Raw genomic sequence first — 288358 nt, 5'->3', positions numbered from 1 at the left:
CAAAAATACATGAATTGGGCTTCGAATTGCTTCCCCACCCACCGTATTCTCCAGATATGGCCCCCAGCGACTTTTTCTTGTTCTCAGACCTCAAAAGGATGCTCGCAGGGGAAAAAAATTGGCTGCAATAAAGAGGTGATCGCCGAAACTGAGGCCTATTTTGAGGCAAAACCGAAGGAGTACTACCAATATGGTATCAAAAAATTGGAAGGTCGTTATAATCGTTGTATCGCTCTTGAAGGGAATTATGTTGAATAATAAAAACGAATTTTGACAAAAAAATGTGTTTTTCTTTGTTAGACCGGGGACTTATCAGCCAACCTGTTATAAGTTAGTGCATATGTTTGTAACACCCAGAAGGAGACGAGATAGACACATGGTGTCTTTGGCAATAATGCTCAGGGTGGGTCCCTGAGTCGATATAACCATGTCCGTCTGTCCGTCTGCCTGTGAACACATTTTTGTGATCAAAATCTAGGTCGCAATTTAAGTCCAATCGCCTTCAAATTTGGCACATGTTCATAATTTGGGTCAGATAGAACCCTATTGATTTTGGAAGAAATCGGTTCAGATTTAGATATAGCTCCCATATATATCTTTCGCCCGATATGCACTAATATGGACCCAGCAGCCAGAGTTTTATACCGATTAGCTTGAAATTTTGTACAAACATAACACTTAGTCGTATGGTCAAGTGTGCAATATTTGATTGAAATCGGTTCAGATTTTGGTTGAAATTTTGCACTAGGAGTACAATTAGTAGTATAGTCAAGTGTGCAAAATTTGATTGAAATCGGTTCAGATTTAGATATAGCTCCCATATATATCTTTCGCCCGATATGGACTAATATGGTCCTAAAAGCCAGAGTTTTGGCCCAATTTGGTTGAAATTTTGCACAGGGAGTAGATTTAGCATCGTAACTATGCGTGCCAAATTTGGTTGAAATCGATTCAGATTTAGATATAGCTCCCATATATTTATCTTTCGCCCGATATGCACTTATATGGACCCAGAAGCCAGAGTTTTATCCCGATTAGCTTGAAATTTTGCGCAAGGAGTACAATTAGTAATATAGTCATGCGTGTCAAATTTGATTGAAATCGTTTCAGATTTAGATATAGCTTCCATATATATGTTTTTCTGATTTCGACAAAAATGGTCAAAATGCCAAAATTTTCCTTGTTAAATCGCCACTGTTTAGTCGAAAAATTGTAAAAATGACTCTAATTTTCCTAAACTTCTAATACATATATATCGAGCGATAAATCATAAATAAACTTTTGCGAAGTTTCCTTAAAATGGCTTCAGATTTAAATGTTTCCCATATTAAATGTTTCCCATAAAATTGTGTTCCACCCTAGTGCATTAGCCAACTTAAATTTTGAGTCTATAGATTTTGTAAAAGTCTATCAAATTCTGTCCAGATCGACTGATATTTAAATGTATGTATTTGGGACAAACCTTTATATATAGCCCTCAACACATTTGACGGATGTGATATGGTATCGAAAATTTAGATCTACAAAGTGGTACAGGGTATAATATAGTCGGCCTCGCCCGACTTTAGACTTTCCTTACTTGTTTTTTAATGAATTTTAGCTGATATACTTTTCACGTTGACTACTTGACTTATAGCAATTTTACAAATTTTCCAGCAACTCAACATTAAAAATAGGTAGATCTAGATATAAAAAGTAACACCAATTCAATTGGAGAGTAAACAAAACCACAGCGATAAGCGGCAGGCGAAACATTTTTCCGCGACGAACAAATACAATAACATAGTCGACCAAATTGTTGTCCCACAAATTGGACAGCCAAAATAACCCATGGTTCACCGGAACAACCTATTATTAAAACTTCATGTGATATTTTTTTAATGAAACATTTTCATTTTATTTACTTTTAATTTTGAGGGTTTCGGTTTGTTCGTTATTGTTTATTTTGTTGTGTTTTTTTTTTGGGGGTTTAAAGGAGGGGAATTATTTCGAAATATACATAATAAATTCCATTAAATAATGAATGTGTGCATGAAATTCATTTTGCAAATATTTTTCTTTTTTTTTTTAGTTTTGTATATGATTTAGGTTTTTGAAATTTTTTATTTCATCCTTTTCAATTGTAACATATTCATTTGATTTTATTTCTTTTTCTATATGTGGGGTTTATATCCAATATAATATTGTAATCAATTAAATATTATTTAAGTTTTATTTAAGGATTTTTCTTTATATTATATCTTGGTTGAATGGTTTCTAGGCTTTTCGAAGTTTAATATTTTTAGTTTTGAAAAAGAAAATTTTCAAAAAAGATTTTTTGTTTAAATATTCGTTAATAATTTTCGAAAAACAACTAAAAAAATGTTTAACAATTTCGTTTTATTAGTTTTGTTTTATTGGTTAATTAATTTCATACGATTTTTGGGATTTTAAAGTAATTGTTTTGTTTTTTAAGTGTTTTTTTCTCATCTCTGGTTTCTGATTTTAAATGCAATATTTAACAACACATTATTATTTAAATTACTCATTAGTTCAATTGTAAATATTTTATTTTTTTTTTTAATATTTATTTAAATACATTTCATTCATTATTTTTACCTTTGTTTATTTTTGTTGTGTTTTTTTTTTATTAGGGATTTGATAACAATTCTTTTAGTTTTTCATGTTATGTGTTTATAAATTAAGCTAAAGCTGAAAAAGTTTTGTTTGTTTTTAATATAAATATTTTTTTAAATAATTACATTTGTTAGGGTTTCATGAGTTGTAGTTTTTAAAGAAAATGTTTTATAAAAATGTCAGACTAAATATACAATTAGCTTTAGTTATTAATATGTATTATGTATTTTGAAATTTATTAAGTTTCAAGAGGCATCCAAGGTTTGGTTTTTTTTTCAATAGTTTTTGTTAGATGACAAGAATGCAAAAAATTTAAATAATTTTTAGTTAGAATTTTTATATGAAAATTTGAAAGAAATTTAAACTAAATGTAAAGTATACATTGAGATTTTTGTATCCCTTAAGTAAACCATTTCGGGTATTCTAAACAATGAGTTGAAAAAAAATGAAAAACTTCTTTTGCTCATATCTTCTAAACTTATCGTCGTAGACATGGTAGCCACTCGTGGCAAAATTAATCTATTAAAATTTAATGAAAATTTTACCAAAAATCTACCAAATTTAAAAAATCTTTTTCAATTTGTCAAAATTTTATTTCTATAGAAAATTTTATCAAAATATTATTTCTATAGAAAATTTTTTCAAAGTTTAAAAAAAAAAATCAAATTTAAAAAATCTTTTGCAATTTGTCAAAATTTTATTTCTATAGAAAATTTTATCAAAATATTATTTCTGTAGAAATTTTTTTCAAAGTTTTTATTTCCAAGTTTTTATTATTTTATCAAAATTTTGTTTCTTTAGAAAATTTGTCAAAATTCAATTTCTATAGAAAATTTGGACAAAAATTTATATCTATAGAATTTTGTCAAAATTTTATTTCCATTGAAAATGTTGTGAAATTTTTATTTCTAAAAAAAAATTGCTAAAATTTTATTTATACAGAATATTTTCTGTAAATTTTATTTCTATAGAAAATTTTTTAGAACAATTTATTTCTATAGAATATTTTGTGAAAATTTTATTTCTATAGAACATTTTCTGAAAATTTTGTCAACATTTTATTTCTATACAAAATTTTGTCAAAATTTTATTTCTATAGAAAATATTGTGAAAATTTTATTTCTATAGAATGTTTTGTCAAACTGTTATTTCTATAGAAAATTTGTCCAATTTTTTTTCTATAGAAAATTTTATTTCTATAGAAAATTTTGTCAAAATTTTAATTTCCATAAAAAATTTTGTCAAAATTTTATTTTTATAGAAAATGTTGTCAAAATTGTATTACTTTAGGAAATTTTGTTAAAATTTTAGTTTATAGGAAATTTTTTCGAATTTCATTTCTATAGAAAATTTTCTCAAAATATTATTTCTTTAGAAAATTTTGTGAAAATGTTTATTTCCATAGAAAATTTTATCAAAATTTTATTTCTATAGAAAATTTGTCAAAATTTAATTTCTATAGAAAATTTTGACAAAAATTTTATTTCTATGGAAAATTTTATAAAAATTTTATTTCTATAGCAAATTTTCTGAAAATTGTATTTCTATAACATAGCAAATTTTCCGCAAATTTTATTTATATAGCAAATTTTCTGAAAATTGTATTTCTATAGAATATTTTCTGAAAATTTTATTTCTATAGAAAATTTTCTAAAAATTTTATTTCTATAGAAAATTTTCTGAAACTTTTGTGAAAATTTTTTTTCTATAGAAAATCTTTTCAACATTTTATTTCTATAGAAAATTTTGTCAAAATTTTTATTTCTATAGAAAATTCTATTTCTATATTCTATATTTCTATATTCTATTTCTATAGCAAATTTTCTGAAAATTTTGTCAAAATTTTATTTCTATAGAAAATTTTGTCAAAATTGTATTTATATAGAAAATCTTTTCAAAATTTTATTTCTATAGGAAATTTTGTCAAAATTTTTATTTCTATATAAAATTCTATTTCTATAGAAAATTTTGTCAAAATTTTATTTCTATAGAAAATTTTGTCAAAATTTTATTTCTATAGAAAATTTTGTCAAAATTTTATTTCTATAGAAAATTTTGTCAAAATTTTATTTCTATAGAAAATTTTGTAAAAATTTTATTTCTATAGAAAACTTTGTCAAAATTTTATTTCTATAGAAAATTTGGTCAAAATTTTATTTCTATAGAAAATTTTGTCAAAATTTTATTTCTTTAGAAAATTTGTCAAAATTTAATTTCTATAGAAAATTTGGACAAAATTTTATATCTATAGAAAATTTTGTCAAAATTGTATTTCTATAGAAAATTTTGACAAAATTTTTATTTCTATAGAAAATTTTATCAAAATTTTATTTCTATAGCAAATTTTCTGAAAATTTTATTTCTATAGCAAATTTTCTGAAAAATTTATTTCTATAGCAAATTTTCTGAAAATTTTATTTCTATAGCAAATTTTCTGAAAATTTTGTCAAAATTTTATTTCTATAGAAAATTTTGTCAAAATTGTATTTCTATAGAAACTTTTGTGAAAATTTTATATCTATAGAAAATCTTTTCAACATTTTATTTCTATACAAAAATTTTGTCAAAATTTTATTTCTATAGAAAATTTTGTGAAAATTTTATTTCTATAGAATGTTTTGTCAAACTTTTATTTCTATAGAAAAATTTTGTCCAATTTTTTTTTCTATAGAAAATTTTGTCAAAATTTTATTTCTATAGAAAATTTTGTCAAAATTTTAATTTCCATAAAAAAATTTTTGTCAAAATTTTATTTTTATAGAAAATGTCAAAATTTTATTACTTTAGGAAATTTTGTTAAAATTTTAGTTTATAGGAAATTTTTTCGAATTTCATTTCTATAGAAAATTTTGTCAAAATTTTATTTCTATAGAAAATTTTGTCAAAATTTTATTTCTATAGAAAATTTTGTCAAAATTTTATTTCTATAGAAAATTTTGTCAAAATTTTATTTCCATAGAAAATGTGGTCAAAATTTTATTTCTATAGAAAAGTTTGTCAAAATTGGATTTCTATAAAAAATTTTGTCAAAATTATAGAAAATTTTGTCAAAATTGGATTTCTATAGAAAATTTTGTTAAAATTGGATTTCTATAGAAAATTTTGTCAAAATTGGATTACTATAGAAAATTTTGTCAAAATCTTAATTTCTGTAGAATATTTTTTGAAAATGTTATTTCTATAGAAAATTTTGTCAACATTTTATTTCTATAGAAAATTTTGTCAAAATTGTATTTCTATAGAAAATTTTGTCAAAATTTTATTTCTAGAGAAAAGGAAGTTAGTTCGTGATCACCAAAAAATCGGAAATTCCTTCGAAATCAGGAAAAAATGAAGTAATGAAGATTTTCTTTTGATCATATCTCCTAAACCAAGCAACGTATTGCGAAAAGGAGGTGAAAAAATCGAAATTTTTATAAGAACACCTTTTTGTCCTCATAACTTCTAAACTAGGCGGTGAAAAGAGATACATTCTTGAACACCCAAAAAAAAAAAATGAAAATTCTACCCACATCATGAAAAAATTTGTATATGAAAATCTGATGTTGCTCGTATCTCATAAAAGCTTCGTAGAATAAAAAGGATGTCAATTCTCGAAAAAATTTTAATTTTTCTATGAAAAATTTATTTTGCTTATATCTCCCAAACAAAGCATAGATTATTAAAATGCAACAATGGATAAGCTCGAAGAAACCCTAGTAGTAAGTGTAAAAAATTGAATCAATGGCAACACTGGTTAGAAATGACCCTAGCAGTTTTGGAGTTGTGTCGCGAATTTTGAGCTTATCGACAATCGCTATGACTTACCGGACATTTCGAACAACTGTTGAAAAAAAATTTGTCAAAAATTTCTATTGAAAATTTTTTAAAAATTTTATTTCTATAGAAAATTTTGTCAATATTTTTTATTTCTTTAGGAAATTTTGTCCATATTTTTATTTCTTTAGGAAAATTTGTCAAAATTTTATTTCTTTAAGAAATTTTGTCAAATTTTTATTACATTAGGGAATTTTGTCAAATTTCGTTTCTATAGACAAGTTAGCCAATTTTTTGTTTCTATAGAAAATGTTGTCAATATTTTATATCTATAGAAAATTTTCCGAAAATGTTATTGCTATAGAAAATTTTGTCAAAAATTTATTGTTATTGAAAATTTTGAAAAAAATTTATATCTATAGAAAATTTAGTCAAAATTTTGTTTTTATTGAAAAATTTTGTCAAAATTTTTTTGCTATAGAAAATTGGCCAAACTTTTGTTTCTATAGAAAATTTTGTCAAACTTTTATTTTTTTTTCCAAAATGTATATAAATTTTGTTTCCAAAATGTTATTTCTATAGAAAATTTTTTCCAAAATGTTATTTCTATCAAAAATTTTGTCAAAATTTTATTTCTATCGAAAATTTTGTCAAAATTTTATTTCTATAGAAAATTTTGTCAAAATTTTTATTTCTATAAAAAATTCTATTTCTATAGAAAATTTTGTCAAAATTTTATTTCTATAGGAAATTTTGTCAAAATTTTATTTCTATAGAAAATTTTGTCAAAATTTTTATTTCCATAGAAAATTTTATCAAAATTTTATTTCTATAGAAAATTTGTCAAAATTTAATTTCTGTAGAAAATTTGGATAAAATTTTATTTCTATAGAAAATTTTGTCAAAATTTTATTTCCATATAAAATATTGTCAAAATTTTATTTCTAAAGAAAATGTTGTCCAAAATTTTATTTATATAGAATATTTCTATAGAAAATTTCCTGAAAATTTTATTTCTATAGACTATTTTGTAAAAATTTTATTTCTATAGAAAATTTTCTGAAAATTTTGTCAAACTTTTATTTCTATAGAAAATTTTATTTCTATTGAATATTTTGTGAAAATTTTATTTCTATAGAAAATTTTCTGATTTTTTTTATAGAATGTTTTGTCAAACTTTTATTTCTATAGAAAGTTTTATTTCTATAGAAAATTTTATCAAAATTTTATTTCTATAAAAAATTTTGTCAAAATTTTTAAGCTGAAATAAAAAAACAACAAAATTTTATTTCTATAGAAAATTTTGTCAAAATTTTATTTCTATAGAAAATTTTGTGAAAATTTTGTTTTTATAGAATGTTTTGTCAAACTTTTATTTCTATAGAAAATTTTGTCAAAATTTTATTTCTATAGAAAATTTTGTCAAAGTTTTATTTCTATAGAAAATTTTGTCGAAATTTTATTTCTGTAGAAAATTTTGTCAACATTTTATTTTTATAGAAAATGTTGTGAACATTTTATTACTTTAGGAAATTTTTGTTAAAATTTTAGTTTGTAAGAAATTTTTTCGAATTTCATTTCTATAGAAAATTTTCTCAAAATTTAATGCCATAAAAATTTTTTTCAAAATTTCATTGCTATAGAAAATTTTGTCAAAATTTTATTTCTATAGAATATTTTGTTAAAATTTTATTTCTATTGAAAATTTTATAAAAAATTTATTTCTATAGACATTTTTATCAATATTTTATATCTGTAGAAAATTTGTCAAACTTTTGTTTCTATAGAAAGTTATCACAAAATTTTATTTCTATTAAAATGTTTACAAAACTTTTTTCCTATACACAATTTTTGCATAATTTTGTATCTATACAAATTTTTTTCTTTAATCTTTATTTCTATAGAAAATTTTGACAAACGTTTATTGCTTTAGTGAAATTTGTTATTTGAAATTAACGAATTGACGAAAATGAACCAAACTCAATAAAATTCCATTTTTAATAATTTTTTGGACCAATTTTGGTCCAATTCCAATTTGGTCCAATATGGTATTAATTCCCCGAAATGGTCAGTCGTTCTCTGTTTATATTTTGAAAATTAGTTCAATAATTCATATTTCAATTTTAATAATTATAACCTTTTCAATTTTTTATAACACAAATGGATAACAAAAAATTTGTTTGTTTTTTTTATTAATTTAGCTATAATTTAAATAGAAACTTAATTAAGAGAAAAACATAAATATAAATAATTTTTAAATTTTTTTATTTATATACTCATTCAATTCTAGTAAACATTTAAAACATAGTTATTTATTATCAATAATTTGTATTAACGAATACAAATATTCTAATAGGCTAGTCTTTAATTTTGTTTTTTTTTTTACCTAAAAAAGATAATTGCAGGATAATTTTCTTCTTTACTATATATTTTATATAAATTTAAGTTCATTACATGATTCTTCTAAGTTAGTGATTTTCTATATTTTTTAGGGGAGTTCATTGAATGTCTGCTGCATTTAGGTGACTGTTTAATTAGCTATAGAGGCGCTTATGAGCATTTTTGAGAGTTGAGATATTTTTATAAATTTTTGAAATGAATTTGAATATAAAAAATTAGAAAAAGGATATTAAGGTAAGGATATTACAGGGATTTAATTATGGGTGACTTTTTAAAACACTTACAAAAAACTTGTTTACTTCAAAATACACCTATTATAGAATTACTTTATATATATTTTTTTGAATAATCGGATTTTTTGTTATTTTTTTATATGGATAAAAAGTGTAATTGTTGTTGTTTTTTGTATATATGTTTATGGTTATGTATGATTTTTGTATATGTATGTTTCATAAATATATGTATATTGTTTTGTTTTTTTTTTTAATATTGCTATAGTTTGCATATTATTATATCATGTGTTGTTGTTGCTGGATTTTATTGTTAATTTCTTTTGGTTTCTTATTGAAGTTTTATTACATAGTATGTATAATATGTATGTATATATGCAGGCGTTTGTGTTTTATGTTTTGTTATTTATGTATGTTTGCATTTTGTATAAATCAATGTACCATTATGATGGCAGTTTAGTTTTTAGTTTTTGTTTCTGTTTGAGGGGAGATATAATTTGTAAGTTTTATTTCATTTTGAATTTTTATATATTGGTTTTAACAAACGATCAAATAATTTTAGGTAAAAGTTTTTTAAAAGTAAAAAAGAAATACTGAAAAAATCCCTGATTCTATATAAACTCGTCTAATTTGTTTTTAAAGTTCTACCGGAAATAGCAATTGACAGGATATCGTACAGAAAACTGCTATTGTGATATGCGAAGAAATGCCACCATAGACCAAGAAAGGTCTCAAGTCTAATTCACAATAATAATGCTGGTGTGCAGTGAGCATGCAATTACACACAATTGCGCCTACGATTCATCCCAATTTATCTTTGAGAAGAGAATGGCCGTACTAACCAGTCGATTTGTATGTACCAGGAACGGAAATACTATTTTTAAGAAAGTACAAAAAATGCATTTTTTCAGCGAAGAAGTACATTTCAACACAAATTCCATTGGAAGATCATTGTCGAGAGCTCATTTAGAAAAATTTGACAAAATCTTCTATAGAAATAAAATTTTAACAAAATTTTCTATAGAAATAAAATTTTGAGAAAATTTTCTATAGAAATAAAATTTTGAGAAATTTGTCTATAGAAATAAAATTTGGAGAAATAAAATTTTGAGAAAATTTTCTATAGAAATAAAATATTGAGAAAATGTTCTATAGAAATAAAATTTTGTGAAAATTTTCAATAGAAATATAATATTGAGAAAAATTTCTATAGAAATAAAATTTTGAAAAAATTTACTATAGAAATCAAATTTTGAACAGAAAGAATTTTATATAGAAATAAAATTTTGTGAAAATTTTCTATAGAAATAAAATTTTGACAACATTTTCTATAGAAATAAAATTTTGAGAAAATTTTCTCTAGATATAAAATTTTGACAAAAATTTCTATAGAAATAAAATTTTAACAAAATTTTCTATTGATATAAATTTATGACAAAATTCTCAATAGAACAAAAATTTTGAGAACATTTTCTACAGAAATAAAATTTTCTGTAGATATAAAATCTTGAAAAAATTTTCTATAGAAATAAAATTTTGAGAAAATTTTATATAGAAATAAAATTTTGACAAAATTTTCTATAGAAATAAAATTTTGACAAAATTTTCTATAGAAATAACATTTTGACCAAATCTTCTGTAGAATTAAAATATTGAGAAAATGTTTTATAGAAATAGGATTTTGACAACATTTCTACAGAAATAAAATTTTGGCAAAAATTTCTTTAGAAATAAAATTTTGAAAAAAATTTTTGAGAAAATTTTCTATAGAAATAAAATCTTGAAAAAATTTTCTATAGAAATGAAATTTTGAGAAAATTTTCTTTAGAAATAAAATTTTGACAAAATTTTCTATAGAAATACAATTTTGAGAAAATTTTCTATAGAAATAAAATTTTGAGAAAATTTTCTAAAGAATTAAAATTTTGACAAAATTTTCTATTGAAATAAATTTATGACAAAATTCTCAATAGAACAAAAATTTTGAGAACATTTTCTACAGAAATAAAATTTTCTGTAGATATAAAATTTTGATAAAATTTTCTATAGAAATAAAATTTTGAGAAAATTTTCTATAGAAATAACATTTTGAGAAAATTTTCTATAGAAATAAAATTTTGAGAAAATTTTCTATAGAAATAAAATTTTGAAAAAAATTTTCTATAGAAATAAAGTTTTGAGAAAATTTTCTATAGGAATAAAATTTTGAGAACATTTTCTATAGAAATAAAATTTTGATAAAATTTGCTATAGAAATAAAATTTTGAGAAAATTTTCTATAGAAATAAAATTTTGAGAAAATTTTCTATAGACATAAAATTTTGAAAAATTGTCTATGTAATAAACTTTTTGAGAAAAGTTTCTATAGAAATAAAATTTTGAGAAAATTTTGTATAGGAATAAAATTTTGAGAAAATTTTCTATAGAATAAAATTTTGAGAACATTTTCTATAGAAATAAAATTTTGATAAAATTTGCTATAGAAATAAAATTTTGAGAAAATTTTCTATAGAAATAAAATTTTGAGAAAATTTTCTATAGACATGAAATTTTGAAAAATTGTCTATGTAATAAACTTTTTGAGAAAAGTTTCTATAGAAATAAAATGTTGAGAAAAGTTTGTATAGGAATAACATTTTGAGAAAATTTTCTATAGAAATAAAATTTTGACAAAATTTTCTATAGAAATAAAATTTTGACAAAATCTTCTGTGGAAATAAAATTTTGAGAAAATGTTTTGACAACATTTTCTACAGAAATAAAATTTTGACAAAATTTTCTTTAGAAATACAATTTTGAGAAAATTTTCTTAAGAAATAAAATTTTGAGAAAATTTTCTATAGAAATAAAATTTTGAGAAAATTGTCTATAGAAATAAAATTTTGAAAACATTTTCAATAAAAAAAAATTGTTTGAGAAAATTTACTATAGAAATAAAATTTTGAAAAAATTTTCTATGGAAATAAAGTTTTGAGAAAATTTTCTATAGGAATACATTTTTGAGAAAATTTTCTATAGAAATGAAACTTTGAGAAAATTTTCACTACAGAAATAAAATTTTTAGAAAATTTTCTATAGAAATAAAATTTTGACAAAATAGAAATAAAATTTTGACAACATTTTCTATAGAAATAAAATTTTGACAGAATTTTCTATAGAAATAAAATTTTGACAAAATCTTCTGTAGAAATAAAATTTTGAGAAAATGTTTTGACAACATTTTCTACAGAAATAAAATTTTGACAACATTTTCTTTAGAAATAAAATTTTGAGAAATTTTTCTATAGAAATAAAATTTTGAGAAAATTGTCTATAGAAATAAAATTTTGAAAACATTTTCAATAAAAAAAATTGTTTGAGAAAATTTTCTATAGAAATAAAATTTGGAAAAAAAATTCTATGGAAATAAAGTTTTGAGAATTTTTTCTATAGGAATACATTTTTGAGAAAATTTTCTATAGAAATGAAACTTTGAGAAAATTTTCACTACAGAAATAAAATTTTTAGAAAATTTCTATAGAAATAAAATTTTGACAAAATGGAAATAAAATTTTGAGAAACTTTTCTATAGAAATAAAATTTTGACAAAACAGAAATAAAATTTTGAGAAAATTTTCTATAGAAATAAAATTTTGAGAAAATTTTCTATAGAAATAAAATTTTGAAAAAAATTTTCTATAGAAATAAAATTTTGAGAAAATTTTCACTATAGAAATAAAATTTTCTATAGAAATAAAATTTGAAAAAATTTACTATAGAAATAAAATTTTGAGAAAATTTTCTATAGAAATAAAATTTTGAGAAAATTTTCGATAGAAATAAAATTTTGAGAAAATTTTCACAATAGAAATAAAATTTTCTATAGAAATAAAATTTTGAAAAAATTTACTATAGAAATAAAATTTTGAGAAAACTTTCTATAGAAATAAAATATTGGGAAAATTTTAAGAAAATTTTCTATAGAAATAAAATTTTGAGAGAATTTTCTATAGAAATAAAATTTTGAAAACATTTTCAATAGAAAAAAATGTTTGAGAAAATTTTCTATAGAAATAAAATTTTGAAAAAATTTTCTATAGAAATAAAATTTTGAAAATTTTCTATAGAAATAAAATATTGAGAAAAATTTAAGAAAATTTTCTATAGAAATAAAATTTTGAGAACATTTTCTATAGAAAAAAAATTTTGAAAACATCCTCTATAGAAATACAATTTTGAGAAAATTCTCTATAGAAATAAAATTTTGAGAAAATTTTCTATAGAAATAAAATTTTTACAAAAGTTTCTATAGAAATAAAATTTTGACAAAATTGTCTATGGAATAAAAATTTTGAGAACATTTTCTATAGAAATAAAATATTGAGAAAATTTTGTATAGAAATAAAATTTTGAAAAAATTTTCTATAGAAATAAAATTTTGAAAAAAAATTCTATAGAAATAAAATTTTGAGAAAATTTTCTATAGAAATAAGATTTTGAGAAAACTTTCTATAGAAATAAAATTTTGAGAAAATTTTCTATAGAAATACAATTTTGAGAAAACTTTCTATAGAAATAAAATTTTGAGAAAATTTTCTATAGGAATAATTGTTTGACAAAATCTATATTTCGTCAAAACTTTTGTAGCTTAAATTTAATATTGGCTCAAAACTGTATACACCAAAAGGTACTAAATCATTCGCGGGGGTACTACGGTACTAACCGGTTACCCTGTTACTTCTGCTTGAATAAAAGTTGTTGTTGTCGTTGTCGTCTACTCTTATGCTATGGTCACACTGGTAAAATATTTGACATAATTCGAAAAAGAATCTGTCGCCACATCTAAACCAGCAAACATTTTGAACTCATATTTGATATATAATATCATTGTAGGGTTATTTTCAAAAAACCGTATCAAGATAGTTGGAAAATGGTTCTGGATAAATGTTTGACCCTCATTGTGGTCAAATATTTACCTAGTGTGACCATAGCTTTAGTATTCTAACATCCATGAACTTTTTGACAAAAAAATCTAAGAGTTTAGCCTCTGCTACGTTTTCACTCGTTGCTACATTTGTGAAAAATTTTCTGTAAAGGCAGTATGAAGTTGGCATTATCGCTCTAAATTTGCCATTTTATTCACGGTTACTTTTCTTTAATAATTCATTTCACCGAAAATAAACATTTTCAATTTTTGCACTGGATCATTACCCATAAAGTTATAACAAAAATATATAGATATAATTTTATTCTATTTTTGCAGATTTAGTTTTGATTTAATCTTAAGGTATTTTATTTTCTTGTTATATCTATTGTTTTATTGCTCTTGTTATATCTGCCTAAAAATATGCACTATTTCAATGTAGAATTGCCCCAATCCTAATAAATAGAGACGGACCTTACAAATATTTTTTTAATAATTAGAATCCGTACTTTGTCCAATAAAGAGAACCGGGGAGCATGAAAAACTCTGGACTATAGTTTTTTATAACACCAAAAGAAATAGCTTTTGTAGATTAATGAATAGGTACATTTTTCGGATATAGGAAGATTCGTATGTTGTATAACTTATAATCTTAGACGCAATAAAATTATTTGAATTTATGAATTTTATATGTCCAATTTTATTAAGTACCTATCAAAATATTCCATCCACTCAATATTTTAAATGTCGAAAGGTATGAAAGTTTTTAGTTGTGGCATTTCTAAGATCCTAATCAATTGCATATTTCTTTAAAAAAATATCTATGAAAAACTTTAAAACTTAACATTTCCTAAAATTAATGTAAACTTGTTAAATGACAAAATATATACACAAAATTTTCTGTTTAAATGTACTACAAATATTTTCCTTTTTTTCTAATAAAAACAAAAGACCGAAAAGACTTTTTCTTTGTAATTGCATACATTTAAATTCTCATAATAACAACATGGATTTATCTATATCACGGCACTTAGCTACATAGTTGCCAGACTTTTTCTTTCAATTCATACGTAATATACTGGTAACTCTAGTCTTATAGTGAAGAAGAAGATAATTCTTTTTGTTTGCATCACTACTACTTAAGATAATATTCACATTTGCCCAAAAGTATGCAACAATATCTAGAAAATTTTATAAAAACGAAAATCCAAAAAAAAAAAAAATAATTAATACCAGACACTACGTAGATATGTACGTAGTTTCGTTTTGTTTTTAAATATGATTTTCACTAAAAACTAAAAAAAAAACATTTGTTTTCTTTTTTTTTGTAAAGAATTGGAACATTTTTCACTTAGCTTAGCTGTTGATCTTTTTGTTTGTTATAAGTATTATCGTAGATGGGGGGTAGGGGGGAGGATTGCACCACTTATATCTATTTATCGGGAAATCTCTTATGTTTAGTATTGTGAGCTGGGACATCACGACGGGGAAATTCATCCATCTGAAAAATGTTTTTAAGCATTTTTTTTTTTTCATTAAATAAACTAAACAAAAATATGTATTGATTTAATTACCCTAGAAGAACTACTTTTGGAACGACTAGAACTACGTGTAGGTAAATCCATTTCATCATCAGTGTAACAGCTAAATTCCCGTGAAGAGTCACTGCAAATAGAGAATTATTATTGAAAAAAAAAATAGGCAACACAAGGTTCCTTCATTTCTAAAGTATTGAAATCACTAGAGGGTGAGAGTTTAAAAAAATCTACAAAATCTGCACACAAGAAATATTTTTTTCTTCAATCACGAAATTAATTGAACCAATTAATTTTTAATTGAAAAAAACTTCAATCATAGAAATGGTAGTATCAATCACCCGTGTCAATTAAAAAATTAATTGACCCAATTGAAAAATTAATTGATACAAACATTTTTGTGTGATTGATTTTTGTTTCAATTAAAAAAATTGTTAAATCAACTAATTGACCCAACTGAAAAATTAATTGATACAAAAATTGTTGTGTGATTGATTTTTGTTTCAATCAAAAAAAATTGTTGAATCAATTAATTTTTTAATTGAATATTTTTTTAAAGCACAATTAGAAATTTAATTGTAAAAATTTTCGTTATCTTTTTTACTGTATGGGTATTTGCATACACAGAAAAAATTTTCATGAAAATTTTTTCCAATTAAAGTCTTAATTGAGTTTTAAAAAAATATTCAATTATAAATTTAATTGATTCAAAAGTTTTTTTAATTGAAACAAAAATCAATCACAAAAAATAATTGACTTTCAGTTTTTTAATTGACTTTCAGTTAATTTTTTAATTGATACTATCATTTCTGTGATTGAAGACATTTCAATTAAAAAATAATGGGATCAATTAATTTCGTGATTGAATCAGAAATTTTTTTGTGTGTATATTTAGGTGTACAAAAGGCAAGCTTTAGAAAATAAATAGATGTTGTTTTTAACAGTTTTTTTTTTTTTTTAATTTTAAATATAACAGGTTGGCTGATAAGTCCCCGGTCTGACACATAGATGGCGTCGCTAGTAGTAAATGCATATTGTTTTTATATAGTACCAACCTTCAAATGATTCGTGTCAAAATTTGACGTCTGTAAGTCAATTAGTTTGTGAGATAGAGCGTCTTTTGTGAAGCAACTTTTGTTATTGTGAAAAAAATGAAAAAAAACGGAATTTCGTGTTTTGATAAAATACTGTTTTCTGAAGGGAAAAAATACGGTGGAAGCAAAAACTTGGCTTGATAATGAGTTTCCGGACTCTGTCCTAGGGAAATCAAATATAATTGATTGGTATGCATGAGCAAGCGTGGTGAAATGAGCACGGAGGACGGTGAACGCAGTGGACGCCCGAAAGAGGTGGTTACCGACGAAAACATCAAAAAAATCCACAAAATGATTTTGAATGACCGTAAAATGAAATTGATCGAGATAGCAGAGGCCTTAAAGATATCAAAGGAACGTGTTGGTCATATCATTCATCAATATTTGGATATGCGGAAGCTCTGTGCAAAATGGGTGCGGCACGAGCTCACATTTGACCAAAAACAACAACGTGTTGATGATTCTGAGGGTGTTTGCAGCTGTTAACTCGTAATACACTCGTAATACATCCGTCGATATGTGACAATGGATGAAACATGGCTCCATCACTACACTCCTGAGTCCAATCGACAGTCGGCTGAGTGGACAGCGACCGGTGAACCGTCTCCGAAGCGTGGAAAGACTCAAAAGTCCGCTGGCAAAGTAATGCCAGCCTCTGTTTTTTGGGATGCGCATGGAATAATTTTTATCGATTATCTTGAGAAGGGAAAAACCATCAACAGTGACTATTATATCGAGTTATTGGAGCGTTTGAAGGTCGAAATCGCGGCAAAACGGCCTCATATGAAGAAGAAAAAAGTGTTGTTCCACCAAGACAACGCACCGTGCCACAAGTCATTGAGAACGATGGCAAAAATTCATGAATTGGGCTTCGAATTGCTTCCCCACCCACCGTATTCTCCAGATCTGGCCCCCAGCGACTTTTTCTTGTTTTCAGACCTCAAAAGGATGTTCGCAGGGGGAAAAAATTTGGCTGTAATGAAGAGGTGATCGCCGAAACTGAGGCCTATTTTGAGGCAAAACCGAAGGAGTACTATCAAAAAATTGGAAGGTCGTCATAATCGTTGTATCGCTCTTGAAGGGAACTATGTTGAATAATAAAAACGAATTTTGACAAAAAAAATGTGTTTTGCTTTGTTAGACCGGGGACTTATCAGCCAACCTGTTATGGACGACATGAAGTAGTCTAAATTTACTTTCGTAGATGACATTAATTTAATTAATGTAATTTATAATCTTATTTTTTCACCTTATACCTAATAACTGGAATTCGTCTTAGGTTAATGTGAAGAAATATTGTTTTTTTTATATAAGACTATGATATGAAAAATTTTAGTGATGACTAATAAATTAATATGCAATCTAAGCAAAGCAAAAATAACAAAGCTTTTAAACATGGCAATAGAATTAAAATAGAAAAACAAATGGCTACAGACAACAAAATTTTTTCCGATTCAATCACGAAATTAATTGATCCAATTAATTTTTTAATTGTACTGTCTTCAATGACAGAAATGGTAGTACCAATTAAAAAATTCATTGAAAGTTAATTAATTTTTTAATTGAGCCAATTCAAAAATTAATTGATACTATTAATTTTTGTGATGGATTTTTGTTTCAATTAAAAACATCGTTGAAACAAATAAATTTTTAATTGAATATTTTTAATTGAATATTTTATTTTAAAACTCAATTAAAATTTTAATTGGAAAAATTTTCGTGAAATTGTTTTCTGTGTATATTTTAAATAACGGGAAAGGAAGAAAAATTCTATAATAATCAGACAATTTTCGTGAGTTTGTTTTTTTTTAATTTCTATCAAATTATTTTTATCATATCAATAAAATATGGTTTAATAACATTTTTCTACTTTTTTCATATTTAAAAAATTTTTATTAACAAAGTGTTTATTTTTTTTAGTTGGTTGATTTAGGTAAAATATTTTATATTGTTTTTATAGAAGTGATTAAAAAGTTATGCAATTTGAAATTCTAAAATAATTCAAATAAATATTTAGAAACAGTTTTGCTTTGAAAAACAAAAGTGAAAACTTAGGCAATATTTAAATACCTTTGTAGTATGCAAAATGCAATTCAAAGCAATATTCAATAATTGCTTGTGGCATTTGTTTTCTTAAATATTTACGGCATTATAACGAAATTTCGATATTCTATGAAAGAAAATTATTTATGTTAGTTTTTTTTGTATATTACTACAAATTATGTTAGTTATTCAATTTATTGCAAATATTTTAATTTAAATGAAAGTGCAGAAATTAAATATAAATATATTTATTAATAGGTAATTAAATTAAAAATATTTTATATCAATTTTATTATATTAACTTTTATAATATTCTATTGATAAAACTTATTTATAATAAAACCAATTAGGAAAGTCTAAAGTCGGGCGGGGCCGACTATATTATACCCTGCACCATTTTGTAGATCCACATTTTCGATAGCATATCAAATCCGTCAAATGTGTTGGATGCTATGGATGATATGGGTGCTATATCTATATCTGAACCGATTTTAACCAAATTTGGCATGCATGGTTACAATCTTACTTCTACTCTCTGTGCCATTACATCTTTGGCTTCTGTAGTCATCTGAGTGAAAATCGGGGGAAGGATATATATGGGAGCTATATCTAAATCTGAACCGATTTCAACCAAATTTAGCATGCATATCCAGAACGTTAATTCTACTTCCTGCACAAAATTTAAAGTAAATCTGGGCAAAACTCTGGCTTCTGGGCCATATAAGTCCATGTCGTGTGAAAGATATATATGGGAGATATATCTAAATCTGCACCGATTTCAATAAAAATCGGCACAATTTACGACACTATCAATTGCACTCTTTATGCAAAATTCAAAGCAAATCTGGCTCAAATTCTGCCTTCTGGGGTCATATTAGCAGATATCAGGCGAAAGCTATACATATATGGGAGCTATTTCTAAAACTGAACATGATTTCTTCCAATATTCTGAACATTTCCCAAAATACTTTCCCGGGTCAAATTTAAAGTCGATTGAACTAAAATTGCAACCTAGACTTTGATTACAAAAATGTGTTCACAGACAGACGGACATGGCTAGATCGACCCAGGGGCCGGCCCTGAGCAATGTTGCCAAGGACACCTAGTGTCTATATCGCCTCCTTCTGGGTGTTGCAAACATATGCACTAACATATACTACCCTGTTACACAAAGCTGTTCAGGGTATAATAACAAAAGCCCTCCAAGATAGATTGGACTGCAGATGGTGAACTTCCCTCCTAGCACTCAGTATTAAACGATCCTATGGTAAGGGACCTCAATTTTCTAAGTTAGGTCAGCTACAGTGGCCCATGCCTTCGTCCTACAAGTCAAGTCAGGACATCCGCTGATAGACTACGTCATTTATTGCGAATGGAGAAATTTATAGATGGCCACAACACCGAGCTGAAAATTGCGACAGGTTGTCAATCGATCACCCAAAGAATGCCACCATTAGGAAAGAATCTTTCGAATGATCTCCCCTTAAGTTAGGTTATATAGAGTGGTGGTCCGCTTTTTTAAATTCACTTGAACTATTCAGTACATTGTGATTCCACAAGTGTTGAACTTCTGTCTTATCAATGTGTACTGCAAGATTCCATATTTAACTCAATGACAAGGGACCTCTTTTTTAGAGCCGAGTCGGAATAGCGTTTCACATTACGGTGAAGCCACTCGGAGAAGCTTTGAAACACTAAGAAGTGTCCCAGCATTACTGAGAGGAGATAATCCACCGTTGAAAAACTTGTTAGTGTGTGATCGAAGGCGGGCATGCTAACCATTGGACCTTCCTGGCTCCCTCCTTCCCTCCTCACACTGAGTATTAAACGATTCTATGCTATGCTAAATGATAAGGGGCCTTAATTTAATAAACTGGGTTACGTATAGTGGTCTTTGCTTCGACAAGTCAAGTCAGGACTCCCGCTAATAGACTATCGTCCTTCGTTTTCATTGGAGACGCGTACAGGTGTCCAGAAACCTGGCAGAAAATTGCGATAGGTTTGTCACTCGAAAGCACATGAAGATTACATGCATATTGCAGCTTACTGACACGCCGCCATTTTATTAAGTACGGATGGGTAGACCACCTAAACAATAGAACTCTCCATTAGGAGAGAACGTTCCGAATGATCCTCGCTTGGGTTAGATTAGTTGTAGTAGTAGCCCGTTATATTAGGTTCATTTAGACTATTCAGTGATCTTCTCTCTTATCAATGAGTACTGCTAGATTCCATATTTAACTCAATGACAAGGGACCTCATTTTTAGAGCCGAGTCGGAAAGCGTTTCACATTACGGTGAAGCCACTCAGAGAAGCTTCGAAACACTCAGAAGTGTCACCAGCATTACTGAGAGGGCATAATCCACCGTTGAAAATCTTATGGATGTGTGATTGAAACTGGAATTGAATCCACGAACATTACTATTCAAGGCGGGCATGCTAACCATTGCACCATAGTGCCTCCCATGATCCACCTTTTTTACTTTCAATTATAGGAAAGAACTAGGAAAGAACTTAAGCTCGGACAAGTGTCAGTGAAACTAGTTCACTCGAAAGATCTTTGATATCTCAATTCCGGTATGGTATCTCTAGCTATGTTTCTCTTCTGAACCCAACGACCACCCACCTCAGTTCACGAAGCATTCATTTTTATGCCCTGCCTATCCAAAACCAGGATCCCTATGGGCACATCCAATCAATGCGGCCTTCAACAGAAAGTAAGTTCTCTCAATCCGATGGCCAAGGAAACCCATTTAAAATTTTTCTTAGGTATCGGTTTGAGATAATTCACATTCGTTTGAAGGACGCAAACTGAGTCGTTTGGATATGTCTATAGGGATTCAGATGACAATTCTCTTGGATAGGTGGGGCATACAAACAGGTGCCATACCAAGAGGGCATACAATCCCATACCTTAGAAAAAAATTTAAGAAAGGGATCGCTGGAGGAAACAACTGCTCATTTGAACGGCAACAACAGCGTTGTGAAGTATTAAGTGGTACTGATACTGGTTCACATAAAAGCTAGCGAAGACGTGGGCAAGTTCCCTAGAGATATAAGCTTAGTAGTAGCTCTGATCGGAATATGTATTTCTCGCTTCTGAACCCACCAATATAGGTTAGTTTGGGTTAGGTGTCTGCCCGATGTATCAGGCTCACTTAGACTATTCAGTCCATTGTGATACCACATTGGTGAACTTCTCTCTTATCACTGAGTGCTGCCCGATTTCATGTTAAGCTCAATGACAAGGGACCTCTTTTTTATAGCCGAGTCCGAACGGCGTTCCACATTGCAGTGAAACCACTTAGAGAAGCTTTGAAACACTCAGAATTGTCACCACCATTACTGAGGTGGGATAATCCAGCGTTGAAAAACTTTGTGGTGTTCGGTCGAAGCAGGAATCGAACCCACGCCATTGAATACGCAAGACGGACATGCTAACTATTGCACCACGGTGGCTCCCGTGGTCATATGAATGGCAACGATGGATCAGGATAACATGGAAAATCGGTGATATCCCAATTCCGGTATGGGATATGCCACCATTAGGATAGAGCCTTCCGAATAATCCTAACTTATCAGCTTCAATTTTAGGAAGAGACTAAGTTTAACTGGTCATATTAATGACAATGGTGGATCAGGATAACATGGAAGATCGGTGATATTCCAATTCCGCTATGGTATCTCCCTTCCGAACCCGGCAATAATGGTTGAATGTCCACAATGGGACAGCACGCCTCACTTCACGAGATACCTCTTTGTATACCCTGCCAATACAAGGGAACTAACATCAGAATCCCTATAGACACATCCAGTCGAGTCAGTTTGAATGCCAAAGAAAAATTTTAAATGATTTTCATTTCGATGGCTAAGAGGTTGAAGGAAAAACATTGCCACCATTTAAAGGTTTGATCTTAGGAAGGAACTATATTCAACTATCCATTTGAATCGTCAGCGATAAGAAGTATCCGGCGGCACAGACACTGGTTCATACGAAAATTAGATGACCTCCTTCGATTAGCGAAGACGTGGGCAGATTTCATAGAGAGATAAGTTAGGAATGATCCTTGCAGCGACGAGTATCTATAGATACCTGAGCAGCTATCTCTCGCTTCTGAGTGTAGTAATACAGAATGAGGTTCCTCTTTGTATGCCCAGCCTATCCAACGTAACTGACCTCTGAATCGCTATGGGCGCATTCAGTCGAAGCAGCGAAGAAAGAAAGTATTTATTCGCGATGACAACCGACACACCTATCGCGTCGGTCAAAATGGGCTACCAATCAGATTTGAACAAAAAGTTAGTGTCAAAATGGAGAAACCATTGAATCCAATAAGAGATATATAAGCTATGACTAATTTGATTTACTTTCACTGTACTCCACTAATTCATTATGTGAAAAATTCTATTGAAAACTTCTCGACTAAAATGTTTTGGATTATTTGGCAACTATAATGCTCTATAAATAATTCAATTGACACATATAAATAAACATTCTCTCTTTTTGCCAACTACACACACAGACATACAAACTAGCATACAACATTTACTAGAAAAGTTCTCTTAATTTCAGAACTTACCTTGGTTCAATGCCATCATGAGAATCTTGACTTAAAAGTGGTAGCATATCATCACCCTGTTGCAAAAGATCTACACCCTGTTGTGCTTTAGCGTTGTTGCTTGTTGAACCTCCGGTAGCAGTGCCTGTGCAATGTTTTTCCCCTCCACCACCAGAGATATGATCTTCTTTCGTCTTCGATTCATGACATTCACATTGGCAGTCTTCTGGTTTCACATAGTCATAATGCGGTGTTTCAGCGCCATCGGTTTGATCCGACTGATTGGTTGATACGGTCGATGTAGTTCCAGTTGCTGTGACATCCGGTGGTTGGGGTTTCTGTTGTGCTTCAAATGCTTGGTGTGTCTTAAAGGCATTCCCACTGCTGCCGCATCCCGGCAAGGTTTTCCCATGGGCTGTGGAACGTGATGAGGAAGCTTTTACACTGGTGCTATCTCGTGGCAAGGTGGTTATTTTCTTGGGAGGCTTTCGTTTTTCTGGAATATTTTCAAAGTCAATCCAATGACCAGAGAGTTTTCTTTGTGTCGGAGTTCTAGGTTTGGTGGTTGGTGTTTTAGGTTTTGTTACCTCTTGTTTGGGTTTTGGTGACTCACGCACCGCCGAAGCGTTAGGCTTCTGATGTTGTTGCTGCTGCTGCTGTTGAAGAAGTTGTTTATTGGAATCCTTACGCTCCAGATGGGCTGCCGTTGCTCTTAGACCCTCTTCGGCAAATTCGAACCATGACTTCCCACTAGCATTGGATATACGTCTGGGTGATTTACTGCTTTGTATATCCTTTTTGGAGTCCTTGCGTGGCAAACTTATTCGTAGTTTCTCACCCCTTACGGGCACTACACCAGGAAAGTCGTGTGCAACATCGGGGGTATTAACAATGCCGCAATACTCCTCCAAATGCGATGGATTAAGTGGAGTTGTGGATCGTGGTCTCTCTACTGGACATGTCTTGAGTTCCATATTGGCCCTTTCTTTCATGGGTATGAGGGGGACCACTTGACCCTTCTCCTCGGGCAAATTTGTCGGTATATAGGGAAGCTCATCGTCGAAAGATTCTTGCGAAACCAGACCAGTACTTTCATGGTCTTCAATACACCCAACATTCAAAGCCAAATGACGGCGTTTTGACTCTGCCGCTGCCAAGTCGGAGTCACGTTCCGATTCCGATGATTCCATAGGTTCATCGGTAGAGTGCACTGATTGTCTGTCGATGTGTGCATAGGGCTTCTTCATGGGTGTGCCCGTTGTCGTCGTCGCTGCCGAGGATGTGGGCATTGACGATGAAGATGTTTTCGTTGGAGAAGCCCCTTGTGATCGTCTTGTTGGGGTCGAAGTTCTAGGAGGTTTCGGTGGCGTTTGTCTTGCCTTATCTACGGGCGATTGAGACTGTGAACGTGGTTGTGGGGTAGCGCTAGTAGGTGTAGTTTCCGTCTCCCTGCGGGATGGTGAGGGTAATGGGGTTGGGTCTGTTGAGGGTGGCGGAGGTTGAGGCAGCTGTGGTTGTGGTTTACGTTGATATTGCTCTTTGTTTAGCTCCTGGGAGTTTTGTATAGCGTCAGGTGGGTTAGCATCCTGAGTACCACTTTGTCTTCTGGGTTTGCGTGGCACAGGAGGTCCTTGCACATTCTCGTGATATTTCTTGCGCACATCGAAATTCTCTAGATACCGGGAATGGCGATGATTGGTCAAGGCCACTTCGTTGTCATCCTCTGAGGTGGAACGCGACTGATGTGTTTTGGCATAATCTTCTCCAGCAGATGGTTTGCGCCGCATTACCACAGGTGGCCCACCACCGGATGAAGAAGGTCTCTTCTTCATTTCGTCCTCCGAGGTGGATATGGACTTCTTGCGACCCATAGCCATTTGACGTTCATAGGAATCTTGTTTGCGCAACGACTCTCGAGTCTCCGATTTTTGCAGAATCTCCCTTTGCTCTTCAATTTGTGCTATGGCCTGGGGAGATTTTTTGAAAGATTCCTTGCGCTCAATTTTGAATGAATCTTTTCGTTCAATTTCTGCTCTGGGTTCTGAGCGGTCCATCTTAAAGGAATCCTTGCGGGCCAGTTTGAAAGAATCTTTGCGCTCCATCTTAAAAGAATCCTTTCTACTCATGGGGTGTTGATCACCTGGAGACTCTTCAGGTGATTTTTTAATGACTGTATTCTGTCGGCGCAAGTTATCATTGTTTGACTCGGCAGATAATGTATCCTGGGTATGCTCTGACATATGGCTGGATACACTATCTGTCTTCGATATACTGAACTGCGTAGCAAAGATCTGATCTTGGCTACCCGATCCTAAGCGAGTGGTAAACAGGATTTTTCTTCTTTCCTTAGTACAAGCATCTCCCTCGAGCATAGCTGCCGTATTGATAGTGGCTTTAGTCTCTACAACTCTGACTTCGGCAGCACTGGTTGTGCTTTCCACGGAAGGTAGGCGATGGATTTCCGCTTCCACGCCATTTTCTTGGACCACGTGCTCCTTTACCTCGGCCAATTGGGGTTTTTGGGTGGAAACTCGTATGGCACTGGCATAACTCTCCCCAGATCCCACGGTCTCTTGTGAGTCCTGGGAACTATGCCGATTCACTTCTAAACTCCAGGTTCTCTCTTTGCCATCATCATCCTGGGGTAATGTGTGTATGGCATCTAAATTTTCTATGTGCTTAAGGGGAGCTGGGACGCGCTGTGTGATTGCTTTTGTCGCCACTTCTGTTGTAGTCGCTGGCGTATGTTGGGCCGGGGGCACATGTGCCCCCGATATCGAGTTTTTTCGGGCCCCTACTGGTTTAAGATTTTTAACAGCAGCCTGCAAATCGCTCATCGTAATGGCTGTTGCCTGGGGGAGTTTTACTACCTCTGGCATAGTTGAAGGCGGAGGTGCCGGCGTTGGCGTGGGCGAGGGGGCCGGCTCCGGCGGTGGTGCTATAATTGAAGCAGAAGTATTGAGGCTTTGAATATTCTGGAATATCTTGCGCGCCTCTTTTTCTTCCGGTGGAGTGTGAAGCGGTATGTGAATATAACCATCAACGGGATCATCATAATATCTCAGACGGCTATTGGGTCTTGATCCACTGGCCGAGACTACTGGAGTCTGGGATTTGCTTCTGGGCTGCAACTGTTGCATTTCGTGTGAATCTATGGGCGATGATGATTTGGAGGCCCTCGCACTCTCTGCTCCAGCTGAGCTACCACGTTTACCGGGCTTAAATATGGCCAATACCGATTTCTGTTTATTGGGCGTAGGATTCTGTGACTGGGGAGTTTGACCACGTTCTTTACTTTTGCTGCGGGGTCGCGCTCTATCTCTTGGGGAATCCGGAGAATCTTTGCCCCCTCCACCAAAACGGAATAACGAACTGAATGAGGATTTCCTAGAAACCGAGACAGTAGCAGGAGAAGGCGAACGACTACCATGGTCCTTGGATTTACGTGAAGGCTTGGGACTCACTGTGGGTGTTAAAAGATTATCTCCTTTAGATTTTTGTGTTAGACACAGAGAGGCAGGTTTTGTTTGCGAACGAGCTGATACAGGGACTAAAGTATCGGGAGCTTCAACTACTTTTTCATGGGGAGCAATACCCTGATCATCGTACATATGATCTGGCTTAAGATTAATACGTATATATTCGGTACCACTGGGGGTCTTACCCACTATCATCTGACCAGGACTCTTGGTGGAGGCACGTTGAGCTCCCATGACAGAGATTTCGTTGATATCTCTTGTTTCGGGTTTGTTTTGTGCTTTAATTTTCGCCGTCAACTTGGCATCGCCATTCGTCAGTGAGGTGGGTGGTCTTCGTTTCGGTGACGATTCCAATTGTATACCTTCGGCTAATATAGCCTGGGTAGTGTCCTGATTGCGAGCCAACAAGACTTGTTCGAGTAGAGCTGTAGCCGGATGATCGGCCACCGAGCCCACACTTACACCGATAATAGTTTCCACTGGTTTGGGACCACAAAATGAAGTCTCCAAAAGCATACGGTGGGGCGATGGTGACCGCGATACACCCGAAACAGCAGAGAGACGACTCACAGCTGAACCCTGGCTGCCCACACTAGAGATACGGCTGGTACGGCCAGAGATGCAAAGTAATGCGGCTACTTCAGAGCTGGCAGAGTCTTTGCGTTGGTGTTGTTGTAAATAGCTTTGATGATCTTCAATTTTGAACATATGAGGCGATGAACGTTTGGCCTGAAATGGAAGAGAAATTGACGGAGAGAGAAAAGAGAGAGAGAGAAACAAATGGAAGAAGAAAGAAAAAATAGAAAATTAGCTAAGGTTTTAAAACTGCAAACATATTAGCTTTTAAAATGACTTCTACTGGGAAATACTTATTTGAAGGTTTTTAAATCCTAAAGGATTTTAATAATACTCTACAGGAGGTGGTTTTATAAACTGCTGGCATTTATACGATATTATTAAATCATACTATCCTTAATGATTACCAGAAGCTTTCTAGTATTGAAATTTTGTGCTACACACCTCTAAATATTCCTTTAACTGGAAGTTTAAAAATTGTATATTAATAAGTTATTTACATTTAAGGAAAACAATGCATATTTACATATATAGTAAAAGAAAAAAAATTATGAACATATACGCAACCAGTTTATCATCTATAGAAGGTCCAAGTATCCAACAACAAACAGTTGAATATCAGGATTGATCGATTAAATATCGGATTCTTATATTATTCTGTGTGTAGGATTAATTACAGGTATAATTATAATACCCAGTTCCACAGTGTGACGAAGGGTATACAAATTTATTGGTATAGCAAAAGGTATCACTTTTGAATTTTTGAACCAAAAATTCATTTTCTATAGAAATAAAATTTTGACAAAATTTTCCATAGAAATAAAATGTTGAGAAAATTTTCTATAGAAATAAAATTTTGCGAAAATTTACTATAGAAATAAAATTTTGAAAAAATTTACTATAGAAATAAAATTTTGACAAAATTTTCCATAGAAATAAAATTTTGACAAAATTTTCTATAGAAATAAAATTTTGAGAAAATTTTCTATAGAAATAAAATTTTGAAAAAATTTTCTATAGAAATAAAATGTTGACAAAATTTTATATAAAATTTTGACAAAATTTTCCATAGAAATAAAATTTTGAGAAAATTTTAGCAGTCAATGCTACTTTTCTCTTTCATCATACATTTACTGTATGATTAAAATAAACAATAAATAAATAATTTTCTCTACCAAAAAATGTTGAAAAATTTTTCTATAGAAATAAAATTTTGTCAAAAAATTTCTATAGAAATTAAATTTTGTCAAAAATTTTCTATAGAAATTAAATTTTGTCAAAAATTTTCTATAGAAATAAAATTTTGTCAAAAATTTTCGATAGAAATAAAATTTTGTTAAAATTTTTTTACAGAAATTAAATTGTATTTGTTATTTTGATCTCAGCTTTAAAACCATTGTGTTGACTAAACTATAAGAGTAGCTTAACCAACAGAGGAAAAAATTTTAAAGCTGAGATCAAAACAACAAATATGATTGAAGTAGAAATCACCAATAAATAATACCCTGTTCCACAGTGTGGAGCAGGGTATAAAAACAAAACACGAATGAAGTAAGAGGAAGCACGCTCAAAATAAACCCAGCCAACTGCACTCAAATCGATGATTTGATGGTGGCGAAGGAAAAGAGAGATGTTTGTATGAATTTATTTCGCCATAAGCCGGCTATCATAAATCTTTTTTCGGAGGGTTCAAGTGTGGTTCACTTTGGGTTTAGTGAACTGCCTGAATTTATTTTGATAATTGTTTGATAGTTTTGCTGCAATAAAGGGCTTTGCCCAAATAAATTTGACAAGCATACTTTTCCTCTGTTGGTTAAGCTACACTTGTAGTTTAGTAAATGCATGGTTTTAAGCTGAAATCAAAACAGCAAACATGATTGAAGTACAAACCAACAATAAAAAACAAAACACGAATGAAATTTTGACAAAAATTTTCTATAGAAATAAAATTTTGAAAAAAATTTCTATAGAAATAAAATTTTGACAAAATTTTCTATAGAAATAAAATTTTGAAAAAAATTTCTATAGAAATAAAATTTTGAAAAAAAATTCTATAGAAATAAAATTTTGACAAAATTTTCTAAAGAAAAAAATGTTGATAAAATTGTCTATAGAAATAACATTTTTACCAAATTTTCTATAGAAATAAAATTTTGACAAAATTTTCTAAAGAAAAAAATTTACAAAATTTTCTATAGAAATAAAATTATGCCAAAAATGTTCCATAGAAATAAAATGTTGACAAAATTTTCTATGAAATAAATACAATTTTGACGAAATTTTCTATAGAAATAAAATTTTGACAAAATTTTCTACAGAAATAAAATTTTGAAAAAATTTTCTATAGAAATAAAATTTTGACAAAATTTTCTATAGAAATAAAGTTTTGAAAAAATTTTCTATAGAAATACAATTTTGACAAAATTTTCTATATAAATAAAATTTTGACAAAATTTTCTATAGAAATAAAATTTTGACAAAATTTTCTATAGAAATAAAATTTTGACAAAATTTACTATAGTAATAAAATTTTAACAAAATTTTTTAAAGAAAAAAAATGTTGACAAAATTTTCTATATAAAAAAAATTTGACAAAATTTTCTATAGAAATAAAATTATGGCAAAAATGTTCCATAGAAATAAAATGTTGACACAATTTTCTATGGAATAAATACAATTTTGACGAAATTTTCTATAGAAATAAAATTTGGACAAGCATTTTCTATAAAAATAAAATTTTGAAAAAATTTTCTATAGAAATAAAATTTTGAAAAAATTTTCTATAGAAATAAAATTTTGACAAAATTTTCTATAGAAATAAAATTTTGACAAAATTTTCTATAGAAATAAAATTTTGACAAAATTTTCTGAAGAAATAAAATTTTGTATAAAAAAAAATTGACAAAATTTTCTACGGAAATAAAATTTTGTCAAAATTGAAACTAAAATTTTGACAAAATTTTCTTGGAATAAATACAATTTTGACGAAATTTTCTATAGAAATAAAATTTGGACAAAAATTTTGTGTAGAAATAAAAATTTGACAAAATTTTCTATAGAAATAAAATTTTGAAAAAGTTTCTATAGAAATAAAATTTTGAAAAAATTTTCTATAGAAATAAAATTTTGAAAAAATTTTCTATAGAAATAAAATTTTGACAAAATTTTCTGAAGAAATAAAATTTTCTGAAGAAATAAAATTTTGTATAAAAAAAAATTTGACAAAATTTTCTACGGAAATAAAATTTTGTCAAAAATTTCTATAGAAACTAAAATTTTGACAAAATTTTCTTGGAATAAATACAATTTTGACGAAATTTTCTATAGAAATAAAATTTGGACAAAAATTTTCTGTAGAAATAAAAATTTGACAAAATTTTCTATAGAAATAAAATTTTGAAAAAATTTTCTATAGAAATCAAATTTTGAAAAAATTTTCTATAGAAATAAAATTTTGAAAAAATTTTCTATAGAAATAAAATTTTGAAAAAATTTTCTATAGAAATAAAATTTTGAAAAATTTTTATATAGAAATAAAATTTTGACAAAATTTTCTATAGAAATAAAATTTTGACAAAATTTTCTGAAGAAATAAAATTTTGTATAAAAAAAAATTGACAAAATTTTCTACGGAAATAAAATTTTGTCAAAATTGAAACTAAAATTTTGATAAAATTTTCTTGGAATAAATACAATTTTGACGAAATTTTCTATACAAATAAAATTTGGACAAAAATTTTCTGTAAAAATAAAAATTTGACAAAATTTTCTATAGAAATAAAATTTTGAAATAATTTTCTATAGAAATAAAATTTTGAAAAAATTTTCTATAGAAATAAAATTTTGAAATAATTTTCTATAGAAATAAAATTTTGACAAAATTTTCTATAGAAATAAAATTTTTTGTCATAATTTTATTTCTATAGAAAATGTTATCAAAAATTTAATTCTATAGAAATTTTTGTCCAAATTTTATTTCTATAGAAAATTTCGTCAAAATTGTATTTATTCCATAGAAAATTTTGTCAACATTTTATTTCTATGGAACATTTTTGGCATAATTTTATTTCTATAGAAATACAATTTTGACATAATTTACTATATAAAGAAAATTTTGTCAAAAATGTTCTATACAAATAAAATTTTGTCAAAAATTTTCCATAGAAATAATATATTAACAAAATTTTCTATAGAAATAAAATATTCACAAAATTTCCTATAAAAATACAATTTTTTCCAAATTTTCTAAAGAAATAAATGTTGACAAATTTTTTTATAGAAATAAAATTTTGACAAAATTTAGAGGTTTATGTCTTACAAGAATCTTCCAGCTTAAGAGATTTTACTGTATATCTCCACATATTGATGTAGATTTTTGAAATTGGTGTTTTCGCTAAGGACTCTTTTTAAAAGTACTATAGTTGATTAGCGATAACCATTATTTTTGTATAAAATCGTGGTTTTAATTTTGTATCATACCCTTTCCCCATTTCGCTCTTTAAGAGAAAGCTCAGAGCTTTGAAAGTCTCTCGTTTTTTTGTTTATTTGTGGCATTTGAATGCAGTCATTTGCATATACATGTTAAACCATCATGTTAAACACAGACAACATGAGTCGTTATATGTGTTACACACATTTTCCTCAATAGATTGTGAATAGTTTTCTCTAACGAGTTTTCTTTAGAAATCATTTTAGGTTGCTAGCATCAAAGAAGCCGGGAATTTTCATTAATGGAATGGCTATTGTTGATGGAGCTTCTAGGGACTACGAATATCTGTGGGTATGTGTGTGTGTGCGTAGACTTTTTCTGAGAAATTTAATACTCTTAGTTTTCATTCCGCGGAGAGCAAATAGAATATAGAAGGTCTTTATAAGAAGAAATTCTCCTGAAACGGAAAATCGTGAATGAATAGAAAGTTAATGAAATTTACCACTTCCACCCGATGAATTATAAATAAGAAATCGTACAAGTACCTCCAAAATTATTCTGATTTAAGTATAGCTTACCTTACCCACACATTTTCACGAACATTTTTATACCCTCCATCATAGGATGGGGGTATATTAACTTTTTCTAATTAAATTCTTAATGGATTTTTAAAAAATATTCAATTAAAAATTTTTTAATTGAAACAAAAATCAATCACAAAAATTAATAGTAACAATTAATTTTTTTAATTGGATCAATTAAAAAATTCATTAACGTTCAATTAATTTTTTAATTGCTAAAAAAAATAATTGGACCAATTAATTTTGTGATTGAATGAGTAATTTTTTTTTGTGCAGGAAAAAGAAATTGGAAGTTGTTCTAAAGGTACAACATTAAAAGCATTTCAAAAAATGTCCTTTACTTTAACTACACAGGAAGTTCTTTTAATTCAATTTTTTAACTAACTCTCTTTTTTGATTTTTACGGGTAATTTTTACTTTGTTTTTGGATGAAATATATTAAAAACAGAGTAAGAAATTCAAATTATTTAAATGTTGTCGAAAAAGAATGCTAAATCCAGTCTAGAAATATTGCGAATTTTTTTTAAAAATGTTTGAGGTCAAACGTTTCAGACAAGCGTTTGAATGCACTAAAAATCATAAAAAGTACAAAATTAATTAAGTTGGCAAAATATCACAAAATCTTTTAATTCACATCTACAACACCTAATAATGGATCACACCTTAAGAAGTGATACAAATTCAGTGCAATGGCTGATGAAATTGATTGACATCCATTCAATGACAAGACTATGTTAAATTCAACATTTTATTTCTATAGAAAATTTTGTCAAAATTTTATTTTTATGGAAAATTTTGTGAAATTTTATTTCTATAGAAAAATTTGTGAAAATTTTATTCCTATAGAAAATTTTGTCCAAATTTTATTTCTATAAAAAATGTCCAAATTTTATTTCTATACAAAATTTTGTCAAAATTTTATTTCTATAGAAAATTTTGTCCAAATTTTATTATTAAAGAAAATTTTGTCAAAATTTTATTTCTATAGAAAATTTTGTCAAAACTTTATTTTTATGGAAAATTTTGTGAAACTTTATTTCAATAGAAAATTTTGTCAAAACTTTATTTCTATAAAAAATTTTGTCAACATTTTATTTCTATAGAAAATTTTGTCAAAATTTTATTTCTATAAAAAATTTTGTCAAAATTTTATTTCTATAGAAAATTTTGTCAAAATTTTATTTCTATACGAAATTTCATCAAAATTTTATTCCTATAGAAAATTTTGTCAAAATTTTATTTCTATAGAAAATTTTGTCAAAATTTTATTTCTATAAAAAATTTTGTACAAATTTTATTTCTATAGAAAATTTTATCAAAATGTTGTTTCTATAGAAAATTATGCCAAAATTTTATTTCTATAGAATATTTTGTCAAAATTTTATTTCTATAAAATATTTTGTACAAATTTTATTTCTATAGCAAATTTTGTCAAAATTTTATTTCTATACGAAATTTAATCAAAATTTTATTTCTATAGAAAATTTTGTCAAAATTTTATTTCTATACGAAATTTCATCAAAATTTTATTTCTATAGAACATTTTGTCAAAATTTTATTTCTATGGAAATTTTTGTCAAAATTTTATTTCTATAGAAAATTTTGTCAAAATTTTATTTATATAGAAAATTTTGTAAAAATTTTATTTCTATAGAAAATTTTGTCAAAATTTTATTTTTATGGAAAATTTTGTGAAATTTTATTTCTATAGAAAAATTTGTGAAAATTTTATTCCTATAGAAAATTTTGTCCAAATTTTATTTCTATAAAAAATTTTGTCAAAATTTTATTTCTATAGAAAATTTTGTCCAAATTTTATTATTAAAGAAAATTTTGTCAAAATTTTATTATTAAAGAAAATTTTGTCAAAATTTTATTATTAAAGAAAATTTTGTCAAAATTTTATTTCTATAGAAAATTTTGTCAAAACTTTATTTTTATGGAAAATTTTGTGAAACTTTATTTCAATAGAAAATTTTGTCAAAACTTTATTTCTATAAAAAATTTTGTCAACATTTTATTTCTATAGAAAATTTTGTCAAAATTTTATTTCTATAAAAAATTTTGTCAAAATTTTATTTCTATAGAAAATTTTGTCAAAATTTTATTTCTATACGAAATTTCATCAAAATTTTATTTCTATAGAAAATTTTGTCAAAATTTTATTTCTATAGAAAATTTTGTCAAAATTTTATTTCTATAAAAAATTTTGTACAAATTTTATTTCTATAGAAATTTTTGTCAAAATTTTATTTCTATACGAAATTTCATCAAAATTTTATTTCTATAGAAAATTTTGTCAAAATTTTATTTCTATAGAAAATTTTGTCAAAATTTTATTTCTATAGAAAATTTTGTCAAAATTTTATTTCTATAAAAAATTTTGTACAAATTTTATTTCTATACGAAATTTCATCAAAATTTTATTTCTATAGAAAATTTTGTCAAAATTTTATTTCTATAGAAAATTTTGTCAAAATTTTATTTCTATAGAAAATTTTATAAAAATTGTATCTCTATAGACAATTTTGTCAAAATTTTTTTTCTATAGAAAATTTTGTCAAATTTTTTTTCTATAGAAAATTTTGTCAAAATTTTATTTTGATAGAAAATTTTGTCAAAATTTTATTTTTATAAAAAATTTTGTCAAAATTTTATTTTTATAGAAAATTTTGTCAAAATTTTATTTCTATTAAATTTTGTTTGAATGTGACGAAAAATATTGTAGGGGAAATTGTAGGGATTTATTTATTTATTTATTTTTTTTTTGGAATGTAGGAAACTTTTTTTGTCCTTGTAGGGTAAACCGAAAATTTTCCCTGGCAACTCTGTTTTCACTACTTTTTGGCGACGCTGAAATGGTTAACTGGGGGACTTTACCATATTTTGTTGAAGATGTTTATGGTCATAGAAAATTAAATTAAATAAAAAAAGTTCTTCTCAATAATTCAAATTACAGAAACACAATGTTCATGAAACCTTCTTCCTACACTGAATTCATATTTAATAAATCGGATTACCTCATCATAAGTCAATGGCCGTTGAACAATGACGTGATAAAAATTGTTCTAAAATAGTTTATTTTTTGTATAATAGCAAACCATTTTTCATCCATTCATAACTAATTTTTCTCTATAAAAATAGGAGTATGATTTTATGCATTATTTATTTGATACAATTCGTTTATTCTTAAATATATTTTTCAATTCTTTGTTTTTTTTTAACAAAATGTGACTATGTAACTGACCCATTTATAAAAATATCAGTATATATGGCTACCACTACTGTATTAGTAAATATGAAAAAGCCAAAGATATATATAAAAACCCTGTGCTGCTACCATAACAACCTAAAAGTGACCCCCTTTTAAGAACAGAGATAACTTTTTTTGAAATTTGAGACAAATGGTTTTAGTTATCTACCTTCATACACATAAAACTAATGCTTCTTCTATTTTTAGTTAATTCGCACAGTCCACACAGACTCAGTGGCCCATAGATAGACATTTGCTCTAACAAACAGTGGTTGTCTCAATGGGGAATTAAAAAGCTGATGAACAGAGAGGGTATTGTAGTATTTAAAATCCTCCTCATCTTCATACCGTCATTTCCCTAGAATATACCTTGGCATGATAAACCATTCGAAACAAAAAAATGTTTACCTACTTGTTGCATAATTATCCACATGCAAGTTGGATCAACTTTATGGCATACAAAAAAAACCTTTTTGGCAAAGATAAATTGCTGACATTATTATTCTTCGTTATGCCTAAGAATCTTATGCTGCTTATGCTACTACCAATGCCAAATGAGATTAATGGCTAAATGAATGAATATACTTCTTGGCAGAGTTATAGCATTTGATGGTAAATCATAAATTTTTATATAATCTATTTAAGACACGAAATTGTTGGTGTTTGACTGTGATTCTACTTAAAACTGGAGATTAAACTCAATTTGCAATATGTTTTAGTATATGAGTGCTAATAATGTAATGATAATAAATTCAGCTTGACTATAATTCCATCGTACACCGATGTATTTATAATGAGATCGTTCAACTTCCTTCCAGAAAGATAATTAAGTAAATCCATTTGAATTTGTCCCACAAAGCAGTCTACAAGTTCATAAACCGTTAGTGCGTATGAATAACATTAATTAATTAATATCAATTATATGACACATGGGCTCGTTATAAACAAATGCTAATTTTACTAAGTAAGGCTTAGTTTTATTGCTAAAATATGTATTATTTCCCTATTTCTCATTTAAAATAATTTAAAAATATAAAGAAAGACAGATTTATTTTTGTTAAATCTTCCAGAAAGATAATTCAGTAAATACATTTGAATTTGTCTTACAAAACGGTCTACAAGTTCATCAACCATTAGTGCGTATGAATAACATTAATTAATTAATATCAATTATATGTCACATGGGCTCTTTATGACAACCGCTTATTTAAGTAAGGCTCAGTTGTATTGCTGAAATCTATTTAATTCCCCTATTTCTCATTTAAAATAATTTAAAGATATGGAGAAAGTCAGATATATTTTGATCCTAAAAAATTCACCCACCAAATGGCTTGAATGGCGAATTCTTAAATTAAGTACTCAAAAATATGTAACAACGAAACTTATCAGATTTTGATTTTAAATCGGATTACGAATTCTTAAATTAATTACTCAAAATATGTAACAACGAAACTTATAGGATTTTTATTATAAATCGGATTATTTGATTTTACATATAAATTTTTAACGAACTGGTACTGATTAAGAGGTTAGCTTTAGGTAATCTTTTAAGACAAATGTGGATAGTAATTGTGAGAGGTATATGCACCTTAAGAAGCATAATTTTGTCCGAGTTCGGGATTGAATCAATTAACCTCTACACACCAAAAAATTTTTTTCGTATTCAATCAATTTCGATCCAATTATTTTTTTATTTGAAACGTCTTCAATCACAGAAATTATAGTATCAATTAAAAAAATTAATTGATTCTATTAATTTATGTGATTGATTTTGGTTTCAATTAAAAAATTTGTTGACTCAATTAAATTTTTAATTGAATATTTTTTAAAACTCTATTAAGATTTTAATTGGACAAATTTTCGTGAAATTTTTTTCTGTGTACTTAGAAAACGGACATTTCTAGGCGATCATGGGATACGTCTAAATCAACATCGAGTCATAACCACGGTTGCCACAGTTGGTAGAATTCTACCGAAAATGGTATATTTTTTACTGTTAGGTAAATTGGTAGAATTCTTGATATAGATTAGTAGATTTTGCCAACTATTCCTCTCCACCTAAGAGGTGAAAAAAATTTATAATTTTAAAATAATTTTCTATCGAAATACAATTTTAACAAAATTTTCCAACGAACTAAAATTTTGACAACATTTTCTATCGAAATAAATGTTGGCAAAATTTTCTATAGAAATAAAAAGTTTCTCCAGGAATAAAATTTGAACAAAATTTTTTCTAGGAATAAAATTTTAACAAAATTTTTTATAGAAATAAAATCTTGGCAAATTTTTCTCTAGGAATAAAACGTTGACAAAATTTTCTGTAGAAATAAAATTTTGACGGAATTTTCTATAGAAATAAAATTTTAACAAAATTTTCTATAAAAATAAAACGTTGACAAAATTTTCTGTAGAAATAAAAGTTTGACAAAAATTTCTTATAGAAATAATATTTTGACAAAAGTTTCCTATAGAAATAAAATTTTGACAAAATTTTCCTATAGAAATAACATTTTGACAAACATTTCCTATAGAAATAAAATTTTGACAAAATTTTCCATAGAAATAAAATTTGGACAAAATTTTCCATAGAAATAAAATTTAGACGAAATTTACTATAGAAATAAAATTTTAACAAAATTTTTTCTAGGAATAAAACGTTGACAAAATTTTCTGTAGAAATAAAATTTTGACGAAATTTTCTATAGAAATAAAATTTTAACAAAATTTTCTATAGAAATAAAATTTTGACAAAATTTTTTATAGAAATAAAATTTTGACAAAATTTTCTATACAAATAAAATTTTGACAAAATTTTCTATATAAATAATATCTTGTTTTAAGAAATAAAAAAATGCAAAATAATTTTTTTTATTTAGTAGTTTTTTGGTAAATTTTTCTTCAAATTTTGGTAGATTATTTTTCGAATCGAGTGGTAGCCTTGGTCATAACGTATTCTATAGAAATAAAATTTTGACAAAATTTTCCATAGAAATAAAATTTTGACAAAATTTTCTATAAAAATAAAATTTTGACAAAATTTTCCATAGAAATAAAATTTTGACGAAATTTTGTATACAAATGAAATTTTGACAAAAATTTTTTACAGAAATAAAATTTAGACAACATTTTCTAAGAAATAAAAAATTGCAAAATAATTTTTTTTTAATATGGTAAAATTTTCTTCAAATTTTGGTAGATTATTTTTCGAATCGAGTGGTGGTATACTTAGTCATAACGTCTTCATCAAATATTTAAAATAGTCGACGGTTGGAAAATTTAATTGTCTATTTTTATAAAAATTTTTAAATGCCGATTTTTAAAGAAAGGCGGGTATTGTTATTAAAATTACTTCTTTAATTTTCCAAGGGAGTCTTAAATTTCTGCGTTCAATAAAGTATATACGACCAAAAGTTCGACCAGACCGAATCTGACACCCACAATTTTTTTCTAGTATTTTTTTAATTGAAATGTCTTCAATCACAGAAATGATAGTATCAATAAAAAAATAATTGAAAGTCAATTAAAAAATTAATTGATACTATTGTTTTTTGTAATTGATTTTTGTTTTTTAATTGGATGTTTTTTAAAGCTCAATTAAGACTTTAATTGGAAAATTTTTGGTGAAATTTTTTTCTGTGCATGTACTCTCCACCATCATAAACATTTTACTAAAGTCTGCAATCCACCATTGAATTACTTGGATGGTGGAAACAATCTTAAAACTTCTTAAGATTCTCTTATAAATCGTAAGTTGGTCCATATGGAGTCTATGTTAGTTAAAGGGTGATACGGTCAAAATTTGGTCAATATAAACTTGACGTATTTCTTTCAATTTTGCATTTAAAAAACCTGAACACCCCTCATTTTGAAGGTGTGTGTGTGTAGAATGTTGCTCCTATTTTGATTTTGGAATTCACCCTTCAGTTGTCAAAATGCCGTCCAAGCAAGAAGGGCAGCGTATCAAAATTTTGCTCGCGCATCGCGAAAATCCGAGATACTCGCACGCAAAGCTGGCAAAATCGCTAAAAGTTGCCAAATCAACCGTTACAAATGTAATTAAAGTGTTTGGGGAATGTTTGTCGACAGCCAGGAAGTCTGGATCGGGGGGAAATCGAAAACCGGAAGCCGCTGAGACGACGAAGAGAGTTGCCGGTAGTTTCAAGCGAAACCCTAACCTCTCTCTCCGATATGCCGCAAATAAGCTGGGTTTATCGCCTACAACCGTGCATCGAGCCAAAAAACGAGCCGGACTATCGACTTACAAGAAGGTAGTGACTCCAAATCGCAATGATAAACAAAATACGACGGCCAAAGCGCGATCCCGGAGGCTGTACACAACGATGCTGACGAAGTTTGACTGTGTGGTAATGGACGACGAAACCTACGTCAAAGCCGACTACAAGCAGCTTCCGGGACAGGAGTTTTATACGGCAATAGGAAGGGGAAAGGTAGCAGATATTTTCAAGCACTTAAAACTGTCAAAGTTCGCAAAGAAATATCTCATTTGGCAAGCCATCTGTACCTGTGGCTTGAAAAGCAGCATTTTCATAGCTTCCGGGACTGTCAACCAAGAAATTTACGTGAAAGAGTATTTGAATAAACGTCTGCTGCCTTTCCTGAAGAAACACGGTTGTTCCGTACTGTTTTGGCAGGATTTGGCATCTTGCCATTACGGTAAAAAGGCCATGGAGTGGTACGCCGCCAACAACGTACAGGTGGTACCCAAGGACAAGAACCCTCCCAACACGCCAGAGCTCCGCCCTATTGAGAAATACCGGGCTATTGTCAAGCGGAACCTAAAGAAGACCAAAAAAACTGCTAAGGACGAGCAGCAGTTCAAGGCAAACTGGCTTTCTGCGGCGAAGAAGGTGGACAAGGTGGCTGTACAAAATCTGATAGCAGGTGTCAAGCGTGAGGTCCGGCAATTCGGATTTGGAAAAGCGAAAGCCTAACTGAATATTTTTCCTGAATTTTATACTAATTGAACTTGAAAAATAAATTTAATTTGATTTTTTAAATAAACCATTTCGCCGATTAACACGCGTTTTCCCTTGACCAAATTTTGACCGTATCACCCTTTAAATATCCACTTTAGTTCCTAATCGAATTATTTAAAGCCTATAAATAATTATTAACCGATATGAATTTTTGCATGATAACTAGAAAATCAAACGGCACAACGGCACCTTGTGTATGCAAGGTGGGCATACACAAGGTCGTGGAGGTTATAGATAAAAGTTCCGATATGACCCATTTGTAATACTATCTGACATAGCTACTTATGCCTAGTGGGCTATCGACTAGGCATAAGTAGCTATGATCCAGAATAGCAGAAAAAGTGAAAATTGTTATTCTTTTTTTGTACATGGGTGCGTGTGGATATTTTAAGCAAAATTCTCGTAAATCATACGTACCCCAGATCCGAATAAATAACACACATATATGTACCTACTCATGCTTATTTATATTTCCATCTACGATGAATTTTACCTTTTTCCATATTCTCTTATTAAATATAATATGAATATAGTTACCGGTCTTTAAAGTGTATAACAAAAATGTTTTCGATATTTAAAAGCATGCAAAGCATGTATTGATTTTACAATTATTGAATTCAATTTCATTTGACCTTGTTTGCCTATTCAAAATAAGCAATCAATTAAACTTACAATAACGATTTCATTTAAAATTCTTATTAATTATCCTTATGTATAATTTTCTTATAGGTATGTGAATGGAATGGAAAATATACACATATTTACGAAGCCTTGTAAGTATTTAAATTATTTTTATTTTATTTATTTATTTTTCTTTTTTGTTTTTTTGCAAACACTTAACGACATTGCGCCAATGATGATATTTCCAGTTCGCTATCAAAACCATCAACTGTCAACACTTGCAACAGTTTCATATGTCGTTGCCTATTGAGTTGCACGATAGTGGTGGATGATTTCTTTGCCATATCACAATTGCAACTCATGGGCCGCACCGCACACGCATACAATTCACAACATGATTATTGTCATTCACAAATACACCCACACCCACACACACACATTCGGACACATAGTTGTGACAGCAGTTTGCCATTGAAACTGGTTCAGTCAGTCAGTCAGTCATTTAAACGACTACTCATTGTTTGAAAGATCCTTTTTCAATTCAATTCGATTCGCATTCACAGGGATATCATAGTGACATTTTGCATTTAAATACTTAATATGGCATACTCATCAACATCAACATGCAGGGCCTGACATTCAGACAATAGCAACAGCTTTTACTGTTATTTAGTTAGTTCATTTATATGTATTCATAGTCGCAAACGAGAGAGAGCGAGAGATTGAGGATTGCTGTTAAACGATTTGGTTGGAAATGGAAATGATGCAGTATTTCAAATTGGAAATGGAAATGAAGCGGTATTTAAATCTTTGGAAACAGGGAAAAGCTGAAATGCTTTCGAAATATTGTATAATAATTTAAGATCCTAGATGGTTCGAAAGAATCTTTGTGGAAAACCCAACTTGTCATTAGGCATCTCACAACCGTTTAGAGAATTTTGGAAATATCCAGAAATATCACCAGCATTACTGAGAGGGGATAATGTACCTTTGAAAAACTTTTTGGTGTTTGGTCGAAACGGGGAACCCATGGCCTTTGTATTTTTTCTACATTTTCTTGAGTTCATTAGAGGCCCAGAATGTACGCTCAACTTGTCGATGAGTTTTGAGTTTTTAACCCTGGTGACCTTGGTGACCTTGCTACAGTGTTACCGTTGTAATAAATTTGGTCCATTTTTTAAGTGTTGGTACTTATTTTTTAAGTGTTGGTACTTATTTTTATTAATAAATAAAGAAACTAAAATTATACAAGAAAATATTCGCCTCAGCGCCTCCAGGGCTTTAGTGAAACTTTTTTTAGTTGTGCATCTAAATGCCATATTTTATATATACATTTTTGTGCCACATTGTCTAATAGTTTTCGTAAATTTTGATCCAGTATCCCTTTAAAATTATGAATAAGATCGATGCCTAAACATAAAATCAAGCTATTGCGTACACATTAATACTTTTGAGCACTTTTCTCCTTCTCAAACCATAGTGTTGTCAAGCGTACCCTTCGGATGCCTGAAAATATGTAAACGAATTCGTGTAGTAGTTAACCAGGCTCTCCCATAAACTGTGGATTTTCGATGAAATGTAGATAAAATGTTTGATGGGTTCATTTAGATTTAATTACAAATCAGGCATGGAAACCCCTTATGTTTTTTATACCCTATAATAACTTTGATCTGCCAAAAAATGTGCCTACCAGAAATGTTCATGGGGTCTCAACCCCATAAAATATATACCGATCGACTCTGAATCACCTCCTGAGTCGATCTAGCCCTTGGTGTCCGTCTGTCCGTCCATGTATATGGTGTTCGGAGAATACCAGTCATATTTATTAACCGATTTCGATTAAATTTGGTACAGAGTGTTTTTTGACACAAGGACGAAGGCTATTGAATTTGGATCAAATTTAGATATAGCACCCATATATGAATATATATCGCCCGATTTCGATAAATGGGGTCAAATTACGTTGAATTACTAACGGATCGGCGTCAAACTTGCAACAAAGTAATCTGATTTATTACCCTTTAAGTGTGCCAAATTTCATTGAAATCGATACAGACTTAGCTATAGCTCCATTATATAACAGGTTGGCTGATAAGTCCCCGGTCTAACAAAGAAAAACACATTTTTTTTGTCAAAATTCGTTTTTATTATTCAACATAGTTCCCTTCAAGAGCGATACAACGATTATAACGACCTTCCAATTTTTTGATACCATTTTGGTAGTACTCCTTCGGTTTTGCCTCAAAATAGGCCTCAGTTTCGGCGATCACCTCTTCATTGCAGCCAAATTTTTTCCCTGCGAGCATCCTTTTGAGGTCTGAGAACAAGAAAAAGTCGCTGGGGCCAGATCTGGAGAATACGGTGGGTGGGGAAGCAGTTCGAAGCCCAATTCATGAATTGTTGCCATCGTTCTCAATGACTTGTGGCACGGTGCGTTATCTTGGTGGAACAACACTTCTTCATATAGGGCCGTTTTGTCGCGATTTTGACCTTCAAACGCTCCAATAACGCCATATAATAGTCACTGTTGATGGTTTTTCCCTTCTCAAGATAATCGATAAAAATTATTCCATGCGCATCCCAAAAAACAGAGGCCATTACTTTGCCAGCGTACTTTTGAGTCTTTCCACGCTTCGGAGACGGTTCACCGGTCGCTGTCCACTCAGCCGACTGTCGATTGGACTCAGGAGTGTAGTGATGGAGCCATGTTTCATCTATTGTCACATATCGACGGAAAAACTCGGGTGTATTACGAGTTAACAGCTGCAAACACCGCTCAGAATCATCAACAAGTTGTTGTTTTTGGTCAAATGTGAGCTCGCGAGGCACCCATTTTGCACAGAGCTTCCGAATATCCAAATATTGATTAATGATATGAACAACACGTTCCTTTGATATCTTTAAGGCCTCTGCTATCTCGTTCAACTTCATTTTACGGTCATTCAAAATCATTTTGTGGATTTTTTTGATGTTTTCGTCGGTAACCACCTCTTTCGGGCGTCCACTGCGTTCACCGTCCTCCGTGCTCATTTCATCACGCTTGAATTTTGCATACCAATAAATTATTATTGATTTCCCTGGGGAAGAGTCCGGAAACTCATTATCAAGCCAAGTTTTTGCTTCCACCATATTTTTTCCCTTCAGAAAACAGTATTTTATCAAAACACGAAATTCCTTTTTTCCATTTTTTTTTACAATAACAAAAGTTGCTTCACAAAAGTCTTCTCATCACAATCTCACAAACTAATTGACTTACAGACGTCGAGTCATTTGAAGGTTGGTACTATATAAAAATAATATGCATTTAATACTAGCGACGCCATCTATGTGTCAGACCGGGGATTGATCAGCCAACCTGTTATGTATCACCCGTTTTTCAAAAATCTACACCTGATAACTTTATTTCTGACCATAATTGCCTTTTTTTAGTAACCGATCTTACTCATATTTATCACAACTTAACCTTCTGTGGTATCAACTAAACCTGGAAAATATTATCCAAATCGGTTCGGATTTAGATATAGCTCCCATATAAATGCATCGCTCGATTTTCCAAAATATGGCCATAAGACTTTTATTTATTAATTAATGTTACTCAAATTTCTAATATTGAAGTATAAGCCGACCATAGTTAGACTTACATGCAGGTCTTATATAAATATATATCCCAAGTTTCACAAATTTTGATTTATTACCCACACTAATATAGCGATTTTCTCTTTTTTAATAATGGACTCATATTAGTGACATGGAAATGCTGTTTATCCCTCAAACCTGAAACACACAACAATGTTTACTAATTAAGTAGGGGTGGTTTAGGGTATGATATAGTCGGTCCCGCCCGACTTTCTACTTTACTCACTTGTTTTTTTTTATAAAAAAGTGTAGCACTTCTTGAGCCACATTATATAGAAAGTGACACTTTTTGTGCCACTCTTTAAAAATTCTAATAATGCGAAAAATTTTCCATTTTTGTCAGTGTTTACCGATGTGACTAAATTGTCATACGGCAATGGCGATGGGAGAATCTGAATTTTTCATGCTGTTCATATATTTGGTCTTACTTTGCGTAGGTACACTCAAAAAAAAGTGAACTCTCTATTTCACTAAAGCCAATTTAACTTTATTTTAGTTCATGGAATTATTATGTTTGGAGAAAGTTTCCTTCACTCTAATAATCTTTTGCGTACGATAGTTAAATCAACTAAAAAGCAGGAAAAAATTATACACGAATTAAGCATACATATTTACTAAATTCGTATTTATCACAAAATAGTTCTTTATTTCTTTAAAATTGCAAATTTTAATACAAATGCGTCCATCATAAACTTCGTATGTCACTAAAGACATTCTTGCAATTTTGAACTCTAATTTTTTCCTTCACACTACAAAATTTTCTTTAACTTGTGAAAAAAATTAATTATGTCTAATAAATTTTCTTGAATTTGTCGAAAAATATTTACTTATTTGTATGATATCGGCGTGATGCCAGCGTTTGTTATATTGTTTAGTTAAAATTTTCTACAAATATCCAAGATTTTCTTAAATTAACCAAAAGTTTTCTTCATGGTGGGTTCACTGTTTTTTCAGTGTAGGTTTTTTCCTATCTTTTAAATAAGACAATATTTCATTTTAAGAGAAATATATGTAGGTCACCTTGAGATCTGTCACAATTCGGAAGGTCTCATATAAATATAAGTGCATTATTTTTTCTGGAAAGTATTTAATACTCTAAAATAATATTTCACATTATCCTCATATTTAATATTCACACAGAACTACACACAATCATATACAACAATACGTGGCATAGTTATTCAATTGAAAATTTCATTTCAAAAATCCCATATATGACGTAGTATTCTCGCCCTACAATAACAGTTGATCTACACACACACTCTCTCTCTCACACACTCTTTTCTCTACTGGCAACTTATGCTTGGCTTAAAATATTCATAAATTGCCATGAAAAAAAGTGAGGTTATGTATAGGTGAATTATGTATTGCCTACCACTCGTCAAGGTATAGTAGTGTGGGTATACAAGTGTGAGAGTGCTATGTTACACAATAACAGCATCCTTCCTGTCAATTCATTAACGGTAGTTTCGTTATTTTTTTATTATCAATATTGCTATCTTAATGCTCATTGCACATCACTTCACAAGTAGCACCTACCCTTTTGTTTAGACTCTCTTTCTCTCACTCTACCTTGCTTGGCATAACTTTTACATTTCCTCTCTTCAAAAACCTTTGAGTGTTTGTTATTGTACTTCAGAGAGGCCTCTTATAATATGATTATCTCTGTTCTTTATATGCAATGAATGCAACACAGCCACCCGTTCACTGTCACTGTTATTGTTTTTGTTTTTGTCATTGTGGGTGCCGTAAAAAAGAAATTCAATTAAGTTTGGTTACACTATTCTTGGTTTATTATACCCCAAGGTCTTGCCTCTTGTCTATGATTTGATTAAAAGCGAATCTAAAAGGATGCATGGCCAAGGTTTTTGTGACCCACTTATGTTTGTATTTCCATGTTCAAATGTCAAAATGCTAAGCAGTACATAACATTAGGGAAATTATCCAAAGGGTTTAGAGAATCAGGTCATTCGTTGAAGTTAAGAATTCATTTTCCAATATATAAGGGAAAAAGAAATATATTTCCCTGTAATATTTCCACAGAGATGATACCCATTTTCCAAAGTCATTTGTTGGCTTTATCAAAAAATTTTATTGACTAATTTTATCGTTTTATAATTGCATGCCATTTATCCCACTTACTCACCTGCTGTAACAATTGTTGTAATTTGGCTTCTTCTTCCTTTTTATGCGCTGGATCCATAAAATACAATTCCTCAGTTGAGCTACGCAATTCCAAAGCACCTTCCTCTCGAAAACCCATATCCAATGATTCCTGTAGGGTGCCAGTGCCCACCTTGTTATGATTAGTTTACGATTTTTTTTTTGGGGGGTTTGTTTGTTTTGTTTTTGTGTTCAATAGGGGGTTTTTTTAATAACAATTTAGGGTTTCAATTTTACATTAAAAAATTAACAACATCAATTAAAGTTTGGGTGGGGTTTGGGGGGTTGTGAGGGATATAAGCAAATCGGGGGGTAGTTTGTGAACCAAATAGGTAAAAAATAAGCAAAATTGGAGACCATATATTTTATTTTAAATAAACCACAAATAATATCGATTTTACATGGATCAAATTTCAACAATCATTAACAAAAATATAAGAAAAAAATAAAACACAAAGAAGAGAGATAAGAAAGCAAAGAATATTAAAAAACACCATTAATATATAAATAAATTTTAGCAATCATTTGTATTAATTGTTCATAATGAATGTGTGTAATTGAAATGTTTTAAATTATAATAAAATAAACTAAAATAAAAGAACTAAAAACATCGATAACTATAAACCACATATACTACAATCACAACATAAAAATACAAACCCTGGCTATTTGGTGAAGGGTAGGGAAAGAGAAATTCCATTCAGTGTAAACATATAAAAACATTTTCATTCTTCAGTCTTGTCAAATATAAAACCAAAGTCGAGAAGATGGAAAAGAACAATCGTAAAAATAAAATTTAAAAAAAAATTCTATAGAAATAAAGTTTTGACAAAAAAAAAAATTATAGGAATAAAATTTTGACAAAATATTTCTATAGAAATAAAATTTTGACAAAAAATGTCTATAGAAAAAAAATTTTACAAAAAATTTCTATAGAAATAAAATTTTGATAAAATTTTCTTTAGAAATAAAATTTTGAAAAGAAATTCTCTATAGAAATAAAATTTGGAGAAAATTTTCTATAGAAATAAATATTTTGAAAAAATTTTCTATAGATATAAAATGTTGACAAAATTTTCTATAGAAATAAAATTCTGACAAAATTTTCTATAGAAATAAAAATGTTGACAAAATTATCTATAGAAATAAAATTTTGACAAAAAAATTTCTATAGATATAAAATTTTGAGAAATCTTCTGTAGAAATAAAATTTTGAGAAATTTTCTATAGAAATAAAATTTTGACAAAATTTTCCATAGAAATAAAATTCTGACAAAATTTTCTATAGAAATAAAATATTGACAAAATTTTCCATAGAAATAAAATTTTGACAAAAAATTTCTATAATAGTAAAATTTTGAAAAAAATTTCTATAGAAATAAAATTGTCTATAGAAATAAAATTTTGACAAAATTTTCTATAGAAATAAAATTTTGACAAAATTTTCTATAGAAACAAAATTTTGACAAAATTTTCTATGGGAATAAAATTTGGAGAAATTTTTCCATAGAAATAAAATTTTTCCATAGAATAAAAGTTTTGACAAAAAAAATTATACGAATACAATTTTTATAAAATATTTCTACAGAAATAAAATTTTGACAAAAAATTTCTATAGAAATAAAATGTTGACAAAATTTCTATTGATATAAAATTTGGATAAAATTTTCCATAGAAATAAAATTTTCTATAGAAATTAAATTTTGAGAAAATTTTCTATAGAAATAAAATTTTGAGAACATTTTCTATAGATATAAAATTTTGACAAAATTATCTATAGAAATAAAATTCTGACAAAATTTTCTATAGAAATAAAATTTTGACAAAAAATTTCTATTATAATAAAATTTTGAAAAAAAATTCTATAGAAATAAAATTTTGAGAAATTTTCTGTAGAAATAAAATTTTGAGAAAACTTTTTATAGAAATAAAATTTTGACAAAATTTTCTATAGATACAAAATTTTGACAAAATTTACCATAGAAATAAAATTTTGACAAAAAATTTCTATAGTAGTAAAATTGTAAAAAAACAATTCTATAGAAATAAAATTTTGAGAAAATTTCTATAGAAATAAAATTTTGAGTAAACTTTCTATAGATATAAAATTTTGACAAAATTTTCTATAGAAATAAAATTTGGAGAAATTTTTCCATAGAAATAAAATTTTGAAAAAAAATCTATAGAAATAAAATTTAGAGAAAAATTTCCATAGAAATAAAGTTTTGACAAAATTTTTTATAGAAATAAAATTTTAACAAAATTTTCCATAAAAATAAAATTTTGACAAAAATTTCCATAGAAATAAAATTTTGACAAAAAAGTTCTATAGAAATAAAATTAACCCGTATTCTCCCGAGTTATAAAATAATCATCCGATTATAATAATGCTTGATTCACAGCATGTAGAGGCTACCTTTAGTATATATATGAAAAAAAAAATTGTCATATCGGGTTCAGGTTTCCGGAAAATGGGTGTCGCAATTAACAAAGAATAGCCTTGTTGTTTTTTTTTTATTTTTTGTCTGTGCAGCGATAACGGTACACTGGTGCATTGAACATGCCAATGTTTCTGTCGTCATATGACGACGCTATGAGAATATGGGTTAACAAAAAATTTCTAAGAAATAAAATTTTTGACAAAATTTTCTGTAGAAATAAAATTTTGAAAAAAAAATTCTATAGAAATACAATTTTGACAAATTTTCTATAGAAATAAAATTTTGACAAAAAATTTCAATAGAAATAAAATTTTGACAAAAAATTGCTATAGAAATAAAATTTACAAAAAAAAATTCTATAGAAATAAAATGTTGACAAAATTTTTCTATAGATATAAAAAAAAATCTATAGAAATAAAATTTTGACAAAAAATTTCTATAGAAATAAAATTGACAAAAAATATCTATAGAAATAAAATTTTGACAAAATTTTCTTCAGAAATAAAATTTTAACAAAAAATTTCTATAGAAATAAAATTTTGACAACATTTTGCTATAGATATAAAATTTTGACAAAATTTTCTTTAGAAATAAATTTTTAAGAAAAAATTTCTATAGAAATAATCATTTGTTTCCTTTTGGTAAGCTTTAAAATCGTACACTGACTCTAAAATTATAAGCTGTAATTCAAACTGTATGTTGGATGTTAAAAAAAATAACGACTTTTAAACTGTAGAAAAAATACTCAAGAAGATTTTATTGATTGTTATGGATAAAATAAAAAAAGCAAACATATTTTACTCAGATTCACATGCTCCTAGGCATTCGAGACAAACACTCAAGGAATTACTATAAATTATTAGTATTAGTTTCGTTAGTTTAAGCAGATACTCAAACTGTATATAGAATATAGAAAAAATAGGTGGCTTTGAGACTGTAGATAAATAATCAAGCTGTAATTTGAAAACAGTTGATTTTAAAACTATATGCTGAATGCCTAGCAACAGGATTAATTTCATATGTTTTCAATACCAAAGAAGTGAGATTACCTCTTATGAATAGTTATGTTATATGCCTTAAATAAATTATTTATCATACCTCATTTCCTTACCAATATTTTTAGAATATAGAAAATCCGATTTATCCCTATAACAACATTAGGTTAGGTTAAAGTGGCAGCCCGATTAAGTTTCAGGCTCACTTAGACTATTCAGTCCATTGTGATACCACATTAACTAAAAGTACCTATTGCATATCCCTTTAATATTACCGGCTACTTTATAATTCCAAGAAATAATTTCCATTTGTCTTTAGGCTAAAACTGAATTAATTAGCCCCTTTCATCTAATATCATTCTTCATTTCAAAGTTATGTGAAAATCGTATTGTGTTAGCCTCTTCACTCTTTGTTGTTTTTCTTTATCTTAAAGTGTCAAAGTAGCATTAATAGAACATTTTTTAAAGAATACGAACAGACGTTTGAGGGGTATTGAAGCTAAACACTTAAATACTGAAATTATTGTTTTTTCATCATTAACTAGGTTAAAAAGTGTTGGAAGTGACAAATTAAGTGGGTAGCAGGCCTCTACAGTAAAAATGATTGGCCAAAGAAAAGAAAGAAATAGGGCCAATATAAAGAAATACGCAATGAAAAGTGAAAGTTGAGAAGAATTGATTTTAGCCACATTTATACAATTAGATATAACAAATTGTATTATATAAAAAAGTGTGTTAACAACAGCCAACAGCAGACAGACAAATCGTGCTAGAGTTTATTATAAGTTGTGGATATTAGGGTGGAACTAAATAACATCGATAAAGTGGCTGACAAACCTTAATGTATTCAATAAGTTATGAATTGACAAGTCTAAGGATTACTCCGATTATATACATTAGAAAGGCTTTAAAACTTTACATTGATTTTCAAACTGTGTTTGTAAAAAACGATCTTAAGTTCATGTACACAAAAAAAATAATAATAAACGATATTTTTTTAAAGGAAACTTACTCCGATTTATACATTAGAAATGCTTTAAAACTTTACATTGATTTTCAAACTGTGTTTGTAAAAAACGATCTTAAGTTCATGTACATAAAAAAAGTATAATAAACGATATTTTTAAATGAAACTTGTGTGGATTTGAACCCATATGTAATATTTACAAATTTGAGTTTGAACTTCAAAGAAATTATACTAAGTCTTCTTACCCAGAATCCAATTCGAAATTAATTGCTTATTTCTTTCTTACCTGAAATCCGTTAAATGGAAAATAATGAAAGAACAAAGCCTATTCAACTCAACTCCAATCTTGTATTGAATTTCCAGTTACTTCTAATAGGTTTCACTTATTGTAGTCGATTTATATACAAAATAACTCTGCAACACTTCAAAAGGTTTGCAATATTACATTGACTTTAAAACTGTTTGCAAAAGGGATATCATAGCACAGGAAAAAAATTAAAATCAATAATTCAAGGACTAATAGAAACAAAGAGTGAAGTTACTAACTCATTCAAAATCCTAAAATCAAAATAAAGTTGACCCTGCATACTCTTTGTAAGCTTTGAAAAATTCCATTGATTTTAAAACTGTGTTTGCAAAATGAAATTCTCACTCTATTTTACTATAATGGGCTAATGAGAATGTCGTATTATTTTACTTTTACTTCTGAAATATCAAACCACATACGTCAGAAGTAATCTTCTATCACAAATATATCACAGAGGCTTTAAGTCTTGATTTACTTCTTAATGGTGTACCACATGTCATGACCTTATGTATGCAAATCGGACATGCTAACCGTTGCACCACGGTGATGGTGATAAGAAAACTACAATTTTCGGTTTTAACTAGCAAAGTATCGAATATTAATTCAAGCTTGCTGCCTCTCATAAAGGGTGATACGTTCAAAATTTGGTCAATATAAACTTGACGTATTTCTTTCAATTTTGCATTTAGAAAACCTGAACACCCCTCATTTTGAAGGTGTGTGTGTGTAGAATGTTGCTCCTATTTTGATTTTGGAATTCACTCTTCAGTTGTCAAAATGCCGTCCAAGCAAGAAGAGCAGCGTATCAAAATTTTGCTCGTGCATCGCGAAAATCCGAGCTACTCGCACGCAAAGCTGGCAAAATCGCTAAAAGTTGCCAAATCAACCGTTACAAATGTAATTAAAGTGTGTGGGGAACGTTTGTCGAAAGCCAGGAAGTCTGGATCGGGGGGAAATCGAAAACCGGAAGCCGCTGAGACGACAAAGAGAGTTGCCGGTAGTTTCAAGCGAAACCCTAACCTCTCTCTCCGAGATGCCGCAAATAAGCTGGGTGTATCGTCTACAACCGTGCATCGAGCCAAAAAACGAGCCGGACTATCGACTTACAAGTAGATAGTGACTCCAAATCGCGATGATTAACAAAATACGACGGCCAAAGCGCGATCCCGGAGGCTGTACACGACGATGCTGACGAAGTTTGACTGCGTGGTAATGGACGACGAAACCTACGTCAAAGCCGACTACAAGCAGCTTCCGGGACAGGAGTTTTATACGGCAAAAGGAAGGGGAAAGGTAGCAGATATTTTCAAGCACATAAAACTGTCAAAGTTCGCAAAGAAATATCTGGTTTGGCAAGCCATCTGTACCTGTGGCTTGAAAAGCAGCATTTTCATAGCTTCCGGGACTGTCAACCAAGAAATTTACGTGAAAGAGTGTTTGAATAAACGTCTGCTGCCTTCCCTGAAGAAACACGGTTGTTCCGTACTGTTTTGGCCGGATTTGGCATCTTGCCATTACGGTAAAAAGGCCATGGAGTGGTACGCCGCCAACAACGTGCAGGTGGTTCCCAAGGACAAGAACCCTCCCAACACGCCAGAGCTCCGCCCAATTGAGAAATACCGGGCTATTGTCAATCGGAACCTAAAGAAGACCAAAAAAACTGCTAAGGACGAGCAGCAGTTCAAGGCAAACTGGCTTTCTGCGGCGAAGAAGGTGGCTGTACAAAATCTGATGGCAGGTGTCAAGCGTGAGGCCCGGCAATTCGGATTTGGAAAAGCGAAAGCCTAATTGAATATTTTTCCTGAATTTTATACTAATTGAACTTGAAAAAGAAATTTAATTTGATTTTTTAAATAAACGATTTCACCGATTTACACGCATTTTCCCTTGACCGTATCACCCTTTATGACTTTAAAACTGTGTAAAGTCTTTTAAACTGTGTTTTCGTTGGATTAAGCATGATTTTCATTACATTTTAATGGTCTACTATGTTAGTCTTTCAAATTATATACTCTCATGTTCCAGTAATCCCAAAGCTAAAAAATTGGTGTTTGGTTGAAACTGGGATTGAATCCTTGACCCTATGTATGCAAAGCGGGCATGCTAAGCATTGCACCACGGTGATGATTATAACAAAACTACAATTTTACAATTTTCGATTTTGACTAGCAAAGTATCGAATATTAATCCAAGCTTGCGCCCTCTCATATGATTTTAAAACTATGCAAAGACTTTTAAACTGTGTTTTCGTTGGATTAAGCATGATTTTCATTACATTTTAATAGTCTAACATGTTAGTATTTTCAAATTATATACCCTCATGTTCCAGTAATCCCAAAGTGAATCCGTGACCCTATGTATGCAAAACAGACATGCTAACCATTGCACCACGGTGATGATTATAACAAAACTACAATTTTACAATTTTCGATTATGACTAGCAAAGTATCGAGTATTAATCCAAGTTTGCGCCCACTCTAATGACTTTAAAACTGTACAAAGTTTTTTAAACTGTGTTTTCGTTAGATTGGGCATGATTTTCATAAATGTGATAATCATGACTAGCAAAGTATCGAGAATTAACCCAAGCTTGCGCCCACTCTAATGACTTTAAAACTGTACAAAGTCTTTTAAACTGTGTTTGCGTTAGATTGCGCATGATTTTCATAAATGTGACCCTGTGTATGCAAAACGGACATGCTAAGCATTGCACCACGGTGATGAAATATAACAAAACTACAATTTTATAATTTTCGATTATGACTAGCAAAGTATCGAGTATTAATCCAAGTTTGCGCCCATTCTAATGACTTTAAAACTGTACAAAGTTTTTTAAACTGTGTTTTCGTTAGATTGCGCATGATTTTCATAAATGTGATCATCATGACTAGCAAAGTATCGAGAATTAATCCAAGCTTGCACCCACTCTAATGACTTTAAAGCTGTACAAAGTCTTTTAAACTGTGTTTTCGTTAGATTACGTACGATTTTCATAAATGTGACGCATCTTATCGTACTTCTTTATACAAATTCAACTAAAGACTTTTCCAACAGCATTGGAAGCAATATTTCTTTTAGAAATAGTTTTATATAAATCAATTTAATTATTTGATATCATATCCTATCAAAAATACAACATAACAAAATTATTTATTGAATAAATTACCAATCATTTGGTGCAATTAATTTTTAATGATTCATTAGTAAATTAATATTTTGAAATTAAGCAATTTTTTTTATTTAACGAAAACTGGTTTACCTATTCAGAGATATGTTTTAAAACTCACCTAACTCTTATACAAATCTCATTTCTTTTGCAAATAATTCCTTTCACAAATAATGTTGATAGGTCAAGAAAAGAAATACTTTTAGTTTCTAATGCCATTATTCCTTTCCTACCCCATTATATTAACAATCGTTCATTTATCCATATATAAAGGAGGCTTTGCCCGCATATCATCATAGTCATCATCATCACCACCACTACCACTATAATGGTGGCAAATGAAAAAAAGAAAAGAAATCAGTTTATTTCAAAAAAAAAAAAAAAAAAAAAACAAATGTCAGACACAAAAGAAAATTCAAAGAATAACAGATACCCAGAAAAGGGTATCTCTCTTATAAAAAGTATTGAAAATGAGACCAACATCCATGCCATAAGCAATACTGTGACGTCAACGTCTTCAAATGGGGTCATTATGGGGTCGGTAAATCTTTTAAACTGTCATAAAAAAGTTTTTACACTTTTTTAGTGGGAAATTTAAGACCACATTTTTTAAACATATATTACATTTAAACATTGTTGACTGTTGTTAGAAATAACTATATATTAAATAATGGACCAATCGTGTATGAAAATAATATCACTAAAATATTAAAAAAAACTAATTGAAAGGGCCGGAAGAAATAAAATAATTTTTTAAGCAAATATATTTTGTATTTCCAATTGAATTGAAAATCTCAATTATAAAATTAATTTGATCAATTAATTCCTTGATTGAATCAGAATTTTTTCTGTGTAATACTAGATATTGGCTGAGAGTCATAATAAAATGTATTCACTAAGTGTAGTATAACCCATTTTACTACTTGTAATACCTGATCGAATAATTATAATTATTACAATTTTTTTTTCTCTGACTCGTTCGTAATACAAAGAAGAATCAGAATGCATGTACTACTAGCGCCATCTACATCCTCTTGGGTACAATGTCAAAAGAATCTCTCATTTCTGATTTTTTCTCTGTGAGTATCACCAGCCAGGGTTGCCACAGCAATAGTCTTAGTGACTTAACCTTCTACAATTGTGGCATTTTTTTTTTTTTTTTCTGCAAAAAATAGTAACGGTAATAATGACTCTACATCTACACACATACATATCCACACAATAACAATTATACACATAATACAAAAAAAAATAAAATAAATAATAGATAGAAAAAAACCCAAAAACAATGCATGGCGTTTGTCTTATTTTTTCAACTGCTGAGTTTTTTTTTTTTTTTTTTTGTGTAACAAACATAAATCACCTGTTCAAAGACATTTTCGGGACTACTATCTCGACTGTCCTCTTCATGATGTGACGATGATGAAGCTCTACTCAATTCAATTCGTGGCGTAGAAGGGGTACATAGAGTAGAAGCTCCACGCATTTGAGTTCCACCACTATTGTTGAGTGTATTCGCTACTGCATTATTACCAGCCTTTGCTGTGGTCGTCGTGGTGGCCGATCTTGTGGGTGGAGCTGGTGGTATTTTCCCCGTATTGTGTTGCCTATTGTTGTTATCCTGTCTCATTTTTGAACTACCCATGGCGTTGGCCGCCACACTGCTCGTCGTCGTGGTCATCGTAGGGGGGTCAACTGGTGTAGCTGCTGTTGTTGTCATTTTAATGGATGTTGCCGTTGCCATTGCTGTCTTCGTTGTTATGGACTTTTTACATGTTGTGTCCCTATCATTTATATCCATCTGCAAAGTAATTAAATCAAAACATTATTTGTTAGCCTTTATGTTCAATGGTGAATAATATAACATCAGACATAAGGGAGGAAGAGATAGACAGAGATAGAGAGAGGGAGAGGGAAAAAGCTTTTTATTGATGTCCACGTTCCATAAATGAGATTTTAAAATGGCTTATCCAATAAAGTTGTTGCTTGTTCTGTTTGTTTAATGTCCTCGCTTTATTTTTGCATCTCACCACCTCCTGTGCTCCGAGTCCAACAAAGGTAGAAGAATTTTATTAAACTTTTAATTCATTTAATATAAAGAACAGTGTCACGGACAATAGGATATGAGATACAAATAGAGCAATGTCATTAAAACGTAAAGGTAAAACAATGGTTGTCACCTAGAATAATATTGAAGTTTTTTTTTTTTATAGATCTATCATGGCCTCAGGGCCGGTGCTATGTTAACATATTTTGCAAAATTTCATTTCTATAGAAAATTTTCTGAAAATTTTGTTTCTATAAAAAATTTTCTGAAAATTCTATTTCTATAGAGAATTTTGTCAAAATTTATTTCTATAGAAATTTTTGTCAAAATTTTATTTTTATAGAAAATTTTGTCCCAAGTTTATTTTTATAGAAAATCTTGCCAAAATTTTATTTGTATAGAAAATTTTGTCAAAATTGTATTTCTTTAGAAAAATTTTATCACAATTTTATTTCTATAGAAAATTTTATTTCTGTAGAAAATTTTGTCAAAATTTTATTTCTCTGTATAAATTTGGCAAAATTTTATTTTTATAGAAAATTTTGTCAAAATATTTTTTCTATAGAAAATTTTCTGAAAATTTTATTTCTATAAAGAATTTTGTCAAAATTTTATTTTATAGAAGATTTTGTCAAAATTTTATTTCTCTGTATAAATTTGCCAAAATTTTATTTTTATAGAAAATTTTGTCAAAATTTTATTTTTATAGAAAATTTTGTCAAAATTTTATTTGTATAGAAAATTTTATCAAAATTTTATTTTTATAGAAAGTTTTGTCAAAATTTTAGTTTTATTGAAAATGTTGTCAAAACTTTATTTCCATAGAAAATTTTGTCAACATTTTATTTCTCTAGAAAATTTTGTCAAAATGTTATTTCCATAGAAAATTTTGTCAAAATTTTAGTTTTACAGACAATTTTGTCAAATCTTTATTTCCATAGAAAATTTTGTCAACATTTGGTTTCCAGAGAAAATTTTGTTAAATTTTTATTTCTCTAGAAAATTTTGTCAAAATTTTATTTCCATAGAAAATTTTGTCAAAATTTTATTTCTCTAGAAAATTTTGTCAAAATTTTATTTCTCTAGAAAATGTTGTTAAAAATTTTATTTCTATAAAAAAAATTGCCAAAATTTTATTTTGATAGAAAATTTTGTCCAAAGTTTTTTTTTTGTATTCGTTTTGTTTGTTATTGTTGGCTTCTCTTCAATCGTTATTGTTGTTTTTGATCTCAGCTTAAAACCTTTATTTTTATAGAAAATTTTTCATAGTTCCATAGAAAATTTTGTCAAAATTGTATTCCCATAGAAAATTTTTTGAATATTTTATTTCTAAAAAAAAATTGTCAAAATTTTATTTCTCTAGAAAAATTTGTCAAAATTTTATTTTTATAGAAAATTTTCTGAAAATTTTATTTCTCTAGAAAATTTTGTCAAAATTTTATTTATATAGATTTTTTTTTTATTTCATTACTAAAGAAAAATTTTGTCAAAATTTTATTTCTATAGAAAATTTTCTGAAAATTTTATTTCTATAGAAAATTTTCTGAAAATTTTATTTCTATAGAAAATTTTCTGAAAATTTTGTTTCTATAAAAAATTTTCTGAAAATTCTATAGAGAATTTTGTCAAAATTTATTTCTATAGAAATTTTTGTCAAAATTTTATTTTTATAGAAAATTTTGTCCAAAGTTTATTTTTATAGAAAATCTTGCCAAAATTTTATTTGTATAGAAAATTTTGTCAAAATTTTATTTTTTTAGAAAAATTTTGTCACAATTTTATTTTTATAGAAAATTTTATTTCTGTAGAAAATTTTGTCAAAATTTTATTTCTATAGAAAATTTTGTCAAAATTTTATTTCTCTGTATAAATTTGTCAAAATTTTATTTTTATAGAAAATTTTGTCCAAAGTTTATTTTTATAAAAAAATTTTGCCAAAATTTTATTTGTATCGAAAATTTTGTCAACATTTTATTTCTAAAAAAAAAATTTGTCAAATCTTTATTTCCATAGAAAATATTGTCAACATTCGGTTTCCATAGAAAATTTTGTTAAAATTTTATTTCTCTAGAAAATTTTGTCAAAATTTTATTTCTCTAGAAAATGTTGTCAAAAATTTTATTTCTATAAAAAAAATTGCCAAAATTTCATTTTGATAGAAAAAAAGTTTATTTTTATAGAAAATTTTTCATATTTTTATAGAAAATTTTGTTTTTATAGAATTTTTTGTTTTGCATCTCACCACCTAATGTGCTCCGAGTCCAACAAAGGTAGAAGAATTTTATTAAACTTTTAATTCATTTAATATAAAGAACAGTGTCACGGACAATAGGATATGAGATACAAATAGAGCAATGTCATTAAAACGTAAAGGTAAAACAATGGTTGTCACCTAGAATAATATTGAAAAGTTTGTTTTTTTTTTATAGATCTATCATGGCCTCAGGGCCGGTGCTATGTTAACATATTTTGCAAAATTTTATTTCTATAGAAAATTTTCTGAAAATTTTGTTTCTATAAAAAATTTTCTGAAAATTCTATTTCTATAGAGAATTTTGTCAGAATTTATTTCTATAGAAATTTTTGTCAAAATTTTATTTTTATAGAAAATTTTGTCCAAAGTTTATTTTTATAGAAAATCTTGCCAAAATTTTATTTGTATAGAAAATTTTGTCAAAATTGTATTTCTTTAGAAAAATTTTGTCACAATTTTATTTCTATAGAAAATTTTATTTCTGTAGAAAATTTTGTCAAAATTTTATTTCTCTGTATAAATTTGACAAAATTTTATTTTTATAGAAAATTTTGTCAAAATATTTTTTCTATAGAAAATTTTCTGAAAATTTTATTTCTATAGAAAATTTTCTGAAAATTTTATTTCTATAAAGAATTTTGTCAAAATTTTATTTCTCTGTATAAATTTGTCAAAATTTTATTTTTATAGAAAATTTTGTCAAAATTTTATTTGTATAGAAAATTTTGTCAAAATTTTATTTTTATAGAAAGTTTTGTCAAAATTTTAGTTTTATTGAAAATGTTGTCAAAACTTTATTTCCATAGAAAATTTTGTCAACATTTTATTTCTCTAGAAAATTTTGTCAAAATGTTATTTCCATAGAAAATTTTGTCAAAATTTTAGTTTTATAGACAATTTTGTCAAATCTTTATTTCCATAGAAAATTTTGTCAACATTTGGTTTCCAGAGAAAATTTTGTTAAATTTTTATTTCTCTAGAAAATTTTGTCAAAATTTTATTTCCATAGAAAATTTTGTCAAAATTTTATTTCTCTAGAAAATTTTGTCAAAATTTTATTTCTCTAGAAAATGTTGTTAAAAAATTTATTTCTATAAAAAAAACTTATAGAAAAAAATTTATAAAAAAATTGTTAAAAAATTTATTTCTATAAAAAAACTTTCTATAGAAAATTTTCTGAAAATTTTATTTCTATAGAAAATTTTCTGAAAATTTTGTTTCTATAAAAAATTTTCTGAAAATTCTATAGAGAATTTTGTCAAAATTTATTTCTATAGAAATTTTTGTCAAAATTTTATTTTTATAGAAAATTTTGTCCAAAGTTTATTTTTATAGAAAATCTTGCCAAAATTTTATTTGTATAGAAAATTTTGTCAAAATTTTATTTTTTTAGAAAAATTTTGTCACAATTTTATTTTTATAGAAAATTTTATTTCTGTAGAAAATTTTGTCAAAATTTTATTTCTATAGAAAATTTTGTCAAAATTTTATTTCTCTGTATAAATTTGTCAAAATTTTATTTTTATAGAAAATTTTGTCCAAAGTTTATTTTTATAAAAAATTTTGCCAAAATTTTATTTGTATCGAAAATTTTGTCAACATTTTATTTCTAAAAAAAAATTTGTCAAATCTTTATTTCCATAGAAAATATTGTCAACATTCGGTTTCCATAGAAAATTTTGTTAAAATTTTATTTCTCTAGAAAATTTTGTCAAAATTTTATTTCTCTAGAAAATGTTGTCAAAAATTTTATTTCTATAAAAAAAAATTGCCAAAATTTCATTTTGATAGAAAAAAAGTTTATTTTTATAGAAAATTTTTCATATTTTTATAGACAATTTTGTCAAAATTTTATTTCCATAGAAAATTTTCTGAGTATTTTATTTCTCAAGAAAAATTTGTCAAAATTTTATTTTTATAGAAAATTTTCTGAAAATTTTTTTTCTCTAGAAAATTTTGTCAAAATTTTATTTATATAGATTTTTTTTAAATTTATTTCTAAAGAAAAATTTGGCAAAATTTTATTTCTATAGAAAATTTTCTGAAAATTTTATTCCTATAGAAAATTTTATTTCTATAGAAAATTTTCTGAAAATTTTATTTTTCATTTAAAAAAAAAAAATTCTGAAAATTTCTAAAGAAAATTTTGTCAAATCTTTATTTCCATAGAAAATTTTGTTAAAATTTTATTTCCATAGAAAATTTTGTCAAATCTTTATTTCCATAGAAAATTTTGTTAAAATTTTATTTCTATAGAAAATTTTGTCAAAATTTCATTTCTATAGAAAAGTTTCTCAAAATTTTATTTCTATAAAAAATTTTGTTAAATGTTTCTGGTGGATCACAATTGTGCCTATAAAACTGGACCTTATTTTAAATTTCAGGCAAATCAGAATAGAATAGCGATTTTGTACCAAAATCATTCCGCTTGGCTTTATATCCTTTTTAAACATAAAATTAAATGTCGTAAACATAACCCTTAACATTAGAAAGCTCTTAATTTTTGTTAATTGTAACACTTTTCAACAACAATAGCTTCTCGTGTCTCAAGTACAATGACCTTATGTCAAACAAAAAATTTTATTCATGTTATCTACTAATTGCCATGCAATGAAAGAACAAAACGAGCAAAAATAATAATCCAGTAATGACCCCCCAAACTACATATAAATAATTCCCCCTTAAACCATGTCACATACAAAGCCCCACAGATATTTTGAAAACATGAAGCCTGTCCATCAACCTCAACCATGAGACCAAAATAACAAAAAATCGAGAAAAAAAATAAAAAAAGAAACAGAGCCTAAAATACTTGTATATTGCCTCAGACGTCAAAAGGCTTTCTCTCTTGTCCATTTGGCATTTATTTCGACAAGAGTTTGACATGATGATATTAAATACATGAAACTCATTTGTCGTCTACTGACAACATTTTCAATACTCCCTTGAAAGGGATTGGTTACAAAGAATTGGAAATTAGGCCTTTGAGAAAATATAAAAGTATACACACACAACCCTATGTGGACATTTATACTAATACAAATAGGAAATTGAATTTAGTTTTTGTGACAATTTAATGAAACTGCTATTTATAAATATGTTTTCCAATATCAAATATGATATGAGCTTCAGGCAATTTTCCTTTTTCATACATTTCTCATTCGCCAAAATAAAGCTTCGTTCGGGTTCACGGTTGCCACTCGGGCCCAAAATAATCTATCAACCAAGAAATTTTATTTTGCAAAATTTTATTTCAATAGAAAATATTTTCAAAATTGTATTTCTTTGTCAAAATTTTTTTCTATAGAATATTTGGTATATAGAAAATAATTTTTCTATAGCAGATTTTCTGAAAATTTTATACCTCTAGAAAATTTAATTTTTATAGAAAATTTTGTCAAAGTTGTATTTCTATAAAAAATTTTCTGAAAATTTTATTTCTATAGAAAATTTTATTTTTATAGAAAATTTTGTCAAAATTTTATTTCTATAGAAAATTTTGCCAAAATTTTATTTCTATAGAAAATTTTGTCAAAATTTTATTTCTATAGAAAATTTTGTCAAAATTTTGTTTCTATAGAAAATTTTGTCAACGCTTTTTTTCTATCGAAATGTCTGTCAAAATGTTATTACTATAAAAAATTTTCTGAAAATTTTGTCAAAATTTTATTTCTATAGAAAATTTTGTCAAAATTTTATTTCTTTAGAAAATTTTGTCAAAATTTTTCTATAGAAAATTTTGTCAAAATTTTCTATAGAAAATTTTGTCAACGCTTTTTTTCTATAGAAATGTCTGTCAAAATGTTATTACTATAAAAAATTTTCTGAAAATTTTGTCAAAATTTTATTTCTATAGAAAATTTTGTCAAAATTTTATTTCTTTAGAAAATTTTGTCAAAATTTTATTTCTATAGACAATTTTGTCAAAATTTTATTTCTATAGAAAATTTTGTCAAAATTTTATTTCTATAAAAAATTTTGCTATACGAAATTTCATCAAAATTTTATTTCTATAGAAAATTTTTTCAAAATTTTATTTCTATGGAAAATTTTGTAAAAATTTTATTTCTATAGACAATTTTCTGAAAATTTTATTTCTATAGAAAATTTTGTAAAATTTTATTTCTATAGAAACTTTTGTAAAATTTTATTTCTATAGAAAATTTTGTAAAATTTTATTTCTATAGAACATTCTGTCAAACTTTTATTTTTATAGAAAATTTTGCCAAACTTTTATTTTTATACACAAAATTTTGTCAAAATGTTATTTCTATAGAAAAGTTTTTCAACGTTTTTTTCTATAGAAATGTCTGTCAAAATGTTATTTCTATAAAAAATTTTCTGAAAATTTTGTCAACATTTTATTTCTATACAAAATTTTGTCAAAATTTTATTTCTATGGAAAATTTTGTCAACGTTTTATTTCTATAGAAATGTTTGTCAAAATGTTATTTCTATAAAAAATTTTCTGAAAATTTTATTTCTATAGAAAATTTTGTAAATATTTTATTTCTATAAAAAAATTTCTGAAAATTTTATTTCTATAGAAAATTTAGCCCAAATTTTATTTCTATAGAAAATTTTGTCAAAATTTTATTTCAATAGAAAATTTTGTCAACATTTTATTTCTATAGGAAATTTTGTCAAAATTTTATTTTTATAGGAAATTTTGTCAAAATTTTATTTCTATAGAAAAGTTTGTCAAAATTTTATTTCTATAGAAAATTTTGTCAAAATTATATTTCTATAGAAAATTTTGTCAAAATTATATTTCTATAGAAAATTTTGTCAAAATTTTATTTCTTTAGAAAATTTTGTCAAAATTTTATTTCTATAGAAAATTTTCAGAAAATTTTGTCAACATCTTAATTCTATAGAAAATTATGCCAAAATTTCATTTCTATAGAAAATTTTTTCAAAATTTTATTTTTATAAAAAATTTTGTCAAAACTATTTCTATAGAAAATGTTCTCCACATTTTATTCCTATAGGAAATTTTGTAAAGATTTTATTTCTATAGAAAATTTTGTAAAGATTTTAGTTCTATAGAAAATTTTCTGAAAATTTTATTTCTATAGAAAAGTTTGTCAAAATTTTATTTCTATAGAAAAATTTCAGAAAATTTTGTCAACATTTTAATTCTATAGAAAATTATGCCAAAATTTTATTTCTATAAAAAAATTTTGTCAAAATTTTATTTCTATAAAAAATTTTGTCAAAATATTATTTCCATTGCAAATTTTGTCAAAATTTTATTTCTATAGAAAATTTTGTCAAAATTTTATTTCTATAGAAAATTTTGTCAAAATTTTATTTCTGTAGGAAATTTTGTCAAAATTTTATTTCTATAGGAAATTTTGTCAAAATTTTATTTCTATAGAAAATTTTGTAAAAATTTTATTTCTATAGAAAATTTTGTAAAAATTTTATTTCTATAGAAAATTTTCTGAATATTTCATTTCTACAGAAAATTTTCTGAAAATTTTAGTTCTATAGAAAATGTCGTCAAAATTTTATTTCTATAGAAAATTTTGTCAAAATTTTATTTCTTTAGAAAATTTTGTCAAAATTTTATTTCTATAGAAAATTTTGTCAAAATGTTATTTGAACTAAATGAATTTTATGTATAGTTTTATAGAAAGATTTTCCTTTAGATCTTAAAAATCACTCTTTAGATTTACGTCCTTTAAATCCAAGATGAAGGCTATATGAGTTTAGGTTCGCCAGAACTTATCTTATTTTATTTTATTTATTTTGTTCCTTCGCCTTCAACATTTGTTTAAAATTCCTTATTCTGTTTTAACTTTCGTTATAGCTTTAATTAAGATCTAATAAATTTTCTCCCATACCTTTAGTTGTTTAAAATTACTACCATATAAAACAGGAAATTAAATAATTTAACCTTGTGTAAGTTTCTCTTTTTTAAATGAATACTCCTACTCAAAGTTATTCCTGCATCTCGTGTAGGTCCTAGCTCTGACTTCCAGCATTCCGCTCAACCCTCATATTTTCCCTCTCATGTTTTTAATGAGGGTCGAAAACTTCATTAAGGTCATGACAAAAGCCAGCATTTATTTGCCTTTTCTTGCAATTTGTAATCAAGAATTCACCCAGTTGGATAGATTAAAGGAGACTTTAATGAATCCATTAAAGAAGCCACAGGTATTGATTAATATAATTAGGTGTACTACCAGGTAAATATGCTTTGGTATAGCAGAGTAGCATTTGCTAACCGATCTGGAAATAAATATCTAACCATACATGCATACAAAACCGCACACATACGCCCTCAGAAAAATAAAAGCAATGAAATAAACTGAAGCAAGCAATATGAAGTGAAATTATTATGGTTCATATCTTCGATGTACTCAGATGGAATTTGAATTTCTACCACAGAATCCATAGGAGAAATGGAATTAGTTTCAATTAATGTTTATGACTGTAAATATATGGTATATACATACACACATACATTAACATATGTGATTATGTATGTGTGTATGTCTCGTATATAAATGGTCTTCGCAAATTAATATTTCAAAAGAGAAAATGGATGACTTTGCAAAAAAAAACAGCAGAAAAAAAATCCAAAGATAAGGAACAACAGAACACAGAAGCAATAGCCACGTAAACATTGAACTGTGAGAATTTCATTTGTATACAGCAAATCGTATCAAATCCTAAGTGGTCTGTACTCACTCACAATATGAACACATATGTGAGTGAGTACGTACTATGTGTTTGTGTGATTCTACTTAAACGCACATGTATTTTATAAACATCCTGTTGTCTCTTACATGCCAATGTTGTTATAATATGCTCTTGTACAGAGAAGTTCTGTTACATATATAAATTACACTTAAATCATGAGCATATTTATATTAAAATATATACGCTTTCAATATACATACAAAACAAAACATACCACTGGGGTCAAATATATAGCATTTATTTAATGAAGATTTAATAAATCCAAAAATAGAGAGAGAGAGGTAGAGCAATGTAAGCTTCAGTTTTAACTTACAAGAAATGATTTGAAGAGAGTAATTAATTTATTGAAAATCAAAGGTTACGATATCATCAAGGGGACGATTTTAAGTCTCTAACACCAAAAATTTGGTCAGGCCGAATCTTAAATAGATAACTAAAGGGTGATTTTTTAAGAGAGGGAGAGCAATGTAAACTTCAGTTTTAAATTACAAGACATAATTTGAAGAGAGTAATTCAATTATTGAAAATCATCGTTTATGATTATGATATCATCAAGGAGACGATTTAAAGTTTCTAATGCCAAAAATTAGGTCCGGACGAATCTTAAATAAAGGGTGATTCTTTTGAGGTTAGGATTTTCATGCATTAGTATTTGACAGATCACGTGGGATTTCAGACATGGTGTCAAAGAGAAAGATGCTCAGTATGCTTTGACATTTCATCATGAATAGACTTACTAACGAGCAACGCTTGCAAATCATTGAATTTTATTACCAAAATCAGTGTTCGGTTCGAAATGTGTTTCGCGCTTTACGTCCGATTTATGGTCTACATAATCGACCAAGTGAGCAAACAATTAATGCGATTGTGACCAAGTTTCGCACTCAGTTTACTTTATTGGACATTAAACCAACCACACGAATGCGTACAGTGCGTACAGAAGAGAATATTGCGTCTGTTTCTGAGAGTGTTGCTGAAGACCGTGAAATGTCGATTCGTCGCCGTTCGCAGCAATTGGGTTTGTGTTATTCGACCACATGGAAGATTTTACGCAAAGATCTTGGTGTAAAACCGTATAAAATACAGCTCGTGCAAGAACTGAAGCCGAACGATCTGCCACAACGTCGAATTTTCAGTGAATGGGCCCTAGAAAAGTTGGCAGTCCGCTTTTTTATCGACAAATTTTGTTCAGCGATGAGGCTCATTTCTGGTTGAATGGCTACGTAAATAAGCAAAATTGCCGCATTTGGAGTGAAGAGCAACCAGAAGCCGTTCAAGAACTGCCCATGCATCCCGAAAAATGTACTGTTTGGTGTGGTTTGTACGCTGGTGGAATCATTGGATCGTATTTTTTCAAAGATGCTGTTGGACGCAACGTTACGGTGAATGGCGATCGCTATCGTTCGATGCTAACAAACTTTTTGTTGCCAAAAATGGAAGAACTGAACTTGGTTGACATGTGGTTTCAACAAGATGGCGCTACATGCCACACAGCTCGCGATTCTATGGCCATTTTGAGGGAAAACTTCGGAGAACAATTCATCTCAAGAAATGGACCGGTAAGTTGGCCACCAAGATCATGCGATTTGACGCCTTTAGACTATTTTTTGTGGGGCTACGTCAAGTCTAAAGTCTACAGAAATAAGCCAGCAACTATTCCAGCTTTGGAAGACAACATTTCCGAAGAAATTCGGGCTATTCCGGCCGAAATGCTCGAAAAAGTTGCCCAAAATTGGACTTTCCGAATGGACCACCTAAGACGCAGCCGCGGTCAACATTTAAATGAAATTATCTTCAAAAAGTAAATGTCATGGACCAATCTAACGTTTCAAATAAAGAACCGATGAGACTTTGCAAATTTTATGCGTTTTTTTAAAAAAAAAAAGTTATCAAGCTCTTAACAAATCACCCTTTAGATAACTAAAGGGTGATTTTTTAAGAGAGAGCGAGAGCAATGTAAGCTTCAGTTTTAAATTACAAGAATAATTTGAAGAGAGTAATCCAATTATTGAAAATCATCGTTTATGATTATGATATCATCTAATCTAATGCCAAAAATTAGGTCCGGACGAATCTTAAATAGATAACTAAAGGGTGAGTTTTTAAGAGCTGTAGGAAAAATTTTCCAAAAAACACATAAAATTCAGAAAATCGCATGAAATCTTTACTTGAAGCGCCACATAATTTAATATTTGAAGATTATGTCATACAAATGTTGACCGCCTCTGCACCTAGTCCTATATATTAACAGGTTGGCTGATAAGTCCCCGGTCTGACACATAGATGGCGTCGCTAGTATTAAATGCATATTATTTTTATATAGTACCAACCTTCAAATGATTCGTGTCAAAATTTGACGTCTGTAAGTCAATTAGTTTGTGAGATAGAGCGTCTTTTATGAAGCAACTTTTGTTATTGTGAAAAAATGGAAAGAAAAGGAATTGTTTTGATAAAATACTGTTTTCTGAAAGGAAAAAATACGGTTGAAGCAAAAACTTGGCTTGATAATGAGTTTCCGGACTCTGCCCCAGGGAAATCAATAATAATTGATTGGTATGCAAAATTCAAGCATGGTGAAATGAGCACGGAGGACGGTAAACGCAGTGGACCCCCGAAAGGGGTGGTTACCGCACTGAAAAAAATATTGTCGTGAGGTCCAAGATTTCATGTCTTTAAAATACGAATACAAATTTTGCTTAGCATAGAAGACGCATTTCTCTAAAAAAAGTTATTTTCCTTGTCCAAAAGTCGATAAACTTTTCAATGAAGTCGTATTGTCTTTATAATTAAGTGATTTCACTTAAAATTGGGTATCTTAACTTGATACCCAATTTTGACTTTAATAATTCAGAAAAATTCTTTAAATTTAATGAAATTGTCTTTAAATTTGTTGTCTTTTTGCAACTTGACTACAAAGCAAAAAATCGTTCAAAAATATTACATGTTTTCCAACACTTTATTTTAAAGAAGTTTTTTACTTCAAACATAGCATAATTTCTACTGGAAGTCGAGTCCTAATTTGGAAAACAAAGTTGCCGTTAACTCGTTTTTAAAGGACTTTGATAGCATATGAAGAAAAAAAGCTGAGAAAGCGAAAAATTAAAATTTGCTTCCTAGAAGCAAGTACACAAAACCTAAATTTAAAAGAGAATTGTGTCTTAAAAGTATCCTTACTTGTATTCTCCGCTTCTTTGGCTCGGAATCAATACCAAATTTTTTAAAGTAAAGACAAAATCTTTGGAACCGAGTATGCTTTTTTTTCAGTGCGACGAAAACATCAAAAAAATCCACAAAATGATTTTGAATGACCGTAAAATGAAGTTGATCGAGATAGCAGAGGCCTTAAAGATATCAAAGGAACGTGTTGGTCATATCATTCATCAATATTTGCATATGCGGAAGCTCTGTGCAAAATGGATGCCGCGCGAGCTCACATTTGACCAAAAACAACATCGTGTTGATGATTCTGAGCGGTGTTTGCAGCTGTTAACTCGTAATACACCCGAGTTTTTCCGTCGATATGTGACAATGGATGAAACATGGCTCCATCACTACACTCCTGAGTCCAATCGACAGTCGGCTGAGTGGACAGCGACCGGTGAACCATCTCCAAAGCGTGGAAAGACTCATAAGTCCGCTGGCAAAGTAATGGCCTCTGTTTTTTGGGATGCGCATGGAATAATTTTTATCGATTATCTTGAGAAGGGAAAAACCATCAACAGTGACTATTATATGGCGTTATTGGAGCGTTTGAAGGTCGAAATCGCGACAAAACGGCCCCATATGAAGAAGAAAAAAGTGTTGTTCCACCAATACAACGCACCGTGCCACAAGTCATTGAGAACGATGGCAAAAATTCATGAATTGGGCTTCGAATTGCTTCCCCACCCACCGTATTCTCCAGATCTGACCCCCAGCGACTTTTTCGTGTTCTCAGATCTCAAAAGGATGCTCGCAGGGAAAAAATTGGTTGCAATGAAGAGGTGATCGGCGAAACTGAGGCCTGTTTTGAGGCAAAACCGAAGGAGTACTACCAAAATGGTATCAAAAATTGGAAGGTCGTTATAATCGTTGTATCGCTTTTGAAGGGAACTATGTTGAATAATAAAAACGAATTTTGACAAAAAAAATGTGTTTTTATTTGTTAGACCGGGGACTTATCAGCCAACCTGTTACTGGAATAAATCTCTCTGAAATGTTTAGAAATATATTACAGGGAGACATACTTCTGAGAAAGTGCATTAGTTGAATATCTACACTAAATGATCTATACTTGATCACCATAGCGTTGCCAACTATTGCCAAGCTGAAATATTAACAGTAATTAGCAATTGGGTGGGACATATTATTCTAACATTTGCCTATTCTCATGAATATACACTACATGTTACAGCCCAAATACCAGTTGGCCGCCATAACACAGTCGACCTCATATGTTTGTTTTTTTTTTCATTTATACTAATAGCAGTTTGTAAGAAACAAATACTAGTGATAAAAAAACAAATACTCCTGACACGTTATGAATGATAGATGCCGTAAGAGACTTTAATACTCCACCATACATAAGTGTGAGAGAGACTTTTTTGGGTGATAGAGAGTGAGTGAGAGCTAGCAAGAGTGTATTAACAGTCCAAGCAACATACATACTCATTTCATGGTATGAGGTTAATATCCTTCTCTTGTTCATATTGTTGTTGTATTTTTTTGTTTTGTTTGTTTATTACTTCTACTTCAGCAACAAAAAAAAACAAAAACAACAGCATTAGAAGAAGCAAGAAAAAAAACAAAAATACAATAAAAACATGACCCATAAGTATTGTAAAACTTTGACTGTTCTGAGCTGTGTGTGTTCTTGAATGGCAAAGGAAAACAAACCTTGAAGTTGAAGGAGTATACCAAAAACAACGAGTACTTCAATAGCGACTGCAAACGAAATAACTTTGTTGAGTGCTTGAATTCTTAACTTTAATATGCTCGGAGGCACCATCAAAAACAACATAGCTCTTATGCAAAAACAATGGCAACATTTGCAAACAAAATCACCAGCAAGACTAAAAATGTCTTCTAAACTTTTTTTTTTTGTATAAATTCCATGTAAATATGTAGAAATGTTTTTTTGGTCTGTATATGTGGTGTACTTATGTATGTACCCACTACAATGTCAATATTTTCACGCTGCGATGAAAAATTGTAAAAACATTTTGTTTTAGCTTTATTATAAGTCGCAGCATATTTTCATACATTACCATATACTATGTATGTGGTATTTACAAATAATGGAGTTGTTACAAAAGCCAAATACACAGTCAGATGTGCTCCTGAGATATTTTACAAAAACTCAAATTTCAACCAAAGTTCTCTTTGACCTTAATTAAGTTTTATTGAGAGCAAATGAAACTCATATACTCGGAAAAAGTGAACTCACCATAGAGGAAAACGTAGGTTTATTTTAGAAAATGCTAACTAAAATACTATAGTAGGTGCAACATAATAAAGGGTGATTCTTTTGAGGTTAGGATTTTCATGCATTAGTATTTGACAGATCACGTGGGATTTCAGACATGGTGTCAAAGAGAAAGATGCTCAGTATGCTTTGACATTTCATCATGAATAGACTTACTAACGAGCAACGCTTGCAAATCATTGAATTTTATTACCAAAATCAGTGGCAGAAAATCGGCTTTTTTATCGACAAATTTTGTTCAGCGATGAGGCTCATTTCTGGTTGAATGGCTACGTAAATAAGCAAAATTGCCGCATTTGGAGTGAAGAGCAACCAGAAGCCGTTCAAGAACTGCCCATGCATCCCGAAAAATGCACTGTTTGGTGTGGTTTGTACGCTGGTGGAATCATTGGACCGTATTTTTTCAAAGATGCTGTTGGACGCAACGTTACGGTGAATGGCGATCGCTATCGTTCGATGCTAACAAACTTTTTGTTGCCAAAAATGGAAGAACTGAACTTGGTTGACATGTGGTTTCAACAAGATGGCGCTACATGCCACACAGCTCGCGATTCTATGGCCATTTTGAGGGAAAACTTCGGAGAACAATTCATCTCAAGAAATGGACCGGTAAGTTGGCCACCAAGATCATGCGATTTGACGCCTTTAGACTATTTTTTGTGGGGCTACGTCAAGTCTAAAGTCTACAGAAATAAGCCAGCAACTATTCCAGCTTTGGAAGACAACATTTCCGAAGAAATTCGGGCTATTCCGGCCGAAATGCTCGAAAAAGTTGCCCAAAATTGGACTTTCCGAATGGACCACCTAAGACGCAGCCGCGGTCAACATTTAAATGAAATTATCTTCAAAAAGTAAATGTCATGGACCAATCTAACGTTTCAAATAAAGAACCGATGAGATTTTGCAAATTTTATGCGTTTTTTTTTAAAAAAAAGTTATCAAGCTCTTAACAAATCACCCTTTACAAAGTTACAAAGTTTTTGTCAGAATAAAGAGAATTATTAAAAATAATACATTTTTTTCATAGAAAAGTTTCAGAAAAAATTAATATTTTGATTTTAGTTAAAAATTTTTGAAATGTCTTTAGCGCTATATGAAGTTCAACACAGACACAATTTGGAATAAAAAACAAGTAAGGAAACACAGAGAAAAAAATTAACCTTATATAAGGTTAATTTAACCATAAATAAATATGATTTGGCGTCTACGTTATATAAGGTTAATTTAAACATTGTCTAGTTGACGCGAATTTAACAATAAAAATGGTTAATTTAACTATACCATGGTTGATTTTTTTAACAATGAAAATTGTTAATTTACCTATACCATGGTTGATTTTTTAACCATTAAAATTGTTAATTTAACTACGCCTTGGTTAATTTTTTTAACTCTGAAAATTTTAAAAAATAAAATTGGTTGGTAGGTGCAACATAATACAAAGTTACAAAGTTTTTGTCAGAATAAAGAGAACTATTAAAAATAATACATTTTTTTTATAGAAAAGTTTCAGAAAAAATTAATATTTTGATTTTAGTTAAAAATTGTTGAAATGTCTTTAGCGCTATATGAAGTTCACAGACACAATTTGAAATAAAAAACAAGTAAGGAAAGTCTAAAGTCGGGCTGGGCCGACTATATTATACCCTGCACCACTTTGTAGATCTAAATTTTCGATACCATATCACATCCGTCAAATGTGTTGGGGGGTATATTTTAAGGTTTGTCCCAAATACATACATTGTAATATCACTCGATTTGGACAGAATTTGATAGAATTTTACAAAATCTATAGACTCAAAATTTAAGTTGGCTAATGCACTAGGGTGAAACACAATTTTAGTAAAAAAATATGGGAAACATTTAAATCTGAAGCAATTTTAAGGAAACTTCTCAAAAGTTTATTTATGATTTATCGCTCGATATATATGTGTTAGAAGTTTAGGAAAATTAGAGTCATTTTTACAACTTTTCGACTAAGCAGATGCGATTTAACACGGAAAATGTTGGTATTTTGACCAATTTTATTGAAATCAGAAAAACATATATATGGGAGCTATATCTAAATCTGAACCGATGTCAACCAAATTTGGCACGCATAGCTACAATGCTAATTCTACTCCCTGTGCAAAATTTCAACTAAATCGGAGTTAAAAATCGGCCTCTGTGGTCATTAGAGTGTACCTCGGGCGAAAGCTATATATGGGAGATATATCCAAATCTGAACCGATTTCAACCAAATTTGGCACGCATTGTTACAATGCTAATTCTACTCCCTATACAAAATTTCAACTAAATCGGAGCAAAAAATTGGCCTCTGTGGGCAAATGAATGTAAATCGGGCGAAAGCTATATATGGGAGCTATATCTAAATCTGAACCGTAGCGACAATGCTAATTCTACTCCCTGTGCAAAATTTCAACTAAATCGGAGCAAAAAATTGGCCTCTGTGGTCATTTGAGTGTAAATCGGGCGAAAGCTATATATGGGAGCTATATCTACATCTGAACCGATTTCAACCAAATTTGACATGCATAGCTATAATGCTAATTCTACTCCCTGTGCAAAATTTCAACTAAATCGGAGCGAAAAATTGGCCTCTGTGGGCAAATGAGTGTAAATCAGGCGAAAGCTATATATGGGAGCTATATCTAAATCTGAACCGATTTGGCTGATATTTTGCAAGTTTTTCGAGACTCATTAAATATTCGGATGTACGGAATTTGAGGAAGATCGGTTGATATACACGCCAATTATGACCAGATCGGTGAAAAATATATATGGCAGCTATATCTAAATCTGAACCGATTTTTTCCAAAATCAATAGGGATCGTCTTTGAGCCGAAACAGGACCCTATACCAAATTTTAGAACAATCGGACTAAAACTGCGAGCTGTACTTTGCACACAAAAATACACCAACAGACAGACAGACGGACAGACAGACAGACAGACGGACAGACAGACAGACGGCCATCGCTAAATCGACTCAGAATTTAATTCTAAGACGATCGGTATACTAAACGATGGGTCTCAGACTTTTCCTTCTTGGCGTTACATACAAATGCACAAACTTATTATACCCTGTACCACAGTAGTGGTGAAGGGTATAAAAATTTTACGTGATATTGAAGATTATGCAACCTAAATTTTAGGATGCGCAATTTACAAAATATTAAGTAAAAATTTCTTTAAAATAATGACATTTTAATTAAAACAAAGTGTATAATCTTTACTTCAAAATTTTTTTTCAGCCGCATGCCTTTGAACTAAGGAAAACAAACACATTTTTGATTTAAAGAAATCGTCCTTAAATTAACTCAAATATTGAATCTTTAGATCTTTAATAAAAAAAAGTTTCAAATATAAACTAAGACTTATTTTGAGAATTTAGCATCTTTGGTTTAAAGTTTTCTTGGAAATAAGAAAACATTTTTTCTTTGAGGTATTGGCTATAATTTGGATTTTAAACTGGCATTTGTTTGTATGTGAATAGCTTTATTAACATACCGCGAAAAAAAAAATGAAAATTCGATAAATGAGATGTGCATCGTAATTTTAATTTTATTGACCTAGATTGAAGGCCAGATAGGTCACTAGAAAACATCCTTATTTAAAGAAGCCGCATCTTTGGCCTGCACGTAGAGAAGGAATATGATCACCTCAAACCTGTTTCAAGAGCAAAATGTTATTTTTGTATGTAACATGTTTGTCACTAAAATGTTATTTTATCGTCAAATATAACCTGCTTGCCGAAATCAGATACATGATTTCCGAGAAAATAATATGGTTGCGAAAACCATGCTACTTGGTCACCACCCAAAAATAACATTTTGCTCTTAAAACATCATATTCCTTCTCTGGGTGTGGAATCAATACCAAAATCCTTAAGAGAAGGTCAAAATCTTAGGATCCAAGTAAACTTTTTTTGATTGCATAAAACGACCTTCCGGTTTTAATTCTTAATAAGCGATCTTAAGAAATTTAATAAAACTGTGACTCTTATTACTACCGAAAATTGGCATATTATACACTGAATAAATATTGACCCAATATGAAAGATTATGCAAGGACAAATTTGTTTAAAATAAATAAATTTTAAATATTTTTTCTTTAAATTTAGGACACGATCGCATGTCTTTGAAGTAAAGCAAATTTCCTTAAAGTAAAGAAAAACATTTTTATACCCTGCGCCACACTGTGGAACAGGGTATTATAAGTTAGTGGATGTGTTTGCAACACCCAGAAGGAGACAAGATAGACACAGGGTGTCTTTGGCAATAATGTTCAGGGTGGGTCCCTGAGTCGATCTAGCCATGTCCGTCCATTTTTGTGATCAAAGTCTAGGTCGCATTTTAAGTCCAATCGCCTTCAAATTTGGTAGAAGTTTCTGTTTTGGGTCAGAATAGAACCCTATTGATTTTGGAAGAAATCGGTTCAGATTTAGATATAGCTCCCATATATATCTTTCGCCCGATATGGACTTATATGGCCCCAGAAGCCAGAGTTTTACCCTGATTTGCTTGAAATTTTGCACAAACATAAAACTTGGTCGTATAGTCAAGTATGCAAAATTTGATTGAAATCGATTCAGATTTAGATATAACCCCCATATATATCTTTCGCCCGATATGGACTTATATGGCCCCAGAAGCCAGAGTTTTACCGTAAATTGCTTGAAATTTTGCACCAGGAGAACAATAAGTACTATAGTCAGGTGTGCCAAATTTGATTGAAATCGGTTCAGATTTAGATATAGCCCCCATATATATCTTTCGCCCGATATGGACTTATACGGCCCTAGAAACCAGAGTTTTAGACCAATTTGGTTGAAATTTTGCACTAGGAGTACAATGAGTAGTGTAGTTAAGTGGGCTAAATTTTATTGAAATCGGTTCAGATTTAGATGTAGCTCCCATATATATCTTTCGCCCTATTTTCCGTCATATGACCACAGAGGTCAAAGTTATGGTCCGATTTACGTGAAATTTTGCACAGGGAGTATACTTAAAATACTAAGTATGCATGTCAAATTTGGTTGAAATCGGTTCAGATTTCTATATAGTTTCCATATATATGTTTTTCCGATTTGGGCAAAAATGGCCAAAATACCCACATTTTCCCTTAAAAATCGCCACTGCTAAGTCGAGGTCAAACTTGTAGTCCGATTTACGTGAAATTTTGCACAGGGAGTATAATTAAAATACTAAGTATGCATGTCACATTTGGTTGAAATCGGTCCAGATTTCGATATAGCTTCCATATATATGTTTTTCCGATTTGGGCAAATATGGCCAAAATACCCCCATTTTCCCTAAAAAATCGCCACTGCTAAGTAGAAAACTTGTGACTCAGATTTTCCTTTATTTCTAATACATATCCATCGACCTATAAATCATAAATACACTTTTGCGAAGTTGCCTCAAAATTTAATCAGATTAAAATGTTTCCCGTATTTTTATACCCTGCGCCACGCTGTGGAACAGGGTATTATAAGTTAGTGCATATGTTTGTAACACCCAGAAGGAGGCGAGATAGACACATGATGTCTTTGGCAATAATGCTCAGGGTGGGTCCCTGAGTCGATATAACCATGTCCGTCTGTCCGTCCGTCCGTCCGTCTGTCTGTGAACACATTTTTGTGATCAAAGTCTAGGTCGCAATTTAAGTCCAATCGCCTTCAAATTTGGCACATGTTCCTAATTTGGGTCAGAATAGAACCCTATGGATTTTGGAAGAAATCGGTTCAGATTTAGATATAGCTCCCATATATATCTTTCGTCCGATATGCACTTATATGGACCCAGAAGCCAGAGTTCCAGCCTGATTTGCTTGACATTTTGCACAAACATAAAACTTGGCCCTATAGTCAGGTGTGCCAAATTTGATTGAAATCGGTTCAGATTGAGATATAGCTCTCATATATATCTTTCGCCCGATATGGACTTATATGGCCCCAGAAGCCAGAGTTTTACCCTAATTTGCTTGAAATTGTGCACCAGGAGAACAATAAGTACTATAGTCAGGTGTGCCAAATTTGATTGAAATCGGTTCAGATTAGATATAGCCCCCATATATATCTTTCGCCCGATATGGACTAATATGGTCCTAAAAGCAAGAGTTTTGGCCCAATTTGGTTGAAATTTTGCACAAGGAGTAGATTTAGCATTGTAGCTATGCGTGCCAAATTTGGTTGAAATCGATTCAGATTTAGATATAGCTCCCATATATATCTTTTGCCCGATATGCACTTATATGGACCCAGAAGCCAGAGTTTTGTCCCGATTAGCTTGAAATTTTGCACAAGGAGTACAATTGGTAGTATGGTCAGTGTGCCAAATTTGATTGAAATCGGTTCAGATTTAGATATAGCTTCCATATATATTTTTCGCCCGATATGGACTTATATGGACCCAGAAGCCAGAGTTTTAGAGCAATTTGGTTGAAATTATGCACTAGGAGTACAATGAGTAGTGTAGTCAAGTGTGCTAAATTTTATTGAAATCGGTGCAGATTGAGATATAGCTCCCATATATATCTTTCGCCCTATTTTCCGTCATATGACCACAGAGGTCAAAGGTGTTTGCACAGGGAGTATATTTACATAAAATACTAAGTATGCATGTCACATTTGGTTGAAATCGGTTCAGATTTCTATATAGTTTACATATATATGTTTTTCTGATTTGGACAAAAATGACCAAAATACCCACATTTTCCCTAAAAAATCGCCACTGCTAAGTTGAAAACTTGTGACTCAGATTTTCCTGTATTTCTAATACATATCCATCGACCGATAAATAATAAATACACTTTTGCGAAGTTGCCTCAAAATGTTTCCCATATTTTGTTTACTAACATAGTGTACCATCCCAGGGCATTAGCCGACTTATTTTAATTTTAAGTCTATAGATTATAAATTTTGTTAATATGGAGTCAGATTTAAATGTATGTATTTGGAACAAAAACCTTTATATATAGCACCCAACACATTTGATGGATTTGATATAGTATCGAAAATGTGGATTTACAAAGTGGTGCAGGGTATAATATAGTCGGCCCCGCCCGACTTTAGACTTTCTTTACTTGTTTTTTTTTCTAACATTATGTTCCAGCCCATGGCATTAAATTTTGGCTCTGTCCAAAGAAGAAAGTCTTAAACTCCGGCCGAAGGCCTCCCACTCATAATACAAATCTGATGCTACACAAAACTATTTAAATACAAAAGTGTCTATAGTTGGCATTATTGTCGAATCCCAGAATGCGAAACTAGGCGCCTCTTAAACACGAAGCACAATCCCAAAAAGAAAATTGGGGTTTATTTTCATAATGCAAAGGGGCCTCAAAAATAAAATGAAGTTACTCCCCAAAAAATATAAAAAATTGATGTTGTTGTTTTCCATTTATTTTTTTTTTTTGTTTTATATTTTATTAATATCCTTAAATTATTCAACATTTTCTATTGGAGACACTAACGTTTCAAATCTTAATGAAACCAAAAAATAATAATACCCCATATGCCACACTTCCTTTCCGTTTTTTGTGGGGAGAAATATTTGTTAGTCTTTCCAAGCTTTAATTATTCTATTGTAGAAATATATTTTTTCAGTCATATTGTTTTTTTGTATTCCTTTTTTTCTGTCCTTCATTCTATTTTCGTTCATAAATTCCAAATTTTTACGATGTTGACTTTTATTTTATGCTTTCTGTTGAATTAATTATTTTTTGATTGTTATTAAACAAACAAAATCGAAACAAAAACAACAACATTTAACTTGTTCTCTGTAAGGGCTGTTTTTGTTGTTACTTCGTTCGGGTATTGTTTTTTATTTTGTGGTATCAAATTGTTTTGATCCATGGCCGTATTTATTGAATATTTACCCTGCAAATACACTTCAGCCCTTAATTAGAAGACAAAGTACTTGCGCAAAATGATGCTATTTGGTTTAATTTTCCCTAAAATGTAAATGAGTTTTTGTTTTTCTTCATGATGGAGAAAATTGATTTTTCTATAGACACTGACAAAAAATATTGAACTAATATGAAAGATTATGCAACCTAAATTTTTGGACAGGCAATATACAAAATATTAAGAATAAATAATAAATAAATAGAAATAATATAATAAAAAATATAAAATAATAAACTTTCCATTAAAAATTTTTTTGAAATTAATGATCAAAATCTTTGCCAGAAATGCCGCACAACTCTTAATTGCGAGGATATTCACATTTTTATACCTTCGCCACGCTGTGGAACAGGGTATTATAAGTTAGTGCATATGTTTGCAACACCCAGAAAGAGACGAGATAGGCACATGGTGTCTTTGGCAATAATGCTCAGGGTGAGTTCCTTAGTCGATCTAGCCATGTCCGTCTGTCTGTGAACACATTTTTGGGGATCAAAGTCTAGGTCGCAGTTTTAGTCCAATCGACTTCAAATTTGGTAGAAGTTACTGTTTTGGGTCAGAATAGAACCCTATTGATTTTGGAATAAATCGGTTCCAAATTAGATATAGCTCTCATATATATCTTTCGCCCGATATGCACTTATCTGGGCCCAGAAGCCAGAGTTTTATCCTAATTTGTTGGAAATTTTGCACAAGGAGAACAATTAGTACTATAGTCAACTATGCCAAATTTTATTGAAATCGGTTCAGATTTAGATATAGCTTCCATATATATCATTCGCCCGATATGAACTCTTATGGCCCCAGAAGCCATAATTTTGCCCCAATTTGGTTGAAATTTTGCACAAGGAGAACAATTAGTAGTGCAGTCAAGAGTGCTAAATTTGATTGAAATCGGTTCAGATTTAGATGTAGCTCCCATATATATATCTTTCGCCCGATATGCACTTATATGGCCGGAGAAGCCATAGTTTTAGCCTAATATGCTTGAAATTTTGCACAAGGAGAACAATTAGTACTATAGTCAACTATGCCAAATTTTATTGAAATCGGTTCAGATTTAGATATAGCTCCGATATGAACTTTTATGGCCCCAGAATCCAGATTTTTACCCCAATTTGGTTGAAATTATGCACAACCCAGCAAAAAAAGCGTCGCCAAAAAAGTAATGAAAATGTTCTTTTTGCCCGATATGAACTTTTATGGCCCCAGAATCCAGATTTTTACCCCAATTTGGTTGAAATTATGCACAATCCAGCAAAAAAAGCGTCGCCAAAAAAGTAATGAAAATGTTCTTTTTGGATCCGGTGAAAAATTGACGCATAAGCGATGAATTTAACATGGATGGAAGTCATCCATTCCAACAGCCGTTGCACTGAATTTGCATCACTTCTTTAGGTGTGATCCGAATTCAATGTTTTGGATGTAAATTAAAAACTTCTGTGATATTTTGGCAAATAAGCAATTTTTATAATGTTTTATAATTTTTAATGAATTTTAACGCTTGTCGGAAACGTTTGACCTCAAATATGTTCAAAAGATCACAATTTTTTCAGATTGGATTTAGCATTTTTTTCGACAAAATTTAATTTATTTGTACCATTTTATGAATTCTTACTCTGTTTTTAATCTATTTGAAAGAAAAAAAGTTGAAATTACTCATTAAAAGTATGAACAAATGAAGTTATAAAAAATTGAATTAAAAGAACTTCCTGGGTAGTTAAAATAAAGAACATCATTGGGAGTGCATCTTCTGGAAGTGCTTTTAGAGTTGTGCCTTTGGAAGAACTTCCAAATTTTTTTGCTGGGTAGAATAACAATTAGTACTATAGTCAGATGTAATAAATTTGATTGAAATCGGTTCAGATTTAGATGTAGCTCCCATATATATCTTTCGTCCGATTTACTATAATATGACCACAGAGTCCCAAGTTGTACTCTGATTTACGTGAAATTTTTCACAGGGAGTGGAATTGGCATAGTTACTAACATATGCATGTCAACTTTGGTTGAAATCGGTTTAGATTTAGATTGAGTTTTTCCGATTTGGGCGAAAAGAGCCAAAATACCCAAATTTTCCTTGAAAAATCGCCACTGCTAAATCGAAAACATGTAAAATTGGCTCCAATTTTCTTTTGCTTCTAATATGTATCTATCGACTTATAAATCACACTTTTGCGAAGTTGCCTCAAAATTGGTTAAGATTTAAATTTTTCCCATATTATACCCTTCGCCACACTGTGTTCCAACCCAGGGCATTAGCCGACTTAAAATGAAGTCTATAGATTTTGTAGCAGTATAACAATTTTTTTCCAGTATATGGGAACATAAACCTTTATATATAGCACCCAACACAATTGACGGATTTGATATTGTATCGAAAATGTGAGTCTACCCGCCTTGCATACACAAGGTCGTGGGTTCGATTCCTGCTTCGACCGAACACCAAAAAATTTTTCAGCGGTGGATGCTGGTGACATTTCTCAGGGTTTCAAAACTTCTCTAAGTGGTTTCACTGCAATGTGGAACGCCGTTCGGATTCGGCTATAAAAAGGAGGTCCCTTGTCATTAACATGGAATCGGGCAGCACATATCGACGGTATCACAATGGACTGAATAGTCTAAGTGAGCCTGATACATCGGGCTGCCACCTAACCTAAGGGTGCAGGGTATAATATAGTTGGCCTTTCCTTTCCTTACTTGTTTATACTAACATTGTTTTCCACTCCAAGGCATTAGCCGACTTAATTTTTAAGTCTACAGATTTTGTAGAAATTTAACAAATTTTATCCAGATCGAGTCAGATTTAAATGTATGTATATGGCAAGGGAGCCACCGTGGTGCAATGGTTAGCATGCCCGCCTTGCATACACAAGGTCGTGGGTTCGATTCCTGCTTCGACCGAACACCAAAAAGTTTTTCAGCGGTGGATTATCCCACCTCAGTAATGCTGGTGACATTTCTGAGGGTTTCAAAGCTTCTCTAAGTGGTTTCACTGCAATGTGGAACGCCGTTCGGACTCGGCTATAAAAAGGAGGTCCCTTGTCATTGAGCTTAACATGGAATCGGGCAGCACTCAGTGATAAGAGAGAAGTTCACCAATGTGGTATCACAATGGACTGAATAGTCTAAGTGAGCCTGATACATCGGGCTGCCACCTAACCTAACCTAACCTATGTATATGGCACATTTGACTTATTTGATATGGTATCAAAAATGTGGATCTACCAAGTGGTGCAGGGTATAATATAGTCGGCCCCGCCCGAATTTAGACTTTCCTTACTTGTTTCCTCTAGACTTTGGAGAAAAATTTAAATCTTATAAAGCCCTCATATAACGCAATATGGGATTTGAATTCTGGAGTCGCATTATTTAAACAGACCCTTTCGAGCATGTTCAAATACAATTATTCATTAAATCCGAAAGAAATTCTGAATATATCAGTGGTTGTGACCTTTAATTTCCGGTTTGCTATCATCTCTAGCAACAATCGAATGCTACGAACTGTGATAAATCTTAAATTAGATTCCAATTTACCTACTACTTGCGGATTGGTATTCTTGCTGAAACTGGTATAAACTACATCAAGACATGGCTATATTTTCCTGCTTTTACTTAATGGGAATTTTAAACTTTTTTCAATAATTTTTCTATAGAAAACCGTAAATATGGGGTGTGCAAATGAGTTTTGCCCGAATTTTGCTTCTTATTATACTGAGGCTTTTCCCAAAAAATTAATTTTATTAATGTAAAGCATGAATTCAGCAGTTTTACTTTCCTACATTTCAAATGACTATATAAGCTGGTCCCCCGAAAATTACATTTTATTTTAAATGTTTTTGCCCAAAAGTATGTCACATACTTTTGTAAACAAAATAATCTTATCTTCTTTTCCTAATCAATTTGCATGACAAGCAATTTAGTTCAGTTGGTTTTGCCGAAACAAATAACTAGATATGGCATAATTTCTGTGTACAACAATAAAACAGCCTTTTGTAAATCTAATTTAGGTCGTTATAACATTTGTGCCAAAAACTATGCTACACATTTTGTTGATATTTACAAAAAAAAGAACAGAGTGTTGTGCTTAATTTGAAAAAGTTCATTCATTTCGGTTTATATTGTTTTTGTATTTGAATGATGTATATGTGTATTCTTCCTTTTCATTTCCAATTGATGTCACCGTTTTCATTGAAGAGTGTGCTAGATTTTGTAGAATACTTAAATGAGCAAAAATTGAGATTCTAAGGTATTGCTGTGTTAGTTGAACAGCACATGATGATGCCAAATGTGGGCAACAACATTTGCCAAGTTTATTGACACTATTTTGTTGCTTGTCATTTTAGCCTTTGAAAGGTGCGCCCAAAAGTATGTGGCAATTTTTTAAGTAATTTTTAATTACAGATGTTTTTCATTGGAAAGTGTAATACAGGAGGGGGTGTGATAGACCCGAAAGAATAATTATTTATAAAAATAAAATTTGTTGCAAATAAAAAAAAAATTAATTTAAATAAAATGTATAAAAATTCCAGATTTTAAGGAATTCCAATTGTTAATAAATGTTTTTCTTTTCTTATTACAATTTATTCCATTCACTATATATCTATCAAATGATAGATTTTTTAATGAGCCCGTAGTTTTCGTTGCATATTATTATCATATAACAACCCTTTTTCTTATATCATTAAGACCCCTTTTCATTTGTCAAAAATTAAATTGGAAGCAATTTGAAATACCTATAAAGGATATAGGGAGGTGTTCCCTTCACTTTTGACACCTATGTCCCACTTTAATCAATTTTTGTCAGAATATTTGTTCGTTTCGCTTGGAGTGTCCCAATTTAATGAAATTTGTTCTTTTTTTCTTTCTTATACATGTGACTGCCGAAATGACTTCTGAACTTGTTTCATTTCTATGGATATCTAAGTATTTTTTTTTTGTTTTTGGTATTTACCACACTCAATGTATAAACTGTGTTGCCATAAAGTCTGCTAAAATTTGTTCTTACTTATATTTAGGGCAAATTGATGGAAATCCTTGGTATCCTTTTTTACTTTTGGTTTACTACTTATAAACATTCATAGAACTTTTGTGGCACATGTACATAACTTCTCTTTCATATACGTATTCTAACAATAGCCACGTATGTATAGGTGGAACATGATTCTCCACTTTCTTTATGTTTTAATCTTTATCCTATGCCATTCATTAATCTGTGGTTAATGTTAATGCCCTTGTTTTTTCTGTAGTTTCCTCCAAAGGGTTTAAATTTTCCTTAAATTTTGTTTGCGAAAATAATACTTTTGAATTTTTCTAATTGCATACATATTTTGGTTACATTGAAAATATTTAATATTTTTCTATATTTGAGAGTTTTTTTTTTTAATTTCTACTATTACCTTTTATCACTCCAGCCTTAAAATAGGCTCTTCTAGGTATTTCAATAATTTCAATTTTTCCTAAGTTATTTGTATTTCTTTGACAATTTATTGCTTTTTTTGATATTACATTTTTCTTTATAGATATTCTTTACACAATTTCACATATTTTTCTTTAGATAATTCATAAATTCTGAATTTTTCACTTTGCAGCCCATACAAGTATGCTACAATATTTTTGCTGCTCTCTTTTTTTTCTTTCGCCTTAAACCATCGATGGCATTACACGAATTTCACGTTATCATCACGCGTGAGCTCCACTATAAACTAAATGTAGAAAAATTTTCATTAAAGCTTCTAACCCCCTACAATGCAAAAAGAGTTTAAAAGTTTTTTTTGTTAGTATACTTTTAGGGGTTTCAATTGAAAGAAAATGCTGAAGAGCCTTTTTAACAGAGCAAAGCTTCAAACAGCTGTTTATGTAAAGCTTCAAAGCTATGACAAAATATATGCTAGTGTATATGTGTATGTAGAATAAAGCTCTCTCTCTTTCTCAGTCTTGCTCTCTTTATCAGTAACTGTAATAAGCATGAAAAACACATTTTCAGTGATGCCAATTCAACGCGTTATTAACGCTTTGTTGATATATAAAGAATAGATCCAATATTGACTATATTTCGATATAGCTCCCCAGCAAATTTGGAAGTTCTCCTACACTCAAAAAAAAGCGAACCCTATATTTCACTAAAGCCGATTTAATTCTATTTTGGTTCATGGAATTATTACGTTTTAAGAAAGTCTTCATGACTTTAATAATTTTTTACATACGTTAGTTAAATTAACTACAACAGAGGAAAAAATTATACACAAATGAAGTATAAAGATTAAGTAAATTCGTGTCTCCCCCAAAATATTTTCTTAAATTCTTAAAATTTTCAATTAAAACAAAAAATGAGCCTACCATGAACTTCGTATGGTACTAAAGACATTTTTGCAATTTTGAACTCCAGTGGCTTCCTTCAAACATGGAAATTTTTTAACAAGTGAAAAAAAATTAAAATTAATAATTAAAAATTAATTAATTAATTATGTTGAATAAATTTTCTTGAATTTGTCGAAAATTATTTACTTATTTTTATGAAATCGGTGTGACATCTGCGTTTCTAATATATTAATTTATTTTTGCAAAAATTAAGTAAAATTTTCTTTACTGGTGGTTTCACTGTTTTTTTCAGTGCACAACTTCAAAAATCACTTCCAAAATGGTTCTCCCAAAGATGTTCTTTATTTTAACTGCACAGGAAGTTCATTTGAGTATATTTTTTATAAGTCGCTATTTTCATATTTTCACATGGGTAATTTTAAATTTTTTGGTTACAAATAGGTTAACAACAGGGTAAAGATTAATAAAATGGTAGAAATCATTTAAATTTTGTCGAAAAAATGATGGAAAAATTGCGACTTATTGAATATATTTGAGGTCAAACGTTCCAGATAAGCTTTAGAATATATTAACATGTAAGTAAAGTCTAAAGTCGGGCGGGCCGACTATATTATACCCTTCACCCCTATGTAGGCCAAAATTTGTGTTACCATCTCAACTACTTCACATTTGCTGGAAGCTATATAAAGGAGACAATTTTTTACTTCTACAAAATCTCGAGAATTAAAATTTAGATCGGCTAACGCTATCCAGTTAATTGGAGGAAACTTCCATTGAAAATGGGTCGAAAATGTGTAACAGTCTACCATATTTCCCCAACTCTGGTGTACGTATATATGGGAGCCTTATATAATCTGAACCGATTTTTTGCTATCTATGCGAAATTTCACGTAAATGGGAGTATAACTTTGGCCCCCTGGTCATATGAGGACGGAAGATATATATGGGAGTCATATCTAAATCTGAACCGATTTCAACCAAATTTGGCACAATTAACGATACTACTAAACGTATTCCTTGTGCGAAATTTGAAGCAAATCTCGGCAAAACCCTAGATTTTGAGGTCATATATGTTTAAATCGGACGAAAGATATATGTGGGAGCTATATCTAAATCTGAATCGATTTTGACCATATTTGGCACATACAATAGTATCGTTAAAAAAAACCGCTTGTGCAAAATTTGAAGTATGTCGTATGTGGGCAAAACTCTGGCTTTTCAGACCATATAAGTCCAAATCGGGCGAAAGATATATATGTGAGCTATATCTAAATCTGAACCGATTTTAACAAAATTTGACACACTTAACGATACTATTAAACGTACCCCTTGTGCAAAATTTGAAGCAAATCACGGCAAAACTCTGGCTTTTGTGGCCATATAAGTTCAAATCGGACGAAAGATATATATATGGGAGCTATATCTAAATTTCAACCGATTTCAATCAAATTTACCAAGCATTGGTAGAATGTCAATTCTACCCTCTGTGCAAAATTTCACGAAGATCGGTAGTAAACTTTGGCCTCTGTGGTCATATGAGTCTAAATCGGACGAAAGATATATATGGGAGCTATATCTAAATCTGAACCGATTTGGCTGATATTTTGCAAGATTTTCGAGATTCATAAAATATTTGGATGTACGGTATTTCAAGAAAATCGCTTGTGAAACACGCTAATTATGACCAAATCGGGGATAAATATATATGACAGCTATATCTAAATCTGAACCGATTTTTTCCAAAACCAATAGCGATTGTCTCTGTCCCAAGAAACGGCCCTATGCCAAATTTGAGGACGATCGGACTTAAATTGCGAGCTGTACTTTGTGCACAATATTACATATACAGACAGACGGACGTACAGACAGACAGACGGACATCGCTAAATCGACTCAGAATTTAATTCTAAGCCGATCGGTATACTAAAAGATGGGTCTATGGCCAATATTTCTTGGCGTTACATACAAATGCACAAACTTATTATACCCTGTACCACAGTAGTGGTGAAGGGTATAAAAACTTATAAAAATTATGTATTTGTCAAAATATCACAATATTTCTTAATTCACATCCATACCACTGAATTCAGATCACACCATAAGAAGTGAGGCAAATTCAGTGCATTGACTGTTGAAATGGTAGGCATCCGTCCTATGAGAAGCCCATGTTAAATTCATCGCTTCTGCGCCAATTTTGCACCACTTCCGAATCCAAAAAGAACATTTCCACTCCTTTTTGGCGACGCTTTTTTTTTTTTGCTGGGTCTCTCATAGATAAAAACCTTTTGAATTATAATTTATATAAAACGTAAAAATTTGTTTTGACAAACAAAAATTTTCCTTCAAATATTAAGTTTTCTTTAATAAATGAAAAATGTATTATTATTATTAATAAAAAAAAATTCTTTAATTTTCAAATGAAAAGCATTAACTTATTTTCATCATGTTGCAATTAGTAAAATATTCTAGTTAGAATTTTGATTTTGCCGCATCGCAAGTCCCTAACATAAATTATCTTTGTAGCCTTCTATTGAATATAAGCATTATCTTTAGCTTTGCAAACTGTAAAATCAACTTCAACATCAAATTATTTTAGAGTTGACAACACTGTATATTATCTTTTTCTTACACGCGCACATTTACACAACATTTTGTTGTATGCCTTTTATTGTTATGGAGTTTTGTCTACTCTACTCTGTGTTCTCACGTCTTCTCTTTGTTTGTATTCTCCATTATTTACTTAACTTTAGACAAAACTTTGACAGATATGTTGACATGCACGCACATGTTAATTTTATTTCTATAGTTTTTTTCTTCCTCTTCTTCTTTACTGTTATTTCAAATATCTTTAAATTGTGTACCGTTCATGTTGCGGTGCCTCTAGCAATGATACATCCCTCCTTGTAAACCACTCTCTTCCATTTGCCTCTCTTGCTCTCTGTCACTCTTTTGCTATAGGGAGTTTGTTGTCTTTAGCGGTAGTTTTTCATTCCTTTAGACTTGAAGTATGTATGAAGTCAAAGCTGTTAACTAAATTTTTTTGCCTTTAATTTGAAAAGCCACGTGATGGAGTACGAGTATATTTTTATAGATATCTATATACACATTAATATATGTATATATATTTAGTTGTAGCTGGATATCCTGTCTAATACATAACAACACATTTTTGTGATCTTATTTACAAGGAGTATATAATTTTTGTTGTTCTTATATTTTTGTGTTACTTGTAACAATTGTTATTGTTGTATGCTATTTTGTTCAATGCATGTGTATTACAAATCAATGTTCGTATTGAATACGCAAGGCGAGAGTATACGAGAGAGAGAGAGAGAGGGATTATATATACATATGTACACATATTGGTAGTGAGTGTTACACTAAATAAAACTGTAACCGTGTTCGGTAAATTGCCTTAACAGTGTTTGGGTGCGTGTTTTGTGTGAATTTAGTGGTGCATAAGTGTGAAAATATTTGTGCTCTAATTGCAAAGTGAACCATTATCAAATGTTTGCGTACATATAAACTTAAAGTGTCAAATTGTAAAATTTGACATCATCTATTTGGAGGGGCTTATGGTATTTGTAGCTGCATATTTACAGTATCCTGGGGAAGCGGTCGGATGGTTGGACATTGAATGGTTGGCTGTGTTTATCCGCTTTGGGTTTCAAATTGTTATTGTTCACTATTTGTATTGCCATGATTTTTCAACGAAATACGTTGACAATAAACTATTGTTTTTGTGTGCGTGAGTGCGTGTGTGTGTTTGGTGAATTGGTTTAAGTCTTACCAGCCGGTGCTGGTGGGTGGGAAAATAAATTGCCACTTATTATTTAACAGCGCTTGTAATCGTAGTGAAGTTTGTAATTATTATTATTATATGTTGTTTTGTTTTAATTATATTAGGTCAGAAATACAAACAAAAGCTTTATAGGTCAGCAATAACGATTTCTTTTAGATACGCGAAGGGTATGCACCAGGGATGGAAAATACAGTACAATTAAAATTTTAACCAAATTTTTATATAGAAATAAAATTTTGACAAAATTTTCTATAGAAATAAAATTTAGCAAAATTTTCTATAGTAAAGAAATTTAAAAAAAAATTTCTATAAAAATAAAATTTTGACAAAATTTTCTATGAAAATAAATTTTTGACAAAATTTTCTATAGAAATAAAATTTTGACAAAATCTTCTATAGAAATAAAATTTTGACGAAATCTTCTATAGAAATAAAAATTTGACAAAATTTTCTAAAGAAATAAAATTTTGACAAAATTTTCTATAGCAATAAAATTTTGACAAAATTTTCTATAGAAATGAACTTTTGACAAAATTTTCTATAGAAATAAAATTTTGACAAAATTTTCTATAGAAATAAAAATTTGACAAAATTTTCTAAAGAAATAAAATTTTGACAAAATTTTCTATAAAAATGAAATTTTGACAAAAATTTCTACAGAAATACATTATTTACAAAATTTTCTATAGAAATGAAATTTTGACAGAATTTTCTATAGAATTAAAATTTTTATTTCTACACAAACGATTTTCTATAGAAATAAAATTTTGACGAAATATTCTATAGAAATGACATTTTAACAAAATTTTCTATAGAAAGAAATTTTAACAAAATTTTCTATAGAAATGAAAATTTAACAAAATTTCCTATAGAAATAAAATTTTGACAAAATTTTCTATAGAAATAAAAGTTTGCAAAATTTTCTATAGAAATCAAATTTGGACAAAATTTTCTATAGAAATGAAATTTTAACAAAATTTTCTATAGAAATGAAAATTTAACAAAATTTCCTATAGAAATAAAATTTTGATAAAATGTTCTATAGAAATAAAAGTTTACAAAATTTTCTATAGAAATACAATTTTCTATAGAAATAAAATTTTGACGAAATTTTCTATAGAAGTAAGTTTTTGACAAAATTTTCTACAGAATTAAAGTTTTTATTTCTACAGAAAAGATTTTCTATACAAATAAAATCTTGACAAAAATTAATATAGAAACAAAATTTTGACAAAATTTTCTACAGAAATAAAATGTTAACGAAATTTTTTATAGAAATAAAATTTTGACAAAATTTTTTATAGAAATAAACTTTTGACAAAATTTTCTATAGAAATAAAAGTTTGACAAAATTTTCTATAGAAATAAAATTTTGACAAAATTTTCTATAGAAATGAAATTTTCACAAAATTTTCTGTAGAAATAAAATTTTGACAAAATTTTCTATAAAAATAAAATTTTGACAAAATTTTCTATAGAAATAAAATTTTGACAAAATTTTCTATAGAAATAAAATTTTGAAAAAATTTTCTATAGAAATAAAATTTTGACAAAATTTTTTATAGAAACGAAATTTTAATAAAATTTTCTATAGAGATGAAATTTTAACAATACTTTCTATAGAAATAAAATTTTGACAAAATTTTCTATAGAAACAAAATTTTGACAAAATTTTCTATAGAAATGAAATTTTGACAAAATTTTCTATAGAAACAAAATTTTGACAAAATTTTCTATAGAAATAAAATTTTGACAAAACATTCTATAGAAATAAAATTTTGACAAAACATTCTATAGAAATAAAATTTTGACAAAATGTTCTATAAAATTAAAATTTTTATTTCTATAGAAAATATTTTCTATCAAAATTTTCTATAGGAATAAAATTTTGACAAAATTTTCTATATAAATGAAATTTTAACAAAATTTTCTATAGAAATGAAATTTTAACAAAATTTTCTATAGAAATAAAATTTTGACAAAATTTTCTATAGAAATAAGATTTTGACAAAATTTTCTTCAAAATTAAAATTTTTATTTCTACAGAAAAGATTTTCTATAGAAATGAAATTTTAACAAAATTTTCTATAGAAATAAAATTTTGACAAAATTTTCTATAGAAATAAAGGTTTGACAAAATTTTTTTATAGAAATAAAATTTTGACAAAATTTTCTATAGAAATAAAAGTTTGACAAAATTTTCTACAGAAATAAAATTTGGACAAAATTTTCTATAGAAATGAAATTTTAACAAAATTTTCTATAGAAATAAAATTTTGACAAAATTTTCTAAGAAATAAAATTTTGACAAAATTTTCTATAGAAATAAAAGTTTGGCACAATTTTCTATAGAAATAAAATTTTGACAAAATTTTCTATAGATATAAAAGTTTGACAAAATGTTCTATAGAAATAAAATTTTAACAAAATTTTCTATAGAAATGAAATTTTAACAAAATTTTCTAAAGGAACAAAATTTTCTATAGAAATAAAATTTTGACAAAATTTTCTATAGAAATAAAATTTTGACAAAATTTTCGATAAAAATAAAATTTTGACAAAATTTTCTATAGAAATAAAATTTTGACAAAATTTTCTATAGAAATAAAATTTTGACAAAATTTTCTATAGAAATGAAATTCTAACAAAATTTTCTATAGAAATGAAATTTTAACAAAATTTTGACAAAATTTTCTATAGAAACAAAATTTTGACAAAATTTTCTATGGAAATGAAATTTTAACAAGATTTTCTATTGAAATAATATTTTGACAAAATTTTCTATAGAAATAAAAGTTTGACAAAACATTCTATAGAAATAAAATTTTGACAAAATGTTCTATAAAATTAAAATTTTTATATTTTCTATCAAAATTTTCTATGGAAATAAAATTTTTGATAAAATTTTCTATAGAAATAAAATTTTGACAAAATTTTCTATTGAAATAAAATTTTGACAAAATGTTCTATAAAAATTAAGTTTTAACAAATTTTGAAATTTTGACAGTTGAATCGATAAATAAAATTATTCTCATAAAAAATAAATGGTAGTTTGAAAATATCCGTAGCTATTCTTTCCAGCAAAACTCCGATTTGATTTTAATTCCCTAATAGCTAACATTGGTTTGAGGGTCATTTTATTATGTTATTTAGATAATTGTTATGTCTTTTTCCATTTTGAACCTTCATGATACAAAGATCATTCCAATATTGTATTATTTACTTTGAATACTAAACTCATCCTTTCTATCTAAACTAATACCCCAATATCATATGGAGAATGAAATGTTCTCAGGTCCTGTTGAATCTCCATTAAAGTTACATCCTTAAAATTGTCAGTATACACAATATACTATACTAACGAAAAACTTTATAAAAGTTTCTTAAGTTAGTTTTTGTTTTCGTTAAACTAACAAAAATTTAAACTAAATATTTCCTTCCTAGAAATCCACCGCACCTCCACATTCAAAAACACCCACATTTCCTAATCTTATATCCTTTTACAAGTACTATAATACAGTATTGGCAATAGACTTACCTTCTTCCTCTCGCACACATCATCATCATTATGGCCATCCACAAGAACACACGCTGCACCATTTCTATGATTATCCTCAGCAGCCACTTGGGTTACAGCTTCTTCTTCTTCGTCGTCGTCGTCATAGTTGTCTCTATAATCCAGGCCGGCATTATTGCGTAGCTCAGCAAATTCTGTTTGAGCTGCTACAGTCAATGGTGAAGGATCCTCAAAGGATTTCTCGAATGAAGCTATTGGCGCTGGGCCAAGACGTTTCTGTTTGTTACGTACATCCATCATATATGAGACATCACGTCAACGATATGGATGTTTAATAAATTTTTATTTTGCATTTTCCATGGATGGAAGAAATCCAGGATATTTCGTTTTTCTTCTTCAAGTAATAGCTCGATGTAAAGTGAAGTGTATATAAAACTGTAATAAAAAAGAATTGAATAAAATGAGATGGTAAGAAATTTTAAAATGCAAATAGATACTTAGAGATAAAGTTCTTGTAATAATCATTGAAAAATAACATTTTCCTTGGATTGAATAGAAAAAAATACTTTTTGATTACAATTAAGAAATTATTTGATCCAATTAAGTTTTAAGTTTGCTTCTATCACGGAAATGGTAGTGTCGTTTAACAACAAAAATTACAAAATTTATCATTTCAATTAAAAAATTAATGGGTCCAAGTATTTTACGGTTTTAATTCGATCAAAATATTAATTAAATTAGTTTAAATTTTAATTGTATATTTTTCAATGGCCTGAATAGTCTAAGTGAACCTTAAACTGCCACTTTAACCTTTAACCTAATTTCTAATTTTAAAGAAGTGTTTTCTTTTATGAGGAAAGAAATTTTTGTCATACAGAGTTTTCTTTTGAATCTAAATTGGTTTCCGTAACCGCAAACTTATTAGAGAAAGTCAAGTAATCGTCTGTCGTTAATTCGGATCTAGTTGCTCTTAAAGAAAATACTTTACATTAAAAGGCAATTTCGTTTGTCGAAAGTATTTATTCTTTGAGTGTATTCAGAATTTAATTTAAAAAAAAATTTATTGGTATTTTTCTGTGTGGAATACTCAATCCCTTCCACTGGTATTACATATTAAACCTCTCATAAACCTGGTTAAATTTAATTTTTTTTTGTCTTAATTACTAATTGGAGAAGGGAGTATCTTACAATGAAGATATTTTAAGGAGACCAGGTTTTTATTTCGTAATGAAGTCTTAGAGTGGCCAGATGTTTGAGACATTGAGATTTGCAACAATAATCATCCATTAATCTAGCTACTGGTTATTGTAGTTAAGAAAGTGGCATTTCTCTCTCTCCCTTTATATTTCTCTCAAACACTCTCATGCAAAACTCTCGTTCAGAAATCCGTTACTTTTGTAAATGGTGTAGAAATCTGCAAATGACCCGTGTTTCTTATTAGTTACCTATTTCCTATTGTATTATGACATCATGCACATGGACTAATGCCATTGTCCTTCAAAAAAGAGATTTAAAGCGACTAACCTTATTTCCGGTTTCGCATACTAGTAAATGCATGTACCGAATTTGGTCAGGCAAAATACAATGAAAATGGCCGACATTTTTAATGCCCCCAAAAACTAGACCCCTTTGTATGGCAACGTCATAATCTTCTATACAAACAGAGAGAGACAGACACAAACATATACAAAAACAAAAATTCACTCACATCATGTCTCCCATCACCATGCACTCTTAAAAATAGTATAAATATTTTGTTGTCCTTGTCGCCTTGGCATGCGATTCTTTTAGTGTGGTTTTTATTGCCCCGTGTATACATAGTGAATAGTTTGTTTAAGTTTATTGGCCTCTATGGTTGAATTTGTTGATTTTTCTGTAGAGCAGCCATTTTCTACATTAAATTACGTTGTGTTTGTTTTTTATTTGTTCTTTGCTGTTTGCAGCATATCATTTGAAACAAAAAGTCATACTCGTATCAGTGCCATACACCACAAACCGAAATGTTAAAATTTTAACAGTTAGAGACTGAAAGACGACAGGAAATCATGAAAATTTATAGTATTTTTCAACGTTGAATTTTTTTGTGGACCTTTGGTGGGAAATTTATTTGTGGAATTTTCTTCAAGGAATCCAAAGAATTCTTCACGCAGAGAAGGAAAATGATCATTACAAATATATGTCAAAAGCATAATATTATTTGTTCACGGGGAACATAGAGGCACGGTTGCCACTCGTTTCAAAAATAATCTACCAAAATTTGAAGAAAATATTACCAAAAATCTACCAAATTAAAAAAATCGTATTTTAATGTTGTTGATCAAAATTTTCCGGTTAGTATAAATAAATGTTGTTTTATTCGAAAGAAATATTTTATATTGAATTTATAGAAAAATTTGTTCTGTAGAAAATTTTATTTCTAGAAAATTTTTTTAAAATTTTAGGAAAATTAGGAAATTTGGTCAAACTTGTATTTCTATAGAATATATGTCGAAATTCTATTTCTATAGACAATTTTGACAACATTTTATTTCTATAGAAAATTTTGTCAAAATTTTTAATTCTATAGAAATTTTGACAAATTCTATTTCTATAGAATATTTTGTCAAAATTTTATTTCTGTAGAAAATTTTTGCAAAATTTTATTTCTATAGAACATTTTTGAAAAATTTTATTTCTATAGAATTTTTTGCATAATTTTATTACTATAGAAAATTTTTGCAAAATTTTATTTCTATAGAAATTTTTTGCATAATTTTATTTCTATAGAAAATTTTTGCTTAATTTTATTTCTATAGAAAATTTTGTCAAAATTTTATTTCTATACAAAATTTTGTCCAAATTTTATTTCTGTATAAAATTTTTGCAAAATTTTATTTCTATAGAAAATTCTATAGAATATTTTGTCAAATTTTATTTCCATAGAATATTTTGTCAAAATTTTATTTCTATAGACAATTTTGTCAAAATTTTATTTCTAGAATTTTTTTTTTAAATTTTAGGAAATTTGGTCAAAATTGTATTTCTATAGAATATATGTCGAAATTCTATTTCTATATAATATTTGTCAACATTTTATTTCTACAGAATATTTGTCAAAATTTTTTCTATATAAAATTTTGTCAAAATTTTACTTCTTAGAAAATTTTGTCAAAATTTCATTTCTATACAAAATTTTGACAAAAGTTTATTTCTATAGAAAATTTTGTCAAAATTTTAATTCTATAGAAATTTTGACAAATTTTATTTCTATAGAATATTTTGTCAAAATTTTATTTCTATAGAAATTTTTTGTAAAAATGTCTATAGAACATTTTTGTAAAATTTTATTTCTATAGACTTTTTTTTTTGCATAATTTTATTTCTATAGAAAATTTTTGCAAAATTTTATTTCTATAGAAAATTCTATAGAATATTTTGTCAAATTTTATTTCCGTAGAACATTTTGTCAAAATTTTATTTCTATAGACAATTTTGTCAAAATTTTATTTCTACAGAAAATTTTGTCAATTTTATTTCTAGAAAATTTTTTCATATTTTAGGAAATTTGTCTATATAATATTTTATTTCTACAGAATATTTGTCAAAATTTTATTACTATATAAAATTTTGTCAAAATTTTACTTCTATAGAAAATTTTGTCAAAATTTTACTTCTATAGAAAATTTTGTAAATTTTATTTATAGATTTTTTTTAATTATAGGAAATTTGGTCAAAATTGTATTTCTATAGAATATATGTCGAAATTCTATTTCTATATAATATTTGTCAACATTTTATTTCTACAGAATATTTGTCAAAATTTTATTTCTATATAAAATTTTGTCACAATTTTACTGCTATAGAAAATTTTGTCAAAATTTTATTTCTATCGAAATTTTTGACAAAAGTTTATTTCTATAGAAAATTTTGTCAAAATTTTTAATGCTATAGAAATTTTGACAAATTTTATTTCTATAGAATATTTTGTCAAATTTTTATTTCTATAGAAAATTTTTGCAAAATTTTATTTCTATAGAACATTTTTGCAAAATTTTATTTCTATAGAATTTGTTTGCATAATTTTATTTCTATAGAAAATTTTTGCAAAATTTTATTTCTATAGAATTTTTTGGCATAATTTTATAATATTCTAATTCTATAGAAAATTTTGACAAAATTTTATTTCTTAGAAAATTTTGACAAATTTTATTTCTATAGAATATTTTGTCAAAATTTTATTTCTATAGAAAATTTTTGCAAAATTTTATTTCTATAGAATTTTTTTGCATAATTTTATTTCTATAGAAAATTTTGTCAAAATTTTATTTCTATAGAAAATTTTTTCAAGATTTTATTTCTATAGAAAATTTTGTCAAAATTTTATTTCTATAGAAAATGTTTGCAAAATTTTATTTCTATAGAAATTTTTTGCATAATTTTATTTCTATTGAATTTTTTGGCATAATTTTATTTCTTTAGAAATTTTTTACATAATTTTATTTCTTTAGAAATTTTTTGCAAAATTTTATTTGTATAGAAAATTCTTGCAAAATTCTGCAGGGAATTTAGGAAATTTGGTCAAAATTGTATTTCTATAGAATATATGTCGAAATTCTATTTCTATATAATATTTGTCAACATTTTATTTCTACAGAATATTTGTCAAAATTTTATTTCTATATAAAATTTTGTCAAAATTTTACTTCTATATAAAATTTTGTCAAAATTTTACTGCTATAGAAAATTTTGTCAAAATTTTATTTCTATCGAAATTTTTGACAAAAGTTTATTTATATAGAAAATTTTGTCAAAATTTTTAATGCTATAGAAATTTTGACAAATTTTATTTCTATAGAATATTTTGTCAAAATTTTATTTCTATAGAAAATTTTTGCAAAATTTTATTTCTATAGAACATTTTTGCAAAATTTTATTTCTATAGAATTTGTTTGCATAATTTTATTTCTATAGAAAATTTTTGCAAAATTTTATTTCTATAGAATTTCTTTGCATAATTTTATTTCTATAGAAGATTTTGACAAAATTTTATTTCTTAGAAAATTTTGTCAAATTTTTTAATTCTATAGAAATTTTGACAAATTTTATTTCTATAGAATATTTTGTCAAAATTTTATTTCTATAGAAAATTTTTGCAAAATTTTATTTCTATAGAATTTTTTTGCATAATTTTATTTCTATAGATAATTTTGTCAAAATTTTATTTCTATAGAAAATTTTTTCAAGATTTTATTTCTATAGAAAATTTTGTCAAAATTTTATTTCTATAGAAAATGTTTGCAAAATTTTATTTCTATAGAAATTTTTTGCATAATTTTATTTCTATTGAATTTTTTGGCATAATTTTATTTCTTTAGAAATTTTTTACATAATTTTATTTCTTTAGAAATTTTTTTGCAAAATTTTATTTGTATAGAAAATTCTTGCAAAATTCTGCAGGGAATTTAGGAAATTTGGTCAAAATTGTATTTCTATAGAATATATGTCGAAATTCTATTTCTATAGATTATTTGTCAACATTTTATTTCTACAGAAAATTTGCCAAAATTTTATTTCTATATAAAATTTTGTCAAAATTTTACTTCTATAGAAAATTTTGTCAAAATTTTATTTCTATAGAAAATTTTGACAAAATTTTATTTTTATAGAAAATTTTGTCAAAATTGTTAATGCTATAGAAATTTTGACAAATTTTATTTCTATAGAATATTTTGTCAAAATTTTATTTCTATAGAAAATTTTGCAAAATTTTATTTCTATAGATAATTTTTGCAAAATTTTATTTCTATAGAGTTTTTTTTTGCATAATTTTATTTCTATAGAAAGTTTGTGGAAAATTTTATTTCTATAGAATTTTTTTGCATAATTTTATTTCTATAGAAAATTTTTGCATTATATTATTTCTATAGAAAGTTTTGTCAAAATTTTATTTCTATAGAAAATGTTGACAAAATTGTATTTCTATAGAAAATTTTGTCAAAATTTTTAATTCTATAGAACTTTTGACAAATTTTATTTCTATAGAATATTGTGTCAAAATTTTATTTCTATAGAAAATTTTTGCAAAATTTTATTTCTATAGAAAATTTTTGCAAAATTTTATTTCTATAGAAAATTTTTACAAAATTTTATTTCTATAGAATTTTTTTGCATAATTTTATTTCTACAGAAAATTTTGTCAAAATTTTATTTCAATAGAAAATTTTTTCAAGATTTTATTTCTATAGAAAATGTCAAAATTGTATTTCTATAGAAAATTTTTGCAAAATTTTATTTCTGTAGAACATTTTTGCAAAATTTTATTTCTGTAGAACATTTTTGCTAAATTTTATTTCTATATAAAATTTTTGCAAAATTTTATTTCTATAGAAAATTTTTTGGAAAATTTTATTTCTATAGAAAATTTTTGCATAATTTTATTTCTATAGAAATACTTTGTATATTTTTATTTCTTTAGAAATTTTTTGCAAAATTTTATTTCTATAGAAAATTATTGTGCAGGGGACAATTTTAAAAATCTCCACAAATGTTATTGGTAAGCAGATTTCCACCTCTATTTTTTGTGGGGATAGATCTCTTTAATGACATGCTCAAATTAGAATTGAATTCAAGCTCAAGAGTATATGGATTTTTTTTTTCGTTGAAAAAAAAATTCTTGAAATTTACTAATACGAATAAAATAATATACGGGGAATATCCCGAACCACAATATTGGTATAGGGTAGGCAAAAAATTATTGTTTTCCTAGAGAGAAACTTTAATAAGTATTCGTTTGATTGGCTTGTATAGTCATGAGTACACCAATAAAAGTTTACCTTGAATAAACTGCACCTCTATGACTAAACCTTCACCAAATCATACCACAAATCTTTTAGACACAAACTCAAGAAGGTACCGTATTTTCTGACAAAAAAATGAAACTACAAAAAAAATAAGCCAGTCAGCGTATAAATGGCTATGAAATCGCACCTTGTTTTTTGTGTTTTTTCGCAAAACAATAGAGCGAAGCATCAAGCAACCCTTGCGTGTTATCCATTTGCAGTTTGGACGTGCTGGAAACAAAACACTCTTCGTTTTTTTAAAGGGTTTTTGTGCTTTTCTCCTAAGTCCTCATTTTTATGTTTCCTTAAATGGCTGTTGTTAGTTTTTTTTCAAGCATTTGCATTTCAATCACGGACCTTCGGGAGTGGGTTTTTTTTTTTTGTTTTTTCTGTTCTTTTCATTTGTGGGAGGGTTAAATACTAGGAAAAGTCTATAGGAGCCAGTGAATAAGCTACCAACTGAACGAGACGAGAAGGATATACTTAAATATTTCACGCTATGTTAAGCGTAATAGCAGCAAAGGGCAAAACAACAAAAACAACAAAGAAACAATAAAATGAACCTCAACACTGGGTGGTGACCACCAGGATATATTGCATATATGTATGTGGCGTGCCAAAGCCAGCTAACCTAGGCAAAGGTGAAGAAAATAATTAAATGTGTCTGCCTTTAGCCAGAGACTATGAACCAAAAGGAGTGGTGATGGCCTTGGTGGCAATTTGCCATTGTGTTTTATGTGTATTTACCTCATAAAGCATTGTCTAAGTGTCCTGTGTGTTGTGTTGCATGTGGTGGAATAGGTGGGTGTTTCATTTAAACGAAGAGATTTTTCTATGGGCAATTGTTCTTCCTTTGGGAGGGGCCATATGCATTCATTCACTTTGAAATCCTTAAGCGTAGAGCAAATTCTACTTGGAGGATACATAAACAATTGCCAGAGTAGATTAATCAAAGCTCTATGGGAATACACAAATAAATCCTGCTTTTTAAAGACTATCCCTCTGAAAGGATTTTGCTCATGTGAACATTAATTGACTTGATTGGAAAATCAACGTAGGGTATTATTATTGATGCCATATGGAGAAAAAAACGATATCAATAAATCCTGATAGTTACATTGTAAGGTTTGAGAGTAAATTTCCAGGGTCTAGGGCTTTGACCACGATTGCCACAGTTGGTAGGTTTCTACCACACCGAAAAAAAAATAAACTGTTTTATGGGAAGAATGAACTACCTCGCACGAAATTTTACTCCACATTTTGAGATTTCCACAAAGAGTTGTTAAAACCAGGAACATTTAATGCCCTTTTGTACTTTTTAACTGCAGTTCACGAAATTACATCCTCTCATAGAAGAAGAAATTAACTAAAAGTAAAGAAGAAAATCATTGGCGCCAAATCATGACCATTTTTTAACCATACAGTAGTTCATTCTTACTATTTTTGGGAATGGTACGAAAATCTTCTTTTGCTTTAGTTCATATTGAACTTATGTGTACGGTCATTGAACTTTATACCCACATTTAGTTCATAAAAGTTTTGAGGCATACTTAAAAAAAGTAAAAGTAAAAGTAAAAGTTGTGGAAAATTTCAGAAAAAATAACAAATATTTTTTTTTCCAATAAAAATCAATTAAATTTAGCGTTAGTTTAACAACTGAAATTTTTTATCTGTGCAAGATTGGTAGAATTCTTGATATTTTGGTAGATTTAGTAAAATATTCTTCTGCAACTAAGAGGTACTTCAATTTTCTAAATTTTGGCAAAATTTTCTAAAGAAATAAAATTTCGACAAAATTTTCTAAAGAAAAAAAAAATCGACAAAATTTTCTAAAGAAATAAAATTTTAACAAAATTTTCTAAAGAAACAAAATTTTCTATAGAAATAAAATGTTGACATAATTTTCTATGGAAATAGACTTTTATCATATTTCATGTTTTGATCTCAGCTTTAAAACCACTGTGTTGACTAAACTACAAGAGTAGCTTAACCAACAGAGGAAAAGAATGTTTGTCAAACTTATTTGGGCAAAGCCCTATAGACTGCAAGATGGTTGGATGGACGCACGTTTCGAAATTACCACATTCCTCATCGGCATCCTCTACTTGCAGCAAAACTATCAACCAATTACCAGAATAAATTCAGGCAGTTCACTAAACCCAAAGTGAACCACACTTGAACCCTCCGAAAAAAGGTCATACAAACATCTCTCTTTTCCTTTGCCACTATCAAATCATCGATTTCCGTGCAGTTGGCTGGGTTTATTTTGAGCGTGCTTCCTCTTACTTCATTCGTGTTTTGTTTTTTATTGCTAAAATTTTTTATAGAAATAAAATTTTAAGAAATTTTCTATAGAAATAAAATTTGAAGAAAATTTTCTATAGAAATAAAATTTTAAGAAAATTTTCTATAAAAATAAAATTTTCATAAAATTTTATAAGAAATAAGACTTCGACAAAATTTTCTATAAAAATAAAATTTTGACAAAATTTTCTAAAGAAATAAAATTTTGACAAAATTTTCCAAAGAAATAAAATTTTGACAAAATTTTCCAAAGAAATACAATTTTGACAAAATTTTCGAAAGAAATAAAATTTTGACAAAATTTTCTAAAGAAATAAAATTTTGACAAAATTTTCTAAAGAAATAAAATTTTGACAAAATTTTCTAAAGAAATAAAATTTTGACAAAATTTTCTAAAGAAATAAAATTTTGACAAAATGTTCTAAAGAAATACGAGGGCGGTTCGGAAACTTCTTAGCCTATCAATGAAAGAGAATATTTAGTTTTTACTGTTGCATATGAAGGAGCACTTTCACCTAACACATTCACCATATCATTATGAATTTCTTGTCCTGATAAACCTTTTTTATGTAAATATTTAATGACAGCACGCATTTCTAATTTTTCCTTTGTAAAAAAATTGCGGATGCGTCTTTTTTGAACAGCTGTTTCTATATGAAGGAGTTGCCAAATCGAAATAAAATTTAACATGTGTTCATAACAGAGATGGAAATTTCCAAAACACTTAAATTTTTTCTGTTTATACCGCGCTTTTTGTGCTAGGCTAAGAAGTTTGCGAACTGCCCTCGTAAAATGTTGACAAAATTTTCTAAAGAAACAAAATTTTGCCAAAATTTTCTATACAAATACAATTTTGACATAATTTTCTATGGAAATAAACTTTTGCCAAAATTTTCTGTAGAAAAAAAAATTTGAGAAAATTTTCTATAAAAATTAAATTTTCAGGAAATTTTACAAGAAATAAAACTTTGACAAAATTTTCTATAGAAATAAAACTTTGACAAAATTTTCTATAGAAATAATAGTTTGCGAAAATTTTCTATAGAAATGACATTTTGAGAAACTTTTTTATAGAAATAAAATTTTGTGAAAACTTTGACCAAAATTTTCTATAGAATTTTATCTCTAAAATTTTCTATAGAAATAACATTTTGAGATAATTTTCTATAGAAATAAAATTTTGATAAAATTTTCTGTAGAAATAAAATTATGACAAAAATTTCTATAGAAATAAAATTTAGACAAACTTTTCTATAGAAATAAAATTTTGACAAAATTTTCTGCAGAAATAAAATTTTGACAAAATTTTCTATAGAGAAAATTTTCTATATTTTGTGAAAACTTTGACCAAAATTTTCAGAAAATTTTCTATAGAAATTAAAATTTTGACAAAATTTTCTATAGAAATAGAATTTTGACAAAATTTTCTTTAGAAATAAAAATTTGAGAAAATTTTTTTAAAAAAAATTTTTGACCAAAATTTGGTATAGAAATAAAATTACGACCGAAGTTTTCTATAGAAATAAAATTTTGACCAAAATTTGCTATAGAAATAACATTTTCTATAGAAATAAAAATTTGACAAAATTTTCTATAGAAATAAAATGTTGACCAAAATTTTCTATAGAAATAAAATTTTGGCAAAATTTTCTATAGAAATAAAATTTTGACAAAATTTTCTATAGAAATACAATTTTGACAAAATTTTCTATAGAAATACAATTTTGACAAAATTTTCTATAGAAATAAACGTTTGACAAAATTTTCTATAGAAATAAACGTTTGCAAAATTTTCTATAGAAATAAAATTTTGACCAAAATTCTCTATAGAATTAAAATTTTGACAAAATTTTCTATAGAAATAAAATGTTGACCAAAATTTTCTATAGAAATAAAATTTTGACAAAATTTTCTATAGAAATAAAATTTTGATAAAAGTTTCTAAAAAAAAATTGACACAATTTTCTAAAGAAATAAAATTTCGGCCAAATTTTGTATAGAAATAAAATTTTATGTAATCCCTGCAAAAACTCTTAATAGCAAATAATGTGGAAGATAACTTAGTTCAAAACTGGTAACCTATTAAATGGGGATCGTGGAATCCTATAAAATGGAAATCTGGCTTACTTTCGCAGGCCAATGTCCCTTGGGCAAAGTTTCTCTCTGCAGCATTACCAAGAACTTAATTTCAAGTATGGACGATAAAAGAGCAAACAGTGTATTGTGCGAGAAATTAACAACAGATATATGAACATTGGTGGTGACACTCATGAAAATTTAATGTGCGAGTAATACCTACTATAGATAACATTCGTGGCATACTTTTAGGCGGAATTTCCATAAAAGTCGCACAAAAATTGTCCCAAAGGAAATTTTATTTTTTTTTTTATTTCATTTAATTGAAATTTACAATCTGTTGTTCATAGACTAATGACCTAAGAGATGACATCAAAATCTCCTTGTTCACCACCTGTGTAGAAATTAAGAAAAAATTGTGAATGCATCAAGGTACTTCGTATATTCTTCTAACTATCTTTTTGGATATTCGTTACATTTTCAACATTCAAATACAAGTTCGTAAGGTTGGCGTGGTTTACAAAGACAATAAAATTTGATGACATTCACAAAATTTGTAGCCACCATTCACTCTTTGCCACCATACACTCGAAAAAGCAAATGTCTTTTTCGGCACAAAAATGTTAAATGTAAATATATTGTTTTTTAGTTGTATGCCATCTTGCCATATAAATCAATGAGTTTTAATGTTGATTGCCAAAACAGACGTAATGGCACTAAACTAAAATATTTGGCAAGGGTTTCGTTTAAGGACGCAATATTAAAAAGCTAATATGAAAATACAATGACCCGAATGAAAAGACATACGAACAGGTTATAAGGTCTAGAACACAATGCACAGACATATATCTCACAGTCACGGGCATTGAAGACAAGATAATTACTGTCTTGGCATTCGTTGGAGAATTTGCGACATTGTGTTTTTTTTTGGGCTATAATTTATGTAAGGTGCAATAACATTTAAATGCCGCAAAAGTGGAAGAAAAATATGATTCAGACACAAGGATAAAATTAAATTTAAAATCGATTTAAAGTAGAAGACAATTTTTGTAAAAATAAGTTATTGTGGTCGAAAGTTCGGTCAGGTCGAATCTCCACTAAACCACCCTCCACGTTAAAGGATCAATATAACTACTCCTGCTAGTCCCACGGAAGGATCAAAATTTTATTTCTATAGAAAATTTTGTCAAAATTTTATTTCTATAGAAAATTTTGTCAAATTTTTATTTCTATAGAAAATTTTGTCAACATTTTATTTCTATAGAAAATTTTGTCAAAATTTTATTTCTATAGCACATTTTTTAAAAATTTTATTTGTATAGAAAATTTTGTCAAAATTTTATTTCTATAGAAAATTTTGTCAAATTTTTTTTCTATAGAAAATCTTGTCAAAATTTTATTTCTTCGGAAAATTTTGTCAAAATTTTATTTCTTCGGAAAATTTTGTCAAAATTTTATTTCTTCGGAAAATTTTGTCAAAATTTTGTTTCATTCGTTTTGTTTTTTATTGTTGGCTTCTCTTCAATCGTTATTGTTGTTTTTGATCTCAGCTTAAAGCCATGCATTGACTAAACTACAAGCGTAGCTTAACCAACAGAGGAAAAGTATGCTTGTCAAATTTATTTGGGCAAAGCCTTATAGACTGCAAGATGGTTGGATGTACAGCTGTTTCGGAATTACCACATTCCTCATCAGCATCCTCTACTTGCAGCAAAACTATCAACCAATTATCAGAATAAATTCGGGTAATTCACTCAACCCAAAGTGAACTACACTTGAACTATACAAATTTTATTTGTATAGAAAATTTTGTCAAAATTTTATTTCTATAGACAATTTTGTCAAAATTTTATTTCTATAGAAAATTTTGTCAAAATTTTATTTCTATAGAAAATTTTGTCAAAATTTTATTTCTATAGACAATTTTGTCAAAATTTTATTTCTATAGAAAATTTTGTCAAAACTTTATTTCTATGGAAATTTTTGTCAAAATTTTATTTCTATGGAAAATTTTATTTCAATATAAATTTTTGTCAAAATTTTATTTCTATAGAAAATTTTGTCAAAATTTTATTTCTATGGAAAATTTTGTAAACACATTATTTCTATGGAAAATTTTGTCAAAATTTTATGTCTTTAGAAAATTTTGTAAAAATGTTATATCTATAGAAAATTTTGTCAAAATTTTATTTCTATAGAAAATTTTGCCAATTTTATTTCTATTGAAGATTTTGACAAATTTTTATTTCTATAGAAAATTTTGTCAAAATTTTATTTCAATATAAATTTTTGTCAAAATTTTATTTCTATGGAAAATTTTGTCAACATTTTATTTCTATGGAAAATTTTGTCAACATTTTATTTCTATGGAAAATTTTGTCAACATTTTATTTCTATAGTAAATTTTGTCAAATTGTATCAAAATTTTTTTTCTATTGAAAATTTTGTCAAAAATTTATTTCTATAGAAAATTTTGGCAACATTTTATTTCTATAGAAAATTTTGCCAATTTTATTTCTATTGAAGATTTTGACAAAATTTTATTTCTATAGAAAATTTTGTCAAAATTTTATTTCAATATAAATTTTTGTCAAAATTTTATTTCTATGGAAAATTTTGTCAACATTTTATTTCTATGGAAAATTTTGTCAACATTTTATTTCTATGGAAAATTTTGTCAACATTTTATTTCTATAGTAAATTTTGTCAAAATTTTATTTCTATTGAAAATTTTGTCAAAATTTTATTTCTATAGAAAATGTTGTCAAAATTTTATTTCTATAGAAAATTTTGTCAAAATTTTATTTCTATAGAAAATTTTATCAAAATTTTATTTCTATAGAAAATGTTGTAAAAATTTTATTTCTATAGAAAATTTTGTAAACATTTTATTTCTATAGAAAATTTTGTCAAAATTTTATTTATATAGAAAATTTTTCAAAATTTTATTTCTATAGAAAATTTTGTCAAAACTTTATTTCTATAGAAAATTTTGTCAAAATTTTTTTTCTATAGAAGTACCTCTTAGGTGCAGAAGAATATTTTGCAAAATCTACTAAAGCATCAAGAATTCTACCAATCTTACGACCTATTTAATGATATGGAAAATGAAATAAAAACCTTAAAATCCAAATTAAACTACCAGGAAAATATTAACGTTTCTGCAAACCTGCGAATTACCGGTATTCCCACTTATGATAATGAGAATTTACACGAACTGTTTTCAAACTTTTGTTCAGCATTGAATATGAAACAACTCTTTGTCAATACAATACGAAGGTTGAACAACAAACGACACCCCAATAACCTTGATGGTGTCATCCTTATTAAATTCATGTCTTCTGAAGACAGAAATTATGTATTGCGCTCTGTTGCTAAATATAAGCGCGAAAATAAATCACCGATTACCCTGAATTGCTTCGGCTTTCGGTCAAATAAGCCTTGTTATATCAACGAAGACCTTACAAGTAACAATTTTAAAATACTACAAGCAGCACTGAAATACAAGCGAAACAAACGACTGGCTGCCGCCTTTACATTACGCGGGCACGTACATGTTAGGCCAATTGACAGCGATCGAACAATGCGAATGATGTCCTTAAAGGAATTAGATGAGTTTTTTCTGCGGAATGATATGTCGAATAATGATAAAACTTGCAGCGTTGTCACTGAATGTAATGTTTAGCCCACTGAGAGAAAAAAATGTACTCAATATATTTCAAATTATTTTTAATTATTACATCATATTATTTAATATTTATTCTTTTACAACTTTTTTAATATATGTAAAACTCCTTTTACTAAAACCTCTCCATATACAATTTGATATAAATTGTATCTCATGGCGTTGCTATATTTCCTGTGATAATTTTGCTGTGATAGCTGTTTACTTATGACCTGTGATAATAGTTTTAGTTCCATAGATAGTACTTATAACATGATAAGAGTTTTATCGAAACAAAAACAAGGTCTGCAAATTATACATTTAAACGCACAAAGCTTAAACAATAAGTTTGATGAATTTAAGCATATTTTTGTTTCATCTGGCGTTGACCTAATCTGTATATCTGAAACTTGGTTTCATGAGTCTACTAGTGACAGTATCTACAAATTGTCGGGTTACAATTTGGTGCGTGCCGACAGGAAGACACATGGGGGAGGCGTATGTATTTTTGTCAGAAATGGTATCAATTACAGCCTAATTACTAAATCTGATGCTGACAGTCAAATCGAATTTATATTCCTGCAGTTAAAATCACCTGAGAATAACAGAATACTTGTGGGCTGTGTGTACAGACCTAATCGTACCGTAAACATAGATACTCTAATGAAAACTTTGGAAATAAGCACAATTGAATTCCAAGATGTAATTATAGCTGGAGATTTTAATAGCAACATCTTTAAAGAAAATGTGTTACTTGATGCCATGCAAACTGTTGACTTATATCCTGTGAATATTAATATGCCGACACATTATTCTAACACTGCCAATACATTATTAGATCTTTTTTTTGTTAATAATCGATCAAAAGTCTTGCTGTATGATCAATTATCTGGTGCAATGTTCTCAAGACATGATATTATTATACTAACTTACGACTTTAAAAACAAAACTGCCACTGAGACAATCAGATACAGAGACTACAAATCCACAAATTATAACCTTTTGCAGAATCTTATTTGTGATACTAATTGGAACTCTGTTTATGAATATGAATCTATTGATGAGCAAATATCTTTCTTAGAAAGCAATATTAATCGCCTATTCGACCTGTGTGTGCCTCTTAGACATAAAATAGTCAAACATAATCATCAACCATGGTTCAATGATACAATCAAAACACTTATTAACAAACGTGATGTTGCATACCATAGATGGAAAAAGTTTAAGACACCGGAACTACATTCTACCTACAAATATTATCGCCAAAACGTTGTAAAACACATTGCAGATGCAAAAACCTCCTATTACAAGAACAAATTTTCTTCTGCGCTAAATAGTAAATCAAAATGGCGTGAAATAAGAAACATTGGCATTGGAAAAGATCATAGTACAGATAGCCACCTAGAAATCGATTTGAATAAATTAAATGATAGCTTTGTTGGGGACAATAATATAAATCATGGAGATAATGTATACAAACAATACTGCAATGTTCCTATTGAAAACATGTTCACCTTTCGCTGTGTTGGAGCAGATGAAGTTTGGAATAATCTGCTAACAATAAAATCGAATGCCACTGGAATGGATCAAATAAACCCAAGATTTCTAAAAATGTTACTACCAACACTCATACCGCACATTACGTATATCTTCAATAATATAATAACTAAATCTACTTTTCCCTTATCATGGAAAACTACAAAGGTAATTCCAATTCCAAAAGTCAACAAAGAATTTCGCCCTATTTCAATATTACCTTTTATGTCAAAGGCACTTGAAAAATTGTTATACTCTCAAATTGAAAGTTTTCTCGTCCAGAAAAACCTGTTATCAACATGGCAATCCGGTTTCAGACCTAAAAGAAGTTGTACAACTGCACTCATTCAAGTTACAGAAGAAATCAGGAAAGATATTGACAAAAACCTAATAACATATTTGGTTCTACTTGACCATAGCAAGGCGTTTGACATGGTTAACCACTCCATCCTTCTTACAAAACTTGAAAAATTCTTCTTCTTCTCGTCTTCTGCATGTCGTCTCATTGCATCGTACCTGAATAACCGATCACAAACGGTCTGTTTAAATAACAACTTTTCAAAAACTAGAGCAGTAACAAGAGGAGTTCCACAAGGTTCTACTTTGGGTCCCCTCCTTTTCTGCATATACATAAATGATTTGCCAGATGTACTCAAACACTGCAAAATACATATGTACGCTGACGATGTCCAGCTATTCCATAGTGATACTGTTGAAAAAAATTTTTCCACGATTGTTGATTCTATAAATGAGGACTTAGAATGTATCAATACATGGGCTCTAAATAATGGGCTCAGCATTAATCCAAATAAATCCAAATGCATAATAATAAGTAAACGGGTTTGTCCTATTCCTGCTCAGGAAGTAAAGTTAAATGGCAACACCATAAAATATGTGCCCTCATCTACCAATCTTGGAATAATATTCAATGAAAAACTTAATTGGTCTAATCACATTAACTCAGTAGCTGGGAAAGTGTACGGGATGTTAAGAAATCTTTGGATCGTTCAATCAGCAACACCTTTCGAAATTCGAATGCTACTAGCTAAAACATATCTGATACCAACATTGCTTTATGGTGCTGAAGTATTCTCCAATTGTAGCTATGCCGACTTTACTAAACTAAAAACTACCTACAACAATATTGCGCGATATGTATTTAACAAGAGGAAATATGAAAGAATCTCGCAATTCGCATTCAAAATATTCAACATTAGTTTTGAAAACTTGCTGAAATATAAAAACCTGGTATTTTTACATAAAATAATTTACACCAAAGAACCTGGAAATCTATATGAAAAATTATCGTTTGCCAGATCTAACAGAGGGAAGAAGATTATACAAACAAAATTTAAAAGTCTAATATCAGAAAGACAATTTTTCATACCAACCATACGTCTATGGAACAAACTACCTCACCATATCCAAACAATTAGCAACGCTTTTACATTTAAAAAGGAGTTAATTAAAATTTGTAATTGATATTAATTTTCATAATTACAATGTATGTATAGATATATAGTTATAATTCAATATTTCGTTTGTAAAATCCACCGATTGATATTGTTTAAATCAACAAATTAACCTAGCACATATCTGATAAGATTTAGTTCTTGTTGTGTTAGGTTTACAAAGAAATTTAATAAATAAATAAATAAATAAATAACTTAAAATAGCAGGTTTAAATATTAGCAATAATAGAGGTGGCAAATCGACTAAAAAGTAATGTTCCAACAAATGCTGGCATAAATATATACTCTGACAGTCAACCTGCAATAAAAATCTTGGACTCTGTGTTCCTTAACTCAAAAACGCAATAGACTGTCCCAAATCTCTCATCAAGATGGCTGAGTTGTACAATATGCACCTAATATGGTTGCCTGGGCACAGGAACATAGCAGGGAACTGCGAAACGGATGAGCAGAATCTGTTTGTATGATCTGGCTACCTGCAAGCTCATACTGCGTGAGAAGGCTGTTATGATGGCGATATATGAAATATGCTATTTATTCGAACTTATTGGACAGATTTCCTTAATGTCATATTGCATTTTTTGTCATGGGATATATTGATGAAATAGTTAGCTACAATAACGTTTGTAGGTTTCTCCAAATAATACCAGATATTCAAATCGATTTGGATTATTGTCTGGTGAAATTCCTTTACGAAAAAATAATGGAGCCAAAATCCTGGCAATAAAGATTACTTAGACCACCTTCAGTTCATCGTAGTTGATGTCTCCTAGATTGATTGACATAACGCATCATTATCGATTTATATTTCATTCAAACACTATTAGGGTTTTCCTTATTAGGTTTCTAAGGAAATGCATAAGAAACTTTGGCAAATAAAGAGCAAGTTGCCAAGGCAACCCTCAGCTCAACATTCTTTAAAGTTCACTTTATACGTTTTCTATGTAAATAGCATACTCCATTAACATCTTCCCATTGCCTTTAATAGCGTATTCCAAATACAAAAAAGCAATCATCCAGTTTTTTCGCTAAAAAACTTAGGTAAAGTTACCAAAAGTTTTGTTTTCAGTATGTACAACCTTTTGATGTGCATATACCAACTGGACGTGAATCATACTAAAAACCTAAGAACTTTAAACAAAATTTCTATTTAAAATTCAATAAATTACAATATTTGAGGTCAAGTTATAGGCAGCAACAATGAAAACAGGAGACTAACACTTAAATTTATTGCAATGGTATATGAAGCTAATATGTTTTCTTATAGCTTCAAACACCACTTACCACACAATGTAAATTCATTGAGGGTGGTATGGTGCATATGTAATACAACCCAAAGACATAAAACCCTGAAGACACCAGATATTATGGAGCAATTTGTTTTAGATAGTTGTTAACAGGGCCGCCAATTTATCGGCATTTTGAAGATTTTTTTACTCAAAAATAGCAAATTTTGTCAAAATTTTATTTCTATAGAAAATTTTGTCAAAATTATATTTCTATAGAAAATGTCAAAATTTTATTTCTACAAAAAATTTTGTTAAAATGTTGTTTCTATAAAAAAATTTGTTAAAATTTTATTTCTATAAAAAATTTTGTCAAAATTTTATTTCTATAGAAAATTTTGTCAAAATTTTATTTCTATAGAAAATTTTGTCAAAATTTTATTTCTAAAGAAAATTTTGTCAAAATTTTATTTCTATAGAAAATTTTGTCAAAATTTTATTTCTTTAGAAAATTTTGTCAAAATTTTATTTCTATAGAAAATGTCAAAATTTTATTTCTATAAAAAAATTTTGTTAAAATGTTATTTCTATAAAAAAATTTTGTTAAAATGTTATTTCTATAAAAAATTTTGTTAAAATTTTATTTCTATAAGAAATTTTGTTAAAATTTTATTTCTATAAAAAATTTTGTCAAAATTTTATTTCTAAAGAAAATTTTGTCAAAATTTTATTTCTATTGAAAAATTTGTCAAAATTATATTTCTATAGAAAATTTTGTCAAAATTTTATTTCTATTTTTGCAAAATTTTATTTCTATAGAAAATGTCAAAATTTTATTTCTATAAAAAAATTTTGTTAAAATGTTATTTCTATAAAAATTTTGTTTAAAATTTTATTTCTGTAGAAGATTTTGTTAATTTTTTATTTCTATAGAAATTTTTATCAAAATTTTTATTCTAAGAAAATTTTTGCAAAATTTATTTCTATAGAAAATTTCGTCAAAACTTTATTTCTGTAGAATATTTTGTTAAATTTTTATTTCTATAGAAAATGGTACCTCTTATGTTATTATGGCCACGCTATTTCATATACACGAGACTATAGAAGACGAAATCGATACAGAACCCCCTACAAATATGCCGTTGTTCACAACGAATGAATTGCACTTCGCTGCCAAAATCCTTAAGGATAAAAAATATCCCGGCCCTGAAGGCATATCCATACACAGAAAAAAATTTCACGAAAAAATTTCCAATTAAAATTTTAATTGAGTTTAAAATAATATTCAATTAAAAATTTAATTGAATCAACAAATTTTTTAATTGAAACAAAAATCGATCACAAAAATTAATAGTATCAATTAATTTTTTAATTGGATCAATTAATTTTTTAATTGACCTTCAATTAATTTTTTAAAGACATTTCAATTAAAAAATTAATTGGATCAATTAATTTCGTGATTGAATCAGAAAAAAAAATTTTTGTGTGTAAGAATCAAGCGCTCCTGATGATCACTAAGGCATCGCCACCGAAAGGAATAAAAGGGGAACAATTCGTGAGATCTGGCTAGGATGGCCAAAGGCAATCAAGGATTTAGCAGCAAAGCGATAAATAGTGTATGGAATATTTTTATTTAGTAGAGAAAGGCGTTCACGTTTCAAAGCGAACAGTTCTTCATGAATCAACACACAAGTGGTGTCAAACGGAGAACAGACGGTGTCAATCTAACAACGATAAAATGGCACCATGCGTTGTTAAAACAACAACCAGCGTTCATGATGTGAAAACGTATTGATATTGATTCTTTATTTTTCCATATCAGTACAGCAAGTTTAACCTTATAGTAAGTACTGTATAAAAAGTTATTACATAAAGAAATGTGTCAAATATTAATTAATATAGTGATTTTATACTTAAACTTAAAAATGTAGTTATTGTATTGTAAAATTCTCTATATATAAAATTATTACAAAAATGTATTAAAAAAAATTTGAATTTTAAATTGTAATTATTACATCAAAGTAAAGTGCTTTTTCAGTCTATTCTTAAATTGTTGATGATTAGTGATATTTCTCAAATGAGTAGGTAGATTATTCCATAGTCGAGTTGCGTACACAAAGAACTGTCTATCAGATATCATATACCGTGTCCTTGGGGGAACAATAGTTTTTGATCGAGATGATCGAGAAAAATTTAGTCTTTGAAATAGATAGTTAGGTTCGGCAGAATTGATTACTGTATGTAGCAAAAGGATAGGTCGATAATCAAGCAGATTTTTAAAGGTCATACCAAATAATTGAGAAGAAACAGTAGATATACTATCATAACGTCCCACACCATAAACAAATCTGGATATATCATTAAATAAAATTTGCAATTTCCTCCTATGTACATAGTCACAATTTGCATAGAGCTCACAACAATACATTATTCTAGAAACTAAATATGACTTGGCAATCACCTCACGGATATCAGTCGGTATGAAGTGCTGGACAGACCATAGAGCCCGAAGCATACTATAAACAGTTCCTATTGTAATCTCCAAGATAAATTGTTGTCAAAGATAACACCTAAATTTTTAGCATATGTGGCATATTCCACGTCGTATCCATTTATAGTGACAGGTGGCAATGTAGTAAAATCGACTGTATTTCGTGATATTACCAAACATTTTGTCTTTGTTGGGTTAAGCATTAGATAAAAAAATATTTTCCGCTTCCGTGACTCGAACCTGAATTATCTGCTCCATACACGTTCACAGTCACCTTAGCACATTACACCAACAACGAAGTTGACACAAGAACGTCGTAACAAATATTTTAAGACTTTTCATGTCCAAAGAAAACCGAACAGTTCATGAAATCGTGAGGGCCCTTGGACGAAACCGTGAACATTCCATTTTAATTTTTCGTGAACGTTTCCGTTTCATTTTATTACCGTCCGTTCACGATTTTGGAACGTAATTTTTTCTAAGAATATAGTATGTATTAAGAGCTAACATGAGGAGTGGGATCTCTCAAGTTCCCAATATTTTGCTAGTGGAGAGCCGCCTCTTTAGTTCCACCAATACCTTTACTAGACTTTGTATTTAACTACACTGAAAAAAAATATTGTCGTGAGGTCAAAGATTTCATGTCTTTAAAATACGAATACAAATTTTGCTTAGCATAGAAGACGCATTTCTCTAAAATAAAGTTATTTTCCTTGTCCAAAAGTCGATAAACTTTTCAATGAAGTCATATTGTCCTTATAATTAAGTGATTCGTCTTAAAAATGGGTATCTTAACATGAAATAAAGAATTTATAGGCTAATGTCAACTTGACTTTAATAATTCAGAAAATTTAATGAAATTGTCTTTAAATTTGTTGTCTTTTTGCATCTTGACTACAAAGGACATGTTTTTCAAAACTTTATTTTAAAGAAGTTTTTTACTTCAAACATAGCATTTCTACTGGAAGTCGAGTCCCAATTTGGAAAATAAAGTTGCCGTTAACTCGTTTTTAAAGGTCTTTGATAGCATATGAAGAAAAAAATCTGAGAAAGCGAAAAATTAAAATGTGTTTCCTAGAAGCAAGTACACAAAACCTAAATTTAAAAGAGAATTGTGTCTTAAAAGTATCCTTACTTGTATTCTCCGCTTCTTTGGCTCGGAATCTATACCAATTTTTTTAAAGTAAAGACAAAATCTTTGGAACCGAGTATGCTTTTTTTTTCAGTGTAGGGAAGAGCGGTCTCTCTAGTCATCAGCCTTTGCTGCCATCCTTTATTTTTCCCATGGCTCTGGTCTAGTCCTAAGTCTCCTTCTCCACTTATACATTCCTCCTCTTACCATACACTGGAGGAGATCTGTCTCTCTAGTCGTAAGCCTCCTTTCCCCTTTACACATTTCCCCCTTACACTTGAGGAGAGCTATCTCTCCAAACGTAAGATTCCTTTAATCCCCTACACATAACTCCCTACATTCGAGGAGAGTTTCCATTTCCAACACATAGCTCCTTACACTAAAGGATAGCTGTCTCTCTAGTCGTGAGTTTCGTTTCCTTTCTTCCCCTTAAGGTGTTAGGTTTTCAAGTTGCAAATCACTATATTTTCCCGATTACATTTCCTGAAATAATTAAAATTATAAATGAAAACAAACATATTCCTGTAAAGACTTGTTAGAGGAACAAGAATCTGCGCAAAAATTGAGTTAATGTTGTCTGCTTTATATTGAACTGTTTTTATAAAGTAACCGCGAAAATTTCAACTCGAAAACCGAACATAGTACCCACCTTTACACTGGAGGAAAGCTGTCTCTCTAGTCGTTTCTTCCTCTACACATCACCATTATTTTTCCTTAGACCATAAGCTTTTCATAACCTGGCCCCATGAGTCTTACCCCAGCCGAAGCTGAAAATCAGGGGAGTGTTTAGCGGAATTTTTCTTTGAGATATTTGCATACTTTCAGGCGGGACATGTAGCCGTTTAACCCATTAGTAACCAATTATTGACAGCTGATAAAATGTTCAGAGTTGAATTGTTGACCTTTCTCGAGGAAGAAAGTTTATCCGATCCGATTGAAATTGGGTGTACCTGATTATTATACGCCCAGCCATTTCACTAAACGATTTTTGAAGGTATATGGCCTTTTTTAAATTGAGGAATTTGATTAAGGGAATCAAGGATTTGATTCCCTCCAAAGGTCGCTTACACTTTACACATTATGATGGGTTCTGGATACGAACCCAGGATTATCTACTTACAAACTACAGTGAAATCTTTTCCTTTAATATATCTTTGTCCGATATACCTTAATGTCCCCAATATAGACAGTTATTTGCTCACTGAGCACCTATACATACATTTGTGGGTGTGTGTATTTATCACGAATACACCATGGTTTTGTTGTGTTTTGGTTCGAAACGAATACAAATAAAGTGGGTCTTAAACCAAAAGCCGGTTCTCAAACATGTTCGATAGATAACAACACCAAAAACATCAACCTAATTGAGGGAAGACAAATTATTTTACTTGTTTTTTTTTTTTTTTTGCTGAGTATTCGTGTGGTTATACCAAATTGGTGAAGGAGTATGGTGTTTTTTTGTTAAAGTGTGGGATGGGTGTTTGAGGTGTGGGTGGTGGGTGTTGGAGGTTAGGTTTCAAGCTCTCTACAACAAAAATATTCATTACGATAATGTTCTTTTTTCTTTGTTTTTTAGGGTTTACACTGTTCCCAATTCCTTCCCTCCACTCCATTTTTGGATAGATTTGCAATTTTCTTGTTGTTTTTTTTTTTTTTCTTCTATGCCAAAGACAATAACGATGATAATAGCAATAGCAATAGCAACGACATGAAACAAGAATAACAACAATAAGAACAGCAACGTCAGCAACAATTCTAGCGAAAATGTAGCAACAGAAAATGTATTTTTTGAGGTTAACATGCCAACAGGCCGCACAATACCCCAGCCACTACTAACACATAGCCTCAAAAAAAAAAAAAAAAAAAAAACAATCATAGACATAGACGATATAAACAACCGGAACACAGTAGGACAAATTAAAATTTTCTAAAGATGAGATCATTTTATTCAAAATCGATAGACGTCTTTCGACGATTAAATACAGGAGAATTCAAAAATAAAAAAATAAAAAAATGTAATAATACAATAAGCCGACTTCTAATTAAGGTTATTCTGAAGCCCACAAATAGCTTTGGTTATGGAAACGAATACCTAATAACAATTGTCAATAATGCTACTTAAATGTTAATCTATAACAAGTAAGGAAAGTCTAAAGTCGGGCGGAGCCGACTATATTATACCCTGCACCACTTTGTAGATCTAAATTTTCGATACCATATCACATCCGTCAAATGTGTTGGGGGCTATATATAAAGGTTTGTCCCAAATGCATACATTTAAATATCACTCGATCTGGACAGAATTTGATAGACTTCTACAAAATCTATAGACTCAAAATTTAAGTCGGCTAATGCACTAGGGTGGAACACAATGTTAATAAAAAAAAATATGGGAAACATTTAAATCTGAAGCAATTTTAAGGAAACTTCGCAAAAGTTTCTTTATGATTTATCGCTCGATATATATGTATTAGAAGTTTAGGAAAATTAGAGTTTCGACTAAGCAGTGGCGATTTTACAAGGAAAATGTTGGTATTTTGATCATTTTTGTCGAAATCAGAAAAACATATATATGGGAGCTATATCTAAATCTGAACCGATTTCAACCAAATTTGGCACGCATAGCAACAATGCTAATTCTACTCCCTGGGCAAAATTTCAACTAAATCGGACTTAAAAATTGGCCTCTGTGATCATATGAGTGTAAATCGGGCGAAAGCTATATATGGGAGATATATCTAAATCTGAACCGATTTCAACCAAATTTGGCACGCATAGCAACAATGCTAATTCTACTCCCTGTGCAAAATTTCAACTAAATCGGAGTTACAAATTGGCCTCTGTGGTCATATGAGTGTAAATCGGGCGAAAGCTATATATGAGAGATATATCTAAATCTAAGCCGATTTCAACCAAATTTGGCACGCATAGCTACAATGCTAATTCTACTCCCTGTGCAAAATTTCAATTAAATCGGAGCAAAAAATTGGCCTCTGTGGTCATATGAGTGTAAATCGGCCGAAAGCTATATATTGGAGCTATATCTAAATCTGAACCTGTGCAAGATTTCAACCAAATTGGGGTAAAACTCTGGCTTCTGGGACCGTATTAGTCCATATCGGGCGAAAGATATATATGGGAGCTATATCTAAATCTGAATAGAGATCTATTCTGAGCCAAAACACATACTTGTGCCAAATTTGAAGTCGATTGGACTAAAACTGCGACCTAGACTTTGATTACAAAAATGTGTTCACGGACAGACGGTCAGACGGACATCGCTATATCGACTCAAGAACCCACCCTGAGCATTTTTGCCAAAGACACCATGTATCTATCTCGTCTCCTTCTGGGTGTTGCAAACATATGCACTAACTTATAATACCCTGTTCCACAGTGTGGCGCAGGGTATAATGAACCCTAAAATTATTGTCAATTGTGGCTAGTCTCCCAACTAGCAGTTCTAGCGGCATTTCCTGATAACTTCTTCAAAGAAATTTGTCATTAAAATTGAGCCACCGAAAGAATTTTTTTAAATACAATGAATCTTTTCGTTATTGGAACGATTTTCCAATTAAAACATGAACAATTTCATAATATTTAAGAACATTTTCATTACAATATTGCCAATAGTGGCTCAGCTCCTCGGTAATTTTACCGGAATTTCTAGGTACACAACTTCTTTAATAAAATTAGTTATTAAAGTTGTGCCAACAAATGAATTTCCTAAATACAATGAAACATTTCGTTATTGCAACGATTTTCTTAAACATTTCATAGCATTAATGAAGATTTTCTTTGTCCTAATGAAAATACTTTTTATGTCAATGAAAACTTTTCGTATTAATGAATATTTTCATCGAATATAGGGAGCCACCGTAAAGCAATAGTTAGCATGCCCTCCATGCATACTGGGTTCAATCCCAGTTTCGACTAAACACCAAAATCTTTTTCAGGGATGGATTTTCCCCTCTCAGTAATGACATTTTTGAGTATTTCCAAGTTTATCCAAGTGGTTTCACCGCAAAGTGAAACGACGTTCGGATTCGGCTATAAAAAAGCGTTCACCCTTATCTTGAGCTAAACATAAGATCGGGCAGAACTAATTAATAAGAGAAAATTTCACCACCTGTGGTACCACAACGGACTGAATAGTCCAAGTGAGCTTAAAGCAACGGGTTGTTACTATAACAGGTTGGCTGATAAGTCCCAGGTCTAACAAAGAAAAACACATTTTTTTTGTCAAAATTCGCTTTTATTATTCAACATAGTTCCTTTCAAGAGCGATACAACGATTATAACGACCTTCCAATTTTTTGATACCATTTTGGTAGTACTCCTTCGGTTTTGCCTCAAAATAGGCCTCGGTTTCGGCGATCACCTCTTCATTGCAGCCAAATTTTTTCCCTGCGCGCATCGTTTTGAGGTCTGAGAACAAGAAAAAGTCGCTGGGGGCCAGATCTGGAGAATACGGTGGGTGGGGAAGCAATTCGAAGCCCAATTCATGAATTTTTGCCATCGTTCTCAATGACTTGTGGCACGGTGCGTTGTTTTGGTGGAAAAACACTATTTTCTTCTTCATATGGGGCCGTTTTGCCGCGACTTTGACCTTCAAACGCTCCAATAACGACATAAAATAGTCGCTGTTGATGGTTTTTCCTTTCTCAAGATAATCGATAAAAATTATTCCATGCGCATCCCAAAAAACAGAGGCCATTACTTTGCCAGCGGACTGTTGAGTCTTTCCACACTTCGGAGACGGTTCACCGGTCGCTGTCCACTCAGCCAACTGTCGATTGGACTCAGGAGTGTAGTGATGGAGCCATGTTTCATCCATTGTCACATATCGACGGAAAAACTCGGGTGTATTACGAGTTAACAGCTGCAAACACCGCTCAAAATCATCAACACGTTTTTGTTTTTGGTCAAATGTGAGCTCGCGCGGCACCCATTTTGCACAGAGCTTCCGCATTTCCAAATATTGATGAATGATATGACCAACACGTTCCTTTGATATCTTTAAGGCCTCTGCTATCTCGATGTTTTCGTCGGTAACCACCTCTTTCGGGCGTCCACTGCGTTCACCGTCCTCCGTGCTCATTTCACCACGCTTGAATTTTGCATACCAATCAATTATTGTTGATTTCCCTGGGGAAGAGTCCGGAAACTCATTATCAAGCCAAGTTTTTGCTTCCACCGTATTTTTTCTCTTCAGAAAACAGTATTTTATCAAAACACGAAATTCCTTTTTTCCATTTTTTTCACAATAACAAAAGATGCTTCACAAAAGAAACTCTATCTCACAAACTAATTGACTTACAGACGTCAAATTTTGACACGAATCATTTGAAGGTTGGTACTATATAAAAATAATATGCATTTAATACTAGCGACGCCATCTATGTGTCAGACCGAGGACTTATCAGCCAACCTGTTACTGGGTTCAGTCCCAGTTTCGACTAAACACCAAAATCTTTTTCAGGGATGGATTACCCCTCTCAGTAATGACATTTTTGAGTATTTCCAAGTTTATCCAAGTGGTTTCACCGCAAAGTGAAACGTCGTTCGGATTCGGCTATAAAAAGGCCCTTACCCTTATCTTTGAGCTAAACATAGGATCGGCCAGAACTAATTAGTAAGAGAGAATTTCACCACCTGTGATACAACAACGGACTGAATAGTCCAAGTGAGCTGAAAGCAACGTGTTGTCAGTATACCTAAATACACTGGTCGGTTGCGGTAGGCCGCAGCCGTTCTCTGATACCTAATAAAAATGTTCCTTATATGGATGGCTCAATTTTTTAATGAAGTCTTCGTTGTGTGGGGGGAATACCGATGCCGATTGCACCCAGAGAAGGAATATGATCACCTCAAACATATTCCAAGAGCAAAATGTTATTTTTGGATGGTGACCATGTTACATTTTTGTCGCAACCATGTTATTTTCTCGAAAATTATGTATCTGTTTTCGGAAACCATTTTATGTTTGGCGACAACACAACATTTTTGCGATAAACATGTTACGTGGTCACCATCCAAAAATAACATTTTGCTCTCGAAACATGGTTGAGGTGATCATATTCCTTCTCTGCGTGTGGTATGTGACAAACGGTAGCTCACAGGCTGTCTAATTGGTGTAACCAGTATTTTCCGGGCTCTTGTCCCCAAAATGGAACGCTTTCATCCCCAAAAATCCCTAATTTAATTTAAAATTCCCCACAAAAATCCCCAATACATTTTTGGCAAGTTTTTTGAAAAAAAAGTAAAGGAATAGACTCTGCTGTAGAAAATCCGTAAAAAAAATTAAAAATTAGAAAAATATGAAAAATTTTTTTAACCAGTTTTCAAGTTACAAAAAAATGAAAATTTCAAACACACAAAACCAGGAGGCGGGTACACTAAATATCATCCGATACAAGCCCTCAAAACGTAGTTGTAAATAGTCAAAAATAAAATTGGGTGATCGATCAAAAGGCGTTGTTGTCCCGATATGAACTCTTTTTATACCCACCACCATAGAATGGTGATGGGGGTATAAGTTTGTCATTCCATCGAAATATCGATTTCCGACTATATAAAGTATATATATTCTTGATCAGGGAGAAATTCTAAGACGATATAAGCATGTCCGACTGTCTGTCTGTTGTAATCACGCTACAGCCATCAATAATGGCGCTATCGTCCTGAAATTTGGCACAGATTCGTCTTTTGTTTGCAGGCCAAGTTCGAAGATGGGCTATATCGGTCCAAGTTTTGATATAGTCCCCATATAAGCCGACCTCCCGATTTGGGGTCTTGGGCTCATAAAAACCTGAAATTGGAAATCTAGAGGTAATTTAGGGCCATCAAAAAGTGTACCGAAAATGGTGCCTATCAGTCCATGTTTTGGTATAGCCCCCATATGAACCGATTTCCCGATTTTGCTTCTTGGGCGTCTAGAATGTGTATTTTCTATCCGATGTGCCTGAAATTGAAAATCTAGAGGTATTTTAAGACCACAAATTGGTATGTCGAAAATAGTGAGTACCGGTCCATGTTTTGATATAGCCACCATATAGACCGATCTCCCGATTTTACTTCTTGGTCTTCGAGAATCCGTAGTTGTAATCCAATTTACCTGAAATTTCAAATCCCTAGGTACTCTAGTACCCTTAAGACGTGTGCCGAAAATGGTCCATGTTTTGATATAGCCACCATATAGACCGATCTCCCGACTTTTACTTCTTGGTCTTCTAGAATCCGTAATTTTTACCCAATTTGCCTCAAATCGGAAATCTAAAGGTATTCTAGGACCACAAAGACGTGTGCCGAAAATGGTGATTATCGGTCCATGTTTTGATATAGCCCCCATATAGACCGATCTCCCGATTTTACTTCTTGGGCTTCTAGAATCCGTAGTTTTTATCCAATTTGCCTGAAATTGGAAATCTAGTGGTATTCTAGGAAAATTAAGAGATGTGCCGAAAATGGTGATTATGGGACCATGTTTCGATATAGCCCCCATATAGACCGATCTCCCGATTTAACTTCTTGTGCTTCTAGAATCCGTAGTTTTTACCCAATTTGCCTGAAATTGGAAATCTAGTGGTATTCTAGGAAAATTAGGAGATGTGCCGAAAATGGTGATTATGGGACCATGTTTCGATATAGCCCCCATATAGACCGATCTCCCGATTCTACTTCTTGGGCTTCTAAAATCCGTAGCTGTAGCAAATTGGATAATTTGCCTGAAATTGGAAATCTAGAGGTATACTGGGACCATAAAGAGGTGTGCCGAATATATTGTGTATCGGTACAGTTTTTGATATAGCCCCCTTATAAACCGACCCTCCGATTTGGGGTCTAGATTCTAGAATTACAATTAAATGTGCTGAATACTGTGTGTATCCTTGCATGTTTTGGTACAGCCTCCAATACACCGAACTCCCGATTTCACTGCTAAGGTTTCTAGAAATTGTAGTTTTTATCCGATTTGCCACAAATTGAAAATATACTGGCAGTTTAGACCCATAACAAGGTGTATATGATTTAGTTTTTTTCGGTCCAGTTGGTAAGGCCTCCATATAGACCGATTTCACTTCTTGAGGGTATAGAAGGTGCACTGATCATGAAAATTGCTTGAAACTGAATGCAAAATTTCCAGATTTTACTTCTCGTAATCATTTAAATAATTGTGGTAAAAATCTACAAATTTTAGATTTCAAATCAAGGCGTTATTTCATCACTTTCTTGCACACTTACAAGAGATGTTTATGATTCCTCTAAAACTCAAACAAAAAAATGGTTTCTATATAAAATCAGAATCTGATCTAGTCTTCGTAGGTAAAATCTTTACATTTATCTTCGCGAAGCGTACTGGTTGAAGTGATCTGCTTGGGAAAATATCTGTCAGCCAACTCCCGTGAAAGGAAACTATTATATTTGATTCATGGTGGTGGGCGTTTAAGATTCGGCTCGACCGAACTTACTACTGTATATACTTGTTCTATATGTATAGGATATATTTTCCAAATCAGTAATGTACGCAGATGAGTCCTTACGAAATAATAAAAAAATTCTTAGGAAAAAGAGCAAATAGTAAAGTAGCTCTTGGGCACCCAAATAAATGCCGTGGAATTAGGGGAGGAAAGGTTGTTTGTTTATATTTTGGAGATTCTCTATACTTCTTTAAGCCTTTTTTAAGCATGTAGAAGTAAAAAATGCATATAAACCATAATTCTTAATCTGATTATTATACTAAACAGGTTTCGAAAATTCCCCACTAAAATCCCCAAGTCCCTAACTCAAAAATTTTTGTTGGGGGAAAAATCACCAATACTGGCAACTCTGGGTGTAACACATGTAAAAAAGCTAAACACAACAAAAAGAATATCAATGAGTTCTTCGAGAGATCCAGAGAAATTCACCACATGTGGTGAAGTTCATAATATTAAAGAAATGTATCATTAGCGCTGTGGATAGAATTTTGTAACATATTGCAATTTTAATCTAACTTATCCTAACAAATTTCCTTCGCCTAAATATTAAAAAAAAAATTGTCTACACAGAGAGAAAACTTGTTTGTTTATTTTATTATAAAACTTTAGTACACAAGTGCAGGATTTCAAAACAGTTCTTCATACTTTGCTGCATTTGTTCACTGAATCATTTATTGTTCATGCTTTTATTCAGTTAAATCATGTTTTTGCAACACTGTTGTCTACAGACATGACACAAATAAATAACCAACGATAGACGATAACTACCATAGCGGAAAGTAGCAAATTATGCAAACTTACTCACAGTGAATACACACAAAGAACACATAGACCGGTATATATCCGCGAAACCCAGCAAACATTTTCTATAGCTTTGGTTAAGTTACAAAGGAATATAAAATTTTGCAGAAGCCTTTAGGAAGAATTGTGGCACAAAGCGAGATATTCTTCAATAACGAGTGGTGGTAGCTACAAAAGAGTCCTTGAAGTAATACTCGAGCGCAGGCAAAACGTCCATCCCCTCTAAATTCGAAAAAACCCCAAAGCCTTTTTCATTGGTTGTTAAACATTCCATTGGAGCCACCGTGAAGCAATGGTTAGCATGTCCGCCGTGTATACAAAGGGTCATGGTTTCAATCCCAGTTTTCATTGAGTTGAACCTAGAATCGGGCAGTACTCAGTGATAAGAGAGAAGTACAGCACTATGGTATCACAATGGACTTATTAGTCTGTGGTAGTTTGGTCCATTCTCAGCAAAGTGCCGTCTTAAGATGATCGACACTTTGGTATGCTTTATTGCCAACCTAACTGTTCAAAACGCAAACGCCTAACGGATTTATATCCGGACATGGTGGCCATTGCTGCCGAGTTCTGTGGGAATATCAATGGTTTACGGCCAAAATGTTTGTTTTCCAAGGCTTCAATACCATTTTTAGGACATTTTTCCAATAATATTCGGCATTTTTTAAACCCACGGTCAATGAATTTGAGCAGGGAGTAACCATCGGCCATTACGGTGACCATCGGCGAAGCTTTTATTTTTTCCTAACCTCTTTGGTAAGTAAACCCGATCATTATGAAGAAAACCAAATTCCGTATTTGGGCACTTTTGTGGAAGCGAAACAGGGATGGAAAATGCAGTACAGTAGTACTTTTTTCAATGGTCAGTACCGTAGTACCCCCGCGAATGATTTACTACCTTTTGTGTCGACATTTTTGAGCCAATGTCAGATTTATTGTACAATATATTTTAATATTTTGAGAAAGTCTTTAACAAACTTATTTGTCAAAATTTTATTTCTACACAAAATGTTGTCAAAATTTTTTTCTTTTGGAAAATTTTGTCAACATTTTATTTCTATAGGAAATTTTGTCAACATTTTATTTCTATAGGAAATTTTGTCAAAATTTTATTTCTATAGAAAATTTTTTAAAAATGTTATTTCTATAGAAAATTCTATCAAAATTTTATTTCTATAGAATATTTTATCAAAATTTTATTTCTATAGAAAATTTTGTCAAAATTTTATTTCTATAGAAAATTTTGTCAAAATTTTATTTCTATAGAAAATTTTGTCAAAATTTTATTTCTATAGAAAATTTTGTCAAAATTTTATTTCTATAGAAAATTTTGTCAAAATTTTATTTCTATAGAATGTTTTATCAACATTTTATTTCTATAGAAAATTTTGTCAAAATTTTATTTCTATAGAAAATTTTGTCAAAATTTTATTTCTATAGAACATTCTGTCGAAATTTTATTTCTATAGAAAATTTTGTCAACATTTTATTTCTATAGAAAATTTTGTCAAAATTTTATTTCTATAGAAAATTTTGTCAAAATTTTATTTCTATAGGAAATGTTGTCAAGATTTTATTTCTATAGAAAATGTTGCTAAATTTTATTTCTATACAAATTTTGCCAAAATTTTATTTCTATAGAAAATTTTGTCAAAATTTTATTTCTATAGAAAATTTTGTCAGAATTTTATTTCTATATATAAAAATTTGTCAAAATTTTATTTCTATATAAAAATTTGTCAAAATTTTATTTCTATAGAAAATTTTGTCAAAATTTTATTTCTATAGAAAATTTTGTCAAAATTTTATTTCTATAGAAAATTTTGTCAAAATTTTATTTCTATAGAAAATTTTGTCAAAATTTTATTTCTATCGAAAATTTTGCCAAAATTTTATTTCTATAGAAAATTTTGTCAAAATTTTATTTATATAGAAAAGTTTGTAAAAATTTTATTTCTATAGAATAATTTGTCAAAATTTTATTTCTATAGAAAATTTTGTCAAAATTTTATTTCTATAGAAAATTTTGTCAAAATTTTATTGCTATAGAAAACTTTGTCAAAATTTTATTTCTATAGAAAATTTTGTCAAAATTTAATTTCTATAGAAAATTTTGTCAAAAACTTTTTTCTATAGAAAATTTTATCAAAATTTTATTTCTATGGAAAATATTGTCAAAATTTCTATAGAAAATTTTGTCAAAATTTCTATAGAAAATTTTGTCAAAATTTTATTTCTATAGAAAATTTTGTCAAAATTTTATTTCTATAGAAAATTTTGTCAAAATTTTATTTCTATAGAAAATGTTGTCAAAATTTTATTTCTAGGAAATTTTGTCAAAATTTTATTTCTATAGGAAATTTTGTTAAAATTTTATTTCTATAGAAAATTTGGTCAAATTTTGTCAAAATTTTATTTCTATGGAAAATTTGTCAAAATTTTATTTCTATAGAAAATTTTGTCAAAATATTTTTACTATAGAAAATTTTGTCAAAATTGTATTTTTATAGAAAATTTTGTCAAAATTTTATTTCTATAGAAAATTTTGTCAAAATTTTATTTCTATAGAAAATTTTGTCAAAATTTTATTTCTATAGAAAATTTTGTAAAAATTTTATTTCAATAGAAAATTTTGTAGAAATTTTATTTCTATATGAAATTTTGTCAAAATTGTATTTCTATAGAAAATTTTGTTAAAATTTTATGTCTATAGAAAATTTTGTCAAAATTTTATTTCTATAGAAAATTTTGTCAAAAATTTTTTTTCTATAGAAAATTTTGTCAAATTTTTATTTCTATAGAAACTTTTGTTAAAATTTTATTTCTATAGAAAAAATTTACTTCTGAATTAGAGCTGCAAAACTATCGATAGCACTATCCATATTTCCACTTTAGAAAAGTAATCAAAAATACACATCGAAATGTTTGCGGGGGTATGGTAAGTATATAAATGCACATTTCATTGTATACGCTCCCACAAAGATACACACCATGAAAACAAAAATATTTGAATGATATTAAACTAAAAAAAATAATAAGAACAAGACGACATTTTTGATTCTTTCAATTGAAACAAAACAACAAATATTCTATAATAAATATCCTCTGCACCCATACCTCCCGCTAACCATCAAGGATTCGAATAGAAAAATTCCCTACTAAGCCATCATGAAATTGTAGAATTTTTGTCTATGACAGTGACAAGCAGCCAAGGGAGGGGGGTGGGTTATGAGTATAAACGAAATATAAAAACAAAAAGTGAATAAGCGAGACATTCAAATGGTGTGTGATATTGGTTAGTTGGTTGGGTACGTAGTGGGGAATCCTATATCATGACAATGTAACCCCCACTCAAACATAACCATTAGCCCATCACCCTCAATAGGCAAACCACATCAAAGGGGATGTTTATAATAAACATTATGACAAATCCCCATGTATGGGTAGAAACCTAGTCTAGGCAAACGTTGGCAGAGAGGCAAGTGACACAGGACAGTGACTGAGGTAAAACTAAAACTAAACTAGTTACAAGTCAAAAAGTAAAATGTGTGTGGAAAAACTCTTCAATAGAAGCTACAAAAGCTATGATGGTAAAATGTACGTACAGAATGAAGAACAAAATAAACAAAAAATAACAACAACATAAACCGTTCACACACACATACATATACACAGGATGACTTAAATTAATTGTGGCAACAATAAAATGGTAAATTACTCATGTTCAACATTTTCTTGATGGTTTGTTAGTAGTATTGACAAAGCTTACGTAATTTTTATTTTTTGATAATCCCAAGGTGTAGTCGCATAGGTGTTTTATGTGAAGTAAAAAATTCACTTTTCTTTTTTATATGTGATTTATAGCAAAAACAAATATTAAATTAAATCTTTAGAAATCCTTAATTCCTTTGTGTTGACGTTTTCAGACGTTAAGCACCAAACACAAACACACTTATGTTGCATATATGCTCTCTCACTCTCTATATCATTCTCTTTGAACGATATGTTGTATGATTAAAAACAAATTGTGTAGCATATTTTAAGGCATTTTATAATTCAACTTTAAATATCTTAACATCACTTAAATAAAGATCTCTTGTCTAGATTTTCGTTTTTAAATTGCGTATTTAATTTAAACTCTGCGCATCACAATCAATAATCATTCCCGTTTATTTAATTTCATTTTGAATTTGTTATCGAGTCACAATTGCGTTTTGTCGTAATGTTTTTTCTTTAATTTTGCTTTTCCCTAAATAACTTTCGTGGTTTAATTTTCTTGAACCACTGGTAACGACATTTAATCGTGAACTAACATTCTGCTTAAGGCCACATTTATTGTAAACTTAACTACAAAGGCTTCTATATTCATTTATTCCCACATTGTTGTCTAGCATTAAATTGATTGATGTTGTAAGTTCGAACAAGTTTGAAGTTCGATGAAGCTTTCTGGGGTCAGTACTAAGTAAAACCCAAAAAAAAAAACAAATATTAACTACGCCAAACCAAAGAAGATACCACCTTCCTCATTTTTTTATATATATAGTTTTATTTTATTTATTATTTATTATAAATGGTTTATTAAAATTGTATAAATCAAGAAGATTTTATTTAATGAGTGACGTATGAAATACGATGAAATAAGAGATGTGAGTATATAAAAAATTCGAGTTTTACGACGCTTATTTAGAAGATGAAAATTTTTCATATAAAAATTGCAATTTTTTTAAGATTTGAATGGAACTTTTGAATTTTTGAGGGTGATCACCAAATAACTTCCGTTTCGCTCTATGACGCTTAGTTTAGGAGATTTTCGATGGAATTTTCGATGTTATGGAGGTGATCACGAATTAAGGAGTTATGAGCAAAATAAGTTTTTAATATAAATTTCGATTTTTTCTGGATTCGGATGGAATTTTTAGGGGATGTTGGCAAAAACGTTTTTGAATTTAACATCTTGTTTTTCAGGATTCGAAAGGAATTTTAGATTTTTTTGGGGGTGATCCCCAATTAAGGAGATATAAACAAAAGAAGTTTTTAATAAAAAAGATTAGATTTTTGCCAATTTATGGACAAAAGAAGTTTTTGGAATGAAATTTTGAAAATCTTGTTTTTCAGGATTCGGATGGAATTTTCGATTTTTTGGAGGTGATCACAAACTAACCTCCCTATCGCTCAACGACGCATAGTTTAGGAGATGTTAACAAAAGAAGTTGCTCTTATCAATTTTTGAAAATGTTCAGGATTTGGATGGAATTTTTAGGAGATGTTGGCAAAAAACGTTTTTGGTATAACATCTTGTTTTTCAGGATTCGGATGGAATTTTTTAGTTTTTGAGGGTGATCACCAAATAAATGATCACGAATTAAGGAGATATAAGCAAAAGAGGTTTTTAATAAAAAAGATTCGATTTTTTTCCAATTTATGGACAAAAGAAGTTTTTGGTATGAAATCTTGTAAATCTTGTTTTTCAGGATTCGGATGGAATTTTCGATTTATTCGAGGTGGTTATGAACTAACCTCCTTTTCCCTCTACGACGCTTAGTTTGGGAGATATAATCAAACGAAGTTTTTAATATAAAACTTTTGATCTTTTTCTGGATTTGGATGGAACTTTAGATTTTTTGGAAGTGAATTCTCGAATTCCAGTAACTGGTTTATTTTCGAATGGGTTGTCGTGCCAAGTTAAACAAAAAAAAACGGTTTTCGACTACGGTTGCCACAGTTGGTCGAATTCTACAAAAAAAATTTTAAATTTTAAATTTAAATTTTTTACTGTTTGGTTGATTGGTAAAATTCTTGATTTATTGATAGATTTTAAAATTTTTAATGGTGTATAATATATTTTATAATAATAAAATGTGAAACATAATAATGATACAATTTTCTATACAAATAAAATTTTGACAGAATTTTCTATAGAAATAAAATTTTTACGAAATTTTCTATAGAAATTAAATTTTGACAAAATTTTCTATAAAAATAAAATTTTGACAAAATTTTCTATAAAAATAAAATTTTGACAAAATTTTCTAACGAAATAAAATTTTGACAAAATTTTCTATAGAAATACATTTTTTACAAACTTTTATATAGAAATACAATTTTTACAAACTTTTATGTAGAAATATAATTTTTACAAAATTGTATATAAAAATAAAATTTTTACAAAATTGTCTATAGAAATAAAATGTTGACGAACTTTTCTATAGAAATACAATTTTGACAAACTTTTCTATAGAAATAAAATTTTGACAAAATTTTCTATATTTTGACAAAATTGCATAGAGATTAAATTTTAACAAAATTGTCTATAGAAATAAAATTTTGACAAAATTTTCTATAAAAATAAAATTTTGACAAAATTTCTATAGAAATAGAAATATTGGGAGCCACCGTGGTGCAATGGTTAGCACACGGGAGCCACCGTGGTGCAATGGTTAGCATGCCCGCCTTGCATACACAAGGTCGTGGGTTCGATTCCTGCTTCGACCGAACACCAAAAAGTTTTTCAGCGGTGGATTATCCCACCTCAGTAATGCTGGTGACATTTCTGAGGGTTTCAAAGCTTCTCTAAGTGGTTTCACTGCAATGTGGAACGCCGTTCGGACTCGGCTATAAAAAGAAGGTCCCTTGTCATTGAGCTTAACATGGAATCGGGCAGCACTCAGTGATAAGAGATGTTCACCAATGTGGTATCACAATGGATTGAATCTAGTCTAGTCTAGTGAGCCTAATACATCGGGCTGCCACCTAACCTAACCTTCTATAGAAATAAAATGTTGACAAAATGTTCTATAGAAATAAAATGTTAACAAAATTTTCTATAGAAATAAAATTTTGACAAAATTTTCTAAAGACATAAAATTTTGACAAAATAGAAAGAACATTTTGACAAAATTTTCTATAGAAATAAAATTTTAACAAAATTTTCTAAAGAAATAAAATTTTGAGAAAATTTTCTATAGAAATACAATTTTGACGAGATTTTCTATAGAAATAAAATTTTGACAACATTTTCTATAAAAATAAAATTTTGACAAAAAATTGTTCAAAAACTTCATTCTTTAAATTTGGTAGATTTTTGGTAAAATTTTGGTAGATTAGTTTTGGCAGATTTTCAAATTTTTAATGGAATATAATATATTCTATAATAATAAAATATAAAAAAAATAATATTGATAAAATGTTTAACAAAATTTTCTATAGAAATAAAATTTTGACAAAATTTTCTAAAGAAATAAAATTTTGACGAGATTTTCTATAGAAATAAAATTTTGACAACATTTTCTATAAAAATAAAATTTTGACAAAAAATTTTTCAAAAACTTCATTCTTTAAATTTGGTAGATTTTTGGTAAAATTATCCTAAAATTTTGGCAGATTATCAATTTTTAATGGAATATAATATATTCTATAATAATAAAATATAAAACATATTATAAAATTTTTAACAAAATTTTCTATAAAAATAAAATTTTGACAAAATTTTCTACATAAATAAAATTTTGACAAAATTTTCTACATAAATAAAATATTGACAAAATTTTCTATAGAAATAAAATTTTGACAAAATTTTCTATAAAAATAAAATTTTGACAAAAAATTGTTCAAAAACTTCATTCTTTAAATTTGGTAGATTTTTGGTAAAATTATCCTAAAATTTTGGTAGATTAGTTTTGGCAGATTATCAATTTTTAATGGAATATAATATATTCTATAATAATAAAATATAAAACATAATATTGATAAAATTTTTAACAAAATTTTCTATAGAAATAAAATTTTGACAAAATGTTCTATATAAATAAAATTCTGACAAAATTTTCTATAGAAATAAAATTTTGACAAAATTTTCTATAGAAATAAAATTTTGATGAAATTGTCTATAGAGATAAAATTTTGACAAAATTTTCTATAGAAATAAAATTTTGACAAAATTGTCTATAGAGATAAAATTTTGACAAAATTTTCTATAGAAATAAAATTTTGACAAAATTTTCTATAGAAAGAAAATTTTGACAAAAAAATGTTTAAAAACTACATTCTTTGAAGTTGGTAGATTTTTGGTAAAATTATCCTAAAATTTTGGTAAATTAATTTTGGCAGATGTTCAAATTTTTAATGGAATATATATATTCTATAATAATAAAATATAAAACATAATATTGATAAAATTTCGGACAAAATTTTCTATAAAAATAACATTTTGACAAAATTTTCTATAGAAATAAAATTTTGACAAAATTTTCTATAAAAATAAAATTTTGACATAATTTTCTATTGAAAAAAATTTTGACAAAATTTTCTATAGAAATAAAATTTTGACAAAATTTTCTATAGAAAAAATTTTTTGACAATATTTTCCAAAGAAATAAAATATTGACAAAATTGTCTATATATAGATAAAATTTTAACAAAATTGTCTATAGAAATAAAATGTTGACAAAATTTTCTATAAAAATAAAATTTTGACAAGATTTTTGGTAAAATTATCCTAAAATTTTGATAGATTAGTTTTGGCAGATTTTCAAATTTTTAATGGAATATAATATATTCTATAATAATAAAATATAAAACATAATATTGATAAAATTTTTAACAAAATTTTCTATAAAAATAAAATTTTGACAAAAATTTCTATAGAAATAAAATTTTGACAAAATTTTCTATAGAAAAAAAATGTTGACAAAATTTTCTATAGAAATAAAATTTTGACAAAATTTTCTATAGAAATAAAATTTTGACAAAATTGTCTATAGAGATAAAATTTTAACAAATTTGTCTATAGAAATAAAATTTTAACAAAAATTTCTATAGAATTAAAATTTTGACAAAATTTTCTATAGAAATAAAATTTTGACAAAAATTTTTAAAAACTACATTCTTTAAAAATTTTGGTAGATTATTTTTGGCAACCGTGATTTCGAAATTTGCAAAGGAAATTACTATATGAAGTTAACATTTTTACATATATCCTTCGTATACAAAAGAAAAAAATCTCCCATTAAAAAAACTCCAGTTTGTTTCTCTTACCCCAAATACTTACTACCAAATAGAGTTAAAATAACAAATCTTTTCGACAAAAGACAAAAAAACGATTCTGGCTAGTATTTCCCACATAGTCGAACTTTAACCTTAAAATTCCGCAAACAAACAAAAACACCATAATCACTTCACCTTGTAGGAAAAAGTTTGGTGAATAACAACAACTATACACAAGCATAGAATATACATTCATAGGTCATTTAACAAAAATGCATACCAAGGACTTAAAATGCCAAACGGAAATAAACGAAAAAGAAAAAGAATTGTATACGCTATTATTAAAGCGTCAATCACCTAATTTTTTGTTTTTATTCAAACCATAAAGGGAAAACATGCCAAAGGAGACAAAAGCCTTTAAATGATGGCTAGAATTTAAACAATGGGGTTCATGCTATAGAAAATAGGGTCGTTATATGGAAATTAACACATTCACCTCCACATTTCAACATCATAATTGTCGTTATTCTTGCCCTTGTCATCGTTGTGTTGTTGTTGTTGCTGCCTTTGCCTACGTCGCCGTTGATGTTTTTTTTTTTCAAACAATGCAAATCATTTTCTGTATGTATGAATGAATGCATTTCCTGTTCCTGCTTGAAGCTTTTTTTCAGTACCCTTTAGTCGATTACAAACACTCAGCCACCTTAACAAGCCAAACATAATCATTCGCCTCAATCTCCTTCGGTTTGGGATTTCCTCAACCTTTTACTACATTTGATGAAAGGGTTTATGCTATGCTAGTATGGAGTCACTCACGTACACATAATTTAACACTGATGCCCGGTATGTAGCTCCGGCGAAAATTCCCAATAATACCGTGTTTCCTTGGATTTCTAACAAAAGCAAAATGCAAACTGACCTTAAAGTTCGTTATCCAGCATTAGAGAAATTTCTGCTACCCATAAGAAATGTTGGGGAACTTTTCCTAACGAAATATTAAGGAGGGCTGTGTTATCTATTGCTTGAATTTTCTTATATTTACAAGATATGCATGAATAAACTGCATTATCGGCTAATAACCGGAATTTACGCTTTATGCCGAACATAATATAAGACTTTAAAGTCACTTCATAAATTTACTGTTTATGGATTTATCGTCACTTCATAAATGCAATTTATACGTCGATAAAACAGTTCGACCATATAATTTTTTTATGGTAGAAAATGTAAACAATTTTAAATAATTCTTAAAGCGCCGCATGTAGCTCTACCGAATATTCCTTATACATGCCAAAAATGCAGTTTTACCATATATTCCTTATAGAAGAAAATATAATCAATAACAACGCCCCATGGAATTTTCCGCAGGCTTAGCATAGATAGACATGTGTCGATAACAACGTGTGGCAATATCGCAAGACTTATTTCTAGTAATAATTCTTTTCGCATGCCTATGAAGTGGTTTTTTTATTTATTATTATAGAATATAAATTCATTCGATAATATTATTTTAAAGAAAATTCTGGTAGTCAAAATAACAATAAATTTCTTATGGATAGCGGAAAGGTAGAACAAAATTTCCATTAGATATGCATATCAGGCATTTAGCCTTATATAAAGGGTGGTTAATATTTCAAGGGCCGATGTTGATTTTGAATAAAACACAAACTATTTAGGAAATTATGGTAATTTTATTTTATTATGATATATTGGTATTACTCAATTATGTATGAAACAAAATATCGGCCAAATGGGCGCCGCGACCTAGGTGGCACACCTTCATCCGATGGTCCAAATTTTCGATGACGCTGAGGCATAATGGAGGTTCTTTGCCGTTAATGTGCCGAATTATCTCATCCTTTAGCTCTTGATTTGTTGCTGGCTTATTATTCCTTCAAATAACCCCAAAGAAAAAAGTCCAACGGTGTCAAATCACATGATCTTGGCGGCCAATTGACATCGCCATTACGTGAGATAACACGGCCATTGAATTTGTTGCGCAAAAGAGCCATTGTTTCGTTGGCTGTGTGGCAAGTGGCACCGTCCTGCTGAAACCACATATCGTCCACATCCATATCTTCCAATTCGGGCCATAAAAAGTTCGTTATCATCTCACGATAGCGAACACCATTCACAGTAACTGCCTGACCGGCCTCATTTTGGAAAAAATACGGCCCGATGATGACGCCAGCCCATAAACCGCACCAAACAGTCACTCTTTGTGGGTACATTGGTTTTTCGACAATCACTCTTGGATTCTCATTCGCCCAAATGCGGCAATTCTGTTTATTGACGAATCCACTGAGGTGAAATGTGCCTCATCACTGAAAATGATTTTCTTCGAAAATTGATCATCCACTGTTGCCATTTCTTGGAACCATTTAACATGTTGTTGGATTGTGTATCTCTCCATGGTTCAAATTGAGTAAGTCTGAAATAGAGAAATGTCAAATAAAATTCGGAAAAAAACTTGACGTTTAGGTGTGGTTCACATATCTCTAAACCGACGATAACATTGTCTAACTAAAATGTCGCTATCAAACGTGTCTAATCATTTCTTATGGATAGTTGACATTTCGCTAGAGCTGCATTCCGAACATTATTCGCACATAAACAAAATTTCGGCATTATATGCATATCGGCCTTTAAGCCCTGTATGCAACAGAGGATAACATTATAGAAGCAGGCATTTTGCTAGAGGTACATACCGGACCTAAAAGTAAAATAATATTTTTTCCGAATCTTAGAAAAGTTGACAAGTTCGCTTTATAAAATTTTTTAAATTAAAAAAATTTTTGATTTTGGCTTTTGACGAAACCGAAAAAGATTTTTTCAGTTCTTTAAAAAAAATCCAAAAATCAGTCATTCATTCTTCAGTCAGTCATTCTTGGAAGACGGAATATATTTCTTGATCCCTTAACGAAATTTCCGCTAATCAAATGAAATGCATAGGCATTTTAGCTGCCGAAAAGTTCGTTAAGCCGATGTTATCGATATAAATTTGCTCACATAATAAATACATTATTTGACGGTACTATCGACCGTTTGACCATATTCGTTAAAGATACAGGTGAACTAAAATATGGCGAAAAATTATATGAAAACAAGTATATACAGCAGGCCAGGGCGAATCTTAAACACCCACCACCATTTATCAAATATAACAGCTACCTTTGAAAGCTCTTCGCTCTTCTTAATAATATATAGCGGGTTACTTTATAATATATAGAAATGATTAAATAATGCCTTGATTTGAAATCTAAAATCTATAGATTTGGAAATTTTACTTTCAGTTTCAAGCAACTTTCATGATCAGTACGCCTTTTATACTCTAAAGAAGCGAAATCTGCCTATATGGAGGCCTTACCAATTGGTGCGATAAAAACTAAATCCGTTACAGTATCAGGCAAATCGGATAAAAACTACGGTTTATATAAGCCCAAGGAGTTAAATCAGTAAATCAGTCTATATGGGTGCTATGCCAAAAATATGCACCGATACACAAAATTCAGCACATCTAGATGTGGTTCAGAAAAACCTACAGAATTTAGATCCCAAATCGGAGGGCGGATTTAAAAGGGGGATATATCTATAAATCTATACTAGAAATACTAGAAGCCCAAGAAGTAAAATTGGGAGATCGGTCTTAATGGCGGCTATACCAAAACACCATTTTCGGCACACTTATTTATGGCCCTAGATTTTCAATTCCACACTGTTAGAAAAATATGTTTTTCATATGTTCCGATATAAACAAAATGTGTTTCGGGCACAATTTTTAAAAACAATATATTTAAGTGCAAACATGTAATGTTCCTAAACTAGGTTAGGTTAGGTTAGGTTAGGTGGCAGCCCGATGTATCAGGCTCACTTAGACTATTCAGTCCATTGTGATACCACATTGGTGAACTTCTCTCTTATCACTGAGTGCTGCCCGATTCCATGTTAAGCTCAATGACAAGGGACCTCCTTTTTATAGCCGAGTCCGAACGGCTTTCCACATTGCAGTGAAACCACTTAGAGAAGCTTTGAAACCCTCAGAAATGTCACCAGCATTACTGAGGTGGAAGAATCCACCGCTGAAAAACTTTTTGATGTTCGGTCGAAGTAGGAATCGAACCCCCGACCTTGTGTATGCAAGGCGGGCATGCTAACCATTGCACCACGGTGGCTCGTATATAATGGTGATGGCGGTATAATAAGTTTGTGCCCAGTGGGAAAGAGGGGTTTGAGTATATATATTCTTGATCAGGGAGATATTTTAAGACGATGTAACGATGAGAGAAGTTCACCAATGTGGTATCACAACGGACTGAATAGTCTAAGTGAGCCTGATACACCGGGCTGCCACCTAACCTAACCTAACCTAACCTATCACCATTATATCACCATGGTGGTGGGTATAATGAAGCATACAGATTTACTAAAATCGTATTTCCCACAAAAAAAAAATCAGAATTTCTTAAATTTACCAAAAAAATAGGATCATCATGAACTTCGTATGGCAATTTCGAACTCCAATCATTCTTACTACGAAATTGTCTTTAACAAGTGAGACAAAATTGTTTTCTTGCGTTTTTCGAAATATATTTACTTACTTTTATGAAATCGCCGTGATATCGGCGTTTGTAATACAGTTCTAAAATTTCTCAAATTCTTGTCTTCAATCACTTTTTAAATGAAAAACAAAAGGTTTAATGTTATACATTTATTCTTTAGCAATAAACTAAAATCTAATATTTTGGCACCAATAGTTTAAATTAATACTAAGGGCGATTTCGTTTCTATAAAAAAAGTGTTGCCCAAGTTTTACACTACTTTATCCACAGATGTCTTTTTTACCCAATAGTGATAGTGATATTCTAAAGTTATTTGTAATCCACAATATTGTAAGGGATTCCAGATCAGAAAGGTTCTGAAACAGCTGGCTATATTTTATATAAGCCAATTACAAAGATGTTGCATTTTCTATTAGAATCGAAATCACCATATGTAAACTATATATAACCCAATAGCAAACTATTATTAGACTAGATTTACCCATTTCAATTAAAAAAAAAACACCTTAAATTTCCTTTGCTTTGTGTAGATTTTAGTCAATTTCTAAATTTTGAAGATTATCCACAATATCAGCATTGTTCATTTTCCATCGCGAATCATCCATGAGATATTCCCTGGAAATGAATAATAATGCAGAACTATTAAAACCCCGAAAGAAATTCTTATATTTTCAAATTACTCACCTCATTTCTTTCAACTTAGTCATCCAGTGTTGTCTAATATCGGACATTTTGCCAACCTTTCCACCATATTCATCTGGTAATAAGTCACGTGGGATAAATTTATAAGGTGTATCGGAATTGGGTAAATGGGTATGTAACTATAAATAGTAACAATAAAAAGTTCTCTTAATAATTCATATTTATGTACGACACATGGATAGATTACTAGGAGAGGCACCTAGTATATAATGAAGCTATACAAGGTAGAGTAATTTGAGCAGTTTTTTCACCTCTACAGAGCACCGTTGACACAGTTGGTAGAATTCTACTAAACATGGTATACTGTTTGCTAGATTGGTAGAATTCTTGATGCTTTGATAGATTTTGCAATGTATTCCAAAAATTTTCTATAGAAATAAAATTTTGACAAAATTTTCTATAGAAATAGAATTTTGACAAAATTTTCTATAGAAATAAAATTTTGACAAAATTTTCTATAGAAATAAAATTTTGACAAAATTTTCTATAGAAATAAAATTTTGACAAAACTTTTATATAAAAATACATTTTTTTTATAAATTTTCTAAAGAAATAAAATTTTGATAAAATTTTCGATAGAAATACAATTTTGACAAATTTTCTATATAGAAATAAAACTTTGACAAAATTTTCTATTTAGAAAAAAAATTTTGACAAAATTTTCTTTAGAAATAAAATTTTGACAAAATTTTCTATAGAAATAAAATTTTGACAAGATTTTCTATAGAAATAAAATTTTGACAACATTTTCTATAGAAATAAAATTTTGACAAAAGTGTTAACTACAATATTGACGAAATTTTGTATAGAAAAAAACGTTTGACAAAATTTTCTATAGAAATAAAACTTTGGCAAAATTTTCTATTGAAATAAAATTTTGAAAAAATTGTCTATAGGAAATAAAATTTTGACAATATTTTCTATAGAAATAAAATTTTGACCAAATTTTTATGGAAAAAAAAATTTTTACAAAATTTTCTAAAAAATAAAATATTTTACAAAGTTTTCTATAGAAATAAAACTTGGACAAAATTTTCTATAGAAATAAAATTTTGACAAGATTTTTCATAGAAATAAAATTTTGAAAAAAATTTTCTATGGAAATAAAATTTTGACAAAATTGTCTATATAGAAATAAAAATTTGACAAAATTTTCTATGTAAAATTTTGATAAAATTTTCTATAGAAATAAAATGTTTGCAATTTTTGTTTTTTTAATAAAAGTTTGACAAAATTTTCTATGGAAATAAAATTTTGACAAGATTTTCTATAGAAATAAAGTTTTGACAAAATTTTCTATAGAAATAAAATTTTGACAAAATTTTCTATAGAAATAAAATTTTGACAAAATTTTCTATAGAAATAATTTAATTTAATTTTTATATTATACAAAAATTCTAAGAAATAAAATTAAAAAAAAAATCTATAGAAATAAAATTTTGACAATATTTTCTATAGAAATAAAATGTTGACAAAATTTTAAATAGAAATAAAATTAAAAAAAATGTATAGAAATAAAATGTTGACAAAATTTTCTATAGAAATAAAATTTTGACAAACTTTTCTATAGATATAAAATTTTGATAAAATTTCCTATAGAAATAAAATTTTGACAAAAATTTCTATAGAAATAAAATTTTGGTAAAATTTCCTATAGAAATAAAATTTTGAAAAAAATTTCTATAGAAATAAAATTTTGACAAAATTTTCTATAGAAATAAAATGTTGACAGAATTTTCTACAGAAATAAAATTTTGACAAAACTTTAATATGGAAATAAAATATTTTACACATTTTCTAAAGAAATAAAATTTTGACAAAATTGTCGATAGAAATAAAATTTTGACAAAATTTTCTATAGAAATAAAATTTTGACAACATTTTCTATAGAAATAAATTTTTCTTACAAACTTGTTTTTATTGTATTCTATAAAATTTTCTATAGAAATAAAATTTTGACAAAATTTTCTATAGAAATAAAATTTTGACAAAATTTTCTATAGAAATAAAATTTTGATAAAATTTCCTATAGAAATAAAATTTTGACAAAATTTTCTATAGAAATAAAATTTTGACAAAATTTTCTATAGAAATAAAAATTTGAAAAAATTTTCTATAGAAATGAAATGTTGACAGAATTTTCTATAGAATTAAAATTTTGACAGAATTTTCTATAGAATTAAAATTTTGACAAAACTTTAATATGGAAATAAAATATTTTACACATTTTCTAAAGAAATAAAATTTTGACAAAATTTTCGATAGAAATAAAATTTTGACAAAATTTTCTATAGAAATAAAATTTTCTTACAAACTTGTTTTTATTGTATTCTGTAAAATTTTCTATAGAAATAAAATTTTGACAAAATTTCCTATAGAAATAAAAATTTTACAAAATTGTCTATATAGAAATAAAAGTTTTCGTTAGAAATAAAATTTTTAACAAAATGTCTATATAGAAATAAAATTTTGACAAAATTTTCTAAAGAAATTTTGACAAAATTTTCAAAAGAAACAAAATTTTGACAAAATTTTCGATAGTAATAAAATTTTGACATAATTTTCTATGGAAATAAACTTTTGCCAAAATTATAAAATTTTCTATAGAAATAATGTTTTGTTAAAAAAAAATTCTCGAAAAAATCAAAAAACAAATCCTCAAATTTATGAAAATTTCCCGCCAAATCCACCACCATTCACGAAAACATATCCCCAATTTGGGGGAAAATCCCTCATACTGGCTTGTGTTTTTCATAAATTTCTGAATAAAAACCTACAAAAGCAATACTAAAACGATTGTAGGAAATTAAAATAAAACGTATGTGTATTTTAAAGCGAATATTCATTATGGTTTTATGTGAATATTGCCGTTTTAAATTTATTCCTTGGCAGAGCTGCTTTGGAAAAATTGACAAATAAAACAATTGTTTTCTCATAGCCCTCTACACCTTGACATTTGTTTTCTCTTTATAAGAGCACAATGCTTAATCTTGTTATACTCAATTATCTTTGGAGTAATTCGAACAGTTTTTTTCCACCTCTACTGAATTGAGGATTACAAACTTGACATTTCCACTCTCAATAATTGAGAGCCAATGTCTAACTTATTTTATTCGAAGTCGCAAATTGCAAAAATTTCGTTCGGTTATATTTTTTTTAATCCTGAAACACATAGTCTTTAATTTTGGCTATATAGTTCTCTTTACTTAGTAGTTCAAATTGAAATTGGATTGAAGTCCAAGGCCATCTAGACTTTTTTGTTATAGTCAAAATAAATTCTTGCGATTTGCGATTCCGAATATCGGAACACATGGGGCTATATATTTTATTTTAAACTGTCGATATATGACATACCACTTGCATAAGTTCTCGACTCATAAAAGGCTTTACCACACTCAAAACTTTATCCAAATAGGAAGCAGCATTTATAACATGTATTTGCTTTACACGACCCGTATGAGCTTCCTGAGCAAATTTCATAAAAACTCGAAGAGAACTTAACGATGTTCGAGCCAAATGTTTGAGTGTATAGCCAGTCATATCGAAAACGACAATCTCGCCATCCTCAATTTCATCTGTAATGGCGAAACGGCAGTCCATTATCATGAATAATACCTTAACGGCATCTGTGAATTTAAACTTAAAACAAAGAGAAAACAATATTACAAAAAAAAATAAATTCCTTGTAAAAATTATTACCTTTTCTGGGTTGACATCTTGCAATCGTAATAATATTACTCTGTAATTTTCGGGTGTTGTTTCTGGCAGTACAAGATAATCTCTAAAAAATATGCAAAAGAAAAGAAATAAAAAATAACAATATTTCTCGACATATATACAGCAAATTGTATTTTTTTAGTTAAGCAGTTCCACAAAAAAACTTTGAAAATGTATTCTCAAATATATTACCCAAAAAATATATTGTCGAGAAAGTTGTTAAAAATGTTATGCCACACAGAAAAAAATATCACCAAAACTTTTCCAATAAAAAAAATGATTGAAAATGATTTTTTTTAAATTAATAAATCAATTGATACAATTAACTTTTTAGTCAAGATAGAAACATTAATTTCATTAATAAATCAATGATTGAAAATGTTTAAATTTTTAATTAAAAAATTCATTGATACAATTAACTTTTTAATCAAATTCGGAAGACTTAGTCAGTTTAAAAAAGTGGTGATTTTTAATTAAATATTTATTTGCAATCAAACTAAAAACACTCAGTCAGTTAAGAAAGTAATTGAAAATAGTTATGTTTTTAATTAAAAAATTAATTGAGTTTTGCAATCACCATTAATTAAATTTTTAATTAATTAAATTAAAAAATTAATTGAAATTTGCTTAATTTTTAAATCAAGTATCTATTTTATGCCCAATTAAAACTGTGATTGATACTATCATTTTGAAAACATTTTAATTAAAAAAATAATAGAATTAATTATTTTCGTCTTTGATTCAGAAAAATTTGTTGTGTGCATTACTAACACTTGTTGACGTGCATATGTTATTTATTTCACAGAAAAAAATATCACCAAATTTTTCCAATTAAAAAGTTGATTGAAAATGATTTTTTTTAATTAATCAATTAATACAATTAACTTTTCAATCAAGATAGAAACATTAAATTAATTAAGTCAGTGATTGAATTTTTGAAAATTTTTAATTAAAAACTTAATTGATACAATTAACTTTTTTTTAGTTTTAATTAAAAATGTATTTCAAACAATCAATTGTTAATCAAATTAAAAATACTAAGTAAACTCAGAAAGTAATTGAAAATAGTTACCTTTTTTTAATTAAATCAATTAAGTTTTTAATCAAGCATTTTTTATGCTGTGATTGATACTATCATTTTCGTGATCGAAGTCATTTCAATTAAAAAATTAATTGGATCAATTAAGTTTGTGATTGAATCAGAAAAACGTTTTTTTGTGTGTTCTTGAACAAGGTCTAGCAAAAGTATTTTTTCTCATACCGCAATTTTTCAGTGTTAACACAGAAAAAATTTTACGTAAATTTTTGCAATTAAAATTTTAATTAAGTTTTAAAAAATATTCAATTAAAAATTTAATTGATTCAACAAACTTTTTAATTAAAACAAAAATCAATCACAAAACTTAATAGTATCAATTAATTTTTAATTGGATCAATTAATTTTTTAATTGATACTATCATTTCTGTGATTGAAGACATTTCAATAAAAAAATTAATTGGACAATTAATGTACTTACCCTACTTTCAGTATTTCCTGTGAAGCACTATCCATGGGATCCCTTTTCAGAAATATGTTGTCATGTTTGTTCCTTAATTTAAAATTTCGTAACATTAATTTTTTTGCATCTTCCAAATCACCATCCATGGCTGCTAAAAATCGTCTAAGCAACCCTTTATCTAAAAGTAAAAGAAATTCAGGGCATCATATTAGATAATTTATATATTTTTATTAATCTCATATAAATCAGGGGTGTAAAGTTTTAGCTTTTGTGGTATAATAATAGAGAACAACTAAAAAAAAAAATCCTTGCCAGAATTATACTCAAGGCCGATAAAAATATTGTATTAGCAATATATAAGACCAAGAAATAAAGAAAATTCTGGATATTTTCAAAATAATTTGGTCTAAACCATAGAAAAACACATTTTTTTTGTCAAATTTCGTTTTTATTATTCAACATAGTTCCCTTCAAGAGAGATACAACGATTATAACGACCTTCCAATTTTTTGATACCATTTTGGTAGTACTCCTTCGGTTTTGTCTCAAAATAGGCCTCAGTTTGGGCGATCACCTCTTCACTGCAACCAAATTTTTTCCCTGCGAGCATCCTTTTGAGGTCTGAGAACAAGAATCTGGCCAGGTCTGGAGAATACAGTGGGTGGGGAAGCAATTCGAAGCCCAATTCATGAATTTTTGCCATCGTTCTCAATGACTTGTGGCACGGTGCGTTGTCTTGGTGGAACAACACTTTTTTCTTCTTCATATGGGACCGTTTTGCCGCGATTTCGACCTTCAAACACTCCAATAACGTCATATAATAGTAGGTTTTTCCCTTCTCAAGATAATCGATAAAAAATTATTCCATGCGTATCCCAAAAAACAGAGGCCATTACTTTGCCAGCGGACTTTTGAGTCTTTCCACGCTTCGGAGACGGTTCACCGGTCGCTGTCCACTCAGCCGACTGTCGATTGTACTCAGGAGTATAGTGATGGATCCATGTTTCATCCATTGTCACATATCGACAGAAAAACTCGGATGTGTTACGAGTTAACAGCTGCAAACAAAGCTCAGAATCATCAACACGTTGTTGTTTTTGGTCAAATGTGAGCTGGCGCAGCACCCATTTTGCACAGAGCTTCCGCATATCCAAATATTGATGAACGATATGACCAACACGTTCCTTTGATATCTTTAAGGCCTCTGCTATCTCGATCAACTTCATTTTACGGTCCTTCAAAATCATTTTGTGGATTTTTTTGATGTTTTCGTCGGTAACCACCTCTTTCGGGCGTCCACTGCGTCCACCGTCGTCCGTGATCATTTCACCACGCTTGAATTTTGCATACCAATCAATTATTGTTGATTTCCCTGGGACAGAGTCGGGAAACTCATTATCAAGCCAAGTTTTTGCTTCCACCGTATTTTTCCCTTCAGAAAACAGTATTTTATTAAAACACGAAATTCCTTTTTTCTATCTCACAAACTAATTGACTTACAGACGTCAAATTTTGACACGAATCATTTGAAGGTTGCTACTATATAAAAATAATATCCATTTAATACCAGCGACGCCATCTATGTGTCAGACCGGGGACTTATCAGCCAACCAAATTCAAGTGATTCTCAAACTTCATTCTCAAAATCGTGCTAGAGATATTACAATAAATAGTAGTCTATTACTACTTGCAAAATACAATATCATCGTTAATGGTTAATTAAAATTTCATACATTTGATTAATTATGAATTCAAGTGATTCTCAAACTTTTAAATGAATGTGGGCTAAACTATACAAAACCACAATTGCTTCAGGAAATTAAAAATATTACCGTTTAAAACCAAAAGCTTTATTTTTAAAAGTGCTGTATCTGTATTTTGTCATGATATATAACCAATGCTTTGAACTCAAGTGATTCTCAAACTATGTTATTTGTAGAAAACATCTTTCTATTCCTAAATTATTGCACATGTCAATCTCAAAAACGTGCTAGAGATATTACAATAAATAGTAATAGACTATTTGCAAATGCAATATCATCGTTAATGGTTAATTAAAAATTCTTACATTTGATTAATTACAACAATAAACTTGTTTTCAAGTCTAAAGTACGACATACTAGGTGATGTGCTGTTGTCAGTGAATACAATTATCATGACGTTGATATGTAAATGCGATTTCTAACTAACCGTTATAAGCTAAATGTCGATTTAAAATTAGTAGTAGATTAGAATTCATGGAAGTAATAGTAAACCGCTTGATACAATATCCAAACGAAGTTGATTGAATCTTTATACTTTATAAGTGGCTCAACGTAAACTTTTCACAGGATCCATAATTACCGCAAAGCCTACCCTAAGCATGAATAATATGCAATAAGAAGCGAAATAACTAAAAATAGAAAAATGGAATAATACCTATCCTAGGTTTGGCCAAGTAAACAATCCATTTAAAATAAAACCTAATGGGTGATTTCTTTTTTTGAAACAGTGAAGGCCAGAATATAACCATGTGAACCAAAGGACAAAATAGATCTCCCGCAGTAGAATGTACTTTTCGGAGAACGCAAAAAATAAATTTGTTGTATAATTTAATTTTTTTTATATCTTTGTTGGATTCACCAAAAATTACATCCTACAGAGGAAATCTCTTTTGATATGTGGACTAATTGCCGACAACAAAATCCAACACATAGGCAAACGATAAAACTGTTTGAAGACAATTTTTTGTAACAATTTTCTACACAGGTTCATATAAAGTCTTGTGACACGTTGTTATCGTTGTTATGTTATGCGCTTTACAGACTATCAGTTATTCCGGACGGAATGTCGGTGTTTGTAAAGAATCTTACAGTGTGTCGGATCGATACGACTTGTCGGCGATGACTAAATAATCGGTAAATGTGTTATCGATCCCAATAAACATGCAGCAGTATCGATTATGTCTTCGGACTTAACTTATAATGTGCACAATATATGGGATATGTTCGACGCGAACACTGTCATCCGGAATAACTGATAGTCTGTAAAACGCATTATGCAAACGAAGAGTCTAAACCCGCCCGATATGCAGCTATTATGAAAAATGTCTGTTGCATGAGACATACGGCAAATTTGCCATGTGTTTCTTATGGGAGAAAAGTTTTTAAATGAAACTGTATAATACTTGTTGTTTTCCATATTTCACTGGATACATGTCGATAATAAAAAATTGGCTAAAAACCGCCAAAAGGGCCATGAAGAAATCCTCAAAAAAGCCTAAAGCTAAATGCATTTATTCCCACTAAATGGAAAATAGCCAAATTGGCAACACTGCATGTTGACAAGGCGGCTTTGCCATGTGTAACTTATGGAAAATGTAAATTATCGATAATATCGTATTTCTTATTGGTAGCATAGGATACCGAGCTTAAAATCGTTGGATGAGAATCTAACTAATGACAGTCGATCATGTGAACAAAATGGTAGGTTAATATTTTAATCATATTTATATATATTAAATATTATTATTTATTTTGTTTTTAATTAATTATTATTATTATTTATTTTTAGTAAATATAGAGATAAAAAAGGACGACATTCTAAAAGGATACCGATAACAACATAAGATGGATATGAAGTTATTCTGGAGGCAAAAAAGTTTCAATTAAATTATATTTTTCTAGGGATAATAGGCTACACTCAAAAAAAAAAATGAACCCATGAGGATGGAAAATGTAGATTAGAAAATTTTTATTAAACTGTATTACAAAAGCCGATATAACAAAAATAGGTAAATATTTTCCACAAAAAAATATTAGACGTAATTAATTTGTTTCACTTCTTAAAGTAAATTTCGTAGTTTTAATGAAAAAAAATTGAGTTCAAAATTGCAAAAATGTCTTTCACACAAAAAAAATATTTTTTGTCTTCAATCACGAAATTAATTGATCCAATTAATTTTTAATTAAAATCGTCAATCACAAAAATGATAGTATCAATAAAAAAATTAATTGAAAGTCAATTAAAAATTTAATTGATGCTATTAATTTTTGTGATTGATTTTTATTTCAATTAAAAAATTTTTTGAATCACTTAAATTTTAAATTAAATATTTGTTAAAATTCAATTAAGACTTCAATTGGAAAAAATTTCGTGAATTTTTTTCTGTGTTAGCTCCAAATAAAGTTCAAGATGAATTTTACAACGCGATAAAATTTACAACGCGATAATTTTTACAACGCTTTGCGATAAAATTTACAACGCTTAAGAAATTATGAAATATTTTTTTTTTGACAAATACAAATTTAGTAAATCTTTATACTTCATTTGTGTATAAATCCTCCCTCCTTTTTTCATATTCACATTCATACTTTATTTGCAGTTTTAAAGCCGCATGGCCAATTATAACAAAATGACACAGGCAGACTATTTCGTCTAATAAAAATTGGTTTTTTAGTTTATTTGACTAACGTACACTCCAAAAAAGTGAACCCTATATGGCACTAAAGCCATTTTAATTTTTTTTAAATAACAGTTTTTAATTTTAATTAATGGAATTATTATATTTTGAGAAAGTTATTTTGACTTAAATAATTTTTGGTGTACGTTAGTTAAATAAAACAAAAAATATTTACTAAATTCATGTCTCCCACAAAATAGTTCATAATTTCTAAAAACTTGTAAATTTTACCAATAACACGCCCATCTTGAACTTCGTATGGCATTAAAGACATTTTTGCAATTTGAATTCTAATTTTTTCTTTAACAAATTGCAAAAATAATTATGTCTAATAAATTTTCTTGAATTTGTCGAAAAATATTTACTTATTTTTGTGAAACCGGCATGAAATCTGAGTTTGCAACACAGTTTCGTTTAAATTTTCCAAAATTAACCAAAATGCCCCTTCCTGGTGGGTTCACAGTTTTTTGAGTGTACACAAAATTTTTAATAAAACGGAATAATTTCCATTAACTAAAATAGAGTTAAATTGGCTTTAGTGGCCTGGAGGGTTCACTGATTTTTGAGTGTATTTTTATGGCGATAAAAAATACTTAAAAGGCTACCGGTAGTGAAAAATAAATGGACTAAAATCTGCAGCTTAAATTGGGGGCTGTAGCCTTTTCTACTTCACCAATCCGGCAGGGTATCGTCTAATGAACTTTAAGATTGATATGCACCTCTATCGAAATTTCCGATTTCAATAAGGAATGCATTAGTATTTTTGTTTCCGAAAATTTCGTGTAGCGTTCCTATCGATTATTTACACTTGGCTTCACTAATAAATTCTTGACAAAACTGTAAATAATAAAAAAAAACACTTATGTTTAGTGTTAATTCAATTTCTTAATTCAACAACTTAATAAAAGTATTTTTGCATTTGTATTTGTTTCATTTGGTAGGTCAATGCATTTGATAAACCCAAAAATTTCTGCTATCCATAAGAAATGCAGAGCCACTTTTCGTTGGAATAAAACAAGAAAATATCTCTAATTCGAAAATATTTAAAACTTTAACAAAATCTTCTACAGAAATAAAATTTTGACAAAATTTTCTATAGAAATCAAATTTTGAAAATTTTTTTTTAGAAAAACATTTTGACAAAATGTTCATAGAAATAAAGTTTTGCAAGAATTTACTATAGAAAAATTCTATAGAAATAAAAATAGTCAAACATTTTCTATAGAAATAAAATTTTGACAAAATTTTTTATTGTAATAAAATTTTGAGAAGATTTTCTATAGAAATAAAATTTTGGCAAAATTTTCTAGAGAAATAAAATATTAACAAAATGTTCTATAGAAATAAAATTTTCTATAGAAATAAAATTTTGACAAGATCTTCTATAAAAATAAAATTTTGAAAAAACGTTCTAGATATAAAATTTTGAAAAAAATTTCTATAGTTTTATATCTTAGAAAATTTTTTCTATAGAAATAAAATTTTGACAAAATTTTCTATAGAAATAAAATTTTGACAAAATTTTCTTTAGAAATAAAATTTTGACAAAATTTTCTTTAGAAATAAAATTTTGACAAAATTTTCTTTAGACATAAAATTTTGACAAAATTTTCTATAGATATAAAATGTTGATAAAATTTTCTACAGAAATAAAGTTTTGACAAATTTGTCTATAGAAATAAAGTTTTGACAAATTTGCCTATAGAAATAAAATTTCGACAAAATTTTCTATAGAAATAAAATTTTGAGAAAATTTTCTATAGAAATAAAATTTTGACAAAATTTTCTATAGATATAAAATGTTGATAAAATTTTCTATAGAAATAAAGTTTTAACAAAATTTTTTATAGAAATAAAGTTTTGACAAAATTTTCTATAGATATAAAATTTTGATAAAATTTTCTATAGATATAAAATTTTGACAAAATTTTCTATAGAAATAAAATTTTGACAAAATCTTCTATAGAAATAAAATTTTGACCAAATTTTCTATAGAAATAAAATTTGAACAAAATTTTCTATAGAAATAAAATTTTGACAAAATTTTCTATAGAAATAAAATTTTGACAAAATTTTCTATAGAAATAAAATTTTGACAAAATTTTCTACAGAAATAAAATTTGGACAAAAATTTCCATAGAAATAAAATTTTAACAAAATTTTCTATAGAAATAAAGTTTTGAAAAAATTGTCTATAGAAATAAAATTTGGACAAAAATTTCCATAGAAATAAAATTTTAACAAAATTTTCTATAGAAATAAAATTTTGACAAAATTTTCGATAGAAATACAATTTTGACAAAATTTTCGATAGAAATACAATTTTGACAAAATTTCTCTAGAAATAAAATTTTGAAAACAAAAAATTTGATCAACAACTTCAAAATATTTCTTTTTTAATGTGGTAGATATTTGGAGCACTATTTTTGGCACGAGTGGCAGCCGTGAAACCAACTCTGTAGGCAATTTCTCTATCTGACAACTGTCAAGTGTAATCTCTCTTTCGCTGGCTCTAAACGTGTAAACATACGGCTTCTAGTCAAAAATCAAAAATTTTGATCGTCATTTTTGGGACAAAAATCGGAAAATCAGCATATGCTATTTTTTGTGTAAAAAATGGGCAAAATTGGCAGCCCTGCTCTAATCCCAAACAAAAACAGGAATTTTCGCTAGAGCTTCACATCAATAAGTTATGTAGATAACACGGTTTCCATAAAGAAAATCATTCTAAAAACAAAACTTTCATTCCAAATAAAAACTGGTTATTTTTAATTTTTTTTTATTTAGATTTCAAGCACCCTAAAATAAAGATTAACAATGCATTTCAATTGTAAAATCACATTTAATTCAATTTTTTACAAAAATAAAAACTACAACCATTTATAAGCTGTCTTCCATAACACATCACACCGTTCTATTTAAAATCCTTATAATATATAATAAAATTATAAGAACAAATTGCAAAACTATTGACTCTAATCAATTTCTAATTTTTGCAAATCATCAACAATGTCTGAAGTTGTCTTCCCCTTATTCATTTTCCAACGTGATTCATCGATTAGTTCTTCTCTGTAAATGAAAAACAAAACATTAAAATACCCGAAAAATTGGCTTCGGTTCCATAACACCCCTCACCTCTTTTCTTTTAACTTGTCTATCCAATATTGTCTTAGATCACTCAACTTGCCAGCATTTCCACCATACTCTTCTGGTAATAAGGAACGAGGAAAAAATTCATAGGGGGTATCAGAACCAGGTGAATGAAATTGTATCTACAATTGTGCGCTTTTTGTTACCAAACTATTCCATTAATTTAAATTGTTCGGAGTCTTACCACTTTCAAAATTTCACTTTTCATAAAAGGTTTCATCACAGCCATAATCCTATCCATATACGAGGGAGCATTGATTACATGAATTTGTTTGATACGACCGACATAGGCTTCCTGACCGAATTTCAAAAAAACTCGAAGACTGCCCAACGAAGATCGAGTTAAATGTTTTAGTGTATATCCTTGTAAATCGAAAATTAAAATTTCCCCATCATTTATTTCACTGTCAATAGCCATACTACAGTCCATTACTAAGAAACACAATTTTATTGCTTCTGTAGAATTATACTGAAAAAAAAATATGCAGATTAGAACAACAAAACAACAACTCTTATTGCGATGTTTGTGTCGGTCTCAAAAATCGGTAAATAAATCTTTCTGGGCACAGCATTTTGAACTGAGTGTTCAATTGAAACATTTACCATCAACCTTACAGAATGCCCTTGTATCAAAAATTTCAATTTTATGTCGATAAAACAGTTATCACATTCTCATTGATTGATTGCTGGGAAATATGTTACGATGCCATATGCGTGGGAGAGCAATTAGAGATTTTTTTAAGTTACTGCCAGCATTCATCACTAGGGTTGCCCAATCCCGTATTTAGGTTAGGTTATTGTGGCATCCCTATTCAGTTCATTGTTATACCACTCTCTTATCAATGGGGGATGGCCACTCAAAGTGGAAAAAAATAATTTCTCTAAAAGTTGTGCGCGTCTATGTTATTGAATGTTCATAATTTTCTTTCTTAGGAAATATATGAAATTCTTTGCACAATGAACGATTCCTTTTAAAGATTCGAAAATGAGACTGAATCCAAATCCATCGAAATAAGAGTTAGCATATATGTATATATTTCAATATTACTTACTTTTTCAGGTTTACAATCTTCGAATCGAATCAATACTAATCTCTCGTTGTCCGGAGTTCTTCCCGGCAGTATAAGATGATCACTGTTTGGAAAATATTTCTACAGATTACAATTACTTTAAAATGATGATGATGGTTTCACTTACGTGACTCTTAGCATTTCTTGGGTTTCGGCACTCAATGGATCTCTTTTTAGAAATATGTTATCATATTTATTGCGTAATTTATAATTAAATTGTATTAACTTTTTTGCTGCTTCCAAATCACCGTAATTGGTTGCCAAGAAACGTTTCAACAATCCCCGCCCTAATTGTAAAGTAAATATATAACACAATATGTAGATATATGTGAATAAATGTGTAATATTTAAATATATAATAAAAAAAACACTATCAACCACTTGCATATAAGAAATGTTTACATGTCGATAATGCAGTGTCTGGGAGCAAATTATAATGAACCATTCAAAAATACCTGACAATTTTATATCCTCCACCGTAGGATAGGGGTATACTAATTTTGTCATTATATTTTTAACACATCGAAATATTGATTTTGGACCCCATAAAGTATAAATATCTTGGTCGATTTAGCGATGACCGTCCGTCCGTATATTGAAATCCCGCTAACTTACGAACGAAATAGCTACGGCCTTGGAATTTGGCACTAGTTGATGTAAATCGCACCATTTTTAGGTATAGGCCCCATATTAACTGATCCCCAGATTTGATTTCCCGAGCCTCTTGGTAGAGCAAATTTCATCCCACCAGGCTGAAATTTGGTATATGCAAAAATAAATTGTTTCTGATTCAATCACGAAATTAATTGATCCAATTAATTTTTTAATTGAAATGTCTTCAATCACGAAAATGATAGTATCAATCACATTTTCAATTGGACATTAAAAAATACTTGATTAAAAAATTAATTGATTTCATTAGGAAATTTCAATTAACGTTTTATTTGATTCAATTAAAAATTTAATTGATGTTGATTGCAAAACTCTATTAATTTTTTCTTTAAAAACGTAACTATTTTCAATTACTTTCTTAACTGACTTACACCCATTTTCATGAAGCTCCATTAGTGTTACGAACTTTTAAACCGAACTATAAACATCTTGTCTATATATTCTATATGCCAGTTAGGAGCCTAACAGATGGAAATATTTCAGTTAAAGTTAACTGGATAAAAGATATTTGCAATTATCTTTCTGTTAACTGACAGTTAAAGCATAACGGAGCTACATGAAAATGGCCGTTTGTGTTTTTTTTTTTGCAATTATCTTTCTGTTAACTGGCAGTTAAAGCCTAACGGAGCTACATGAAAATGGCCGTTTGTGCTTTTTTTGCAATTATCTTTCTGTAAACTGGCAGTTAAAGCCTAACGGAGCTACATGAAAATGACCGTTTGTGTTTTTAGTTTGATTAAAAAGTTATTGTTTGAAATAAATCTTTAGTTAAAATTAGAAAAAAATCCATAACATTTTTTATGTGACTTAGTCTTTTGAGTTTGATTAAAAAGTTAATTGTATCAATTAATTTATTAATTGAAAAAATTTTCAACTTCAATCAACTTTTTAATTGGAAATATTTTGTTGATATTTTTTCTGTGTACGTGATGTTAGTAAATGAACTATTGTTACAGGTCATATCGGCCCCCTTTTATAAACCGACCCCCCAAAGATATGACTTATGACGTCTTTATGGAGGACCACATTTCATCGGAACCGCTTGAAATTAGGCCCTCTAACTACCATGCGAAAATTGGTTCACAGCAGTTCATAATTACTTATCGACTTTTCTATATAAACCGATCAAGAACTCAATAGGCTTATATAAGTACACTGAAAAAAATATTTACCTGATATTAAAGATTATGCAGCCTAAATTTTAGGATGCGCAATTTACAAAATATTAAGGAAAAATTTCTTTGAAATAATGAAATTTTAATTAAAATAATTTTTTTAATCTTTGCTTCAAACAAAATATTAAATTTAGGATAAAAAATTTAAAAATTTGCGTCCCTCCATTAAAATCGTATGTCTTTTAAGTACAGTGTTGCCAGGTAATTTTTGATTCTTCCCCCCAAATCTTAAGAAAAAACAAACCCTAAATTGGTCTACTTTTTTTCAAAAACCCCCAAAAATTTTAAGTTTGTAAATAGTATAAAAAGAGACCCAAAATTTCGTTAAAAATCCTGTAGTGACACACTTTAAAAATTAAATTTAACACAAATATATAAACTGAAAGAAGATTTTTTCTGAGGAACAAAATTTTAGACAAAATAAGTTTTTTTATGTTAAAAATTTTCTTTTGAAGTAAATAAAAATTATTAGATAAAATCATTACACCACTTGTCACAAATTCGATTCCTGCTTCGATCGAACACCAAAAAGTTTTTCAGCGGTGGATTATCCCACCTCAGTAATGCTGGTGACATTTCTGAGGATTTCAAAGCTTCTCTAAGTGGTTGCACTGCAATGTGGAACGCCGTTCGGACTCGCCTCTAAAAAGGAGGTACCATTACATTGAGCTTAACAATCGGGAATCGGGCAGTGATAAGAGGGAAGTTCACCAATGTGGTATCACAACGGACTGAATAGTCTAACTGAGCCTGATACATCGGGCTGCCACCTAACCTAACCTTGTTTTTAATTGTATCAAATATTAAAAATACTCCTTCAACAGATACGTTTAAAAAAGAATGTCATTGCATACCCAGCAAAAAAAGCGTCGCAAAAAAAGTAATGAAAACGTTCTTTTTGGATCCGGAAGTGGTGCAAAATTGACGCAGAAGCGATGAATTTAACATCCCAGCAAAAAAATTTGGAAGTTCTTCCAAAGGCACAACTTTAAAAGCACTTCCAGAAGATTCACTCCCAATGATGTTCTTTATTTTAACTACACAGGAAGTTCTTTTAATTTAATTTTTTATAACTTGGTTTTTTCATAGTTTTAATTTTAATTTTAATTTTTTTTGTTTCAAATAGGTTAAGAACAGAGTAAGAATTCATAAAATGGTACAAATCATTCAAATTTTGTCGAAAAAAATGCTACATCCAATCTGAAAAAATTGTGAATTTTTGAAAATATTTGAGGTCAAATGTTTCCGACAAGCGTTAGAATCCATTAAAAATTATAAAAAATTATAAAAATTATTTATTTGACAAAATATTACAGAATTTTTTAATTTACATCCAAAACATTGAATTCGGATCACACCTAAAGAAGTGATGCAAATTCAGTGCAACGGCTGTTGAAATGGAGGACTTCCGTCCTATGACAAGCCCATGTTAAATTCATCGCTTCTGCGTCAATTTTGCACCACTTCCAGATCCTAAAAGAACATTTTCAATACTTTTTGGCGACGCTTTTTTTGCTGGGATGGGCTTGTCATAGGACGGAAGTTCTCCATTTCAACAGCCGTTACACTGAATTTTGCATCACTTCTTTAGGTGTAATCCGAATTCAATGTTTTGGATGTAAATTAAAAAATTCCGTGATATTTTGTCAAAAAATAATTTTTATAATTTTTAATGGATTCTAACGCTTTTCGGAAACGTTTGACCTCAAATATTTTCAAAAATTCACAATTTTTTCAGATTGGATTTAGCATTTTTGTCGACAACATTTAAATGATTTGGACCCTTTTATGAATTCTTACTCTGTTTTTAACCTATTTGAAACAAAAAAACTTAAAATTATCCATTAAAAGTATGAAAAATCCAAGTTATAAAAAAGTGAATTAAAAGAACTTTCTGGGTAGTTAAAATAAAGAACATCATTGGGAGTGCATCTTCTGGAAGTGCTCTTACAGTTGTGCCTTTGGAAGAACCTCAAAATTTTTTTGGTGGGTACTTGCTTGTATTTAGGAACATGGGTTGACTTCCCTTATTTTTTGTTCTCAAAATTCATGCCAGAATTGTTCCAAATCTTGTTGAGAATTGCTCCACTTTATAAAATCTAAGATATTTTTTTACCCCCAAAAATCCCCCCAAATAAATGTTACCCCTAAAAATGTCCCTAAACGTGTAAAAAACCCCTAAATTTGGGGGGAAACCCCCCAGGTAAGGCAAATTTTCCTCTAAGTAAAGAAAAAAATTTTTGGTTTAAAAAAATTCGCCCTAAAATTAATTACAAAATATTGAATCTTTAGATTTAAAATAAAAACGCTTCAAATACACCCAGAGATGGAATATGATCACCTCAAACATGTTTAAAGAGCAAAATGTTATTTTTGAGTCGTGACCATGTAACATGGTTTTCGCAACCATGTTATTTTCTCGGAAATCATGTATCTGATTTCGGCAAGCAGGTTATATTTGACGAGAAAATAACATTTTAGTGACAAACATGTTACATGGTCACCATACAAAAATAACATTTTGCTCTTGAAACATGTTTGAGGTGATCATATTCCTTCTCTGCGTGTATAGGCTAAAACTTATTTTGAGGATTTAAAGTTTTTTTTTCGGAATTAAGAGAACAGTTTTTACTTTGGATTTTTAAACTGGCATTTGTTTGCACGTGAGTCCCTTAATTATATACCGGGAAAAGGGTATGAAAATTCGAAAAATGAAAGCTCTATTATAATTTTAATGTTATTGTTTATTTTATTATTTATATCCTAGTATTAAAGCCACATAGGTCATTAAAAAATGCCTTTATTTTAAAGAAACCGCCGCATCTTTGGCTCGGAATCAATACCAAATTAATCATTAAGGAAAGGTCAAAATCTTTGGATCCAAATAAACTTTTTTCTGAGTGTATTTACTGCACACATTTAAACCAGAATGTCTTTTTAAACTTTTTTATATACTCCGTCGCCCTTCCATCGAATGAGCATTTCAAACTAATCATCCAATGATTATAGAAACTTTAATTGGTGAAGCTAATTGTTAATATAAGACTATTATAGATATAAGTGTTAGCTAATACATTAAGATTTTGTTGAACTTGAAACCCCCTTCTTGTAATGAGATATAACATACAATTACAATTTTTATTGTCAAAGCACAGTTCAAAGTCCCCTTATTACTTTACGCTCGACATCCACCGCTAGCGTAATTTGTTATACCCATAAGAAATATAAGAAATGCATGGATAGTTCCGGGTTGAGTTTTTACCGATTGCTTACATTTTCTTCCCATAAGAAGCCAATCGACGAAATTTTCATTGACAGATAGTAAACCCTTAATAACACCAAGGGATATCATTTTAACACGAATGAAAGAATTTTTGCAGATTTAAGCCTCTATATACAGCTCTTTCGAAACTCCTTTTTCATGCCAATAAGGCAGTTTTGCGATGTTTTTCTTATGGCAGATAATATAAACATTCGATAGCATCGAATATACCTAGAGAAGAAGTATAATCACCTTGAGCATCTTTCAAGAGCATAATGTATATTTTTCCCATAACGGTCTTTAATAAGAGGTTTATTTCTCTCGGTGTGTATGCGAGCTTTCACAAATCAAATCAAAATTTGCTAATAAAGCATTGCATGCGAAATTTACTACAAATCATTTCAACGAACCTGTATTAAATTTATACAAACGTGCTTAGAAAATTACTAGTTAATTTACATTGCCGGTTTGTTTTATAATCAATAATTATCCAAAGTGATTATCTATCTATTTGTATTAGATAAACTTAATGTATAGAAAAGACAGAAGGTTATTGATTATTGGTAAGGTAAAAGAATGAATTTTCTGGAGAATAGTTTTTTTTTTATTTGATGGCCGCTACGCAACTCTAGCGAAAATTTCCGAAACCCATAAAAAAATCCATTGTAATATTTCATAACCATAATTCCGTGAGACGTTATCATCGATTGTCTAAATTTTGCATACATAAATTTTGCGTACTGCATTATCGGTACTCAAACGAAGTGTTCGTGTATGCCGGCCTTTAAGATGATTTCAAAGATCACTTCCAAGTCAGAATAATTTTCGTGGTATAAAATTATGTTTACATGCCAATAATACAGCATTGCCATATTTTTCTTATACGTGTAGAATGTAAAAAATCGATAAGAATGTCCCAAGGAATTGTCACTTGCGAATATGTCAATGGATTTCTTGTGGGCAGTAAAATTTCCCCACAGGTCTATACCGGTCTTTACGAAATAGAATTCACTGGGACGTCATTATCGATTGTGAATATTTTCTCATTACATTTGTAACAGATCCAAATATTGATTTTAGATCCCATAATGTATAAATATCTTGGTCGATTTGGCAATGTCCATCGGTCCGTATATTGAAATCACACTAACTTACGAACGAAACAGCTACGAACTTGAAACTTGGCACTGGTTGCTGTTATTGATGTAAATCGGATAATATACCAAATGGGCCACGTCAGACCATTTTTAGATATAGACCCCATATTAACTGATCCCCAGAATTAATTTCCGGAGACTCTTGTTAGAGCAAATTTCATCCCATCTGGCTGAAATTTGGTACGTGATGTTAGTATATGACCTGTAACCAGAGATGGTCTGTATCAAATTTTTTTAGGTTTGCGACTGTCGCAAAGTTGTAAACGTCACATACACGTCGTAAATGTAGAAAAAGTAACAAAAGTCGCAAACTCAAAATACTTTAGTCGCGTCAGCTAGGCAGCGAATTCGATGATATGCAAGACGATGGTATGTGCGAAGAAGTTTCAATTCTTAGGAATGTTCACAAATTTCGGTTTCAGTTCCCTATTGGCTTTTGCACGAGTACAAGTTAACCGTGGATTTTCTCATCCTTTCTTAGCTTTAAGTTCAGTCTCCTCTCCAATATAACCCCAAGGTATTTTGCACACTCACCAACGGGAATTTCGATACCACCTAAGAAAATAGGCTTGACGGTGGGAAAACTTTCACAAATTTCTGCAGAAACTCACAGCGAATGCTGTCAAACTAAATTAAAAAATGCTCAGGATTTCTTCTATTAAAAATTAGGTTTTTTACAGTAGGTTTACGACTTTTGCGACATACGTATTATACCGTCGCAAATGTATGTCGCAAAAGTCACAGTTTGTGACAGGCCAACCCTGCCTGTAACAAGCATTGGTCCATATCGGTCCACAATTATATGTGGCCCCATTTTATAAACCGACCCCCCGAAGACTTTATGGAGGAGCAAATTTAATCAGAACCGCTTGAAATAAGGCCCTCCAATTACCATGCGAAAATTGTTTCACAGCGGTAAATAATTAGTTATCGACTTTTCTATTTAAACCGATCAAGAACTGTGCACTGAAAAAAATATTTATGTAATATTAAAGATAACGCAACCTAAATTTTAGGATTAAGGAAAAATTTCGTCTCTATCTTATACTTGTAGAATGTAAAAAATCGATAAGCATGGCTCATGGAATTGTCAATTGCGAATATGTCAATGCATTTATTGTGGGCAGTATAATTTCCCCAGAGGTCTATACTGGCCTTTACTAAATAGAATTCATTGCGAATATTTTGCTTCTAATTATCCAGAGTGATTATTTATCTATTGGTATTAGATAAACTTAATGCATAGAAAAGACTGAAAGTTATTGAAAATTGATAATTATCAATTTTCAATAATGTAAGAAAGAATGAATTTTCTGGAGAATAGATTGTTTTTTTGTTTGAAGATCGCTACGGAGATCTAACGGAAATTTCCAATACCCATAACATTTTTGATAACCATAATTCCGTGAGGCATTATTATCGATTGTCCTCATTTTGCTCCCTTAAGAAATACATAACAAAACTTCATTATCGGCACTCAAACGAAATGTTGTGGTATGAAATTATGTTTACATGCCAATAATACAGCTTTGCCATCTGTTTTTATAGTTGTACAATAAAAAAAATCGATAAGGATGTCTCATGGAATTGTCAATTGCGAATATATCAATGAATTTACTATGGGCAGTAAAAATTTCCCTAGAGGTAAATACCAGCCTTTACTAAATATAATTCCTTGGGACGTCATTATCGATAATTTGCTCCCATACACAGTTTATTAAAGGGTGATACGGTCAAAATTTGGTCAATATAAACTTGACGTATTTCTTTCAATTTTGCATTTAAGGTGTGTGTGTGTAGAATGTTGCTCCTATTTTGATTTTGGAATTCACTCTTCAGTTGTCAAAATGCCGTCCAAGCAAGAAGAGCAGCGTATCAAAATTTTGCTCGCGCATCGCGAAAATCCGAGCTACTCGCACGCAAAGCTGGCTGACGAAGTTTGACTGCGTGGTAATGGACGACGAAACCTACGTCAAAGCCGACTACAAGCAGCTTCCGGGACAGGAGTTTTATACGGCAAAAGGAAGGGGAAAGGTAGCAGATATTTTCAAGCACGTAAAACTGTCAAAGTTCGCAAAGAAATATCTGGTTTGGCAATCGATCTGTACCTGTGGCTTGAAAAGCAGCATTTTCATAGCTTCCGGGACTGTCAACCAAGAAATTTACGTGAAAGAGTGTTTGAATAAACGTCTGCTGCCTTTCCTGAAAAAACACGATTGTTCCGTACTATTTTGGCCGGATTTGGCATCTTGCCATTACGGTAAAAAGGCCATGGAGTGGTACGCCGCCAACAACGTGCAGGTGATTCCCAAGGACAAGAACCCTCCCAACACACCAGAGCTCCGCCCAATTGAAAAATACTGGGCTATTGTCAAGCGGAACCTAAAGAAGACCAAAAAACTGCTAATGACGAGCAGCAGTTCAAGGCAAACTGGCTTTCTGCGGCGAAGAAGGTGGACAAGGTGGCTGTACAAAATCTGATGGCAGGTGTCAAGCGTGAGGCCCGGCAATTCGGATTTGGAAAAGCGAAAGCCTAACTGAATATTTTTCCTGAATTTTATACTAATTGAACTTGAAAAAGAAATTTAATTTGATTTTTTAAATAAACGATTTCACCGATTTACACGCGTTTTCCCTTGACCAAATTTTGACCGTATCACCCTTTATCTACTACATTCTCATTATATCCTTTTATGTAGGACAAATATAACATTGCCATCTAGGACTAATAAAGCTTTGCCATCTGTTTCTTATACTTTTAGAATGTAGAAAGTCGATAAGGAATTGTCGGTTGCAAATACGTCAATGCCTTGGTTATGGACAGTAAAATTTCCCCAAAGGTCTATACCGGCCTTTGCTAAATAGAATTCCTTGGGACATCATTATCGATTGCGAATATTTTGCCTATCATACACAGTTTATTATCTACTACATTCTCATTATATCCTTTTATGTATTTCTAAATTACGCATAAAGTAATTTTTGCTACCTACATTTTTAGGACAAACTAGCAAAATATAGCTTTGCCATCTAGGACTAATAAAGCTTTGCCATCTGTTTCTTATACTTTTAGAATGTAGAAAGTCGAATTCCTTGGGTCATCATTATCGATTGCGAATATTTTGCCTCTCATACACAGTTTATTATCTACTATATTTTCATTATATCCATTTATGTATTTCTAATTTAGGACATACCAGCAAAACTGTCTTATTGGCATGAATTAGAAATTTTTGTTTGCTTACAAAAAACGTCAAAAGCTGAATAAAGTACACTGAAAAAAGTAAACTACATTATTTTGAACAATGAATGGAATCTCGTGCGAAAATTGAACTAAATTTTATTCCCAATTTCGAGATTTTTTAAATTGACGAACATTTTCCGACTTTTTTGGATTTTAATTACCTTTTACGAAATGCATCTTTCTCGAAAAGAAAAAATGAACTAAAAATAAAGAAAAAATCTTAAGCGCCAGATTATTCCCATTTTATCAACGCTATAGTTCATTCTTGCTACTTTTGAAAAATGTACGAAAAACTTCTTCTGTTTTTGTTAGAATTGAACTAATTTATATGCCATTGAAATTTTACTGCCATTTAGTTCATAAAATTTTTGAGACATATTTGGAATAAAGAAAAAATCGTTGGGCTGGGGAAAATTTCTTAAAAAATTTTAAAAATAAACTAAAACAAAATAAAATTTTAAAAATAAACTAAAACAAAATAAAATTTTTGCAATAAATATAAGTTCATTTAAGCATCAGTTTTACAACAGACTTTTTTTCTGTGTAGAATACTTTTAGTTATAATATTAATGTATAATTGATTTTAAACGTTTGTACTTTGTTTACACTTGGAATATGAATACTAGATTTTTTTGTTTTATTAATTTTTAATTAAATCAGTTGTCACTAATTGCCTATGCAGGTAATAAATAATCTTATTATTTTGTATTTTATTATTTGCTTTTGATTTTGTTCCAGTACTTATGTTTGCTTTAATAATAATTTTATTCTATACATTAGTGTGTTGATTAAAATGTCAATTTCATATATCACAATAAAATATTAACGCTTTCAATCTCATTTATAGTCCTCTAGGCACTTCTAGTGGAAATTTCGTGTAATTAGCAGTAATAAAGCTTAGTCCTAGGCAAGAATAATTTATTAAGCTAATTTATCATTTAATTTATAATTTATCTAGCGGACAATAGATCCTGGTTTTTGTAAAAATACAATGCTATTCTACCCTTTCTCTATAAAATCGAGTTATATCCCTCCAAAAATAGTTGTTTTGTACATCGACAACACAGTCCTTATCCTACCATAGACCCGTATACCCCTATCGAAATTTTGGTTTAGGTTCAAAACTAAGAGTGTCCCCATACAATATGGCGGCGTTTTGGTGGCACCATCGCTCACCATCACTCAAAACTATTTAAGTTAGCGAAAAGACATTAGCACTGTTTTATCAATTGCTAACAAAATTTGTGATACCCTGAAAAATGGCTTTGCTGTCTTGTGTTTTTTAAGATTTTCTTCCATTAATAAATACCTGTGAGAAATTTCAATGGGAGCGAATTCTGCAAATTCCTTTGCATATCAACAGGATGTTCTTTATTTTAACTACACATGAATTCCTTTTAATTCAATTTTTTATAACAACGCTTTTTTTATTTTATTTTTTTTTTTTTTTTTCAAATAGGTTAAGAACAGAGAAAGAATTAATAAAATGGTACAATTTTTTGAAATTTTGTCGAAAAAAATTACACCATTTCGGGATCCCAAAATAAACATTTTCACTACTTTTTTCTGGCGGCGCTTTTTCACTGGGTTGTTCTAATGGCAAAAATGTATACAGTCGATAATATCGTTCAAAGGAAGAGTTCTCTGACAAAAGTACCTTTATATATCTTACGAGGAGTAGACATTTTTCTGGTGGTACCACCGAGGTATACACAATATAAGCCTGCATTATCGTCATTGTCATGAAAATTCACTGGTTTTCATAGTTTACTTGAGAAACAGGCTAAACTGTACGATCATCATAGAAACAAAATACTCGTTAGTTATGCATGCAAAACATACATTTTTTGGAGATACATACAAAAATTTAATAATGGAACCGAATAGAATTAATGCCGATATCAATTGAAATTTCGCTTTTTTAATTTCATTCTAGTGCAATGTTTAGTCGATAACATCGCTCAAAGGAAGAGTTCTCTGGCAAAAGTGCCTTTGTATTTCTTACGAGTAGTAGATTTTTTTCTAGAGGTACTACCGAGTTATGCACAATATAATCCTGCATTATCGGCATTGTCATGGAAATTCACTGGTTGATCATAGTTTACATGAGAAACACGCATGCAAAACATCCCTTTTTTGAAGGCACATACAACAACTATAAATGGAATCGATGCACATTATTACCGATATCAATTTAAATTTAAATTTAGTTTTTTTTTTAATTTCATTATGTGCAATGTTTACTAAACTTATAGACAAATATTTTTGCGAAGCCCATCGTCCTTATGAAGTCACGGAATATTCTACATACACTAATTAATCATAATTTACTCATGTGAGAATAATTTTAATAAGCGATAATAACGTCTAAAAGTGTTTTCGTTTTGCGAAGCCCATTGTCCTCATGAATTCACGGAATATTCTACATACACTAATTAATCATAATTTACTAATGTGAGAATAATTTTAATAAGCGATAATAACGTCTAGAAGAGTTTTCGTTACCAAAATTAAAATTCCGAACTATGTCTTATAAAGGCCCGTATCCACCTCTAACAAAATTTTCGCGACCTATAAGATATGTTTTAGTATTTTTGCTACCAAAAACTCAACGAGGCCTTGTTATCGACATTTTTTGTTTACATTTTACTCCCATAATAAATACATGGCAAAACTGTATTATGACATTTTCGCCAAGACTGCTTACCGGGACTATGGCCGAAAAAAGTCACTAGAAATTTATACCGGGCTTAAGCCAAAATTATATTGGATTATTTGTTTCATATGTTTGGAATGCGTTTACTTGAGCGTGACAATGACACACAATTTTTACAGGTCAAAAATCATGTGACAATTATTTATATTTATATATTTATCCATTTAAATTTAAAATCTGTACCTATTTTTGGGGGAAGTTGAGGTTGAGTTTTTAACCATTGCTGCAATTCGTCCACTTTTTTCTCCATATCAGCACTCATTATTGCTTACTTGTTTTTATTTTTTTCACAAAAAAAAATCTAAGATTTAAAAAAATATATGTTATAACCAATTTAGGATTTCTCAATGGAAATGTAACACAATTCACTCCTTCCTGGATTTAATTTTTTTTGTTTGTCCGTGGGAGAACAACTTGAGCGTTTTAAATCGCGTTTGCAACTGAAACGTGATTTGTGTACTTGAATTAGCCACCTATTATCATGCACACTGGATGCACTGAAGCTAGCTGCTGTTGAAATGTAAGCTTACATCTATTGACAAAGGAATGAGAAAAATTGATACAGGTAACATTTTACATTGAGATGATTCACGTCATCGTAATAGCTTCTACTAAACGTTCACTACAATGCAGTTTAACACGCTTTTTTATTGGCTATAATGATCCGCACATTGATTTCATTTGATCATTTAATCTAGTGCAATTGCATGAGCTTACTCTCTGAAGAAATGGGAGTAGCGACACCTCAACACTTCTACAATGATATCAAAAGTTATGAATGTGCATTCATATTGAACGATGTTTACCTAGGTTAGCACAATTGGCATTTCAGGTTCATTTTGTTTAACCTATTAAATAAAATCCGCCGGTTTCCCTAAAGTGTGTCCAAAGAGCGATTATGCCTTTAGCCTTCGTATATACCAATAGGTCAGTTTGTGCCACAAATAAAAAATACTTATCTACACTTAAAAAGGGGGAAATTTCGTTTTCCATTTATTTCTTATCTTAGAATATGTAAACAATCGATAACATCGTTCTATCGAAAATTTCACCACCGAATGTGTTTATACATCTCTATCGTTTACATTTCAATAGTGCACTATACATACCGTAAATACAGTTTACAAGGTCTTTCTTTTGGAAACCTGTAAGGAGATTTCGTTTACATGTCGGTAAGGCAGGGTAGACGCTTGTTCATTATGCTTTTCCTGTATGTACCTCTAGTGGAAATTTCCGCTACTCATAAGAAATGCATTATTTTACTTGCCAATGAAAACTCTTTTGAGAGTTACTATCAATTTTGCTCTCTTCAGAAATACAAGGCAAAACTGTATTAATAAAGGGTGATTTGTTAAGAGCTTGATAACTTTTTTTTAAAAAAAAACGCATAAAATTTGCAAAATCTCATCGGTTCTTTATTTGAAACGTTAGATTGGTCCATGACATTTACTTTTTGAAGATAATTTCATTTAAATGTTGACCGCGGCTGCGTCTTAGGTGGTCCATTCGGAAAGTCCAATTTTGGGCAACTTTTTCGAGCATTTCGGCCGGAATAGCCCGAATTTCTTCGGAAATGTTGTCTTCCAAAGCTGGAATAGTTGCTGGCTTATTTCTGTAGACTTTAGACTTGACGTAGCCCCACAAAAAATAGTCTAAAGGCGTCAAATCGCATGATCTTGGTGGCCAACTTACCGGTCCATTTCTTGAGATGAATTGTTCTCCGAAGTTTTCCCTCAAAATGGCCATAGAATCGCGAGCTGTGTGGCATGTAGCGCCATCTTGTTGAAACCACATGTCAACCAAGTTCAGTTCTTCCATTTTTGGCAACAAAAAGTTTGTTAGCATCGAACGATAGCGATCGCCATTCACCGTAACGTTGCGTCCAACAGCATCTTTGAAAAAATACGGTCCAATGATTCCACCAGCGTACAAACCACACCAAACAGTGCATTTTTCGGGATGCATGGGCAGTTCTTGAACGGCTTCTGGTTGCTCTTCACTCCAAATGCGGCAATTTTGCTTATTTACGTAGCCATTCAACCAGAAATGAGCCTCATCGCTGAACAAAATTTGTCGCTAAACACATTTCGAACCGAACACTGATTTTGGTAATAAAATGCAATGATTTGCAAGCGTTGCTCGTTAGTAAGTCTATTCATGATGAAATGTCAAAGCATACTGAGCATCTTTCTCTTTGACACCATGTCTGAAATCCCACGTGATCTGTCAAATAATAATGCATGAAAATCCTAACCTCAAAAGAATCACCCTTTAGTATGCTAACGAAACATTATGACGATATTATCGACTTATACATTTTCTCCCACAAGACCGGTACGTTTGAGTTGCCAATAATACGGGTCTGCCATGTAATTATATGAGACAAAGTATAAACAGCCCATAACATCGTCCTAACGAACATTTTATTAAGGCAGGTTTCTTGAACCCGTCGATAATGCAGTCATATATGCATTTCGATAATAGAGTCCTAAACCAATTCATTAAGCCCTAGGTGTTGCCAATATTGGAGATTTTTTCCCCAAATTTGGGATATTTTTTCGTGAATGGGGACGAAATTTCTGAGTTGGGGACTTGGAGGTTTTGGGGGGAATTTCCATAAATTTGGGGATTTTTATGGAGATTTTTTTTCGAGAAATCAGATTAATCTTTTTAACAAAATTTTAAATCTATAGGAAATTTTGTCAAAATTCTATTTCTATAGATAATTTAGTCAACAATTTTTTCTATATAGATAAAATTTTAGCTCTATTTCTTCAATTTTTTTCTGTAGAATTTTGTCAAAATGTTATTTCTATAGAAAATTTTGTCAAAATGTTATCTCTATAGAAAATTTTGTCAAAATGTTATTTCTATACAAAATTTTGTCAAAATGATATTTCTATAGAAAATTTTGTCAAAATTTTATTTCTATAAAAAATTTTGTCAACTTTTTATTTCTATAGAAAATTTTGTCAACTTTTTATTTCTATAGAAAATTTTGTCAAAATTTTATTTCTACCAAACAATAAAAAATCTATAATTTCTGGTAAAATTCTATCAACTTTGGCAACGTGTCTACCACCCAATTTTACTACTCAAATATTTAGAAATAAATTTTCGTTCATAATACAAGGTGACCGAACTACCATTTTCATATCTTCAAAATTTGGAAGACGATCACCAGTCTCTTGGTGTTGTAGTTCGAAATGTTGATCTTCTTGCAGCTTAGTGGATTTGACACAATTTTAAGTTTTAAATTATTACTGATTTTCTACAGCCTTTTGCTTTTTTTTGTTTCAAAAAGGTTTGTCAAAAATGTGTTGGGGATTTTTGTGAGGAATTAAGGGTTTGTGGGGACAAGAGCCAAAAAAATACTGGCAACACTGCCCCTAGCAGAAATTTGGTTTGCGTGCCGATAACATGACTTTCTTATGGGAACAAAATATCAACAATCGATAATAACGCTTACAGAAATTTTCTTTAGCCAATATCACCCAAACAATATCAATTTCTTATTCATATAAGAAATAAATGGCCATTTTTGCTATAATTTGTGTAAAATTTGTATATACATATATGCCATCTCTATCGCTAACCAAGTCAAATTTGATGTAAAGTAATGTTTACCACTTTCGATTAATTCTCATTTGAAACATTTTTTTCTGTATATGTATATATTTCTGCAAATATTTCTTTGACTGTAGCTTACAGCCGAAAAGAGATATTGTGGCTTCTTCAAACTATCGCTATAATGCATGATGGATGCAATTTTTATTGCATAATAGTTTCTTCATTTCATCTCAAACGCTGGCAATTATCTTCTCTCAAGCATTTCTTTGCAATCGACGACAAACATTTCTAGTGATTTGGCAAAAATAAACATATTGTGGAGTTAATTTTCTGCAAGCTGTTATTACGTCAACGAATTTCTATGGTCAAAAGGCGTTTGATGTTATTAAAGTACACAATTGATATTCCACATGGTAATAACGATGCACAGTGCGTCTAATACAAACAATATAAACAAGAAACGAAATATTTTTAAAGGGGATTATGACAGAATTTCATGCATTTCCATTATAGATGCATGTGTTTTCACATACTTGAGAAGTTTTAATGTTGGCCAAAAACGAACGGAATTGAATTGTTTGCTCCAATTTTAAATTAAATCAAAAGAAACCAAAAGCTCAACAGTTTAAATTAATGTTAAAATACCAGCCAAGATTTTTTGAATTTGACTTCACTTTTGAGAATCCCCACAACGTCGATCGTATGCGATATCCAAAGCTCGTTGGAAAAACGCCGTCATTATTGAGAAATTTTATCATTTCAAGCTACTATATAAATGCATCGCTTGAGTGCAATTATGCAAAATATTATGTTATATGTGGTTTTAGTCGTATAAAAGTTATACGTGAAATAATTTATAAATTTTTAATCAAAGTAATAAACATCTAAACAATCGTGTTTAAGTTGACCACAATGATTCTCTTACAACTATCTTAAAATGCACTTGTTTTAATAGTTTGAGGAGGAAGTTTATCTAAAAATGCACCTAATAATTACACTCATGCCATACTTTTTTGTAGTAACTTGGCGTAGTACAACTTCGCAATAGTGACGGCACTTTTGCGACGAGTTTTGGATATCGTATATGACTGTTTTCAACGTGGTGGAGATTCTTATAAGTGCCGTCAAATTCAAAAAATGTTGGAAAGGTAATAAAGGAATTATGTTGAGATATGTATGAGATGTATATGTATAATAAGATAATTACTTATGACGATTTCGATTGGGGAAAAAAGGTGCAACATTCTCGAAGTTTATTGCAAAATATGAAAGAAACTGTCATAGATTTTGGATCCTATATCGCGCACAAAATTATGAATTACCAATAACTTTGGAATGACACTATCATTTATGCGAAAATAAAATGAGGAAAAAAGTAGTGTAACCCCAAGGCAACATATTTTTTGCGAAACGAAAACGCTCTTAGTTTATTGTTACTGTGGTGTATGACTAGAGAATGAAGCCGACCCATTTCTGTTGCCGCTCCGGCAGCGGCGGCTTAATGGCTAAGCCGATATAAAGTTGTTTATTCTGCGGCGGACAATTATCCATTATAAAATCAATTTGAAGTTATCCGAATGAATGGTAATGATATTAGTTGTACAACCAATCTTACAATCACATTTACATTTCATTCAAATTTTCTGAGCTAAATTTTTGCAAAATTATTATAGCAACTTGATACTGACGGATTATGAGTGGAAAGTTTTACATTTTGACAAAAAATACAGCAATAATTAATAATTTTTTCTGGTTTAAATCAATATTTTTGAATAATTGGCGGCTAAAATCGGCGGCGCGTCTCGGCGGCTTCATTCTCTGTGTATGACAGCTTTCGCTTATTTTTGATATTATTATCTTGCTGATGTGTTGAATTTTGTTGTTGAGAACGCAATTTTCTCAATAATTTCTCAACTTGGATATTGCCCTAATTGTTTGAATAAATGTTTGAAAAATTGTTGAATTTTAGCGTTTTTCAAATGTTTGTGTTTATTGCAATGGTATTGAGTACTCATTTAATAGTAACGAGTACTCAAAATATTAGTCAGTTACGAGTACTTGTAATCAAATACTCCTTACGTTCTCAACACCACCGCTCAATAGCAACAACAAAAGCACGAGGTTTTTTTGACAACAAATTCACATTGTTTGTATATTGTAGTGGTATAGAGAGAAGTGGCGGTGGTGTTTCATTCGCAAAACAAGAATAATTCGTAATTTAGCAATTAATATATAGCGGTTCAAATATAAATCCAACAAAATGGTACCTATTGGACCGGTGCATGGTGGCCATCCTGGAGTTCATGCTCCACAGCCCATTCCTCCTGCTGGACCAAACACGTTACAATCCCAGTCAGCTGGTAATACATCGGCTTCCTCGAACAAGTCGTCATTGTCAATCAAGCCCAACTATACATTGAAATTCACGTTAGCTGGTCATACCAAGGCGGTTTCGGCAGTGAAATTCTCACCAAATGGCGAATGGTTGGCTAGTTCTTGTAAGTACTGTTAGTATCTCTACATGGAATACAAAATAAAATGTGCATTTTTTTCTTTTACGACAGCTGCGGACAAGCTAATTAAAATTTGGGGAGCTTACGACGGTAAATTTGAGAAAACAATCTCCGGCCACAAGTTGGGTATATCTGATGTGGCCTGGTCTTCCGACTCGCGTCTCTTGGTCAGTGGCAGTGATGATAAGACTTTGAAAGTGTGGGAACTAAGTTCCGGCAAATGCTTGAAAACCCTAAAGGGTCACAGCAATTATGTATTCTGCTGTAATTTCAACCCGCAATCCAATCTCATAGTATCAGGAAGTTTTGACGAGTCTGTTCGCATCTGGGATGTAAGAACTGGTAAATGTTTAAAAACATTGCCAGCCCATTCTGATCCAGTGTCGGCAGTACATTTCAATCGTGATGGTTCATTGATTGTCAGCTCCAGTTACGATGGTCTATGTCGCATTTGGGATACGGCCAGCGGCCAATGTTTGAAAACGTTGATTGACGATGATAATCCTCCCGTAAGCTTTGTCAAATTCTCACCCAATGGTAAATACATTTTGGCTGCTACCCTTGACAACACATTGAAACTTTGGGATTACTCCAAGGGAAAGTGTTTGAAAACTTACACAGGCCACAAAAATGAAAAGTACTGTATATTTGCCAACTTTTCTGTAACGGGAGGAAAGGTAAATTACAATTGGTTATATTGTTGTGTTCTAGTGGTTTATTCATTATGAATTTCTTGAAACATTTTTTAGTGGATTGTCTCTGGAAGCGAAGATAATATGGTCTACATATGGAACTTACAATCTAAAGAGGTAGTCCAAAAACTGCAAGGTCATACGGATACGGTTCTATGTACCGCTTGTCATCCGACGGAGAATATTATTGCATCGGCAGCATTGGAAAATGATAAAACCATAAAATTGTGGAAAAGCGATACATAATTTTATAAGAATATTATCAACAACATCAACATATATTATATTTTAATTGTAGTAATAATTTTTCTTCTTAACTTAAGGCATCAAAAACAAAAAAGAAGAAATTGGCATTTCTTAAAAATAAAATTACAAATTTTCCAAATTTTTTTTAAAAGTAATCTATCGAATCGAAATACACATTATGTTGGTTTTGGAAGCTTTTCAATATTCAAACTTATATAATTACCACAAGCATTCAATGAGGGTAAATTCTCTAACACCAAGGAGTATTATTTTCATTTTTAGAATTTCTAAGAATGCTGAAATCTTTAGATTTGTGGCAGTACAAAGATGAAGCATTTGATCAATCTTAATAAGTCTGGGTTTGAACCCATGTACTGTACGTTACTGTGTTGGCAACCAAGAAAAAATAAGCAGAGGATCGGTAAAGGTGTATAGCAATGTATTTTAGGAGTACACTGAAAAAAATTTCTTTAAAAAAATGTCAATACAAACAGGGAAATTGTGCTGGAAAAGGAGAAGTGGCAAAATAAATCAATTTTAGGGCTTCAATATAGAGTTTCAACGAAAAACAAATTGGAAGATCAAAGTCGTCTATTCGTACTACGTGAAGAGGACCATTGATTTATATCGGGTCCAAAAATAGATCGATGTAAACATTCCCCCACTTCAAAGTTCGAAATGACGCTATAACGACATGTAAAAAACCATTGTGAAAAAAAATATATTTTGTAGCACCAAGAGCAAATAACTTCTTATAAATATTTATTTATTCATTTATATTACTTATAACAATTATTTTATATTACTTATAACAACAATATTTAAAGAAATCCAAAAAATTAACGCTTAAAACATTGTTGCGCAAGGAATTTTTAACGGAATAGTGGTAAAAAATGGTCGAAATTATTTCCGAACAATATTGATGTGGAGACCCATAAAAGTCTTCGAGCCAAAAGGTGAGTATTAAGTTCGAGTTTAGCCGCTAAAATCGCCATTTTTTCACGACTTTTAATTTTTAACATTTCAGTCGCACATGAGCATTTATTCGACATAGAGAACCTGCAGTTTTAGACAACATTTTATTTAAATTTGTATTTGTTGTACTTTACTTTTGTATTTCGATTTTGTTTCTCCTCAGAAGTTTACCCTCTTTATACAACCATTCGATTTCGTTGGCCAAGTTGTCACAATTGCATGCAGTGATGCCAATTTGATGCTAAAAGCACCAAATTGGCTTTTTAGTGTGCTTTTCGAAAAAAACCCAACTTGGTGCTTTCCGGCGTTTTCGTTTAGTGCTTTTGGTCGTTTTTTTCAATTTGAACAGTATTGAGTTTAATTGACGACATCTTTTCATACAAAAATTCAGATTAGACTATCACTGCCAAAAGGTTAAGAAACTCAACTATATTGCCAAATATAGAATTTGATTGTTATGAAGGTGGTTCTTAATCAATATTGGTATTTAGGGTATTTCTTTTAAAAGTCTCGCGACAAACTTAAAGGTGTCATAAAAATAAAATAAATTCACAAATGCAGTCATAATTGAAATAAGAAATAGACTCCGTCCAAATATTAATATTTCCAAATTTAATGTCTCCTCTGAAAAAACATATTTTGAACTTTGAAAATCACTGTTCAAAATGAATTGAATTAATGCATTAATTAAAAGCATTAAAAATTATAAAGCAGTACATTGATAATAATTTCATAAAATTCATAATTTCATAAAATTAAAAATTTCTATAATACATCTTTTTTTATTTTTTTATTTATTCATTCAGAGCATGTAATTCTAAGCCTATTTGGCCAAAATAAAATAATTACAAAGGACTACTCTCTAGAGTTTCATACAATATTCATACATAATAATACATAAGGTGTGCAAAAAAGATGTTGAATACTTATAATAAACAATCATTTACACAAAACTGAGAAGTGTATAATTAAGCAAGAAACAAGAAAAGATAATTATCTTTTGTATGTTTTAATAGGAATACTTCTTTATATAAAAGGAAAAATATAAAAGAAAAGAAAATCTCATCTTTGTTTTTTTTTTTTTTTTTGTTAGTAGTAGTACATTTACAGCCTGTTTCTGTATGTCAAACGAGCTCTATCGATCGAACGAAATGCATAAAAACAGCTGATTTTTTATTATAAATTCAGCTGTTTGTTTCCATTTCAGTCGATCGATAGAGCTCGATCGGGTTTCAAAGCTTCTCTAAGTGGTTTCACTGGAATGTAGAACGCCGTTAGGACACGGCTATAAAAAGGAGGTCCCTTGTCATTGAGCTTAACATGGAATCGGGCAGCACTCAGTGATAAGAGAGAAGTTCACCACTGTGGTATCACAATGGACTGAATAGTCTAAGTGAGCCTGATACATCGGGCTGCCACATAACCTAACCTAACCTAACCTAGAGCTCGATCGACATACTGAAACAGGCTATTAATTTTAGCTGGCTGGAGTAGTTTTTGTGGTGGGAACTAGTATGTCAGCATTTTTGGTGCTTTTTGCTTTTCGGGAGTTGGCATCACTAATTGCATGCCCCCATATGTTGGCATTTGACAGTCGGGATTTGTGAAATTGCATACGTTCCACGTGAAATTTACATTTCAAATTTCACCTATTATTGTAATAAGAGCAGGGCTCGTGAATTCTTCCCTACTACGTCCCTAGTTAATTATTTATATTTCTAATACAAAATGTCAAAAAATAAAGGAAAGAACAAGAAGAACCAATTCGATGATGATGACGAAATGAATGAGCAACCAGCCAACATTGCATCTAAGAAATCACAAAAGAAAGGCAAGAAACAACAAAAGAAATCCGAATTTGACGTAAGTGACGAAGAAGAACTGGATTTGAAGACTAAAAATAAATCCGTCAAGGATGAGGAGGATGTACCCAAGCCAGCAAATAAAAAACAGCAGAAGAAATCTAAGAAAAATAAGAAAAAAGATGATTTCTCCGATGATGATGAGGACAAAGATATAGATCTCCTGAAGGAAGAATCCGACGAGGAGGAGCCAGCCGTTGTAGCAAAGCCTGTGAAAAAATCCAACAAAAAACAGCAGAAGAAGAACAAATTTGAAGTGAGTGATGACGATGACATAGATCCCCTACAAGAAGAAGTATCCGATGAGGAACCAGTTGTTGTAGCAAAACCTGTGAAAAAGTCAAATAAGAAACAACAAAAGAAAAATAAATTTGAAATGAGTGATGAGGAAGAAGATCTTGATAATGAAATAGATTCTGAGCCTGAAGCGGAACCTGAAAAGAGCCCAGAACCGGAACCAGAACCTGAAACTAAGCCATTGGAAGAGAAATTGGATAATCTCAAGCTTGAGAGTGAAAAAGAAGAGCCCGAAGAAGAAGAAGAAGCCAAAGAGGAAGAAGGTGCAGCTCCTACAACGGAGGAAAATGACAAAACAAAAGAGAAGAAATTGACCCACAAAGAAAAGAAGAAACAGAAAAAACAGGAAGAATATGAACGTCAAATGGAAATGATGACCAAGAAAGGTGGCTTAGGACATTCCGATTTAGACAGCAATTTTACAATGTCTCAGGTTCAAAAATCGGCTGGCCAAAAGGCCGCACTTGAGCATGCGGTCGATATAAAAATTGAAAATTTCACAATCTCAGCAAAGGGTATGTGGCATATAAGAACAATTGGAATATAGAGTGAATGTTTTGTATTTCCCTTTACAGGTAACGATCTTTTTGTTAACGCTAACTTGCTTATCGCTCAGGGTCGTCATTATGGCTTAGTAGGCCCTAATGGCCATGGAAAAACCACATTGTTACGCCATATAGCTACACGAGCATTTGCTATTCCACCAAATATCGATGTATTACTTTGCGAACAAGAAGTCGTAGCAACCGATAAAACTGCCGTAGAAACAATATTGGAAGCCGACACTAAACGTATCAAACTTCTTGCAAAATCAAAGGAACTTGAAGACCAGTTTTCAGCTGGCGATATGAGTGTACAGGAAGAATTAAATGACACATTTGCCGAGTTGAAAGCAATTGGGGCTTATTCAGCCGAAGCCAGAGCACGTCGTATTTTGGCCGGTCTTGGTTTCAGTGAGGAAATGCAAAATCGTGCCACTAATAAATTCTCTGGTGGTTGGCGTATGCGTGTCTCTCTGGCTCGTGCTTTGTATTTGGAACCAACTCTGCTAATGCTTGATGAACCTACCAACCATTTGGATTTGAACGCTGTCATTTGGTTAGATAACTACTTGCAAGGTTGGAAGAAAACACTCTTGATAGTTTCTCACGATCAAAGTTTCTTAGATAATGTGTGTAATGAAATTATCCATTTGGACCAGAAAAAGCTACACTACTATAAGGGCAATTATTCAATGTTCAAGAAAATGTACGTCCAAAAACGTCGTGAAATGATAAAGGAATACGAGAAACAAGAGAAACGAATCAAGGAGTTGAAGGCCCATGGTCAGTCCAAGAAAGCTGCAGAAAAGAAACAAAAAGAAGCCTTGACACGCAAACAAGAGAAAAACAAATCGAAACAACAACGACAACAAGATGATGAAGATGGACCAACGGAATTGTTGGAGAAGCCCAAGGAATATATAGTCAAATTTCGTTTTCCCGAACCATCACAACTACAGCCTCCTATTCTTGGCTTGCATAATGTTACCTTTGCTTTTGAGGGTCAAAAACCCTTGTTCATTAATACAGAATTTGGTATAGATCTTAGTAGTCGCGTTGCCATTGTAGGACCTAATGGTGTAGGAAAATCTACGTTCTTGAAACTTCTCCTGGGAGAATTGGAGCCTCAAAAGGGAGAACAAAGAAAAAATCATCGTCTACGTGTGGGTCGTTTCGATCAGCACAGTGGTGAACATTTGACAGCTGAGGAGTCTGCAGCAGAGTATTTGCAAAGGCTTTTTAATTTGCCTCACGAAAAGGCCCGCAAAGCTTTGGGTTCCTTTGGTCTTGTGAGTCATGCGCACACGATTAAAATGAAAGATCTCTCTGGTGGTCAAAAAGCTCGTGTTGCATTGGCTGAACTTTGTCTGAGTGCTCCTGACGTTCTAATTCTTGATGAACCCACAAATAACTTGGATATCGAATCGATTGATGCCTTAGCCGAAGCAATTAATGAATATGAGGGTGGTGTAGTGATAGTATCTCACGACGAACGTTTGATTCGTGAAACTGGTTGTACACTATATGTAATTGAAGAACAAACAATCAATGAAATCGATGGAGACTTTGATGACTACCGCAAAGAAGTATTGGATTCACTTGGAGAAGTTGTTAATAATCCTAGTGTTGTAGCTAATGCGGCAGTGCTTTAATTGAAAATAATTTGGAAGCAGGAACAGGCATTTGTGATTTACTGAGGTTCTTTGAATTATACGAGAATGAAGTTTTGTACTATGAAGATGGAAAAAGTTTAGCAATTGTTTTGTTTGTATAAAATCTTATATTTTTCTATTTATTAAAGCTTCAGGAGATATAGGGAAATAAATGCAAGAACAATTGTTAAATTTAAACAAAATCTTATTTTTTTTATAAAAAAAAACTAGTCACTCCATACATATTCATTATTCCTTTTCATATTTCTCTTTACAATCTTCAAAATGAGGCATGGATCTCAATCGAAAATTTAATTTGAGGGCTATGTATATAAAACAGTTTTTACGTTTATTTCTTAAGGGAAGATTGATAACAAAAATTCCTCTCAGAGTTTTCGTTTGTATGCCAATAAGACAATTTTGCCATGTATTTCTTATGTGAAGAATCGATAAAAACGCCTCGTGGTATTTTCGTTTGCCAATATAACAGTGCATTTCTTATGGGAAATTTTCGAAAAAAAAATATTTTTCCTCCCTCGTAATTAGAACTGTGTTATCGATTGTTTACATTTTCTCCCATAAAGATCGGTATGCACTTTTAACGATATTTCCGCTACCCATAAGAAATACATTAGTATATTTTCCACCTAAGAAGCTGTTGCAGAAGGGTGTATTAAGATCAAATTTTAAGTTTTTATTTGTTTATGTCAAAATATAGCTGGGGTTCTTTTTTTTAACGAGATGTGTTTCAACAATGACCCAACTAGAAAAAAGTTTGAAATTCTGTTGAATATAACCATTTTTCCGATGCTTGTATTTAGCGGGTATTATGAAGCGGAGATTTCGTTCGGCGAGATACGCCAGCCGTCGCATATTCCATTGTGCTTAATAGCTGATTGCGAAATGTCAAATCGATGTTATTGTTTTATTTTTTATCTGCTGGGAGTTGGTGTAGTGTTTGGATGTCGTCGGGGTGAATGTTGAAATGTTGTTTCAAAAAAATACGAAAAAACACAAAGAAAATTAATGAAGTGTAACAAAAGTCCATGTAAATATATTAAGAAAAATTTAAATTTTCCAATGTGAATCGATATCGCAAATTAACGAATGTGAAGTAAATTTTAAAGTAAATAGAAATTTACAATTGAAGTGTAATAACAGGCAGGCAATAAAGCAATAACAACAAGTGTGACGACGACGATGGAAGAAAAAACGCCTTTCACTTCAGGCAATAATAGCCTGCAAGAAATTGAACTACTGGAAAGTAAAAATATGGCTACAATCGAAGAAGTACGCTTGGATATAGTGGGTATGACATGTCAAAGCTGTGTACGAAATATAGAAACAAATATCAGTTCAAAGGCCGGAATAATAAAATGCAGAGTAGAATTAGAAGAAAATGCAGGTTATTTCACTTACGACACTTCCATAACAAATCCCACGCAAATTGCTAATGATGTAGATGATATGGGTTTCGATTGTACCTACGATGAGAAGGAGTCGGCAGATTCCGGTTCCGGACATTGCGTGGTACGTGTTCTGGGCATGACCTGTCAAAGTTGTGTTCGAAATATTGAAGGCAATATTGGAACAAAGGAAGGTATTAAAGCGATCAAAGTAAGTTTGGAGGACAAGAAGGCTGATGTGGAATATGACAGCACTAAACTTACACCAGATCTTATAGCAGAAATGATAGATGATATGGGCTTTGATGCCTCTTTAATAGAACCAACATCTCGTTCCTTGCCAGACACCAAGTCACTCTCATCATCTCCAATAAAAAAATCTCCAACAAAATCGCTTGACGACAATAACCAAAAGGTTTCTAAAAGCCCTTCGAAAATGGTGGAATCCAATGGTCACGCTACTTCTATACCAATTGAAAATGAACTTTTGTCCAAATGTTTCTTGCACATACGTGGAATGACCTGTGCCAGCTGTGTGGCTGCCATTGAAAAACATTGTAAAAAAATATATGGAATTGATAGTATATTGGTGGCATTGTTAGCGGCTAAAGCGGAAGTAAAGTACAACGGCAATGCAATCACACCTGAAAGCATAGCCAAATCCATTACAGAGTTGGGATTTCCCTCCGAGATAATAGAAGAGCCCAATAGTGGAGAAGCTGAGGTGGAAATCGAAATATTGGGTATGACCTGTGCATCATGTGTAAATAAAATAGAAACACATGTTAAAAGGATGAAAGGCATATCCGAGGCCTGTGTTACTTTACTAACTAAACGAGGTGAGTAGTACATTTGTGAGGCATTTCTTATACCTTTGTTTTCTTGTTAAATCCCATTAATAAGATCACAAATACCAGTAGCAGTAAACATTGCTTTGCCACTATACGCGAATCGTTTTCAATAAATCCCTTTTAAATCTTAAATATCCCAGAGTGGATTAGTCGGTATTCGATATTTAGACGGTGGAGTCGATATTCAGACTATTCACTTATTCCACTTACTAATTGGAAAGTCTCGTTAGTCAACTTGCAAATATCAGCAGCTTATAAGAGTTACCAAAACATTTTAGATCCATTTCACAGAATTTTGACGAGGCCTTTCATTTTCAGACGGTGCTTGGAGGAGGCTTGGCACTTTTTTAAATTTGCTAACGACGACAAGTGGAAAGTTCACTTTTCTGAATAAAAAAAAAATAAAACGTTTTATTCTAAAAACAATCGACGACATGTTGTTTGCAATTCACATTGTGAAAAAGATCAATTATGAAGCAATATTTAAGCAAACATATTTGCTAATATTTAACGAGAGACTTTCATTCTACCAGTGAAGTAATTCAATGTATTTTTCTTTCATTCAATTTTTTGTTTTTTGGTTTTATTTGAGAAATAAATAAAAGTATGTCAATGATATTGATCCCATGATTCAATTGCAATCTAAGTCGATAATTGCAGATTTTCGGGGAATTAAATTTGAAATCTGGATTGAAATGCTTCAGAATCATAATTGAAAATTTCAGATGATCTCAGCTTTATTTAAAACACGTCCAGCCATTTTTTTTAAATGCTCCAAATCGACTTAGCACTTTATGGAATTAAAGTAATGCTTTTAGTTTTTGCTTAATACAGTGACAAATAATATAATGCATCTTCTATTGAATTAATACAATTTAAAAGAAATCAATTTTCATGATCGTCAACGAAATTACTTCAAACAATTTTGTTTATCTAGTTTTTGCTGTCTTTTTGATAATATTGTCTGGCGAGACCCATCGTAATAGATATGAATTTTTAGCAATAGATTAATTATTAGAATGTATTCATTGAGTTGAGTTGGGAAAAGTAGCTAGATCTTATCGTAGTTGTAAAATAAAACTAATAATACAATTATCAAATACACATTCATGCGACTAATGCTTATCTCTTAGTGGAATTATCAAAACATAACAAAAGGGGGGAGGGAGGATAGTGGGAGTGTTTGTATTGCCAGGTGAATGTCTGTATTTGGAGCAATACATACACTACAGCCACAATATTGCCAAATCTATGTTTGCCGTAATATCTTAAGTTCATTAAAACTTGTTTTCTTTGTTTAGAAATGAATGTAAGACATTGCTCAGGGACAATTTAAATTCTCACCATTTTAATTTCGTGATTCAAAATCAATTGGGGTAGAGTGTATAATGGCAAACAATATTTTTACGGTATTATGTGGTTATGTGATGTTTGCTAAAACAATGTGTACTAATGGAAAAGTTAATCTTGACATTGAGAAAGCCAATAAATTTAATACAATAAAACTTACTTTAAAAAATACAATACACTTACTTTAAAAAAACGTTAATCTTCAGAAGATATTGCTCCTATAAAAGACAAGTACATCGGATACATTGGCCATTGGCATGGGAAACACGGTTGCCACAGTTGGTAGAATTCTACCAAAAATTTACTGCTTGGTAGATTGGTAGAATTCTTAATGTTTTGGAAAATATTCCTCTCCAACTAAAATGTACTTCACTATTTTTTTATAGAAATGCAATAAAAAACAACAACAATGCTTGAAGAACAAAACCAACAATAACAAAACAAAAAGAATGAAATGCAATTTAGATAAAATTTCCTATAGAAATAAAATTTTGACAAAATTTTCTATGGAAATAAAATTTTGACAAAATTTTCTATAGAAATAAAATTTTGACAAAATTTTCTATAGAAATAAAATTTTGACAAAATTTTCTATAGAAATAAAATGTTGACAAAATTTTCTATAGAAATAAATTTTTGACAAAATTTCTATAGAAATAAAATTTTAACAAAATTTTCTATAAAAATAAAATTTTAAAAAATTTTTCTATAAAAATAAAATTTTGACAAAATTTTCTATCAAAATAAAATTTTACCAAAATTTTCTATAAAAATAAAATTTCAACAAAATTTTGCTATAGAAATAAAATATTGACAAAATTTTCTATAGAAATAAAATTTTGACAAAATTTTCTATAGAAATAAAATTTTGACAAAATTTTCTATAGAAATAAAATTTGGACAAAATTTTCTATAGAAATAAAATTTTGACAAAATTTTCTATAGAAATAAAATTTTGACAAATTTTTCGATAGAACTAAAATTTTGACAAAATTTTCGATAGAAATAAAATTTTAACAAAATTTCCTATAGAAATAAAATTTTGACAAAATTTTCTATAGAAATAAATGAAATAATATTTTGGCAAAATTTTCTATAGAAATAAAATTTTGACAAAATTTTCTACAGAAATAAATTTTTGACAAAATTTTCTATAGAAATAAAATTTGGACAAAATTTTCGATAGAAATAAAATTTTGACAAAATTTTCGATAGAAATAAAATTTGGACAAAATTTTCTAAAGAAATAAAATTTTGACAAAATTTTGTATAGAAATAAAATTTGCACAAAATTTTCTATAGAAATAAAATTTGTACAAAAATTTGTATAGAAATAAAATTTGGACAACATTTTCTATAGAAATAAAATTTAGACAAAATTTTCTATAGAAATAAAATATTGACAAAAATTTTTTGTAGAAATAAAATTTTGACAAAATTTTCTATAGAAATAAAATTTTGACAAAATTTTTTAATGAAATAATATTTTGACAAAATTTTCTATAGAAATAAAATTTTGACAAAATTTTCTATAGAAATAAAATTTTCTATAGAAATAAAATTTTGACAAAATTTTCTATACAAATAAAATTTTGACAAAATTTTCTATAGAAATAAAATGTGGACAAAATTTTCTATACAAATAAAATTTTGACAAAATTTTCTATAGAAATAAAATTTTGACAAAATTTTTTATAGAAATAAAATTTTCACAACATTTTCTATAGAAATAAAATTTTGATAACATTTTCTATAGAAATAAAATTGTAACAAAATTCTATATAGAAATAAAATTTTAACAAAATTTTCTATAGAAATAAAATGTTAACAAAATTTTCTATAAAAATAAAATTTTAAGAAAATTTTCTATAGAAATAAAATTTTGCAAAATAAGAGATTTTTGTTTGGTAGTTTTTTGGTAAACTTTTATCCAAATTTTGGTCAATTTTTTTTGGGCTCGTGTGGCAACCGTGATGGGAAATCCAATTTTCAAAAGCGTCTACTAAATAATTATCGGACCATCCATAATTGAAAAACAAAAAATGCCAATTTAATCTTTTGCTTTTCGTCTATTAAATCCAGTTTTTGTAAATATTCTTGATAAACAAGGTTTAACCCATTAAAAACTCTCGTAGCCAACTATTTTATGATTTTTGATGGAAATTTGTTTTCAAAATCGGAAAATGGAGATACAAGGATTTGTTAAAATCTTTGTAATATAGTGTAATTACGTTTAAACATTTCTATCAAAAAACGTGTATGTATGATATAAATGGCTTCATTGTTGCGAACCAGGGTAGTCGCATAACTGCTTTGATGTAGTACGATTTTGTAGTATTTAAATGATCTTTCGTTAATTACACATTGATAGTATGATTTTTGTGCTTGTTTCTTTTTTCTGGGCAGATAAGCATTGAACACTCTTTGACTTACACCAATCTATCAAAATTAATTTCAATTTTGTTTTTCCCCTTGGAGCTTTTCTAATTACAGTTGTCATAATACTGAGTTAGTCGATTGACATCTAAAATATTTACGCGTAATTATTAAAAAAAAAGATTTTTCCAATAAAAACATATCATCAATACATGAATATAAATTTTATACCCCAAAGACACAGATATAATCGCCCTTATTCCACTCATAATCGACAGATCGACAAATCTGACTATTATTATTACCGTAATGACCTAATTATTAACGGCAATGTGCTAAGTTCTCTGTAGTACAAACCGGCCAATCTCCAATCCGAACATGTTTGAGAATTTTTCAAACACTCTTAAACTTCACCAGCATTACTAAGAAGAAATAAACCACAAATAAAAATCATATTTCTCTTGAACACTCCATGGCTTTTATGCCATATATGTAGTAACTTCAATTTTTTTGTTTTGATATTTATTTAAAGTATTATTATACTATCTTATACAAACACTTATCTTCTTAATATTCTTAACTCTTAATATATATATATATCTATTTTTAATAAAGTCAACAATAAATCTTTTAAATGCAATATTCTTTTATTCATATTTTATATAGTCCCATTTTATAATCGTCCCATTCAAAACTATGATTATTTATTTTATTTTATTTAATCAAACTAATGATTAAGGAATTTATCGTGACCAAAACAAACTCTTCTTGAAGCACCCCCATATTTATGCAATTGTAATTAGTTGTGTCTTTTATGAAGGATGTTATGATAAAGCTTTGTTGGTGGATTTTTTAAAAATCCACCAGATGGGAAAACACTTCCATAAGAATATATGTAAATGTATGTAGAATAAAAAAGCGTCTTTCTTTAATCTCAAAATGGTAAATTTATGTCATAAATGGAATAGTCATCGAATATAAATGTCATATGCTTCAGAAAAAAACAGAACGCCAGAATGTACACAGTAAAACCAAAAGTGTTATTTTTTATTTATTTACAATAGTCCACAAAATGTTCAGTCTAATATAGGCTTAAGGCAAATCAATTATCACAAATTTTATGCAAAAGATGGGAATTTTATTGTTTATTGTTATTTATTTATGAACTAGTTTATATTACTTTAAGTCGAATATATATCTTTAAAAAATTGTTGAATCTCATTCATTGTATTTGTTTATATGAAGAATTCGTATATGTTTAATGATTTCTTATAAAAAAATATAAATAAAACTCAAAGCAAAACAAAAGGAAATACAAAAACAAAATTAAGTGAATAGATTGTAATGATAAGTCCCGATTAATTTAGAAGATTATCCTATTTTAATTAATATTATAATTAGTTTAAGCTTTTATTTTTATCTTGATTTTAAAATGTTTTTGTGGTCTTATTGTAATTTGTGTTAAATTGGCCACCTGAGGCTTCGAATTACAAAATAAAGTTAAATTAAATTAAAATTAATGGAGCTACATGAAATGGGCGTTAATCAGCGAATTTATTTATATCTTTTTTTCTTAGAAAAAAAAAATCTTAGACATACAGTCAGCAAAAAAAAATTGTACACCAATATAAAATAAATTGTGAAGCGATATGGAAAATATGAAGTGACTATTTTTTTTACCTCGCTTTAATTTAAGTTGTAATAAATATATATTTACTTCATATTTTCCATATCGTTTATTTTAAATTAGTGTACAATTTTTTATTTGCTCACTGTATGTAGATTATAACAACAATATTTTTTCATTTAAAAAAATTGAAAGAGTAATCGATTTTTAAAATTAAACATAACATCACTCATTTCATTTATTCATTTCAAAATTTCATTTGTGGCTTAATTGAATCATATTTTAGATTGTTTTCTCTAGATTTTGTGAAGTGTATAGAATATACAGCACGAACAACAATTACATTCACATCTGGTTGAACAATTATTTTATTTATCGAAGTTCTATAGATGAGAAAATAGGTCATAGTATTGAATCAATGTTCTTTTATTGTTTATTTAGGTTTATTCATGGAGCTAAATAAAGAAAATAAAAAAATAAAAATTTGGTAACTTCGAATCTTGGGTCCTTAATTTGGGAAAACTAAGAACGTAACAAAGTTGATTTTCCCAAAATTTCTAAAAAGTGGATTTTTTTTAAGTAAACAAAATCGAAGAGTGGAATTTTAAAGAAATTGAAATTTTGCTCTTAAAATTTTAAAAATTAAAAATAGGAAGCCATTTTTCAAAGCAATTGATGTCATTTTAACTTTTTTTCGGCTTTTCTAAACTTGAAATTCTAATAAGTTTGATGACTTCCTAGGGTTAGGAAAAAAGCTTATATCTATCAACCGGTAATGCTACTTTTTTTGCAAGTTTTCTAAATTTTATTGATTACAATTCTTAAGATATCTTTTTGTTTTGATAACTTTACCTAAGATGGCTCTGTGAGAAGGACTCGTGGGGACACTGATTCTCAAGTCTCTGTCCTCAAGTCACTAGCGCATAGTTGGATCTTCATTACATAAACAACGAGTTCCAGCATTGTAAAATAGAAATAACCCACCAAAAAGGCTTAGTTTTTGTCTTTAGTTCGATTGTTACTTTTATTTATCCGGAGGTTCCATTCAAAACATCACATTTAAATGTAGGTAATAATATTGAAATAAATTCCCATGACTCATCTGGCCCTTCCATATGAAATTCAGCGTAAATTTACAGTGTAAAAACCCATTCCCTTAGTAGTTTGCATAAAGTATCTCGAGCTTAGGAACTCTGTGTTGACTAATAAAATTCTAAACAAAGAGATGTCGATTTGAATTTTATATTTAAAACTACGTGAAAATGTGCGAATATATATATTTTTGATCCAATTTTACAAACATATACAGGTTGATAACAAAAAATGAGTATTATTATTAGAAAACAAAACCTGCATGCCAACAGGTAGTTGAAATCGACTGTTTTATTATTACCCTTTTGATGATAAAACGTGCAAACCAGTTTTCACGACGTTATTAGCACAAAGTTACTAAATTTAAAAATATAATTATGTAATACGGATAAGAGAATAAAATTGATTTTATTATCTTATAATTATCTAATGTCAACACAGCAAGTATTAAATTTTTTGAAAAAAAAAATGTAAAGAAGTAAACGAATTCCGTTGGCCCAGGCCATCTTTTGAATAAAGTACATTTCCTACTTCGATCGAAACAAAATTAATCAGAATGTGGCAAATGGTTTCTAGCTAGTTTCCTTCTTGGCCTCTGAATATTTTCGCTATTGTCTTTTCGCATGATCACAAAGCAATTGCGGCTTTTTTCGCCTTTTCTATTTCCCCCATCCTCTCCAAACGTTGACTCATTGGTTGACATTGGCCCTCCATTGTTTTAATTTTACTCGAAGCGATTTGGAGTTCCATTCCAGCCTAAGGTCTTAAGCTTGCAGCTTTCCCCTGTTACTAGAGTTCTTTTATCGCAACGACAAATTACATTTTCTTTTTTTCCTAAACAAAAAGTTTCACGTTTTCTTACTTTCAGGAAAATTTCGTTACAATACCGAAATCACTGGACCCCGTAACATATGTGAAGCCATCGAACATTTGGGCTTTCAGGCTCATCTTCTCTCTGGCAAAGATAAAATGGCTCACAGCTATTTGGAACACAAGGAAGAAATACGAAAATGGCGTACAGCTTTTTTAATCTCTCTTCTATTTGGTGGACCTTGTATGGTAGCCATGATTTATTTTATGGTTGAAATGGGCGATAAAGGACATGCTGCAATGTGTTGTCTAGTACCAGGATTATCTATGGAAAATTTAGTAATGTTCCTATTGTCAACGCCTGTACAATTTTTTGGTGGATGGCATTTTTATGTACAATCCTACAAGGCCATAAAACATGGCACCACCAACATGGATGTCCTGATATCAATGGTAACCACAATTTCATATCTGTATTCGGTGGGTGTGGTAATTGCCGCTGTATTAATGGAACAAAACTCATCGCCTTTAACATTTTTCGATACTCCACCAATGCTTTTGATTTTCATTTCATTGGGAAGATGGCTGGAACATATTGCAAAGGGGAAAACATCGGAAGCTCTATCGAAACTGTTATCATTGAAAGCTGCGGAAGCGGTGCTAGTGGAAATTTCCGAAGATTTTGAAATACTTTCTGAAAAAGTAATATCTGTGGATTATGTACAGAGAGGTGACACATTGAAAGTTATACCCGGTGCCAAGGTGCCCGTTGATGGCAAAGTCCTCTATGGACACTCAACATGTGATGAGTCTCTGATAACTGGTGAATCCATGCCAGTTGCAAAGCGAAAAGGTGCTGTCGTCATTGGCGGTTCCATTAATCAAAACGGTGTTTTATTGATATCAGCCACTCACACGGGCGAGAACACTACACTGGCACAAATTGTCCGACTAGTAGAAGAAGCACAAACATCTAAAGCTCCTATCCAGCAGTTAGCTGATCGTATAGCTGGATATTTTGTGCCTTTTGTTGTAGTAGTCTCCAGTGTGACCTTAATAGGTTGGATAATAGCGGGTTTCATAGACCCTAGTCTAGTACCAGTGGCCATGGAACACAAAGCCCATATGGACACAAATACCATAGTTGTAAGTTATGCATTTAAATGTGCCCTGAGCGTTTTGGCTATAGCTTGTCCATGTGCTTTGGGCTTGGCAACACCAACTGCTGTTATGGTGGCCACTGGTACTGGGGCTATAAACGGTGTTTTGGTGAAAGGAGCCACGGCATTGGAGAATGCTCACAAAGTAAGTTATTAAAAAAATAAATTCATATTTCAACTTTGATATGTTCTATGTGTCGCGTGAAAGATTTCATACAAATATTTCTTAGGCCCTATGTGTTTCCATAAGTGGGAAAACATCAAGAAGTTTATTGGGGTATTTTTTTTTTTTAATTTAATTTCGGAAACTTTTCACAAAAAATTAATAAATCGACCAGAATAATTATTTATTTAACTGATTTGTTTCTTCTCCCTCTTTGTCCATTTAGGTTAAGACTGTTGTCTTTGACAAGACTGGTACAATCACTCACGGTACACCTATGACTTCGAAAGTAATCATGTTTGTCAAGCCCGCCATATGTAGTTTAGCCCGTGCCCTTACAATAATTGGGGCTGCTGAATCGAATAGTGAACATCCAATTGCTTCCGCCATTGTGAGATTTGCCAAAGATATGCTCTCTCAGGAATCCTTAGGCAAATCAGCAAACTTCCAAGCTGTACCAGGCTGTGGTATCAAAGTTACTGTTTCTCACTATGAAAATGCTCTTAGACAAGCTTTTAATGCAGAGAAAATAATTAATTTTGAAAATAGCTATCGTTCTCATGGAAATAATATTCAAAAGGCTCCCATCCAATTGGATAATGGAGTTTCGATAGCAGAACTTTTGCCCTCCAAAAGTGCTATTCAACGATCACAAGAAAATCAACAAGAACAACATTTGCAATTACTTCAACTGGATGATGATCACATAACAACATCTGCCGAAGAAGTTGTTGGTGATGTTGTTTCTATACTGGGTAGCGAAATCAATGTACTTATTGGCAATCGAGAATGGATGCTGCGAAATGCCATACAAGTCTCTTCGGAAATCAATAATGCCATGGCTGAAGAGGAATCGAAAGGTCGCACTGCAGTTTTATGTGCTTTAAATGGACAATTGATATGTATGTTTGCTGTTTCGGATATGGTTAAACCGGAGGCTCATCTTGCCGTTTACACATTGAAGAAAATGGGAATAGACGTTATACTCTTGACGGGAGATAATAAGAATACAGCAGCTACTATAGCACGAGAGGTAAGTTAATATATAGGTGACATTTGCCAGTTAAACAAATGCAAAATGTATGTTAAAATTCCTAAAGTCACTGGCATAATGCCGGAAGTCAATATCGCTGTCTCTAATAGGTATTATCTAAAAATACCTATTACGTATAGACAATTCCAGATTATACAATTGAAACCATGCAAATATTCTCTTCCCAATCTGAGCCATTCTGATTGTTGAACCAAATTCAACGAGTTGGCCATCGTGTTTTAATTTTAGTGCTTCCAAAATACCCATTACGAATTTCTTGCAACACTACCTTTGTCAATGCCCTGCTTTCAAGAGATATAGAGCATAGGTTAAAAAAGGTTAAAGTGGTAGCCCGATTAAGATTCAGGCTCACTTAGACTATTCAGTCCATTGTGATAATATAGAGCATAACATGTCGGGGAAGAGTTGGTTGGAGTTCTGTATTTTACCAAAGCTTTTTTTCGTCATATCATTTTAATGATGCACTACCCATTGATCTCTGCAGTATGTAATAACAAAAATACCTATTACGTACAGCCATATCCAGCTTTTTAAGCTCCAACCCACCCAATTCTTCCCTTATCTTGAACCAATCTATTTGTTTACCCAAATCCTCTTTTAAAGGATAAGCTTTTATTTCAGTGTGTCCCGTAGTTGCCATTTTGGTCCAAAAAATTATAAAATTTTAAATTTGGTCCGATGGTCGGACCAAATAGAATTTGGTTAATTGTGGTCCATTTTTGATAAATCGATCATTTTTCAAAACTTTTGAAATTTTTCTGTAGAAATAATATTTTGTCCAAAATTTCTACAGAAATAACAAAAATTTCTATAGAAATAAAATTTTGTACAAAATTGTCTACATATAAATAATATAAAATTTTGACCAAATTTTCTATAGAAATAAAATTTTGACAAAATTTTCTATAGAAATAAAATTTTGACCAAATTTTCAACAGAAATAAAATTTTCTATAGAATAAAATTTGGACAAAATTGTCTATAGAAATAAATTGTTGACAAAATTTCCTAAAGAAATGAAATTTTGACAAAATTTTCTATTGAAATAAAATTGGGACAAAATTTTGTATAGAAATAAAATTTTGACAAAATGTTCTATAGAAATAAAATTTTGACAAAATTTCCTAAAGAAATGAAATTTTGATAAAATTTTCTATAGAAATAAACTCTTGACAAAATTTCCTAAAGAAATGAAATTTTGACAAAATTTTCTATAGAAATAAAATTTGGACAAAATTTTATATAGGAATAAAATTTGGACAAAAATTTCTATAGAAATCAAATTTGGGCAATATTTTCTATAGAAATCAAATTTGGACAAAATTTTCTATAGAAATCAAATTTGGACAAAATTTTCTATAGAAATAAAATTTTGACAAAATTTTTTATGGAAATAAAATTTTGACAAAATTCTCTATAGAAATAAACTTTTGACAAATTTTTCTATATAAATAAAATTTTAACAAAATTTTCTATAGAAATAAAATTTTGACAAAATTTTCTATAGAAATAAAATGTTGACAAACCTTTCTATAGATATAAAATTTTAACTTTAAAATTATATTAATTTAATTGGAAAAATGGTCCGCCGGTACGAATTTTGGTCCAATTTTGGAAAAATGTTGGTCCAAAATAAAAGTACATTGTGGCAACGCTAGTATCTTTTACGAATTTCTTAGAGCGTTACCTATGTCCCTGCCCTGGTTTTAAGAGATATACACCATATCGAGAAGGAGGTGATTGGATTTTCTTTTTGAGTACTGTAGTTTACGCAAGCTATTTTTTCCAGCATATTGCTGTACTATAACATCTGCTGTGTAATTGTTTTTAACTAAAAATACTTATTACATATAGAGATTTCCATTTTTTTGTTGAACCCACCAAATTAGTATGTTCTCTTGAAGCAAACTGATTTTTTGAACCTAATCCTCATTCAAACGACGAATTTTATAATGTCGCCGTAATAGGTATATATTACATATTTCTTGCAGCATTACCTATGTCATTACTCTGCTTTCAAGTGATATAGAGATTGATTTTCTTTCGGTATACTGTATATTACCCAAACGTTTTTTCCTGCATATCATTGCTTTACAATACCAACGCCCTATGTAATAGGTATTATCTAAAAAATACGTATTACATGCAGACATTTCAGATTTTGCCCTTGAACCTTCCCAGTTATTCTGTCCTCTTGAACCAATCTGATTGTTGAAATCAATACTCATTCCAACGAAGACATTTAATTTTATTGTCGCCATTATAATAGGTACGTATTACGAAGTGCATTGATGCCGATCAGTGAAGTTTGGGGAGGAGTTATAAACTCTAACAGACTTCCTCAAAAATGGAGTTAAAGCTGTATGACGGAAATACTTCAGACCCAAAGATATTTTCCTATTTTAAGGATTAAAAAAATTGTATCCGCCTATTTGTGAGTCGCTGTTTGCTAAAACTTATCAGAAGTTATTTATGATTTTTGGTTTATCGAAAATTATAGGTTACTTATGTTGATTTCCCATTAAGATTGTTTATGAAGTCGGTTGAGACAATTAATGTTTTCACGATAGTTTTTGTATGAAGTTGGGCAAATTTGTTTTATTGTTTAATCGTTATCCATTTCACCATTTCACAGGTTGGTATAAATCGTGTCTTTGCCGAAGTTTTACCCTCCCATAAAGTGGCCAAAATTCAACGTATTCAAGATGCCGGAAATCGTGTGGCTATGGTAGGTGATGGCGTCAATGATAGCCCCGCGTTGGCTCAAGCAGATGTTGGTATTGCTATCTCGGCGGGCACCGATGTAGCTGCCGAAGCTGCCGATGTAGTACTAATGCGTAATGATCTTCTCGATGTTGTAGCCTGTCTTGATCTATCACGAAAAACTGTTAAACGTATACGCTATAATTTTCTCTTTGCAAGTATGTACAATCTATTGGGCATACCACTTGCTTCTGGAATATTTTCTCCATTCGGCATTACACTACAACCATGGATGGCCTCGGTTGCAATGGCTGCTAGTTCCGTCTCGGTTGTCTGTTCCTCATTACTATTGAAACTATATCGAAAACCAACTGCAGCGAAATTGCGCACCGCAGAATATATGGAATATGTGGCCACAGCCAAAGAACGAGAACCCGATGAATTATCTCTACATCGGGGATTGGAGGATTTACCACGTCGTCGCTCAAGTTCTTCTTTATTGTCGCGCATATTTTTACGTTCTGGTAGTGTGAAAATGGATCCCAATGAAGATTCTTTATTGGCTGGTGAAGATATTGATTTTATTAAACCTAAAATTGTTAAAAATAAACAATTACACGATGTTACCGAATTGCAAAAGTTATAGGTTCAATAGATCAGAAACAAAAACTTTTGCGTTTATATTTAGACAAAATCACAAGGAGATTGATTGTTGATCATTTGATTGTTATGTGCATACGTCCTTCGAGTATGTATACTGTCCGTTACGATAAAAGTACGATTCCTTAATTTTCTATTTGTTTGTTAAATGAATATAAATTTATGCATTAGTATCATTTTTGTTTGTTTTTTTATTTTATTAAAATTTATTTACTACGAAATGCGCCTTCATTAGAATGTATTTATAAGACCAAAAAACGAAAGTTCTATACATAAACTGTGAAAACTAAGTTTGATTTCATCGAACCCCCTTATATACACAACTGTATAAATCATTTCCTAATGATATTCTAAAAACATATACTATATAAATATATATTTTTTTTGTAAAGGAAATTGATGAAACATATAGACCATGTTTGTGAAAATCTATTTGTAATATATAAATTTATAGAAATCATTGTAACTAAGTGACCAGGCATTGTGTTTTTGTTTTGGCAAACATATGCTCAAAAATATTTCTATGTATTCTATAAATCAATATACATATACTATAAATAAAAATTATACTTTTTTCCTGTTATTGATAATTATAATTATTTTTATACGAATCATTAAATATATAAAAATGACCCCATATAACCAGAAACCATTGTGTAATTGATGATAAATGATTTTGAGTAAGTTGGTGGAAAATTATTGGACTTGCGTTGATGAAAATTTTCAGGACTAAAGCCAAGCATTATGCAGATACCTTTGCTACAGTCTAGCACAAACGGAACATCAAAAAGCCAAGAGATTCTGAAAAAATTCAAGGCAATATTCCTAGATTTTGGAAACAGTTCAATGAATTTCAAGATTATTTAGTAAAACAAGGTAAATATACTCTTAAATATAATTTTTCTAGATATTAAAAATATTTTATTTCAGTTTATTAGCAGATATTTCTTCCTAACAATTTTCCTTTTCTGTAATAGAAATATTTTCTAAATAAAAAAACGACAATTATGAATTTGCTGTTTTAGCAAATGAAACTGATTTCTATTTTTTTTTTCAGCAGAAAAAGCTGGTGATACTATTGTTTTTTTTTATTATTGTTATTACTAAATTTTTTATTTGAATGATTTTTCAATTTAAAATTAAAAATATCACAAAAATATTTGATTGAAACTAAAAAACTTTTTCAATTAAAAAAAATAATTGGTGCAAATAACATATTAATCAAACTTTTAATTGATACAATTAACTTTCTAATCAAACTCGGAAATCTTTTAAGAAATGATAGACAATTTTTTAAATTTTCAATTAAAAAAACTGAGTTGTGCATTCGACATCAATTAAAGTCTCTTTTAAAGCCTTTAAGGTGCTGGGACCTCCAAGTGTAAATAAATATTTAAAATATGAAATAAAAGTAACCCTTTCACTACGGAAATAAACCTAATATTAAAAACTTTAATTTTTCTTCCGTTTATACTTGTACTAACAGCATGTAGAGCAAAAATTCTAGTCAATTACTTCAAGAGCTATGTGAGTTTGTTCTGAAAACTTGATTCTTAAATTGTAACCAAATGGTCTTAAGAAAATGAACGCTATTTGGCCTATAATATCTTTCAAAGTGTGGGAAAAATACAAAATAGGACACGAAAAAATATCAGCTTTAGTTTTTGTATGAATGTCCACTTACAGTAGAAAAATGAAAAATTCTTTAGTTTACTGTACGTTTTTTTTTCAAAGCTATCAAGAGGGCTTAATTGATTAATTAAATGTTTGAATTGAAAAATGGACTTAAAATTTCGTATTTTTTCTTTTATTGTTAAAGAAGTTAATAAAAATGCATTTTATTGCTCACCAATATGGAAAATATTTATAGCTTCTTTAGATTAAAGCTTCTACTTTGAAATAACATCTAAAAATAAGTCGAAACTAAGTGGGAAAATAGAGTTTGGTGTCGTTTTCGAATGTCCTCCTAAGTGGACATCGGTAGTGAAAGGGTTAATTTAAAAATATTTTGATTGAATCAATTAAAAAATTAATTGAAATTTCTGTTTTTGTAACTTCTTTCTGTTATTGTAACTTTTTTATGAAGTATTTTTTTTATCCCCATTTAAAATTGTGATTGATACTAAAATTGTGGTAATTCAGGACATTACAATTAAAACATTTATAGCATCAATTGAATCATAAAAAAATGTTCTGTGTAAAAACCTCAAATCGTAAAATAACTCCCCTTTTACGGGAAATAGTTCGATTTTCGAATCATTCGTTAACACAAATTTATTGGTTCACCTACTGGGTGACAAGTAACACCATCATCTTCAAACCATATATTCTCTACATTTAAAAACCACTCATGTACCGTCACAAAAAAGCTTCGGTTCATCTTTTTGTGGCAACCCGTGTAAAAATTGGGGGATCTGATTTGATATGGTTAGATCTGAGCCAAGATATGGTCAGATCTGAGCAGATCCGAAAAATGGTTATATCTGGTCAGATCTAAATACTATGAAATTGGATCTGATCAGATCTCAAAAATGAGACACATCTAATCAGATCTAATTTGATATAATTGTATATTATTTGATACAATTGTATCTTTCGAGATCTTTCAACACATAAAAGCCCATAATTTGTATATAAAATGAGATCAATTGTTTTATTTAATAATACAGACAAAAAGTATGTGCATAATAAATATGTTTAATTTAAATTGATCCATCAAAGCTATTTAAGAGTATTGACAGTTGAGTTAGAGTGTTGTCTAAGGGTTTTTTCGTTTGTTTCTTCTGCTTTGGACTTAGACACGCGACTAAAGTATTACAGCGTTAAGGCAATCTGCAATGAAATTAAGCAAAAAAACAATTATTAAACAAATATAGGAATAAACAAATATGGGAATATATTGAACTATGTAAGCAAGTATTAGTATTGTTTTGGATCATTCTTCTTTAAGTTGCAATAAAAATTGCCATATAATTTTATGTTGCTTTTAATACTCACATTTAAAGTGTATTCGGGATTAGGTTAGGTATAGCGATAGGCTGTTATTTTAGGCTCATACATACTATTCAGACCATCATGACATCACAGTGATCAACATCTCACTTATCACTGACTGCTGCTCGATTCACTAATTAGCTCAATAACATGGGACCTCCTTGTTATAATCGAGTCCTATCGGCATTTCACGTTGCGCTGAAACAACTTAGAGAATCTTTGAGGCAGAAATGTCACCAACATTACTGCGAGGAGATAATCCACCGCCGAAATAATTTTTGGTGTTGGTCGGAACTGGGATTGAACCCGTGACCTTTTGAATGCAAGGCGGGCATGTTAACCAGTACACCACTGAGGTTTCCTTTTTTTCCAAATCTAGAAAATAGTAAAACAATATGAAAATTACTACTAAGGAAATAACAAATACAATCTACTTACCTCCATAATCTCCGCAATAAAGGAAACGATATACACTTTCTCAAAGGAACACATTTAAAACAATTATATTAAATTTCTTAATTTTCTCAGCTAGTCTTGCGTTAAATTTGTTTAGAAGTGATGCCCCTGACGGCGTTGACATTTGACATAATGACATTGAGGTTTAGACGTGTATTTCAAAAATCTTTTTAACTTGTTAATGATTTTTTTTATTATATTTTGGACCGTATTTAACCCCATATATAGTCAGATATGATGTTATATCTACCATATCTTATTAGATATAGTGCTATATATGGTCCTATCCAAGCATATATTAGTAGATATGCCAGATATAATTAGATATTATACTATATATGATGATATCTGCAATTATATCTAACCAGATCTAGCACCATATATAGCATATCTGTGCATATCTAATTATGTCTGAACCAATATCTGAACAGATCCAATTAGATCCAATTTGATATTATTAGATAGGATTGGATCCTCCAAATTTTACACGGGAATTTCCACAAAAAGATGAATATCTTCAAACTATAAACCTTACTTTTTGTGGGTGTAATGGTAGCTCTAAGATAACTTAAATAGAGCAAATTCTACTCTTTTTGATGATGGAAAAAGGCAAACTTTACATTTATCTAAAACTGGTATTGACCCCAGTCCGATATGGCCCATTTGCAATACCATCCGACCTACATCAATAACAACTACTTGTGAAATCACGCTAACTTCCGAACGACATAAGCTATCGACTTGAAACTTAGCCGATAGCTTATGTCGTTCAGAAGTTAGCGTGATTTCAACAGACGGACGGACGGCCATGCTTAGATCGACTCTGAATTTCACCACGACCCAGAATATATCTATATATACTTTATGGGGTCTTAAAGCAATATTTCGATGTGTTACAAACGAAAGTTAATATACCCCCCTCCTATGTGAAGGGTATAATAAAGCCATATACAAATAAATATACGACTTTTTTATTTCTTACTATGTAATCAATTTTAAAATAGCAATATTTTATTAAAATTATTTTGTTTACAAGTTATATAAAAAATAGAAAAAAAATCTTTATTATTCAAATTTATAATTTGAATTAAAAAAAAATATGCCATACTCTTTTAGTGGTTTAACAATCTTCTATAATGTCCATAGCCCCACCATCACCTGTATCGCCATCTATAATCGGTGTTTCCAACTTGGTTTTTGTAATGGGAAATACATGGAGATTCTCTTTGAAATCATTTATATCCACAATAGTGGTGGCATCTCCTTCCCGAGAAATGAATTTCAAATCTAATTTATTTGCTAAAGCATTGAAAAGCTCTTCGTCAGCTTCATCGTCGTCGACGCCATCCTCCTCTTCATCAGCCTCTTCAGGCTCTTCTTTGATTAATTCACTATTATTTTGTGAGACATTGCCAATTACTTGAATCGATAATTTGCGTAGATTGGTACGCTCATTATTCAAACAGAAATCGATAATTTCCTGTTTATTTAGCGTCTTTAGAATTTCAACTTCCTTGCGTTTACGATCAAATAAATATTCTTCACAGGTAATTTCACCCCAATTTCGGGCAACTTCTTCACTTAGAGACATATCAACAACTTGTTTTATTTTTATTAATGATTCACGCACATGTTCATATTCATCCTGAGGCATATCATTTAGGATTTCAATCATTTTACTGCGGAATGCCTCTATACGTTCATCCACATGGCCAGCAGAATGTTTGGTTTCTTGTGAATTAACGGTTATGGAGTATCCTGCAATTCCATAATTAATGCGCACCGATGATCCCACATAATAACCCAATTGCTCTTTAGTTCTCAGAGAATCGAAAAGGGGTTCCTCGACAAACATCATTAACAAATCCAGAATACTCTCAATACGCACAGAACAAGGACCAATTTGATAGAAATTTGTTACAACAGTGTTTACATCCTTGTCATTCAGGGCATGGCATCTAATATAATGAGAACCTTGTGGCAGTTGTACAGTTCTGTTCTCAATGTATTTTGTCTGAACAACAAAAAAGCTTTATATAAAAGAAAAATTTGGTATTTTTAAACTTTGATTTTCTTACCTCTTTAATATTCTGGCAGTTAAGGGTAGTTAGAACAGAATTCATACAATTATGTGCTGCCTCCTCAGTTAAGTTACCCTGCATTAAAGTTTGAACATACAGCTCCTTTGTATATTTATCAGCAAAATCTAACATTTCATCAAGTGTTACATCATTTAGGCATTTATATTTCTCGATCATAGGCCAGCGTATATTTTCTACTATGCTCAAACGAATATCTCTGAAAATAATTGGGAGAATATAAGCTATTCTCGGATCCAAGATTATACAGTATACTTACTTATTTAGGGCCTTTGGCTTAATCAATGCATTGAAATAACTCTTTTTAAGATGTTTTTTAAATGCCTCCAGTTGCTGGTCAGTAATATGCTCCCGCATAGAAACCATTGATTTTGTTATAAGATCTACAACCATATGAAGTTTTTCATTGTAGCCATTTGTCTGAAAAGAGAATCATTTTTCATTTATTCATATGTCATACTAATAATTACTTTATAAAAATCCCAAAAATTTCTAAGGCTTCGTTTTTAGGATAACTTAGCCAGTAATGGTATCCAGATACTGCAGACTGACTCACAGTACTAACAATATTTATTACATGTAAGCTTTTCCCGTTTTTACGGACATTTCGTGCTCAGGGAATGGACATTAGATGTTGCATTCTATATTTCACGCAATATTGATTTGAAATCATACGTCCCACTGTTCCATTGCTAACCATGGCCAACGCTTTGATGGTTTTTATACATCAGCACTAGAGCTACAAATAGGATCAATTGTTTTTGGTATTGAAGGGCCTGCTATAGCGTGACCTAAGTTCAAAACGATGTCATATAAAGTTATTGGTATACGAATAAAGTATAATCCCAAAATAGTATTATTTTAGTAGTAATAAGTTCTCTTTTTTATGTCAGTTTTTATCTATCCATTGTTTATTAGTAGTTGTTCTCACTTTTTTCCTAATCACTAAAATAGTTTTTCCTTTTTTTCTAATTAAAAAAAAAACATGTATCTTTACTTATTCTTTGTTTTTCTCGATTATGATTTATTATTGCTAGTTTTTTTTTTTAATTTTTATTTTCGTCAAATATTTATATATTTAAAGTTATTTTTGTAGTTATTTTGTAACCATTTTTTATTGGCCTACAATAAATATAAATAAAAAAATAAAATAAAACCAATCCCTTAGTATGTTAGACATCGAAATTCTTTTAGTGACTGTGTCAATATTGCCCAGGAAGCTGGGAATTCAATTCATTGAAGAAAGGGGATGTTAGTTTGGTGGTAAATAAAATTATGAATTCTAGGATTCATAAAGCTTAGGCCGAAGGAGTTTTTGGACTTTAATTATACAAATTAGCGGTCTACCTCCTAGTTGTACACATCCAGTTGTATGGTTCTGAGGTAAAGGAACCTTTATATGCGGTTTGGGTTGATAAGATGGAATCGATGCACAATAAATTATTGTTATTCGCTTGAAGAAATTTGCATTGGGACAGTAACAGTCGTAGTTAGAACCAAAGATTAAACTTGAGGAAGATAGGAAATTGGCTTGCGTCATACCAAATGTTGCATTTACCATGTTAGTTCAATACATGTTTGTAATCTTTCAGTTGTTTTTCGTTTTTATTTTTTAAATGAAAAATTTAATTTTCTTAATGAAACAATGTTAAATTTTAGGCAACAATAAAAAAATTACATTTTCCCCTTTATAGAAATTTATTTCTTGCACTTAATTTCTTTTGCATTTTAATGCTATGTCAATACTTGTCGTATACGCGTTTGGTTCGAGTATTAAGCTAATCTGGTAAATGGTTCAATCTCCTAAGTAGCTAATTTCCTATCTTCCTGAATCTATAATCTTTGGTTAGAACGACGTGTGTTTGGCAAGCGGTTGAAAAGAAAAACACAATTGCCTTGCTGTGGTGCAAAAACGTAGTAGTGGAAAAGTGGGGGCTACAAGCATTGCGCAATTGATGTTGGAGTGTAGTAACTGGCAGTTTAGGAAAAATCAGGTCAATTCCAACCGCATTTACCCTCATTTGGGGGCCACCGTAGTGCAATGGTTACCATGTCCGCCTTGCATACACAACGTCGTGGGTTTGATTCCTGCTTCGACCGAACACCAAAAAGTTTTTCAGTGGTGGATTATCCCACTTCAGTAATGCTGGTGATATTTCTGAGGGTTTCAAAGCTTCTCTAAGTGGTTTCACTGCAATATGGAACGGCGTTCGGACTCGGCTATAAAAAGGAGGTCCCTTGTCATTTAGCTTAACATGGAATCGGGCAGCACTCATTGATAGGAGAGAAGTTCACCAATTTGTTATCACAATGGAATGAATAGTCTAAATAAGCCTGATACATCGGGCTGCCATCTAACCTACCCGCTTTTAGAAAAATAGGAACATAGACCCTTAATATCATATTGAATTTACCCGGATTGGGCTGATAGTCTGCTCCAACAACAGCTATCGCTGTTCGCGAAAAAGTTCCCCGGCACAACGCTGTCACCAATAGATAAAAAATCCGCCGAATATGGCGAAACCTATCTTTGACAAGAAATTTGAAACACAAATTCCCATAAGTAAGACCATCGTGTAAATAGTCTTACTTATGGGATAGATGGATTCGAAATTGAAATTGACGACTTGGAAAGATAAGCAGATGAGTTTGTAGTACTAGGAACTATTTTATATATCAAAGGAGATGTTTGTAATCTGTCTAAACTATGTTAGTTGGGATTAAGATCTACTCAATACGGAGTTTTCTTCAATTAAAAAAACATTTCAATTAAAATTAATCACTCTTGTTAAAGGCCACATCCATGACAATTAATATAACTATTTGGAAAAAAATCCTAAGATTGTATAACATTTCCATACCTTTACCTTACCTTTAATACAACACCCTTTTCTGCGGAGTAAAACTGGTAACTTAAACCCGCAACTGTGGCTGGATATAATTCTTCGGCCAATCGATATTTAACCAACTGGGCATATAATGCACATAACACATCACTAAAAAAGTGCAAAACATTTTATCAAATAATGTGGGTCTCTCCAAATATATTTTATAAAAACTTACTTCTTCGGGCTTTGTCTTAACAATGGTGATACAAAATAGAAATACATGAAAGCATCGGGTAATTCAAATTTGTCATCTTGTCTAAACCACAACTCACAAGTATCGGTCTGCAATATTTTTTTAGGTGCCAAAGGTATTTCTGGCTTACCATTTTCCACCCAAAACAAACGAAAATCATTTGATAGGAATCTATTTGGTTTTGGCAAGAATAGTTCAGTCATTGGCTGGCTATTGTCCCATAATTCCTGCCATTTTTGAGGCATTTTTATGGAGGTATACTCGGTGCCGAACCACTTCTCCTTTTTATCATAGGTAATGCCATCGTATTTCTGTTGTGACGTTATCATAATATTGAAAGAGAATTCATTTAAATGTCTAATCACATCCTGGATTTGTTCTTCGTTGTATTCGAAATATAATTCGGTGCCTGTTAGAACATGCTTTGGTGGATAATATTTGGAACGAACAACTAAATTCTGAACATTATCAAAAGCAGGCTTTTGTGAAGCAAATCGAAAACTTGTAGCCTCAATGTTTGCCAACTCATCGTAAGCTTCTTTTAGGGAACCGCATTGGGCAAATAATTTAATATAAGCAAAGGTAGCTGCCAACACTTCATCCAAATGTTGGAAACCACTATCAGTCAAATAAATGCATAAATTGAATAAGGCATAAATAGAATTTGTGTCAAATCCCGATTCATCTACGCCAGCGATTAATTCCAAGCCCCATAATCTGAATGAATAGAGGAAAATATACACTCGTAATTGTATTAACAAGGTAAAGAGTTCAGTACTTACTTTTTCCTTAGGTAGGCACATAAACTTCCTTCACCCTCATAGCCAATGAGATATGATAGAAAATGATCAGGCTTGCATTTATAGAGTTTTGTCATGGGCGGTAGTACCCAGGTTAATTCTAATTTACACACATTCTCCACAGGCTTGACAAAGAAAACCTCATTGTGGAATGCCGGACTAAAAGCCTCACGATAATTGTACACCCCGAAATCTTTACCATCCAGATTATTGCTAGGTATATCGGAAAAATGTTTCACAACAAGATGTTCAAGTTCATCTATGGGTAAGCGGGCTTGAACACATACATGCATGCGATGGCCACTATAATGGCGTTTACAGAATTCATGCAAGTCCCTATGAAGATCGGTATCGTCAATATTTTCTTTCAAGGATTTCAAATTACCCCAAGTAAATGTGCTATGTGGGTAATTGGGATTTGCCAAACTAGCAAGAAGCTGATCACGTCTGGCCTCGTCATCGTGTAAAGTTTGTTGAAATTCTGATTCTACAGCTTCACGCTCTCTAGCCATGGCCTCTTTCATCATTAGGGGAGCTTTTAATAGGGCAGTAAAATAATCCATGCTACTATCTAAATGTTCCTCGGATACTTCAAAATAGAATAGTGTCTCTTCACATTCGGTGTTGGCATTGTCAAAACCACCACACTTTTTGATATGGGCATCGAAAGCATTCTCGGTTGGATACTTTTGTGAACCCATAAATATCATATGCTCCAGAAAATGGGCCATTCCCTGATAGTTGGTAGGTTCAGAGAAAGAACCGACATCAACAAGAACAGCAACGGCAGCTAGTTTTTCATCACCTACAATAATTATGAAAATAAAAATGGGATGTGGATATTTATTAAATCCAAAATCGCCTTACCCTCCTCGGATTCATCATCTGAATCTTCCTCTCCCTCTGTGCTGGAAGCAGATTCTTCACTGCTTTCACTGGACTCTTCTGCACATGAATCACCAGCTGTATCACATGAAGACGTCAGACCATCGTGGGGTACAGGACTTGGATCTGAGACTAACAGGACATGTAAGCCATTGACCAGCACTAAAGTTCTAAAATGATAAAATCGATGCAATTCGAGCAAAACTTTTTTTTTTTTTTTTTTTTGGAGAATATTTTTAGTGGCCTATGTGAAACTTGTTATTTTTTTAATAGCCACCAGTAGCACATTTCACGCCCGAGGAAATATGCAAATATTTTGAAATTAAACTTTCGTCATAAAGCCGGGGAGCTAACTTACTTATATAGCTTCTTGTCATTTTCGGATTTGTCTGGAATTTCCAAGTATTTAACACCGGCCTCTGCAGAATTCACCATCTTCCCGTTGAATGTCTTAAGGCTACAGAAATACCGCTTATTTGTCTTGCTTTCACAGTGCTGCTGCTGCGGATGATGATGATGTAGCAGTCGATATTGTTTTTGTTGTCGTGTATTTGTTGGTTTTATTTGTTCAGATGTCGATGTCGTCAATATCTTCGGGATATATTCTAATTTCGTGAAAGAAAATTTGGCCAATTTAATAGATTTTGTCGGTACAGTTGCAAATTTTTTCACAACAAACATAGACTTTACAGCTATGTTGATGGCAACTTTAACCGAATGGTGTTTTCTTTATTAAATTTCTATGACACAAATAAAACCAAAAAAATTTGGTTCTTTAACCTTAAATCAATTAGAATTTGGTAAGCACGTAGTTATTCTCTCGTATACGTATCGTAAAGTATGGAATATATGTCAGCTGTTACATTAACATATTAGGGATGTCAAACGAGAATAGATATACAAAATGTGGGGTATTAATTTCAATTAAAAAATCTAACAAAAAGTTCTTTAAAACAAAAAATGTTTTTGGGAAAAGGAAAAGAATTGACACAAAGAAAAAATTTCATTTTTTACGTTTCCCCATTTTGTTTTTTTCCAAGGTGGTTTACTTTTATCAAATTTGCCATGTACTCGGAATTAGCTTTAATATGGGTTCCATGTTACTTACTCAGGAAGGGGTTAATATGTTGAAGAGCTCGGGACCTCTCCGCCTTATATTATTCTATATGATGGATACCAAATCTAGCAAAAGCGGTATTGAAAACTTCCGCGGCGCGTAACTTCAAAACTAGGCCTTGCCACCATCCTACGCCTTTCGAAAACCTGCGCCCAAAAATTGAACAAATTGTACTAATGTAGATAAAGTCGACTAGTCGAAATTGTAGATTACCAAAAAACGTCTTCGACTGTTTTTGATCAAAGGATTGTATAAAAGAATTGAAAGTTATTTATTTCACATCCACAAGACCAAAGGATGTGAAAAATATTAATCGCCATTTCCCACACTCTTAAGGCCGGTATGCACCTCTAGCGAAATTTTCGGTAGCAAAAATTTATTTAAGTCTACAACAAAAAAACGGCCTGTGCACACAAATTTTAAACCAGCTAATCGCTTTTAAAAATTGTTAATATATGTTCCAAATATTCCTCAAATAAATTGTTTATTATTTACAGACCTTTTAAAACTTTTACACACACAATGATTGTAATAAATTAAATGTTTGCTGCCAAAATATGCTTTTGACAACCCTGTTATTTTCATTAGAGGTGCGTACCAGCTTACGAAATTGAACGCTACCGAAAATTTCGTTAGCATAAATAGCAATGCATTTCTTATGGGAGTGAAATTTTTCGCTAGAGGTGCATACTGGCCTTTACACGGTTATGCCAGCATAAATTACTGCTACATTCCTCAAATTTCCCCTATCCCTATTCATATAATTCGACCTACCCCAAGATCTCTCGTTTCGATCTGTTACAAAATTCTTGTAAATATCGTCCTTGGATTCAGTTTCTATTTACGTTTCTCTGCATTCCTCTGCATAATCTATCATAATCAATTCAATTTTTGGCCAACATATGTACATATTCATATGAGGAATTGATATCAACATGTCTTGTACACAGTGTGCCATCTTTAGGTTCAGCTCCCATTCCAAGACCGATGTCCGTTTTTCCCTCAATCATCCTCTGGTTTGATATATTGGACTGTTTTAATACTCATGGTTTAGAGGCATATTTTTGTCTTTTCCAAAATCACAGAAAATCCCTATGATTTTCAGATAGTAGTAACCTTCAAAATGCCCATATTTGTCAAGTTTAGAAGCATCAGTTTTAGGAATCAGCATTTTGAATCGGGTTCATCCTGGGCAGTCTAACCGGTGATTGTCGATTGGATTTCAGAGTAATATGATTGAGATATGTTTTGTCCATTCTCGCTTGATCGTCTGCGAATATTCATCGAAGATACCAGCTCGTCATAGTTAGCACGAACTAACTACTGTTTCATTAAATTTGCGATTAGACATTTTATGAAAATTGCCATGTTTTCGTAGGTAACCACCTCTTTTAGGGAATCCTGGATCAATATCCGGAAACTCATCATCAAGTCAAATTTTGCTTCAATCGTATTTTTCACATCAACATGGTTTGAAACACTCAAAATGCTTATAAATGAATGATCAAAATTTAATTTTTCCAATGGTTCAATGGTTAGCATCCCTCCTTGTATACAAAAAGTCAGGAGTTCAACCCCAGTTTCGATCTACTACTAGCGATGGATTATACCCCCTCAGAAATGTAGGTGCCAACACCTTTCGGCTATAAAAAGGACCGTTTCCTCGTCATTGAGCTAAAAATAGAATCGGGCAGCACTCAGTAATAAGAGTGGTATCATAATGGACTGTATAGTCTTAGTGAGCCAGACTGCCACTATACCTAACCTAACCATCTACGCGTCAGAAGATTTTCACTTGGCCATATGCTTTCCCTTTAAGAAAAATAAACAGAATTTACAGCTGCAATATTTATACTTAAATTTTATTTAAAATTATAAATACATAATTACATTTGTAAATAATTGAAAATGTTATTTCAAACAAAATTGGGAATAACAAGGAGCAGAAAGTTATTATAAAAAGTTTATAAATTAATAATCGATTCGAAATGTGTGAACCGAATAGTTCATAGTCAAAAAAAAAAAAATAATCATGGGATGTGAGAATGGAAGAGATGAAATAAATTCAATGGAAATGTTGTTTTGTAAAGGAAATGTGGGCGAAACGTTTCCTATTTTAGACAATCTTCTTAGTTTTCTTTAAGTGCACGACGTTTACTTAGGTGATTAATTTAAGAAGGGAAAGGCAAGGAGATTGACAATGGTAAGTTTTTTGGGGCCGGCACTGGGTAATTATGCGTTCGGACTGGGCAGTTGAAGTACAAGACGGGATGAATATATACCCGTAGAATAATCCTATAACACATTTAACATTTAATTATCATACACAAAATCCACAATTTTGAATGCCATTAGAAATCATAGTAGCAAAACGTTAAATGTTTCCAAGCCAATATAATGGTTGGTTTTCAGTCAATCCAAAAATACCAATACTCTTGTTTTTTCTCAGAACATTTGTTGTTTTTTTTCGAAAAATTTGTAAAAAAAATTTATGAAAAATAGATATGAATATTAAGTACATAAAACTCACTTTGTTACGTTATATTTTTCAATTACCATCAATTTAAATTTTATTCGAATGTAACTAAAATTCCAATTCTTGGAAACTGAAAAGATTGAATTTTTTATGTATAATTTTCTTCATTGAAAATATTGATTTTGATGAAATTCTGTGTTTTAAGAGTTTCCAAAAGTAGAATCTTCCTTTAAAAAAAAATTAAAGATATATTTATTCATTATTTTATATGTAGTGGATGGCCATAATTGTGAGTTTACATCGTTATATATTTTGGGAACTTAGTTTATATCAAAAATTTTGTATCAATTGAAGGAGCTTGATAAATTGTTCCATTATTTTGTAGTTAGAAAAAGGCTTCACGCATCTTCTACTTGGTAATGGGGATTTTTATTTCACTTTTATTTAATTTACAATTACAAAAGGACTTCAGTTAAAAAATAATAATAATAATTCAAAAGTACATGTGTAATTATTGTATGTACGTGTGTGTAAAAATGAGAGCGGAAGAAAAATCTTGCTGGTGAAAATTTTGTTTATATTTAATGCAAAGATTCATATAACAATAAAAATAAAAGAAGGAACTCCAGTATCTGTGCTTACACAGATTTCTTTTTTTCTTGGGAAAACGATGAAAACAATTAATTGATGTGTTAATAATGGCTTACAAACACTAAACCCATAATAAACATTTTCATATAGAAAAAAGTAATAATCATTATTTTCTAGTAAGATTCTTCTCCGCTTAGATGAAAAATTTAAATTCTTACTATTTTCATTTTGTATTTTGTTTTTCTTTTGTTGTTATTGATATTACAATCTTCTATAATTTTTTCCCTCATCGTATCTCATCGCCTTTTCTACATTAAATTTGTAAAATAGCTCAAAAGATGTTTTTTTTTGTTGTGTTTTGCGTGTGGAATTTGTTTAGTTCTTTGTTGTTTTATCTCTTGGTTGTTCAACAATAATTTCGTCATGTGTTTTTTGTGGTTGAAAGTTTTGTTTTTTTTTGTTATTGATAGTTGGATTTTGTTGTATTATTATTTTATTAGGTATATTTCTATTTCAAACTAATTTAACCGCTCTTGAATAACAGAATAGCCACCTGTCCTAAGTAGAAATAGATGAAATGGCGTGTTTCATGTGTTACATATGATCCAAAATTTCTTCCTACAATACAATGCCATGTTGGATTGTATTTTTTGTCGAATTCTTTCTTTATGAATGCGGCAATATCCTGAAAAGAATACAAAAGAAAAATTTTCTTTATTAATAAATATTATACGATATTAAGAGCAGAAATATATTAGTAAATAATTTTAAAAGTATACACATCACACACAAATTCACATGGTGGTACCAATTTTATTAAAAATGTCGGTTGAATGAATATAGGCATTTTTAGTTTTTACTATTGAACAAACCTAACAAACATACATATGTACCTTCTACTTAAAGGTATTTCTAGTTTTTACTGTTTTATTTAAATAAAAAAATAATAAAAATAATAAAAAAAATAAAAAAAAAATAAAAAAATAAATAAAATTTAAAAAAAATTTTAACCAATTTATTTATTTAACCCTTATGCTGTATTAGTGGGTCAAAATTGTCCAAACCAATTTTTTTATAAGAATTTTATTCTAAAGAAATAGTTTAAAGCTCTGTTTGGCTGAGCCCTATAAAAAAAACTTCCAAAACAATGTTTAAAATTCATATATACATAAGTACAGTATAAGGATTAAAGTCATACCTTATTTCTATGATCTTGTATTTGAAACCAATGTTTCTGCACAGAAAAAAATATTACCTAATTTTTTAAATTAAAATTTTAATTGATTTATTAGTGGGTCAAAATTGTCCAAACCAATTTTTTATAAGAATTTTATTCTAAAGAACTAGTTGAGGTTAAAGCTCTGTTTGGCTGAGCCCTATAAAAAAAAAAACTTCCAAAACAATGTTTAAAATACATATATACCAGGGATGGAAAATACAATTTTTAAGAAAGTACAAAAAAGGTATTTTTTGAGCGGAAAGGTACTTTTTACCAAATTTCAGCAAAAATGTCACTGGAAGATTATTGTCAAGAGACTGAATTTTAAAGAAAATAAAATTTTGAAAAAATTTTCTATATAAATAAAATTTTGCAAAAATTTTCTATAGAAATAAAATTTTGCAAAATTTTTTCTATAGAAATAAAATTTTGCAAAAATTTCCTATAGAAATAAAATTTTTACAAAATTTTCAATTGAAATAAAAATTTGACAAAATTTTCTATATAAATAAAATTTTGCAAAAATGTTCTATAGAAATAAAATTTTGCAAAACTTTTTCTATAGAAATAAAATTTTGCAAAAATTTCCTATAGAAATACAATTTTTACAAAATTTTCAATTGAAATAAAATTTTGACAAAATTTTCTATAAAAATAAAATTTTGCAAAAATTCTATATAGAAATAAAATTTTGACAACATTTTCTACTGAAATAAAAAATCGATAATATAGAATCGCATTTTTTTTTCGACTAAAACATTCTTGAAGTTCAATAAAATCCTGTTTTTGACTATGTCTTTTACAAAATCGAGAATTTCTTCCCACATGAACATATTTGTAAAAGACTATTAGCAAATAAGGTTGATAAAGACTTTCTCAAAATATTAAAATATTTTGTCAAAGCCATTGTACCATAAATCTGATGTCGACTCAAAAATGTCTACACAAAAGGTACTAAATCCTTCGCGGGGGTACTACGGTACTGACCGGGGTGAAAAAGTATTGAAAAAAGTACTATAGTACTGCATTTTCCATCCCTGATATATACATAAGTACAGGATAAGGATTAAAATCATACTTTATTTCTATGATCTTGTATTTGAAACCAATGTTTCTGCACAGAAAAAAATATAACCTAAATTTTTTAAATTAAAATTTTAATTGATTTAAAATAAAAATATCCCATTAAAATTTTAATTGATTTAAAATAAAAATATCCCATTAAAATTTTGATTGATTCAAAAAAAAAAATATATATATATAAAAAAAATTAACTGTATCATTTAATTTTTTAATAGTGATTTAAAGTGGTGATCAATACACCAGCAAAAAAATTGGAAGTTCTTCCAAAGGCATAACTTTAAGAGCACTTCCAAAAGATGCACTCCCAATGATGTTCTTTATTATTTATTTTTTATAACTTGTTTTTTCATACTTTTAATGGGTAATTTTAACTTTTTTTGCTTCAAATAGGTTAAAAACAGAGTAAGAATTCATAAAATGGTACAAATCATTTAAATTTTGTTGAAAAAAAATGCTAAATCCGATCTGAAAAAATTGTGAATTTTTGAAAATGTTTGAGGTCAAACGTTTCCGACAAGCGTTGGAATCTATTAAACATTATAAAAAATTATAAAACAATTATTAATTGACAAAATATAACAGAACTTTTTAATTTACATCCAAAACATTGAATTCGGATCACACCTAAAGAAGTGATGCAAATTCAGTCCTATGACAAGCCTATGTTAAATTCATCGCTTCTGCGTCAATTTTGCACCACTTCCGGATCCAAAAAGAATATTTTCATTACTTTTTCGGCAACGCTTTTTTTGCTGGGACTATCATATCTGTGATTAAAGAAATTTCAATCACCCATTAATTGGATCAATCAATTTCGTGATTGAACACAACCCAGCAAATCCCTTCATTACCAAATAATCTTGCGAGGTAACTTAGTACAAAATTGGTAAGAAATTACTATTAAATGTAAATCTTGATTACTTTCGCAAGGAAATGTCCTATAAGGTAACTACTTCTCTGTAACATGAGAAATAAACAACAAACATATAGGCTACGTGGTAATACTCGTGAAAATTTGATCTGTGGTACCTAAACTATTCATGATTCTCAAGCATGCAAATTTTCTTGGTAAGCAGTTTTTCACCTCAACTACTTGCCCAGTTTTTGCTGGGATGCTTTATCATACTTTTATTGGACATTTTCAATCTTTAAAAAAAGAAATGCCCCTCTATTTTCAAATTTCCAAAAACCAAACAGGCAGGTCAGTTTTTATGTCCTAAATTAGATTTTTTAAAGGAATCAAACTTATAATGGTATGAAGTAGATTAGACATTTTTATTTGTAAAAATTCTCTTATGCTACAAATTTGTACTTTTATAGGCCAGAAAAAGAATATTCTATGATATAAATGAGCAGCATAAGTTAAGATACCCTTGTCGATAACATGACTACAGCTGTTCAATGAGTGCACTGCTATTATATATAGATTTTATAGGGTAAGGATCTTATGCTACACAATTTTAGGATAGAAATGTCGACACCAATACGAACAATGACTTATGACAAATATTTTGCTAATTTGAAATTAAAAAAATTATTTTCCCATTGCTTACACTCCATTTACCCAAAACTACATATATTTGTTTGTTATTGGTATTAATGTAATTAGGCACGCGATATCATAATAGCTATTATTGAATATTTCACAGGATTTTTTTTCCTCGGTCATTATTCAAGGCATTGTAAGCACTATTGTTAAATCAATATTCATTTTTGCATTCTTTTTTATAGATTATATATACAGCAAAAACTATCTAGATTGATAGACACGGCTGGTTGTAGACCCATAACATTTATAGACTGTTGTCAAGGATCTCTCCACAAAGTTATATTCACTTTCAACTCTACATGATATATAGTGGCGTTCAAAAAATATTTGTTGTTTGTCTAAAAAAGACATAGATGTAGGTAGGTATGTTTATTATGTATGTGCGTGTTAACAGAAATGTAACACATTTTTGGGCTTTGTTGCTTGGAATTGTATACTCCAATTTTACCATACAAAGCGAACTACCATCTACTTAATTCCAGTGTTCCATTTTTATTCTATTCATATTAAATACATTAATAGGTAATTTAAGGGAAACCTTGCTGTAACATTTATTTCGCACGCACCCTTTAACCTACATAATAATCAAAATGAAGTATTGTATTTGTTTTAGGGTCAAAGCAACAGCAAATATCGATCAATGTGTCAAATAGGGAATACAAGTCCAAAGCAAATAGTGTGAATATAGTTCGTAATTTATTTGATATAATATGTAACGTACATATCGATCTATGCTTTCTACCATAAAATTTGATTTCCCGCTTAGATAATAAAAAGAAAAAAAAACAAACTTATTGTACCCTGTAACTTAGTAGTAGTGGTGAAAAAGGTTATAACTATATGTTGACATAGAGGCTAAATACTCTTTTGCTACAGATTTATAAACAACCACAATAGGCGAAGAGTAATGTGATGGTCGAAAGAGGTTTAGTAAAAAATCGATATAACTGGATTATTTCTAATGAAATCATAGACTAAGATAGAACCTTCAAATCACTGTTTTGGAGGCCGGAATATTCGATTGACTTCCTGATTTAATTAAGCGCTCCTTATCCGCGACATACCCGATGGCTGGCTGGTTTTCCTTCTTTTCTATACATTAAGATTCTATTCTACTAGGCACAGAAAATAAAGAAATTTGCATTGCTACTCGTATTTCAATTTTGCTTCAGCATTGATATAATTTCCTGATTAATTTTTAATTTTAAAACACAATGTGTACTTTCCTTCAACCTTCAACCATAAAATATAACATGATTATCTTCTCTAACCATTCCACCCCCAACTAACGTTTGTCCAACTATTATTACACAGAAATTGAACAAAATCATTGTCATTACCTTGGTTAAATGTCACGGTAGCTGCATTATACGACGAAAAGCTTTATTATGTTGTGTTGTTGTTTTTTTGCCTTTAAGAGCTAAGGAATTTATGGGTAGACAATTTTCAGGGTTTGAGTATTTTTACCGTCTAGGGGTACACTAGTATCATTTAAGGTTTTTCACCTTGTGCTACACCTTAACAAATCATTTATCATTCAACCCCCAAGTTGTTTTGGGGTGAATTTGATACTGAAACCACTTAAGAGACGGAGAGAGAAAAGTGACCCACACACACACACGCACACACCCACAAAGTCAAGAAATGCACAGTTTATGTTTTTATACATTTTAAAAATATTGTATTCTTAATCTCTTTTGTTTAGTTCCACTATTTCCGGGAATTGGTAGTTTTGTAAAAAAAAAGACAAAAAAAAGGTAAAACCAATTACTATATTCCCATATTTTTCGATGGACATTTTATTCATTTATGATTTCAATGATCACAACCTAAAGGTCAAACAAACAAAATAAAGTCAAGGGAAAACTTTTAAAGGTGAAGCATTCTAACAACAAATCAGTAAGATGGGTAAAATCGGCCGATTGTTTAATACCTGTTCAAAATTTTACTTTTAAGACAAATCCAGCTATTCGGGAAATATATAAGAGGTGGACACGTGGCACGACTCACAAATGACTCATAAAGACAATTAAGTGTCAACATGAATATATTTTTTTTAGCAAATCACGCCCATAACAGAAAATTAAAGCTGGAACAGGATTTTCAATAAAATGGTGTAAATGTCTTAAACTGATTCTTTCGAAATATGAAGAATAATGAGATATTGAAGGTAAGGACTATATTCTTTGATGAAGAGGTTTTCATCAATTATAAGCAAAGTCGGATCAGGCCATGTAGTATATAGGACCAGTATCTGGACACCCATGACCGCCCAATTTTTTTCCCATTTGGGAGATGATGCCACTGCGTACAAAAAGGATTTTCTGTTAGTTTTGTGATTGCCCATTCAGAAATATCTGCTCATGCTTCAGGTATGGACTGTAGCAAAGAGAAAATATCCTAAATTGTATACTACATTTGAAATCTCCTTTTTTGGATATTTGAAATTTCGTGCATAAGACATTTTTACAACCGATAATAATCTTGTTTTTATTTTGTACAAAAAACAATACCATACCATTTCTATGGTTATTTACGAATTGTATAATTTATGTATAAGCATGTAGTAATTCGTACTCACCTTTTCAATATTGTATTTTTCCAATGCTTGTGTCGCACAATCAACAGCATCCTGTTGCATTTCTTCGCTCATGTCAGCATTCTTAATAACAGCTTTGCGGTCCGACATTTTTGTCTTTTTTTGTTATGTCTACTTAACAATACTTATAGAAAAAATATGCCTTTTTTGCTTTTAATACTTTCACTTCTTCGAAAGATCTGCAATTAAAAACAATACAGCAGTCAATATTTTTTCCGATTTTTAAGATTAAAACGTAAGACAGTTTTTTTTTTTTCAGAAAAATCTAATTTACTTATCGTTTACAAGACAAGAGAGCAAAAACTTATTTTATTTTTTATAATATAAAAGATATAAAAAAGAGGTCCCTCATCACAGAGATTAAAATAAAATTGAGCAACTTATGGACATGAGAGAAGTTTTCGTTGTCACTCGTGAAAAGTTCATGGGATATATGGAGATTGTTTTATAGGACTCACATAATTCGTCCTGCACAGAAAAAATATTCACGAAAATTGTTCCAATTAAAATTTTAATTGAGTATTAAAAAATATTCAATTAAAAGATTAATTGATACAAAAAATATTCACGAAAATTTTTCCAATTAAAATTTTTAATGAATATTAAAAAATATTCATTTAAAAATATAATTGATTCAACAAATTTTTTGAATTGAAACAAAAATCAATTACAAAAATTAATTGTATCAATTAATTTTTTAATTGGATCAATTAATTTTTAAAATTTGCACATTTTTTTTTACTATCATTTCTGCGATTGGAGACATTTCAATTAAAAAATTAACTGGATCAATTAATTTTGTGATTGAATCAGAGAAAATTTTTTTTGTTTATGTCTTGTGCTCTAGACCTATCTCTTGAACCACATGATTTTCCATTGTAAGAATAAATTGACCATATTGTTTGATAGGCTACTGTATGTATAGGTATAGTATAAACAATAAAACAACCATATATAGAATTACATATGTGTGTTTGCCGGTTTATTTATTGTTGAGTAAGCGGAATAAAACGTGGTTATATTCATTGGAAAGCAAGTAAGAAAAAGTTGTCCATATGAACTCTGCAAACATTTAAATGAAGCGTCTTGTGATTATTCATTGGTAAAACTGGAGCTATCATTAGAAAATGACGTCATCTCTTCAGGTATATTGAATTCAAATATTTATTATGCATAGTAGTTAAGCCAACTATTTTTGGTAGAAAAAGAAAAACACAACTGGATAACAGCTTTTTTAACATCCGAATACGGCAATGCTGTGTATATGTTTGTGTATACTGACATATACTATACAAGTTCTGTCGATTGATAGCGTGTTATATGTTCGAAATATATTACGGAAATATATAAAAGAGGCAAAAAAAAAAAAATAATAATAGCGACAGTTTTACCAAACGTTATACGACTAAAAATCAATTTAAATTACAAAAGACAATGCTAACTATAATCTAGCTGGAGGACTTTGCCTACTTTTAGGCATGTGTTACTACTACTTCTATCCAAGATAGACACTTTTGTATTGCGGTGAAACAAAATAAATTTTTTAACATACACTTACTAATATTTACGAAGTCGTATATATATATTGTTGTAAAGGGTGATTCTTTTGAGGTTAGGATTTTCATGCATTAGTATTTGACATATCACGTGGGATTTCAGACATGGTGTCAAAGAGAAAGATGCTCAGTATGCTTTGACATTTCATCATGAATAGACTTACTAACGAGCAACGCTTGCAAATCATTGAATTTTATTACCAAAATCAGTGTTCGGTTCGAAATGTGTTTCGCGCTTTACGTCCGATTTATGGTCTACATAATCGACTGGTTGAATGGCTACGTAAATAAGCAAAATTGCCGCATTTGGAGTGAAGAGCAACCAGAAGCCGTTCAAGAACTGCCCATGCATCCCGAAAAATGCACTGTTTGGTGTGGTTTGTACGCTGGTGGAATCATTGGACCGTATTTTTTCAAAGATGCTGTTGGACGCAACGTTACGGTGAATGGCGATCGCTATCGTTCGATGCTAACAAACTTTTTGTTGCCAAAAATGGAAGAACTGAACTTGGTTGACATGTGGTTTCAACAAGATGGCGCTACATGCCACACAGCTCGCGATTCTATGGCCATTTTGAGGGAAAACTTCGGAGAACAATTCATCTCAAGAAATGGACCGCTAAGTTGGCCACCAAGATCATGCGATTTGACGCCTTTAGACTATTTTTTGTGGGGCTACGTCAAGTCTAAAGTCTACATAAATAAGCCAGCAACTATTCCAGCTTTGGAAGACAACATTTCCGAAGAAATTCGGGCTATTCCGGCCGAAATGCTCGAAAAAGTTGCCCAAAATTGGACTTTCCGAATGGACCACCTAAGACGCAGCCGCGGTCAACATTTAAATGAAATTATCTTCAAAAAGTAAATGTCATGGACCAATCTAACGTTTCAAATAAAGAACCGATGAGATTTTGCAAATTTTATGCGTTTTTTTAAAAAAAAAGTTATCAAGCTCTTAACAAATCACCCTTTATTTGTGTCACATAATAAAAAGATAAAATTCTAGATAAGTGATGCATATTTCATATTCTTTTCTTATCAGATACAGATTTAGAAATTGCATGTCGAGATATTGGATTCTAAACCTTTTTTGGTTTAGAGGTACCATAAATATTAGCATTTGTCTGATTATTCCTTGAACCAGAAATTTCCTATAATAAATCTGACGAAGATAAAAACTCCCTATAGATAATTTTTGAGTGAGTATTCCAAAGACAAAAGAGTACAACAAGCAGCTAATAAACAGACATGACAGAAATCATATCAAAAATTATATTCTGGAAATTTTGATCTATGCAATATTATTATAATTATTGAAATATGCTCCGGTTTAGAACTAATCGAAGGATGAGATATCGAGCATATTACAAAAATGGGAAAACATACATCGACATAATGTAAAAACCATATGCCTGTTGTTCGACCTATAACTATAATGTATACCTTATTCACATTATACTTCCAAAATCCACTTTAATCAGATTTCAAATGCCGTTTGCATTCTAAAAAAGGGATATCAAATCTACATTTAGTAGATTTTGAACCTAATGTGTATGGGCTTTTTAGAGAAATTTTGATATCTTTATTTCATTAGATGTGAAATTCATAGTATCAAGCAAGGTGACAATAGCTATCCTATATTCTAATTAGCATATTCAAATTCAATTGTATTTTCTTTCTAAGCTGACGCCAATTATCTAACACCCCACCTTGTTATTGTCAAACTTCACACTGAAATTAGCTTGCATTTCACATGTGATTTAATACTGAAGTGATGAATTTTCTTTATATACTGCAATACACTCAAATATAGTTGAAAAATGAAAACATTGTAATGAAAAATATATACCACAATCCCTAAAACATCACATTTATATAAAGCAATCTAGCTAGTAGCATTGTCTAACATGTGGTAATCAATAATCTATTCATGATGAGAAGAAAAAAAGAGTTAGACCGAACGAGCTTATGAGCGTATAGGCGGCATTTATGACCGTCAATGTTATGACAACATCGATTAGCTTTTTTTGTTGTCATTCTAAGTTTAGTCACCTCTAAGTGCCTACACAAACCACTAGGTTGCTGTGATGCGCTAAACCAAAGCCGTGTTCTCAGCTTTATGCAAACTGGAAAAAAGTGATTTTATTCTTATCTACTTATAATAGAATTGACATACATAGTTTGCTTATGAAACTATCATATCGAACAAAAATGGCAAATGCTTTCCATTCTAATATACCCGACTAAAGATTTTATGGTAGTAGCTAAATTAGAATTAAAACTACGAGCAATAGTTAACATATAGAATTGCATGTATTCAACTCAAGAACTTCAGAGGCCTTTCAGTTGTCACCTTCTTTGCGAAATGCTGGCCATTGTTTGATATTTGGTATGCAAGGGAAGCTTTTTTTATTAACATAAAGGATACAGTTCTAGTGATATACTCCCTAATGATGGGAAAATCACATATCTCTGTTTGTGTTTTGTTTTTGCCAAGAAGGGCCTATCTTATCAAATTACTAAAATCTACCAAGCTTAATGAATTTATTTTATCAACTAACACCCTTAAGGACATATCAATAGAATTTAGTACAATTCAGGAAAATATATTTATTTAAAGATTTCTGTGAAGGTGGTGCGAGTCCAAGAGTTGATGTCTTTACCCACTTTAGCTTGAAGGAAAGGGGCAATACGGTAAAAAGATTTGTGAAATCTTAATGAAGATGGATTGCCATCTTTACACGAATGAGCAGATTTAAGCCCCAAGTTTTTGTCGATATAGAAGTAGGATATATGACCTGGGTGGGAGGATGATCCTTTTTTCGCTCAATACAACTTTAATGACTTTTTTTAACTAAAGAAAATAACATACGAATACTTAGTTTAGTTTGATAAAAGGGCGTCCAGGTATCCCAAGAAAAAAGCAATCGCCAGTTGTGTGCTCTAGCTTATCCTTCTCATCGCATCGTTCTCTTGCCATTCAAATTCATGAACAGATATAGACTATAACCAAAATAGTGCGAACAAACTATTTTGAGAATTCCGATACAATTCTGGTATTTCTTGCTACCCGTTGCTTTAACACGATCAGTTTTTTATATAAAGATATGGCATCACTACTTCTTTTCTTAAATATGAATGAATGTTTTCGCACATGAGATAAAAACATAATTTTGGTACGATCCCAACAAGAAAAAATGTGCAACAACACTAACATCGAGAATATTCTAAAATGTTTGCTGTTATTCGAAACATTGTTTATTTCTTTGTTTCTTTGCCGATAGCTAATCCGGGGGCCAGGTTCAGAAATGGACACAACATAAATACCACCACTTACACCCCCAGAAATATGGACGTTACGTGGAAATCGATTGTCATCAGCACCGAATGACAAGGAAACGTGAAAATTTTACATTTTTGCATGTTCTTTAAACACCATGTAAAAGAGACGTATGTAGGTGGAGAAGAAACATAAGTTATGGAAGTTTCTTTGCAGGTACTTCACGTCTTGTGGGCACTTGACTAGTTTTTCCGCCTGTCATTATTGCACCATGCACTTTTTGCACTTACCGCTTCTTTTTCTCCCAAAATTAAAGAATCGGGGAATTAATATTAGTGGTGTATGCTTTTTGCTCAATAAACTAAACGATTTTTTCCATAAAACTCTTTGCCAACTAGTTTGTACCGATGTTTTCTTTTTACATTATTGAAATTTAGATTTTCTTCAAATATAATTTGTAATATATTACCAATAATAACTTCTTTTTCTGTAATGATTTTTATTTGTTAATAGCTTCCAGATATTTGGCGCTATATTTCAGCGGTTGAACCAAGTTTTTTTGAATTTTTTGCGTGTGTTGCTCTACGGTGTGTTTTTATTAATGTGGATTTTCGTGAGTGGTATTTGCAACGATTGGTTGTCTCCCAGGCGGCTTCTATCAGGCGACTTCTATCATATTTCTATGTGTGTGTTTAGAGGTGCCATATTGTTAGTAAGATTGAATAAAAGTTTTTATTCACAGTATTTTTGTCACAATAGGGACACAAAATATCCTAGTTGTTTAAAACTTGTTTATATTATTTAAAAAAATCCATTAGAGATAGGTACTACGTTCAGTTTTCATTCTGAAACCCACTTTTTTCACGGTTACTTTAGTGAATCAATTAATTTAGAAACATAAAATGTTTCGCAATCAATACCATGGATCTTTACCATCCATAATTGTTTTTAATTTAGTGTTTTTGTCGTAAAACTGAACATAGTACTCACCTTAATGGACTATTAATTTGGTTAAAATTAATAAAATCAGTTGTAATTCTCATTGATTTTGACAAAATATTATGCATTCACAGCAGAATGTACACGACACTGCGTAACACTGGCATCATTTGTTTAATTTCGAAGATGAAAAATAAGTTAAATCCTACATTTTTAATGAATAAATTGTTAAAATAGTAACAAATATTTGCTGGTACAATTATTTATAACACTTTATTGTTTTAACAAATAGCCATTGTGAATGAAATAAATGTTACCTGTGCAACTATTGAGAATTAAAAAGTTATAAATCTTTAGATCTTACATTTTTAATGAATAAATTGTTAAAATAGTAACAAATATTTGCTGGTACAATTATTTATAACACTTTATTGTTTTAACAAATAGCCATTGTGAATGAAATAAATGTTACCTGTGCAACTATTGAGAATTAAAAAGTTATAAATCTTTAGATCTTATATATATACAATTGAGCAACGCTTAATTGTTTTAAAATAGACCGAAGACCACGGATGCGTTGGCATAAAATCAACCGAGCTTTGACTTTTTCATGTTTGGACATTCAAATCTTTAGGTATAAGGGGATGTGCGCCCAAAACTATCAAAACTAATTTAATTTTCATTATAAAATATGCTTTTCTGAAAAGTAATTAAGGATGGATCGTCAATTCTGTTTGGATGTTTTAGAAATATACATCAATACGTCTTTCTAATTTTTTAATTTGTCTCACATCGAAAACTCTTTGAGAAATTGTTGAGTAGCGATGCATTTCAATTTCAGTTGAAAAACATGTTGCTAATATTTTGAATTCTACTGTTGGGGTAAAGTCTTTTTTTGTAGAGAACACGATTTTCGCAAAAATATCTCAATATGAAATCCTTTTTTATCCTTCATCTTGAATATTCTTTGCAAAACGTTTGAAAGCGCGTTGAATATAAGCATTTCTTCAGTGCATGTGTTTATTGTGATTGTGTAGTGTTGGAAAAAGTAAAACCGATTAGTTATCGTATATCGATTTTGGAATCTCTTGTAAATGTAATCTTTAGAAACCCGAAGAAACTATACTAAAATTTACTCAGAAGAACAACAGTGTAGAAGAAAACCACCTCTAATTACTATAAGTTATATAAATCCAAACGTCGCAATTCATTAGTTTTTATAGAAGTATTTTATCGCCGAGGGATATCACGCATTTTCAAAGTATTTTTCTTCAGTAAGATAGTTGATAATTAAAGATGGTGGCTAAAAAGAATTTTTCACAAAATGGCAGACAAATGACAAATGCCACTCACCCATATAAAAAACCAAACATGAACAAGCCACAACCACCGATGATGATGAATAACAATTTTAACACCAATCCAATGTTTAACGTCAGTCAAATTCCTGATAATCCAGGTTACTTAGATTTTAATTTGCCCACAACCCCACCGAACAAAAATAATATGAATAATGGTGATGGAAAGAAGAAAAATAATAATAACAAGAACAACAAACAGAAGAATACAAAGCCTCAAGGTAATCAACCAAATAATGGAAACGGTCAGTGGAAAAACAACGTAAACCCACAAGGGGGTGGTATGGGAGGAGGACCAAATAATCCACGCTTTAATGGTCCTCGTAATAATTTTGGAATGATAACTCGCGGACGTGGTCGTATGATGCCAATACCACCTATGGGAATGGGTCCTCGTGGTATGGGACCACCAATGATGGGTCCGCCTATGGGAGGATTTCAACCGGGCCCTATGATGGGACCTCCACTACGTCCTCCAATGCCACCTATGGGCGGCCCTATGCCACCAATGCGCCGCAATGGTCCACCTATGCCAATTCCACCTATGATCCCTCCACGTATGATTCCACCACCTTTTGTGGCCGGAGGTAAAATAAAGAAAAATAAGCTGAGTCCCAAAAAGGTAACAAAGGGTAAGACCAGCACAATTAAGACCTTGAAGAATCTAATAAACCAGTATCCAATCGAAAAACCATGGGTAACAAGTGAAATAAAGGCGGAATATGATAAGAAAATTGACATTGAGAATCGGCTTAAAGGTAATAAGGACGATGAATTATTCGCCCAGTTTAAAGTTCAACGGGACAAATTTGTTGCCATGTACGAGGCTGCAAGGGAGGAATATTTAAAAAAAGAGGCTGCTTCAGTGAAAGCAAAGGTAAATTGTTTCAATAGTTAATATCTAACCATTTTATTTCAGGTGATAACAAGAATAAACAGAAATGCAAATTCATTAAATGATACCCCTGATTGAAGAAAGTAGCAAATGATGTTCTTCACTAAAAATCTCTAATTAGAATTTTGAGGACTTCCGTTATTCTTTCAATATTATGGCCTCGTTGCAGTCAAAAATCTGTAGAAACTAGGATGCTTGAATACTTTGAATGAATTTCTTTGAAACAAAATAAACCAATTTGCAAAAAATAAAGTCAAATTATGCCAAATCAGCTTCGTGATAGCTTTTTTCTTCAGCGTCGATTTAGCCCAATAGCTCTGTGATCTAGTCTAGATGGTCCACATGTTATGAATCCCAGAAAATTATGTTCATTGCCATCCCATATCGCCCATAGATCGTGTATATTCGATCCATGATTCTGGCGTACGCCAAAAGCCCACCCATTGTGCCGAAACTTTCTTCTGTGGGGCGGCTTATGACAACGTGCTCTTTTGCAATGTCCATTTTATGAGTTATCTATATCGTGGGTGTTTGGCCACTGTCCTCTATTGTCGAGGCAACTCTTTAAAGCCACATTTTTACGGTGCTCATTAAGAAAGAAGAATTGCATTCTTCCATTAAGTCGTGTATTTTATCTTAATTATTAACAAAACTGCAGCCACTTCCGCCTACACATTACAATATAGCTAAAAATTCGTTTACACGAATATATCGCTCGATTTTTGCTCTTGTGATACTCTTGCTTCAGGCAGTGAGGATTAATACGTATCGGATCAATCTCATAGATAAATGTCCTGGGAATTTATAGCTTTCAATTTCTCCCTCCAACTTATTACATGTTGGACCCCTCACATTGCACAATTTACGATTTAGAACTATATTACCTTTGAAATTGGTTGTTGTTTATCTTTTTTAGCTGGATATTTTGAAAAATACAAACGTCTCAGCAATTGACCATATGACTTTTTGAGCTTAGGACATAAGGAATGGAACTTAATTTTCCTTAAATGAATTTGCATTTCTGTAAACGAAATAAGATGATAACAAAGCTAGTGCTGAAAATGTATGGTTATCCATATTTGTATAAAATCCAATTAAATTGACCAATTTTGTATTAATGTAATTGGAAAATTTATGCAGATTGTTGAATGGCAATGGTGTAATGCATATGTGTACATACGTTTGTTTTTTTTTTTTCTTTTATTACTTAACATTTGTTTTAAGTATATACTATATCATTATTTTTCAGTAAATAATTTTATTTTTTTTTTAATTTCTTTTTCCAAATAAAATTTTACAGGATGAAAAAGACAAACAAACAAATACAAATACAGCAAAAAAGGACGATAAAAAAGAGGCAAATGAAAATAAGAAAAATAATTAATGTTTTTCATTACTGGTAAAGTAGAAGTTTCATAATGGCAAGAATAGTAAAGAGACAGAGAGAGAGCTTCACAATATTCAATGATAAGTTAAAATCCAGTACATAATCAACTATTTGCGTTTTACATGTCTTTTTTCCCAAATACTTGAATCATCAATAGATGAACAATTATTTTTGAACAATTTATTGCAAAACTAAACTAATTGAAATAAAATTTGAAAATCGTAATTGTATGTGTCTATATAAACAATGAATGAATGAATGTACTATTGAAAACAAAGACAAAAACTTTTAAAAGCAGAACTTAAATACAAATTTGCATTAATTCCAATCAATTGGAAATTTATTGAAATATAAAACAAAAACAACAGTTCTGTTTTTAAAGCAGCACTTGGCTTTGCTATATTCAGACAACAACAAAAAATCAATCATTAATATAAATACTATAAATTTAAGCCCTGATTTATGAAACATTTCAAAACTCATTGTAATTTCTTTACCTTTACAAAATTTATATATATAAAACAAATAAAAATTATCTTAAATAAAGTTTTATTTTTGCCTAAAAACATTTATTATCTCAAGCATACAAAAATTATTTCATGCAAACTTATGTACTTTATATGACTTTTGGCCACATGTAACGATAACAGGGCTACATTATTTTAAATCATCATAGATAAAAAATTTTGGATATGTTTGGTATTGAAATTTAACAATTGATTTTAAATTGAAACTTTTATCAATTTTTAAATTTCTTGCCGAATATCAGAAACTTGATTGAGATGTTTGTATATCAAGAAAAGTGTAGTTTGCTTGGCCTATCCTATATTAAAAACAAAACAAAAATAAAAAGTTTGCCCACTAATTGTTTGAAAACTAGCAAGCAATCACAAGCTGGAAAACTTGCCCTATGTCCATTGTAACCAAATAATGGGGTACTATTTACAAATAAACAAAATTCCCCATAGTAAGCAAATGGAGTCAAAAAAGTAATAATCACTGAGAATATCAATGTAAATTTTATGATATTTTGAAAGCTCTTTTTTCATTTGTATTGTTTGTCTTAATTTTCCAAAAACAAAAAACATTTTTGTAAAAAAAATAAGTTAAAATAATCACCGCCATACAAAAGAAAGGCAGGTATTTTGATATTTTAACTTGTTTTTTGAACAATATCTAACCACCTATTTAGTGATATAAGTAAAAAATTTAAATAAAGGTTAAGTTTAAAAATGCCAAAAACATTTTATTTATTTTTTGGGAATAATCGATGGGTCCTAGGCTAAGTATATGACGAATTTTTAAAAATATGTTAAAATTTGATAGTGGTATGGATGGTTATTTCCATAAGAACAATATGGCAACGTGGTTATGCCTTCGTACAGAAAGCATCTTGGTTTCCACATTAAGATGATGTGGGAGAGCGCTGTTGCCATTTTGTATGTTATTTCACTGTGGGTCGAATAGGTAGTCAATAAGGTTTATTTATTTGCACGCCAAGTGACTTGAGGAGATTGTTCCTATTTCAGAGCTTATCTTAAATAGCACACTTAAAAAAGCTGCCAAGACCATAACAGCGAAAAGATACCATAACATCCTACTATATTATTGGGTAATCATATTTCCTGCATATTTTTAAATACTTTAGCTCATTGACTTTTGATATAAATACAAAGAAAAAATAATCATTTCATATCAATTGTTTACTCAACCCGAATTTCAATCCAATATATTACATATGGGATCCAATCTTTCAGGTCATTAACATGCTATAATGTCGAAATAAGTACAATACACACTAGTAGAATAAACACTGTTTTACTCTTATTTTCATGATAGTGCTACGTTAGCTAACGAATTTTTAAACCGAACTATGGGCAAATTTGTCCTCATTTTCAGTTAAAGTTAACCGGGGAGAAGATATTTGCCATGTATGTTTAGTTTCAGTTAAAGCTAACGGAGCTATATCCATTTTTAATTTTTTTCCCGTTAATATATCTATTGAGAGAGGGGTGAAAATTGTTAAGAGACAAATCGTAAAATAAAGGCCGAAGCGGAACGAGCACCCTATTAACATTTTAACGTACCACTACATGTGGATTATATCCTATACACCAAGGGAAATCATGTCACCACAATCTGTGAACTTCGCCTTGTATAATTTTGAACATACACAGAAAAAACCATCACCAAATAAAGGCCGAAGCGGAACGAGCACCCTATTAAAATTTTAACGTACCACTACATGGGGATTATATCCTATACACAAAGGGAAATCATGTCACCACAATCTGTCAACTTCGCCTTGTATAATTTTGAACATACACAGAAAAAACCATCACCAAAATATATCCAATAAAAAAGTTGATTGAAGTTAAAAAAATTTCAATTAGTAAATTAATTGATACAACTGACATTTTAATCAAGATAGAAGGATTAATTTAATGAAGTCAATGATTGAAATTTTTTAAATTTTTAATTAAAAAATTAATTGTTACAATTAACTTTTTCATCAAACTCGGAAGACTAAGTCAGTTAAAAAAAGTGATGAAATGTTTTACAGGGTATGGAGGAATCAGTGTCCTACGTTTCTGACGCAATTTGTGTTCACGCATTCCTCGCGGAGCAATCAATTGGTCGTGCCAAGGGTCGAAAATGAGCTGGTTGAGAGATCTTTTGAGGTGAGAGTTGCTCGGGCTTTTAATATCCTTCCTGACGCCTTGAGGACGTCTGGAGTGTCTGATTCGGTGTACCGTGGTAGGCTATTGCAACACTTTGGTTCTGAGAGCTTTTGAAGCGTGGGTATTTTTATAAATATTTACTGTTAATTTTATGAATATTGTTTGCGGTTAACTGGGGACTCTGATAGGCACTATTATGATTACTGTAATTGCTAGGTGAACTATTGTTAATTTGCCAAGTTTTTTTTTGTATATTGAAATTTGTTGGTACATATATTATTATTGTTACGAGTTTAGGATAAACAATAAAGAGACATTTGTTATTTTTGCGTTGGATTATCATTTTTTAGTAGTATAGCGAACTGATCTGTAATTCATAGGGCTATATATGTACATATTTATCTACTTTCAAGAGTTTATGGTAAGTATTAAGGATTCTGCAATTCTGTTTTGAATTTATGTATTTTTTAGTAGACTGAATAGTCTGTGTACTTTTGTTATAATTGGCCATGGGCTTTGAAATTACAAATAAAGTATGAATATGAAATAAAAGTTTATTTCAAACAATTTTTTAATCAAACTAAAAACACTAACGGCCATTTATTGTAGCTCCGTTAGGCTTAAACTGCCAGTTAAAAAAAAAATAAATTTAAATTATCTTTTCTCCTGTTAACTTTAACTGAAAAATTTCCTGTAGTTAAGTTCCTAATTGGCATATGGAATATATAGGCAAATTGCCAGAAATGTCCATAGTACGGTTTAAAAGTTCGTTAGCTAACGGATCACTAACGGAGCTTCATGAAAATGGGGGTAAGTCAGTTAAGAAAGTAATTGAAAAAAATAAAGTTTTTATTTCGAGAAATTAATTGAGTTGCTTATTTGAATCAATTAAAAAATTAATTGAAATTTGCAAATCAATTAATTTTTTAATCAAATATTTTTTTCTTTAGAAAAATATCGATTGTATCCTCGTTTTTGTTATGATTTCTAGAATTTCTAGTCAGGCTTTCAAGGTCATGAGTTTATGCAAATAAAAGATTATTTACTTCATCTTTTTATCCTACGTTGCGATGGGAATTTTCATCTTCCTCAGGGATTTACTTTATTGAATATTTTTTAAAAATGTGATTGGTACTATAATTTTCATGATAAAAGAATTAAATTAAAAAATTAATTGGGACAATTAATTTCGGGATAGAATCAGAATTTTTTTGTAGGTACGGTTTAAGGGTTTTTATTTTGAGGTACAAACGATAAATATTTTCATAAAAGTATCATACTGCGGTTCCCATTCCGCAATCCAGTGGTTCCCATTCTACTCTTAAAACAAAGATACTTTTATCGTCTCTGAGTATTAATCCTACCATCCTATACGATAAAAACTATAACACACATTGTTGGATTTTTTGCATAAATTATATTTAGCGAAATTTTGATGTTATCCTATTGTCGACATAAATAAATACATTTCAAAAAAATTAATTACTTAGGGCCCAACATATCTTCAGGTCTAACCCATTGGGCAAATTCTTTTTCTGTTAAATAGCCCAATTTGATTGCCTCTTGCTTAAGTGTTGTTCCATTCTTGTGGGCAGTCTTGGCTATTTTAGCAGCTTTATCGTAGCCAATGTGGGGATTCAAGGCGGTAACCAACATCAGAGATTCATTCATAATCTTGTCAATGCGGTCTCTATTGGCCTGAATGCCTTGTACGCAATTGGCAGTGAAAGTTCGGCTTCCATCGGCTAAGGAAGAGAACAAAAATGTTAGTTAGATTAAATAAAATGGCCATTCACAGCGCTTACACAACAAACGAATTGACCGCAAAACATTCGAAACCACCAAGGGCTTGAAAACGTTCAATTCGAAATGACCATTCGAACCTCCAACAGTGACAGCAACTTGATTACCCATAACCTGAGCAGCTACCATGGTCATGGATTCACATTGTGTGGGATTAACTTTACCGGGCATAATTGAGCTACCTGGTTCATTTTCCGGTAACATTAGTTCTCCCAAACCACATCGGGGTCCTGAACCTAGAAAACGGATATCGTTGGCAATCTTCATGAGGCTCACAGCAATGGTATTCAAAACTCCATGAACTTCAACCATGGCATCACGAGCTGCCAAAGCTTCAAATTTATTAGGAGCGGTCACAAAAGGCAAACCAGTTAGTTGGGCAATTTTAGCAGCACACTTCTCGGCAAAACCTATGCGGGTGTTTAGGCCTGTACCAACGGCTGTACCGCCCAAAGCCAATTCATAGACGCGTGGCAGACAAGCATCAATACGATCCAAAGCATAAGCCATTTGTTGGGTGTAGCCACCAAACTCTTGACCCAAGGTCAAAGGAACGGCATCCATGGTGTGAGTACGACCAATTTTAATGATATCCTTGAATTCTTCGGACTTGGCTTTCAAAGCATCATGAAGAATTTTAATAGCGGGCTTAAGGTTATTATTGAGTTCCAAAGCAACGGATATATGAATGGCGGTAGGGAAGGTGTCGTTTGAGCTCTGAGATTTGTTGACATGATCGTTGGGATGAACGGGATCCTTTGATCCCAATTTTCCACCCAACAATTCAATGGCACGATTGCTAATTACCTACAATATTACACAATAAAATGATAACGCCAAACCAAACGTATTACATGATCAACAGCCATATAGAAACAAATAACATTGCAAATCTATTCACCTCATTAACATTCATATTACTTTGAGTGCCCGAACCCGTTTGCCATATGACCAAAGGAAAATGATCATCATAAAGCTTTCCTGATATTACATCATCAGCAGCCTTTGAGATGGCATCGCTAATTTTGGGATCCAAACCGAATTCCTTGTTTACTTCAGCAGCAGCCTTTTTCAAAATACCCATAGCCTGAACAACTGGCTTGGGCATACGTTCCGTGGGACCACCGATGGGAAAATTGATTTGCGAACGAGCAGTCTGGGCGCCATAATATTTATCACTGGGTACCTTTAGTTCTCCGAAAGTATCGGTTTCAATACGATAACTCTTGGCGGCCTAAAATTTAAATTAGAAAACAAAAAACGTGTAAGTAAATCTTTGTAATAGCAAAAAAAAAAAGGCAAACACTACTCCTCACCATTCCTTCACCTTGTGAGGCACAAGACAGAATAATCTATACTTTTATTACTACAGCATTTAATAAAATAAAGAAACGAGTGACTTTTAGCTCAAATTTGAAAGTCAGCAAAATGGAAAATTTACTCAAGAGATAACGAGCATTTTATATTCTGCCTGCCTGCCTGCCTGTCTGCTTGCCTTTCCCATATAGAAAATGTATGGCATACTGCTCATGTTATTTGAAATGTGAGGATTATCGTATGAATGTTGTAGTGTTTATTTTTTTATTTTTATGATTGTTGTTGTTATAGCAATTGTATTTTAATTGTAACTCAAGCTCAACATTTTAATGCATTAGAACTTATTGCATTGTTTAACCGGTTCTATTTACATTTTTCTTCAAGTGTTAAAATTTATTCTGATCTAAGTATCAATAAAAAAAATCATAGGCACAAGTGTTTCACACCGTTGGAGGTGTTGTTATTTTGCTTTAAAATGTTTTTTACACGAAAAACAAAAAAACATTATGGTACGTTAATGTCTGTCTATTGACCTAGAATTGGATACAGTCGATATCCATCCACAATGCTACAATTAAATAAAACAAGAGAGTTTTAGCAACATATGTAAGTGGTTGTCAATTAAAATTTGGTCTCAACAACCACTAGCACATGACTATTTTGTGAATTGTTAAAAAATGATCATTATATGGTAATTAAAAAAAAAAAAGTAGCTAAACAAACCCATTTCCGTAGTGTTTGAAGCTAGTTTTGAAAATTGATCAACTGACTGGTTAAGCAAAATGGAAATTTACTCAAAAACCTCTCTTTGAGTATTGATTCAGCATACTCAAAAGGTTCGTAAAAGCATTTGTGTGTTACGTCTCATAGTGATTCCGATTCTTTTAATGTTTGTTGTCAAACATATATAGGTTTGAGAACGGACCTTTCACTTAAGCCAAATGGCAATTCCAGAAAACTAGAAGCGTAGTAACAAAACAGATGTGTCTAACAATTAATCTCCTATTCACGTACTTTTCTAAAACAAAATTTAAAATCAAAATTTATTTGGATCCACCATATTATAAAAACACTAATTTTTAAATGTATATAACAATTGATGAATATCTTTTGTTATTAATTGGTGATTTAAAGACAAATATTCAAAAAACAAAAAATAGTTTTTTTTTCAGTGATATATACCAGTCACTATGAAGAGCTTCAAAACACAAAGCAAATATGGCATACAAAAGTTGTCTTGTTGGTTCAGTATTTAAGAAATAAGTAAGTGAGAAGTAAGTGAGAGAGGGTGAAATTTGACATAATGGCACGTGAAGAGATTTATCTAAAAACCACCTTCGAGTCTAACATTTATTTAAATTAATATAAGATTTTAATCAAGTAAGAAAAAAATTAGGGGCCAAGACATCCCAGCAAAAACTCTCATTACCCGGTAATCTTGTAGGTAAACCTGTTTAAAAATCAATAACCACTTATTAATTGGCATCGCTCTGTATTACATTTACATACGCATGTCCTAGGAGGAAAGTACTTCTCCCCAGGCATACCTTTGGCCATGAAATAAGTAGTGCTTTTAAAGCATATAATCACCTAATATGTAATCACTTATTCGTAGACATACCAAAGATTGCAAAATAGCCACTTATTGTATCAGGCAACCAAATGTAGCCGATTACAATGTATCAAAATATGGCGAGTAATGCTGTAATATAAACATTACTTGAATAGAATCGAATATTGTAGAAATAAACAAAAATGTACAAATCATCTAAATAAGATTACACGCAAATTTCACACTTAAAATAGAAATAAATGTTGTTGTTTAAGGGAGTTGGTTTCGTGAATTACGTTATAATATACCTAATAGCCCATTCACATTATGTTCAAAATCTACTAAAAGTGGATTTTATATATCCCTTTTTATAAGCCACATGACAGTTGAAAACTAGTGACGTCGATTTTGAAAGTGTAATGTGAATGAGGTATAATAGCATTTATTTAAAACATAATATGGTAATGTCATTAATTTAAAACCCAATTATTGTGAAATATTCGTGGAGAATATTTCTTAACGGAAAAATCTTCAGAATTATCGTTACATAAAATATTCTTTTTGAGTTTTTTTTAAGTAAATGCTCAATTATGTGAATTATATCTAATGACACCATAATTTATTCTATTTTATGAAGTCATTAACAGCCAAATGCATTTCATTTTGAGAATATCAATTCGAAAATTACCGAGAAGTATTTATTATTGTCATTACAAGTTAGTCATTATAACACACCGCAATGTAATGCACTGTGTAATTACAGTTTTACTCCTGGTAATGTAAATTGTAATGAGATGTGATTACCTAGTTTTTGCTGGGATAGTTAAAAATTATTATACCCTGTACCACAGTAGTGGTGAAGGGTATAAAATGCTTGGAATTAGACGTGTTTTCATAAGAGCAAGGTACACAACCCATTAGTTCTGTCGATAAAATGGACAAACATATATTTTAAATTCCATAGGAAATAGATATTTCTAATGAGTTGGTACATATTCCCTTAAATTTTGCCAATTTTCATCATCTGGTTGAATGACATACCAAGTGATTATTCCTAAAAAATGGTTACTAAATTCGAGTTTAGCCGCTGGAAAAATATTAAATCTGCAAAAACAGAAAAAATACATATTTGATCCAATTCAACAATTGAAAATATTTACTTTCTGTTAAATAAATTACCATGGCTATTATAGCGCGATAATACCAACCTAATACCGGCTTTAACCCTGTAATGCCCCATTCTAATAAGGGTTTATCACATAGGCTGTAAACAAAACAATAAAAATCGTTACGTTGAAATCCAGTCAGTGCTTGCTGTAAATTTTTTACTAATGTTTTTTATATTTAAATTTTCAATTCAATTTTTATTAATCAATAAAGGCCAATATTGGATTACATATTGATAGAAATACAATTTATACGACTTATATATAGATATCCTAAACTTTCCTTAATAAAACCAATTATTAAAAATTTAAATGCAATACATTTAAACTTAAATCATTTTTTTTTTGCTCGAAGGCGAGTTTCCAACGACCTGGGTGTTTAGAGGATTAAACAGTAACCATATGATTTTTCCATCGAATCTTGGCGATCAAAAAGATGGAAGCAACTCATTTCTAGACCAATTCATTATGAATCGATCAATTTATACATGGGGTCTAGAAACCATATTCTCATAGGAGCATTTTCATACATTATTTGTAATTTTAAAGCCCAATGGTCAATCATAACAAAGTTACACAGAAGCCCATGGGCTGGTTTACGAATTCAAAAAACGTACAAATCTGAATTGTCCATATTTCGTGAACAATTCACTTCCTTTTGAAGAAATTTATTTCATATACCACCATCATGTCATACGTATATGCCTACCTAAATATTAAACAGGTATCGACCAATTTTTTTAATTGTGTAATGATGTCTATAAAAGCAATACGTAATTTTTGGTTGATTGATGTTCTTCGTTGAGTTTTGTTCTATCACGTTTACAGGAAAATGTATTAGTGTGTGGTAACATTTATGCTTAGAGCTATTTTGGTTATAATAACCCAGTAGAGTAAATCGGGTATCTAACTTGAAGACAGAAATCGTTCCTACATGATTCATTAAACTTGACGTGCTATTGTCTACCGAGGCATACCTAAATATACAACTACATCTACAAAATATCTCAGAACTAAACAAAATGTCGTGCCAAGTCTTTTGTTAGAGATATCTTATTTTGCGACACTGGGTTATGACGTAGATGGAAGTATTACAATAACTATTGGATCATTATTCGGATAGATCGTTAAATTCTATCAATATGATAAATTGCTAATACTTAAAACAAATTAGCAACTCAACTCAAATATCTCAATATCGATTTAAAGATAATTTCGGCAAGTGCCCGATAAAATGTAGAGTTATGTTCGTAATGTGAACTGCAAAAGATGCCTTGTTATGAAATATGAAACTGAAAATAAATAGAAATTTGAACCTATTTTTGCATATCATTTCTGTAAGAAAATTTAGAGGGGTTTCTTAAAGAATATAGATAACAAGATCTCTCACATTACGCCGCTGGGTAAAAACATAAATGGATGGATGGATGACTGTACTATTAACAAATGGATGAATAAAGTACGTATATCAATATGATAGAATTGGTAAAATAAATTGCCAATACTTAAAAAATTAACAACTTAAAGTGCTCAATATCGATATTAGCAAGTGCCCGATAAAATTTAGAGATTTGTAAATAGTGAGTGGTATCACTGAGTGATTAAGCAAAAAAATATATCATGTACATTGAGAGATAGGTATGCGAATTCTATTTCTTTTATCTTTCGATTTGAGAGATGCCTTTAAATTGATGCAGATAACACTTGACTTTTATGTTTTTAAATCTCTTGTTTTATTCGGTTAAAACTGATTGTGTTAAGATTTGATGACGTAGCTTTTTATGAGCACAAAGGAATAACATTATTTGTTAATTATACGGTATGGTTCATGGTTATGTATTTCTATGTATAAAGCGATTTAGGGATTTCTTTTCTATTGACAAAGATAATTTGTTGGAATTTTTCATTACATTTTAGTTTAGTATATTCTTTCTTTTTGAATCCAAACCGCAAGGCCATATTGGGATCCAATACAAATACAAAAACATTACAACTAATCGTACATTAAAAAAAGACAGAAAAGCGCAGAATATAATAAATAGTTTTGAACATATTAAACAGGAGTTAGATTCAAATCAATAACTTAAAACAGATAAAAAAAGAGTTAATATTAAAAATGATATAAAAGAAATACTCAATATAAACCAACAGAAAAAAATAATAATCTATTAAACAAATAATAAGCTAATACAATAATACAAATTTAAATAAAATTAAAAAAAAAACTAAAATAAGGAATAGATATAAAATGAAAATAAAGCTACGTTGTTTATTTAAATTGTACCAGTCCAAAATTCCGCGAAGTCCTCTTGTGGTCTCGTTTATTCGAACCAGCGCCTCGAATAACTTATATAAAATCATAATTGAGTTTTACTCTCTACGATAGATTGAATCCGCACAGACCTAATTGAAAAATATTGGTGACAATTTTGCCACATATTTCTCTATTTAGGAACTCAGTCTTCTCGACATATTCCCATCTACAGTGAGCGTCAAAATAAATTAATAATTACACCTTGCGAGATTAAAACCTTACTTTCCAAGCTATCAATGTTAATTATAATTGACATAAATAAAATAAAATAAATATTGCACAGAATAAATTCTTTAGAAAGGTGCTTTGCTGCATTACGTATTTAGTTTTGATTTTTTGGTTTATGTTGAGATTTAAAAACTCTTGACAAATCAAGAAAACAATTTAATAAAATCGTAAATATAAATGCTAAAATAAAATATAATTTGAAAAAAAAAAAATCTTATTCTTTATTATGACGCTCACTGTACATCGTCGTCCATCACATCATGCCCTAAATTCGCAATTTTTATCACTTTAATTTGACATTAATGTGCCCCATCAGAAACCTGAAAGGATGTCTGATCTTGGTATAATACTTTTCACAGCAATTTTCTTGTAGCTCTGTTAGGCTTTAACTGCCGGTTAACTTTTACTGAAATTTTCAGCAGTTAAGTCTATAACTGACATATGGAATATATAGGCAAAATCACAAATATGTCCATAGTACGGTTCATGAGAATGCGGGTCAAATATTCTGTCATAGTCGACATAAAAAAATTACAACACATTCGCCTTTCTTCGAAGTTAAATAACGAATATCTAATTTTTTATTTCAAAGCCGCCAAATGTGGCTATTTTAAAAGATCATTAAGAGGATTTTGAAAAAGTGGATTAGACGAATTTCGTAAATACAATTAACTAATTAAAAATTCACTTTGACTTGTTACGAAGTCGAAAGTAAATACTCGTAATTCAAAAGAAAATTTGATTTTTGGTCGGCATTTTCCAAACATAGAAAACTACTTTAAGTTTAAAAAATCAATTTTACCTCAGCGAAACCTGTCCGAAAGGTCGGTACTTTTATATAAATTAATCATATTATAACCGGCTTATTGGAATAAGTCGAAACTCTGTTACCAATTTCTCAGTAACATATTTGCAAATATTGCATTTTTTAATAAAAAATAGGAACATTTTTGTCAGTGTACTATCATCCACCATTATGAATCGATAACTGGTTTAAAATCCTTTCAGGATTTCCTATTGTATGTTAGCGCTAGAAAAGTAAACCGTTGTTTGACAAAATAAGCAATAGATTTAGTGTCAAACACTAAAAACAAACCAATTGCAAATACACAACTTGAAAAATATCTCCGCCTAATTCCATAAAACATACAGGACGTGATAGGCAATTCGTCTTTGTAAATGCACCCGGTCTTTGGGTATTACGGCATTACTAAAAGTTTATTTTTAGCTTTTTTCATATACATATTTGCATGCCGGCATTACAAAATTGTAGTTCATAATAAATTACACAATATTTATTACAGTTTTATCAAAGATGTTATAAATTTTTTGCTATGTGAACACATTACTATGTATGTAGAAGGATTACATAATTATCCAATGAATATATCTGAATATAATAAATTTATTAATATTCTTACCATATAGGATGTGCTAATCCAGCGTGTTTTACTTAAATTTTGCATACCCCGAACCCCGGAACCCCGAAGGGACGAACATAGCTGGAAAACCATTGTAACAACTTTTTCTACTTTTTTATCCTACGTCCCCAACTGTAGAACCACACAAACAAATCGAATTTGTTAAATGTCAGCGGTACACAGTTATCGAGTTATCGATTTTCTGCTATTGCATGAACCTATAGATAGAAGTCAGTCGAATATAACGCCGTTTATCTTTGTTATTGTTGTTAAGGCCGCTATGCACGGAAATCATGCCAGCTATTTTTTATTACGGGCCGTTATGCATCTCTAGTGAAATTAACTATTAGAAACGCATTCTATATTCTATAGCGAAAATATATTACAAATCTAATGTTTTGGATACAAATTCTCCCTATAATAAATACTCGATAAAGCTGCCTTTCGGGTTTGCAGATTAATCTGTTTTGATTCACTCTTCAACGACATATTAGCTCCGTCGATAATAACATGACTTATGTTGCGCCGTCGCTAAAACTATGTCGGCTACATTTTTTCTCTCTGTGGCTTTGTTCTTTCGCTATGATTATTGACAACTGTCACATTTGTTTTTTGTTTTCTTTTACAAGCAACGTTTTGAAGAGGATTTCAGAGGTTTTTTTTATTAATATTAGCACAGACATACAACATGGAGAGACCACAAAAGATGCCTAAAGTGGCAAAGGTAATATGAATTGTACATCACCAATTTCATGATATTAATTCGTGTTCCTGCTTGCAGGTGAAGAACAAAGCTCCGGCTGAGGTCCAAATTACTGCCGAGCAGCTTCTGAGAGAGGCCAAAGAACGTGATCTGGAAATCTTACCACCTCCGCCCAAACAAAAAATTTCAGATCCAGCAGAATTAGCTGACTATCAGCAGCGCAAACGTAAAACATTCGAAGACAATTTGCGTAAAAATCGCATGGTTGTAAGCCACTGGATAAAATATGCCCAATGGGAAGAGTCACAGAAGGAGATCCAAAGAGCCCGATCTATTTGGGAACGAGCACTGGACAATGAACATCGTAACATTACCATTTGGCTGAAATATGCCGAAATGGAAATGAAAAACAAACAAGTCAATCATGCCCGCAATTTATGGGATCGAGCTGTAACAATAATGCCTCGTGTCAACCAATTTTGGTACAAATACACATACATGGAAGAAATGTTGGAAAATGTTGCAGGAGCTCGCCAAGTGTTTGAAAGATGGATGGAATGGCAACCAGAAGAGCAGGCTTGGGCCACTTATGTGAACTTTGAGTTGCGTTACAAGGAAATCGATAGAGCCCGTGCAATTTATGAGCGTTTTGTGTATGTCCATCCGGATGTAAAAAATTGGATTAAATTTGCCCGATTTGAAGAGTCCCATGGCTTTATACATGGAGCCCGTAGAGTGTTCGAAAGAGCAGTGGAATTCTTTGGTGATGATTACATCGATGAACGTTTGTTCATAGCCTTTGCAAGGTTCGAGGAAGGACAAAAGGAGCATGATCGGGCTCGTGTTATCTATAAATATGCTTTAGATCATTTGCCAAAAGACAAAACACAGGAGCTTTACAAAGCCTACACCATCCATGAGAAGAAGTATGGCGATCGGGCAGGAATTGAGGACGTCATTGTATCAAAGAGGAAATTCCAATATGAACAAGAGGTGGCCTCAAACCCTCAGAATTATGATGCATGGTTCGATTACTTAAGACTGATTGAAGGTTTGGGTGATGTTTGTTTGATAAACGTTAAATAGCTCTTAATATTTACAAATATTTCAGGTGAAGGAGACGTTGATGTCATACGAGAAACATATGAACGGGCAATTTCAAATGTACCACCTGCAAATGAAAAGAATTATTGGCGACGTTACATTTACCTGTGGATAAACTATGCCCTCTACGAAGAGCTAGAAACAGAAGACATTGAACGTACACGCCAAATTTACAAAACTTGCCTCGAACTTATACCACATAAAAAATTCACTTTCAGTAAAATCTGGTTAATGTATGCCCATTTTGAAATTCGCTGCAAAGATTTGGCAAAAGCTCGCAAAACATTGGGAATGGCTATTGGAATGTGTCCCCGAGATAAGTTGTTTAGAGGCTATATTGAGTTGGAGATTCAATTGAGAGAATTCGATCGTTGTCGTTTATTGTATGAAAAATTTTTGGAATTTGGCCCAGAAAATTGTGTTACATGGATGAAATTTGCTGAGCTCGAAAATCTTCTAGGAGATACAGATAGGGCTAGAGCTATATATGAATTAGCCATACAACAACCACGTCTCGATATGCCTGAACTCTTGTGGAAAGCTTATATAGATTTTGAAGTTGGACAGGCAGAGTACGAGTTAGCGAGACAATTGTATGAGCGTCTACTGGAAAGAACACAACATGTTAAAGTTTGGATGTCATATGCGAAGTTCGAACTAACTTCACAGCTGGGTGGGGAGGAAGACACAGATATGAATGTACGTTTAGCACGTCGCATTTACGAAAGGGCCAATGACACCCTAAGACAACTTCAGGACAAAGAATCTAGAGTATTGTTATTGGAGGCATGGCGTGACTTTGAACGTGAATCGGGCGATAGCGAAAGTTTAGAAAAGGTTATGGAAAAAATGCCTCGACGTGTCAAGAAGCGTCAAAAAATTGTTTCAGACACTGGTGTGGAAGAGGGTTGGGAGGAGGTGTTCGATTATATATTTCCTGAAGATGAAATGGCTAGGCCAAATCTTAAATTGTTGGCAGCTGCAAAAATGTGGAAAAAACAAAAGGGAACAGGAGAGGAGAGCAAAGAAATTACAGAGGGTAACAATGTAGACATTACAAAAGAAGTGAGAGATGAATCTCACCCAACATCGAATGTGGAGCAAAATTCTAATAGTGACCATCTAGACAAAAGCCCCAATGGTGGTTGATAATAAAGGAAAAATCTATTACTTTTTAGTTAAAAAACTGTTATAAAGATATTTCGTAAATATAAGATCAAAATATACAAACCATGTGGTTTTAGAGATTTTTATTACCAAAATACATAATTCATGGACTTTTTCTAGTTTCAATGATCATATTCTTTGAGTGGTTATTCGTTCTCGAATATCCATTTTGAATTCAATTCAAAAATTATAGAAATGAACAAAGAAATTTTTACTCATTTAATATTACACCAAAAATTGGGGTATTTTTTTGTAAAATATCATCAGTATGCTTATCTCTAGAAACAAAAGGAAAAAAATCGAAAGAAACAAAAAACGATAAAAAAACTAATCATTAGAGATGGTGTCATTGTTTGAGGACTTTTTGTTGGATCCATTGTTGGGGTTTTTACACTCTTTGGAATGTCCTTCTTTCCAATGACGTGATTGACATATTTCAGAGCAATATGCAGCACGAAAGCAACACAAATAGATTGCTTCCGACAGACACCAATAACACTAAGAAAAGGAACCATTAATACAGAGATGTTTTTCCTAATCGGATGCCATCTTACCCATTGTTTGCGTTTTATTATTTTACGTTCTAGTTCTTGCTTTTTAATTGTTTCCCTAAGCTTTTGTTTTTGGGCCTCAATTTTTTGATTTTTTATTTTGTAGTCGTTTATTGTTTTACGGGCCTCTTCGATTTCTCTAAGCATTTTCTTTAACTGAAAAAAAAAAACAATTAGACCATTCATAATTTCAAATGTAAAACTTTCTTACCACATGCGATTGATCTTTCTCATTGGAATTTTTGGCCGATTTTCTGGTAGTTCTTTTTTCACTTATACTATTATTGCTTGACTTATAAAATGACGCTGGGATTTGATGGGGTTTTAAACGTTTCAATGCTACTGTTACTTCAGTACATCCTTGGGAAGATGAACTTTTCGTAGATTGTTGTGATGTAGCGATATGGCCATCAGTAGCCAAATCTTCCTCTACACTAATCATTGTAGATTTTCTGCGTTTACCATTTGTGGCCCGCTTGTCCTTCTGTGTCGAAGTTTTCGGTTTTATACCCAATACTGTACGTATTATCTCTTCCGTTTCTTGTGGGTTAGCATGGAAACTGAATTTGCTTTGGGGATATGTTGACAATATTTGATGGTAGTGCAATTCTTCCATTGCTTTCTTCATTGTTGGACTATTTCCCAGCTTAAGAGATTTTACATCCGAATCGATTGGTTTAATATAACGTACATCTATTAGAGCTCTTGAATGAGTCCCTCCAAAAAATCGTACATCAAACTTATTATTAGGGAGCACACGAACAACTTTTGCCGGCCAATAGGGAAAGCCACTATGCTTTGCATAGATTAATTCATGACGCTGAGCACACGGTTTGGCAAACCATATAATAGAATCCTTCTCATGAGAATAGCGGAAACAGTCAGGGCAACGTCTTATTTCCGACAAGTCGTGGGCAACATCTCTCAATAACCATTTTGTAGATTCCATTTCTGTACTATAGGCTATAAAATAAAAAGTGATTAAAATATCTATAAAATGGTATTACCACTTAAACTTACGTCCAAAGAATACACCAATGTTATGCTGTACATCTAACAAATCAACCAGAAATTCTGTGAGGAATTTATATTCGTTTCTTTGCATTTTAATTTCTATATCATTCATCCTCTTTATGGGTGAATAAAGCAACAAATAATTAATAAGATTAATTTCTTTTATGGTCAGACGTTGAGAGTTTAAATATTCTCGAACATCGTGAGTTAGCCACTCACGATTATAGGAGAATGTGTAATTTATCAAATGACTCAATTCGTCCGATTGTAGATTGGGAGGATTGTTTAGATTTGCTCTTTTCAGCAGACGGCAACTAGTACATAGCGTCTGATTTTCCATACCATCGCCGGTTGGGGTTTTTGACCCTACTTGACTACTTTGTGGCAAACAAGAGCTGTAATTGTCGCACATTACTTCGTTTGTACTACATCGCTTTGTTTGAACTGCTCGCCCATGTAACAAACTATTTTTTACTTCAGATTCTGAGTCCATAGTAGTTGAGCAATTAGCAGCAGTTTCGGTATCGGCATCAGATTCCGTGTCAGAACTGAAAGCAGGCAGACGATTTTTTTGCTTCTTTGACGAAGGCACTGCATAATTTGGTCTCTCCGGATTTTTTCGATAACATAAACGATGAAATGAACGCCAACATTGGGTGCAATTTACAAGCAGTCCTGGTAAATGGCACTCATAGCAATACCAATCATGCGACGAATTAACTCTAACCTCTTGGGAATTTGGTAAACGAACTCTTTTGGATTCTGGTAGGACAGACTGTGGTGAACTTGATTCCGAAGAAACGGGCATCAATATACCATCGTTCAATGCATGGATAATAGTTTCTTTTGCTGTGGCTAAAATACGAATTAACGAAAATTACTAAGCACTCAGTAATTAAAATAAACTGAACTTACTCGCTTCATATCCTGCGAACTTTATAAGCGTTTCCACAAGTTGGTTTACATGACATGTATCTTCCCTCCCATCTTCTAGGTCGTTCGAAGCATCAGGAAAACGTAAATGCATTAAAAAATACCGCAAACATTCGGGGTGGGCTTTTCTTGTTATATCCGTCATTATTGTATGTACCACTTAAAAAACATGCACTGCCTTTTTTATTTATGTTTGCATACTATATTTCTATGAATTTAGGTGTCCTCCGAGGGCAACAGCTAATAACAGAACATCTCTGTTTTAAAGCTACAACAGCTGTAAAATACGAAGACGATCCAGTGTTGGAAAATGCGCATCTATTTGAGTACTTTTTACTTATTCGCCAGCTTTTGTCCATATCAGGAAACTATTTTATTTGTACAACAACATTTTGAGGATTTATGTAAAACACACTGCAACGCAAGATTTAATTAACTAAAATCATAGCAGTCAGGACGGCACGTTCCAAAAATCTGCTGTTGATATGCTATTACCTTGACTCATTAGCACCTAGTACCCGTTGACGAATAGTGTGCAACACTAATAAACATTGCACAAGCCGCCAAAATGGAATTTACTGATCAGCAGAAACAAATAAGTAAATTAAGTGAACGTAGTGATAAAATTAGGCTCAAAATTGAGCAAATACTAAAAGACAAAGAAGAATATGTTGAAAAAAATAAATCGTTGAAAGCCCGGTTGGATGAGGTTCAGAAAAACATGCATAAAGCCCTGTCTGAGGAATTAACTTTGAAGAAACAATTAGAAGGTATCTAAAATGCTTGATTTGCAACGGGTATTTATCATGTTTCTATGTTTTCAGCTGCGAGACCCGATAAATTGGAGAATACATCCGACTTTTTAAATAAAATGTGTCTTCTATTGGGTTTCCAAATGTCAGGTCATTTATTGGATTCAGACAGTGGTGGTGGGAAGAATGTAAGTATCTGGTATTTGACCGTTCATAAAGAAATGATATGAGTATACTAGGTCTGTTCGCGTACTTTGAAATTTAATACCCTTATATGCTAAAAATTGTATAAAATATTTTTAAATACGTGAACTATTCTAAGTTAGCATATATTCTAATAGAATCAATATTCAGTTATTAGTGATTTTTTATTTTATTTTTCATAATTTTAGTTTCTGTGCAACAATTATAATGGTACCTACAATGAAATTAACCGATTGCTTTGTGAACTTGTAAATATTTATCCATCAAATCCGGAATTCACAGCAATACGGGAATTTCTGAGCGGATCCAAAGATCTGGATGGTTTGTTAACAAGGCTAAAACCTCTTTTCGAAAACACATCGAATAAAAATTCTAATATATGAAGATTCATAAAGATTAATTAATCGATTTTCAAATATTAACGCTGTTTTATTGAATATAAAAAAAAACTTAAAAAAATAAAATTAATACCACAAACAAGAGCTCACAGCTGATATTCCCTGTATTAACAACTTGTAGTGTGGGGCAATTCTTATCAAAATATGTGTGGCAGTTCGATATATTTCGACGTTGTTTTTGCAAAAGTCTCAATTACTCTAGATTAAGCGGACCTTAGTCGGTCGGATAAACACTATGACAGAGGTTCGCCTATTTGTTTTTGTGTTCGTTCAAGTTTTACCCTTACACTGCACGAACAATTATGATAACAACATGAAGAAATAAGAAAAAACTTGAACATAAACAATGAAGATTGACAAAAAGTTATGTGTGAAGCCCTTTTTTAATAAAAAAATTGAAGAACCAATAAAAATTACAAGCTGAATTAGAGATTCATCATCAATTTCATTGCTGAAATGCTTGTTTTAATTATGAAAATATTTTTTTGCTAATGTTTGGCGAACATCCCCTTACACGTGAAGATTTGTGCCTCCCAACTAAAAAAAATCAATAGGGCTGTAGCACTGGATACCCTAAGCCGTTAAGGACTAAAAGAAAACAGACTACTCGTTTATCCAGGACATCTTCAAAAATATTCAACACTGTCATCAGCTGTTTAAAAACAATCACAGAAAAGAAGTGAAATCTTGCATTTTTAATGTATGAAATGCAAATAGTAATAAGTATTCACTGCTGCGATTATTTATGAGACTGTACCACTTTGAATTTCACAATAAATTGCTATTGTGAATCACAGAAGCGTCACTTTATCAAAATACAATTTGACAACATCGCCGCGACTGATGAGTTCTGGATAGAACACCAGTGCAACGATGTTCTGGATAGCCCATACAAATGTTCCATCCAGGGCTGCCAATAAAATTTCAAGAAAAATCGTCACTTTTTTCCGAAAAAATCGTCATAATCGTCACTTCTATTTTAAAAATCGTCAAAAAATCTCTAATGTAAATTATATTAAAAGAAACTAATTTTTTGCTTAAAACCAAAAGTATTAATTTCATATAACGAACAGAAAATTAACATACATAACTATGTATTGCATCAACAAAAGCATAATGGACTCAGTTTTGTATAAAAATAACATTAAAAAAAAACATTTTTATGATTAGATTTAAGTTTTTATTTAACAATAAAAGTAAAGATTTTTAATATTTACGTTTATAATATAATTATTGATTGACTCTCAAATTAAGAGGTACAATTTTTATAGAAATAAAATTTTGCAAAAATTTGTTTAGAAATAAAATTTTGCAAGAATTTACTATAAAAAAATTGCCAAAAATGTTCTATAGAAATCAAGTTTTACAAGAATGTTCTAAAGAAATAAATATGTGCAAACATTGTCAACAGATATAAAGTTTTGAGAAAGTTTTCGATAGAAATAACATTTTGACAAAATTTTCTATAGAAAGAAATTTTTGACAAAATTTCCTATGGAAATATTTTTTTAACAAAATTTTCTATGAAAATAAAATAATGATAAAATATTCTATGAAAATAAATTTTTGACAAAATTTTCTATAGAAATAAAATTTTGACAAAATTTTCTATAGAAATAAAAATTTTCTATAAATTCAATATAAAACATTTCTTTTGAATAGAGCAAAATTTTTTTATATACTAACCACAAAAACTTCAAAATAATTGTTTTATTCTGATAGATTTTTGGTAAAATTTTCTTCAAATTTTGGTGGTAGATTATTTTTGGCACGAGTGGTAGCCGTGATACTAATACTGTAGATGTGAAATGAGGTATAGCTCATACATATCTGAAATTTCTAGCAAAAACTCTTTTTTGCCTGGCTCTAAACTTGTAAACGAACTGCTTCTATTCAAAATTTTTGAACGGTGCTAATATCGTCATTTTTGGGACAAAAATCGGAAAATCGGCATTTACTATTTTTTGAGTAAAAAATCGTCAAAATGCCGATAAATCGGCAAAATTGGCAGCCCTGGTTCCATCCACTGCTAAAAGAAAACATCCCAAAGTTGTTTTGATTTTATGCCAACGCGTCCTCGCAACACGCGAACATGGCCTTATACTAGCGGAATTGTCACCGCAACTTGTTGTGTTGCAGGGGTTATCCGACCGTATAAGGTCCCCTTTAGGTAGAGTTAAAAAACATTCAGGATTTTTCTCAACTATGACTCTAATCCCTGTATTGGCTAATGCGCTTTACAGACTATCAGTTATTCCGGACGGAATGTCGGTGTTTGTAAAGAATCTTACAATGTGTCGGATCGATACGACTTGTCGGCGATGACTAAAGGGCACCTTATACGGTCGGATAAACCCTGCGACACAACACGTTGCGGCGACAAATCCGATAGTATAAGGTCGTGTTCGGCTGTCGCGGGAACGTGTTGGCATAAAATCAAAACAACTTTGATTTTTTCTGGTTGGGTGGTACAAATCATTGAGTGTAAGGGGATGTTCGACAAACATTATCAAAGACAAATTTATTTTTACATTAAAAACAGGCATTTCTGAAATGAAATTAATGATGGATCGCCAATTCTGGTTGAAAATTAAAGAAATAAATAAATCTAAACCAGTATTGTGGCAAAAACGTGGAAAAATTCCACTTCCAATCAATGGGAAACCAGGCGACAAGTATTTTGAAATTCATCAAGTAATTTAGTAATATATTAAATGTGGATTACTTCAGGAATTATTGTTTTGACACATATACCAGGATTTTTTTTTGTTATTTTCTTCAATTTTTTCAGTAAAAAATGGTTTCACCCATAAATCTTCGTACAACTTCATTGTTTGTTTATGCTTCTTCTTATTTTTTCATGTTGTCATCACATTTGTTCGTGCAGTGTAAGGGCAAAACTTGAACGAACACACAACAAATAGACGAACCTATGTCGGAGTGTTTATCCGACCGTCTAAGGTCCGCTTAAATAATCGGTAAATGTGTTATCGATCCCATAAACATGCAACAGTATCGATTATGCCTTCGGAGTTAACTTATAGTGTGCACAATATATGGGATATGTTCGACACGAGCACTGTCGCCCGGAGTAACTGATAGTCTGTAAAGCGCATAAAATTGCAAAAAAATTTTTGGTATGTTTTGTTCACGATTTTGAACGGAATTCTACTCATGCTGAAGGTTGAATCGATTGTAAATTATAACAAGAGAAAGCAAATAAAAAATTGTGTGTGGATATTTTTTTAAAATAAAAAAAAATTAAATATGTTATCATAACGCAGCTACCTTTAATTTGTAGCGTCGCTAGTGCTTTCTTAGTGATGGGGACTATTTCGATAGCAAATGTATCGGAAAATAACTATCGATAACACCTTAAAACAAAATTGTCAATAATGCTGTCAATGGTTTGCAGCTCTACAAAGAAAATCAAGCATTTCAGATATTCGCAACTTGTGCGGTAATTTGGTTTCTTAGGTTTATGTGTTAATAGTAATTACTAATTAAATTAGAGGTAAAAAATAGCATGTGAATACGTGAATAAAACAACAACAAACCGAATTATAAATTATCGGAAAAAACACACATACATTGAAAAATTACGATAAAGTTTGATTCAATTGTATATAGAAATCAATTGCTAAGCTATATATAAAATTAAATTATTATTATTAAATTATACGGTAAAACAATAAATTAATCTGATGGTGGACACAGTAACTTGTATTGAAACAGTGTGAAATAAATAAAATTGCTGCGGCATTCATATGTGTATGAATGTATGTATCACAGAGAACGGCTATATTTCCTCAATAAAATTTCGGACATTTCTAAAAGTCCCTTGCTCACCATTGCTGATTGTTTAAAAAGACGTAAAATTTGCCAGAGTAAAGTAGACCTTAAATAGGTTAAGGTATGGAAACAAGACTTAAAAATAAGGGCCCCACTGCGACTGTGGTACCAGCGCACTTGTTACCCAAAGACAAAAGCCCCGGTTTGCTTCAAAGACAACCCCAACATAACCATGGAACTAGACAACGCACAGCGGCTCAGCAAACACAGCCGGCGGTCACCAACAGTCCAATCGCAACAACAAATTTGCCTCAGCAAAATCACAACAATAACAATATCAAAGACTGTGGTAATAACAACAACATCAGCGCCGAAGTGACAGCTGTGGAGCAACCACATCTGGCGGTTTCAGTTAACGCGGCACCTCGTAACAAGAATGAAGGTAAGATGTCTTCTTATTTTTAACCCTTAACGTTTTTTAGCCTGAGTTGAAATTTGTCCTTTATTTGACACTGCGATAAAAACATTTTGATTTGGTGTTGTTTTTTTTAATATTACAGCTTAAATAAAGAAATGTGAAAAAATTTAGATATAATTTTCAAACGAGGGATTGCTAAAGAGTATCTTTGTAGGGATCCAAGTTAATTTTATGAATTTTTAGGAAGAAACGGAGGTCAGCAGCTGGCTCACGAAGATATATAGGTTTTTCGTAGATTTTTATTGTGACTTTGTCAATTGCGGACTTATATTGTGCCAACAGAAATTCTTACGTTCTTGCCAAGATATCTGGCTATACAAAATTGGTTGTATTAGGGATAATTCTGGGAAGTGCATCCTTGCAGCATCAAATTACAAAATAAAATAAAATTAATAACAAAATAAAATATTCATTTTTTTGTTATGACATACTTAGATTTTATTTCATAGATGAAAATTTTGTGGTATGAGTGTAGCGCATAGATTAGATTTTTGCTGTAATTAAAACATAAAAATCATAGGCCTTTTTTCATGTACCTCAAGAATTCATACGAAAGAATTTCTAAGAATAATATACTGTGACAGATTGTAGATAAATAACCAACTATACTCGTTGCTCATTTAATATCTACAAATCCTATTTATATATTCATTTCAGAAGCTATCAACGATTTACGCGCTCGCATTCCTGAAATTGAAAACATTTTCGACATTCACAGCCGTATTGGCAATGGAACATTTAGTACGGTGCTTTTGGGTACATTGAAAAAAGAATCGAAACTGCCAGAAGGCCAAAGGAGAAAATTTGCCATAAAACATCATATACCCACAAGTCATCCAGATCGAATTATGAAAGAGTTGCAGTGTATGGCAAAAATAGGGTAAGTTAAAACAAATAATACATAAAAATAATAGTCTTAAGAAAAAAAAGTAATAATGCAGTACCAAGGGTGGAGTAGACTGCTGCGTTTGGATTTTTTCTAGATAGTTTGGACTAGGGATTTCTGTAAAAACCGAAAAGTCTACTTTCCCAAAATTTTAAGTCGAATTTTAAAATTATTTTTTTACTTGACTTTTTTCAAATTGTAAAACGTCGACTTTTGTCAATATGTTTTTTTTTTTTTTTTTTTTTAAATTTAATCATTCAAGCCCTATTGATAAATTGATAGCATGAAATAAATTATAGCAAAGCTAAAGTATTAACAAAAATGTAAAAAAAATTATATTCGACTTTTTGACTTTTCACTAGGCAAATATTTGATATAAATCCTTGCCACAGACTAACCGTTAAATATTTTTAGCTCATTTTGGGTACATAACATCAGAAGAGGAGTATTTGCCTAAAACAGTATCCAAATATTTCGAAAATGGCCCGGGAAAAATTTTTGACACCCATTTTGGTCAAATATTTATCTAGTGTGACCACAGTCTCAGATGGGTAAGACTTGACTTTCAACTATTCGACATTTGTAAAATTTTACTTTTTCCGAATATTTAAAATGTTTCAATTTTGATTTTTCAAATTTTCTTTTTAGAATTTTGGAAAATTCGATTTTTGCGTTACTTGTAAATCGATTTTACGTGACATTTGATTTTTTGTTCTTATTTTTCATCGTTAACAAATTGGATTTTTAAATTTTTTCATTTCAATAATCAAATTTGGTCCCTATTAAAAGCCAATTTGTCGATGTTGATCAACATCAAAAGTCAGTCAATTTGACTCGATTTCCGCAAAATCAAAAATCGATTTTCATTTGTACAAAAAAGTCGACATAGACTTTTTCCTACCAAAAAAAGTCGATTAGCAAAAAATTTGTTTTTCGGTTTTTGTATAACTCCTTTTTGGAAAGCATTTTTGTTTTTTGTGGAACGGCGAATCGTACTAATGCCCGTTCCTTCAAAATAGATACAACAAAGATGGCAGCGAAAAAAATAGTGAAACGAAGAATGGATTCAAAATGCAAAGTTGCAATATGGGTGTTCTAGGTGTAAGATTTGATTTTCTAAATAAATTATATACATACATATTTATTTCGCACGAACATCATCCCTGAGAACATTTTCAATCATCGAAAATGAGTGTTTATAAAAACGAGTGTTAACTTATTCTTTTGAAAGATTAAAAAATGTTTACTCGCAGGGAAGATTCAAATTTTAGTCATATATTAGTCTAAACAATGATTGTTTCTAACTGTTTAATTTAAATCATGAGAAAGACTCGATTCCCTTTTATTGCTCTATTCTAATAGTGTTAATATTGAAACAATTTACTGGGTAACACGTAACTCTTAAATTACGCAAGTGGGCAGAGTCATTTATAACTCATTTTCCTGTTCGTTTTCATAAGTGAACGAAACTCTTTTATGAGTCAATGAAAAGAATAATTTTGATACACAACTACTTTAGATTGGGGACAAACAAATGACTCATAGATTCGCTCTTCCGCAACCGTTTTGAACATAAAAATGATTCAAAGAATACTCATTCGTAATCGAAAATGTTTGCATGGATATAAGGTATATAGAGGCAATTTCTCTTAATATATAGTTACAAAATCAGGTAGTATATACATCAACCTATTTTCCATCTGTTATAGCTTAAAGGTTTCCTTGACATTTTCAATTTACAAAAAGAAAATACGCGGTAATAATAAGAATAAGACGTCATTTTCCCATCCATCGCAATTCGATGTAATTTCTAAGAGTTCTAATTTGTGCAAAACCTATGCCAAATATGTTTTTTTTTTTTCAAACCCATCAAACATCCCAACACAGCTTGTATTCTTTTGTTTTCTTTTCGAAAGAGATTGGGAACGGTGATATTGCCGGGTGCATCTACTACATTACTTATAGCCGGCAAACAATTTTAACATATGTATGTATTGTACGTACGTTTGCTTGTCTTGAATGTTACCATGTGACCAATGAGTTCTCTATATGCTCTTTCCAAATTTAGTTGTGCTCTTTTATGATGTTACTTTGAGACTTTAGAATGTAAATGTGTAACCTTAACCTTGAGGGAAGGTTTAAAGGTGAAAATCGATTTTTTTGCCGGCTGTTCACTGTCAATGCCTGCCTGTTTGTCATGTGAATAATTTTGGCAAATGATAAACAAACCTATTATGGGATAGCTTCTGCCAAGCATTGCTATTATCACAAACATAAAAATGTATGTGTCATTCATATATCCTTTCGATGTAACACCAAACAGTTAAAGACTCGATTCGAAAAAAATAAATACATTTCCTCCGCAATTTTGCCTTTTTATATTAGAGCGTGGGTTGCCGGTTATGTTATTTTTAGTTGCAAGTGTTGCCTTTCTACTTAACTAACATGATGAATACCATATAACCATTACGACCACCATCGGTCATTGCTGGTGTATATACAATTGTAATCTGTACATCAATTCAATGAAGGCACTTTGTTGTTGTACGTCATGCAAAAACGTGTGTACAACAGCCACTGTTAACGTACTACCTACGTCATAGCACAACGTTTGGGCTTTTGCGTCACACAACAATCGTATATCGTATATTTTAAGTTGGCTGCTATTATTTCTATGTACATATATTTGTATGGATATTCAGTCCCATTTGTAATTGTAAGGCAATATCTTATGACAATGATAAGTATTGTTACCTATTCGCGTGTAGAAGTTTATTGACATTACCATAGTTAAGTATCGCCATTATTAGAAGGGAATTTTTTGATTGCACTAAATTTGTTATGAAAATACCTAACATATATGGGGCTTAGCCCTTGGCAGTTAGCAATGCTTAAGACTTTAACATTCATTTGAAAAATATTATTGTTTTGAGAAATTTCTTTTTGCGAAATTTCGAGGTTACGATCCCAAGACAAGACAAGATTTGTAACGAATTTATTTTAATTTTTTGTTAGTTTTTGCTTTTTTCCATAAACACCGCCTGAGGACAAGGTGAGACTTGTCAATGAATACCGTCCGATCCTCATTTTATCTCTAAGATAAGCTACCTCCTCCTATATAACGGAGTCCGTAGGGGTCAATTATAAGTTAATTTTTAGATAAGATATCTAACTCTCACATACCAACTATAGGTGCTAAGAAATTTTGGCATCATTACTAAGAAAGTAAACTACAATAGAAAATACGTTTTACTATTTCATAATTATTTGATGTAGATGCCATATAAACCAATCCCGAGTTTTTATTTCTTTAGCTGCTAAGGGGCCATTCCTTTGTTTATAATTAGATATGACCCCCATATAACCGATCTCCAGACTTGAAAGATAGGGTTATATGTGGGTTCATATTTTGATAATTGTTTCTCGATTATAATGGATTAAATAAAAAATATGAACCTATCTTGGGATTTTATTTCTGGAGTGTCCTTAGGATCCTTTTTTTATATCGGTTCATAATGAGTTGATAAGAGGCCATATAAAAAATCTTAAGATTTTATGTCTTGAGTGGTTTTAGGGGCAATTTTTTGTTTTATAATTAGATATGACCCCCTATATAAACCGATCTCCATAATAGAATTTTATTTTTCATCCAGAGGTGATATATTTTCATTAATATATCACATCCGATCAGCTTGAAATTCTTTCCTAAAGTAAATATACTTCTTATGTAGAGCCATGCTCTGATTTGACGTCTGAAACGTTCTAAAGGCTTAGTATTATTCAATTGCCTTAAAAATTGTACGTTAGTGTTTAGCTTTAGCAACCAAAGAGAAATGTGCCCATAAGTCTCACATTTACAATGTTGGGGCAGTTGTCCTAGACCTTATCAAGGACAAAGAGTTCGCAACGCATAGATTTTCATCGTTAACAGAAAACAAAGGCCCAAGTGTGGCTTACAAATATCATCGGAAAAAGAAATGAAAAAACGTTTGAAGTTGCGTTTCCATTTGTAACCATGGCTGCCACAGTTGGTAGAATTTTACCAAAAAAAGTGCTTTTTTACTGTTTGATAGTTTGGTAGAATTCTTGATTGTGTAGTAGAGTTTACAAAATATTCCATTCCAGCTAAGACATACTTCACAAATTTTCTATAGAAATAAAAAAACAAAATTTTCTATAGAAATACAATTTTCTCTAGAAATAAGATTTTGATAAAATTTTTTATAGAAATAAAATTTTGACAACATTTTCTATGCAAATAAAATTTTGACAACATTTTCTATAGAAATAAAATTTTGACAAAATTTTCTATAGAAATCAAATTTAACAAAATTTTCTATAGAAATAAAAATTTAACAAAATTTTCTGTAAAAATAAACATTTAACAACATTTTCTATAGAAATAAAATTTTGACAAAATTTTCTATTGAAATAAAAATTTAACAAAATTTTCTATAGAAATAAAATTTCCACAAAATCTTCTATAGAAATAAAAATTTAACAAAATTTTCTATAGAAATAAAGGTTTAACAACATTTTATATAGAAATAAAATTTTGACAAAATTTTCTATAGAATAAAATTTTGACAAAATTTTCTTTTGAAATAAAATTTGGACAAATTTTTCTATAGAAATAAAATTTTGACAAAATTTTCTTTTGAAATAAAATTTGGACAAAATTTTCAATAGAAGTAACATTTGGGCAAAAGTTTCTATATAAATAAAATTTTGACAAAAATTTCCATAGAAATAAAATGTTGACAAAATTTTCTATAGAAATAAAATTTTGACCAAGTTTTCCATAGAAATAAAATTTTGACAAAATTTTCCATAGAAATAAAATTTTGACAAAATTTTCTATAGAAATAAAATTTTGACAAAATTTTATATAGAAATAAAATTTTGACAAAATTTTCTATAGAAATAAAATTTTGACAAAATTTTCTATAGAAATAACATTTTGACAAAATTTTCTATAGAAATAAAATTTTAACAAAATTTTCTATAGAAATAAAATTTTGACGAAATGTTCTCCAAAAACAAGATTTTGATCAAATTTTCTATAGAAATAAAATTTTAACAAAATTTTCTATAGAAATATAATTTTGACTAAAGTATAAATAAATAATATATAATTTTATATAAAATTATCTTTTTGTACAATTTTCTCCAAATTTTGGTCAATTTTTTTTTGGCTCAAGTGGCAACTTACCACAACACAAGTATAGCGGTATTAAACTTATGAATGAGATAGAGGGCACATTTGATTCAACATTACTTTATGTATTTCATTTCAAACCCTAATACAATTAAATTTTTGTATAAATTAATAAATTGGAATATAAATTTTCTATGAACAAGCTTGTGTTTAATGTTGTGTATTCTAACAAATGTGAATCACTTGTAATTGTCTCAATAGAAAGGCATTAATGGAATAACATTATTTTTTCCCAATCGCTTTTGAGCACTTGCCCCTCTGTACAAATTTAATTGCTGCTTCAGCCTGTGGATATAATTGGATACATATATTTCGTTGAATATTTGCGCTATTAATTTTCACCTCTGACGCATATTCTCTTACGTATGCATATCTATTAAAAGAAACAAATCAAATCTGTACGTGCATACATATCTATCTAGACGAATTCTCTTGTTTTCAAAGATTATATGGGATATGTGTAAGAATTTAAGCGAATAATTTGTGTGGACACAAAAAGATCACATTCATAAAAAAACACACACAAATTGGCTTAAATTACAGATTTTCAAATATAAAATAGATTTAATATTAATACAGGAATATTGTAAAATATTTGTTTTCTTCCATTTCTTTCTCTCGATATTCTATTTCTGATTTAGTTTTTTTTATTTCTTTCTTTATTGTAATATAAAGCCTTCAAGTCCAATAAACATTATTACAAATAGTATACAAGTAGTTCTCTTTTAAAATATCAAATAGTTTTATTATTTTTATATATGAAAAAAATGTTTACAATTTTAAAATCAAAAATTTTTTCTTTCTATTTTTGCAGTGGCACCAACAATGTGGTCGGCATCAACTGTTGCATACGCTATAATGAATCGGTTGCTTTTATTATGCCCTATTTGGCCCATGATCGATTTCATGACTTCTATAGCAAAATGGATGTGGCCGAAGTCCAATACTATATGAAAAATCTCTTGATAGCCTTGCGTCATGTTCATCGTTTCAATGTTATACATCGTGATGTTAAACCCAGTAATTTCCTATATAATAGACGCAAACGTCAATTTCTTTTGGTGGATTTTGGATTAGCACAGCAGGTTTCGCCCAGTATTACCACAAACACAGCCTGCGGGATGCAATCGGAGACGAAGAGATTGCGCGATCACGATGAAAGCCATGTGAAAAAGTCAACAGATGGAGCAGTTGCTGTAACGGGCGCTGGTGAAGTGGTCAGCGGTACTGCCAAACGTATAAGGTGCACAGGGCCAGATTTGCAGACGGAATCAAATGGCCCACATAAAACTACACCTTCACCGAATGCAGTCAATACTGGTACTTTAAAACAATCACCCTTTAAAAAGCCCTTAAAACAAATTAATGTGCTTCCTAACACTCTCGTAGGATCAACAGTAAATCATGCGGCAGCGGCTGGTAGTGGCAGTGGCGTTGTTGCCAATGATTTAGTATCGACGCCCACACGCAAGTCGGCAGTGGGGCCTGGAGGTGCTTTGGCACCAGCATCTGCTATGAGCAGTCGTTTACAGCAAAAGCTCCGAGCTCAAGGTGGGGCGGAAGCTAGCAGTAATAGGTCATCTTCAATGGGAGCTAGTGGCAGTAATAAGAATGCCCCAACTCTGGGATCTGGGAATGTTGGGACGACAAGTAATGCTTCTGATGCTAAATACAATACAAATCGTAATCTATCCAGTACAAATAGCCCTAAATGTTTCTGTTATGGTAATCCTCAAGTTTGCAATATTTGTTTGGTTAAAAAAGAAATACATGCCTCGCGTGCTGGCACGCCTGGCTATAGGCCACCCGAAGTTCTGCTTAAATATCCAGATCAAACAACGGCTGTAGATGTGTGGGCTTCTGGTGTGATATTTCTTTCGGTACTCTCCTCAGTATATCCATTTTTTAAAGCCCCCAATGATCATGTAGCCTTAGCCGAAATGGTTACCATATTTGGTGATAAGGCCATACGCAAAACGGCCTTTATCTTGGATCGTCTAGTCACTCTATCACATAAAATGAAACCCCTTGATTTGCGAAAACTCTGTGTGCGTTTTCGTAATCGTGTGAAATTTAGCTCGCCCGAATTACTTAAAAAATATCAGCATGCCGATGGGACCTGCGAAGTTTGTAAAAATTGTGAACAATTCTATTTCAATTGCCTATGCACGGAATCAAATTTCACGGTGACAGAACCTCTAGATGATGATGATGTATTTCCGCCCAGTGCCTATGATTTACTCTATCGATTGTTGGAAATTAATCCCCATAAACGTATAACAGCCGATGAAGCTTTGAATCATCCATTCTTTGAAGAATGTCACAACAACAACAATAATAATAATCATGCCTCAACTACCTCTACAGTAACAACAACAGCAACAACACCTGTAAAAGCAATCCCTCTAGCCGCAGCTGGAGGAGATTCAATGTGAATAAAAATTACGAGATTGACTGCATTGGCTAATATGTTTCCTTAAAATTGTATTTATACAAAAACATACATATATATTTTTGATTCTTAAATTTGCCAAAGTTATTTTGTAATATCTATACCTAAAAATTGTTATTAGTTGTTTAAATTCTTTTTGTACGCTTTTTCAAGTGTGGAAATTATGTTTCCTTATTTTTTATGTTTCATACTTCCACAAAAAAAAAAAAAAAAAATCACCTTGATACACCGTTATCCCAGCATATCTTTGTATATAAATCATCCTAATATACGATTTTAAATGATAAATTATTATTGCAAGTACATTTTTTGTAAATATATCTATATTTTTAGAAATTTTATATACACAAATATGAGAGAGAAAAACAAATATATAGAGCTTATATTTAATGAAATGACGAGTTATGTGTTTCTACTACGATATCGAATGTAAATTTATTGTTGATCATGAAAGCAGTGGTGCTGTGATAGTATGTTATCCTTCAAATATTTTAAGGAATGGTGTAGAATGCCATTAGCAATCATTTTGTTTACTGCAATAAGTAAAATAGAGAAAATTTACGATTTTGGGGAAAAAATAAAAACGCAAAATTTTATTCCTCAATAAAATTTAAACTACAGAGAGTTAGGTTAGGTTAGGTTAGGTTAGGTTAGGTGGCAGCCCGATGTATCAGGCTCACTTACTGAGGTGGGATAATCCACCGCTGAAAAACTTTTTGGTGTTCGGTCGAAACAGGAATCGAACCCACGACCTTGTGTATGTAAGGCGGGCATGCTAACCATTGCACCACGGTGGCTCCCACTACAGAGAGTTATACTTCGAAATTTGAGGACGCTATTCCGCTATTCCATCCGAAAATCAATTAGAAACATTCGATTAGAAATAAAATGTGGGCACATAAAATTTTGCATTTACGGAATTCACAAACCAGAAAATGGTGGATATTCTTAATGCTTTTATTTCCTTATTCCACAATTAAGAATTTGTTTCGCTACCAAATAGTTGAAAATTTTTAAGTAATTTATGTAATTATAGATTTGTTGATATTTAAATTGAGTTTTCTATGCATCTATTAATAAATTTCTTTGAGTATGCACCGAAATAATCTTATAACACTCTATTTTAATTATATGCTAAAATTTTTTATTGCATCAATACTTAAGTTTGTGTCAATTAGATGACATTGAACGTTTAAAATCAATGAAAAGGAACTGATAATTCCCAGAAGGCATGAAAGGGATATTTATCCTAATTCTAGACATTAATTCTCAGCATGGGATATCACCACTAACTAACCTATACATCATCAGAGAGGTCAAAAACATCCGTCGGTTCTTAAGAGTGGGTATATGAATCAGCTTCAATCTAGAAGTGTAAGGGAAGAAGAAGAAAGCTCCAGGCCAAAGCAAATGATGCATATGCATATGAAATTAAAGTGGCCAACGGATTAACCATCTAATGCCCAATCCCGCCTTTAGGCGGGCTTCGTAAAATCAGGAAGCTTTTAGTAAAACAACCTTAAGACAACAAAAATGGGTAAAATAAAAATAAAACTTAGTGAAATCTGTTGAAGAGGCTTTGCAGCATATACTGAATTTTACCGCATAAATTGTAGGCTAAATGTGGGTACTATGTTCGGTTTTTGAGTTGAAATTTTCGCGGTTACTTTATTAAAACAGTTCAATACAAAGCAGATAAATTAACTCAATTGATGCGCAGTTTCTTGTTCCTCCAGATTTCGGCAAGGCTTTACAGGAATATGTTTGTTTTCATTTATAATTTTGATTATTTCTGTAAAAGCAATCGCGAAAATAAAGCGATTTCCAACCCGAAAACCGAACATAGTATCCACCTTAAAAGAAAATTGAGCACTTCAAAAAGTTTATTGCTAGGACTCAAATCCTAGCAATAAAGTTGGGGGCAGTGATGTTGTGGATTATGATCGCAGTGTCATTGATGACTTTGCTGACCGCGATCATGAATTTTCATTTCGCTGCATCACTGAATCTGAACTTCTTGAGGCTTTGTGTAAGGTTAAATCTAAATCTACAGGTGTAGATAATATTTCAATTCGCTTCATTAAGCTTATTTTTCCTTATATTTCTGGTATAATTTTGCACCTTTTTAATACGATTTTGACAACTTCAACCTTTCCTTCACCATGGAAGTTGGCTCGCGTTGTCCCGATTCCTAAAGTGCGTGTGGTTCGTGGGCCAGAGGATTATCGACCAATATCTATTTTACCAGCACTTTCTAAAGTAATGGAGCACATTCTTAAGTCACAGATATTGGAATGTGGTTCAGTGCAGATTTGTCGGGATCAGCATGCCTTCCGTAAGGGTTTTAGCACGTCTATGCTTCTTATTAGATTGACTGATGCGATCAGAGAGGAATTAAATGAAAATAGGCTATGCTCTCTTGTATCTATAGACCTTTCTAAAGCCTTTAATTCTATAGATTTTGTCACAATGGTTTCTAAGCTTCATGCGCAATTTAACTTTTCTAAATCTGCATGCAGACTTATTTTTTCTTATTTGCATGATCGCTTCCAATACGTTGCATTTAGGGGTCATGAGTCTTCTGTGCTTGGTTTAAACTCCGGAGTTCCACAGGGATCCGTGCTTGGGCCACTTTTATTTATCCTATATATTAACGACTTACATCAATGCGTTTTCTTGGATAGGTGCAAATCTTTTTGTTATGCTGATGATGTCTTTTTCCTTTTTAGTGGCAATCGCGGTGAAATTGGAATTTTGGAGCGGGAAATCAATGGGTGTCTCTCGGGGTTTAGCGGTTGGACTGTTAGTAACGGCCTTTCCGTTAACCCATCGAAGTCGAAGGTTATTTCGTTTGGATCATCTAATCACGATGACTATAATTTGAATGTATTTCTTGGTAATTATCGTATTGAGTTGGTTGAACGGTTGAGATGTTTGGGTTTGATTCTTGATTGTAGACTTACCTTTAGACCGCATATTGATTTGGTATGTTGTAGAGTTTGGAGTGCCTTGCGTAGGATTTACTCATCAAGAGTGATTCTACCTTTATTTGTCAGGAAATGTCTAGCTCACAGCCTATTATTATCTCAAGTTAAATACTGTTTAGAAGTTTATTCTGGCACTTGCCATGGTAATTTGTTGGTTTTAAATAAAATAGTTAATACTATTGCTCGTTTTGTCTTTAACGTTAATCGACGCGATCATATTTCTGATTATGTGAAGGAATTTTTGGGTTGCTCTTTTGAGAATTTTCTGAACATTCGTCTACTTCACATGTTTCATAAGATTATTAAAAGTGGTCAACCTTTAGCATTGTATGAGTGCTTTTCATTCAGTAGATCTACGAGAAATCCTCAATTACTCATTCCTCTTGTGAGGAATTCTGTTTACATGAGGTCTTTTGTTGTCAGGATTGCTCGGTGCTGGAATGTGTTGCCCTATTCTTTACGTATTTTCTCTCAATGTAATAATGTCTTTCGACTGAAACTTTATGAGTATTTTAATGCCTGATGTCTAAAAATCTTTCTTTTTTCGCTTGACTGACTATTTCATCGCTGTTATTTAGTTTTTGTTGCTAACACGGGGTTATTTACTAGTTATTTGTAATTTTTTTTGTACTACTTGAATTATTATTTCAGTGTATTAGATTTGGGAAACTGGTTGTGATGTGTATTTATTTAGTTGTAAGGATTTTAATTTTAAAGTTTTTTTCTGTAGCCTATGGTTATGATCTATTACTGTGTAATACACTATATGGGCCACTAGGCCTTTGTATTATATTGAATGAATAAACAAACAAATCCACGACCATAAAGTCTGACTTCCCTTCCATTGCATTTTTGTATTAGTTAAAAAGGTATGTAGCCTTCGCAACAAAAATTAACAAGGTAGCTTCTATATATCTGCTCCCAAAAGCCTCAGATTATGGTTTATACGAAGAGTGTCCAAATTTAAGACGTTTCACTGTATACAAGTTACAAAGTAAACTCGAATGTATTCATAAAAAGCATTTTCCATTTTTGTTCCACCTTATAGCCGATAACATATGAAAGCAATGTCATGGAATTCATTGTTGTTCTTGGCTTCCAATAAATAGTACAGCAATTTGGAATTAATAAAAATGTTATTATTTACATTTCAAAAAAATTAGAAAGTTTATAGCATTTATGACTAAATCTTAAGTGAATTACATTTTAGTTTTTCTTTTATTTTCTCTATTACGTTTCCATTTTTTGTTCTTTTGCCTTTTTTGATGTTGTGGGTTCATCTTCATCAACAATTTCAACTCGGATACGTTTACCAGCTTTGACTTCTTCTTTTGTTGGTTGTGTTTCCATGTGCCTCTTCTTAGGTTTTTGATAGTTTCCACGACCGGCAGCCCGTTCGGATTCCTCTACGGAGTAAGGTTCGACTTCCAAAGCCTTTAGGCGACGCTTATGGACCTTTGTACGAAAATGACTTTGCATGGCAGCATCATCGATAAAGTATTTGGCACAATGGACACAATAGAATTGGGCGAAACCTGGCTTTTCCAAATCCACGGCTTGATTTATCAATTGGGCCGATTGTGTTTGTAGATCTTGATCGATTTGATCAAGGTCACGGGTACGATTACGTACACGCCACCTACGTTGCAGATGGGTATCACCATAGTGCATCTTCTTACGTTTTTGAACCATACCCATCTTGAATAGATTTGTTTTGGAACTTCTTTGTAAATGCCAAGAAAAATGTAAGGTAACACGTGGTTTTTGTTGTAATTTTCCAAAGGGGTTATTTTTAAGCACTACTTTTTCTAGCGTTTGAATGATATTATATGCAAATATTTATATCCATATATTTTCTTTAAAAATGATTTTTCGAAATGTCCTCCAGATTTTTGGCTATTTGCTTTTTTCTCCGGAACCTTTTCTCCGTCGTGTTTTATTTTTATTTACAAAAGAAAAGTCAACACGCAGTGTTGCCAAACTCTTTAATAGGGACAGAAGATTTTAGCATTTTTATAGTAATAATATATCTATCCACCGCTAGGGGTTAGCTATAACTAAATGCTTGATATGAAGACATTTACAAAGGTTATACTTGAAACGTCATTGAATTCAAACGTTCATGAAGTGATAACGACGATACAAAAGTTGTAGAATAAAACCACTATATATTTCCGTTTTTATTAAAACAAAATTTAAAATTAATAAAAACCCAGAAACAATATGATATTGAAATACTTTTTTCACTATTTATTGCTAACATATATACGTATATACGTATAATAAAAATACGTAGCCACTTTGAAATTCGTTTGCCTCTAAAAGTATCAAAAATGAATAAAAAACTATTTTGTCGCCTTTTTCATGTAGTAATTATTGTATTGACATCACTGATTGATTGTATCTATACATCTTTGTGATTGCGTTTTGGGATAAACATAGCTAATAGCTAAAAGATGTCGCTCCGTGTATATCTATGACAAATAAAGTGTAAATGGCTAAAGCTGGTGATTGGAGTACTGTGGTCCAAAGCACATAGATATTTTATAATAAAGGGTGATTTGTTAAGAGCTTGATAACTTTTTTAAAAAAAAAAACGCATAAAATTTGCAAAATCTCATCGGTTCTTTATTTGAAACGTTAGATTGGTCCATGACATTTACTTTTTGAAGATAATTTCATTTAAATGTTGACCGCGGCTGCGTCTTAGGTGGTCCATTCGGAAAGTCCAATTTTGGGCAACTTTTTCGAGCATTTCGGCCGGAATAGCCCGAATTTCTTCGGAAATGTTGTCTTCCAAAGCTGGAATAGTTGCTGGCTTATTTCTGTAGACTTTAGACTTGACGTAGCCCCACAAAAAATAGTCTAAAGGCGTCAAATCGCATGATCTTGGTGGCCAACTTACCGGTCCATTTCTTGAGATGAATTGTTCTCCGAAGTTTTCCCTCAAAATGGCCATAGAATCGCGAGCTGTGTGGCATGTAGCGCCATCTTGTTGAAACCACATGTCAACCAAGTTCAGTTCTTCCATTTTTGGCAACAAAAAGTTTGTTAGCATCGAACGATAGCGATCGCCATTCACCGTAACGTTGCGTCCAACAGCATCTTTGAAAAAATACGGTCCAATGATTCCACCAGCGTACAAACCACACCAAACAGTGCATTTTTCGGGATACATGGGCAGTTCTTGAACGGCTTCTGGTTGCTCTTCACTCCAAATGCGGCAATTTTGCTTATTTACGTAGCCATTCAACCAGAAATGAGCCTCATCGCTGAACAAAATTTGTCGATAAAAAAGCGGATTTTCTGCCACTGATTTTGGTAATAAAATTCAAAGATTTGCAAGCGTTGCTCGTTAGTAAGTCTATTCATGATGAAATGTCAAAGCATACTGAGCATCTTTCTCTTTGACACCATGTCTGAAATCCCACGTGATCTGTCAAATACTAATGCATGAAAATCCTAACCTCAAAAGAATCACCCTTTATAAAGAGTCGATGTTTGTCTTATATATAAAGAGTCGATATATAAAAAGTCGATGTTTGTCTTGGGCTAGAAGATTCGCCTTTTTACGTAAGCAAATTTCAAACTTTTATGTATGAAGAAGCCTACAAGCCTTTCTGTACCAATCGCATCGCTATGAAGTCTCACTCATAAGTTGACCTAAAAAGAGATGATCATAAAGGAACAAAGTGTTGTGGATGGATGGAATTTCCCTACAATGTTTGGGGAATACAATCTATTTTACGAGTCCCAAAAAACATTGGTAACTACGAATAATTTTAAAATAAAATATATCGTCTACCAACATTCTTCGAGTTAAAAAGATTTACGGCACTATTCCCTTTAAAGTCAATCCCGATTTTTTGACTTCTACATTAAAAGTAGATTTTAGTCACCATCAAAAGTCTATTAGTCGATTTGAATCGACTTTTTTGGAAATATGTCATTTTATATCAAAAAAAAAAAAGGTCTTGGTGTGCAGAATTTCATATTCTTTTATAAAATTTGTTAGTTAAAAAAATCATTAATCCAAAAGACGTAGATATACAACTGCACTGTGATTTCTGTGTCTGAGAGAGTGGCAACAGTATGTATGTTCATGCCATCTAGCGGCAGCTAGTATGAATTGTAAATATTGACGCCATAAAATATGCAACATTTTGCATTTGCAAAATGCAATGCGAATAGGTGCATTAAAAGCCGGTCAAACAAAAATTGACGCCTTCACGAAACGAAACGGAGCCAAAGACAATAAACTCTAGGAAGATAGGAAATTGGCTACTGAGGAGATCAAACCATTTACCGTGTTAGTACCATTTGTAACTTTTTCATCACATTTACTATATAGAGTTATTCTGCCCTAAATGTAAATCTTTCTCAGATATCAACTCAACTCTAAAAATTATAAATAGCCGAGAAATAAACATATTCCAAAATGAGGATATTTTAGTTTTTATTATAGGATTTCAAAATTTTTGAGAGGAATATTGTATCTACCACATTCGTCCGCAAATGTGATTTTTTCCGCCACATCGAGGAATAGAGTACTATAAGATAGTGTATATAGTTGAAATGCGCAGAAGGAGATGAAATACACACATTGTGTCTTTAGCAATAACGCTTAGAGCCTGCCCCTCAGCCGGTTGCCACAGTTGGTCGAATTCTACAAAAAATGGTTAAATTTTTAATGTTTTGTAGATTGGTAGAATTCTTGATTTTGGTAGATTTTGCAAAGAGGTACTTCTTCATGAATTTTCTATTGAAATAAAATGTTGTCAAAATTTTCTATAGAAATAAAATGTTGTCAAAATTTTCTACAGAAATAAAATTTTGTCAAAATTTTCTATAGAAATAAAAATTTAACAAAATTTTCTATAGAAATAAAATTTTTACAAAATCTTCAATAGAAATAATATGTTGACAAAATTTTCTATAGAAATAAAATTTTGGCAAAATCTTCTATAGAAATAAAAATTTGTCAACATTTTGACAAAATTTTCTATAGAAATAAAATTTTGAAAAATTTTCTATAGAAATAAAAACTTAAGAAAATTTTCCATAGAAATAAAATTTTCTATTGAGATAAAATTTTGACAAAATTTTCTATAGAAATAAAATTTTGACAAAATTTTCTATAAGGATAAAATTTTTCCAATAGAAAAAAAAATTTAACAAAATTTCCTATAGAATACAAATTGGACAAGATTTTCTATGGAAATAAAATTTTGACAATATTTTCTATTGAAATAAAATTTTGACAAAATTTTCTATAGAAATAAAATTTTGACAATATTTTCTATTGAAATAAAATGTTGACAAAATCTTCTATAGAATTAAAAATTTGTCAAAATTTTCTATAGAAATAAAATTTTGACAAAATCTTCTATAGAACTAAAAATTTAACAAAATTTTCTATAGAAATAAAATTTTGACAAAATTTTCTATAGAAATAAAATTTTGACAAATTTTTCTATAGAAATAAAAACTTAAGAAAATTTTCTATAGAAATAAAAACTTAAGAAAATTTTCTATAGAAATAAAATTTTGACAATATTTTCTATTGAAATAAAATGTTGATAAAATTTCCTACAGAAATAAAAACTTAAGAAAATTTTCCATAGAAATAAAATTTTGACAATATTTTCTATTGAGATAAAATTTTGACAACATTTTCTATAGAAATAAAATGTTGATAAAATTTCCTACAGAAATAAAAACTTAAGAAAATTTTCCATAGAAATAAAATTTTGACAATATTTTCTATTGAGATAAAATTTTGACAAAATTTTCTATAGAAATAAAAATTTTGACAAAATTTTCTATAAGGATAAAATTTTTCCAATAGAAAAAAAAAAAATTTAACATAATTTCCTATAGAATACAAATTGGACAAAATTGTCTATAGAAATAAAATTTTGACAAAATTTTCTATAGAAATAACATTTTGACAATATTTTCTATTGAAATAAAATTTGACAAAATTTTCTATAGAAATAAAATTTTGACAATATTTTCTATTGAAATAAAATTTTGACAAAATCTTCTATAGAAATAAAAATTTGTCAAAATTTTCTATAGAAATAAAATTTTGACAAAATCTTCTACAGAAATAAAAATTTAACAAAATTTCTATAGAAATAAAATTTTGACAAAATTTTCTATAGAAATAAAAATTTAAGAAAATTTTCTATAGAAATAAAAACTTAAGAAAATTTTCTATAGAAATAAAATTTTGACAATATTTTCTATTGAAATAAAATTTTGACTAAATTTTCTATTGAAATAAAATTTTGACAAAATTTTCTATAGAAAAAAAAATGTTGACATAATTTTTTATAGAAATAAAATTTTGACCAAATTTTCTATAGAAATAAAATTTTGACAAAATCTTCTATAGAAATAAAAATTTAACAAAATTTTTTATAGAAATAAAATTTTGACAAAATTTTCTATAGAAATAAAATTTTGACAAAATTTTCTATAGAAATAAAATTTTGACAAAATTTCCTATAGAAATAAAAACTTAAGAAAATTTTCTATAGAAATAAAATTTTGACAATATTTTCTATTGAAATAAAATTTTGACTAAATTTTCTATTGAAATAAAATTTTGACAAAATTTTCTATAGAAAAAAAATGTTGACATAATTTTTTATAGAAATAAAATTTTGACCAAATTTTCTATAGAAATAAAATTTTGACAAAATCTTCTATAGAAATAAAAATTTAACAAAATTTTTTATAGAAATAAAATTTTGACAAAATTTTCTATAGAAATAAAATTTTGACAAAATTTTCTATAGAAATAAAATTTTGACAAAATTTCCTATTGAAATAAAAACTTAAGAAAATTTTCTATAGTAATAAAATTTTGACAATATTTTCTATTGAAATAAAATTTTGACAAAATTTTGTATAGAAATAAAATTTTGACAAAATTTTCTATAGAAATAAAATTTTATCAAAATTTTCTATAGAAATAAAATTTTGACAAAATTTTCTATAGAAATAAAATTTTGACAAAATTTTCTATAGAAATAAAATTTTGACAATATTTTCTATTGAAATAAAATTTTGACAAAATTTTCTATAGAAATAAAATGTTGATAAAATTTCCTACAAAAATAAAAACTTAAGAAAATTTACCATAGAAATAAAATTTTGACAATATTTTCTATTGAAATAAAATTTTGACAAAATTTTCTATAGAAATGAAATTTTGACAAAATTTTCTATAAGTATAAAATTTTTCAAATAGAAATAAAATTTTAACAAAATTCCCTATAGAATACAAATTGGACAAAATTTTCTATGGAAATAAAATTTTGACAAAATTGTCTATAGAAATAAAATTTTGACAAAATTGTCTATAGAAATAACATTTTGACAAAATTTTATATAGAAATAAAATGTTGACAAAATTTTCTATAAGGATAACATTTTGACAACATTTTCGATAGAAATACGATTTTGACAAAATTTTCTATAAGAATAAAATTTTGACAAAATTTTCTTTCGAAATAAAATTTTGACAACATTTTCTATAGAAATAAATTTTTGACAAAATTTGCTATAGAAATAAAATTTTGAAAAGTTTCTCTATAGAAATAAAATTTTGACAAAATTTCCTATAGAAATAAAATTTTTACAAAATTTTCTGCAGAAATAAAATTTTGCAAACTAAATTTTTTTTGAAAATTTAAAATTGTCCAAATCGATTTAGATTTAAATATACGTATACTTTTACAATAGTCTTTAAATTTGATATTATGTAATTTTAGCACCTTTTGGCTTCGAAAAGTACATTTTTAATACATTTTTGTACTCCTTTATCATCTTCGGATTGATCTCAAAGCTACGAGATTTTTAGTATGATATTACGCATCTTGGCGGAACATGAGGACATATCAAGGTACTCCACGGCCGATAAAACTATGAATTACAATGGAGCAATTTAATTCTGTTGGTATTATGCCTTATATTACATTAGGAATTTGTTAGGATTGAAAATTTGTGGTGAAAACTCTTGCAAGGGTTGTGAAAAATACCAAGAAAATGTAACACCATAAGCTAAAAAATATCATGCTATGGTGGATTTTTGTTTACAAATCAATGACAGACTCAAGTGAGTGACATATGTCAATTTCATTTAATCCCTTCCCCTTGATCAATCAACCGCGAACCACATAATCAAGCTTAAATTCTTAATTTCACATCTGTTCTTAATTTCATTTCTATAAAGCTCTCACTTAATTTCTGTTTATTCTGCGTTAGGCCACAAAGTTTGCCATTATTTGGTTGAGATTGATTAACTGCTGGTAGGTAGAAGGCAGGAAGTACTATACAGGCCTCAAATATAAGGCTGGTGTTTTGTATTCCAAAAATGTTCGCTCTTATTGACTTTGTAGATTGCAGCTAAACCAATCCTATTCAATTCAAGTAGCGGCATCATTGCTATCGCCATCAAACATTGTTTAACATTCGAGTTCGAGAGACCAAGGAAAGCCGTGATTACGGCAGGTTCTATGCCATGAACTCGGAAAAAACTTCTAATGAATAGCATTATGTATTGCCTGACCGTCGTAGATGATGATGTTTGACAACGTGTTGAATTGATTTTTTGGATAGTGGCCTTTGGTATACCTTTCCAAGTTGCCGTATACTATAGGGGTGGGTGATTTCGCCTTTGGCTGTTCTGTTCTGTTCTGTTCTGTTATGTTCATGACCATGGCCTGGGCATTGTCATCAGGCTCAGTGGAGATTTGTAATCATTATCCCAACAAAGTGGTGTACACAAGCAAGCTATTTCCTTTTCCTTGTACTTTGTGGGTGCTTTGTTGATTTTTGTCGTGGCTGTCCACAGAGTCCACATTCACAACCAATAGCCAAATACTATCAGGGAACAACAAATCAGCAGCATCTTGCTTTCAATATCAAATGAAATTAGGAACTCGAGCAAACAACAGCTTATGTAAATATGTTGGAGGTCTTGGGAGAGGAGGAAATAAAAGTTAGTGTCTTAATACGCCTACGTTCATTAAGAGCCCATCCTGTTTATCTGCTTGACTCTGGGTTCAATTGTTTGTGTCTCACATCCACGTAGTGCATTTTTAATTTGAAATTTATTTCAATTGATTTTGTGGTGTTTTCAGTTTTTATGAGTTTTAAGGGGATTTAGTCAAAAGTCGGCTTTGCAAGATGCTACCAAAGTACATGGAGTGAATCACTACAAGCTCTGTACTCGATTAGACCAGAGCTTCCGTTTAGAATGTCCAAAAAAGTTGCACAAAAAGTGGCATAAACTTCTTTACAAAGTAAAATTTTTTATAACAGTTAGAATTTATTTAAAAGTAAAATGTAATTAACAACTATTTGTTAATTAACAAACTTCTTGAAATTTAAATATCAGTGGAGTTATCAAGTTTTTCTATTATACTATAGAATTCGATGCGGAAACTCCATTAGTTGTTTGGGCACCGAGCACATCTTAATGGCATTCAGAAACAAAATTTCCAAAACTAGAATATTATAATTCATAAGGAATTAATTATAAATTTTCAAAACATAATCAGAAAGTGGCACATAAATGTAAAAGAGTGTCACAAAATTATCGTTGTCTGAAAAACGTGGCAATTTAGCCACTAAAGTGTCATAGCAATAACGTTGATTCTATGCTTTATTGCATATTTTCAAAGTAGAGTAGGTGATAGTTCTCTCATGTAAAAAAGGTTTTCTATAGAAATAAAATTTTGGCAAAAATGCTCTAGGCCCAAAAATTTTCTATAGAAATAAAATTTTGGCAAAATTTTCTATAGAAATAAAATTTTGACAAAATTTTCTATAGAAATAAAATTTTGGCAAAATTTTCTATAGAAATAAAATTTTGACAAAATTTTCTATAGAAATACAATTTTGACAAAATTTTCTATAGAAATAAAATTTTGACAAAATTTTCTATAGAAATAAAATTTTGACAAATTTTTCTATAGAAATAAAATTTTGACAAAATTTTCTATAGAAATAAAATTTTGACAAAATTTTCTATAGAAATAAAATTTTGACAAAATTTCCTATAGAAATAAAAGTTTGACAAAATTTTCTATAGAAATAAAAGTTTGACAAAATTTTCTATAGAAATAAAATTTTGACAAAATTTTCTATAAAAATAAAATTTTGACAAAATTTTCTATAGAAATAAAATTTTGACAAAATTTTCTATAAAAATAAAATTTTGACAAAATTTTCTATAGAAATAAAATTATGGCAAAATTTTCTATTGAAATAAAATTTTGTCCAAAATTTCTATAAAAATAAAATTTTGGTAAAATTTTCTTGAAATAATTTTGGCAAAATTTTCTATTGAAATAAAATTTTGGCAAAATTTTCATGAAATAATTTTGGCAAAATTTTCTATATAAATAAAATTTTCACAAAATTTTCTATAGAAATAAAATTTTGACTAAATTTTCTATAGAAATAAAATTTTTACAAAATTTTCTATAGAAATAAAATTTTGACAAAATTTTCTATAGAAGATTTTTTTGTTGGTAGATTATTGGTAGAATTTTCTCCAAATTTTGGTAGATTATTTTTGGTTCGAGTGGCAACCGTGATTTTGATCCAATCCCGGCAAAGCGATGCCTTGGGATAATCGACTCTTTGGTATTTTATAGTGCCATCCTTACTCCCCAAAATGCTCTAGGCCCAAAAATTCAACGGTTTTTAATCCATTGAAGATGCTCTTGTGATCTGCATGTTTTCTATCACTGCAACGTAGATTTAGAGCAAATCGGTTCTTAACATTCCCCGTGTTGTTAACACGATTGCCACTTGAGCCCAAAAAAAAAAATCTACCAAAAGTTGGAGAACTTTTACCAAAAACCCACCAAACAAAAAAAATTATTTTACAAAATTTTATTCTATAGAAAAATTTGTCAAAATTCTATTTCTAAAAAAAATTTTGTCAAAATTGTATTTCTATAGAAAAATTTGTCAAAAGTTTATTTCTATATACAATTTTACATCAGAATGAGATCTTTTTCGGCTTTATGGTTAAAAATGCCGTTGACCTCAAATTATCTGGAATATAGGACAAGTTTATACAGACTATCTGTCAGTCACTGCTTGTATTTCTATCCTAGTAATTTCATCAGGTCCAAGGGATTTTAAAGATTCTATTTCAGTCCCTATAAATTCGACTGTCCACTAAATGATGCCTCATGTATTTTTCATGGGCCTTGTTCAGCATACAAGAAATTCGTAATGGACACCTCATTCTTAATAACCTCATTCTTATTAATTTAAATTCTGCTAGAGATTTATTGAAGATAGCAAGTGAAATGGAATAGAACCGAGAGTAACTTTTTCAATCATTTCAAATAGAAATCAACAGTTACTGTTTTCAATTTTTTTATACAACATCATCCTTAAACTGCTACAAGTCCTGACTATCACATGATGTCATCGCATTTTCCATAGGGTGTTCTTCATATCAGCAGCGGGTATCATAAAGTGTTGTTGACAACTTTTGAGGGTGGTGCTCAAAACGCCGCCCCTTAACTTTTTGCTAATTCATTCCCATTCGATATGATGCTGTAGCAGTCGGATGATGGTACAGCGTGGAGCAGTAGCAGTAGTCGCGTGTGAATATTTAAATTTTATTAATGTGATTTACGGCCAAGGGGGAGGTTTCTAAACCGAAGCGATGACATGCAGCCAACAATTGCTGTAGTGCACATAAATATGTTTTCGTTTTTTTGTTATTGTATTATTGCGCCTTTTATCTATTTGTCTGTTTGTTTGGTATTGGCATGACTCTCAAAGTCATTCATTTGGCCAATATGGCATATTCACCAGGGAACTGTATGATGGTAGAGTGACGGTTTTTAGCTGGTGTTGAAAAGCTTAGTGACTGCTTACGATAACCACACGCGACGGCTATGACATTGACGTCGACCGCGCTGAGCGCGCGCAAACATTGTCTTTTGCCACTAAAATGTTTGACAACTTTTTAAATATTTCCACTGAAATTAATTTCATTATACAAATTGGATTTATGATGCGTTCAATTAATAGCTACAGTGGGACGAAATGGAATTTTTGGTCTATGAAGAAATATTGGGGGACCTTTTTATACTCTACTCCACCGTGTAGAACAGAGTATTGTAAGATAAGTGCAACACCCAGAAGGAGACGAGATAGACACATGGTGGCTTTGGCAGTAATGCCCAGGTTCGCCCTCTGTGTCACGTAGATTATTTTTGCCACTCGTGCTAAAAATAATCTACCAAAATTTTAACAAAAATATACAAAATTTAAAAAATATTATTTTTAAGTTTTTGATCAAATTTTTATGGTTAAATAATAAATTAAATAAATCTGCAAAAACATAATATAATCTATTGAGGAAAAGTAACCGTGATAAAAAATGGCCTTTTTAGAGCGATGATGCGAACTTAATACCTGTCTTTAATGAAAAATATGTTTTTTTCGAATGCAATATTTTATTTTATTTCATATTATGATATTATTAACGATTTCGGGAAAAGTTACCACTTCTACAATTGGACTATTTTTGCCAAAAATTTATTTCTATAGAAATTTTGTCAAAAATTTTATTTCTATAGAAAATTTTGTCGAAATTGTGTTTCCATAGAAAATTGTGTCAAAATTTTCTTTCCAAAGAAAATTTTGTAAAAATTTTATTTTTATAGAAAATTTTATCAAAATTTTATTTCTATAGAAAATTTTATGGAAATTTTATTTCGATAGAAAATTTTGTCCAAATTTTATTTCTATAGAAAATTTTGTGAAAAGTGTATTTTCATAGAAAATTGTTTCAAAATTTAATTTCAATGGAAAATTTTGTCAAAAATTTTATTTCTATAGAAAATTTTGTCAAAATTTTATTTCTATAGAAAATTTTGTCAAAATTTTATTTCTATAAAAAATTTTGTCAAAATTTTATTTCTATAAAAAATTTTGACAAAATTTTATTTCCATAGAAAATTTTGTCAAAATTTTATTTCTATAGAAAATTTTGTCAACATATTATTTCTATAGAAAATTTTGTTAACATATTATTTCTATAGAAAATTTTGTCAAAATTTAATTTCTATAGGAAATTTTGTCAAAATTTTATTTCTATAAAAAATTTTGCCAAAAATTTATTTCTATGGAAAATTTTGTCAAAAGTTTATTTCTATAGAAAATTTTGTCAAAATTTTATTTCTATAAAAAATTTTGCCAAAAATTTATTTCTATAGAAAATTTTGTCAAAATTTTATTTCTATAGAAAATTTTGTCAAAATTTTATTTCTATAGAAAATTTTGTCAAAATTTTATTTCTATAGAAAATTTTGTCAAAATTTTATTTCTATAGAAAATTTTGTCAAAATTGTGTTTTTGTATAGAAAATTGTTTCAAAATTTTATTTCCACAGAAAATTGTTTCAAAAATTTATTTCCATAGAAAATGCTGTCAAAATTTTATTTCTATAGAAAATTTTGTCAAAATTTTATTTCTATAAAAATTTTTGTAAACATTTTATTTCTATAGAAATTTTTGTCAAAATTGTGTTTTTATAGAAAATTGTTTCAAAATTTTATTTCTATTGAAAATTTTGTAAAAATTTTATTTCCATAGAAAATTTTGTAAAACTTTTATTTCTATAGAAAATTTTGTAAAAATTTTATTTGGATAGAAAATTTTGTCAAAAATTTTTTTCTATAGAAAATTTTGTCAAAATTTTATTTCTATAGAAAGTTTTGTCAAAATTTTATTTCTATAGAAAATTTTGTAAACATTTTATTTCTATAGAAAATTGTGTCAAAATTATGTTTTTTATAGAAAATTGTTTCAAAATTGTATTTCCACAGAAAATTGTTAAAAATTTTATTTCCTTAGAAAATTTTGTCAAAATTGTATTTCTATAGGAAATTTTAAATTTTTATAGAAAATTTAATTTAAAATTTTTATAGAAAATTTTATCAAAATTTTATTTCAATGGAAAATTTTATGGAAATTTTATTTCGATACAAAATTTTGTCCAAATTATATTTCTATGGAAAATTTTGTGAAAAGTGTATTTTCATAGAAAATTGTTTCAAAATTTAATTTCAATGGAAAATTTTGTCAACATTTTATTTCTATAGAAAATTTTGTAAAATTTTATTTCTATAGAAAATTTTGTCAACGTTTTATTTCTATAGAAAATTTTGTAAAATTTTATTTCTATAGAAAATTTTGTCAACACTTTATTTCTATAAAAAGTTTTGTCAACGTATTATTTCTATAGAAAATTTTGTGAAAATTTTATTTCTATAGAACATTTTGTCAAAATTTTATTTCTATAGAAAATTGTGTCAAAATTTTATTTCTATAGAAAATTTTGTCAAAATTTTATTTCTATAGAAAGTTTTGTCAAAATTTTATTTCTATAGAAAATTTTGTCAAAATTTTATTTCTATAGAAAATTTTGTCAAAATTTTATTTCTATAGAAAGTTTTGTCAAAATTTTATTTCTATAGAAAATTTTGTAAAAATTTTATTTCGATAGAAAATTTTGTCAAAATTTTTTTTCTATAGAAAATTTTGTCAAAATTTTATTTCTATAGAAAGTTTTGTCAAAATTTTATTTCTATAGAAAATTTTGTAAACATTTTATTTCTATAGAAAATTGTGTCAAAATTGTGTTTTTTATAGAAAATTGTTTCAAAATTGTATTTCCACAGAAAATTGTTTCAAAATTTTATTTTCTTAGAAAATTTTGTCAAAATTGTATTTCTATAGGAAATTTTAAATTTTTATAGAAAATTTAATTTAAAATTTTTATAGAAAATTTTATCAAAATTTTATTTCAATGGAAAATTTTATGGAAATTTTATTTCGATACAAAATTTTGTCCAAATTATATTTCTATGGAAAATTTTGTGAAAAGTGTATTTTCATAGAAAATTGTTTCAAAATTTAATTTCAATGGAAAATTTTGTCAACATTTTATTTCTATAGAAAATTTTGTAAAATTTTATTTCTATAGAAAATTTTGTCAACGTTTTATTTCTATAGAAAATTTTGTAAAATTTTATTTCTATAGAAAATTTTGTCAACACTTTATTTCTATAAAAAGTTTTGTCAACGTATTATTTCTATAGAAAATTTTGTGAAAATTTTATTTCTATAGAACATTTTGTCAAAATTTTATTTCTATAGAAAATTGTGTCAAAATTTTATTTCTATAGAAAATTTTGTCAAAATTTTATTTCTATAGAAAGTTTTGTCAAAATTTTATTTCTATAGAAAATTTTGTCAAAATTTTATTTCTATAGAAAATTTTGTCAAAATTTTATTTCTATAGAAAGTTTTGTCAAAATTTTATTTCTATAGAAAATTTTGTAAAAATTTTATTTCGATAGAAAATTTTGTCAAAATTTTTGTTTCTATAGAAAATTTTGTCAAAATTTTATTTCTATAGAAAGTTTTGTCAAAATTTTATTTCTATAGAAAATTTTGTAAACATTTTATTTCTATAGAAAATTGTGTCAAAATTGTGTTTTTTATAGAAAATTGTTTCAAAATTGTATTTCCACAGAAAATTGTTTCAAAATTTTATTTCCTTAGAAAATTTTGTCAAAATTGTATTTCTATAGGAAATTTTAAATTTTTATAGAAAATTTAATTTAAAATTTTTATAGAAAATTTTATCAAAATTTTATTTCAATGGAAAATTTTATGGAAATTTTATTTCGATACAAAATTTTGTCCAAATTATATTTCTATGGAAAATTTTGTGAAAAGTGTATTTTCATAGAAAATTGTTTCAAAATTTAATTTCAATGGAAAATTTTGTCAACATTTTATTTCTATAGAAAATTTTGTAAAATTTTATTTCTATAGAAAATTTTGTCAACGTTTTATTTCTATAGAAAATTTTGTAAAATTTTATTTCTATAGAAAATTTTGTCAACACTTTATTTCTATAAAAAGTTTTGTCAACGTATTATTTCTATAGAAAATTTTGTGAAAATTTTATTTCTATAGAACATTTTGTCAAAATTTTATTTCTATAGAAAATTGTGTCAAAATTTTATTTCTATAGAAAATTGTGTCAAAATTTTATTTCTATAGAAAATTTTGTCAAAATTTTATTTCTATAGAAAGTTTTGTCAAAATTTTATTTCTATAGAAAATTTTGTCAAAATTTTATTTCTATAGAAAATTTTGTCAAAATTTTATTTCTATAGAAAGTTTTGTCAAAATTTTATTTCTATAGAAAATTTTGTCAAAATTTTATTTCTATAGAAAATTTTGTAAATTTTTTATTTCTATAGAAAATTTTGTCAAAATTTTAATTCTACAGAAAATTTTGTCAAAATTTTAATGCTATAGAAAATTTTGTCAAAATTTTAATTCTATAGAACATTTTGTCAAAATTTTATTTCTATAGAAAATTTTATCAAAATTTTATTTCTATAGAAAATTTTGTCAAAATTTAATTTCCATAGAAAATTTTATAAAAATTTTATTAATATAGAAAATTTTGTCATAATTTTATCTCTATGGAGAATTGTGTCAAAAATTTTTTTCAAAATTCTATTTCTATAGAAAATTTTTTCAAAATTTGATTTCTATGTAAAAGTGATGTAATTTCCTGGAATATTTCTTTTGTAATCTAACAAAACGCCAAAAATTCTACCAATCTACCAAACTGTAAAAAAATATACAATTTTTGGTAGAATTCTAGCAACTTTGGCAACCGTGCTCTGTGTCGATTTTGCGATGCTCGTCTGTTTGTGAATACATTTTTATAATCAAAGTCTTGGTCAAAGTTTTAGTTTAATCGACTTCAATTTTGCTACAAGTAAGTGCTTTGGGTCAAAATCGTTAATGATTTTGGTATAAATCTGTTCAGATTTAGAATATAAAAATATATTTCACTCCATATGCGTTATATGGCCCCAGAAGGCAGAAGAAGTTTCACTTTGATTTGCTTTAAATTCTACACAGGGAGTAGTTGGTCGAATCTCTGTGATAGAGAGTTTTTCTAAGAGCGTACTGATTTGAAATTTAAATAAAACATGCCAAATTATAAAATTGCCAAAAAAATTATTTGGTAGATAATTTCTTGTCCTTTAGCATTTAAGTATAATTTTGGACTATTTTGCACAAAGGTCAGTCTGGAGGTCCAATTTTCGAATTTTCTTAAAAAATTTTAGGGCGGATTTCAGCAATGACATATTGAATATTGGCGTTGACCAATTCACCGGTCAATTTCTCGAAATAATGTTTTCGTTGTAATGTTAATTCAACAAGTCTCTTGTTTCGCTCGCAGTATGACAAGTAGCACCATCATATTGAAACCACATTTCGTTTACATCCTTATCGTGAAATTTTGGCAACAAAAATTCATTGAAAATGATTCCGTTTCGATTTCCATACACCGTAACGCGTCGATTCCTTTGACAGTATCTATACAACAAACCATAATATTTTTTTCTTATAGACTAGGTACTTATTGCACCACCCTCTTAACTATTTACAATAAATATTGTGTTAATAAAATTTTTGTTAATGTGATTTTATTAACATTTTTCATCTGCACCTGCAGCTAAACGTTGCTATCACTTACCTATCTCCCCTGAATCATGGAAATCATATCTTCTAAATTAGATTTGTAGAGTAATTTGCCATATCCTCCTCCAAAATCCACCCATATTTCCACTGGTGTGGACTATAATTTATATTTATTTGAACGAGTTTTCAAATAAAAATTCAAGCATAAACCGTGTCAAACATCCAAGCACGCATACACCATGGGAAACCTCAATGCTCAGTCTCATCAGACAAGTCGTAACCATAAAAAATTCTATCTCAATCTTACCAAAAGGGGATGAATGGAAGCTGCACGTCCATGGTCCCGCTTAGCGGCCGCATACGAAATGTAAATATTTAATTTTGTCACACTGGAACTAACAGGATTAGAAACGCGTGTGGCCATGCCACCCAAATGGAATGCCATTGGTTTTGGCCCAAAAGAGATGGAATCAATGACAAATAATCGGAACCCGCAAAATTTGTCATGGAACATAAAGGTCCCCCAGCCCCTTCCAGAACAAGTACAAGTAGCTGGTGTAAACTGAGAGAAATAGAACAAGTGTCCCCTTGGTCTGAAAAAAAGAAAGTCGTAAAATCTTTGTAAAGAAAATATTGCGAATTTATTTGAGGCCACTTGCGGAAATTAACAACCATGGAGAATTGAGAGGAAATGCCAATCTTTGTTGGCCTATTGATTTTGGGATTGAATTTTTGGTTGTGGAGGGGTCTTAGACACCTTAAAAGAGAGGGTATCATGGAAGTGTTCTTAGTGTTGTTGAGTTTTAACTGACCACAACGAATGTTCGACCATCAATTTCAAATTTCATTGAGGGTATGCTGGTTGGCTGCCTGCCTGACTGGCTGGGTGTCTGAGCTTAAATATTTGAAATGCTTAAATGGTCTTAATCAGATTATGATCTTAAGTATGAAAGAAAGAACCAAAGGTACATACTTACAATGCTATGTGTATGACCATACAATGTATTTTGCCCGATTTACGATAACGTTCCCTATGGGTATAGGAAATTGGAAATCGCCATGCTCAACTGTGCTATAGATATCATTCTGTCTGCCTATTTGTCTCATTTTATGTGTATATGTGGAACATGGCTTTTGGTATTACACGTGTTTTCAGACCACCTTTATTTTGCTTCATGCCAGCCGCATATATTCTAATACGCTATTTGGCATGTGTTGTCTTATTTAGTCGTTTGTTTTGATCCCATTTGGATTTTCCAATCACTATTGTCCATTGATATCCATGAGGTAATAGAGAAGAGCTTAAAAGATGATTGAGGTGGCAGATATACACGCAGAGAAGAAATGGGATTGTGGTGAATTTTTAAATGAAAAGATTTTTCCTTAAAACTATAACTATGTTCGTCGGTAATCAGTAAATCTACAATGGTTATCACAATAAATTAGAATACCAAAAACGATTTAATTGCACAAAATAATAAGGATTTCTCAAGAACCCATAAAGAAAAAAATATTTATTGTTTTCAATCAATGAAATTAATTATTCGAATTAATTTTTAATAGAAATTTCTTCAATAACAGAAATGATAGTATCAACCAACAATGTCATTTAAAAAATTAATTGCTAAAATTACGATTTTTAATAGAAATTTCTTCAATAACAGAAATGATAGTATCAACCAACAATGTCATTTAAAAAATTAATTGATAAAATTACAATTTATAATAGATGTTTGTTTTAATTAGAAAATTAGTTGAATCGATTAAATTTTTCAAATTCAATTAAAATTTTAACTGGAAAAATTTCGTTGAAATTGTTTTTTCTGTAAGGGGATTTCTCAGCCGTCCAACGAATTATTTCTCAAGCTCGAATAGGTTCATTACCAAAAATTAATTTTTCTCTATCCGAAAGGAAATTTTAAATAGGCAAAAATTCATTTTTAGTAATGAGTTTTTTGTGATCAAATAAATCCGAATGGGGTAGGGAACAGGGTTGCCACAGTTGGTAGAATTCTACCAAAAATGGTAAATTTTTTACTGTTTGGTACATTAGTAGATTTTGCAAACTGTTCCTCTCCAATTAGGAGGTATTTACTTCAATTTTCTATAGAAATAAAATTTTGCCGAAGTTTTTCTATAGAAATAAAATTTTCTAAAGAAATAAAAATTTGCAAAAGTTTTCTATAGAAATAATATTTTGGAAAAAAATTCTATAGAAATAAAATTTTGCAAGAATTTATTATAGAAATAAAATTTGTTTATAGAAATAAAATTTGTCTATAGAAATAAAATTCCAACAAACTCTTCTATAGAAATAAAATTTTGACAAAATATTCTATACACAGAAAAAAATTTCCGTAGTTAAACAAACGCTAAACTTAACTTATTTTTATTGGGAAAAAATTATTTGCTTGTAGTTAAATTTTATTATTTTTATCGAAATTTTCCACAGCTTAATGAAATCTTAGTTTTTTTTAAGTATGTCTCAAAAATTTTATGAACTAAACGTGAGTGGAAATTTCAATGACCGTACACATAAGTTCAATATGAACTAAAGCAAAAGAAGATTTTCGTACGATTCCCAAAAATAGTAAGAATGAACTACTGTATGGTTAAAATGGTCATGATTTGGCGCCAATGATTTTCTTCTTTACTTTTAGTTAATTTTTTCTTCTATGAGATGATGTAATTTCATGAACTGCAGTTAAAAAGTACAACAGGGCATTAAAATTTCCTGGTTTTAACATCTCAAAATGTGGAGTAAAATTTAGTTCAATTTTCGTGCGAGGTAGTTCATTCTTCCTATAAAACAGTTCACTTTTTTTAGAAATTAAATTTTGACACAATTTTCTATGAAAATAAAATTTTCAAAAATTTTCTACAGAAATCAAATTTTGACAATATTTTCTATAGAAATAAAATTTTAACAAAATTTCCTATAGAAATACACATTTTGACAAAATGTTCTATAAAAATGAAATCTTGAAATACATAAAAAATATTGTCAAAATTTGATTTCTGTAGAAAATTTTAATTCTATAGAAAATTCTTGAAAATTTTTATTTATATAGAAAATTCTTGGAAAATTTTATTTCTATAGAATATTTTCTCAAAATTTTATTTCTATAGAACATTTTGTTAAAATTTTATTTCTATGTTTGCAAATTTTTATTTCTATAGAAATTTTTTTTCTGTAGATATAAAATTTTGACAAAATGTTCCATAGAAATAAATTTTTTTTATAGAAATCAAATTTTGACAATATTTGAAATAAAAATTTGCAGAAATGTTCTCTAGAAATAAAATTTTTGCAAAAAGTTTCTTTAGAAATAAAATGTTGACAAAATTTCCTATAGAAATAAAATTTTGAAAAAAATTTCTATAGAAATAAAATTTTGACAAAATTGTCTATATAAATAAAATTTTGTAAAAATTTTCTATAGATATGAAATTTTGTAAAAAGTTTCTATAGATATGAAATTTTGTAAGAATTTACTATTGAAATAAAATTTTGACAAAATTTTCTATAGAAATAAAATTCTCTACAGAAATCAAATTTTAACAATATTTTCTATAGAAATAATAAAAATGACAAAATTTTCTATAGAAATAAAATGTTGACAAAATTTTCTATATAAATAAAATTTTGTATAAATTTTCTATAGATATGAAATTTTGCAAGAATTTACTATTGAAATAAAATTTTGACAAACATTTTTATATAAAAAAAAAATTTGTACAAATTTTCTATAGATATGAAATTTTGCAAGAATTTACTATTGAAATAAAATTTTGACAAAATTTTCTATAGAAATAAAATTTTCTACAGAAATCAAATTTTGACAATAATTTCTATACAAATACAATTTTAACAAAATTTCCTATAGAAATATAAATTTTGACAAAATTTTCTATAAAAATGAAATCTTTAAATATATCAAAAATATTCTCAAAATTTGATTTCTGTAGAACATTTTTGAAAATTTTATTTCTATAGAAAATTCTTGAAAAAATTTTTTTCTATAGAAAATTCTTGCAAAATTTTATTTCTATAGAATATTTTCTCAAAATTTTATTTCTATAGAACATTTTGTTAAAATTTTATTTCTATGTTTGCAAATTTTTATTTCTATAGAAACTTTTTTTCTGTAGATATAAAATTTTGACAAAATGTTCCATAGAAATAATTTTTTTTTTATAGAAATCAAATTTTGACAATATTTGCTATTGAAATAAAAATTTAGAGAAATATTCTCTAGAAATAAAATTTTTGCAAAAATGTTCTTTAGAAATAAAATGTTGACAAAATTTTCTATAGAAATAAAATGTTGAAAAAAATTTATATAGAAATAAAATTTTGACAAAATTTTCTATATAAATAAAATTTTGTAAAAATTTTCTATAGATATGAAATTTTGTAAAAAGTTTCTATAGATATGAAATTTTGTAAGAATTTACTATTGAAATAAAATTTTGACAAAATTTTGTATAGAAATAAAATTCTCTTCAGAAATCAAATTTTGACAATATTTTATATAGAAATAATAAAAATGACAAAATTTTCTATAGAAATAAAATTTTTACAAAATTTTCTATAGAAATAAAATTTTGACAAAATTTTCTATAGAAATAAAATTTTGACAAAATTTTCTATATAAATAAAATTTTGTACAAATTTTCTATAGATATGAAATTTTGCAAGAATTTACTATTGAAATAAAATTTTGACAAAATTTTCTATAGAAATAAAATTTTCTACAGAAATCAAATTTTGACAATAATAATAAAAATGACAAATATTTTTTGTTGAAATAAAATTTTGACAAAATGTTCTATAGAAATAAAATTTTCTACAGATCATCAAATTTGTAGAAAATATGATGATCTGTAGAAAATATTGTAAAATTTTGACAATATTTTCTATAGAAATAATAAAAATGACAAAATTTTCTATAGAAAAAAAAGGTTGACAATTTTTTTTAATAAAATTTTCTATAGAAATAAAATTTTGAAAAAAAGGATCTCGAAAAGTAAATAAAAAAATATTAGAGACCCTCGTTGCAATGCTTTTCGTATATTTTGCTTAAAGAAAATACTTTTTAAACAAAGGGGAATTTTATTTGTGTAAAATTTCGATCCGGAGGAAAGTAGTTTTTTTCTCCCGTGACAGCCAACAATTTTACTTATTTTTTTACTATTCACTTTGCTTTAACAATTAACGCAAAGGCCATTTGGTTCACTTGTATATGAGTCAAATTCTTTGATTTCTCTCTTCATTGGCCCTTGCAAATTGCCTAAATGGCATAAATGTCTGGACCATAAGGAAACAACTTTGTTAGAGGTTCATTGCCTCAAATTTTCATTAATTATTGTGGGGAAATCTTGTTTATTCGCAATTATGATCAGAAGTTTTGTGTAAAAATGAGATTGCAGCATCTACGAGTGTCGCCACCAACACACCGATGAGTGTGGCAGTGTCATCATTATTGCCAGCAGTCGCAGTTTTGCTCCATAAAATTGCCACATCTCACGTTTATTATTTTTTTCTGTTTAACTAAAGGAAATCACCCTATTGTGGGTAATTGGTTAATATATAAGGTGGGTATTCAACAGAAAGAAAAATTTTCTAAATTTCTTAAAGAAAAGAAATTTTAAGACAAATTTAGTGAGAAAATTTTCTATAGAAATGCAATTTTGAGAATATTTTTATAGAAATGAAATTTTGACAAGAGTTCCTTTATAATAAAATTTTAACAAAAATTCATATAAAATGAAGTTTTGTCAAAATTTCCTATAAAATGAAGTTTTGACAAAATTTCCTATAGAAATGAAATTTTGACGAAATTTTCTATAGAAATGAAATGTTGACAAAATTTCCTAAAGAAATTAAATTTTGACAAAATTTCCTATAGAAATGAAGCTTTGACAAAATTTTCATATGGAAATGAAATTTTGACAAAATTTTTTCTTGAAATTAAATGTTTACAAAATTTCCTTTTAAAAATGAGATTTTTAGAAAATTTCTTATAGAAATGAAATATTGACAACATTTCAAATAGAATTGAAATTTTAACAAAATTTCATATATAAATATAATTTGGAAAAAATGTCCTATAAAAATGAAATTTTGAGAAAATTTCTTATAGAAATGAAATTTTGAGAAAATATCCTATAGAAATGAAATAGTTCCAAAATTTCTTATAGAATAGAAATTTTGACAAAATTTCCTATAAAAATGACCTTTTCACAAAATTTCAAATAGAAATGTGATTTTCAGAAAATTTCCTATAGAAATGAAATTTTCAAAAAATTTTCATATGGCAAAATTTCCTATAGAAATGGAATTTTCAGAAAATTTCCTATAGAAATGAAATTTTCACAATATTTTCATATGGCAAAATTTCCTATAGAAATGGAGTTTTAACAAAATTTCCTTTAGAAATGGAATTTTAACAAAATTTCCTATAAAAATGAAATTTTTAGAAAACTTCTTATAGAAACTACATTTTTATAAAATTTCATATAAAGGGTGATTTGTTAAGAGCTTGATAACTTTTTTTTAAAAAAAAACGCATAAAACTTGCAAAATCTTATCGGTTCTTTATTTGAAACGTTAGATTGGTCCATGACATTTACTTTTTGAAGATAATTTCATTTAAATGTTGACCGCGGCTGCGTCTTAGGTGGTCCATTCGGAAAGTCCAATTTTGGGCAACTTTTTCGAGCATTTCGGCCGGAATAGCCCGAATTTCTTCGGAAATGTTGTCTTCCAAAGCTGGAATAGTTGCTGGCTTATTTCTGTAGACTTTAGACTTGACGTAGCCCCACAAAAAATAGTCTAAAGGCGTCAAATCGCATGATCTTGGTGGCCAACTTACCGGTCCATTTCTTGAGATGAATTGTTCTCCGAAGTTTTCCCTCAAAATGGCCATAGAATCGCGAGCTGTGTGGCACGTAGCGCCATCTTGTTGAAACCACATGTCAACCAAGTTCAGTTCTTCCATTTTTGGCAACAAAAAGTTTCTTAGCATCGAACGATAGCGATCGCCATTCACCGTAACGTTGCGTCCAACAGCATCTTTGAAAAAATACGGTCCAATGATTCCACCAGCGTACAAACCACACCAAACAGTGCATTTTTCGGGATGCATGGGCAGTTCTTGAACGGCTTCTGGTTGCTCTTCACTCCAAATGCGGCAATTTTGCTTATTTACGTAGCCATTCAACCAGAAATGAGCCTCATCGCTGAACAAAATTTGTCGATAAAAAAGCGGATTTTCTGCCAACTTTTCTAGGGCCCATTCACTGAAAATTCGACGTTGTGGCAGATCGTTCGTCTATTCATGATGAAATGTCAAAGCATACTGAGCATCTTTCTCTTTGACACCATGTCTGAAATCCCACGTGATCTGTCAAATACTAATGCATGAAAATCCTAACCTCAAAAGAATCACCCTTTAGAATGGAATGGAATTTCCTATAGGAGTGAAATTTTGAAAATATTTCCTATAGGAATGACATTTTTCATATGGAAATGAAATTGTGACAAAATTTCCTATAGAAATGAATTTTGGTAAAATTTCCTACACAGAAAAAAATTTCACGAAATTTTTTCCAATTAAAATCTTAATTGAGTTAAAAAAAATCAATTAAAAACTTAATTGATTCAACAAATTCTTTAATTGAAATAAAAATCAATCACACAAATTAATAGTATCAATTAAATATTTAATTGGATCAATTAATTTTTTAATTGACTGTCAATTAATTTTTTAATTGATACTATCATTTCTGTGATTGAAGACATTTCAATTAAAAAATTAATTGGATCAATTAATTTCGTGATTGAATTAGAAATTTTTTTTTGTGTGTATAGAAATTAAATTTGTAGAAAATTTCCTTTAGATGTAAAATTTGTACAAAATTTCCTATAGGAATGAAGTTTTGACAATATTTTCATATAGAAAGGAAATTTAAAAAAATCATATAAAAAAGAAATTTTTGGAAAATTTCCTATAAAAATGAAATTTTTGGAAAATTTCCTATAAAAATGAAATTTTTAGAAAATTTCGTATAGAAATGAAACTTTGAGAAAAATTCCCATAGAAATGAAATTTTGGGAAAAAAAATCTCCAGAAATGAAATTTTGAGAAAATTTTTCTATAGAAATGAAATCGTTGGAAAAATTTCCTATAGAAATGAAATTTTGAAAGAAATTCCTATAAAAATTAAATCGTGAGTAAACGAAATTTTTAAGAAAATTTCCTATAGAAACGAAAATTTTTAGAAAATCTCCTAAAGAAATGAAATTTTGAAAATTTTTTTTCTGTTTTTTATTTTCAGCTTCAGTTTGACCTAAATAATAATTCTTGACTAATTTCGATGATAAATAACCTCTCATCATTCTAATTGAACCCATTTGATGATGTTACCAATTAGTAAAGCTGTCAAATACACTTCCTGTTATAAAATAGCGTTCACTTTGCTAAAATATTTTTGTGGGTTGGCTGGGACCTGAGAAAAAAGCTGCAAAGCAGACAACGCCAACTGCAGCAACAACACCATCAACAATAATATGATGCCGCCGCCACCAAGAAGATACCAAGTACCGAACAGTGCCAATGTGAGGCCTGCTGTACTGCTGTCGAATTGAATGGTTATAAAGCTTGTTGCTAAATAGCTGGGCGGAACATGATGAGATGATGGGCAATTATCTGCGGGAGGTCTTGTTTGGAGCAATGTTCAATCTAGCAATATTGGCCTTTTTTGGGTTTAGATGTGTGTGTATGACGATGTGTAGCTAAATACGCATATTAGCGTTTTCATGTTGTCCCGATTGAATTGGGTGCTCGTTAGCTGGATGACTGGATGTAGGGCTCTTTTCATGATTTCGTCTTTTTTCGTTTTACTTTTCATTTGGGGGGACTGTGAAATTCCGTGAAGTTTTTTAATAGGTGCAAATTCAAGACAAGTAAGTGCCAGTGTAGTACTGGCCAGTCCTGGCAGCAATTGCAGGCCATAGCAATGGTCGCCCATGCATCAAGAACAGCCCCAGAATAATTGAAGTGTGTACATGTAGAGGAGCCACCTTGTGTTTGCAGCCCTTTCCTCGCCTCGCCTATTGATGGTGGGACAAACATTTTTTATGGGCCCTCTTCGCTTACGGCTTTTGACTGGTTATTACATGTTCGTCTTTTTTGGAGAAGCTTAATTTCAAGAGAAGGCGCCAGGCGACTGAACAAATGAATAAAGGCGTTTTTTAAGTCGCGAAACAACACACAGCACAACACGAAGGTGAACTCCAACAAAAACTCTGACCACAAAACTCGTTTGTCGTTTATGGCGAACGAACCAGGAACGCGAGCAAATAAGCCACCCAACAAACCAGAGAACGAGGGAATAACAACGACGACGGCGAACCCACAGCAACTGCTATCATTATAGTGCTATCTATCATACACAATCGTGGTGGAGTAACGCCTGCTCAGTTGTGGCCCAAAGAAGTATTCGTCATTACTTGGTTGGTCCTCTTGATGATGATGAAAGATGACTTTATAAGACGAAAAATTATTTATGTTTGCTGGCAATTAAATTGTTGGTTTGCATATTTCAGGGAGATTTTTTTCTAATTACTTCAATTAAATATTTCGTTGAGATAACGATTGAGGTGTTTTCATGAAAATTTTTCACCATTTAAAGGGGGGTATGACATATTCGAGGAGTATGACATATTCGAGGAGTATGACATATTCGAGGAGTTTGAATGAGCAAATTTTCGTTTTTGCGTTAGAGATGAGTTAAAGAAATTTCGCTCATGTCCCTTTGGTAATGATAGGGACATTTGTGTCATAATAATGGCACTTACTGCACAAGAACAATAGAGTCACTGTCGACCACCAAGCTTTAGAAAAAAAAGGTCAGAAGAGAATCGCCTATTTGATCCCTGTCACTAATCTGCTCTCAGAAAACCACAGGAAGCGGAAGAAATTTGAGAATATTCAAGTAGGCTTAATTTCTATTTAAAAAAATGGTAACTAAAATATTTTAATAATTGCGATAAATCGGCTTTAGAAAATTTCGTTAATTTTTTTTTTCTGAGAGTACTAACCGATCCAAAATCACCTCCCGAATCGATATAGTCTTTTCTGTCCCTACGTCTGTCCATGTACTACAGTTTGTAACGAGAATCGAACAGGCGACTTTTTCAAGTTTTTCAAAACATAAAAGAGCAGACTTTTCGATTTTTTGAAAATGAGCCTTTTTGTCCGTCCTTATGAAATAATAAGTCTACTTTTCAATTTTTTTTTTAAATTTGGGAGAGTCGACCGATATAGCCTTTTATGTTCGTCCGTCTGTCCAGTTACTAGGCCTTCCAATGAGAATCAAAAAATCGATTTTTCAATTCAAAATTTGAAAGAGCCTACCATTCGAATTTTTCGAAATGGGGAATATCTATATAGACCTTTTTATTCCCCCCTCTTTCCATTTACTAGGGATTCTAATAAGAATCAAAAAGTCAACTTTTCAATTTTATTCAAAATTTGAAAGAGCCTACTTTTCGAATTTTTCAAAATGGGAAAACCGATTACCGACTCTTGTCCATTTTCTAGGGACTTTAACGGGAATCGCAAAAACGAACGAACTTTTCGAATTTTTCACATTGGGAAAACCGATATAGGCCTTTCTTAACGTCCGTCTGTGCATTTATTAGGTATTCAAAAATCGTATTTTTCAAATGGGAAAACCGATATAGCCCATTTTGTCTGTCTGTCTGTCTGTCCAGTTACTAGGGATTTAAATGAGTATCAACATGTCGACTGATGTAACCCGTTCTGTCTGTCCGTACGTCCAGTTTCTGGGATTTAAATGAGTATCAAAATGTCGACATTTCAATTTTTGGAACTTCCAAAATTTGAAACCCGTTTATTAGAGACTCTAATGGGAACGATAAAGAAGAACAAACTTTTCGAATTTTTCAAATTGCAATTTTTGTCCATCCGTCTGTCCATTTACTAGGGATTCTAATGAACTTTTTTAAAATTTAGAACGGCTGATACAGCAATTTTTGTCTGTCCATCTGTCCATTTCCTGGGCATTCTTTTGACATTTGCAAAAGTCGATATTTCGATTTTAGACTTTCGATAAGTCAATTGCAGTAAAACCCCTCATACTTTCACACTTCGAAAACACGGTTACCACAGTTTGTAGTATTCTACCAAAAATGGTAGATTTTTTTCTGGTTGATAGATTGGTAGAATTCTTGATGGTTTCATAGATTTTGGAATATATTCTTCTCCAACTAAGAAGCACTTACAAAATTTTCTATAGAAATAACATATTGACAAAGAAATAAAATTTTGACAAAATTTTCTATAGAAATAAAATTTTGACAAAATTTTCTATAAAAATAAAATTTTGACAGAATTTTCTATAGAAATAAAATTTTGACAAAATTGTTTATAGAAATAAAATTTTGATTAAAATTTCTATAGAAATAAAATGTTGACAAAATTTTCTATAGAAATAAAATGTTGACAAAATTTTCTATAGAAATAAAATTTTGACAAAATTTTCTATAAAAATAAAATTTTGACAAAATTTTCTATAGAAATAAAATTTTGACAAAATTGTTTATAGAAATAAAATTTTGATTAAAATTTCTATAGAAATAAAATGTTGACAAAATTTTCGGTAGAAATAAAATGTTGACAACATTTTCTATAGAAATAAAATTTTGACAACGTTTTCTATAGAAATGAAATTTTGACAAAATTTTCTATAGAAATAAAATTTTGACAAAATTTTCTATAAAAATAAAATTTTGACAAAATTTTCTATAGAAATAAAATTTTGACAAAATTGTTTATAGAAATAAAACTTTGCCAATATTTTCTATAAAAATAAAATTTTGACAAAATTTTCTATAGAAATAAAATTTTGACAAAATTTTCTATAGAAATAAAATTTTGACAAAATTTTCTATAAAAATAAAATTTTGACAAAATCTTCTATAGAAATAAAATTTTGACAAAATTGTTTATAGAAATAAAATTTTGATTAAAATTTCTATAGAAATAAATGTTGACAAAATTTTCGGTAGAAATAAAATGTTGACAAAATTTTCTATAGAAATAAAATTTTGACAAAATTTTCTATAGAAATAAAATTTTGATAAAATTTTCTGTAGAGTTAAAATTTTGAAAAGATTTTCTATAGAAATAAAATGTTAATAAAATTTCTTAGAATATAGAATTTAAAATTTGACAAAATTGTTTATAGAAATAAAATTTTGATAAAAATTTCTATAGAAATAAAATGTTGACAAAATTTTCGATAGAAATAAAATGTTGAATAAATTTTCGATAGAAATAAAATTTTGACAAAATTTTCTATAGAAATAAAATTTTGATAAAATTTTCTGTAGAGTTAAAATTTTGAAAAGATTTTCTATAGAAATAAAATGTTAACAATTTTCTATAGAAATAAAATTTTGACAAAATTTTCTATAGAACTAAAATGTTGGCGAAATGTTCTATAAAATTAAAATTTTGACAAAATTTTCTGTAGAAATAAAATTTTGACAAAAT

At 29.8% G+C, this 288358-nt stretch overlaps 16 protein-coding genes and 2 long non-coding RNA genes across 23 annotated transcripts in view; 10 read left to right on the top strand and 8 right to left on the bottom strand.

Annotated features, from left to right (window-relative positions):
* Nucleotides 1-41227, top strand: part of LOC142230276 (uncharacterized) — a 148473-nt gene extending 107246 nt beyond the window's left edge. Inside the window, exon 3 of the long non-coding RNA XR_012720633.1 lies at nt 41182-41227. This is a non-coding gene — a long non-coding RNA (uncharacterized LOC142230276). The remainder of the gene's footprint in view (nt 1-41181) is intronic.
* LOC142230275 (uncharacterized) lies at nt 15231-56541 on the bottom strand. Its single transcript, XM_075300924.1, has 5 exons — nt 56112-56541; nt 46856-47005; nt 23159-27345; nt 15480-15570; nt 15231-15406 (listed from the first exon to the last, which is right to left on the bottom strand). The coding sequence occupies exons 1-5, from the start codon at nt 56490-56492 to the stop codon at nt 15338-15340; spliced, it is 4878 nt and encodes a 1625-aa protein (XP_075157039.1). The 5' UTR covers nt 56493-56541; the 3' UTR covers nt 15231-15337.
* Nucleotides 56542-56820: 279 nt separating this feature from the next.
* LOC142230752 (uncharacterized) lies at nt 56821-93067 on the bottom strand. The gene is made up of 3 exons (XM_075301379.1): nt 92791-93067; nt 59086-59187; nt 56821-56928 (listed from the first exon to the last, which is right to left on the bottom strand). Exons 1-3 carry the CDS (start codon nt 93064-93066, stop codon nt 56821-56823), a joined length of 486 nt encoding a protein of 161 aa, XP_075157494.1. The 5' UTR covers nt 93067.
* Nucleotides 93068-107859: 14792 nt separating this feature from the next.
* Nucleotides 107860-117211, top strand: LOC142230751 (uncharacterized). The gene is made up of 5 exons (XM_075301378.1): nt 107860-109335; nt 109450-110322; nt 111628-111680; nt 115656-115789; nt 117159-117211. Exons 1-5 carry the CDS (start codon nt 107860-107862, stop codon nt 117209-117211), a joined length of 2589 nt encoding a protein of 862 aa, XP_075157493.1.
* A 21230-nt stretch (nt 117212-138441) lies between these two features.
* On the bottom strand, nt 138442-165598 carry LOC142228140 (alpha-tocopherol transfer protein). 2 transcript variants are annotated; one of them, XM_075298480.1, is made up of 6 exons: nt 165296-165594; nt 144244-144403; nt 142709-142790; nt 142364-142648; nt 138992-139128; nt 138442-138922 (listed from the first exon to the last, which is right to left on the bottom strand). In XM_075298480.1, the coding sequence occupies exons 1-6, from the start codon at nt 165372-165374 to the stop codon at nt 138841-138843; spliced, it is 825 nt and encodes a 274-aa protein (XP_075154595.1). In that variant the 5' UTR covers nt 165375-165594; the 3' UTR covers nt 138442-138840. The 2 variants fall into 2 exon arrangements, with proteins under 2 accessions (XP_075154595.1, XP_075154594.1); XM_075298479.1 differs by lacking the exons at nt 138442-138922; nt 138992-139128; nt 142364-142648; nt 142709-142790; nt 144244-144403 and adding exons at nt 151489-151735; nt 151802-151938; nt 152001-152285; nt 152869-152950; nt 153014-153173 and having other exon boundaries at nt 165296-165598.
* LOC142229695 (uncharacterized) lies at nt 146460-149584 on the top strand. 2 transcript variants are annotated; one of them, XR_012720467.1, is made up of 4 exons: nt 146460-146652; nt 146717-146973; nt 147299-147689; nt 147778-149584. It is a non-coding gene; the product is annotated as an uncharacterized LOC142229695 (long non-coding RNA). The 2 variants fall into 2 exon arrangements; XR_012720466.1 differs by having other exon boundaries at nt 146717-147689.
* A 5204-nt stretch (nt 165599-170802) lies between the features above and the next one.
* Nucleotides 170803-172288, top strand: wds (WD repeat-containing protein wds). Its single transcript, XM_075298478.1, has 3 exons — nt 170803-171180; nt 171247-171872; nt 171945-172288. The coding sequence occupies exons 1-3, from the start codon at nt 170943-170945 to the stop codon at nt 172131-172133; spliced, it is 1053 nt and encodes a 350-aa protein (XP_075154593.1). The 5' UTR covers nt 170803-170942; the 3' UTR covers nt 172134-172288.
* Nucleotides 172289-174683: 2395 nt separating this feature from the next.
* LOC142228277 (ATP-binding cassette sub-family F member 1) lies at nt 174684-177664 on the top strand. Its single transcript, XM_075298664.1, has 2 exons — nt 174684-175782; nt 175843-177664. The coding sequence occupies exons 1-2, from the start codon at nt 174837-174839 to the stop codon at nt 177459-177461; spliced, it is 2565 nt and encodes an 854-aa protein (XP_075154779.1). The 5' UTR covers nt 174684-174836; the 3' UTR covers nt 177462-177664.
* A 731-nt stretch (nt 177665-178395) lies between these two features.
* ATP7 (copper-transporting ATPase 1) lies at nt 178396-193361 on the top strand. Its single transcript, XM_075298144.1, has 4 exons — nt 178396-179706; nt 187032-188278; nt 188523-189329; nt 191985-193361. The coding sequence occupies exons 1-4, from the start codon at nt 178662-178664 to the stop codon at nt 192696-192698; spliced, it is 3813 nt and encodes a 1270-aa protein (XP_075154259.1). The 5' UTR covers nt 178396-178661; the 3' UTR covers nt 192699-193361.
* A 3790-nt stretch (nt 193362-197151) lies between these two features.
* On the bottom strand, nt 197152-203835 carry Nrd1 (Nardilysin). Its single transcript, XM_075298922.1, has 8 exons — nt 203386-203835; nt 203010-203197; nt 202125-202947; nt 201325-202059; nt 201134-201257; nt 198521-198681; nt 198241-198460; nt 197152-198176 (listed from the first exon to the last, which is right to left on the bottom strand). The coding sequence occupies exons 1-8, from the start codon at nt 203706-203708 to the stop codon at nt 197283-197285; spliced, it is 3468 nt and encodes a 1155-aa protein (XP_075155037.1). The 5' UTR covers nt 203709-203835; the 3' UTR covers nt 197152-197282.
* A 2142-nt stretch (nt 203836-205977) lies between these two features.
* Nucleotides 205978-219126, bottom strand: LOC142228166 (dynein light chain 2, cytoplasmic). 2 transcript variants are annotated; one of them, XM_075298510.1, is made up of 3 exons: nt 218967-219126; nt 213644-213840; nt 205978-207896 (listed from the first exon to the last, which is right to left on the bottom strand). In XM_075298510.1, the coding sequence occupies exons 2-3, from the start codon at nt 213749-213751 to the stop codon at nt 207735-207737; spliced, it is 270 nt and encodes an 89-aa protein (XP_075154625.1). In that variant the 5' UTR covers nt 213752-213840; nt 218967-219126; the 3' UTR covers nt 205978-207734. The 2 variants fall into 2 exon arrangements, with proteins under 2 accessions (XP_075154625.1, XP_075154626.1); XM_075298511.1 differs by having other exon boundaries at nt 218788-219116.
* A 1419-nt stretch (nt 219127-220545) lies between these two features.
* fs(1)K10 (female sterile (1) K10) lies at nt 220546-224318 on the top strand. The gene is made up of 2 exons (XM_075298878.1): nt 220546-221671; nt 222990-224318. The coding sequence occupies exons 1-2, from the start codon at nt 220733-220735 to the stop codon at nt 223071-223073; spliced, it is 1023 nt and encodes a 340-aa protein (XP_075154993.1). The 5' UTR covers nt 220546-220732; the 3' UTR covers nt 223074-224318.
* Nucleotides 224319-227151: 2833 nt separating this feature from the next.
* On the bottom strand, nt 227152-235719 carry LOC142228447 (fumarate hydratase, mitochondrial-like). 2 transcript variants are annotated; one of them, XM_075298876.1, is made up of 4 exons: nt 235559-235719; nt 228462-228794; nt 227563-228367; nt 227152-227502 (listed from the first exon to the last, which is right to left on the bottom strand). In XM_075298876.1, exons 1-4 carry the CDS (start codon nt 235649-235651, stop codon nt 227240-227242), a joined length of 1494 nt encoding a protein of 497 aa, XP_075154991.1. In that variant the 5' UTR covers nt 235652-235719; the 3' UTR covers nt 227152-227239. The 2 variants fall into 2 exon arrangements, with proteins under 2 accessions (XP_075154991.1, XP_075154992.1); XM_075298877.1 differs by lacking the exon at nt 235559-235719 and adding an exon at nt 228877-229012.
* A 420-nt stretch (nt 235720-236139) lies between these two features.
* Nucleotides 236140-238634, top strand: crn (pre-mRNA splicing factor crn). Its single transcript, XM_075298874.1, has 3 exons — nt 236140-236282; nt 236340-237312; nt 237373-238634. The coding sequence occupies exons 1-3, from the start codon at nt 236247-236249 to the stop codon at nt 238512-238514; spliced, it is 2151 nt and encodes a 716-aa protein (XP_075154989.1). The 5' UTR covers nt 236140-236246; the 3' UTR covers nt 238515-238634.
* On the bottom strand, nt 238601-241315 carry LOC142228446 (zinc finger MYND domain-containing protein 11). Its single transcript, XM_075298875.1, has 5 exons — nt 241013-241315; nt 240104-240952; nt 239295-240046; nt 239087-239239; nt 238601-239030 (listed from the first exon to the last, which is right to left on the bottom strand). The coding sequence occupies exons 1-5, from the start codon at nt 241173-241175 to the stop codon at nt 238860-238862; spliced, it is 2088 nt and encodes a 695-aa protein (XP_075154990.1). The 5' UTR covers nt 241176-241315; the 3' UTR covers nt 238601-238859.
* Nucleotides 241316-241418: 103 nt separating this feature from the next.
* LOC142228449 (uncharacterized) lies at nt 241419-242468 on the top strand. The gene is made up of 3 exons (XM_075298879.1): nt 241419-241800; nt 241855-241970; nt 242175-242468. Exons 1-3 carry the CDS (start codon nt 241599-241601, stop codon nt 242367-242369), a joined length of 513 nt encoding a protein of 170 aa, XP_075154994.1. The 5' UTR covers nt 241419-241598; the 3' UTR covers nt 242370-242468.
* Nucleotides 242469-245789: 3321 nt separating this feature from the next.
* On the top strand, nt 245790-255605 carry Cdc7 (Cdc7 kinase). Of its 2 annotated transcripts, XM_075299228.1 has the most exons (4): nt 245791-246618; nt 247312-247534; nt 253573-254078; nt 254148-255605. In XM_075299228.1, the coding sequence occupies exons 1-4, from the start codon at nt 246300-246302 to the stop codon at nt 255191-255193; spliced, it is 2094 nt and encodes a 697-aa protein (XP_075155343.1). In that variant the 5' UTR covers nt 245791-246299; the 3' UTR covers nt 255194-255605. The 2 variants fall into 2 exon arrangements, with proteins under 2 accessions (XP_075155342.1, XP_075155343.1); XM_075299227.1 differs by having other exon boundaries at nt 245790-246618; nt 253573-255605.
* Nucleotides 255606-259314: 3709 nt separating this feature from the next.
* Nucleotides 259315-260158, bottom strand: LOC142229776 (zinc finger protein 593 homolog). The gene has a single exon (XM_075300354.1). It carries the CDS (start codon nt 259893-259895, stop codon nt 259428-259430), a length of 468 nt encoding a protein of 155 aa, XP_075156469.1. The 5' UTR covers nt 259896-260158; the 3' UTR covers nt 259315-259427.
* Between the last annotated feature and the right edge of the window lie 28200 nt (nt 260159-288358).

Source organism: Haematobia irritans, chromosome 3, assembly GCF_050003625.1.
Source record: "Haematobia irritans isolate KBUSLIRL chromosome 3, ASM5000362v1, whole genome shotgun sequence".
Lineage (NCBI taxonomy): Eukaryota > Metazoa > Arthropoda > Insecta > Diptera > Muscidae > Haematobia > Haematobia irritans.
This window is presented reverse-complemented; position numbering and strand designations above follow the sequence as displayed.

Bases quoted from the DNA above. Each gene is read 5' to 3' on its own strand.
- LOC142229776 (XM_075300354.1), bottom strand. From the start codon at position 259,895: ATGGGTATGGTTCAAAAACGTAAGAAGATGCACTATGGTGATACCCAT.
- crn (XM_075298874.1), top strand. From the start codon at position 236,247: ATGGAGAGACCACAAAAGATGCCTAAAGTGGCAAAG. The intron at 236,283-236,339 runs GTAATATGAATT...TCCTGCTTGCAG, and splicing joins AGATGCCTAAAGTGGCAAAG to GTGAAGAACAAAGCTCCGGC. The intron at 237,313-237,372 runs GTTTGGGTGATG...CAAATATTTCAG, and splicing joins TTACTTAAGACTGATTGAAG to GTGAAGGAGACGTTGATGTC.
- LOC142230751 (XM_075301378.1), top strand. From the start codon at position 107,860: ATGACCTGTGATAATAGTTTTAGTTCCATAGATAGTACTTATAACATG. The intron at 111,681-115,655 runs GTAAAGTTACCA...GCTCTGGTCTAG, and splicing joins TTTTTCGCTAAAAAACTTAG to TCCTAAGTCTCCTTCTCCAC. The intron at 115,790-117,158 runs GTAAGATTCCTT...TCTATGCCAAAG, and splicing joins GGAGAGCTATCTCTCCAAAC to ACAATAACGATGATAATAGC.
- LOC142228140 (XM_075298479.1), bottom strand. From the start codon at position 165,374: ATGAGTGCTGATATGGAGAAAAAAGTGGACGAATTGCAGCAATGGTTA. The intron at 152,286-152,868 runs GTAAGTAATATT...TTTTTTTTTCAG, and splicing joins AAGATTGTAAACCTGAAAAA to TATAATTCTACAGAAGCAAT. The intron at 151,736-151,801 runs GTGAGGGGTGTT...TTTCATTTACAG, and splicing joins GACAAGTTAAAAGAAAAGAG to AGAAGAACTAATCGATGAAT.
- LOC142228447 (XM_075298876.1), bottom strand. From the start codon at position 235,651: ATGGTTTTCCAGCTATGTTCGTCCCTTCGGGGTTCCGGGGTTCGGGGT. The intron at 228,795-235,558 runs GTAAGAATATTA...TTTAAATTTTAG, and splicing joins GGATTAGCACATCCTATATG to GCCGCCAAGAGTTATCGTAT. The intron at 227,503-227,562 runs GTAAGCGCTGTG...TCTCTTCCTTAG, and splicing joins GCGGTCAATTCGTTTGTTGT to CCGATGGAAGCCGAACTTTC.
- LOC142228449 (XM_075298879.1), top strand. From the start codon at position 241,599: ATGGAATTTACTGATCAGCAGAAACAAATAAGTAAATTAAGTGAACGT. The intron at 241,801-241,854 runs GTATCTAAAATG...CTATGTTTTCAG, and splicing joins TTTGAAGAAACAATTAGAAG to CTGCGAGACCCGATAAATTG. The intron at 241,971-242,174 runs GTAAGTATCTGG...TCATAATTTTAG, and splicing joins ACAGTGGTGGTGGGAAGAAT to TTTCTGTGCAACAATTATAA.
- LOC142228277 (XM_075298664.1), top strand. From the start codon at position 174,837: ATGTCAAAAAATAAAGGAAAGAACAAGAAGAACCAATTCGATGATGAT. The intron at 175,783-175,842 runs GTATGTGGCATA...TTCCCTTTACAG, and splicing joins TTTCACAATCTCAGCAAAGG to GTAACGATCTTTTTGTTAAC.
- Cdc7 (XM_075299227.1), top strand. From the start codon at position 246,300: ATGGAAACAAGACTTAAAAATAAGGGCCCCACTGCGACTGTGGTACCA. The intron at 246,619-247,311 runs GTAAGATGTCTT...TATTCATTTCAG, and splicing joins ACCTCGTAACAAGAATGAAG to AAGCTATCAACGATTTACGC. The intron at 247,535-253,572 runs GTAAGTTAAAAC...CTATTTTTGCAG, and splicing joins CAGTGTATGGCAAAAATAGG to TGGCACCAACAATGTGGTCG.
- LOC142228166 (XM_075298510.1), bottom strand. From the start codon at position 213,751: ATGTCGGACCGCAAAGCTGTTATTAAGAATGCTGACATGAGCGAAGAA. The intron at 207,897-213,643 runs GTGAGTACGAAT...TATTCTTTTCAG, and splicing joins AAAAATACAATATTGAAAAG to GATATTGCCGCATTCATAAA.
- LOC142230275 (XM_075300924.1), bottom strand. From the start codon at position 56,492: ATGGCAACGGCAACATCCATTAAAATGACAACAACAGCAGCTACACCA. The intron at 15,571-23,158 runs GTAAGTTCTGAA...CTCTATTTGCAG, and splicing joins CATGATGGCATTGAACCAAG to TGACTCTTCACGGGAATTTA. The intron at 15,407-15,479 runs GTAATTAAATCA...AACATTTTTCAG, and splicing joins CCAAAAGTAGTTCTTCTAGG to ATGGATGAATTTCCCCGTCG.
- LOC142230752 (XM_075301379.1), bottom strand. From the start codon at position 93,066: ATGGATGTACGTAACAAACAGAAACGTCTTGGCCCAGCGCCAATAGCT. The intron at 59,188-92,790 runs GTAAGTCTATTG...ATATTATTCTAG, and splicing joins ATGTGTGCGAGAGGAAGAAG to GTGACAACCATTGTTTTACC. The intron at 56,929-59,085 runs GTTTAATAAAAT...ATATTATTCTAG, and splicing joins TTATATTAAATGAATTAAAA to GTGACAACCATTGTTTTACC.
- ATP7 (XM_075298144.1), top strand. From the start codon at position 178,662: ATGGAAGAAAAAACGCCTTTCACTTCAGGCAATAATAGCCTGCAAGAA. The intron at 179,707-187,031 runs GTGAGTAGTACA...TCTTACTTTCAG, and splicing joins TACTTTACTAACTAAACGAG to GAAAATTTCGTTACAATACC. The intron at 188,279-188,522 runs GTAAGTTATTAA...TTGTCCATTTAG, and splicing joins CATTGGAGAATGCTCACAAA to GTTAAGACTGTTGTCTTTGA.
- wds (XM_075298478.1), top strand. From the start codon at position 170,943: ATGGTACCTATTGGACCGGTGCATGGTGGCCATCCTGGAGTTCATGCT. The intron at 171,181-171,246 runs GTAAGTACTGTT...CTTTTACGACAG, and splicing joins CGAATGGTTGGCTAGTTCTT to CTGCGGACAAGCTAATTAAA. The intron at 171,873-171,944 runs GTAAATTACAAT...AACATTTTTTAG, and splicing joins TTTCTGTAACGGGAGGAAAG to TGGATTGTCTCTGGAAGCGA.
- LOC142228446 (XM_075298875.1), bottom strand. From the start codon at position 241,175: ATGACGGATATAACAAGAAAAGCCCACCCCGAATGTTTGCGGTATTTT. The intron at 240,953-241,012 runs GTAAGTTCAGTT...TTCGTATTTTAG, and splicing joins GTTCGCAGGATATGAAGCGA to CCACAGCAAAAGAAACTATT. The intron at 240,047-240,103 runs GTAAGTTTAAGT...TTTATTTTATAG, and splicing joins CATTGGTGTATTCTTTGGAC to CCTATAGTACAGAAATGGAA.
- Nrd1 (XM_075298922.1), bottom strand. From the start codon at position 203,708: ATGTTTGTTGTGAAAAAATTTGCAACTGTACCGACAAAATCTATTAAA. The intron at 202,948-203,009 runs GTAAGGCGATTT...TAATTATTGTAG, and splicing joins AGATGATGAATCCGAGGAGG to GTGATGAAAAACTAGCTGCC. The intron at 201,258-201,324 runs GTAAGTTTTTAT...GCACTTTTTTAG, and splicing joins TTAAGACAAAGCCCGAAGAA to TGATGTGTTATGTGCATTAT.